We start from the raw sequence: 288,358 nt of genomic DNA, 5'->3' as shown, positions 1-288,358 counted from the left end.
CTGAAGTTGATGTAAGACTTTCATTTCTTTCTAATAGGCTTTGGACCAGGCCACATCCACAAAACTTGCTTAGAAGCACTGTTTCAAACAAGGTGCAAGGAGGCATGGGGCAGATTTTGGTCTTGTCTGGTCCTGTCTCGGGGAATCATGAATGATGTTTGTGTCTAAGACCAAACATATAGGAGACAGCAACCACAAGACAGCGCACTATGGAAGTGAGCTAAACCCAGACGAGGCACAGGGTAAAACCCGGAGCCCACAAGGACAGGGATGCCTTTTTCTCCTCTCTGTTCTGCTACTCTGGGCATGCTCCAGCATCAGGAGCAATGCAAACAGACATAGGAGCCTGTCCAAACTGTATCATGGTCCCTAACCTCTCTAGCATCATTTGCTGGAAGACACAACATCCTCAAGGTCTATGCAAGAGCTAGGCAGAGAAATCTCAGAAAAGGACCTGCTGGCTCACTGCAGTCCCTGCTGCTGGCATCTCATATCCAACTCAGTATCTCCCCACACTTCCTCTACTTTATTTCTTGTCACTTCAGGATTCATTCTATAAATGGCCCCAAAATTTAAACTGACATAATATTTGAGAATATAGTTAACAAAAGGGTTGTAGATTGCTGAATCCAGTTGTTTTTAAGAATCACAGAGCTGTGGAGTCCTGAACTTCCTTAAATTTTGCCACTGACTTGTTGTAAAGTGTGACTAGGCCTTTACCCTCCCCATGGCTCTATTTTTCCAACAAAAATAGACACATTATTACTGAGCATAATGGGAAATTTTCAAGATGTCTCGCATGTTGTTTCAAGTATGCAAAGCTCTACTCACAAACCCTAGGTTTCATTCTTTTGACCTAGATCTGGACTGGGATTCTGAAGTCCTGGGATATGTTCATCTCTGGAGTTCTGCTTTGGCCAGGACCAAAGCTCAGGACACAGAATTAAAGTTCTGGGTTGTTGGCATCCTGCAAGGGTACACAGAAAAACATGAACAGAAACTCAGAAGGGGGAAGGTGACAACAATATTTTACCCCATCTGCATTTCCCGCAACTGACATTAAAATATGCAGTGATGTATTCTTTACGAGTAGACACATAATCATTTTGGGGTCTGATGTTCCTCCCACTGAAATACAAGAGAGAAATTATATATCATACACAGTGAAGATTTTGACATTTGATTCCTCCCACATATTTGAACGGGAGGAAGGCATTAAATGCCAAAACCAAAAATGAGCATGCAGGACCTATCCTTCAAAACTGTAATTCATTCCAAGGCACAGCTCTCACTTTACTCTCACACTGACCTGCATCCCACACAATACAAACCCAGCGGTTGTTTTTCAATTAACAAGGCAATTTTTGCTATTTCTAATGGAGCATAGAAGAGTTATGTTCTAGCTTATCTTCTACAAGTGTATGTAGGTTAAAAAGAGAAATCCACTGTTTCAATTTCCTTCCAATGCTAATAATTTGTTGAACTTTTTTTATAAGTAGAATTTCTCTTTTCAGTTTCCTCTAACAGACAAACTAAAATCATGTAGATGTGCAGATTGAGAAGACCATTACATAGGAGCAACTATTAACATGGGCCTCTACCTTATCTCCAAATGCATGGGCACAAAATTGTGCATATGAGAGATTGTATATAATTTATGCCGTGTCTGTACTATGTAGGTAGAAACGTTCTTGTTTGCACTTTATAAATTCCCATTGCCACCCTTTAAAACATGCAGCTTTCTTCACTGCAGTGCATTCTCAGAGTTCACGCTGTCTACTGCACGCATGCAGTTTAGCATTAGCTTATATGAGCATTACCTTCATCACCAAAATAGACTGATTTTTGGCTAACATCTCAATTTGAAACTGCACTGATCAGTTTTAAGACATTATTTTTGATTTTTAGGGAGAAAAGGTCACAAAGCATATCAGTAGGCTCCATGCCAAAATTTCATCTTCTCCTTCTTTCAGTCTGTTGGTGCAGAAGCCTGTCATTATCTGCTGTGATCTGCAGCTACTAAATGCTGCTGTGACATAAAGATCCCATGGATCAGGTCCCAAGGTTTCTCAGCATCATAAGATTAGGGTCTTCCCATCTTAAGCTAAAAACTGCCATGGGCCTTTTGCCATATACAGAAAAGTGAAAAGTGAAACAAAAATAATGCACCGACAATATGCTTCCATAATGAACTTGTGTGTGTGCTGAGACTGGCAAAAGCACCCTGGAGAGTAAGGACATGAACAGGAGCAAGGAACTGATGACTTTGTCAAGTTCAATTCCTGTGTCTTGCGTGATATTTCCATTTTCTCCTCCAGGTTTGAAAGCATGTAGTGAAGGTAGAAAAAAATATACATGCCAGATACCCCTTCCATTTTACTTTCATTGCATCAGCTCTCAAAAGCTACTCAAACCTGGCATGTCAAGATTTAATCAAGAGATCCCCAGGACCTGCAGAAAGTGACAATAACCATGTAGCAGAGGACACCTATTGACAGAGCTGGGTCAGCTCTGAGCTGACACACATGTTCATATGTAACTGCTGTGACACTGCTGGAGTTTAACACTGTCTTGCCAAACAAACCTAAGTCCATATTATCTCCAGAAAAACTCTCAAAACACACCATTATTGCAAATTTTGGTTTACCAATTAAGCATAACTGAATGCACTTGTTCCAGCAGTAGTACCTTTTGTCACTGAAAGAATCTTATGAAAGAAACAGTTTTGGTGCACCATTGACACCCACTGTCCTTGCTGAAACGTGAGCAGAATCTGACTGAAAAGCCCACTGACCGGCACAGTGTAATGTCATCATTTGATTTAATATAGGGGAATGAAGGAGTTTTGAGTCCCACTGACCTGCAGAGGAACTATTCAGTACTTCAAAAAAACACTTCAGACTGACACTGACCTAACTATCAATTAAGATGATAAACCTAAGGTAACTGAATTTTAATATATAGCTAAAATTTCTAAAAATAGCCTGTGGTAGCTCAACTGAAATATATATTCCTGTCCAGTAGAATTTTTATTGGGATGACGTATTGTTGAATTCCTTGTCTCACCTAAAATGCTGGGTTATGGCAAAAAGTGCAATTTCCCGAAAAGTACCAAAAAATGTTTTTGCTTGGACTGTTTGTCTTGAAAGTTAGAGTACTGTAAAAGATCCTTCCCCATGTTCCCCAAGGAGCTTTCAAAATCCAACAAGGTTCTCAAGTACAGATGTTTACGAAGGGATCACCACACCAGCATATGTATTTATACAAGCACATTTTGGCATTTGGCTCTCTCTGCCTGTTCCACATCAGAAGTTGGTGAATTTCTCCACCACAGGGATAGAACATCTCTCATGAGTAAACTGAACCTCACTGAAGTGGTTTGGGACAGAAGAAATTAAATGAGCAAGCACTGCGCCAAACATGTTCTTTTAGGCCAGATCATACCCATTTCTGGAGCTCCACTCTCTGAGAAGAGAAAGATGTGGATTTGGACCATTGCAAAATTTGGAAGAATCTCTCAGAACATGAGTTGAGTTCTGTCACCACAACCAACATCCTTTAAGCTTGTTTTTGGGAGCAACTGTTGTTGCAAAACCAAAGTGTCCCACTAAGAGAAAATGTGTTCTCATTTGAATTCAGCATTAGATTTCCAGCACATGCAACATGCATGGACGTGCAACAATAAGATGCAGCTATAGAAAGTCATGCCTATCAATTATTGTAAGAGTAACCATTCTGAACACGCACATATATAGACCAATTCTCAGAGGAGATGAAGTTTGTCATTATTAACTTTGTCCTTTCTCTTTCAACTGTCTGGATATAAGAAAAGCTCAAACAATAGCTAATCTGACCAGATGTATGCACACTAAATCACAAATTAATTTTTCAATTTCAAGCTCCCCTCTTCTCTTGCCAGACCTACACACAGAACAAAACTTTATAAGCTGATTCAGAGCAAACAGGTGTAGCTGGAGAAACAAACAGGGAAAGATTAAATAATAATTTTTTTTTAAAAATTAAAAGGATTGTAAAGCTGTCCAGGCAGCAAAAAGTAAAGACATGCAGCAAATCTGTGACATTGCTGGAAATGTACACAGGCTAAAGGGCTGCAAGCCAGAAACAGACTGAAACATGACACAGTGCTAACATCCAATTGCACTTGTATGGTGCTGGTAATGAAAGCACAAAGCACTCAGGGTATTCCAATTTTTCCTCTTTCTTGATGAAAGCTGATATAGGCAGTCTGTCTTCCACCAGGAGATACTTGTCATGGAGACATGAAGGCTTCTTTTTCAAGAGCATCCTTGGTTTCCCCCTTCCTCAATCACTTTCCCATATCTCAGGTAAATAACTGCTGCTAGCAGAAGTAAAACATTCAATACACGGACGTGTTAAAATAAAATTCTTCTATAAACTGTATTCTATAAATGCACAAGAGTATTCTTTATCAGATTGAAACTATCCTTCTGGCCACCAAAAGACACACAAATTCAAAGAATAAATTAAAATTTCCACTGATATTAATCACGTATACAAGACATGAGAGAAGATGTGCTCAAGAGATGCTTCAAGCCCACAACTGAGGCACCTCAGATACCCTGTGAGGGGAACACATACAGTTCTGTCAGGCACTGAGTCCCTAACGAGCAGCAGCATTTCAAGAATAAATTTTATTGTGTTTGCTCTGTAAGATATTTAGGTCACTCTATAAAGTTAAATAGCAATAATGAGTACTGATTATTTTTACCAGCTGACCTAATCTAGGCATGTATTTGTGTTTTGCTGCATAAATAACTTGTGTTTACAATTCTCATCTATGTTTACAATGCTTATAACCTCTTCTCAAGAGGTAGAAATAAAATATTAACCAAGTAAATCTCTGTTCTGTTAGGAAGAAATCAGCAGTACTCTACCTACTTTTTAATCATGAGTTACAAAGTTAGATCACAGGCTAAAATGCAAGTTACTATGAAGCTTGTTGCACTTTAATTACTTCCGTAGGGATTTCTCTGGCATGAGGAAGTCCCCAAGTGGAATGGGGCTGATCTTCTGCTATTACTGCGATGGACACACTAATGGCATGAGCAGGGTCAGCAAGCTGAGACATTTGGCCAAATCCCAGCTGCTGTGTCTCCTGCCCTGGATCAAGAACCTAGCTGTTCCAAATAATGGGTGACTGGAAGGTCACTTACAGCCAGCCTTGTGAGATCCCATCCATTTCACAGAGTTGCCCTGTAGTGAGTCCAAAGGGCTTATTACCTTTACAACCCTTTTGCTCTTAGCTGTTATCCTCTCTGGGAGGAGAGAGGGGATGGGGGAAAACATTGGTCAACACTGTTGGTCAACATTGGTCAGCCATCCCTGCAGTAAGGGTCATCTTACTTAGGTGAAACACGTGGTTGATTCTGGAGCAAAATCTCCACACTATTACAAGTGCTAATAGATTAAACCCCATCACTCCAAACAGTTGCTTCGAGGTTGCCATAATTTTCAGCTCAGCTCAACACCTGCCATGAAGCGGTTATCCACTTACCACAGTGGAGCATTACAACCTTGTAATTTATTTTGATAGGGAGCAAATGACAAGCTAAAACAGATTTTATCAAATTAATGAAATTACAATGTGTAATAATAGCATTTATCCTGCTGTTAGTGATTACAAGCACATTTGGTAACTATGCACTAGAAGACCTCTCAGTGGGACGCTGACAACACTGAAAGAAAAACTGTTGTCCTTGCAAATGCAAACATAGGCATATGCACTACAAGAACCAGTAAAAATGTCACACCCAGATACAGATCATGAAGTTGTCAAACTCTTCTGCATTGCCAAGCTAGGGCAGGTGATAAATCCTTCAGATCCAGTCTCTCTCTTAAACTACTCATTGGAAGCAGTTCAGAAAAGAAAAAGTTGCAAGCTCTCACTGGGAAAAAAACCCCATGGATTTATATGCTTCTGTTCCCCCTTTACTCTTCCAATCTCTTCTTCTACAGCCTGTACACTGTCCATCTCCTAGAAATGCGAAATATACGACAGAGGGCCCACCTATTCTTTCCTTGGCATCTCACCATTGCTCAGATGCCTTCTTGGTAAGATCTAAAGGGATCTAAAGATCCCTTCTTCAGAATGGATTTTATATAAGATGTCAGAGAGGAAAGTGACCTCTGATTTACACACCTATCAGCCTAGTGCTGGTGAGGCAACTGAGGTTAAATCAGGTTTTGTAGCATTTAATTCTCAAGAACCTCTTTGATCTGGTATTACAAATCTATCTAAATATTTTTATTTTCCAACCTAAAACATGTCTCTGTCTGCAGTAAATAGAGGAACACACTTACTCAGAAGACACTGTGATGGAGAAACAGTACAAAGCACTTGGTATCTATGGATATAATATTGAATGGTTTCCATTTTACAGATGGAAACATATCTGGCCCAGCTGAGACATAGGCATTCAGAGTTTCTAAGAGCAGAACCACAGATAAATTCTCTTCTCTTACTCCCATACTAGTGTCCCATCCACTAAACTGTACTACTCATTCTCAATTTGTGCTGAAAATACTACCAATATTTTTTGTTTCAGTCTCTAGCTGACCTATCTCAGTGACACTTCAGCCTGGAACACTATCTCTGGGCCTCACAATTGTTGTTAATGGATTCCACTTTGTGTCTGCCACGTACGGGTTCAAACCTGCTGAAATAGGTTAAGAAGGACCTCAGTCCTCGCAAGCACAATCTGTAAGTCATGCATCATTCGCCACAGCATAACCCAAGGGACACTTCCATACCAAAGATGATTCACTTATATGGAATTCCACCCTTCGAATGTCTCACATGCACAACCATGAGCCATAAGAAAGAACTAGGGTTTCTAAAATGGGTCAGAAGGTTTTTTTTATTTACGAGTTTAAATTCTTGTCTTCACAATTTATGCTGCAACAAGAACGGAAGGACTGCCAGTAAGAATTTGTAAAAATAAATAAACCTAAACAAAAACACATGATGGCCTACAAGCAACAATGATTTTTGAGGGGTTTTTTTCCAAAAATAAACATGAAGTGTATCTCATACTACTTTAAAAAAATCTTAAAATTTCAGTTGTACAAACATAATTTCAATTAAACCTTAAATGGTTTTAATCCTCAACTAGAGCACTCAGAAGCTGTTATTGGCAATATTTGTGGGCCAATTCCTCTCAGCAAGTCACGGCCTCTGAGAGATGTACTGAGTTTACATCTACTGTTGACTTGGAAAGGTAGGGAGAGGTGGCCCTTGCCTGCTTTTCTTTCTTCTTTATACAGGGCCAAAAGTCACTTGACAATGCAGACTGGAAGAGTACTGTTTCCAGTTTATGTGATCTACCAGAGGTGAGGATTAGACTATACTCCCTAGATTTTCTTTCTCCAAAAATGTTCTCAGATACTTTTCTATGACGGCAGTGTTTCCACTTTTTGCTGACCCAAAAGTGATTTTTAAAAAGCAAATTAAATATATTGGTATCAATAAACTGGTTCTAAAGTAGTACCCAAGCATTATTAAAATGTCCAGTGGTTTTAAGACAACCTAGACTGGAAATTGAGAGAAGAACAGCAAAAATGTGCAGAAATTTGAAAGATGCAAATTAATAGTCTTTTTGAGACTATTTTTAACATCAAATTAACATTACCTTTTCTTTTTTTGTTTTAATTTTGTAGTCATCTGAGATCCATCTAGCCAATACCAAAATTTTCAGCATGCAACCAAAAAGATTGTGAAGCTGAAATGGAAACTGCTTCTGCTCCTAAGACAGCTACTTCAAAGAGACTGATATTAGAAAGAATGACTCTAGAGCACCTAATGTCCTAGCTCTTAGTGCTCAACATGAATTCTACTTACCTCTTAACTGCAGTGTGCCTGGTGACTGAACAGTTTTCCCAGTGATCAGTCAGCCAAAGCATTAAACCGTCGTAAGCAATATGGCCATAATCAGTCCCTGTTTCAGTGTTTTTTTCTGATGTCAGAATAATTTAGATGTCCGGATATCTGAAGCAGCTGTGCCAATGAATACATGAGCAGAGAAAATCACAGCTGCTTTGCAATTCAGGAACACTGTTCTGGGTTTTCTTAAACATCTGGTAAATCAGATGTTCCTTTAAGGCCAGGAGTGATAGGTACCAATAAACTTTTATCTTGCCTTTATGCTGGAGGAGATAAGCTTCACGCAGGTTCTGAGAGCCCAGTGCTGTCCCTAATCAAGCCTCACTGCATGAAAGATGCCTACTTCTATGTCAAGGAAACACTTGCCAACAATATTACTGCTCATTTAAAGACTGTGCTGTATTAGTGTAATTATTTCAGTGTAGATGGCTTTTACCTTAAAAGGTATCTCACTAAAATTTTTAACATGAATCCAGGTGCATTGGTAAGCTTATTCCATCAACAACAGTACTAACTGCAGTGATTTTAGTGATAAAAACACATTACTACCATTAAAACTGCACTTGTACCAAGGTGGGAAGGACCACTTTAGATGAGCAAATCAGAGCAGGACAGTTAGAGAATTTTAATGACAGAAAGCCCCCCTGGGTTTACTAATGATCCCTTCCCGCATGGTCCTGTCCCAAAATCACTGGCCCGTTTGACCAGGGATTAATGCCCTCTCTTCATTGATCACCTTGCAAAGTAACCATCTCCATTGACGTCAGTGGGAAATATTACCAGCTCTAGAAGAAAGTTTCTTATTAATTCACAAAGGTTTGGGGTCAGGCTGCCACATCATCCTTTCAACCAGGCTAAAGGAGTCTCAGGTGAGGAAGTCTCATTGCGAAGAGCTGTCTCTATACCATTAGGGCCAACTGGAAGAAAAATACAGTATGTTCTAAAAATGTACATGATAAACACAGCATAAAACCAATGAAAAAGTAATATTAAACAAATAAGATGTAATAACTGATGTAAATGAAGCCTGAGACTTTCTATGTAATGACAGGAAGCTCCAAATAAAGGGTGCTGGGTTCATGCCCTTCTAAATCATTACAGTTTCCACAGAAAATATCAGCCTCCTTGAGGTTCTTAGGTTAGGGAGATTTATAGTGATAACAATAGCAGTAGTTTATTTGAGACAGTTAATCAAAATTCTAGCACTTATAAGCCCTCTGTGAACACTATAGATTTAAGAAGTTGAACACTAAATATTCAAAAGTAAGCTTGCAATCTACACAAGTACAGTAAATTTCAGTTATGTGTTTCATTATACTGGTGCCTTATTGCTTTTAAGGGGTTTACAACTTGGCTGTAATTATCCACGGTGGGGTAAAATTTGGCATAAAGAGAACTCTTTTCCATTTCTTTTTCCAAAGAAAGTTACTTGCTCTCTGCTGGTACTGCATTCCTTGCACATGCAACACTCAGCAAGAGTTTTTGGGTGTGCAAACAAAGTAGGTTAAGTCTCTGATTTTGTGGCTTTTAAAAATATGTTTTGCATACACCCAAACCATATTGTCCCTTTATTCACTCATCTTCCATTAATTTAGCCTTCAATTTTTTTTCATGGACATGGCAAAAATACATGTAATTTGTTTATGAACCAAGTGAAATTATATATATAATTACATCAACCATGAAGGCCTTATTTTCACCAGAAAAGTCAAATTTCCAGTAGGACAGCAGGAAAACGTGGTGATGGCATTAAAATCCACCAGTGAAAAAATGTCATCACTTCTGCTTCCCCACACTGTGCCAAAGACTTCTTGTGTGTCCCCCTGAGAAAGACGTACCTCAGCACTTCAACAGCAAAATGGAGCAACAGTAGTTTCCCACCTCAGGATCACTCTGAAAATTCACGGCTAAGCTCTTTGACAGTTTGCCAAAATCCCCAAATAAGGAAATAAATACAGTTATGCTCAGGTTCTACACTCATAACACCTTTGAGTCAAGAGAGATGCCAGCTTCAGATGTTCTCATCCTTGTTCTCAGTAGCTCATTCCAGCACTGTAGTTTGCAGCACAGATCCAATGGTCTGTGATGCGTCCTTACAAGCCAAATTGCTGAACTGATATCATCAGAATATGGCTCCCCATTCCTTGGGCTTTTTTTTTCCAGGAAAAGTACATACTAAGTCTGCCATGTCCACAGGTGCACCCAACCTGGACAGCAAGGAGAGAAAAAGCCCTGCAGGCAGCCTGTTGAAGGAGACAGTTGAATCCTGAGTAAGGGGGCTACAGTTCACCAAAATTGCCTATTTTGCCATGGTATGGTGAAAGTGAAAACCCAACACAAGCTGTTAAGAAAGCACTCTGCAGTCACTGGGTAGTAAACATTGAATAAATTCCCTCAAAGACAGAAAGGCATTAAAAAAAAAAAAAAGTGGTGGTGGTGGTGTACTTATATAAACAAATAAAGGCAAACTCTGGTGGGATTTCAATGCTTAGAGTTTTGGGGGAAGGCTCTTTTCCTGGATATAATGCAAAGGAATGATTATAACTTCTAGGCTTGCACATGTGTTCGACATGTTTGGAGATATAAGCTCCAAATCTCCAAGGTAAGATGGCATCTTTGTCTGGACAAGGAGTAGAAAAGAAATGCAAACACTGGTGTTCAGACACCATTTAGAAGACAGAGGAGAAGTAACTTTCAACATTGGACTCTAGGTAATTCTATGCTGTAACAAGTTTCCTGATCTCTCTCTTGCTCCATCTATTCAGTTGTGCCTTGAGTTTTGCCTTATGTGCTGAGGAATATAACCTATGTCTGTAGACATCTACTGTATCCTGAATACAAAAAGCATAAGAAGTCTGATTCCTTTTTCTGATTTAGAATTTGAATTCTCCAGATTTGGGTATTTTCAATATGAATCAGAATATTGTAGCACGGGTTTCTGTATTTAAAGTTGTCAGATACTTTACAGAGATACGTCACTTTAAAGTTGCATTAATTTCTTACAATCCAACAACTTGCAGCTATAATTGTTACCTTTGTAACAGACTCCAATCAAATCAGGGTAAGTGGCAACTCCAGAAAAAAGGTAATTTGACTAAACTTCCCTGTCTAGGTTGAGTCCAGGCTCACCAGGTCTCTGAAGTAGGAAAGCATAAACGGAATGAAACCCTAGGGGGTTAAAATACAAAACAAAAACTCTTTAGGATTTTGTTCCTTTATGCTCCACAGTGTTTAACCCCAGAGAACCAATAAATGCAGATGGAGCACAAAAAATATGAACTCACCTTAATGTTGCATTTTTTTATAACTTCCACTAATCCAAACGTTTGCTTCACAAGTCATGTGTAAGAAAGTTTGCATGGTTTATATTCCCAGGATCCCATTATAGTAAAGCTCAAAAACAGTTCACTGAAGTATTAGTAAAACTGAAAGGTAAAAAAATCCACATTCTCAGCTGATAATAAATCATTTCATGTCAAGCAAAAAAAAATTCTGACCTCTGCTTTCCAGCATTACTCATTAAAACAAGAACTACAGAAATAAATATGGTAAATAGAGTATTAATAGAAATATAAATTTTTTCTATCTAAACGCAGATGGCATGATGAAGCTAGCACATCAGATTACTGAGTCTACCTCTGTACAGGAGAAAACTTCTGCATTGGACCCTTATTACACATTGCTCTCCCTACCTTTCCCTTTCAATAGAATTTTGTAACCTAAGCCAGCTTAATTGTCAAGGAGATTTATTTGGTGTATGCTTCTTTTGTATAATTATTTAGTTATTACTCCTATAATGCATAGCATTATCTGTAATAAGGCTGCACTACTGTGGTGAACCTCCAAAGTAGCTTACTTTTCTTCTTATAACCCCCCACTCAACCTAACTCCCTTGTGAGATCTGAAATGAATATTATTCCTTCTACAGACAAAAATTTAGAAAAAAAGAACTCCAACATTTCATAGAGAATTAGTAAGACAGCAAGAAGATGAACTCATGTTGTAAAACCCAAACAGTACCTCAGTAACATGAACAATACAACATATTTCAATCTTCTGAGAATGTGTTTGCTCAAGACGCAAGGTTGAAGTTGCAGTGGAGGAGATAAAGACAAAACAAACCAACCAAATAAATTTTTAAAAAAATTTCTCTTTTGGTCTCCTTTTTAGGCAAGTGTTAACAAACAGAACCACAAACAACTCTTTCAAAGCCCCTTTGTAAGAACTGAACCTGCTGGAACACAGCACATATTCAAGTACTTTGCTTTGACTTGTTCCTACTGCATGAACAGAAAGAGAAAATAATGAAAGCTTCTACGTGGCATTTGCATTTTGGCATGTAGGAATTCTCCTAAAATAAAAATCCACACAGACATCTAGAGATGGATTATGCCAACAAAACAGCACAAGTGAATGAGAGATCCTCTTATTACAATCACGCTCATGTTTTCAATAATTTAGTTTTCAACTTTCTTGATCCTTTTCATGCAATCTTCTCTCTTTTATTTTCACTATTAGATTCCCATATGGCACAGAATCTGATTTTGTAGGCTAAAAAGGTAGAATGAAACCTTTAGGTTTTCAACAAACACCAGTGAGAAAAAGAATGAGACAGCTACTCCTATTAATGGCACAAATACCATTTTAGTAAGTAAGGTTAAGCTTTTAGGTCAAGATTAAAATTGCTTTTCTATTAGATTTTATTATTAACTTCATATTATTGACTTCAGTAGGTCTAAACCTACATGTAGTAATAACAATAGATACCTGTGACTGCAAGATCAAGTTTATGGTAATCAAGAGTTTGTAGAAAACTGAAAAACTAACACAGACAAAGGTACAGTGTGATTGTAAGGAAATCAGTGGTGACTTCATCACAATTCCATGGATAGAAACTGTGTTTTGGAACACAAAGTTTTGATTCTTATGTCACACCCCATGCTTCCACAGAACAAAAAGTTCTCAATAAATCCATAAACTGGCATGTTTCATGGCCTGGAGCTTCCATGGTTCTCAAGAACCTTGTTCCCATTGAAAAAGTCTAAGTATCCTTAAAAATATGTACTGCAAATTTAAGTAACTTGCATTGGTAATCAAAAAGATCTTTAAAGCCCACTTCTTACAAACCCAGATCCAGTTTAACTCCCCCATTCAACTATGGAAGCTAAATCCTTAGTAGTGACTTACAAAATTACCACCCCACACAAAAAGAAATGCAAAACAAAACAAAACTTTACCAAGCTTGTATTGTGGCAGTAAGGATATTTACACATGGAAGCAACACAAATATATAAGCATTTGCAAAATCTTGGGCAATATTATCCTTAGACCTGGCTTTTATTTGCAAATTAAATACGCAATTTAAAACCTAGCAGTGACTAAATACAGAGGTGATGACATTAAAAATCCACTCAGTGAGACTTCCTTCATATAACATAACAAAACACTTCTTTTCAAATCTAATTTTCGGTAATCTGAAAACTAATTTTTAGTGCTGTTGTGTTGTAATTCAATATAGTTTGCAGAGGTCAAATATGCATCCACAGCAATAGGGTAGCATCTCCAAAATGCAATAGCTCCATATAACCAAACCGTTATATGTGTCCAAGAAGAAGAATCCATTCGCTTTTACCCTTCCTCCTCTGTTGCACTGAGGAACAAGAGCCTAAATTTCTTCTCTTCAAGAGAGCAGTAGCTATGAAACTATTAGCCCCCTAAAGGACTGGCTCACATAAAACCACACTGAATTTCTTCCACAGCAGCTGTTCCTACATCTTGATACAGTGAGAGATTGCTCAGAAAGAGATACCACATCTAGGTGGAAACATTAACATTAAAAAGTTATATGAGCAGATGGGGACTAAGACTGGCTCTAACACACTAACACCTGCACTATGCACCATGTTACGACGTCCATAAAAAGCTGGATATATCACAACAAATAGGAAAAGGCACAAGGGCAAGCAACACAGCATTTGACCCTTTCTAGTGTCACTGGAAGTAATGGTGAGCACATTTGTAAAAAACAATTTGTCTAAACTAGGCAAGCTGAATAGATTCAGGTGAGTTTAGGCATTGGCCATAATTAAATAAAATCACCTCCCTACCACTTAACTTTGAATGAAAGGCACAGCATGAAGATTTCCAGCCAGAGATCATCTGAATAGGCTTTACACCTTCAGGTTATTTGTTTTAAGTTTATGGACAGTCCTTTAGGCAAGGAAAGGGTCTTCCTAAACACAATACCATGAGGAGACCACAGTGGTTCCTCTCTGAAATGACAAGCTCTAAGCTGGAGAGTCACAGCAAAAAAAAAAAAAAAAAAAGTAAAAGGAAAATGAACGTTCATTTTAAAGGGGTAATAGACATCTCTACCACGAGGCCCTCGCAGAGGGAAGAGTAAAACGAGACCAGGCTGTCACTCCTTCCGTAATTGCAAAGGTGTTGCCTAAAAGGGGAGAAAACTTCCATTGGCAACTTCCTCTGAAACACTCCAAGAAAGCAGCACACAAACGCTCGTACTCCCCTTGCGTATAATTCATCTGATAATGTCTAAAATTTATTAACAGCAACTTTAAACACCGCTGAAGAGAAACGGCTTTTCTAAACGAGGGTCAAAGACAAACGCTTTGGAAACACAACAAGGCACAACCGCGGGGACATAGGGGAAAGAGCAGGGAGAAGAAACGGAGTAACAAGTGTGGGGCCGGGTTTGCTTCGCCTGCAAGTGTTTCCCAAGGGCATCGTGGCCGGCGGGCCGGGCCGCGGCGGGGGGAGCCGCGGGCGCGGGGAGCCGCAGCGCTCCCGGAGGGGAGAAGCGCTCGGGCCGCGGCCGGGAGAACGGGGCCGGACCGCCGCGGGCGGCCCGCGGGAGCCCCGGAAGGAGCGGCGGGCTTCGCTCCCGGCCGCCTCGGGCTCGCACCGGGCTGCTCCCGTCGGGATCGGCCTGGCCGGGCCTCGGCCACTTCCCTCGGGGTGCAAGATCCGCCATCGCTGCCCGGCCTGCGGCGAGCGGAGCCCGCCTGCCAGCGCTGCCCTCCGCCGCTTTCACACTGTGTGATACCGCACCGCTGAACAAGGACCTGCGCTGGCCAGGCCGGCCCTGCTCCCCGGCGAGATGGGCACCATCGCTCCCCGCTCCCGTCTCCCCCCTGTCCCTCTCCCCGCGGCGCAGGGTGAACAAACACGCCGCCGTCTACCTGTGCAACACCTCCGCAACACACTTTATTTACACGGAATCAGCTCGGGGCATTGCACACTATATACAGATATTTTCCCCCTCCAACAAGGCAGATCTTGTGCAAGATTAGTAGCATCCTCTGGAGCGCATCCGACAGTCCACGGGAAATGTCCCCCCCACTTAAAAGTATCAGCTGTCAGAGTCCAAGTCACTTTTCCCGTCCTCTTGTCTCTTCTCCGGTGACGTTTTAGACGCTTTATTCCACTTTTGTGCGTTTTCTGATTCCTCCGAAGACGATCGCTTTTGCCTCCTCCACTTCGCCCGGCGGTTTTTGAACCAAACCTGTTACGTTAAGAAATTAAATTATCAGTGGAAAAAAAAATAAAAATAGAACTATGCAAACCCTCAGTGTGACCTCAGCCCTGCAGGAGCTCTGCCGAGGCCGGTGTGCGGAAGCCGCGCTGGGACGGAGGGAGGCAGGCGGAGGAAGCAGCCGCTCGGGTGGGACCGGCCGGGCGCCTTCAGGAGGCACAGCCGCCTCACGACAGTCGCTCACAGCCCTGTGACAGGCTCGGCCGGCTGCCCCAAGGAAGGACACTTGGAAATATTAAAAAACTTTCCCTCTGCCCGCGCAAAGCGGTCGCTCTCCCTTCGCTGGCCGAGCCGCACAGCGATACATCCGGTTCGAGCGCGTTTGAGTGCGAGTGGGAGAGGGTTGAAGAAGGAAAAAGAAAACAAAGTACCTCCACTTTTTCCTCTCTTAAGTGCACCCTTCTGGCCAGCTGTTCTCTGGTGCCCACGTCTGGGTATTTCGTTTCCTGGAAGAGGTTTTCCAGCGCTTCAAGCTGCTCGTCAGTGAAGATAGTCCGGTGCCGTCTTTTTCGCCTGCAGTGCAGCTGGTTCAGTAACTGCAGCTCCGTCCGGGACAAAGTGCCCACGTTCATGTAGGGCAACATCTGATGGGGAACAGGGGACATCAGGACTGACCCAGTGCCCTCGTAACCTACGGACAGACAGACGAGTCGACGACAGGCTTTGCATGAGATCGCTGCTTCCCCCCCACTCCCGTCCCTTCCCGTCCCGTCCCGTTCCGTCCCGTCCCGAAAAAGCCCCCTCCCGCCGCCCACCCGCGCTCCTGCGGGCCGCCAGATGCCCGCCACCCCCTCCGGCCCCGCGACTGCGGGAACAAAGGGAGCCCGTCCGCCCCGTCCCACGCGGGGCCGCCTTACCTGCGGGGGGGACGCAGGAGCACTGCTGGGCGCCCAGGGGCGGCACGGCCCCGCAGCACGAAGGGCCCACGGGGGACGCCGGCACATGCAGCTGCCCGTAGTAGTAGTTGTTGTAGCCGAGCCGAGATCCAGTGACGGCCGGCGGCAGCGCGGAGGCGGGAGCCACCGCCCGGGAGTAAAATCCGCCGTAGTCAGAGGCGCTGCCGTAGAGCGAGTCCCCGTGGAGGCTGGGGAAGACGACGGGCGCGGCGCTCGGGGGCAGCAGCACCGAGTCCTTGCAGCGAGGTCTGGCCGCCAGGATATTGTCGATGCTGAACATGCTCACAGGCATGCCCCAAACCGTGCGGGGCAGGGCGGCGGGGACCGGCCGGGGGAGGGAGGGAGGAGGGCGGGAGGGAGGGTAGGTGGTGGCTGGGGAGGGGGGGGAGAGGCTGGAAGGACACGAAATCGAAACTTTTCGGATAAATTTTAAAAAGGGATCGGAGCAAAAAGAACAGAGCCTTTTCCGAGGGCAGCTTGCGGGCAGAGTGTGCGTGTGTGCCTGTGCGCGCTTGTGTGCGTGTGCGCAGGATCCACCCCTGGAACTTTCCCCCCTCAACACTCGCCTGTTTACTGATCTCAACCCAGAGGGCTGCTCGGAGTATAATCCATCTGAACCTCTTCCCTTTTTTATACCCAGGCGACGTCATCCTGGATTTAGTTCCTGGTAATATGCAGATGACAAACAAAACCAGATTTGATTTTTTTTTTTCTCCCCTTTTTTTGGTGGGGAAGAAGTGGGGGTTACACAAAGGAGTGAAAGCAGCCTGAGTCTGTGTATTGAGAATTAATGAAATTAACGTAATCCTTTCCATTAGTAGGCTTTTTAGAAAGGCCCCAGATTTAGGCTTGATCTCTGCTGCACCGGCTAATTGCCCAGGTTAATCTTATTAATGCCATTGTGTAGAAGTGGTTAGCAGCTCCTAGTCTTGTCTATTATGCGCCTGCTTTGGTCGTGTTAGTTCACATTAGTGGGTGCGATTTCCTCTGTCTAAAGCTCAGATTCATTATTTATGCTTCGAACTGGTTAAGAAGTACTTTTTTAAAAAAATAAACTGCCACATAACCATGCAACGCCCCCCCACTCCGAGTGTTTCTGTAGCAGGATTTGTATCTTGCGTCCCCGTCTCGGAGGACTGAAAGGGCATCGAGGAGTACCCGTTTCTCGGACTTAAGGTTTATGCAGTGAAGCAACAACTTCTTCACTGAGTAACTGAACTATTTTTTTTTTTTAATTTTCCTAGGTCACCTGGCGGAACAAGGACGCGTAAATATTGTAAACTTCTCTCTCTCTCTCCCCCCCCCCCCCCTTTTTTTTTTTAAACAGATTCAGACAGGTATCACTTTTTGTTTTAAAACAAGCCATGAGATGCAAATGTTAAAGACCAGTGCCGTCTCAAATCCCCGGGTGTGGTAGGTATTCCGATTTGCTTCTGATCTATCTTGGTGCTTATTTCTTTTCTTTTTAATCTTTAATTATCTACCTTAGAAAACAAAGTTCATAAAGTTGCAACGATACAGAGAACTTTGTATTTTGCATGTTCCGTGAATTTTTAAATGGAGACATTTTAAATCCCTAAAACTCTTCCTATTAAGAGGTTTGGCTCTCCTGGTAGCTGGCTCTTGTGATTTGCAGAATACTTCGTCTGTCACGACTGTCCCTGGGAATCCACAGGAGGTGAACTGAATAAGATTAGACTATTTACCCCATCAACTCTCCATCAAACAAGGTAGGAAATTGTACGCATGAAATGAAAACAAGCCATTAGAGTCCGTTTACGAGGAACACATTATTTTTCCTCACCAAAGAATATCCTCGTTAGCGCTTACTCGCACTTTATCCTTCCTTTCCTCGATATTCCAGGATTTAAAGCCACACCTGAGAATGATCTGAAACCTATTTCTAGCGAAAGACCCGTATAAACGTTAAAGAAAAAGAATGCCAAAACTAAATTCTTGCTTTGTTGATACATCGCAATGTGAATAATTACCAGCATCAGTTTTTACTTCAATTTGTCTGTGTATCAATTTCTTTACGCCCTTGGCATTTAGACCTGAACTTCGTGCAAGTTTTTCAAATTTAATGAAAAGTGAAACTATTTGACAGAGGGTTCGGCGGTTTTTTGTTAGATTTGTGAAAATTTTTTCTGTTGATGTTTTTAGAGTTTTCTTTAATTTTTGTTTGTTTGTTTGTGGGTGGGCTTGGAGAGGGAGTTTGGGTTTGTTGGGGTTTTTTGGTCAGTAATTCCCTGAGCGCAGCCGGTCACGCTGCATGCAGAGCAGCGCCAGCTTAATGCCGCCATCGGGATGCTCGTTCACGTCCTCAGCGGCTCTGCAGCAATGCGCAGCAGCATCCCTCCGGTGGCCTGTGCACCCGGAGGGGAGCGGGGCTCCGGGCGAGCCGGGCTCGGGGTCCCCGGCAGAGCCAGGCCTGAGCTGAGGCCGGTAGCGGAGGCACGGCCCGCTCCGGCTCCGGCCCGGAGCGGAACATCCCGCGGGTGCCCTGGGGGCCCGGGCGCGGCGGCGAGGGACGGGCGCTGCCCAGCGGCGGGAGAAGGGCGGCGGGGACAGCGCTCAGCCCCGGGACTGCCGCCCCTCGGGGAACAAACCGGGTGACCCCCGCGGGGGCTCGCAGGTGGGGGCACCCTCCGTGGAGACACCCTCGCCGGGGCGACTTCTCGGGTGTTTAGCATCACTCGCGTCAGAGCTTCATCTCCGCGCCTGTCCGGCTTCTCCCAGGTGAAAGCAGCGCCGCGGGACGCGAGGGGGGCACCGGAGGAGCCGCGGCGCTGGCGGAGCACACACACACAGCTCGGGCTGTGAGGGCTCGGCTTCCCAAAGAGTTTTTTGCTCCCCTGACGGATGATCCACCACGCTGCAAAGCTTACCTTTATTCCTAATTTAGAAATGATATTTTCCAAATAACTTGTCCCCCCAGTGGGGAAGGTTTCTTTTATTTTGTTTTGTTTTAATCTGAGTCGCCTTGCCGTGAAACTCCCGATTTTGATACCCGCTTCGCAAAACCCTCTCTCGGAGTTTCTCATTTCCCAAGCGCTCTTCGCTAACCTGGCAAACGGAAAATTGTGTTAAACAAACAATCAGTTGTCACATAATGTTGGGGTGAAATTGTAATAACAAATGAAACACAAGCAAATTGTGCTGCATAGTGTTGCTAAGCAATTGTTTGTTACGGGAGGGTGGTCACAGCATGGGTTGAAAGAGGGATCTAAAGAGAAGCATAGCACTGGGCAGAGCAAGCTGTTAGGTATGAAATACAGTAAACACGGCGCTGATTTTCAATATTATTACCCAAACACGATTTCATACAAAGCAATCACCGTACACAAGTCTATGAAAATGCGCTTGTTGAGAAATCGAAATTTTTTTATTTTAATACATTAAGGAATAATTCCGGGGATGCAAAACGCACCCACCGCCTTCCCGGTGGAATCTTTGACGGGCCTGGCGGCGGGAGAGGCACCGGGACGGCCGGCCGGGAGGGGCCCGGGGTACCGCACCCCAGCCCGCCCGCCTGGCCGGGGCTTGCCTCGGGCCCAGGTCCCGGCTGCGGCTCCCGCCCCACGCGAGGAATAACGAGGGGGTGAACCAGGGGTTTGGGGGATGACCGGCGGCGAAACCCGCACGGAAACGGCGCTTCGCGGCACATCTCTCGCTTATAAATGCCATCACCCTGCAGCGTTCCCCACGTTTGTTTCAAATTGATTGCATCATTGCTTCACCAGGAAAAAAAGTATAAAAGTCATACAATGCGAAATTACGGTAATTTGTTCCCAGAATAAACTTATCTTGAACTGATTAGGAGAGTCAGTCATTTGAAAATGAGGCAGAAACGCGATTGGGGTTTTTTTTCCGAAAGCTTCCCTCTAACAATATCAGCTTCTAAAGTTTTCATTCATATAAACTTTATTAATGAAGATCTTTTATTTAAATGTCAAGGGGATTTGAAATTTAGAGTAAATTATGAAGCATGCATGTCTTGCCAAGTCATGGGTCAAATGCATTTGTGAAAAACTGCTAAAAGAGCATATGGTTTTGAATTTTTCTACAATGACTAGTGTTTAAATAAATTGCTTGTACTGCTTAACTTCATGTATAATTTTGACAGAAATTGGCCTATAGCCTTTTGATATGTAAACATTTCAGGCTTTTATGCGGTATAAAAAGACACTTGCTTTTTGGGATCAGCTAAAGCAGTCACCCTGTAATTCAGAAAACTGGCACCTAACGTTACATTCTTGCTGCATTTCAACTTTCAAGTGGCAGCATAAGGGGGGAAAAGAGAAGGGACATTTCAAAAGTAATTGGAATTAAAAACTGTGAATGAGGTGAGAATGTGCCACTCACTGTCTGATTGAAATGGATAAACCTTAGCACTAAAGAGAATTCTCTGTCTTGTTTTCTAAAAAACAACAGAGGAATCAGTGAAAACAGGCTTCAACGTAGCACAGACCTGACTCGCATGTCAAATTAATGCCTTAAAACAAAGTCTGTCTAAAGTACAAATAGGTGTGATGAAGAAAATCCAGATATCCCTTCTGAATTCTGTCAGCTGTTTCTCTTCTACTGACTATCTTGGGCTGTAAAAATTGAAACAGACTTTTATACATGGAATATTGCATACAATGTATATAAATACACCACAACCCTTTGAAATGCCCCTTAGCTATCTTCATGTTCACTTGCATTTCACCAGTTCTTAAGTCTTTTGCAGTTTTTGCTCCAGTAAACATTCAATTGACTTCAATTAGTGTTTTGTTTTGGTGGTGTGTTTTGGTTTTTTGTTCAGGGTTTTTTTGGGGTGTGCGTGTGTGGGTTTGTGTGGTTTGGGTTGTTTTTGGGTTTTTTTTTCTTGTGAAGAGGAGACTAGAATGTGCTAAGGGCTTCAGGATACAGTCCATAAAAGTAGTGGAGTCACTCAGTTTTAAGTCTCCTTAAACTAAAATGATTTTGTACATGTATAAATCCACCAAGCTACTGAATAAATTCATTTATTACTAATATATTTGTCTCACATAAATAAACCTCCTAATGTTGATTAGATGGATAAGCCTAGCACAGTGCTAGACAGAACAGGACCTGGATAGTTGCCTGGTGCCAGACAGCTCAATATGTTTATTTCCTGTGTGCTTTAGCAGGGACTAAGCTAAAGTTGGAAAAAGGTTTAAATGAACTATATAATTTCAATCTGTTACTGTAGTAACATTTGTATTTATTGTATATGTCAGTTAGTCATACACAGAGTTCTCAAGATACACTACCCCTTTTGTTAATGGTCAGGGGTGATTTTTTTCAGAATTGTAACGAGTCAACATAGACAAATTCTGCTATAGACAATTCAAATTCTATAGCAATTTAAAAGCTGGTATGGATTCAGTTTGATGTGATATAATCTAGTGAAGAAAGCAGAATCTCTCATATGTTTCCATTAATTTGAACAAAGGAATTGAGATTATTTTGCAGGTTTCATACATATTCCAATGAACAGCATGGTTGGCAAATAAGGACATATAACATTAATGACTCAGCAAGAAAAAGACTTTTCCTCTTAACAGAAGTATTTGCATCTAAAGTGAGCAGATTGTTGCAAAGAAGAATCTTTTAAAATAGTGCATCTTTACAAGGGGACAGCGGGGTCAAACACTTTGGGTCCTTGGCTGCAATTGCAGGAGTCAACAGAAGAATGCCCTGCTACTTGAAAGTTTTGTTTTCCATCAAAAGCAGTTTGAGTGCAGTACTTTCTTCAAAGATACTGTGATCAAACCAATTTAAGCTCAGAAAAGTGGGATGATCTGGACTTCTACATTAAGAAAAATTTCATTCCAAGGGACGTGCTAGAGAGACTGACATAGCAGGTCTGTTGCACACACATGGCTGACCCAGGTTTTAAAAGTGGTTCTCAATCACAGTACGGCCAACAGCCAAAATTTCTCCCGGAAACTGAACATACTGTAGCAGTGTGCTTACCAGCTTCAAGATGGCTTCACTCTAACCTATTAGTAGTTTAATTTTCTCTGTAAGGATGAGATCATCCTAATTCCTCATGTTATATGTACAGTCACACATAATGGTAGATAGGGAGATAGGTGTGTGTATCTGTTCCCTACAAACAGTGTGCATAAGATGCGCTCATTATGTTATTAGGTCACTTTCTATGCCAGGGTTTGTACTAATAGAAGTAGAGCAATTAAAATAAACAAACAAACAAACAAGCAAAGCCAGAGGACCATTTTCCTGATTGACAAACGTAAACCAAACTAAGACTTCTGTTGTTGATTTGCCTTTTTCCAATAACCGAGCTAAGTTTCTGGATTGTCATGTAGCACACTGGATTTTAAACCATGAGAGATCCTGAGCACACACAGCTACAAATCAACAGAAATTGTGTGTGGTCAGCACTTATTCCACCCAAGTATTATTACATTGGCTAAAGATCTTCTTTGTAGTATAAACTGTACATACTTAGTGCCACCAGAACCTCTCCTCTCTCTGAAAAGGCCCTGGAGGTTACACCCAAAGTAGCTCTTTATTTGTAATGCAAAGAACCTCAAAAGTCTTTGCAAGGGAGTTAGAGCAACAAAGTCAGCTTTAAAAATAAATAAGTCAACTGTACAAAAGACAGCTACTGCATTGTTTTCTGTACTGTGCACACGATGTATATTCAGACTTCCATGGTTTTCTATGAGCTTTAGAGTTTGTGAAAATGACTAGTCTAATTTAACAGTGTTTACCATGGTGGAACTAGAACTGGAGCCCAATCCCACACCTACGGAAGTCTGCTTGGTACTTGCCAGTGATTTTGAATCAGAAGTGAAACAGAGAGTATCTTCCAGCTAAAAGTCACATTATCATTTCCAAACACTGTATAACTGAAACCTAGTAGACTTTTTTTTAGTGAAGTGTGCCAAATACATATCATGAATATGTATCATTTGCATTTTTTATAAATCCAGGAAATAATAATAAAAATGAAGGTCCAAAGTAAAAAAAAAGAAAATAAACTTATAGTGGAGAAATCTATAGTGGAGGGTAACAGATTTGAAGTAGGCAAGGCAAATATGCCAGAAGGAATTACAGAATTACTATCTTGGTTAGAAGCTGTTTTGATCATAGCATTGAATTCAATATCACTACGATCTGTTTCAGTGACCAGTGCTTACATTAGACAGGAGAACAAGATCATCAAGTGAAGTAACTGAAGTGGAAGAATTACTATATTTACCTACTAATGCTCTCAACTTTAATCTATGTCTCTACCACACTGTCAGTCAACCATGTCCCCATTTGTGTTCTAATTTAGGCAAAATAGCCTATTTCCAGCAAAGGTAATTTGCCAAATTGAACACAGGACTCAAACCACTAGATGACAGAACTAAAAAGTTGTATTTATATGATTTTTTAATGTTTGGATTTTGTTTCTTTTTAGTATTTCTAAAAACATTTTAATTTACAATATTGATATACCTAAGTGTTTTGATACATTTCTGAAAGCCACCAGAAAATGTTAAATTTAATTATGATTAACTTGAAGTCTAGATTAATTTATGGTTATTCCCTTCCTAACTAACCATCTATTTCCAAACTAACCAGAACTAGATTTTTGAAGTCCTGTCACATATGTTCACCTCTAGTTGAAAATTTGCAGCATGTACCTTTTATACCTTGAATCTCATCTAATGAGAGAAGGAATTTTTTATAATTTGGGATTATATAATGTTTTGGAGCAACAAGTATGTCTTCTGCTCCTATGAATCAGGAATATTATGCCAGTATTTATCCATTTGCAGCTGTCTCCAGACACTTTGCCTTTTGATTTCTATTTTCTTTCTAATTCTATGCACTGCTTTCATACAGCCCAGTCTCCAAACTTTTGTTTTTAAAGGGAACTCTATTCTTTTAAGAAAATGTAAATTCAGAGGTTTTTTGATGGATTTGTTCCAAAGTTTTAGTAAGATATGCAAGATCACAGTCTGGGCCTGATGCCTGTTTCGAGAGGTCAGTGTTGTGAAGTTAGATAAAATTCTGGACTGGGAACTGAGCAGAGAACATGATACAGCAGCCAAAAGTCAGGGATATTTCCTTTTTCAGAAGTTTTATCAATGACATCCTCTTTATTTATGTGCTGATGTGGCATTACATGCTTTTGGGAGTGAGGATGAATCCTTACGTGACTTTTGCCATTGGTAAAGATTCTCAGGGAGAGGGAATAATGGCTCTTTCCCCATCCTGCCTCTTGTAGTGGATATATCAACATATATTAGCAACTGATTTGAGGATTAAATATGCTCAAAACTTTGGATGGATGGATGGATGGATGGATGGATGGATGGATGGATGGATGGACGGATGGATATCTGCATTTCTTGTGCCAATTCTTCACTGTGGTTTAGCCTCAGGGTAGTAAGCATGCATTTGCTACAACGTTGAAAAATCCAGTGGTCATAAGATATTTCAGGAAAGATCTAACCAAGGAAGTCAGTGCATAAAGAATGTGAATTTAGAGAGTGCTCTGATATACTCTGAATTTTCACATGGAAAAGGTTTTTTACTGAGGGTATTTTGTGCCTTTCAGCCATCTCATCATATGTACTGTGAGCATCTGCACAGCTTGAAGAAGGCAGTGAGTTGCAGATCTTTTCCCTACCTTTCTGCATGCTCCTAGAGAGACACCATAGTTCACAGAGCAGGCTTACTTTAAAGTAAGCTGTGGGCTTTTACCACTTCATGTTCAGAAGTGACCTAAAAAAAAAGAAAGGCATCCCACTTAAGAGCAAAAGTCTTACTGAGACTCCAGATGTTCTCAGAACCCCAAATTTTAGCCCAATAACAGCTCTCACAATAACTGTCTGTACAAAAGTTTTTCTTTCCAAACCTTTGAATTTCATGTTGGTTACGGAATTTGCTGTTTTGAACAGGGCATGAAAATGGATTTGAAACAGCAGTTAGTGACAGCAACATCTACCCATTTTCATCACTAATTTGGTGCTCTATCTGAAGGGTTATCTACTTGAGTATCTTTAAATATTGCAAAACCCATGATAGGTGTCGTGTGATGTTCCAGTGTATATTCATTTTGTAACATACATAAGATAGAACTTTTAAAAGTTTGGGGTAAATTTCAGAACCTTAGTAACCCAACCAATTTTCCAATAGACAGACATATTCTCAGTCTGCCCAAAGCAGGTAGTGCACTGTTTTAGTTTCCTTTGATTGAAAAATATTTTCTTTAAAAAGACATCTTAAGGCGTCAGTCACCAGATGACTAATGCTTTAGTCTAGCTATTAGAGTTTAAATCCCACTAATTTTAGGTTTTCCTAACCTCAGCCTGCCCTATTGCAGCAAAAGGAGACTGGCCCATGTTGAAACATTAGCAGGATCCAGGGAAACCAGAGAATAACTTTAAATATTTTGTACAAATATTCCCTAGTCTATACTCTGGCCCAAACAACTGGATTCTTAATTCTAAAATGATTTAAACATGAACATCAAGTTCTGGAAAGAGCTATGTTGAAAGAAATCTGACTTTCTTGTGCACAGAATGCCTTGACTTCAGAACTGGCTGTGGTTAACAAAAGCATTAACTTGACATGACATTTGCTTGCTCTGTCCTCAAAGAGGGAGTGATACACAAACAGCCTTCAGACTGTGTCTTAAATTTTCTGGACTGTATTCCACACTTGGTTGTGTTACATGTTGCGAAGTCACAAACAAGGCTCAAGGAGGAAACTTGAAACATTCACTCTTAAGCAATCCAGGACTTAGACTACACACAGCAAGTCCACCAACACGCTTACTCTGAAATCACTGAACTGGTGCTGTTTCTCCATTAAAATCCAGAAGAGAAAATCCAGCAATTGCAAAAGTAACACCTTAAATGCTGAAACTGCATTTGAATTTTCTGTCAGCTTACTGCAGGTAGAGTAATTCTGTGCTGAGAGTGACTGCAATCGTATAGATAGTGTTCATAAAGACAAAGAACCGTGCAACATAAAGTTGAATAATTTTTTTATTTTCTTTCTTGTGGATTGCTCAAGTCCCATTGACCTCTCCAGCCTATACAACTTCCCTCCCACCCTCCCACTGCTCTGTTAGTCCGCCTGCTGTCTATCTGTCACTTGAAACTGTGGGCTGATTTCAAACACCCTCAAGCCTGACTGGTAAAACACATGCTTTTCTCTGATGTGTAATTCACAATATTCATTTAGAGGGATTTAAATGGAGCCTTGCTCTTACAGATTGAAGGAAAGTAAAAGTGCAGTAAGAGTCTATTGTTTTGGCACTCAGCTGCATGTTGCAGAATGTTGCATAGTGATGCATTGATAAGATAAAATATATGCTACCAGAAACAAGTAAGAGGTTTTTCTATTAAAATCACTCATTGCTCTGTGGCACTGTATAAACAGGGCAGAGTAAGGCACAGTAGAAGGTGTTCAGGAAAGGAAAACACATTTAACATTCATGCCAGCCTACACAGGATTTTAATACATAAACACATACAAATATATATAGAGATCACAACATTTCAGGCAAGAAGCAAGTGTCAATGCATTCGAATTCCTAACACTAATAGTCCACTCTAACAGCAACCACCACAGATTCCCTTGGATATGTCTGACTTTGTGTAGTCGTGCTGTGCTAATAATGCACAAAAATTCAGAACGCCGACTGCAGAAACTTGCAGATGCAGGCAGTAACCCTCAAGGGCTACAGTGAGCAACGTGACTTCAGATACGATCACTTCTATAGCACTGGTCTATAAAATCTGTGGTTTTTGCAAGATCAAAATGTGATTTGGTGTTCCCAGAGGCAAGTGAGAATGTTTGTGCCACTGACTAGCAAAGGTGATAGCTGAGTTGTCCTCCTTCACCTCTCTTGTCACTTTGTTTTCTACGACTGCTCTGAAGCAGGGTAGGTGATCCCTGAGTGACAGGGAAGCTGCAGCAGCTCAAGCCCCTAAACAAGCTACACAGGCAACAAACTGACAGAGAGAATTTCAGCAAATCTACATTACCCTTGGTTTTAGCAGGAGTTGGATTAGGTTTTAATTCAGATTACATTGCAAATACCTTCCTGTGGGATGACTGGCTAATTGCAAGTCTGGATGAAAACCACAGGACCTCGAGGGTAATTAAAACTCTCAAGAAAGCAGTACTTACGCTTAGAGAAATTACCTTGTTGTTGACACTGGGTGTAAACCACAGGTCTTCCTATTCCTCCTTCAACAGGACATTAAAATTGGTTGGCAAACATGAAAGGAGCTGAACACTTTAATACCATTACAGAAAGCTCTGCTAGACATCCCGCTGTTCAGGGTCCAAAGTGTCACTTTTGTTACTGAATTCTTGTTCTGTACTGACCTTTTAGACCACAGCTACAGTTGTGGTGGTACAACACGTTCTCCAGTAATTTGTTCTACCCCAAGCAAGTTGTAGATTATCAATATAATGTTAGCGTGATTTAATTTTAAATACTATTTTGAGATAGCCTTTGCACTAGCCAAGCACTATGAACCACTGACTGCTGGTTTAACTATGTTGATTTTAGCTGAATTCAACTGAATTAAGAAAGATTCAAAACAAATTCAAACCAGCCCCTCCAGAACTGAGAGAAATAATACTGGACCCGTACAAGGTTTTGTTTCAGTTCAATTAATCTAGCATAGAAAACAACCCTAAAAATAATTCAGTTGTCAAGCAGATTGGGAAAAAGTATTTTTTATACATTTTAGAGAAAAGCTTTTGGGGCTTACTCTCTGCCAGTGTATCAGTGGATTATTTCTAAATGCTGAAAGTATTTAGAGCTACCTTTTATGAGAAGTGGGCCAAAATTGAAAGAACAGATTTGAACTCTTGAATTTGCGGATTGGAATGTAATTCTCACACCTATTTATCCAGCCTTGCCAGACTTATTACCAGTACTTGAGCCCTAGGAGTGAACCTACTTTTACAGCTTTGTTTCCTGATCCGATGCAAAATTGCAATCCATGTATTTTACGGTTTGGGAATAGGCAGAGCCAAAACCTTGTAGAGCACCATTCCACTCAAGACCAAGTATTCTCATCAAGATCACCTAATATCCCAGGTCTTCTATTTGGAACTCTACGTTTTTGAAGATGCTTGTGGGATTTTACCATGCTGCAAGTGAAGCACAGCTTAACACAGAGCCAACACCAGAATCTTCAAACTCTGTCTCTGTCTGTTCCTCCCAGTAGCTGCAACTAGTCTGGAAAACCAGTTGATCTAGTGCCAATTGCTCAGGCAAACAAGCGGTGTTAGCAGTATTTGATTTCTGAGCTTTTTTTTTACTTTTTTAAGCAAGTTATTCATCCCACACACTTTCTAGACGTTAATTTTTAAGCCACCTTTTTTTTTTTTTAAATTCCAAACTATATACACGGACACAAAAGTAATCCTTACACTCTTAAAAACATGGAAATTACAGCATGTAGGACTTTAAACTGCTTGAGAGACATTTGGGAAAAGAGAATACACATTCACTATGGATAAAAGCGAGTTGCTAACCAATACAAACATATGTAACCTAATCTATCCACAGCAGTACCCTACTGAACACTTTTGCCTCCTATTATACAATTCTGCCACAGCAATAAAATCAACTGTCTGCAACAGTTTTAGTTCGTTGTATGGTTAATACCAATAATGTACTCAAAATTGATGTTTAACAGGGTGAACTGATTTGTTAGAGTGTTAACAGCCACAGACTTTAACTAATAAACAGATCATTAACTGCTGGTAATAAACAACTTGCTAGGATCATTTATTATTTAAGAACATACTTTGTCTTAAGAAAAGATGGCCCACTTAAATCTATCTATGACACCTTTCTGGCTGCCATTCAAAGTGGGAGGCACAGATGAAGCCACAGAGAAACTATGCCACACACACTAGATCAAAATTCTTGAAAAAATACTGGTTTTCCTGAGAAAGTACTCACAAGAAATACATTAACTGCTTACACTGTTCAATAATATAGTCAGCATTTTTACCAAGCTCTTGTTTTTAATACTGTCTCTAATTGTAATGCAAGGAATCTAATTTCTAGTTCTGATAAAAACTGTAACATCTTCAACCTTCTTTTACCAGATGGGATGCCACTGCAGCAAGCATTTCCTTCTGGAAGTAGCTCTGAATGGGAGATACTATTTAGGTATATAAAGAGTTTTCATAATGGAAGAGGAAAGAAGTTAAAGGGAAAGGCCATGTAAACTTTGTTACATGAGAGGAAGGAAAAAAGGTAGCTTGAAATCACTCATTCTCAGGAAACCTTTTAAAAAGCTGAAAAGTTGTAAATACATTGCTTAATTACTCTAGATGATGACTGGAGATTTGGAAGGAACAAAAGAAATGCCCTGTCTCCCCATGGTTTCTAAGCCATTCCGTGTGTAATAAAACAAAGTCACACAATAAGATAGACTTCACATATTGGAGTGTCCTAATTTTGTCAATATTTGAAGTTCAACAGTGTGGTACCACTGTAGTTTCCTTTTGGTTCTCACTTCTGAAAGAGGTGATGCGGCACAATGCCAATCTGATTGAAAAGCAGAGACACCTTCTAAGACTATTAGAATAAATTTAAGTTACCAAAGCAGCCAGATGAAGATTTCTTAACCTCCTCCCTGCATTATTTCAATAACCTTATTAGTCAAGCCCGTAAAAATACAACCACATATTCTGAAAAAGAGTGAGAGATAAGAGGAGCTCAATGACAGTTTGTTGATACCCAGATTTTAGATTCAGAATCACAAAATATTGATTTGTTTTCTAGTATCTCCTTAGAGCCACCAACATAAATTATGAGGTTATTTTTTCTAGGCACTGTGTAAATAAACTGCACAAACACCCCAAAGAAGCTACAGGCTGAATGCAAATGCAGTCTCAAGACTGAGTGTCAGCCTTTAACAAGCCTGCTGAAATGTACATATAACACTTTAATTACAGAGAGTTGAAGGATGACTTCTTTACGCCAGATCCTTACAAGTGAAGAAATGTCATTTAAAGAAAATTTTTCATTACATTTTTTTTACATCCCTGTGCAAGCTCAGGAGAAGGCATTTTTAATATCATCGTTAAAATAATTCTGACCTTAAACAAATATAAATTGGCTATTGCTTGCAGTAAGAAAAAAACCCTGTATTTGCATGCTGGTTGGAAAAATGCTTCTATTTAATTGTTTGTGGAAGAAGCAATTTATTTATAGACATACTGTGCAGGAGGAAATTTGGCTCTCCTACCATATAATAAGATGCATGGCTCTCTGCCAGGATGCTGGCTATCCCTGGACATTTGGTGTTCCATATACCAAGAATGTGGAATTGCACTGCCTGTAAACAGAGAAGGCTTGTTTTCCAAGGACACTGTAAGACATGATTTTTCTTGAATGACAAAGTGAAAAATTAATGCAACAATTATGAATTTGCAAGAGCAGAAACTTTCTTTTTTGTATTTATCACCAGTTGCATTAGTCAGCTAATGAGTAGCTAAAACATATTACTTGTTACTTTTCCTTATCCCGTTTAGGGAAGATGCCGAAAAAACCTCTGGTTTTATGGGTTTTGAATATAATTCTTCTAAATCAGGGTATTACACAAATATTTCCACACAGCAGGATGACTCATAAATAAGTAAGGCAAGACTGGGATTTACTAATCTGTCAGTGACAGTATATCCAATTAATTCCTCTGTTTATTTAGGTAGGAGTTTTTTGCACTTTATTATCTTCAGTCTGTTTGACCACAGGGGAGAGAAGGCCTTGGAGGGGGAGTGGAAATAGATTTTTGAAAGGGAGCCATAATTAGCTCAATTCTTGGATTGAGCTCAGGAATGTTGTTACTGCTAAATAGCTCCTTAAATAGAGTATTTATAAACTACAGGCAAAGCTGTAATATTAGAAGAGAAGAAAACCCCAAATCAAATACATTTAGATGGCACAAGCCCTAGGTTAATGCCCTGGCATGATGACATAATCCAGCTCAAGGGGCGGGGAGTGAAGAAACATTTTACTGATGGCAAATCAGTGCATTGCACACAGCCCTGTCGGAGCCCATGGAGGGGATCTGGAAACCTTAGAGGTTGGATCCGCCCTGAAGGTCCCTTAAACAGCACCTGGCTCTCATGGAGGGGCCACACAGGTCCTTCCCAACGACCCATGTGCACACCCAGATGGAATCTGCTCTGCCCTGCAGCCGCAGCAATACTGAGTTTTCACTTGCCCACCTCTTACCCTCCCTCCTGCCCTCCCCAGCAGCCACCCCATACACAGCTTTCCCACGAGGGATTTCTACCCAAATGGGTGGAAACGAGAAGCATTTGCCCAGGAGTGGCCAGGCTACTTTCTGCCTCATTTTGCAGTCCTCTGGTGTCAGGCAATGGGGCAGAGATCTACCTCAGGGTATCTTCTAGCTACCCTATCTGAGAATAAAAATATATTTAATGTCACGCCCACACAGCCATGCCCTATAATGCCCTGGACCCAGCCCCATTTACTCAAAACAGACTTATTTTTTTTTATCACACACAGACTACGTGGTCCAAACCAACTCCCCTGGAAGACATTTGGACTTCAAAAGGGACAAATTCAGGACCAAGCAAAATAAATCATTAAGCTATGATGCAGAGGATTTGTGCCAGGCCTCCACATAAGACTAAGTTTAATCATTGCAGATCAGGGTATTTGGGGACAACATCTATTTTGTAACTTCATTTAAAAAAAGTCAAATAAGTGAGACATGGTTTGTCCAAAATTTCAGATTATTTTCCACATTTAAGAATTTTTCATAGAAGACCTTTGCTTGCAATGTAATATCCCTATGAAGCTTGTTAAATGCTTTTCCAAGGCTATATGATATTTATTAAAAATTTATAACATTGTCTCCTGGACACAAGGAGAAAAGAAATAATCTCTTTTTCAGATTAAGTACTTGAAAGCTTGCAATAGTGGAAAATAAGTCTTACAAATTCTCTCTCAATTTCCATTTAATATATCCTGTTCCAAACACAGAGACAGTTGTCTCCAAAAGGTGCTGAAGTGCAATTATAAATTGCAGTAATACTGTTTCCTTGACAAATCCATTTCAAATACAATAAAAAACTTAATGGGATTAACTGCTTGGAAATTTAGTTGAGAAGTTTAGCTTAACGGAGTAAAACCCAGTGTGTTAATATATTAAAAGTGCAAAACAAAGTAAGGGGAAATGGAAAACAGAGAAATAGATAAGCAGTAGACATAGAGACAAAATCAAAAGAGCAGAGAAATAGAGAATCAATGTTTGCACCTGGATGCAAGTCGCTGTGTAAGGCTTTGATCCCAAAGCGTGCAAGCCATGCTCTACACAGAGCCTGCAGGCAGGACTTCAAAGGGACCCTGTGGTGCTGGAGCCCCTGCGCCCCCACAAGGGAGAGCCGGGACAGCCTGAGACTCTGTGGTTGAATCCCAGCATGGGAAAGAGCTTCCTCCTGGTCACACAAAACAGATAATCTTAAAAGCTTTTGTCTGTCATTGCTGCAGGAGTTGGTCTGACCAGCACAAACAGGACTCTGGTGGCAGCCTGATACAGCGTGCTTCTTCACTGGCACCAGCAGCCAGTGCTGCTGGGACCCCCATCACGCCTTTCAACACCTTTAGAAGAGGGAGTGGGGACACAGAAATGCAAAATACATTTTCTGAAATATAGATACATATATATATATAAATATAGGTGCATTTATGTATAGGATCACAGAATATTCTGAGTTGGAAGGGACCAACAAGGATCAAAGTCCAACTCCCAGCACAGCACCATCCCCAAAAGTCACACCATGTGCCCAAGAGCATTGTCCAAAAGCTTCATGAACTCTGTCAGGCTGGTGCTGTGACCACTGTCCTGGGGAGCCTGTTCCAGGCCCCAACCACTCCCACTCTTTGGGTGTGTATATAAGTGTGTGTATGTGTGTGTGCATATCCATGTGTGTATTTATGTGTATGCCTATGAATTTTTGTGTATGTGTGTATATAAAGATATCCATATGAGAAAGATTTCTCCTACAATTTTTCCTTTGACCATTTTATTTAAGATGCAAAACTCAAGGGAGAAGGAGGAAGAGGGGTCATGGGAATCAAAAGTCAGCTTCCTAATTGATGGTTGTGAAACCTGATGAGTAAAATGAACATGGCATTTCTGACTTCCTCTGAGGAGCTACTGTAATAAATACAGTAGGTAGACTTTTGTGTGTGCCAGAGAAAATGATCAAAACCCTGTAGATCCAGCTCTGCTTGGTTTGGCATTGCCTATACTACATTTCTAATTTTAAAAACAAGCTGTATTTATACTGGTAGAAAAAAGGAGTAGAAAAGAAGAAATACATTTTGTTTGAAGCCAATTCCACTCAGATATTTGAATTTCTCTATTTCTAGCAAGAAATTATTCTTAAGCCTTTTTAAAAAATTATTATTGTTATTCCAGTTCATCCCCTTCACTTGCTTAGTTCTTCAAACAAATCAAAAAAATTAGAACTGCATGACTGGAATTCACCACATAGTTGTAAAAACTTTATCTGATATAGATACATGAGTATAAATAGAATGTGGCAGGATCATGAGCTGAATTAAATATTGATTGGTATAATATAAACATGCACAGATGAATAAATGGTGAAATAACACACTGTAGTAATTTATTACTTTTTCAATCAAAAGTTATTTCCAAACTGTTTTTGTGTTAGAAGACAAACACATTCCTGTATGTTTATCATTAGGAAGCGTGTTCTTTTTTGTGCTTCTTGCTGGTTGTTGTTCTTACTGGATGACAAACCACCCTGGGTACATGGTGTTGGTTTTATTCTCTTATTGGAGAACAGAAAACAAGTCCTGCAGGAACCAATAATAAGAGATTTAACTTTTTTTTTGTAAATCCTTTTATTACCACAAATGATTATGATCACTTTTTACTGCACAGGATTTAAAACATTTCAAAGCATCCTTCAAGTAAATCTATTATATCCATCACCTCTCCCCACCTATTCCTTAGTCATTCCTATGTCCTCTGTGCACCCAGAAAAAATGAAAATATTTCCCTATCACGGTGCATGACTTACGAATTTTTCTATTTTAAAAAATAAGAAACTGCAAGCATAGATTAGGTACCAGTTATCAAAATTAATTTATGCAAAATTCTGCTAGTATTTCTATATGTTGTACTGTTAGATGTAGAAAAATACCAGGGCATAAATCTATATTGACCATTCAAATACCCTGTTCCCCTCTGTTTTTGTAGACATTTCTACCTGTGAAGTCAGTAGCATATAACTTAAATCTGGAGCAGCAAACATAAAGATCTAAAAATTTGTGTTTTGTAGTTATAGTTATAACTGTGCACATGTGTATATACATACACATAACTATTGAATACATTTAAATTAAATTAAAATTTTTTAATCCATAAACATTATAGGAGGTCTGCTGTCAGCCTCAAAACTCAGAAGTTCTTGGTCAGAACCAAAGACATTTAAGTTCACCTTAAAAACGGAATTTGAAAGTATTTGGCCTTTACCTTTGCTTTAAGTGTTTAGGGCTCAGACTTGCAAAATTTTCTCTGCAACTACAAGATCTACAGGCATTGCTTTTCAATGAAAGCTAAGAATCACAGGTAATGAGATGTCTCCGAGAGTTGGAGCTTCATGGAAACACACCAAACATCATGAGACTTGTAATAAAATGATGAATGTTGGAAGCACTGCTGTAGTGTTGCTTTCAGAATACGATTCTTATAAAACACAAAATAGTTCATGCTAAACCCATGTTTTCATATTAATACCTCTACATTTGGTACTTACACTGGCAGGCTGAGAGTTATATGCCTGGTTTTTTCATATCACAGTAATTTACATAACCATGACAGCAAACTTCAGTTGCTACAAACTAGTATAAATCAAAGATTGAGGAAGGGAAGTGGACTATTTCTCTGAAATATGATTCTTGTTCCTTCTTACTATGGCTTCAATCTGAATTTTCATCCTGAGATCTTACCTTACATGACCCTTCTATGGGAAGCACAGTATTTCTTCTAAAAGGAGAAAAGTGCTTTGTGGGTGGCAATATTTTCCCAGAAAGGGAAAAAGTTGCAAGCATCAAGCCAGGAAAGTGAAGGAAAAGACATCACACATTTGGAGCTCTACAGGCAATAAATTTATTGTCAGTAGCCAGGTTCAAATAGCCTCATCTAGGGAGAAATTCCCAACAGAACCACAGCATGGATGAGAAAATAATTTCGGTCACTTGTGTTCTGACATTTTTATGAATTTAATTTAAGGTGACAAGACGAGACCTAGTAAAAATGGCTGAATGCCTACCAAAGGGAAAAAACAAATAACCTAAAAGAAAATGAAACACTTTTTTTCAGAAGGAAGTCTTTCATGGCTGTTGGTGTGTTTCTATGTTCCAAGCTAAAAGTATTCATACCAACATTTCAGTAGTGGGACAGTTAAGAAAAAACAGTCACAGAAACATTTCTAATAATCTGATCTGAATTACTTTTTGATTAAGGGCAACATTGAAGTCTAAAATGAAAGCTGAACAAGGTAACTCAGGCTCTCAGTTTGATAAATTTCTTTTGTGATTTTGGGCAAGTCAAGTGATTTAGTATTTACCACATTTTTAAGCCCAAATTTGCAAAGAGAGATAACATACTTCTGCATAGAGAAGAAATCTGATGCATTCAGAAGGGCATCCAGCCTTCTTTATTAGAACTGCCTTTGTGTTCTTAAAGGGAGCTGTACTTTGAAAAATTTTCTTTCCCTGTCCTTCCTTTTTCTCCCCTCTCCCATTGATACATATTTAATGGGATTTTGCAGGAAGGAAAAGATCCTAAGTGGTGTATTTGCGATAAGGGTCACTCTTTGGGCGAGGAATGATAACCACATACTGGGCTGTGTTAGGGAGTGCTGTGTGCAACTCAATGGGTGCAATTATTCTTCTCCCTTAGGCACAGGTGTGATCAAACAGAGGGTGCTGTGTCCAGTTTGATACCCCTCAGAATGAGAAGGAATTGGAACTAGTCCAATGCAAGATTATTAGGGAGATGAAGCACATGATGTACAAGGAGAGGTTAAAGAAATGGATTTCTTTAACCTGGAGAAAAGAAGGCTTATAGGAAATCTAATTGTTTTCTTATCTTCATAGTGGTAAAGGAGATGGAGACAGACCCTTCTCTGAGGTGCACAGAAAAGCCCAAAAGACAAAAAAGAAGTGCAACAAGAGAAAATTCAGTTAGATACAAGAAAAAAATTCATCACGAAACTGTTGCCCAGAGATTGAGGCATCTGCATACATGGAGAACTTGATAAAAACCTGATCAACAAGATTAGTCCTGCTTTGAGTGGGGATTTACATCAGATGTGATTATGATTAAAAAAATATGCTTTTCATCCTCAAGACAGATGTTTGTTGTTCGTGGAAGGTTTTGTTTTTAATTCTGTACCATTAGAACAAATTAATTTCCACACTTTTTTCTCCTTTGGAAGCATCATGATGGTATTTGCCTTAAGTGTACTACTGAATTTATTGTGCTACCTTCACTGCAGTCCAGGGTGTGGTTAAGGTTTCTACAGATATACATAAGCAATCTTTAAAATCCTGTGCTCAAGATCTACTAGCAGATCTGTTCCATCAACACAGAACTACTAACCTTATTCTTCAAATATTTGGTGTCATTCATGATGCTAGGTTTGCAAATGGATTGTTTTGCATGTTACCAAGACTGTGCATACTATCTAGGATATCTGGTTTGTAATCACACCTTTGACTGACAGGTGTTAACAAAAACTACCTTCAATAAAGATCTCCTATGAAGAGTGCCTAGAAAATGGGGTTCTGTCTTTAGTGCAGAATTGTTCCTTAGGTACCAGGAACAAATAGATAAGTGGCCTTGTTATAATGCACTGGCAGTGCTGCATCTTTGTGTGGAGTCTTTAGTTTTACTTGCTAATTCCAGTGGCAACCCATGTTGGGTACATATTCAACAGTTGCCATCATGACACTCTGCTGTTCTGCCTTCTCTAAGGTACCAAAATATATCAGAGATATCTTCTCAGGAGCCTTGGAAAGCTGTGAGGGAAGGCTCAATATCCACTGAGCAAAAAAGGATCTGACATTCCCCAAGTTCTTGACATGGCCTGCAGGAATAATGTCCTTAAAAAATTGAGAAAAATTAACAAAGAAAAATAAATGAAAGCACCTGAAGAACTTATGATGCACTCACTAAGAAGCAGAGATTATTTCAGGAACATGGTGGGGATTGGTCTGGACTGCCCATCCTAGGAAATTGGTATTTTTATTGCTGAAGTTAAGTACAGCCTCTAGATATGCCAGCCCTTTCGTTTCCACTGGATGGAGCACTGGATTTGCATCTTGACCACTTCAGTGAGTGAGGTCTGAGGTGCTTTTTAGGTCCTAGGTAAGCAATCAAACGCATCACTTTTGTAGTAGGACATTGACCTGTGTCTTCTGCTCCATCTGCTTTCTGCTCCACCTGCTTCTTCTACATCCAAACAGAGGCCAACGCTGCTCCCAGTGCAGCACAGTGATTATCAGATGATCTGTAACTCCCCATCTGGAACCAGAGGTCTTGTCATGCAGCAAACACCCGTGGTGTGCTGGTGGGTCAGTCACCCACAGACCTGAATTCTTTGCTGTTTGTAACTGCACAGAGGATTCCTCTGTACTGATTTAGTCTGTGCAAGGAGCCATTAGAAATATCGAGCCATGACAGAGATGGGTCCAAAACTGTCTAACAAACCAACTGAAATTATCTGGTGGACAGGAACTATTGGCTTCATGAGAAGCTGTTAAAGCCCCATGTGAGCAGATGCTGGATCTAGGAGGAAAATCTGGTTCTGGGGAAGACCACAGATTGGCTACCATCATCTCACATCAATCTTATCAAAAGTGACTGTGAATTCTTGATTCAGTTGGGGCCAATTTTAGGGCAAGGACTTGAACTCTGGTTAGGGCACCAAGTTTCTGACAGTTGTAGACAAAACCTGAGTTACTGTTGATCAGACTGGATTTTCTCTTTTTTTTCTGACTAGCTGTCCAGAATTTTCTGAGTGAATGAATAGCCAGCCATTTTCTCAAGTGAATAAGTCAAAGCAGATTCTAAGATGCTCCACTTTAGAAATTACTATGATCACTGGATATAAAAAACTCTTTTCTTGGTAAATAGTGGCTTTTCTTAGAGGCATAATTCTGAGTATCATTTTACTCTTGGTGATGATTAAATTTTCAGATTTCGACACCTTAACAATTGACCTTGATCAAGGTTCTGAATTGCCCATCATATGAAAAGAGCTTTAGACACCAAGCAATTATTTAGTGATAGCCATCAGGATAAATATTCACTGAAAAGAAAAATAGAATGAGTGCACATCTCAAATAGCAAGTGCAAAAAATATAATCAAAGTCAAAACTTAATTTGCATGTGTCCACAACTCTGCACTATAACTTTTTCCTCCACAATTTCCATGTATTGGAACATAGCAAAGGTAAAATTTAAGACTTCAAAATAAAATTACATCTTTTCAATAGCTATCATGAAAAGATGAGGAGCTGAAATCTAATGTCAAATCAAATTAAAGAGTATTACAGTGCAAATTCCATTTTCATTTTGCACATTTTAATACCTTGACTATTTACAAGCTAAAGAGACAACACTCCACTTAGATACAGCTACTTCTGAAATCTAAGAAAAAGCACAATGGACTTGCTTCTTTTCACAAGCAGCTATGGCATATTCAGCTAGAGCCAGGAGACCTGTTACATTTGTTACATCGGAAGAAAGCCGATTACAGATTCTGTGTCGCTTTCTTTGTTAAAGAAAGGTTTATGAGGTCTCAAACAGAAACTCTTCAAGGTGAAACAAAAACTCTGAAACCACTTAGAAAGAATTCATGAAAAGAAAACTCCTGCCAATATGTCAAAGAGGCTTTTACATATTCAGCATAACAGCAGGAAAAGAAGCAAATATCACTCATTTGATGCTATAGAACATCACAATATGTCTCTATAGATCAGTAGAAAGTATCCCCCTCTTTCAAGCAACAGTATATGGAATTAGCAATATACTTTCATATTTAAATACGAGAATGGCTTTTCTCATAATGTTGTTTGCATTTCAGGTGAGAACCGCTACACCTTTGTTTATCTGTTTCACTGTGCAGGAAGTTTAATGAGTCTGGTGCCATACCTGAATTGTCATTTGCAAAGTGAGAAACTCAGCAGTATGTAACAAAACATCCATACTTTTTGTGGCAGTGAGGAAAATCTCAAGTGTGTGTCTCAAGTATTTGATGCAGTGACACATGAGAATAGATAGAGCTTAAAGAGGGATAAACTCCTTGTGTCAGTGAGTTGCTGCCTGCACCCGCTGACCTAACAGGCAGAGTAACATCATGAAGTGAGGAGTTGAGCCACAGGGTCAACCAGCACGGATGAATTAATGTGCATTGTGGTTAGGGGACACTGGATTCCTTTAGTCCTGCTGCATCTGCAAGAGACCACAGAGCAAAAACAAGCAAGTCTCACTTCCTCTGCAGTAGAAGAAAAGACCAATCATTTTTATGCAGTGGGGTTCTCTGTACTGACATAGCACACAGCACATAGCTCCGCTTTAAGTCCAATCTTGCAAGTCAGAAAAGTGAAAAACATGACAACATGTACATCCATACTCATCAACATTCATGTCCATAGATACTGAGATTTATGTACTTGTTGAAGGCTTCTGAAGACTCAGAGTAGGGCTCTGGGTGAACATGGGGCATAGGACTCCTGGGCTCCAAAAGCACCCACTGCTGAGCTCCCTGCAGTGCTGAGGACAGCTCTCCCTACCTATCCTAGAGAGACGATAACAAACATTTTATCAGGGCCTGTAGGGATTGGACAAGGGGTAATGGTTTTAGACTCAAAGACAGTGATTTAGATTAGATGTAAGGAAGAAATTTTTTACAGTAGGAGTGATGAAACACTGGAACAAGTTGCCCAGAAAGGTGACTTTTGCAACAAGGCATTTCACTTATCAGTACCAAGCAAGGAATAAAGCTTTAGCAAAGTTTATCTGCAGGACCATGTACAGCCACACAACACACAAACTAATATTTATGCTTTCCATATGTTAAACTTTATCATCCGTGTATATCTATACTCACTTTTCCCTACTGATTCATTGTACTAGTAGGCTTAATCCACTTAATCTCTGTCTCTCAGTGTCTGGGACTATAAAATAGGATAATGAGGGAAGGACGACATATTACCTACTGCATGGTTTGTAAGACTTATGGACAATTCCTGAAAGTGGGAATTTTTCTGCAGAAAAAAATGGCAGGATCTGCTTATGATGTTTAGCTGGATCCACCACTATGCTAGCAATGAGCTCAGTTAAACCCTGTAAAGTTGCACCATTACAGGAAACATTCAAGTTCAAGAGTTTGTCCTTCTAAACTGATTTGTAGGAGTTTGTTTTTGTTCATTTTCACCAGTCACAAGAATTGTTTCTAAACATTAAAAAGTGTATAAACTAACTTTTAATTTAAAACACTCCTGCAGAAAAAGTGCACAAGGAAAATAGGTATTCCATGCACAATAGTGACACAGTGACTTACAATGAGTAATTAATGAGAACACCTGGAGTATCTTTCAGAGCTAAACTGGAAACAAAATACTGGAGATTAGGTTTTCAAGCTACTGGTGGTCCCAACTAATCTCTTTCAGGTGTAAACCACAGTGTACGTGGAAAGCAAATTCTGACTCATTCCTGCGAGACAGGAGGTCTTCGGGCTAATAATTGCAGTATGTAGTTTCCATAAAATTTACGAGGTTGGCTTTAAATTTTAGTAGTGGCAGGCCTGCAATAAATGCCAATGAGGTCCATCAAAATGAGTATTTGTGTGTGTCCTCATAAAAATAGATCAACCTTTTTAACAGACTCCATGCAGAGGAATTTGTATAATTACAACACATATCTACAGCTTTAGAGTCCTTTCCACACCAAAACCAACATGCTAAGTCATAAATGCAGAGGAAAAATAAACACAGGAACATAATAAAAGAGATTTGGTTGGGTTAAGTCGCTCTGTCTCGGCTGCCATGTTGTAGCTAACAGAATTTCCACTAGGGGTGGGCAAAGGGATTATTTTCCCTGTTTGTCAGCTCTCCCCTCACCTTTGCCTCTTGCACTCTTGGGGATGGCAAGCAAGTCTGTTCACATAAAGGAAAGGAAAGGGACAATCAAAAGGGAGGAAGGGTCCCACCACACATACATACATTAATTTCCAGCCCATGCATTAACTCTTATCATGCTGGTCTTGATGGAAATGCTCAACAAGGAATGAGAGATGCCAGGCAGCCCAGAGGAAAAGACAAATTAAGTTTACATCTTGTGCATTGTGTCTATAACTTGCCAGTTCCATGGTCACAGCTGAATTGTCAACTCCAACTAATAAAATACAGTTTATATCTGAGATTCCCCACCATGCCAAGTTTCCACACAGTTCAGCTGAAGTGAAAAGGCGGTTATGATTCACTGATTCTCTCCCCAGCCCAGCCACAGCTCTCATCCTCAGGAATTATCCACCAGCAGGGAAGAACTGGAGTGTTATGTGTCACACAGAGTCCTCATCCAAGACTACCTCTGCTGCCAGGGACAAGACCCACAAAGCATGGAAGCAGGGGTGTCTGGAGGGATGAGGGGCAGAAGCCAGGGAAAATGCTACTTGGAAGCCAGTATGCATTTTAGGATAGTGCTCTTCCTAATAAGAGTGGGGACAGAGTTTTATGAGTGTTCATATACCTAAAAGCACATATGGGCATTTAGTGAGATTTCCAAAAATTCCTATGACTTTTATAGGAGTTAGGAGATGTTAAAACTCAAGAGGCACCTCTCTACACCTTTAATTTTCAAGTATTTTTAAAGAGTCTGGTCTAAAAATCAGCCAGTGTTTTCCAAACTGGCCTTGGTTTTGAGCAATTTCCATTGGCATAGCATTGCATTGTTTTAAATGGACTTAATGGATTCCACTTTTGTGTAACAGCCAGAAAACAGAGACTAAGTGTGGGACTTGGTCTGATTTATTTTAGGCATCTGAAAATGAAGGGTGAGAGTCTGAATTAGTTGCTGATCTACCTATTGAGAGAGCAGACACACTGGAAAGGGGTGAGTCTACCCCTGGAGGTGCCTGTCTCTCTCCCTTGACCACAGAGGGAGCACAGGCAACAAGCTCAGTTTAGACATCTAATTTGTAACAGCTGAAGCCAGATGAGATGAATTCCTCCCCCTCCTCCTCCTCCTTCTCCTCCTCCTCCTCCTCCTTCTCCTCCTCCTCCTCCTCCTTCAGTGACTTAGCCAAAGGCACACAGAAAACAATGGGAGAGAAAAACACTGAATTCAGCCTCCCAAACCTCTAGACAGGGTTTAATCACTGAACTGAGCTTCCCTCTTGAGAGGAGGTATTGGAGACTCTTGCCAAAACAAATCCAATTGGTACAGGATGGAAAGCAGTGGAAGTTGTGCTGACTAATAAGTACAGAGTTGGGAGCTGGAGGGAACAAAAGGGTGATACCCAAGCTTAAAGGCTTTCCCCATAAATTAACCAGTTCACAAGAACTGTGGCACCACAGACATGCAGAGGCTGCAGCCACCCAGGGAAGCACAGAGGAGCAGGACTGCCTGGGCATGGGTCCTGACAATACGAATCCAAAAGCAAAGCTAGTTCAGACAACCAGATGTGCTAGTTTTCTCATGACATATCTATCTCACTACCCTGATCAAGGTCAAAAAACACACATCTTTCCCTTAAAAATATTACTGTTAATAATAAGGAAGATTAACTGGCAATACTTCAAAATCCTAGTGAAAGCTGAAGATAGTCTGAAGTTTTGCAGCACAGCACAATGCTAACTCACAGTGAGGCATATGAAGTAATAGCTCTTATAAAGCAGTGTAGACAAAGAGTATTTCTGTTAAAGCTTTCTGTTTCATTTGAAGTTTTCACCTTTTTTCATTTTTTATTTCGTCTTTTATTTTCTACTCATTCTGATGAGGAAACTGTTCTCCCACTAATGAACTCTGAACCATATGACAAAAAGGGTTTTAAATAAACTTAAGAGGAGATGTTCTTTCTTTAAATATTTCTTACACTGCCTTCCAGTTTTTAAATAATAAAAAATAACCAATAGCACAACTTGTCATTATAAAACCAGATGATTCAAAAAGTAATTGCTTCAAAAGTTATAGTAGAAAGATGTTAACTATTTCTAGGGGCTATGAAAGGCAAGGGAAGACTTTCAAAGGGTCTCCTAATCATGCACTGTTTCTTACTGTCCTTGTGCCATAGATCTTGTCATAACACTCCCCAGGCTCCTCCTCCCTCATGCCTTTTAAATGACATTTGAGAATATAAAGCAGTTAAGCATCTACAATAGATACAAACTTTTGCCTTAATGATGAAGTCACTGGGAAAGTCCTAGTTGGTGTCAGTCAGGCCAGGCCTTTCCTCCAACCATGGCTTGTGAGATCCCAGGCAGAGCACAGGCACAGATGGGCTGCAGACATGTCCTTCAGGACTGGGGGGTCTGGCAGCAGCTAGATGACTTTGCCAATAAATTTATTATGGTCTTCTGAACACTCATTATGGTCACACTGAGATATCAGAGGCTCAGTGTGATGTGCAATTACTCTTATTCCAATCAGAAAGCCAGCAACCAGCAATTTAATGTTATTTGTGTTTCAGTTTCCCTTGTGACTCTATGTGGCTTTGATGTTCTGAAGGCTGTTGGTCAGAGCAGTACCCACTCAATGCCCCTTCAAGGTGCAACTGCAAACCCCTGTCTCCAGTCCAGCCTTCAAACAGCTGGAAAATTTACTCATCTTTTAACTTTCTGGAGGGCAGTTTGCTACACAAAAGCTTCAGCAGAGTTTGTGCTAGCTGTTGTCAACACATACAAATGGGCAGCATTCCAGAGGGTTTATGAAAAATTAGACAAAGAGCTGTCAAGTAGACAAAATAACATTTCACTTTTGGACCCAAATGGCTAAACAAATGCTCTGGTCCTGTGGGTTTTTCCATAAGAAGGAGCTGGCAGCTGTCAGGTGTCTCCTTGACCGACCTGAGGAACCTGTAAAGCACCATGCTTTGAGAGACCAGCAGTGCAGGAGCCAGCTCTCAGACTGTTGCCCAGTTAGCACTTTGCTGAAAACCTTGTCCATTTTCTCAACTTCTCACAGACCTGACCCTGACGCTTGTATTGGCTGACAAAGTTCTGAGTATTTTTCCTCTTTTCCTAGGTTATTTTCCCTGCTTCTCCTTCCCAGACACCCAGCCAGCTGTCAGCAGCACCCTAGGCCAGCCCCAAGTGTTGTTTCAGCAACATTTGTCTGCATTTGTTTCTGAGAAGTCCTTAACTTAGACCTCCGTGGCAGTAGTGTTTGAAGCAAAGCTCATCACAGAACTGGATTTTAGCCCCAATGTCTGTCACCAGCAAGACAGTGCCCCGGTGCCTTTAACCTAAACAAACTGGATGGTATGGGAGGGTGAATTCTCACCTATTTCACCCCCTTGTTAACCTACCTTTTCATAATTAGTAACAGAAGTAACTCTGGGGCAATGGGGCATATCCTAAGTGTGTGTAAAGAATTAAGCTCTTTCAATTGCTATATATCCAGAATAAATTTGGCCTAATTAAATAATAGTGTTGTAACTTTCACTTCTCTGCACCAATCTACCCAGTTGTGAGCTGCAGTGATTGCTGTACATGAAAAACCATCACTCTTCAGTACCATTGCACCTTTGAGGTAAGTGAGATTTTCTTTCCAGCATATTCTGGAGCTTACTGGTACCTCAATAAAACAGCACTCTATGTCTCCAGATCCTAAATTTCTTTTTTTTATTTTATGTACTCATACAAGTAACTAAATCTTAATCTGAATTTTTATTTAAACACTGTGTGTTTTTCAGGAGATTTGAAAGCTTTTGGAAGATGCCTGATGATAAGCCTGACAAGAGCCAGCATGTTGTGTCTATAGAGCATGGCAGAGAGTTCAAGTGCTTCAGGACCAGGAAAAACCTTGGTGAGAAGGAGACAAATGCCGATACTCCAGCAGTGGGTTTCCCCCTAGAGCTGCCAATTCCTATGGTCCTTTTCAGTCACACAGGCTTTGCACCTGAAATGGTGTAATGGGAGAAGGAGGAGGAGAGGAGACCTGGTGTCATGTCTAACACGTTGTACACACAAAGCCATCAGCAAAATCACGGGCTGGGCTGCATTTTAGCAAGGAAGCTAAGGATGAAAGGCTTTCTGTTCCCATTGGAAACCCTCAGAGCCATCCATTCACCCTATCATATGTTCACTATCAGAAACTGCTCTTCAAAGCTGAACAAAAACTACTGTGCTGCATATAATTGACAAAGTTAATTGTATGCAGCATATTTCCTCTACCATAAATATTCCCAAACACCATTTGTTTCTGGATTTTACTGTTCTCTTCACTAAAGAACAGCTACATTATTGTTTCATCTGTAGCCCAACTGTTTTCTTTACATTTTTACCACTAAATTGAATCTACTGCCAGTAATCTAATTTACATTTAAAATGCACAATATGCCAACACGACCAGACTTCAGTAAAATTTTTACTAAAACTCATAAATGCCTTGATTCTGGTGTTTATAGAAATTTTAGACTGTTCGTTCCCTGAATGTTATGTGGCTAGTATCCTGAAATCATTCCCATATGAAATAAGAAACATTCTTAGATTCATGCTGTGTCAGGAAATACAAAATACAATGTCACTAGCCATTGCTCTCAAAATCAAAGATTTGTCATCTCCCAGCAAAGTGATTTGGATGGTGTGTCCAGCCTGCACTAGCGTGGGATATTAGCTCCACTCACCTGCTTGTGTTATTGATACAGCACATCTTGTTCCCTGCATTTCAGATTACAAATATTTCTTACCATCTTTGCTTCATTTATTTTTTCTTCCTGTGCACACAATTGCTTGGTTTCAAAATATTGCAGAATTCTTCAGGTGTCTTATGAGAGCTCTCCATCATCACTGAATCTGCCCAGAGGCATCTTTGCTGAGTACCTACCTGACAGCTCCGGGAAGGTCATTTCCTAAAGGTTTAGATTACATTTCTCAGCTGGATACTGATTGTCAAATTTGTAATTTTAGCAAAACAAAAATTATCAGAGGTTCAGGTAAAATTGGAACAAGGTTTCAGGGTGGTCTTCCTTTTTCTGTTTGTTTGGGGTTTTTTTGGTTTGAGGTTTTTTAATGTGAAAATGGATTATGTAGTAGACACAGCTCATTTTTGTACTTTCTAAACATTTTGACTTCTTAATTTAAAACAATATTTTCAGGGATATTAGGCTAAAGTTAGAGTTTTTAAAAGAAAAAATTGAAAGCAAAGAATACATTTGCTACCTATTAAAACTCCTTTTTTTCTTGCTTTGAAATAAAAGTGGTGGGATGTGTGCAGGCAGGCACATGTTTGTACACAGGGAATTAGAAAGGGTTGAGTTCTTTGAGTCAAACCCTCATTACAGCCCCAAGCCTGTATGAGTCCAAGAAGCATTTGGACAATGCTTTCGGGCACATGGTGTGACCCTTGACTCCTGGCCCCTGTGCAGGGCCAGGAGCTGGACTCGATGATCTTGATGGGTCCTTTCCAACTCAAAAAATTCTATGATTCTATGATTTTCTTTTTTTGTTTTGTTTTAATATTTAACTTCAGCAATCAAGCCAGTTATAAAGTACTTCTAAAATTCTACACATAGCACTTATTTATATCCTTCAGCTAATATTTGATTGTCCAAATCCATTCTTGTTTGACTGCCTATGCTTATCAGAAATGTCACAAGCTACAGCAGTATGAGGATCAGTGGCCACATCTTCAGCACCATCATAGTTTCAGTTGGTGTCCATAAGCTGTTCTACAGAGTGGATACTCTGATACAAAGACATTTATTATTTAAACTTATTTATCATAGAATCATAGAAGCAGGGACCATAAAGATCACCTACTTCCAGCCCCTCTACCACAGGCAGGGATACCTTTGTTTAGATCAGGTTGCTTGGGGTCCCATCCAGCCTGGCCTTGAACACTTCTGGGAATGGGACATCCACAACTTTTCTGGATAACATCTTGCACTGCCTTACTACCCTCACAGTAAAAAATTTCTTGCTAATATCTAATCTAAAACTCTCATCTTTTAGTTCAAAACCATTCTCCCTTGTCCTATAACTGTCTGCCTATATAAAAAGTCCTCCTTTTTTATAAGCCCCCTTTGAGTACTTGTCTCATTTTGCAGTTGAGGCCAAATACGGATTCTTGCATCCTTACTAGTGGTTGAGAGAGCACACTGGGCCATATTTTACTTTACATCTCATTTTGAAAACTCAAGATTTATATGCTGTTATTCCCCTGTGGAAGGGGAAAGGATAATCTAGAGTTTGTTTGATTCAGAGTGGCAAAAAGCTGAAGAGATGTAAACTAAGGCACTATCTGTGCTTAGATGGTGGGATTATGATTGCTTTAGGTAGAAGACAAGGTTGCAGTGGTTTCTTTCAAGGATGAATCAGACTCCTCTGGGTATGTTTGCTGTCTCACCTCTAAATGCATATAATCAGCTTGCAGAAAACCTATCTGTACATTACATTGCTTAGAAATATTGATTCAATTTTGTTTGTGCTGTTGTATACTGGAGCTGAGCATTGAATTCCAATTCTGCACTTGGATGCATGCACTTAAAAGGCTCACCTTGGTTCTGAATAGAGAAAAAAGTGAGGACAACTAGTTTTATGCACAACACACCATTGCTCAAGCTGTATTCTTCTCTCAGGAAATTTTAATAGGATTTTTGTGTACAATAGGATTGTTGTACTCCAGGGTGCAACTATTTATGTAAATATAATCATGCTATTTATGTAAGAAATTCAAAAGTTTACAGTAAGAATCAAGAACAATTTCATCCTGAAGGAGTAATCATTTAATTGAGAATGCAGAGTTAAGGTTTAATGTTTTCTCTTTTCCTTTTCCAAGTGGTTTTTGCTAGCATTCTTACTACACTCAGAGTTTCATAAAGTAAATATACATTGTAGCCAAGCCAAAACTGCTGTGCCAACAGAAAGCAATACCCCACACCTGCTGAAAAAATCTCCCTTCTCAGTGCCTTATTTTTGCAAAAGCCCTTGCTGGGATATGGAAGCCCTTGATTGTCCTGCCTGATGAGCAAGCACCACAGCCGTTCTGAAAACTGAAGCACTCTGCACACTGCTGGGTAAGCAACACCAGACACTTAAATTCATGTTTGGAGCTACCCAGAAGATGGTAGTTTGAGGTTTTTGGACAATTTGTAAAATTTTAAATTAAAATTTCAAGTGTATGCTCTTATCCATCTAGTCTATGCAACAACATGGTAAACCTGATCCGTGTTTACCCTGAACCACAGTATGCAGATGACACAAAGCATGGGGTCCATTTGCTCAAAACTCTTCCCTTGTCCATTCGCTCAAAACTCTTCCCTTGTCCATTCATGTCCTGGGGACCAAGCTGCCCTGCTGTGGTCTATGTTCCCTCTGCAGGGATGTCAACTGTGGTGTCACTGTATCTTAAAATGGTACCTTGAACAGAGGATTGACAGTGGGACACAGCTGGCTGTGAAATGGAGACCTTCTAGTGCTTGGGGAGAACAGCAAGGCAAAAAAGCCTTGAGGGTGTTAAACTGAAAATAAAAAGTTCCTTCCTTTCTAACCATCTGCAGACTTCGGTCTTCATATGAGTTTTCCAAACAAGGCACTCAGGAAATGTTACATTAAAAGTTTTAGGAAGAAATGTGATAACCCCACCAAGGGACAGAGCCAGACAATTCTTAGAAACAGAGAATTAAATTTAGAGCAGGAGTCTATGGATGTCCAGTTAGTAAAGGGTTGCTGAAAGGAAATTGAGTGGTTGTAAGAACTTAATGCATTTAATAGAAATGCATTAATAGAGAAAAACTCTTCTTGGAGGATCTAGACTCCCACTTCAGCACGAAGACTGATAGTAAACCAACTGCTGAAGATGACTCCAGCTGTAATAAACTATTGGTTGAAGGACAGCATGTGAGAGAAAGGTACAATAAGATTGGTTTGGAACTTTTTGCACAGACTGTGAACTCTAGCTGAAAAATTACCTAAAAAAAGCTGGAGCAATAGTCTAAATTTCTGGGTAAATTTAGCTAAATGACAGGTTTTAGTACAGTCAGCCTGAAAAGTCAGACATCCGAACTCAAAGTGCATAGGTCTAGTTTGTGAGCCTGGGAAACGGTAACTCTGGAGGGATTTGGGGTTCTTTGTGGATATTCAGACAAACATCATCTCCACCACTGACTCTAAAGGGCAAGTCCTCCTCTGGAATGGGTAGTGGTGAGACAACTGAATGAGAGGTTGTAACATCCTACTCCTGGGCACCCAGACAGCTTAAAGTTGTCCAAGCTACTTCTGTCAAGTACCCATACAGGCCACACACATACGATGACAGGCTTTGTCAGTTTTGGAGAGGAAACAGTACAAGATGAGTCCTAACATTTAAATCTCAAAATGAGACCCATTCACCTTGTGAGGGGATGCAAACTCTGCAGGGAAAACGGATACGGGAATGTCACCATTTTGTGGGAGGCCTTCTAACACTGGAAACAGAAAACCAAGATTAGAAGGTTGGGTTTGGATTTTTTCCTAAAATATATGCTGTAGCTCAACTAGCATTGTTACTGGTCTTGGAACGGCAGTCAAGCAGTCACAGTGCATTATCACAGCGGTCTCCTCTGGCGATGGAAATCTCTGAAGACAAGAAAAACACAGACAACGTGCCAGAGGCTTATTTTGTTAAAAACCCAACAATTTCAATACACACTTCCCGTAATTAATTTGACTTCTTGCATAGTACACCTCCTTGTCCTGTCAGCCTACCCTAGGGCCAGGGGCAGAGGCAGTGCATACCCGGCATCCCATTCCAGTCCAGCACACCTTCCCATCTTGATAGAAGGGCTTCCAGTATCAAAGCCTCAGACTGGGGCCATTTAATTGAGCCAATGGTTTTATATTATTGTGAATTCTTTGACTGTTGTTTAACATGCAGACTGAAAAATTCACCATGAGAGTCAGAACAAGATTCAGATTTATTGTCTGTGAACTGAAAGCCCATATCCTAAGGAAGTAGAGAAGTCTTTCCAGGTTGTTGGTGTTAATGAGCCTGACACACAACTAAGCACTACTGGCTCTATCCAGCAGAGGGAAGCAGCAAAAAGAGAGCTATATTGGTTGGTTTATCATTTTAACAATCACATAATAGAATCACTAGTTCCTGCCTAAAGAAATATATTCATAAAAGGCAGCTACAGCTGAGGTCCCACCAGGCAGATTTGTTCATTTTTATCCAGTGACTAAGATCATGTAAAAGTGGGACATTTCATTAGACAGAGATGTTTCCTCTGAACCTGTTGAACACTTTAATATAACCTCAAATCACTGCAAAGAACAAATAATCCCTGCAGATGATACGAAACCTACACTTTTTACCTGCCCCTGTAAAATTGAATGAAAAAGTAACAGCACCACTATTGTGATTCAAACATAATTGAGTGTGCCAACTAATAATCTTTAATATCCACTGCTGACAGGATGGAATTAACTGCATTTTTCCCTGTCCAACTTTCATTTTTTTCCTTGTGGTGTAAGCCAGTATCTAATCCCATCCTTATATCATTTTGGCTATATTAACTCAATTGAGGAGAAAGTACTTAGCCTAAAGCACGCTAGGGTGAGACCTTGAAATAACAATGTTTACACAAGCTAAAGATGTCTTTTGTTGAAGCACTCCACTGATGCTTGCCAACAAAAGCTTTTCATGCGCGAAAGAGTCAATGCTGAATTATAGTTAAGCCATGTAATAATTATCCTCATTAGATGTAACCAGAGCATGGATAGGATGAATTCAGTTATAAACTCTGCTAATACTCAGGAAGCATATTCTATATGTAATTTAATAATCTTGGAAATAAATACACAAGTCTTTCTGTCTTTTAGCACAAGATCTATTTAAAGCAGAAAGGCAGTTCACAGTGAGAAGACCAATTTTTTCATTATTTGTTTATAACTTAATCTGGGTGAAGCTTTTGAATATGCTATTTAGGTGAGTGTAACAAGGCTTCCTGAGAGCCAGAGAGCTGGAACATGCTGGCCACCACACCTTGGGTGTATCATCCTGGTGGGGAGATGGGCATGGGTGGGAACTTCTATCCTGAGCAGGGAGTGCAGATCTGGGTTGGCATTGTTTCTGTCTTCTCCTGAAGCTGGTGGGAGGAGAGATTAATCCCCATGGAAAGATGCCGTGGGTGCACTGCAGTGTCATCTTTTCTGTTCCTGGCTCATAATTCCCTGTTCTTCTTGACTTACCTCTGGCAATTTTTGGAGATCCTTTGACTGCTTTTAACAGGTGGTTTTAGCACAAGTTTGTAACATTCAGGTTCTGGTTAGAGCCTGCCAGACTGCTTCTCAAGCAATTTCTGCCCATGCTCTTGGCAGCACAGGGGTAAGGGACTACTCCTCCCATCCCAGTCCCAGACCAGTTGCTCTCCCTTGCTTCCTCCACCCAGTTCTACCATTCACTGTCTGCATGTTTTTCAATTGACACTGTAGGCAGGTGACCTTAAAAACTTCATCTCGAAACTTATATTGAGGGAAGAAGATGGTGGAGAACATTTTATTTATCTGTTTTACAGCATCTCATCTCAACGAGGTGAGCAGAAACAGACAGGACAGAGGGATGGTGATTCCCTGGCCTGGTATTGCTTTCAGCACCCTCCTACTGGCAAGCAAGGCAACTGTGGGCATCTTATTGTGCTATTTACCATGTGAAATCCCCCTGACCCTGTTGTGGGAAGCATGGCTACTCTTTTCCCTGGGATTTTCCTCCCCCAGGACAGGAAGCCTGGCTTGGCTGCCTGAACAGAGCATCAAACCCCGGGGCAGGTTGAAGTCCCAGAATCAATTGGGGCTCTGATTGTCCCTGAACAGATCTCTTGCAATGTCTGTGACTTTGCTGTTTCTTCTATTACAGGGGATAATATTACTTCCCTATCACTGAATTAACCAGCTGTGTCTGAAAGCATGAAAACATCACGTTTTCCTCTTCGACATTTAAACCTGATGCTGTTCTGTGAACAAAACTATTCAGAAAATTAGCTTTTGGAGATTGAGAGACTTTGAGAGACAAGAGGCTCCTTTGGTGCTGCTTTGATCAGTCCTCACAAGACCCCAGCAGACCAAGGAGAAAGAGCAGCAAATTATATCAGCTCTTATCCATACCTTGTCTTATTTGTTCCAGCCCTGCAAGTGGTGAACACAGCAACAGGCGTGTCAGTGAGAGGTCCATGGCAAAGAACACTGGGTGGTGAGACTATATGTACACAAATATTTCTAAATAAGGGGGCCAAATGAAGGCAGCAGCCATGCACCATGTCACTAGGAGCTGCAGCATTCATCTCATGGATGGCACAGTCCGTGGGTGAAAACCTGTTGTTTTTTATGTCAGCCTCCCCCATTTGAGGCAGTGGCAAAAATCCATAATTACAAAGAGAGAAAATTCTGTGCCTTTCTAGTGATGCAATGCTGATGCAACTATCAAAGCTGGGTACAGTATACTGATGTGGTAATAATGCAACTCTAAGCCTACCAAGGTAAGGGAGGGCAGACAGGATGTGAAAAAAATTTGATTAATGCATTTATTTTTCCAAAGATTATTTACTTACTTTTGGCAAATTGCAGAGTTATTCAAAGAAGACTGATTTTTCAACTACTGACATGCCTCACAGTGATAGAGTAATCAGCATTTCTCAGAATATTATGAAAAAGGCCTATGGTCCATGGAAAAGTCGTATTCAAAACAACTGGTGTAAGAATGTGCTTGTGTAGTCTGAACATTTTTAAGCAATGAGGCCAGAACACTAAATTAAATATCCCATATTTTAAATTTTCATTGCAAAATATTTTGTAGTTACATTCAAAGTTATCAAATTTGAGGAATGATATAAATAAGATCTAACCTCCATGCAATTAAATTAAACTGCTGCCAACGTTATTATTGGCAGTAAAATTGCTTTGATTGCTATCAGCTATAATCAAATATAGGAAAAGCTTGGAATGCTGATATGTTCCACAGTAGTATGCTCTGAAGCAGTCATTAAAAAAGAAAGCTCTGACACAACATATCTCTCTAAAATTATGCTCCACAGTAGCAGATATACAGCATAATGAATTATTGGGTTGTTGCAGCCTGTGTGCTTAAGCTCAAGTTATTATTTTATCTCCATTTGAGTTTTTGAACAGTTTAATGTTGTAAGTAAGCAGCAGTTCAATATACTGAATTATTCACCAGCCTGTGGAGTGCAGATTCCTAACACAGCAGTTCTGGAGAAATCTCTCTCAGCTCTAGCCAGGACATGCAAGCCAAAACAGAGAGGGCAGCTCTCCAGCACCCAGATCATCCTGGTCCATCCAAGCCCTGCCCAAGGACAGAGTGAATCTCTGCTCACAGCCTGTGGTTGGGTTAATTCTTTCTATTAGGAGCCACTCCAATGCAGCAGCAATGAAAGGCAGAGCAGAGCAGAGAAGAGCAGAGCAGAGCAAACTGCACAGCTTGAAGGGGAGACTCGGTGTGTGAAGGGACCCCTGGGGTCACTTCTCAGTCACCATGTAGTCAGGCTTCAGGCAAAAACTGCACACAGACCTTGGGCTAAGCCTGAGGTTTGTTCCTTTTGTGGCTTTCATAGAAACCGAGAGAACATGGGCTGAGACCATAAACACAGCTGGATACCAAGGGCTGTTCCTTCTCTGGCAGGAGCACTGCAGCATAGTCTTCCCCTAGCCCCAGGACATCCGCCTCCCCTCCTCGCAGGGACACTTCCCCCCAGGATCTCAAAGGCAGAGAGCAAGGGCCAGGACACGCTGAGTGAGGGCAGCAGCCGCTGGGGATGTTCAAGCTCATTCCACACTCACCCTACAAGGGAAATCACAGGACTGGGTCACTTCCCAGCTCTGCAAAGCCACACTACTGGAGCAACAGGGGAGAAAAAAAAATGTCTTCATGAAACAAATCCTACAGGATTTCCTCACAATAATCCTCTACCCAGAGTGAGGTACCTGCATTGCTTTAGTGACCTGCTGTTTTGAGGAGTGTAACTGCTGGAAGAACAGAAGGGCAGACTTATTCAGTTATTTCCCCCATATATTCTGGAAAAACAGAGGGTTGCCTTCAGATACCATGTCTCAGAAGTGGAAGCTAAAATTTTCTCCAAGGTTCATGCTTTGTTGTTGAATTTCAGAAAGAAGCAGAATTAACTGCTTCTTGCACTCGGACTACACTACAGACAGCTTTTTGCCCCTGAGAATCTTATTGTGAAACCATTGCAGGGGCAGCAGGGATTTTCAGAGGGATTGCATGAGACAGCGCCTCTAGATGCCTTGGAAAATCTCAGTCTAAACACAAATGGCAATCAACTAATTTGATGGGTAAAAAAGCTGTCCTTTACGAGATATACCTGTGCCAATTGTACTCTATAATCTCACCTCCAGAGGTAAAATAACTTTCCTCCCCCAGACTATACTCAATGTATGCCATAAAAATTTCATCAGACAGTGGAAGATTCAGTGTACTATAAGAAAACATGTATGTCAGAGGGAGCCAAATATTCTGTCAGTCCCAGAACAATTCTACACTAGTTTTTAGAAATAGAACTAGAATAAGGAAGGGCAGATATTTTTAATAGTTATTGCTTTTTTATTGAGGGTAATCAAGAATGTTGAAAGAACAAGTGCTATTTTAGATAAGCATTGAAGGAAGTGATAGATACAATGTTACTTCTAAATTAATTTTATCAGTTGACCCTCTTCTTCAAAATTATAAAAGGTCGAAATATGAAGTTGTGTTTTGTGGATGCAACAGGTCTTGGACACAAGGTACAGCGGGAGCATCTGACCCTCCTTGCCAGCGCTGGTCCGGGAGGGGCCAGCTCCCTGCAGCCTGGGCATCCTGGCAGCTCAGCTGGGAGGTGGCTCCAGAGGGGGAGTTGAACAAGCTGCAGCCAGACACAACCTTCTGCCCCTACTTACCCCAGCTGGACCCAGCTGATCATCTCACAGCACCCAAGCAGCCAGTGCTGCTGCTTTAAAGAATGGGCAGAAATGGGGAAGTGGTGAATGGCAGCATGTTCTTTGCACTACTTCATGTTAAAATATTTTCTTTACATTTTGAAAAGGCAGCTTATACCTGATCTCATCACATGAAGGACAAAATATGCCACTTTCAGTTATGTCACTGCATGCTATGTAGGAAAGCACAGACTTTAACAGAGCCACAGCCAAGCATTGAGTGCATCTGCATTCTTTGTCTGCAGCCCAGGCTTTTCCTGCCTCACAGTGACAGGATCAGGGAAGAATTTTCTGTGACTAATTAGGTTTTAACTTGCCAGAGAGAACATGGACATTGGCAGTCTATTGTATAATAGTGAAGCAAAGTTTGAACTAGATTGAACTTAATTTCCTTTTCACTGAAAGGAAAGAAAGATTAATGAAATATCCCCAAATCCATCCTGTTAGCTTTTATTAAATCAGCAAATGAAATTTAACCTCCAATTCTGTTATAAAATCTTTTCCTGTAGATTAAGTTTCTGCAAACATAAATGAAATAGACATACTCTCCCCTGCAACATTTTAGATATGAAAATTGCATTACTTCAATCAACATCAGTTACTTTAAGCAAATGTCATATTAAGAAACAATTATTTTTTGTGTTTCTTTTCACAATGTTACCTAGATTTTATGAAATGCCAGAACTTTGCTAGATATTCCACTTGCTGATATTCCAACATGTCCTTGTTCTTTCAGCCAATAGAACAGAGTTAACTCTTCAGGAATAGAGAGCTTTCTTTTATTGATGTTATACTTTTCTTCTGAGGGACTCTAAGTCAGGTTCCTCTCCCACCTTTTCTACTGCTTCTGGGCTCTAGTTATTGCATTAACACCCTGCCTTTACCACTCTTCTGCTAAACATCTCATTGAAGTTGGCAGAGTGACATCAGGAAAACCCAGCATCCTTCGCCTCAGCAGACGGGGACAGGCACTCAGGTGTTCTTTATGGAGAGTCAGCCAAGAGTGGTCCCTAAACTTGCTTCCAGTCATACTCTCGAAGGACCAGAGAAGGTGACATCTACCTGAAGCATCCATAACTGCATGGCAATGTCTATGCCTTCGAAGGTATTTACCTGCAAATGTTAAAACAAATGGGTTGGGAAGCAGGGCTCTGCTATTTCTCACTGGTAAAACAGAGCCGTAAAAATGAGTGCAATGAGCACATGCTGCATGGGGACTGCCTCTGTCCTGCTGCCTGCACACCAGGCCCTTGGGTTGCTGAGGGTCTAACTAGAGGCTCTGAGGGCTCTGGTGTGCTGCCGCAAAGGGCAGAGCCATGCAGAACCTCACCTCTGAAAATGGGTTCCTGTGCTCCCCCCAGGTGAGTGTTCCCACCATGCTGAACAGGCCCTGCCAACTCCAAGCCTTTGGAAAGCACAGGGCTCTGCAGGGGGAGAAGTGTCACTGCCATAGAAGCTAAAACATTAACACTGTTTACGTCAAACTGCCAGTGCTTGGTACTGCACAAGACAATATGAAACTGTATAAAATATTTGCAATGATTGCCAAAAGCAGACGCTGCCAATACTCCAGAGCACATCCTCTGGAACTGATTACTTCTAATCCTTTAGAAAATGTATAAATAAAATGATGCCAAGACTGATGGACAAGCCAGGGCACCTACTCATGTTTCTAATATACTCCTTTCCCTCCACCCCCTTCCCTTCTGTGTACAAAATGCTCTCCTTTTTAGTAACTTAAGTTGACAATCATCAAAAGAAATCAAACTGTATATAAACGAACATTCTGAAGCATGTCACAGTACGTCAGAAACTATAGAAATCTACTAGAACTCTGCACAACAAGTATTTAAATCTTTTAGTAATGCTTTAGTAGAATGATTATTTAACTTACTAGCAAGAATGCATTTAGCAGGAACACCAGAGGCGTTTACCCTTAGTATTAGCTGCTCAATCACATAGCCTAATCCCAGAGGCCTAATCTGCGTGTTAGTGGGAACACAGCAATTATCTACATTCATTAGAAATTAGAAAGGGGGAAGGTGGAGAGAAAACCTCAATGGGTGGATAATTAGTTTCACATACTCTCATTGTTTGCATGAGGCCAAATCCATATTGCCATTGAAGTCAAAGGAGCTTTTACTAGCCCATGCTGCCTTTTCTTGCCGTCCAGACCACCAGCTATGATCATCAGAACTGCTTGTCTTAGCCAAGGAGACACAAGCTTGTTCTAGCCTTAAATATATTGGAAGGGTCTTTCTTTCTCATAAGTGTCTAGTAAGCTAGAGTAAGTGGATTTCAATAGCCTGCTTGCTGGTAACTGCAGCTGGTGCCTGCTTTGGGTTCTTAATTTTGTGCTAAACACAATACTGCTTTAGAACAGATGGATTTAGCAAAGTTTGCTAAGATACTAAATAAGAGTAGGGCGTTCCTAAAGCAGCTGGACACAAATTGGGTAAACATATAATGGAAGACCAGTTCTTTCGCTCTCCATTCCCTAATAAAGATGTAATGATTTATCATATAGCTGGAGAACTGACATTCCTCTCAATAGAAAGGTAGTGTTACGCCTCACTATGAGTCATTTATGGCTAATCCCAGGCAGGGGGAGAGAACAGGCTACTCTTGCAGCCTGATTTCTGCAAGCTCGGTATAATTACAGCTGTCCTCAAGCTGAAGAATTCAGACATATTTCATGTCTCCAAAGTTTTACTGTAGCTCTTTGTAGCAGCAGATCTGTGTTCGTTTTCAGTCAGTGTAGCAATAAGATGTTCTGTGGTATTCTGTACTACCCTTATAATCCTCTTTTACTAATGACAGAAACTGGTGAAACCCATTTTACTAAGGGTCTTTGGACTTTTCCAGTCACTCCAAGTGACCAGGAAACTGTGCAAGCTGCATCTACAAATACCTATTCTAAGCTCAGGTCAGAGATTGCTATTTAGAGATGTTCTGTCTTCATTAATTCACCATAGATATAAATCTTAGGTGATTTCTAGCATGAAAAACATGGCAAATGCTTGCAATTTTCTTTGCTTTGGGAACACACATTGAAATAAGTCTTACTTGCAGGTGAACTGGCAAAGTCTATATATAAGCAGCAAGAAATGCATGAATCCGGCTTAAGCACAACTGCTCCTGGGTCTGAGGTGTAAAATGGGGGTTTCTCCTCATGAGATTCACTTTCTCTGCTCAGTGTTCTTTGAAGGCCTCTACTACACAAGGCAAAGAAGTGCTGTGATGAGAGGAGGTTAGGACCAAGCAGGGTGTGATGGATCTAAACAAAGCTATGTTCAAGGAAGTGTTAAATGCTGTCTGCATTTCTGTGACTGCAGAAATGGAAGTGTCTGCAGAGACCTGGAAGTGTCTCTGAAGTCATTAAGTGACTTTTGAGGAAAGGACTCCAGCTTCTCAATCCATCCACAAATGGACTCTCAGTTTTGGCAAAGAGTAGTTACTTCAATTTTCCTATAAGAGAAAGTGGGGAGAGATGGAGGAAACAAAAGGTTGCAGTATGTTGCCATGCTGCGTAGAGGCTGAAGGATCACTTCCCTGGGTACTGCAACGTCCAGCATGGCCCTCTGCTGTGTGATACCTTGGTAGACATCTCATCTCCAAGTGTTTAGCAGTGAAAAAATGTAAAATAGGAAGAACCAGAAGAAATTCTAACCTTGAGTTCATTTTCAGAAGATCAGGGAGATTTTTTAAAAATGCATGTAAGATCACAAGATAATTTGGTTTGGAAGAGGCCTCAGGAAGCCATCTAATCCAGCCTCCTAGTAACTTCCCATGACACATCCCTACTACACAGACATGTGTATCCCCTTCTACAGAGAGAAACTCCTTGTAATAGGGAAACAAATAGTTAAAAGTGTAACATTACCCAAGAATTACCTTTCCCTGGAATGATGCTTCTACAATTAAAACAGGCAGTAAAAAGCCATTCTGTGAGGACAAGGAGGTGCAAAAGTGTCAAAGTCAAGGATTGAAACACAAATTTATTGGGGTGAATGGTTTGTCACAGAGTAATTAATATATGAAGAAAAATCTGACCGATATAATTTTGGAAAATCTTTTCTAGGAAGCTACTGGAAACAGAGCCACCAAGTAGGAAGACTAACTCCTTCCAAGGAGCTCAAAAGCAGATACCATTTGCGCGGCAGAAAACAGAAATTGAATATGCTTCCTGGCAAAAATGTGAAGAGCTCAGTGAGAGCTCCTTTCCAAACTGTGTTGTTCTTCCTCGCTTTCTGGGTGGTGGTGGTTCTGCTTTCTCATGTATCAACTCAGCCTCAGACAGAAACTCATTATTATGTAAAATACAACATGCAAACTCAGAATCTAAAACCCTATAATCTTAAAATCCAGCATATGGAAAATGTAAATGGGCGGTGTGGTGTGAGAAGCTGTTTTCATCTACTTCTGCCAGCAGTTGATGCCCAGAAGAAAAAAAAGAAAGCTTTGTTTATGTGCCATCCTTACACCAAAACAATTTCCAAAGAGCCATCATGTGTCCCAAGTCAGGCCACTCTTTGTTTTATTCAGCAACCTTTCAAAGCACAACTTCACCAGTGTGAGGAAATAAATTTAAAGAATTCTATTGAAATAGTTTTGTCCTTTCTATGGACATGGATACAAACCCACAGGCACCCATCTTGTAGCTACTGCCAGCTTGTAACTACAGCTTATTCATTATGTGAGATGGGAGTGAAGTCAGGGTGAATCCTGGTTGCTTCTCCTGATGGTGTCTCATCCTTAGGCGAAGACAACAGGGGAGGGGATGACAACAATTTCCCAAAACCACAAATCTGAGCAGGGCATGGGGGTCACCACTGAAAGAGCTTTGGAAACAGCTAAATGATGGCCAGGGAGAGGTTCTGGGAGAAGTGCAGGTGGTCCTGCTGCATGGGACCCTGGGCCACGGGGCACAGAAAGACAGCAGCGTGTCGTGGGATCTAGAGGAACCTGTGTGGCCAGGGACTGGCAGCTCAGTCAGAGGAGGGGATTTTGCAGGACAGCTAGAGTGAAGAACTTGGTCAAGATAGCAAAGGCTCTCAGAGACACCTCTCTTTATGAGGAACCTATATCCCTGCTACAGAAATCTGCCTTAAACAGTAACATTATGAGACTGCTATTGTTTTGAGAGGCTTTAAAATGCAGCTGCTCAACATATCTAAACAAATTCTGTTGCAAGCATGCAAAGTAATATACTTCAGACAATATACTCCCACAGAGAGCCTGGGCTCTAGCAGTAAAGACGCTGATGCAAGAACAAGTTAAAAGTATTCATAAAATAACAAATGTAGGAGCCTCCAGACTTACACGGTTACAAGACACACAGCTTTAAAGGACACAGACCAAGATTAGAGGTATCATTGCTATAGCTATGACAACATTTGATAATCAATCTCGTTTAGTGTTTAAAGATCTCTCATAGGTTTTTAATTAAACTTTGGAGGATCCAAATTATAAGTTTTGCTGTTGCACAGTATATGTTTACCATGAGATTAATTCTGGTTGATTGATGTGCATGCACTCAAGCCAGTTCAGAATATGCTGATAGAAGGCATGCAAAGTCTGCTTGTACTGCAGCATACCTCAGCCACAATTAGCTGTCATGAATTTCTTTTCATAGAAGGACTACCTATTTTAATTATCTTTATAGTACCAGGTGGACTGGTTTAGCAATTATTACATTTCATTCAAACCTTTGTCCATATTTAGATTTTTAACAAATTTCAAAATTAGCCTAAGAAAATGAGACTTGTGCAGTCATATTGTTTCTGTGTTTGTGTCTGTTTGCATGTCCCTTAGCACTTGACAGAGGTTAGACGTCTCTAAAACACTACTTTTCTGTGTTTTATGCAAACAGGCAACCTGGAGAACACAAACTCTAGTATTTTCCTCACTGCAAGAAAAGTTGCCTTATTAGACACCAGAAAATCTACATATGAAAGATAATATAAACATCCTCAGTCGCAAGAAATATTTCATAGGAACTTAGGGTATTTCAGGCTGGTAGTGTCCCCAGAAAGAGTCTTCTATGATACCCTGGGGAAAGTCATGAAGACAGAACACATTGCTCAGGGTTTGGCCCAGACATGTCTGGAGAACCACTGAGAATGAAGCCTGCACAGACCCTCCAAGCAACCTGTTCCACCACTTATAGTCCCCACAGGGAGAAAAGCTTCCCTGTACCCAGTCTGAACCCCTCTGGTTTCAATGTACACTGTCATCTCTTGTCCTCCCACCCTGCGGTGCTGAGCACAGCCTGGCTTCATCTTCTCCATGACCTCTCTGTAGGTACCAGGGGTTGCTGTGTGGTCTGCCTGAAGTTGTCTTCTGGCTGAACAAGCCCTGGTCCCACAGCCTCTCTCGAGTGGGTCTGTGCCCAGCTCACTGCCCACCATCCCTACAGGATCTTTCCTACAGAGCAGCTCAGCCAGGCAGTGCCAGCCCGGGTCGCTGCCAGGGGTCTGCCTTCCCAGGGCAGCGCCTTGTCTTTGCCCTCGACTGAAATGCCAGGAATCTTATGAAATACAAGCTGCTGGCCACCCTGCTGCTGGTGTCAGAGCCTGGCCATGTGGGATAGTCCAGCTGTGCTATGCTGCAGCTGGAGTCTGGTGACTTCCCAGCACACCAAGACCAATACAGAACATCTGCTCCCAGACAGAATGTTAACTAGGCTGGCTCTCATCTCTGCGGTCAGAGCCACAGCATGGGACAATTTTAATGTCTACTTACTTTAAACATATTTTGAAGGCAAAATTTTGCCCTCACCACTTGGCAGAGGATAGGAAATGGACTGACACAGGCTCATCTCTTGCCAGCCTGCCTTTGCAGGACAGGACACACACTAAGATGCATTTCACCATGAGCAGCACGCATTGCCCTGATATGCAGGCCAAGAGAGGAAAGAATCAGGTTCCAGATTCAGAGTAAACCAAAGGAAATTGTACTCTGTGAACATGCAGGTAAGTAAGTGCAAAAAGTTAACCCAAGTTCAGGCAGCAAGCGGATAAAAGAGAAAAAACATTCAGAGAGACCATAAGAGAAAATTTCTGTCCCACAAAATCCCTGAGCCGAATATCACGGGTAGATGAGATTGTATTCTGTGAAATATTTTTGCCTTGTTTGTGTTCAGGTTCTCCTTCCTAGACATCTGTGGTTGGCTGCTGCACAGATGGGATACCAAACAGAATAGGTACCTGTGACTAGCCTGACACAGTGTGATTGTGCCTAAATTGAACCAACACACAGGATTCACACAGACGGGGTGCCTGAATTGTCCCTACCAGTGAAGAGCCCTTTCATGTCCACCCATGCCATCCACTTTCTCTCCATCTCCCAGCAAAGGTGATTGTGAAGACAGCCTCCCAGACCTGGTTCCATGATCATACAACACAGGACAAGATCACACCCCTATCCAGTAACTGGGCTTAAAGCTTCATTCCCATTTAGGCAGTATTCCAGGCAGTAAAGATCACAGAAACTGCACAGTTTCAAATGGGACCAGAAGCCTGGCTGTTCAGTGGGCTAGTTCTCACTCTATCAATGCTTTTTTTAAATATATGTAGCAATGACTTGCTGAAAAACTAGACTATTTGACATTGTTTTGAAGTTCAGGCTGTCTTCAAGGCCCTTACCTTCAATTCACGTGTTGCAAGCCTTTTGAGTCTGGTATTAATAATAAATATTATTCCATGCATCCTTATGTTTTGCTTAATTTAATTACAGAAAATGTAATAGCCTTATGAAAATAATATATGAGTTTTCAAACCTAATTAACATGATACAAGTGCACAGGTCACTAAAACAGTTGTTTTATCTGGAAGTCTTCCATGCAAACAGATAAAAACAAAACTATATTTAATTCAGCAACTTCACTGTAAATTTAAATCAAAGATGACTACTTCTTGCCTAGGGGTGCAGCCTTCCTGGTAATAAATGCCTTCCTCTTGTCATTATTTTAGAAAAAGAGAAAGAGATATGAGAACCCTATCACAGAGTTTAAAGTATGTCCAAGTCAGCCATGACCAAGGCTTAACTGTTAGACCAGCCCTCTATCACCAAGGAGAAAATCAACCCAGATGTATCATATTATTTTATTAGTCAAACAGCAAATTTTACGTTTAAGGTAAACCCACTCATTTCTGCCCCTCCTCCACCTTGGTATACCTTCTATACCACCCCTCAACACGCCAGTCTAATCGCGCAATTGACTCTGGTCTATAATTTAAGTTAGCAAGAGCTGTACATCAAATGAGAAAAAAATAACCCTAAGATTTTACTCTCATTTTACATTTTCTTGAATATTCTTAGAGTTGTGCCCTGAAGAAAAAAACAAAGCAAGTTTGATAATGGCAGCAGAGTCATTTGTAATTCAGGACTAGAGACCTGCATTCAACAAGTGGTTTACTGCTCCCAGTCAAAGAGAGTTGATTCCCTCATTTCTTGGAAAAGGGAAAAAAAATTACTCTGGTATCCAGGATGTCACATACCTGCCTACCCACAGGCATTTGTCTGTCCATCAGCCAAGGAGAAACAACTGCCCACTGGCAAATAGACAGTGCAGTTTGACAGACATCAAGGCTGATTCATCCAAGGGCTAAAGCAGGCAAATATTTTGTCTGTGGCAGTTGAAGAAGCTCCCGCCTGCTGCAGGCTTGCACAGTGCTCTGGCTCCTGCACAGCTAAGGAGTCCACATCTGAATGCATGGCCATGCTGCCCATCATGTCCTGGGAGGACTGAGTTGGACAGCCCTCAGCCTCAGAGGGGATTCTCTTGGATTTTCCAAGTGCCGTGTCAGAACAGAGGGGCAAGAACAAGGTTGGAGGAGAAACTGTGCAAAACAAACACCTGAAGACTTGTGTTCCCCTGGTGCAGTTTGGCAACTCAACTAGATGAGCTCAGAAAGCCAGCCTAGCTGCTTGGGTGCCTTGAGACTTGAAGAAACCTTCATTTTAACCACAGCTTTCAGGGAACCAAAGCTACCCAATAAGCCCAGATGCACACTGATGAAGGCTAAGGTGAGTTTTTAGCACCTGGAAAAGACAAATCCACTTGGGGTAAACAAATCAGCTGTACCTTCACTGATGGGTACCTCCAGTTGGCAGCAGAGGTGAGGGCATGGCAGGCAATGGCTACTTTCAGTCAAAACCAGACCTGGAGCAGTAGGAGCCAGGCTTTCCAAAATGATTCAGTGGGTGCGAAACCTGCCCATGAAGCAGACTACCTGTGCTGGGGCCACTTTACTTGGCACCACCCACAGCTCCCTGCTCCCCAAAATATTCCCTTCATATGGCAAATATTTCTTCAACAGAGCTGTAAGTGATGTGAACGTGCAACTCCACCCACTTCTCTAGGAGCTCCAGAAGACGTCAAGACGTCAGAAGGGTATGTGAAGATGTAAAAATCCACATATGTCTGTATTCTCCATATCTCCATAACCCTCATATTCCAGTAACCTTCTCTGTGCAGCAGTCCTTTAGCAGATTTTTAGAAAGAGCCAACATCACAATGCAAAGGCTGTATCCTTAAACCACCACATGTTTATTTAAAGAGGGGTTCAAAATTTAATGCTATTTTTCTGCTTTGTTCAAACTCTTAAAACATTGAAACGTGCTACCCATTAAAGTCATTACCTCTGAAATCCTCTCATAAAACCCCCCTGTTTATTTCTATACCTCAATGTCAGGACCTTCATTACTTTTAAAATTCTGTGAAACATCTACACCTAATTCATAATTAAATGACCTTTTCACAAGACTCCATAACAGCACAAGAGCAGGTTTTGGATGAGTACAGAATTGTACAGTCAAACCAAGCACTTTGGGTTTCCCCAAAGAAAGGCTGGTCATGTGGCCAGCAGCTGTGACAGAGCAGGATCTCTATATAATGTGAAATGTAGTAATAATTACCTTTTCCTGTGCTCCCCCAAAAAATAACAAATAAATTATAACTTAGAAGAAAAAGAAAGTTAGTGTTTCTTCGCAAAGATTAAAAAAACAGTGAAGGTTCAGGATAAAGAAAAAAAGTTGAAGAATGAAAGAAAAAATACTTCAAATAGAAAAAAAAAAAAGCTTTTGTACAGTTGTACTTCCCCAGATGCACAGAGCAGCATGCAGTTTAGAATTACTAGGAACAATTAAAATGAAACAATAACAAATGCACAGACCAAAGGCGAGGCAATCCCCCTTTCTCCCCTCTTCACACTCTCTCAGCCTGCAGCCAATCCAAAGACCACGAAGAGGCTTGTGCCCTGCAGGCAGGTAAAGTTATGAAACATGGGAGAGAAAGCCACCCCAGGTTCACACCAAAATACATCTCAGTGCAGGTTTCCCAAAACAAGCACAGCAGGGATTTTGTGGTCAGCATCAACACTGCTAAAAATAGATATTTCTTCCATTTGTCCTCCCAAGGTGCACCCCTCTTGAGTCTAGAGAAAAACCAGCAACCCATCACACACAGGAGAAAGGGGTAGAAAAGGTTTGGACTGATTGAATAATTAGAAGCAATAAGGAATAGTTATCAACACCAGGAGACTCCTCTGGAACAAAGAAAGAAAGATGTGACAAGAGCTACCATCTGGAAGAGGAGACAGAACGAGTGATGACAGGACCTAAAATGGTTTGCAGTTGCTTCTGGGCTGCTGCAGCTACTCTTTGCTATATTTAAAGAGCCAATGGCCAGAGCAGCCTTTTGGGAAAATATTCCTCTTGCCAAGGTGCTCCTGTGCTAGAGGATGTCACTGTTCATCAAGGGAAGGAGGCCTTGGGAATCCATTTCAAGCTAAAGGGCTGCTGCTATGGAATAATATATCCAGTGATGAACCCCAGCAGATTTATCTTGTCAGTTTCTTTTTCTCTAAGCAACACAGTCTGAAGAAACAGCTCCTAAATTTTGGGTGCAGAGAGCTAGAGAGATTATACTGTCATACATCACCAGTGTCACTTTCCCACCCCTGTCCTGTGCCAATCCCGAGGGGTTTGTAACCTTCATTCAGCACCTTTCTGTGGTACTCTCTGGCAAGACCTTGATTCCTACTGAGAGCCCCAGAGCCACATGGCAGCTCCGGAAGCACACAGCTTTTAGCTCTGGGGTCCCTAAATCAGTTCCCACTGTGGTCTCTAGGGCAGGTGCTATCACATGGACACAGAACAGGACTTCACAACCTTGCCTGGGGGAATTTGCTCCTTTATCAGGACAAAATCCCTGATCCAGGACAAATCATATGTGAGATGAAAGCATGTGTTCCTCTGCCTATGGCACATCCTCATTTCTAGTGGGCGTGTGTGAGACTGAAATATGAACACAAGAGGGTCACAGCTTTTCTTCTCTTGTACCACTTCAGTTAGAATATGTCCCAAGGCAGCTTGGTTTCGGCAGTTTCCTCTTCACTCATTTTTCTGGTATTTCTATTTCTTTTCCTAATCAAAATATCCGAGGCTGGAACAGCAGGAAGGAGTTAGAACTGTGGCAGTTTCGTATCTCAACTAGTGGTGAGGAAGCAAAGCGTACGGTGAATGCTGTTTGCTATAATCCACGCCTGCCCAACACCCACAAAAGTTCAAGGATTCAGGCTGTGACCTGTTCTGCTTAGATTTTAAGCTGGGGTGGCATGGTGAAGCAGCATGAAGGGCTTGAATTTGACAGCAAAGAAACTTCAGGAGCATTATGAAGGTTGTGCTCAAGATGGCAGAAACCTCAATCTTTTGGCCCTCTTCCCAAGAGGAACTGGCTAAATTAAGGCCCCTTTCAGTTGTGGATATAACCCTAAACCAAAACCACAGGGATCTGATTCAAAATCTGCCTGCCTGAAATTGAGGCAGCTGGAATTCAAAGCTGGAATTCAAAGACTTTCAAAAGGAAGGTTCGGGCTTGCAAAGGAAAACCTAAATTTGTCAAACCCAAACAAACACACCTCAGCAGTGAGCTCTGGGCCCATCCTCTGCCTTTCGAGGCCTCGCATTCCTCATGTCCCTCTGAAAACACAAAGCAGTCCTGTTATCCAAGTGCTTGCTAGCATGGAGACTAGACAGGATGGAAAGAATTGATTGTGGGCGTCATTCTGCTTTCCAGAGACCAGCACTGCTCAGGTGGCAGTGGCAGGTGGAGGATGCACTGCAGAGCAGCAGTGATGCCCCTCAGTTTGCTCAGGCACTGGCAGTGAGCATCCTCTGCTCAGAGCGCTTCATGGGGCGCTCAGCTGCTGAACTTCTCCCTGAAGCCCACAGGTTGTAGCATAGACAAGAAATATTCTCGCTCTCCTGAACTCTATAAATTAACAGTGAGTTTGACCTGGATTTCTCAGTCTTGTTCATCAGGCATAGCTGGACTGAAGAGAAGTGAAACAAAACAAAACAAAACAAACCAAACCATGCTGCAGCTTTGTTAAAAATGTACTTTGGAAGCAGTTTAGGAAAGGGCATGTGGCTGCCCTTACAGCCCCCTAGGGATGCTGTGCTTGTGGGAAGTGCAGCGATGCTGAATGAAGTCTGCATAGCTCTAAATCTGCTGCAAACACCCTGCTGGGTCACAGCCAGGTGAGAACAAGGGCTGAGGTATAGAGTTTGAGGCCACATCTTTATAGCCTTGCTGGAGGGCATGGAGTTCTCCTTTTTACATCTCAAACTGATGGCCCTGACATCAAACACACTGCACCCTTCTTTTTCTTAAACGAAACTACTTGCACTCCAGAAGGCTGAAAATGTATATCTCAGTTGTGAGTCTGCATTTTGCCCTGTGGGGACCATTACTAAGTGCAGTTACGGATGGACCTGCCCCAAACCTGCTGTGTGGATTTCAAACACACCCCAGACTCTCTTTTCAGAGCTGCAGATGCAAGCAGGGTGAGAATATGGGTTCAGCCTCTATTTCAACTTGGACTCATTCCCCACATTTCCACTTGGATCTATTTCTAATTTTAACTACATCCATTATAACATTTAGAGTTTGCTTGCAGTTTTTTTAAATAGTAGGGCTCTCAGCTCCACAGACAGCCTCTGACAAGTTTGAGTTAATGTGAAAGCACACCAAGGTATTTATGTCTCTGCAGACAAGGGTGAAAAGGCCAAATGCAGCTGCTGAAACTCTCACCCGATGTGAGGGGAGTGACGTTTCAGTGACAAAGTGACTTTAACACAGGGCTTGCAGTCCAACAGCCTGTTGCAATTCTCTTTAGCCTGTCATTCTGCCAAAGTTTGATCGCAGAATAGCGCCCAGGCCAGCAGCAGCTCCTTAAGGGAACCACAAAATCTGAGTGACTAACATGCAGCATCATTAAACAAACAAGTAGAAGGGAACATCCTTTCTGGGGATGGTATTATGATAGTTCTCCCTACCCAAACCCTCTAGGGCTGCAAGACCGCACCTATGATTGTCTGACTATAAAGCCTGTATCTTGCACTCAGTCTAATTAGAAATCTGAAGCAAAAATTACTTAAAATATTTTCTTCTTTTAATGCAGATATGTGCACTGAACACATTCAACATGAACAGGAAACTACAAAGAACTTTATATCCTTCATATTGTTGTGTGCAAAGAGCTACAGAGACTTTGCTAGGACACCTCCCAGCAATTTATAAAATGAACTAAAATATTTGTAAAAAGAAACCCCAGTCCTGAATAAGAAATATGATCCATTACTATACAGTTCAGTAAATACAATATATATATACAGTAAATATATAGTGAATTTACTGATGTACTGTCCAACAACCACTCAATATGGTCTGATTGATCACCTAAATTTTCTCACAAGTCTTATCATCCAAGACTATGTCTTTAGGGCAGGGGCCTCTTTGCTCTGAATTTTTTCAGCACCTTGTAGTTCCTGTTCACTCTTAAGCACTGCAGTATAGTTATAGCACAATATTGAACTACAATATTGTTATTGAGTAATATAAACACAGATACTTACCTAGTTTGAAAAACATGCATTAGCACCATCTGGCCTGAAAAACTGTGACTCTACTACAACTAAAATACATTAATTTGCCCACCTGTAAAAGCACTGATGCAAGAAAATTCTGAAACTGTCTTCAGTTTCCTTTAGTACAACACTGACCTCTCCCTTCCGCCACTGACTTCAAGTTCTCAGGCCCAAAACTTACATGCTTTGTCCTCTTTAGTTCCTGGAGCTTCAGCTGTCACACAGAGAATAAGTATTGTGTCAGGAAACAAGTTGTCTTGCCCAGTTTATAATATTCTAGACAAACTGAGAAATGTCCTGGACTGAGGTCCTGAGCACTTCCACACTTGGGAAATGCAGTCTTGTGTCTTTAGATGTGATTTCTTGGCAGCAGGTGGTACCTATATATACTTCCATATATACAGACTGTGTGCTACTTCCTTTAAAGGTAAAGGCTACAGCATTTTTTTCTAGGTGGCCTGACACCTCTGCTTGTGTGTGACACATACTACACACTCACCTCAGCCTAAGTCAGCAGGCATTAGCTGTCATGCAGACTAACCTGTAGGTCATCTAGAACCTACAATTCTTGGTCAAAAAAGAGGTATATATAAAATTCTTTTAAGGAAATATTAGCAATACAATCAGCAGCTTTAATGGGATCTTCAACTCTGTCACACCTATTGAGGAATGAGTCATAAATGTCACTTTTCCTTGTTTTGCTAGAGGACATTATGAGGCCATGGGAAGTGATCCAGGGCTTTGCTGCATGAAGCAGTGGATTTAATCATATTTCAGTTAAAAGTTTTAGTCTAAATATAGGGTGTGAGAAGTGTTGAGAATTTATAGTGGTCCAGAAGTTTTGCTGATGGTGATCCAGAAGTTTTGGAAAGAATTTGGGCTAAAGTCCACCTCATGTAAAGAGCAACCATACCTAAGGTCGAGCTGTAGCCTCTGCAGGGACTGGAGCCGCCTTGTGCCCAACACCACAGAGCTGGGTGCAGGCAGCTTCTGCAGTCTAAATGATCAGGAATAGCAGGAAGTCGAGCCACGTGAGTGCGTTCAACACTAAATCTGTACATCAGAAATTACCATGTGGTCAACAGGACCATGACATGGTATCCCTTCATTCATCTGTGGAATGTATGTGTGCATCTAAGACAGGAGTTTCCAAGCCATTCCAAGAGGCTTGACATGCACTGAAGCTTTGTGGTTTTTTCTGTTCCAGAGAAGAGAATGGCTTGGGTACAAAAATCTTGTTCCAAGGCTAAGATAAAAGCACCTCTTTTAAAGGGAGTTTCATCTTGAAGATCCTGAAACAAAGGGATTATGCCATTCCTGAAGAGGGATTAGAGAGCTTTATCATCACTCATTGCATCTGCACCTACTGCTGAAACAGGAGGCTGGAGGAGATTAGAAACCAACTAAATGTGAATTAAAATTAGCATTATAAAAAGTTCCCAATCTGATTCTGGGAGTTAGGCTGTGATCTTATTTACATGGTTTTTAATAAGGATAAGCTCCAGAGGCTGCCTAGAGGATAATAATGTTACAGGATTTAAACTGCTGTAATTGGGACCCAAATCAGAATTACTGAAATTACTCCAGTTTCATACCAGAGAAACTAAGAAAATAATCCAGGCCTTCCTATCCCAACCTCCCAGGGGGACAAGAGTGTAATGCTGAACCTAAGAAATACACTGTATTAATAATCCAGGAGGTGGTCAAGTAACTACACTTACACCTTTGTTTCTTAATGTATCACTTCTATTCTCACAACCAGTTTGTATTCTGACCCTTTCTGTCTCTGAAATTATAGACAAAAACAAACACTTTTTAAAGCAACAGAAATATGCTCTCTAAAAAGCTGGACAAATTGTAATTCCTTAACCTGTTGCTCTGGGAAACATTTTTGCTGCAGTGTCAAAATAGTTAAACACATATCAGTTCCAAGTAACTTCACCTGTACTGTCAGCTTTCCCTGTTGGACACGTGAAGTCTTGGGGTACACATGAGCAGTTGTGGAACTAGAGTACAATGACAAAACCTGGCCTAAAGAAAGGAAACATTTTTGGACTGAAATTCAGTGTGTTGATTAAGGTCTGCTAGAGGCAGGAATGATCAGCCCATGAAGGATTTACTTTTGGAAGACAGTGAAAGGAAGGCATTGGCACAGGGTCAACACAGCATTGTGGCACTGCTACACATCAGCAGGTACCCACTGCTGATGCATACGTGGTTTGCTTGGCCTCAGGGGCTTTCGAGGCTGATGTGGATGGATGTTGTGTGTAGGCAGGTAGGTGGTGAAGGGAGATGCCAAATCTGGGCTGTGGGATGCAGAGCCACAGAGCTTCCCCACTGCTCTGCCTGGTCAGAACTCTCTGGACAACTCATCTGCTGCAGAGCTTCCCCTCAGAAGGTGAATTATTACGAATCATGGAAAGGTTTCCTAATAAAGGAAAGGAAATAAATCCATCAACCTCTATTCTGTCTGGTTCAGCAGAGTCTCATGGCACTTGTTAAAGTTTGTGGCTGGAATGGGACTGTAGGTAGGTTTTGATTTAATCTTGGCTCTGCTGAAGTAGATGGCAAAAAACTCACTGAACTTGAGGAGGGGAAAGATTAATACATTAAACCTTGTCCCTTAGTGGTTTTGCTTTGCAGAAGACAAAGTATCAGCACTTGCCTGGCTCACAGGCGAGCAAACTCTTGCTGACTGGAGTTCATTTTCTAGAGTAGGTGGAAGGACTGCTGCTCTGCCATGCGCCTCCTAGCTCCTCCTTAAAATCTGCCCTGAGCTCACTCCACTGTGCCCAGCTTTTGAAGGCCATAGTGCAGATAGTGAAAAAGAAATAATTCACACTGGTCCTAACTTCCCATTAGAGCAGTTTTCCCCCTCTGTATCCCTGTGAAGGCAGCCTGGTCTAGTAGGTGATTCAAAGCTCCTGTATTGGTAAAACTGACCTTTGCAGCCTCCCTTGCCTTGTCCCCATTTTACAGGGCAAGCAGCAGAAGAGGTTCATACTTTTTCCAGTCATGCTGTTCATCTGCAATGGGGGAGAAGCCAGCACTGTCTGCTCACCATTTTGTGCTCTATGACCTCAGATACCAAGTCACTCAATTGCTCTTTTCATCAACCTGAGACTCCTTTTCAATGAATATTAGAAATACCTGCTAGACAAGCTGTTTTGTTAGCAGGTCATGGAATTTTGTAATATTCCATACATCAGTTGGCAACTTTAACCCAAGGATTTTCAGACTTTGGCATCACAAGCACTAACTTATTTTTTCAGACTTTCGTTCATGATATTTGGAAAAGCCTTTTAATAAGACTTGCCTTGAATGTATTGTCTTAATTCTCTATTTGGGTACAGTCCCAGAGGATAGTATTTTCCAGTGCCTACCAAAGCATACAGAAGGGGCCAAAATGACTTTTAATTCAATAAGCTCAAAAAACCATGTATAGATTCTACTGAAGAGCAAAATTCCATTGTACTCAGAAAAAGAAATATTTTTTTCAATATTAAAAAGTCCTGGGTTGATCAAATTGTTGCATATTTCTTTCTGGGTAAGTGGTAGTGAGTAGAGATCTCTGACAGTTCTATATTAAATGCAGGTGGCTCTGTGAATGCTATTCCTGTCTGATACACTACATTAACCATAACCTGCAATTTCTTTCAAAAGAACTGGAATTAATTAAATTGTTTAATAAAACCTTACTTACCTGGATAAACTCATTTCTAGTTTGCATTTAGGTTCCTCTAATGTATCTTACTAGATCAGTATTTGTAACATAAAAAGATAGAATTGTTTACTTAGAAAACCAAACATCAAGTGTAATCCTGATAATTGTCCAAGATTTTCCTTTTCAAGATGGTATTTTCTTTTATACTTTTTCTTGCTATATTCTGAATTACTAAATTAATTTAACATGAATTGAAAACTTCATTCCTGTTTCACAGCTAAATTCAAGGCTCAAACACAAATCCTTCTGTCTAATTTGCAGTTCAATGTACCTCCATTGAGTCTGCCTATAAACATGGATTTGGGCATTAAAGACATCAAGAGGTTTGGGGATGGACATACCTGGATGTGACTTTTTTTTCTTGTTGCTGTTGTTCAGTTTAAAGCAAACACACAGAGCAGAAAATAAAATGCATCATCACAGATCTACACCTTAACAGGACCATCTCTTATTGAAAGCAAGGTTTTTAACACAGAAGCAATGCAAAGCAGCTATATTATATCAGGAGTGCAAACCAAAAATATTATTTCACTTGGTGCATGTTGAATACAATAAAGTTTAAAATTTTGCTGTTCTAAAATTTATTTTAAATTCCAGAAGAAAGTACGCCTGGGAGAAGATAACAGCTTTATTTTGTTTTCATGGTTAAAGCAAGCCATAAAATTCTTTGTAGCTGAGCATGGTTGAGCCAAAAAACGCAGCCCCATGATTCCAAGTGCAGCATCATTTATATCCATAAGCAGATTAAATTTTAAAAGTTCTCTCAATACCACTGACCAGAGGAACAATGTCATTGTTAGAAAACACACGCACTGGTTACCTTATAATCAAATTTTCACTGCCCTTTCTGACAGGTTTTTAAGTTACTTAAGGGATCTATTTATATGTGGAAGCATCAACATCATGCAGTAAATCCAACCACAACTCAGTCACATATTTTATTAAGTTTAAGTTCAGTGAAAGTGCAGAGTAAACTAGGGCCCTATGTCTCTCAGTTACATCTGATTTGCGGTTGCTATAAAAAGGCCCACATGCCGCTCTTTCAGATGTGTTTTGGATTGAAAATAGGATTAATGTGCTAAAGTGTGATTAGAATGGTTAAACACGATTAATTGGAACAGACTTGTATTGCCAAGGGAGCTCCGCTGTTACTGGCCAGCCTCCAGTTTACCAAGTGAACAAAGCGGGCCAACTGTCCAAGTTTTTCCATGTCTTTGCTTATGTGCCTTTTCCTTTGCATTTTCTCATAGCCAGCTTGTCTCAGAGCAGATTAAATACAGCTGAGAATGTTGGTCTAGGTCTGCAGCGAGGATCCTCAGGGAATAAGCAGGAACCTCAGGCCCAGACTTGGCTTCTCCAGCGCTGGTTGAAAACTGCCATGCACCTAGGGCAAGGGTCCAGGTGGATCGACTAGGGAGTGGGAGTAATTTGGGGTTTTTAAAATGATCTATTAAACCCCTGAACTTTAATCAAGCTGCTACCATACTGACAGCTGTGATTTACTCACACATGGCTGAGAAGGGTAAAAGGGGCAAGGACTGCAGAGCTCAGGCACTTGTCCCCAGCTTGAGAGCCCATGCGTGGGCCACACGTGCATGTCCCCCCCCTCAAATTAGCACAACGGTGTGCTTTTATCATGGGCAAATTCATATGTATCTGTGCCATAGAAAATCTATTTCATTTTTTTAGTAGATACTTGGCTGGACATCCAGAAAATGCTACCCCTCTCCACTAACTGCCCTTCCCTCCCCCCCACCTTTTCCAAGCACAGATTAAGGATTTAAAGCTTAGGTAATCAAAGCTTTAAACTGATCCTGCCTGGAGAAGTCAGAATGGTTTAGTATATTGTTCTAAAAACAGAAATACCTCAGTGGTTTATTGCATGAAGATATTAAACTTTGCACAAATTAAACTCAGGAGTGCAGACATTTTGAGCTAAATTCCTGGCTATAAGCAACTAAAACCTTCATAGCAATTAAAACCATGTTTGATATTTTTTTTAATAACTCCAGGCACAATTCAAGTCACAATGGGATTGCCTTTCTCAATAATGAAATCATTGTACAGATTGTGGAGTAATGGCATTCTATCTGGGAATGGGCTTGGAAAACACACATGCATACAAGATCTCCAAGACAGCATGCACGTATGTACACAACTGTCTTTCAATATTTAGTATCCTTCTTTAAAAACTGTCTAACCACTAGGGACAGAAGGGTAACCATATATTTATCTTCTGGGATTTGAGATCCTGAAGCAATTATTAGAGAAAAAAATTGGAAAGATAAATTCAGGGATATTTCTTGCTGCACTCTAGTTCATTTACGTGACTGTACATAAATTTCCATCTCTCTGAACAATGCAAACAGAGAGGCAAACAGCATGTGCTATCTTTGCTCATAATTTACAAACTTGCCTTGGAGTCAGTTCAGTGTCACTTCCCCCTAAGGGGCTCAACAACAACCTCTTCCCTTGCTTCCTTCTGGCTTTCCCTTCTCTGCCTTCCATCCTCTCATTCTCTCTGCCTCATACACAGCTTCCCAAAACCAGGCATATAGCTCCTGTGCTTGTGGTCATCTCCACAAAGCCAGCTCAGTTTCTTATCTAGATTTAACTACTAAGTCCATTGCATTAGGTAGATGATACTGCTTCAGGTGCAGAATGGATGTCCTTCCATTTTTTATTTGAAAGCGTTGTAGCACACAAAATCATAGATTAGTTTGTGTTAGAAGGCACCTTAAAGATCATGCCATGGGATCTTTCACTAGACCTTGTTTCTCAAAGCCCCATCCAGCCTGACCTTGAGCACTGCCAGGAATGGGGCAACTTCTCTGGCCAGCCTCTTGCAGTGCCTCACCACCCACATAGTGAGGAATTTCTTCCTAATATCTAATCTGAACCGACCTTATTTCAAGGTACATCATAGTATGCCAGGAAAAAAAAAGGGAGACTATTGACAAGCTTCTTCACAAGCTTTCTATCTTTCCTTCAGGTAAACACAGCAACTTCCTTTAGTGCTGTGCAGTACATGCTGGTGGCAGCAAATCCCTTGCAGAGATCTGATTTTGAGCTGCTGCCACATGTAAATTGGAGTCCTAAGGTTTTCTTCTATAGTTAGATGACCAGCACCTTTAAAAATTAACTGCAGCTGCAGAAGAGTTAATTACCGTTAACAACAGCAATTGCAGATGTCTGACACATTATAAGCTCTGTAGTTATCCTATAGGTGGTCCTGCTAACCAGCTATCTCAGTGCTTGCAATGACTGACCCATCCCCATAAAGATACTCACAGGGTTTTCTTTTGTTAATGCTGGGGAGCTATTAAAGCCTTCTTGGCAAGCTTGGATTATGCCTTTCACTGACCATAGTTCAAAGTGTGCCTCTGCAGCTTGTCAAGCCTGCTACACACTGACAGGTACCCTCCCAGCTGCCTTCCCTCTTTGAACACCTGTCTGGTTAAACTTGTGAGCCCCAAACCTTGAGCACAGAGCTGAGCATTCACCAGGAGAAAAACATATCCAGTGGCGAAGGCAAATCCACCCCATCGAAAATACTGGTTGAAAGTAAGCTTCCAAAGCCCTGTGCTTGGACAGTCCTTTGGAGTAGTCTAGTTTGTCACTGAAGCAATAAAGTCATCATCCAGGTGCTTTGAAAACCTCTCATAAGGACTTGCTTCAATCAAAACACACTCAGTTCACAATGCTGCTTTCTTCTGTGGTTGCAGAGGCTGTTTCTCCCTCCAGTACACGGATGTGGATGAGATGTGGTTCAACAAGAATAGGGGCAGCCTGTGGTTCACAAGTTCTGCCAGTTCAAGTGGTGGCAAATAAAAGTTTCTGCTCCATACCTGACCAAGCTATCTACCCAACTTATGGTAACCATAAGAAATGGGAACATCAAGCAACTTTCCTGTTCAGAAGCCTTCAATGTTCACAGCCTAGTATACCAGCAAAAATATCAACATCTACTTCAGTTTATATTACTGGGCTAGTCTGGGAACTGTCTCAAAACTCCTATCAGATGTAGCTGTTCTGGCTGATGAAGGCACCATTCAGCTGACTTCCTCAGTCACCACAGCCTGACCTGGCAGTGCTTGTGAGCACCAGGAGGGCGTTTTGTTTTTTAAGACTTCCCTGGAAGGGAAGACTCAGCATAGCTGGTGTTACACAGAGAACCCTTGGTGATCTGTTATACAGCTGTGTGGATGCCCCATCTTGGTTAAGAGCAAATATTTCAATAACATCTCTGTAGCGGGTTGAGTTCGAAACCGGGCAGAAACACCAATTAAATGTAGTGGTTTTGATTCAAAATATCCATTATTTACTTATTTTTCTTCTGTGAGATAAGAATTAGGAGAAAAGCAAAGCAGGCACAAACCTTAAACAGTTGCAGTACAATGAAAGAGCTTTATTACTAACAGAATTAAAAGTAAAGAGAAAACAACGAAACAAAATTAAAGTAAATTCCCCCCCCCCCCCCCCCCCTTTCCAGCACTTCTCTCCTTTTATCCAGCTCACACAAGGGATAACAGAACATGGGATGTTAGTCAGTGTTGCAGTTCTTGAAAAGTCTTTCTCTTATGCTTAAGGAAGAAAAGGTTTTCCTTCAGTTGCACGTGGTTCCCAAACTGCCACCAACAGCACACCCGCCCGGAAACAAACAGTCTGCTGTGTGTAGAACATCTCTCCCATGAAGAATTTCACAGTTCTTTCATACTACAAAACATGGGCCATCACATGGGGTTATTCATCTTTTTAAGGATAAGTTCTTTTGGCCTGCACACAAAGGCTTTTCTTCGCCACAAGTCTCTAACAGCCTCTTACTACTTCTATATAGCCTGGCATAGGCATTCTTCACAATCTTCACAGGCACACGAGGATACTCCATCCCCCCATGTTCTTTCATTGGATTAAAGAGACAAACAGTTTGTGGTATTACGGTTTCTTACCACGGCATGCAAGAAGGTTTCTTTTAAGCTGCGCGCCAGAATCGCGGCACCGCCCTCTTCTCTCCTGTCGCCATTTCCAGCTCCGTCCCACGTGACTCACTTCTCTTTCTCTCTGACTCTGAAACCGCCATGTTGAAGGGTGTTCTTGTTCGGGCTTTACGGTGGGGAAAGCCTCGCTCCCTCTGTGCTGCTGGCTGCACGGTGTCCTCTTCAGTTCAGCATGAAGTGTGCTGGCTGCAGACAGGAGGCTCTGCCGGCTCCCGCTGGCTCCGCCGGCTCCGCATGGAGAAGAGAGGGACCCGCCGGTCCCAGGGAGCCGCGCCGGATGGGTTTAACTGTGGCAGTCCATGGCTGGTTTGAGCTGCCTGCGGCTCTGGGACAGTCCCCCCCAGTGATCCAGGGTCCGTGCCGTGGTGCTGAGAAAGGGGGAAAAGGGGCAGTGGCCCCGGCCCGGCCCAGCGGGGCCGGGAGGCTCGGAGCCCCCCCCACCTTCCAGCAGGCGAGCTCCGACCAAAAAGGGGAAGTCCCGCCTTTCTGTGCGGTTTAAATATGTAAATTGTGAGAAGCGTAATTGGTCTTAAAGACTGTCCATCAACTCAGGGTCAACCCAACACATTCCACCCCTCGCTTCTTAAAATTTACATATCCAAAAGTTACTTAAAATAGCAAAACCAGAGCTAAAAGAAAACAAATTCCATAAACCTCCACCCCTAGAATTTTTACCACTACTACAAAGCAAATTTCTTCTATTATTCTACTTAATGTTATAACTTTCTACTTGCTCTGCTTATTATTTTCTCCTAATTAATCTTCATCTCACAGCGCTCATTAATTGCCCGCATTCTCCACCATTGATGTAGCGGGTTGAGTTCGAAACCGGGCAGAAACACCAATTAAATGTAGTGGTTTTGATTCAAAATATCCATTATTTACTTATTTTTCTTCTGTGAGATAAGAATTAGGAGAAAAGCAAAGCAGGCACAAACCTTAAACAGTTGCAGTACAATGAAAGAGCTTTATTACTAACAGAATTAAAAGTAAAGAGAAAACAACGAAACAAAATTAAAGTAAATTCCCCCCCCCCCCCCCCCCCTTTCCAGCACTTCTCTCCTTTTATCCAGCTCACACAAGGGATAACAGAACATGGGATGTTAGTCAGTGTTGCAGTTCTTGAAAAGTCTTTCTCTTATGCTTAAGGAAGAAAAGGTTTTCCTTCAGTTGCACGTGGTTCCCAAACTGCCACCAACAGCACACCCGCCCGGAAACAAACAGTCTGCTGTGTGTAGAACATCTCTCCCATGAAGAATTTCACAGTTCTTTCATACTACAAAACATGGGCCATCACATGGGGTTATTCATCTTTTTAAGGATAAGTTCTTTTGGCCTGCACACAAAGGCTTTTCTTCGCCACAAGTCTCTAACAGCCTCTTACTACTTCTATATAGCCTGGCATAGGCATTCTTCACAATCTTCACAGGCACACGAGGATACTCCATCCCCCCATGTTCTTTCATTGGATTAAAGAGACAAACAGTTTGTGGTATTACGGTTTCTTACCACGGCATGCAAGAAGGTTTCTTTTAAGCTGCGCGCCAGAATCGCGGCACCGCCCTCTTCTCTCCTGTCGCCATTTCCAGCTCCGTCCCACGTGACTCACTTCTCTTTCTCTCTGACTCTGAAACCGCCATGTTGAAGGGTGTTCTTGTTCGGGCTTTACGGTGGGGAAAGCCTCGCTCCCTCTGTGCTGCTGGCTGCACGGTGTCCTCTTCAGTTCAGCATGAAGTGTGCTGGCTGCAGACAGGAGGCTCTGCCGGCTCCCGCTGGCTCCGCCGGCTCCGCATGGAGAAGAGAGGGACCCGCCGGTCCCAGGGAGCCGCGCCGGATGGGTTTAACTGTGGCAGTCCATGGCTGGTTTGAGCTGCCTGCGGCTCTGGGACAGTCCCCCCCAGTGATCCAGGGTCCGTGCCGTGGTGCTGAGAAAGGGGGAAAAGGGGCAGTGGCCCCGGCCCGGCCCAGCGGGGCCGGGAGGCTCGGAGCCCCCCCCACCTTCCAGCAGGCGAGCTCCGACCAAAAAGGGGAAGTCCCGCCTTTCTGTGCGGTTTAAATATGTAAATTGTGAGAAGCGTAATTGGTCTTAAAGACTGTCCATCAACTCAGGGTCAACCCAACACAATCTCCCAGACAGCTATTGTATTTTCAACTCATCAGAAGACAAAATGAAAGGTCAGTGTTTATATCTTTGGTGTGGTACAAACTGGAAACACTCATTATATTTCAAACTACTGTGGCACCAAGCTAAAAAAAGTTTTAGGAAGAGAACTTCCACTGTCAGATGGGTCTTATAGTTCCTCACCACAGAATGTTGGATGTTGCAAAGTCATCAGATCACAACAGTACCTGTACCATGTCCTATCTTTAACACCAGCTAGTTACATTTTTCATAACCAAACATGTTGCAAAGTCCCTTTTAAATTGAAACCAGATTTTTTAATTCCTTGTGTAGTACACTAAGAAAGCACAAGGTACAACCTGCCCTCTGCACCACCACCGTGTATTGGAAGCTGCCAGTGCTGAGAAGAAGAAAGCTGCAGCTATGGGTCCCGGGGTGCCCAGTGTAAGCCATGCAACCAGCCACATATTCTGTGCCTTAATTATGCATCTGGAGATCTTGCCTTAGGGGAGGTTTCCATTTTTGCTTTTTTGTCAGATCTGATCGGTGTTTAGTGCATGTGCAGACACACACGACACCACTTCCAGATTTGTGTAGAACACAACCGTAACTCTCTGAGAGAAGGTTGTTCATTTGTGTACTTAGGGGTGCTGTAAGCCTTGCTTTAGTTGCCCAACCTCAGCGCGAGGGAACTAATCTATCATCTCCTCACCAAACGTGAGACACGGCAGCGGAGATCCTGAAGCTGGACTGTGAGTGTTCCTACAAGAGACATAGAGCAGTGACACGTCAATGGTGGGGATGGAGGTACAGGAATGTAGGTGGAAGCAGAATTGGGACCCAGGCTATTTATAGCACTGAGTTAAGGTGATTCAGAAGTTACAGCCTGAGTAGGACACCTGGGTCTTTGCATGGCCATTGATTTTTTTGTGACTTATGGAAGTCACTTAGCTTCCCTTAGCTGTACATCCATAAAGCTGGGGTTACCAGCATGACCTTGCGCAGCACAGTGACAATAATTGCACAGAAGACATAAAAGAATGATGGTAGCAGCTATTGTGCAAGTAGAATGGATATATCACATTTATTTTCCTTCTAACACTTCCCAAAATAATACATTGACATTCATAATTCACTTTTCTGAGCTTTTCTCTTGCACAATGTGTAACATTATAAAATCTTTATAGGCTGAGTACCATTACACGCATATTTACAGACAGTGAGAGAAAGAGAGTTGGAACAAAATCATCAAGGACTGGATGGAATAAGGAACTGAGTGCTCCAACCCTCTTAACTTTTTCAAGGAAAGCAAAAGCACTGATCACAATGAAGCCTGTGAGTCCTTCTTTTGATTTCAATAACATGCTTAAGTCTTTTGTCAGAAGGGGGCCAAGACCCCTCAGCACCTAGCAGGGCTCTGCAGTCCCTGTGTTGCCTGAAGTCATGCAGTGAAGCAGTGGGAATATTGTGGGAATATCTTCTCTGGCTTCCTGAACAGGACAACTGAGAAATTACAGCTAAGAATGAGAGTCTGTCCCGGGTTTTACACAAAGCTCTGTGCACTCCAGAGAAGAATTTGGAGAGCTTAGTTACTGCTGGCTAAATACATATTCAGAGCAAAATTCTTTTCTGCATGCACCTGGTTTGCATGAATTCCAGGCTTGTGCATGCAAGGGAGGCGTGTGCACAACTGAAAAGAGAAGCCAGAATAAAAATGACCCCTAATTTCATATGACTCAGCAGGGGGGAAAAGAGCAACTCTGCACACACAGGTGTATATGACCTTCTTTAGATCCAAGATCTGGTATAGGACACTGAGGTCTGAATATGGTCTCTCTGGTTAACTGGAGAGAGACCTTTCAACTTGAGAATGATCCTTGTCCCTTTCAGCAACACAGAAGGAATATTGCCCATTCTGTCTGTTAAAACAGAGGGAGGAAAATAATCAGTCACCAATTCTTTGATTTTTTTTGTGTTGTCCTGCTAAATCCTCCCACTTTTGGCTAAACCATACCCTTTTGGGAAGCAGAGGACTATCATGACGCATATGGAAAACATGCAGAGCTGGAGAGCAGCATTTGGAGACGAGGAGAGCTGACCCCGGGACCAGCAGCCCTCAAAGCCGCTGACAGCCCCACTCAGGCATCCTCTCCTCCAGGGCTCCACAGAGCAGAATCAAGTCCTTGAACAGGGGCTGAATGTGACATGCAGGCATTCAGCAGCTTTTCATACATCTTTATCTCTTCTGTTGTAGATTCAGTGCACTACACAGATTTATGGGAATTCTTTCCATGTTCACAACTTATAAGTATTAATAACCCGTCCAAGTTGGAAAATAATACACCATTCCTAACTCTATTAACTACAGAAAATCTGGCTTCAGTTAAAATAAGATCCCCTTTAGCAATGCCCAATATCCAATAAATATTATATATAAAAAAAGCCAGGCCGCATCTTATCTGACGTACGGTAACAGTAATGTTTTTGCCTGAGGCACTGCAAACTCCAGGCTTAAGAAGTCAAAATGACAGGGTGCAGATGATCGCTTGAAAGTTACAAGTTTTAACTTAAATAGTTAGCTTTAAGTCTTTTTTTATCTAATAATGATTATAGACAGGCAAATTCAGCAGGCTCACAAATCTACAAAGAGATATTAAAGTTGTAGATAATATTCAAAAACTGTTTTCTTAATAATTGTGTTTCTGTCACTGACCTGAAAGGAAAAACGGCATTAACATTTCTGCCACTGCTATATAAAAGTGGCTCGGAGTTTTCCAAACAAGTGGTTTCATCCAGTTATCAATTGTTTTAAAACTACTTGTCTTCAAATTTAAGACTAAATCCTTTGGTCCTTACTCTGGCAAAACTCCTGTTACTGTTAGTGAAGGTCTTTCATTCAATTAAGACTTCTAATTTCAGGTTAAGATCTTCTGAGAGACTTAAATGACAGATTTACATGTTTTCAGCAGATATTTGGTACTTGAATACCTAGGTCTGTGCCTTACTGGTACATAAAAAGTACATTAGTGTGTTACAGTATCTCAGGATCTTTTGGGATTAAATATGCCAAGAGATATCCTCAGAGTTACTCAGTGAGTCCTTAAATTGGAAATGCTTCAGACCAGCATAGCCTAACTAGAGTTATAACTGCACCACTTTCACCCTGCTTTAAACTAGCAGAAGTGACTTGCAGCATACCCTGCCTTAGCAGGGGTCGCTTGCAAAGTCAGCTGCCAAACCTGTCCTATTGAAGGCTGTTGGAGAATGCAAATTACCCCAATTATTTACTGAGAGCAGCCCGTCTCTGGCCTCAGAAGTTCAATCAACCTGATAGACAGTTAATTAAAAGTTAAAATCAACTATTGTCTCAGGTACTCCTCAGATGCCCTTCACCAAGTCCTGTGACTCTGTTACCACATTTTAGCCTTTTCTCTTCCCCTATGCTCAGGGAACCCACAATGCCAGCCCTGAAGACAGTGCTGGGGGAATGTCCTGTCCAGGAGCTGTGTCACAGACCAGTTACAGAATCCATCAGTAGCTACGATTACTATTTGCTCCATTTCTGACATCCTCAAGAATTCACAGTATTCGTTCATTCATTCATTTTCCCACTTTCTTGTTTTACTTTGTGTATTAGTCTATAGGCCAGATGCCATTTTAAAGAGTTAGGACCAAAATGACACAAAATTTGTTTTTATTTGAGAGTGTGGATGAAACTTTTTAAAAAAGGAAGTAAGCTAGTGATGCTATTCACAGCAGCTCATGGACCCTTCTGCACCTATGGATTTTAAACTCAGAACATTAATTTGATTACACTTTTGTTAATCACATTGCAGCACTGGCTGGCTCACTATTGCTTATTTTAAGGAGATTTTTTCTGATCAGAGAAAGTCAGAAAACGATCTATTCAGCAAACTTTTTATTTATTGTCTTTGTCTGAGGCAGCAGTCTAGCAAGGTTAGAATGACTGAAAATTAAAGTCAATGAAGAAACTGAAAGGTTTCACATGCATACCAGAAAGGAAACTCATTTTCAGAATGAGATCTGGACAGTTATCTCACTCTGAACATGACTTCGTTAATTTGGCAGCTTCCAGCCTTCAGCAGACTTTGAACTCTTTGGTGGATCAGTGGCCTAAACTTTGACTTTCTTCTCTGTGTAAGAGTGAGGGGGAACCCTCAATAATTTTGCAGGATTTTGCAAGAAACTGTCTAGTCACTCATTCATCAGACTTACAAAGAGACTAAAACTGTTGTTGTTTTTATCCAGTTAAGGTCTGTTCTCTGCCTAGTTTGTTTCTGATTCTTTTTCTCTTTGGGTTTTGTGGGTTTTTTTGTCTTTTTTGCTGTGAGTTGAGTGAGGAATTGCTCAGGATCTCCGTGAACTCCGAGAATGGCACTTTTACTCCAGAGACACACTCTTGCCAGATTTCACTGCAGCTGAAATCCCCAGGGCCAACACTTTTAGTTGAATGATGTCCATTTGAAGCATCATTCCTGTCCCTGGCTTTAAAAGTGACAGATATGCTCTGGTTACAGCAGGGACGTGGGCCTCCACAGTTACTGCACACATTGTTCCCCCAGTGATGCTGGGCTTTTCTGCTGGTCCAAAGCTTTCAGACTTAACGAGAAGCAAGTGTGGGACACCCTGGCACAGCTTCAGACACACCTCACTTTTCCCATATAAAATCTGGCAAAGAGAAAAGCCTCGTGATGCTATCTTTCCACGCTTACACCACATAAGCAGCAGCTTAGAAAAACTGGCATTTTTCCATATGACAAATGGCAGCTTTCCAGAAAATACCCTAAAATTCTGGTTGGTATTTCCTCTCACAGGCATGCCAGTTGGGAAAAAAAGGAAAGCCTCTTGTAGCTTTTGTGTGATGTTATGGCAGTGGGATACCACTGTCCCTCCTGTGCACCCCAGAGCCAGCTCTACTATACCACATTGGTCACTCACACCTCTGCAGGTTTCCATGGCATTGTGGATAGAGGTCCTTACACCACCAGCCACTAAGGGCCATCATTTTAACCAAGGGAGCAGGAGATTTGAGGGGAAGATGCTTCCACTGTAAACTGGATGTTCAAGAGTGTCTTGGGAAAGGGCCTGACATCAAATTACAGGCAGGCCCAGGGCAAGGGGGAGTTGAACACAGCCTGTTTTCCTCTGGAAGAGTTTGAGGACAGAAACAAAGGACTAAATGGGAGTCTGTCAGGGTGGAGAAAGCTCTTATTTTTATTTCCCATTATAGCTTTCAGCTGAGAAAGAGGTTTGGCCAAACTCATTACTTTCTGAGCAGCAGCAGTCATAGTTAGGAAAAAAATACTGTGAAAACTGCAAAAATTGAAAAATATATTCTTTCATAATAAAGTCTGAACTAAGGACTTGCTTGGGTCTCAATAAAATTGACAGAAATTTGTAATAGACATGAAAAACAGTAAGAATGGGAGTTTGCTTTGATCAAGAAATCTTCTGACATTTGTATTTCTAAGTTACCCTAGACAGTTACAGCAGGTTTTGAAAGCCATTAAAGAAAGGCTCCTTTCACAAAAAGGGTTTGGATTGACATTTCATTCAAATAGCTTCCTTTCTCAACCAAATGAAATTTTAAAGAGTGCCTTTAATTATGACAGTTAGTGTTGTTATGGAGGCTGGATGTGTTTCATGTTAAAAATTGCAGGAAAGTATTTTATAGGTTTCAGTTTGGACTCCGTGAGTGTATCTGCAGAGTATCTTAAAAGTAGGTCAGAGCTGGCTAAGCCCAGTGACTGCCTGGAGCTAAGGCTGATGTGGGCCTGGTAGCAAAGGGATATCCTGACACAACCTGTGCCTCAAGCTCCATGCTTGGCTCAGTGATATCCCACCTCTGGCCCCAGGCTGACCACAAAGCCCAGGGCCCTTTCTGCAAGGGCTCAAACAGCACCTGCTCCCAGAAATATCCATTTTGTAGACAACGTGAGTCAAAGATGACTACCTTCATCCTTGTCCAGTCCTGGTTTTCCCTTGGGAAGGAAAGCAGTAGCTTTCACATCAATTTTGGGACTCAGACTAATAGTGTCTAACCCACATACTAGCTTCATTGAAGTGAACTGAAATTATTCACTTGTGCAGAGATTAAATCTCTTGAGAAGCTGTAGAAAAAACAGTCATGCTCTTAATAAATACTAGCAACATCCAGATGCCTTAAGCACAGCCATTTTTAGTAATTAATTCACTATAGATGTAGCTAGCTGATTTAAAGAGTCTGATTTATTCTGATTAAAGCATTTACTTCTATGTCAGCAGAAGGAAAATTTACTGCCTCAGGAAAACATAAATGTCAAATGTGTGCTTGAATATACAGAGTACCGTAGATAGAAAGAAGACGATGTTTTCACAGGTCATGTGCTTAAAGGTCAGTAGGGTTAAAGAGTACTTTTTTTGTTGTTTTAAAGCTGCCATACATGAAGAAGGAGCTGTGCAGCTGAAGGGAAAATGGCAAGATGGAATGTGCTCTAATGTCCATGGGAAGAGCACCAGGCACTCAAAAGGAGTACATGCATACAAACAATAGCTGAATTTGCCCCAAGACCCATAAAGAAGACTTCTGTATATTGTTCTGGCGCCAGAACTACTACTTTCCTGTTCTGATGCACATTGGCAGTTTTACTTTTTTAGACATCAGTAACCAAGGGTACTCTTCTATTCACAGGCTTTCAATGTCTAATGTTATTATACTTGTGTGAAAAATTGCTACGTCCAAACCAATTCTTACCAAGGGAGAATTCCAGTCTCCAGAAGACTAAGCCAGGAATATTTCACCTGCACAAATGCAGTGGGGACATTGGAGAGAAAATATTGAAATAAATTGAAACCAACCTCTTACAGCCAGAAATTCGTGTTGGAACTAAGGGAGCGGTACTGGTGCCTAGCTGTAAGCACTGAATATCACCTGGGACCACTGAGGGTGCCTAGGACATTAGCATAAGACCAGCAGCAATGACAGAGGACTCCTGCAAGAGACCCCTGCCCTCATGGAGTGGTATCTGGAAGCCACCTATATTTAGGGACCTGAATGTCTCCCTACATAATTCTAAGAACAGGCATTTTCAAAGCAGAAATTAATACAGAGCCTATGAAATTCAGGCAGCTATAGACAGAAACACAAATGGGACAAGGACTTCCTGGATTTTGTGTGTTCTGGAGACCAGATTTCGTGTTCCCACCTCAAGTGCTGGCAGGGACTGAAATCCTGCTCTGAATATTCTCTGTAACTTCAGGTCTTATCCTGAAACAGTCTGGGCTGCTGCTGCTGGCTGTGATCCGTTTTGAGGCTGCTCACCCAGCACCTCACAAGAGGTGCTGCAGGATGAGGCCATTAGCCTGTATTTACATTGCCTGGTAATGCCATCAAACTTTCTACTTCTGGTCATTAGCAATCCATCCCTCCTGCCTCTCCTCTCCCTGAGGAAGTGCTCAGAGAACCTGTCTCAAGGATTTCTGTTTTTTCATTATTGTTGTCGTCTCCCCAGTTTATCTTTCTCTTTCATTAAACAACAAACCACAGATACAGTTTCAACCTAACAGCCTGCTTGCAAGAAACTAACCATCCAGGAGCAGGAGCGCATCCTTCCCACGTTCCTCAAAAATGCACTTAACGTGATTCATTGCTTTATTCTTTGCTTGAAGCATGTTTCACTTACATTAATAATATTTTACCTTTCACTTATAAATTCAAACACGAAAGTGGTGCCATTCTCCAAATGATCATATACATAAAATATTACTAGCCTATCACTTTCCAAAGGTCAAATTCTCTTTTTTCCCTTAATTAGGATTCAAGATTTCCAACAATAAGCTGTTGCAGCAGAAGTATAGCTCTTTTATGCTTACTAATTCGCATCTCTGCTTTCTCACTTTGCAAGAGGAAAAAGGAAATGGTTTTAAGTGGGATAAGTACACTTTTTTCTAAACAAAATGAGAAGAGGAAGTTCCAAATATGGAGGAAACAAGCAATTGGTGATCTGATTCAATAAGAATTTACACACAGAGTCCTTAGTTTTTGAAAAGTTTATCAAGTCAGTCCTTCACACTGAAGTGGTACAACCTCTGATGGGCTGTGTCTCATGTGCTTGAAAATGCAAGTTGGAGTTCCTTATTAATAAAGTTCCAGTCATGAAATGGATCTTCTCACACCTAAAATGGCAATATCAATGTCTTAAGTCATTTTTTCATGTTCTTGCAGGAGCAGACTTCATTTTGAGTCTGATTAAAATAAAGGGTAATATTTCATTATGAAACAATACCCTAATTTTTTAGGTAATACCTGAAAGGAAGTAAGTTTTGTATAAAGTGAAAAAGGTGTGTTAAATCAACCAACCTGAGAGTGCAAAGATAAACATAGTGAGCAGTGTGATTTCCTGTAACATGATTTTGCTACATCTAAATATAAAAATCTCACGTAATAGGAACCGTGTCGTTTGTGTCCCACAAGAACCTTCCCAAGGGGCCAGAGAGAAAGTTTATAAATGTGTTCTTGCAAAAAAATGTCTGTTTAAAAAAAATAAAATTCAATAATGGGGAAAAGAACAAGCAGTACCCACACAACGGGTATACCCACACCATTAAGAAATTTTATTGATGAAATTCCTTTTTTTCTGATTTCATGGGTATATATGTCTCTGGAATTTCCTTTAACCTGGCTGTGCTACAAGTAAAGGGAGCTTTTTGGCTTTGGTTATATGCCTGGACTTCAGGATCTGGGCTGATGCCTGCCCTCTGTTGGAAATCATCTGTGTGTCCATGAGCAGATGAGTCCACTCCTCCCAGTCATTTGTCATTTGCAGGATCCAAGCAGGATACTTGGATTTTCCTGCTACAGCTCCTGGTGTAACACCACTGCCACATCTGAGGAAAAAGTGTCTATAAAATGGGACTTGGACCTTGTCAGCAGTTCAAAGCACAGTAGCCCTTCAGGTTCCAACCTTGCAGATGCTGGTACCCTCAGAAAGCAAAGTTCTTGCTGATGAGGGGGTGGGTGCAGTTTCCCAACACAGATGCCAGCGCTTTGCTTGGGAGTTGCTGAGGGCCTTGTCATGGTGCAGGAGCCTTCCCTGGCATTCCAGCTCCCCGCTGGCACTTCCAGCCCCAGATTTTGAGGTTTCCAGTCCCACTGAAGAGATGACTCAGCTGCCTGTAAAGCTGTACCAAAACCACGTCATTTTAGAGCCCAATGTAAACCAGCCCTGTCTTCAATTTACCTTCATATGCCAGCCAAAAATGGTGCCAATTCTGATGCAAGTCAGAGTTCTGAGTCACTGCCTCATTAATTTCTAGATACAGGTTTTAGGTGCTTTAAAATTTTCCTCAAAATCCAATTCCGCCAGATTCCCAGTCACTTTAACATGTCTTCTTTGAAGTCCTTCCAGTTTTCCTAGATATTTTTGGTAATAGGGTGCCCAGCACTGAATGTAATTTTGCTTCCCTATATATTTTCTAAATCCTAGCTCTTAAAGCATTAGGGGTTTATGCGTGTGTGTATAGTCTATTATGTATTACAGTGTATCATATAATATATAATGTGAAGACTTTGCCTTCATATCAGTGATACCAATTTTATTGGGAGAGAAATATTAGCAGGATTTGATTTTGAGTCACCAGCTGTTTTTTCTTTAAGGTTATTTCTTTTTTATTGGTGTCCCAGTGAATGACTAAAATGTAAACTAAGTTAAGACTTAACACCAGGAGGATTCATATAAGCATAAAATTATATTGGCCCAAATTTTTCTGAACTCGCTCCAGAATGCTTTGAGTTCACTGGACAGATTTCAGGTTGCCATCACAAAAGTGCCAAACCAGACTGAAAATTCTCAGATATCAAAGCTGCCAGTGCCATTTCTCCAATCAAGAGAAATGCCAAGCTTGGACAGAGGATGAACAACAGCAATGGTCACGGTACAACCTCCATTTTCAAATCTGAGCAAACCTTTACTCCAGGTCAGTGATATTAATAATGGACTTTCTACTGATTTCAGTGGGAATTAGCCCTTTTGTAGACATACAGGAAGTGTTTATCTCAGCAGATATCTCCTTAACTGTGATAGCTAACATGCATTGACTCAGCAGATGTGAGTGGCTCTGTAACAAAGCTGTGCCAACATGCATAATGTAGGTGGTGGAAAGTCTTAAGAAGAGCTATTTCAGAGAGTTAAAGAAATACAGAAAAGTTTTACATGAGGTATGACCCTCAACTTCAATTCTGAATACCACAGACTCCTGGATGATACTGGGCAACCTGCTTAGTCTGTCCCTGGATTCTCCATCCAAATGGAAGTCTTCCTCACATTTTCCTAAGAGGAGAGCCATAGGACCCAGCCTTTTCTCACTGTGACTTTCTTGATTGATGTAAAAACAGAAATTGATTTCAGTGTCTTTGTTTCTGGAATAGCTTGTCAGCATTTTTTTTTCTTTTTTGGACACAAAACTTTCCAGGAAGTGGACTGCTTTTTTACCAAGTGAGATGACAGCAAATCCCTCTTGCTTATAGCTCACTTCCAGCTGGAAGGAAGGGGAGCCACAACTCCTAAGGTGAGAAAAAGTGAGGAGAAAATGGCAGTGAAAGCATTTTTGGTGTGGAAAAGTGGCTGGAACGGAGACACCGCCTGTGAGTTCCATTCACAGACAGAACAGCCCTCATGTCCTCACACTCAAGTGAGCATGCTGCTGGTAGCCTGGGGCTGGTATCAGCTGTGCTTTGGGTGTACCATGCAGTGAACAGTGAATTGAAACCATTCACCACTGCACGGATCTGTAGAAGTTTTCCTGTGCTGCCCGACACACCCAAAATAAGAATAGGTTGCTATAAACTTGTTATATGAACCTGGAAAAGGGCTTAACAAACTTGACAATGTGTTTTAAGATAGTAGTATTTCATTTTCCAATTAGCTGAAAAACAATTCTTTTCTGTCCCACACCTTGTGAAATAGCCTACCTTAAAGGCCAATGCTAATTTTGCACTGGTGCAAATAACAGCCGGGAGTAATTAAAAAAAAAAAAAAAAAAAAATCACTCTGTACCAGGCTGAAAACAGATAAAACTCCATCCTTCCATTAAACAGGCATGACTATTAGAGTGGATTCAAATAACTTCCCCAGCCCAATAAAGTGCTGCATGGAACAAGTACTGTTGTTTAGGCTGAAAGTCTGTCTCTACTGGAGATAACAGATCGTGCTGATAACATCCAGGAGATAAACTGGTGCTGAGTTAGCTATGTTTTTTGAATGCAGAATTTGAAGGATTTAAGCAACTACATCTTAAAAAATCCCACTTTCCTTTGTATGCTACACAGTTACATACTATTGCAACCCACTCTGAAACTATTAAGCCAAAGGCAAGAAATAGGAAAACACGAGGACTCTTGAATAGTGAGAATTTGCACAGGGAATCAAAGAGGTTTCAAGTTCACTTAGTGCAGATGTTTCTGTAATTGAGACACACTAGAAAAATGCATTAATGCACAAATCAGTCTTGCCTACAGTTATCTGAACCATAAAAAAAAGTCCATAGTCAGGATATAATTCCCTATTAAATCCTATAGGATACTTTAAAAAAATAACATAGGTTCTTTTTTTCCTATTAAACTCTTCAGGACTTTTTCAGTAGGGGAGTCCACAGGGAGCACAAACAAACCTAAAAATCTGTTGACCAATTCACCCCATAACCCCTTTTCATACACTTGCCCATAGATACTAAGGACCTGAATTTTAATGAGGCCAGCTAAGTGCAGCTGGTGACCTGAAAGATTTATTACTCCCATTTAAACCAGTAAGACTTCCTTTGGAACTGGCTCAAGCTCCCTTTACTGTATGTGCTCAGCCATCCATCCAACCCAAGCACAGACTCACGCATGCAAAGGCAGGAACTTGCACCTACACTTTCGCTCATGATGCAAAACACGCAACCTCACAGGTGGAGGAAGAACATGGAGTCTCACAGGCTTTTGACTTCTTAAAACTGTAATGCTTGAAGCATTCAAAGGAAAGAAAATGTCTAGGACAGCTCCAAGGCAACCTGAAAAGAATATTTTTTTCTGATCTTTCTAAGCATGACATAATTGTCTACTTTTAGCGTCCAACACATATAAACAGAGCTGGCCTGTTCTCCTCAGCAATAAACTGTAGCTCCCTATCCAAAATCGACAGGGACCATCTGCACCCTGCTGTACCATCCTTCAGGAAAGTTGCCTTTGATGGAAGTCTAAGCTCCCAGGAGTGACTCCTACCTGCAGGTTGCACATCTGTTTGCTCCTCGAGAACCCCTCGGGCACACAGCCTCCTGCTGTTATGCTAAATTTTAACAGGGATCTCCCAACCTCAAATCCAGAGGTCAATTAAGATTGTCAGGTGCTGGTTTCCAAACATACCTGTTTGCCCTGCAATGCTCCTCTAAAAAAACAGCAAACACTACCTTTTTTTTTTTCTTTCCATCCAGACTTGCCTTGATTGCCCTGATGGACTAAAATAATGATACAAACAAGAAGGAAACTGTGTATCTCTTTATCTCAGCCCAGCAGGACGCAGATGGATAAGTATGAATAACAAATTACTTTGCAGTGGATTCCGCTAATCAGCCTCAGGGCTGGGCTGGTTTAGCGTGAAACAATTCTTAGCCTTTTATGACAGTGCTGGTTCAGGCGTTGGGCGGAGGACCCTACCCCCTAATTAAGAACCTGAAACGAATTGAAAACAGCTGTGAATAATTAGACAATTTAAGTGCTGTTAAGAAGGAATAATTTTTGTAGCCATCGTAATAAATCTTATGCTGTCCGAACCCATAGGTTTTACTTGAACTTTTTTCTGCTGGTGGGTTAGTGCATTACTCATAAAAGAAACAGTATCCCTTTTGTTTTGATTGGGCCTGCTTAATAACAAAAGAGCATATCACTATAAGTGGAAGTGTGATGACAAAGAGAATAGCCTTTACTTTCCTTAATTTTCAATCGTTGTGGTTCAGATCCTATGTCAGATTCCTGGCATATGAGTTTGGTGAAAAAAAAAAGAATTCTTGATTTGCACTGTAAATAATACCTGAACCCAAGCTACTTAACATTTTTTAGATTTCTCTGGAAAAATACATGTCAGGAAAATACTTAAAAATTCAGCAACCGGCCTACTGGCTTTATATAGCAGATAAGTTCTTGAAGTATTAACTAAGACCTAGGGAAATCTATTTTTCTCTGAAATTTTCCAACTTTTTTTTTTAATCTCCTGACTTGTCTGGAATTCGGTTAAAGTGTTTCACAGTAAGTAATTTACAGATGGGGAGCTTTCACCAGGCACTGCCAAACTGTTCAGGGCCTGATTCAGCAACACATAACTGGCTTTATTATATAATAGTTCTGTGAACACCTAAATTTATATTTAATATTATGTTGTGTATAGCTTTCCTGAAGGCAACGTATCTACTCACTCACTTAATGGTAAGGCCATTCATAAGTCTGTGGGATCCATCCTTTGCTTGAATAATGGCATTGCTTGTAAACAGGATATGGACAGAACTTGATTATTTAGAAGCATGCTTTGGCTTTATTGCTATCTTAGAATAGCATACATTCCTCTGTCATTTTGATGGACTTACATCACATAATTCCAATCTGGACACAGGTTCTGAACACCCAGTTTTCTAAGGTGCTGTTTTGTTTTCCTTACGTTTCCAGAGAAAAGAAAACAGAGCTCACTGTGCCAGCCATATGTTCACAGTATTGCAAACCAGCCAGCAGAAATGATGCTGTGAGGAAATACCTGATGCAAAATACTTGGTTCTGCACTCTGATGGCCTAGATTTAAGTACAAAGAAAGGAAAAAAAGCATTGTGCAAAGCCTCAGAAAATGAACCTTATGAAGGTGGTGGGAGTGAGGGTTGAGATCTATCTTCTTCCTAGCTCATAAGGTGGTTGGCAGCGCAACCCTTGCTGCACACCTTCCTGCATTAGGTCCTTGGACACCTCTCGCTGTTCTGCATCTGCCTGCACATGAGATCTGTGGCAGTGGCTCCTGTATTTGAAGCTCTCCTCATCCTTTACACTATTTTGCCAAGGCCCTGGGGGGCATTTCCTCAACTCTGAATTACCCTTTTAATGGTTTATGCCCAAAGCAGTATGACTTCATCAGGATGCTGTTATGGGATGACTCCTTACCAAGATTTCCATGACCCTATTTCTGTTCTTACATTGGCATTTGGATATTCTGCATATGGAAACAGTGGCCCCGCTGGGTATGAGGAGCTGAGATTTAAATTTCGGATGTTGTATCACCTGACTACATGTAAGAATTATGAATCTGCTTTGTACTAAAATGCATTTCTGGAAGTTGTTTTGAAAAATCCAGGATGCCACAAAAGCAGGGCAACTGTGCTGAACCAGGGCAAATATTTCCATCACTGAAGGTACTTACAATATTCAAATTCCTTTAGGAAAAAAAGAGAAATAATGATTTATGTCCTAAAGATACTTTAGAAATAGTAGCACTATAAATATACTATTCCTAATTTTCCACCCTTCACTTTTCATTCATCTACTTGCAAGCGCATGTATGAATTTCATTTTTCAAGAACGAAGACCGAATGTCTTCCCCAGAAAAGAGATGCAGTGCTGACGAGGAGGGAATTAATAGATTGCCTCTGCATCCAGTGGGAGCAGAGGAAATATCAGCAGAGACATACCTATCTATTCATAGGTGCTTCTCCTCTTTCCTCCCTGACTGCTGCTCTCTTTGGAGAACTAGTGACTAATGAAGATCCCCAGAGGTTTCCTAATTTTGGCCTAGGGTGCAGCAGGAGTTCACAGTGGCCAAAAGAACAATTTGATGTTTCAACAATACAACCTTTGGCAACACTGAGTTCAAGAAGCATTTGAACAATGCCCTCAGGCTCATGGTGGGACTCTTGGGGAGTCCTGTGCAGGGCCAGGGGTCGGACTTGATGATCCTGATGTGTCCTCTCCAAGTCGGCATATTCTATGATTCTATGATAATCAGTTTAGGCAGGAGTCATCAGTCACAGCCATGCTTGGGGCTTGCTGTTAACCCCATGGAGGACTTCTGGATGGGTCAGTGCAAGTCTTTGGGGGAGAACAGTCACATATACAGGGAAGCAGATGCAAATTAAAACCAGCTCCTTTGGTTCCTGTTGGCCTTGATGGAGTCGCAGTAGGGAAGGAGCGGTTTTGGTCGCCAAAGGAAACTCGTGTGTGTCTCCCAGCAGCAGCACCTCCGTCCCTCAGCTTCTCGTTCCATAAAATGGGGCCAATAGCTCCTTACCCTGTACATGGCTGCAAGGCTTAATCGGCTGAGGTTTATAAGGTGCTTTAGGAGCCTTGACTGCAAGTTGCTGCAGACTTGCTAACTACATTATTTCAAAATAAAATAAACACATTTTATACAATCAAAAGGAAAAAGGAAAAAAATTCACCACTCTTTTCTCCCCTCCAAGTCAGCTTCTCAGAACTCCTTCGGCACAAGTTACACTGCACTCCTCGCTCAAGGTTTCACAAATAGACATAGCTGGTTGGCCAAGAGATTTTTTTTACCCTGGTGTTTATAATTCCAATTGGTGTAAAATTTCCTGATGGTTAACACATCCCGTTACAGACACTTTTGAATGAATGACTCATTCCCAAATAATTGACTAGCTTTGTAATTTGGGAAGTAAAAATCACATTTATGAGTCCCTGGGGGGAAGGCCTATAATGTTGTGCATAAAAAGTAGATAAATCATAAAACCTGATTTTTTTTTCATTTGTAAAAGCTTCCATTAGCCTTTGTGTGCACATTAAAGCATTGCCCTCTAAATGTGTGCAGCTGCTTTAAATCACTGGTGCACTTTAAAATCAAGTCTTTTTATATTGTGATGTTAAAATTACATGTTGGTTACTGTAATTCTGTCTTGTTTTTTGTGGGACATCCTTGGATCAGATCTGCTTCTGGGAAAACCTCTCCCTTTGCACTAAGTTTTCTAATCCCTGTAAGCAGAAGCCTAAGCATTTTGCTGCCAGTGGAAAAGTTGTTTATCAGGTAAACAAGGGAGACAAACTGAAAGGACCAGCCACTGCCAGTGCAAATAGGGCCCCATCCTCACTTAGCAGATGCATGAATTTTAGACTAAGGTTTCAAATAAATGTGCAGTGTGATTCTAATGGGATTTGACAAGGGTATTTGATGGCTGCAAGGCAAATCTATTATTATCTACAGAATATCTAGTTACAAATGTAACCCCCCAAAGGTGGTACTGAGACTACGTGATATTTAAACTCCTGAATGAAATGGCCATGCCACTTGTCTTGCCTTTGCAGTCTAAAAGTCCCATAGTCCTTTATGCTAGCAAGGCCTTTTCCCACATTTTCAGAGTACTGTAAATTAGTTTAGTATGCTTGAAAGAACCTGTAATTGTAACTGCTCTTGTTGACACATCAGCTTGATGCCACACAGAGCATGACTGGGACCATATCCTTTGGTTTTGCAGCTACAGTGCATTTCAAGTACTTGACAGGTCCAGCGCTAAGATGTTCTGAATTAGATTTGAATTACAACCGCTAAATGCCCTTGTCAAAGCTTGTTATGCCTGAAACTAGCCATATACATTTAACTGACTATTCCTATGGAAGATATACTGCTTAAACAAAGACATACTCCAAAGTTTCATACAGAATTGTCAAAATATAATTGAGTTAAAAAAACAACTAAAGCATAAGAAGAGCAATCTTTACTGCCTTCTCCCCCCACCCCCCCCTTTTCCTTCTTTGAAATAAATCCAAAGGACAATTTAGTGGAATCGCAGTACAAAATAAAAAGAATATATGCAGTTCCCGTGGAGACATTGAAATTTATACAAACAGCAGATTCATCCATACATTGATCCTCGTGTCAGGAAAGGCCATAACAGAACTTTAGGATCTCACCCTGTGAAAAACATTTCACATCACGTTGCTGGCATCAGAGAGCATCTGGTGCTTCAGGAAGAAAATTAACTAAAGCTAGCACATCGATGAGAATCAGGATCAAGCCTTGAATTCTAGAGGACTCCAAATTCATGCTTCTTCAAATAAGGGAAGCACACATATAGACATGTGTGGAAGCACACAATGCCCATATGCAGTATGAAATGCACGTATGCAGTGTTTATACAATTTAATAGAAACATAATAGAAACTTGTTTCTAACTTGCAGATGCATTCATGATCACATACTGGTTGTACGAGGCCATAATCATACCTTCTTAGGCTAGGAAATAGCAACCAAGGAGCACAAAGCTGATTTTGACAGTTTGAAACTCAGTCTGTGCAATGGAGATGTCAGTAGCTCTCAGGGCCTGCATTGTGCTGCTGCTTGTTAACCCCTGGGCTGCTGACACCAGCTGTGTGACTGCTGGAGTGGTCTGCTTAGGCTGACCTGGCTGGAAAAAAAGAGTGCTGGTTGTAAGCACCGCAGTGGGCAAAGGAGATGGTCTAAACCTTAAGGCTGAGAGAAAAGAGTGAGGACCTATTGCATCTGTCGAAGACAAGACCACCGCAGGCCTGCTTGTGCATGTGAGTTAACATCATCAGCTTCTCTTCCAAATTCTCCTGCATGAAAGAAACAAAATATCTTGGGAGAATATCTGTTGCTTCATCACAGATTTCCTGATTGAATTTGAAAGTCGCATAATTCTGGAAGTTTTCTAGACTGGAGGGCAGGTCTCCACTATGATGTGCTCCCAGGTTTGCATTTGCTGACCTGGCTGCAGACACAGCCCGTAGTGCCCTCACTTATAGCTTCTCCCTTTCTTCAATGGGGTCTGTGAGCACAGAACATTTCAGACGGGGTTTGCTGGCATTCTGCAGTAGGGAGCCAGCACATGGCAGAGGCATATGTTCTGAAAGACCCTATGCTGGTCCAGCCACAGTAGATGTAGATGTAGACTCAGCATCAGTTCTTTGTTTCCAAAATAAGGATAAAGGTTCTTCCTCTGTGTGCCTTGGCCTGTAGATTGTAGCTTCTCTGGGAAAGAGACTCTCCATCCCTGGGAAGTGCAGGAAGCATCCAGCACAACGGCGTGCCATTTCACCCGGGGCCTCTAGAAGGTACTGTAAGACAAACAGAGAATAATCCTGCTTTACAACGGATAAGGGCTAGACAAAGACCAGGGCACTGCTGCAGGGCCGTGTTCCCATCTCTGGTGGAGCCGTGGTGCAAACAGATTGGGAACACACAACCAAGATTTCTCCCATCTGAAGCTGCCCTAGGCATTACCTCAAAAGTTGAATTCTCCAGCAGCATCAACTACAAAAAGATTTCTAACCCCATTCCAAGAGCAAAATGTGGCTTGAACTGGTCAAAACCTGCTGACAGCCTTAAGCAGCATGAGAAACCTGTTTCATGATGGCAGTTGGTTATTTTAAAACTGAGCTGAAAGATTAATGGTGAGATTTTCAAAAAATGTAGGCTCTCAATGACAGGAACTGACAATTTGCTCATGCAATTTCCCATCGCTGTGTGTGCAGCAGGGAGAAACGGGTGGGCAAAATGACACATGGCCGTTCTGTGCCTATGCTTTTTCTGGAAACCCTAGCCCTGAAAAGGCAATAAGCAAAGCTTTTACATGAGAGGCAGAAGGACTTAAGCTGAGAGATACATTGATATTCTTTGTTAATTTTTTTATTCAATTAAAAGGCACATGCTGATTATTTTTAGCAGTGTCCCCCTGATACAATTCAGATGTAAATCACATTTCTGTAGTCAGCTGCTGCTGTTTAAGCAGAAATATTTTGACACTATAATTACAGGGTTAAAACTATGCTTTACATTAGTGTATAAAACACTCATTAAATTAAAATTCTTCCATGAAATCATGAAAATAAACAGTCTGTCTGAACTAGCATCAACAAATTCACAGGATGCTTCTGCGTTTTCTCAGGGCTGGCCTTCAAGTGACTGTGTTACAAGGCCCTTATTTAACCATGAAGTGTTAAAGGTTCACATTCTTTTGAAGGTCCCATTCTGCTTATTTTTAAAATTATTGCTTTAATTGTTTTTACAACTTGTAAGATTTTAAAGCTATTAAGCCTCAAAGTTGTGGGAAAAATTAGAATGGTGATTATTATAACTTGCATAAGTCTGTGAGATGACTGTGGCACTGCATTTTTTTTCAAGGTGGATTAAATAAAAGGTGTCCGTGGCACCATATGTGACATGTCACATTGGTCTATTATGGCTGAGAAGCAGGATACACAATGTATACACAGCACCTTGGGGGATGGAAAAGAAACCAAAAACTCGGGGTGGTAATGTGTTAGGGGATCCTTCTTGTCCTCTCCTTTGTTCCCCACCATCTCCTTGCCTTTCATTTCCCTCCAGTCCATCACGAAGCTGATAGTCCTGCAGACAGCAGGTTCTACTGTCCGTGCCTTGAAGCAGGCAGAAGTTTCTGGCAGGAGATATCAGAACAAGAGCATCCCAGTGAGGTCCATCCACAATGCAGGAGTGGGAGCGAGGGAAAGAGTGCCTTAGCCCTGCCCTACTAACACAGGAATTCATTTATTAGGTCTGTTTCCACTTGCTTTGCTCCCCAAGGATAAGAAGTCACAAAGAGAGGTCGCTGACCATGGGAAGAGGCAGTGTCCCCTGGCCTGATGGTCTTACTAGAGGGACCCACTGATGGGCAATTGCATCAGTCCAGGCTCCTCCACCACCCACCGTGGGCAAAGCTTCCTGGGTGGGACCACGGTCAAGACCCCTGAGCCTCACAGGCATTCCCCAAGAATGTTGGAAAATCTGCATATGTTGGCACACTAATCCCTATAAGCCCTGACTGGGTTTTGTTTGTTTCCTCTTCATCTGTACAGTATCACTGGTCTTTACAGTGCACCGAGCAAGCTGTGTCTGTGCTGGGTTTGGGAGTGAATGGCACGGGATCGTCAGGATGCAGATGATGTAATCACAGTGGTCTGAAACATTTTTGCTACATCCATATTCCACTGAAATCCACAATTATGGTTGACTTTTCTTTGATTGAAGATATTCCAGAAAGATGGACTGCAATGGTAATTGCACGATTTTATCTTAAGATACGAATCTGAGACTGATCCCTCTGGTCTTACGAAATTACAGTCAACATGTTATTTTCTCCATTTGTGCATGAAACGTATATGCAACAGTGGCTGCTGCAATGTATATTTAGCCTTAACTTGTCAGAGCCATCAGTTAGAAAATATTCAAACCCTTCAACCATTTTATTAATCGGGATTATGCACAAGAAAGTCTGTTTCAGAGTGTAAGTTTTAGTACACACTGTAATTCAATAGTAAAGATTTTTTTTTTTTAATGCTACAGTTGTTTTCTTTCAGCAGCCACATAGATGGTTGTTTTTTCTGTCCAGTATTACTAGCATTATGGTTAGCCTTTCTCTACCACAGGATGACATTTTCCATGCCAGATAGGAATAACCGTCTTTTCTGAGCCTAGATACTATAGCCCAGTGAATTAAATTAAAGAAAGTAAAACATTTTATCACTGGAAAACATTAATATTTTATTCTGACTCCACATTATCATGATACCTGTGGAGTATCTTCAGTAGGATTTTGAGAAATCCTACTAATAACAGTTGAAGTTACCCTTTCATTTTTGTTCCAGATCATTCCACAAAATACATTGTTCTTAAGTTAGATAACTAACAAATGTAATTTTTTTACTTAATATGTTTATTCAGATGAATTATTGTAACTGTTGGTCACTGAATTTTCAGGTTCTAAACAGAATCTCATGAGGATTCCTTCAGATTTTTAAACTTTATGCAGTTTAGTTGTTGAATAAGGAAAGAAAGCCCAGAATGAAAGCCCAAAGAACTATTTCTTGGTTAGTACAGGCTTCTTCAAAGGAGAAAAAATTTTTAAAAATCTAAATTTTTTCTCAAAAAACCAAAAAACAGGTCAAAAAGTATTTCTAGTAAGCTATTAAAAATATCCAACATTAAATTTCTTGAACACATTATTTTTACTGCCTCTGTTTGGATTACCACAGGATAGGTGTTAATGAACTCTTCTACACAGTTATAGCTTGCTTTCTGTTGATATTTTCTAGGGTCTGCTCACCCTTCTTTTTTCCTAAAAACATCACTGTTAGCAAAGATCCTCTCTACAATAGTCACAGAAGACAAACACAGCTGAACTCAGAACTTGTTTTAAGAAAAATATTTTTCTAGAAATTCTTTGCTGGGGCTATCTTATTAAAGACATTACACACATAAAATTTAGTGAGAAGGAAACGATGACACACTGGTGTAAGGGTGAGTGTAAACTCTGAGGGCAGAGTGACTTAAAACAGTACCAAGTGATGGCAGCATAAAACAGACATTAGTAAACACTTGCCATGACCAATGCCCAAATAAATCAGATTACTCTGCAGTATAGATGTTTATAGAAATAGCCATTTTGGTGAATTTAAGGCACTTCAGATATTAACCTTACGTTTCGGAGCTGTGTGACTGCCCACTGATGTCAGAGAACTTAAGTGCCTGGTCCTACCTCTTCTGGCACAACTTTTGGAATATTTTTGAGTAACTCCACGAACACAACTCCATAGTCTTCATTTTCCAACAGCTATTTTACCTTCCCATTTCCCACCTGTGACTGGAGCAGCTCTAGGGATACTCAGGAAACACAGAGCTACTTGTGGTTGAAGAAGACCTGTCACTGACCACCAGAACTAAATAAATACATAACTAAAAAAATATCCAGCCCTACATGTTTCAAGAAAGGCAGTTTGACACCATTTTGCATTTGGTTTCATCTACTTCTTGTAGCTTCCTCTCCCTCAGGAACAGCTCCACTTCTCCTACACTATGGTAGGGTAGTCCATTTGTGGCCCCTTACTTAACTGGTGATGATGGAGACATCTGAATTCCTCTGTGTCCAAGATAACAGCTGACACAAACATCACTACAGACATAATCTTCTTGCCCATACCTACCCCACCTATGGAAGTTCAGGAGCTTGTGGCTTCCTCGGCTTTCCCATGGCCAGAAAACAGCAATATAATCCAAACCACTGGGAAATATTATCTCTTCCCCTACCTTCTACACACCCGTCCACATTTTCTTACATTCTCCAGGAAGAAGTTGTCTCTCCTCTACCTTCTCACATGCAAGAGTTGAAAGAGTAAAGTAGGGACTAGATCCCTGTCTTTCTTAACTTCCCAAATGATGACCCCTGCGCTAGGGTGGCTAGACAGTCACTCCTGGGCATGAAGGATAAAACCTCCTGGGCAGCACCCACTAAAGGGCATCTGACTGCCATTCTGCCAGCAGGCTGTTGGCAACTGGGTGTTAATGGCCATCGTCACCTCAGCTGACTGTCCAATGATGGGGTTAGGGCATTAACACTGACACAGAAAAAATCAGATGGAAACATTACTTGGCCTTGCAGGCAGCTACAACTCCACCACTTCCACCTCCCTCACCCTCTCACTCACATCCCCAGGCACACTTGCAGCCTCTGATTGCTTTATTGGTTCCAGGGGAAGAACATTGCTTGTTCTTTGCACAGATCTCTCTTCCTTCCCCTACCTCTCTCTTTCTTCCCATCCCCAGTTCCCAAATACGTTACTGGTGCTAAATAAGCAGCACATCAAATGGTTTTGAAGCTTCCTCTGGCAAAACCATAAAATCTGCACTGGTAAATACATATATATTTCTGCCTCAGATTCCCAATCTGTTTCCTTTAAATCCAATAAAATTTATATCATAGGGCTTAAGGGCAGAGAGCTTCATACAATTGAAACTGATTCAGTAAATGCAAAACATAAAAACAAAGTATTGGTGTTCGGTATTCCTATGTTTCAATATTGCTTTGATATTTCACTATGAAACTTAAACTGGGTTGGGGTTTTATGCATTCTTTTTCCCCCTCTTTTGTTCCCCCACTTTTTGCTTTGAATTTCATCTCTTTAATCACTGGACCATGGACCAGAAATTCTTGCAACTTGTTTGTGGATGGGCAGAGACTAAAGCAACAGCTTGTTTAGGAGTTGTTTCACCATCTGTTCTTGCTTTTTCCATTAGATGGCTGGTTTTACACAGAGATTCATTTTATCGTTCTCTCTGTAGTGCATCATCTTGTTTCATTCACATACTCACACAATTGCTCACTTATCTTCCTGTTTGTTCACAGTACCTATTTGTACAGGGAGTGCACATTCCTCAACAGGCAATATCCTCCACTGACTTCCACCAGGACCACATGTAACTCCTGGAGCCAGGGCTGGGATTTCCTTAAATTGTATAATAGATCCAAAGTTCTGGTGGCTGAAAGGGGCTGTTATGATTATCTAGTCTGACTTTCAATATAACAAAGGCCGTAAAACAACAAAGACCAAGAAGCAATTCCTGAACTGAACAAAAACCCTTTGGCTGAGCTGGAAAATGTTAACAGAGACCTCCAGTTTGGGTAATCCCCTACAGCTTTGGAGAAGTTGTTCCAGCAGTCAGAGGTAGCTGGCCTCTTTTTGTGAAGAAAACGTGGCTGCCTTCTAAAGTTTCCCTTTGCAGACACTGATTTGTATTCCCTTTGCACTGAAAAAATCAAGACCTATCTGATAGCCAAAATCTTCTCCCCCTAATGGATTCTGAGTATGCAGCTGGCCCCCAGAGGAGAGGGCAGGCACCCAGGCTATCCTTCTGAGCAGCAGTGAGCTGTTGTTCCTCTTTCATCTGCAACCATGCCCGGTTTCTGTCTGACAAAATAAATAGGTTACACTGCTTTCCATTTTTGCTATAAAGCAGGTTTTGAAGACCTTATCAGCTCATACAATTTTGAATATTTCTCAGTCATAGTCCAGTAAAAGACCTGCAAGAAATGGTGTTGCAAAGTACTCTCAGTGCTGGGCTGAGGAAGCTTTTTCAGCATCAAGGTGAATCACTTGATTCCTGCCTGTATCACAGCAACACGTGAGATCTGCTGTCTGAAAGCGAGGACAGATGACCACGTGCATAGGTCACACACTTCTGATCACTTCAAACCCTTCACCTAGATAGGAAGATGCAGATTAGACTCCACACAGCACAAGAAGTTGCTCCCACCTCAGCAGAAAAAGTTGGAATAACTAACTTTTTGAATTTGTTCCCAGCCCTGTTTCCCATGAGTCTAAAATACATTAATTCACAAGGCTGTGTAATTAATGTTTATTTTCCTGCCATCACCTGCGTTCAGTGAGTTAAACATCTCCCTATGGCTTCCCCAGGCAATTTCAAATGGCCATTTTAATTACATATATAAATATACTAGAAAAATCTTTTCTTTCCTCCAAAACCTGGGATTCTATACCAAAATGATAATTTCTTGATGTCTTCTCCTTTCAACATTTAATGAGATATAGTGACACCATTTCCATAAGTAAAACTACCATAAGCTGAGGGGCTGACAGCTCACAGCCTGAAAAGTGAGATATTGGAACCTTGCACTGCTGGGAGGGTGAATGGAGCTGGAGCATGGTAGGGTCAGCCAATACTTGCCCCAGTCCTGGACTAACCAAGGGATTAGACATAGAAATCTGAATGGTTTTAGCTTTAGAAAAACTATTTTTTATACCACTGTTTATTTATTACTTAGGAAAATTTTCCACCCAAAAAGCGGTATTTATCAGTGAGCTTTTTTCAGAGCTTTTTTTCTCTAGCTTCTCAAGAAGGTCTTTGTAAGGGGAAGATTTGTGCTGTTCAGTGAGGAAAGAGAAAAAAATCAGGAAACTTTATAATTTCTTTTTCTTTATAATCCCTTTACATTCCTGGCTTATTTAATCTTATGAACTATTCTTGAAGTTACCAAGAACAGCACCTGGACTATGATTTCCTCTCCTGTGAAGGTGAATGGATGTGTGTCACCTTTCTTGTCATTCTTGGTGGCTGATGGAATTTTTCAGGGTTTTTTCTAATGTACAGTTAATCTCAGAAATTCATTTTTTCATTTATATGCAGTCATTTTGCAATGGGGGCCTGAATTCAACTGTATCCCAAATTCTGAAGCATCCTTTTAATGGCCAAATAGCTGACATCTGATTATTGGGAAGGAACCCTGGATAATTCAGCCTGTTCTGTAGGGTGACTGCCATTTTAAGTTACACCATGTCTGTTTGCTAGTGAAAATTGCTTAACACATCCAGCTTATTTAAGACAGCAAGAAATCAGTTTGACAAGCACTCATTATTCTGAAATCACATATTAAAGAGAGTAACATTTGCAAAGTACCACAGCTATCCAGGGAGAAGAACTTATGTGAGGTATAACCTGATTGTGCAGCGGGTAACAGAAGCATTAATACGAAAAACCTAAGTGGAAACACTTGACAAAATAAATTAAAGCACAGCTCTCCCCTGAAAAGTGACTAAAAATGGCATCCTAGGGTCCCATGTTTATTATGTGTTACCAAGTCCAGATCAGATTTGCTCAGTGTACAAATAAGGGGTGAAATTCTATCTGGGTTGAATTCAACTAGAGCTTTGCAGATTACTTCAATGAGGCCAGGATTTCATTTTAGGAAACTTTTTTTTCCTTTTTGAGCAGTCTGTGGAGACTTGACTTGGAAGATCACAAGACTGGTTGAAATGTGAAACAGAAAAATCCTAAAAAATTTCAAAATTGTTTCCATTTAGTAGGGCTGAAAACAGGCCAGTATTTCGCTTCTGTGTTTTATAGCTGAAGATTTTGCATATGGGGTTTTTAATCAATCTTCTTATCAAGGATATCACTGACATGTTTATTAGCATTCTTTTCTTCCAGAAACACATAATTTGGAAAAATGAAAAATCTAAATGATCATGCTGGCATTGATCTTGATACGCTTGTCAGTAAAAATGTCAAGAAAAAAAAGAAGCCAAATCATGATGTGAAAAAGTCCACTTTTCTCCAATGATCTTTGTCTTGAAAAAAAGTCAGCTTTTGAAAGAGAGGAGGAGAGAATTACTTTCCCAAAACACAGACTCGCTGTCCCCGGTGGTTTGTGTATGTGGACTGGTTTTATGGGTGCCTTGGGTGATTTCTCAACCTGCAGCCCATGAAGGCAGATGGCTGCTTGCCCTGAGTGCTTTAAGACATTGGAGAAGCCTATGGAGAAGGACAGCCCACTGTGCTTCCCTCCTCTTTGGCACTGATGGGATGTGGATCGCGCTGGGGAAGGAAGTTTGTTTTGCCATTTCCCGTGCTGTACTCCTGTGGTTAAAAAGAGGCTCCAGACTCCGGAGCTGTCAATCTGGCACTTTTCACTAGCACTTAAAAACAATTTCAAAATTGACTAGAAAAATGAGATCCCAAACCCAACAGCAAGAGCCATATCAAGGGCTTTGCTTGCAGGCGAGGCTGGCTGGAAAGAGGCAGTGCTGTGCGGATATTGCATTTTATTCTTGATAGCACAGGACCTTGCCGTGCTTCTGTCATGTTTAAGCTGTCTGTTTCCATCAGGGAAAGGTCTTAGAAGCACAAAACACATGGGCAGCCTTTCAGCCCTGTTTCAAATTTCTGCAACACAATAAATCCGTTTGTTTTTATTTCTTCTTTCTGTAAACATTTCTCCATCTAACATAGTAACTGCTGTTTATACAGTGCAGTAAAAGCACAGGTCAGAGCACAATAAGATTATAGTCTTACTTCAATATGTCCAATCCACAATAAAATAAAACCTTACAAAATATCCAGAGGAACAGTTTGGGGTTCTCTTCATATTAATGTGTGTCGTATGGGAGGGTTGTATTGGGGCATAATATTTTCCACAGCTGTCAGGACTTATTTAAAAGGCAATATCCTTTTTCTGGGATTTTATTTAGGTTCTGTTTATACCATATGTAGGATTGTTAATCTCATGATGTATGACTCAGTGGTGTATGATTACTTGAAGGTAATATGTACAAAATGAGCTAAATATTTTGGGATACATCCTTGGGATTAAACATACTGGGCTCACAACAGAGGGGTGGTATGGTAAGGAGGGGACAGAAAAGGTAACTGCAATCTGCTTTTGTGTCAAGTGCTTGGCCCAAAGGCAGACGATATCACTCTATAATATAAGTTGTCGTCAGTCCTGCTCCAGTGCATTCCCCATTCTCTGTGGCCCCTGTGCTCCCTTCCACAGGGAGGCACGGGGTGGAGGCTCAGATGCTTTGAAGGTTTTGAATCCTTTTCCACAAAGGATTCAATTCCTTCCCCTCTGGGAAGGAAGGTGCATTTATTCCCCTGCCCTGGCTCTGTTCCTTTCACTGGGACATGCCTGAAGAGGCAGAAATCCTAAAAGGCCAGCTACCTCGACTTTCATGGGTGAGTTAACCATGAGGGTTGATAGAGCATTCTGGGGGCTCTTTGACAAGAAATACAAAACATGTCTTCAGGTTTAAACAACATGAAACATGGGTTCATGGATGGTGTGAATGTATTGAGACGTGTTTTCTATCAGCTTTGACATGGAAAACAGAGGCATACCTAAATCCACTGAGCTAAACTTGTCCCGAGTGTAACTTCATTGGCCTTACATCAGGAATGTGTTTGGCCCAGTGACTCCACAGGTACTTATTTTTGCCATTTAGTCAGGTTCTTTCCAAATGAATGGAAATGAAAGAACACATTAAAAGGCCATAAAGGAGCTGTACTGTTAGATTGCTAATTTTCTCGTAGTTATTCAGTGTATTTGGTAACCAGCCTGTTTGGTTAGAGAATTTGCAGAGACACCAACTTCAGTTCTCCCAAACTCTGTGTGCCCCTGGAAAGAGATGAAATATGAAGAGATACACCTTGTTAAGGTGCCAACAGGCCAGAGTCTCATAAGTGTTCAAGCGCCTGAAAAAGCAGACAGACTCCCAGGGGAATTGTTTTATAGTGCCCATATGCCTGACTCCTCCAGGTCATGCAAGGGTGGTTGAGAAGGGAAGGAAGAGTTCAAACATCTGAGTAAGATGCCAGGCCAAGAAGATTTAGCAGCTGAGATCCAGGTAAGTGTTTTTTCCATTTTAATGCAAAATGTAGTCAGCTTTTGAAGGGTATAAAGCAGTACGAGTCTCTTAAAGGACAGTCCCTGAAAAGGACAACTTAGTTGCTGGGTGCATCACCAGGAAGTATCAATGAAATCTCTGAGACCTTGGCTCATCCCAGCCCTGCAGTTACCTCAAATGATGTTTTTGAGCTCTGGGCACTCCTCTAGCCTTACACAGCTCATAGCTGCATGAAACTACCAGGAACACCATGCACTGCTGTACATGGTCTCCCACCATAAACACACCAAGAGAGGTGCCCCACCAATGCAAGGCTGCTCAGGAGGCTGGCAGGAGGCTCCAGCCCCAGCCATGGGCAGACAAGAGACAAAGAGGCAACAGGAAAGTAGGAGGAGAGAAGATGACCCCCATCGCAGAATGGTCCTGCTTTACTTGAGATTTAGGCGACCACCTGGAGAGATGCTGTGTGTGGGGCTGGAGGGTTCAGTCCCCTGCACTGCTGCTTGTCCTCACTGCTGAGTGATGCACGGAGCAACACAGAGGCAGAGGGAGAGAGTGCAGCTGGCAAGGGCTCATGAAATACTGGAAGAGCGCCTTCATGGGACAGCATGGGAGCTTCAGCATGAGGGAGTTGGGAAGAATATAGCCTGTTTCAGAGAAAATACATGGGTTTGAGGCACTTTCATCACTTAAAGCCAGAATCAGAAGTATTTACTTATCCCTAGGTAGAGATCTGAAACCTGATTAGAGGGAAAGGCTGCAAGGCATTCAGTGCAGCACAGCTGTGCTAGGCTGTATTTGTACACTCCCCAGGTGGAAACTCGTGTTCAAACTTTGCTCTTATCATGGAGTCATGTATTAGTTTGGGTTGGAAGGGACCTTTGAGATCATCTAGTTCCAACCTCCCTGTCATGGGCAGGGACAGTTTCCACTATCCCAGGTTGCTCCAAGCCCTGTACAACCTGGCCTTGAACACTTCCAGGGATGGGGCATCCATAGCTTCTCTGGGTGACCTGTGCCAGTGTCTCACCACTCTCACAGTGAAGAATTTCTTCCTAATATCTGATTTAAGTCTACTCTCTTCCAGTTTTCTGCAACAATTAACTCTGTTCAAGATCAAAGTAGACATACAGGCAGCCTTGGCACCACAGTTGAGGGCAGGAACTGAGAGAAAATTGGGGAGAAGTGGGGAGATGCCTAGGACAGCAGGAAGGGTGGTGAAAGTACTCCCCAGGCTGAACTAGGTGATCCAGTCAGTCATTTCACTGCCACCCCACTGCATACACTTACAGGCAGCATTCCACCAGCAGTGCAAACAGCAGCCTTGGTTACAGCTGAGCAATGACTGCTGTGATGGAAAACAGCTCTTAATGGGATGAATTGGGTAACTACAATTTTCCTCCAAACTGTCAGTACGAGACTTACTCGGCAGGGAAATGGCTCTTAAGGAGAGTGGCAGAGCTTTTCTCACACAGGGTGTTGAACACAGCAAGATGCTACATGGGATGCTACTGAGGCATCTGTAGGTGAGATTCCAACCAGTATACACTGTGCTGGCCACTGGCAAACCGGGGGGCATCTGCTGGCTCCTGACACAACCCCTTCTCCCCTCTTATTCCCAGAAGCTAAACTGCATTAAAAAAAAAAAAAAAAAAGATGAAGTGAAATGGGGAGCAAAATTACTTCCCTCATGTCACAGTGTTTGCTGGAAAATTACAGGGAAACAATGTGATTCCAGAGAGAGGGGAATAGGCAGGGGGATGCATCCTTCCTGTGCAGGAACAGCAATGAATCCTCACAAAATTGGGACAGTGACTTAAAAATAATCCATGCGTTTGATTTGCTTAAAAATGCAAGGCAAATGCTGCCTGCTCTCCTGCTCTTCAACCCTGAATAATGAGCTTGCTTCCAGTTCTAAAGTTTTCTGTGTCGCCATGACATCTAAAAATTTACATTTCTTCATTCAGAGGTTAAGGAATATTGATTGTTTAGGCTTTCTTTTTTTTTTGCCTACCAACAAAGTGGGGCATTATGCAATATACTGGATATCACGATATGGGGTAGTTTCTGACATGGTGTCTCCATTAACGTACAGCCGCAGTTAGAAAAAAAATGTGAAATCTTATGTATACTTCATAATCTGACAGACCTATCCTATTTATCATTTCTATGGCCAAATCCTGAAGATATTTATTAGCTATGGGTAAGATTCTTGTTTATTTTTCAGTGTAGATAAAAGACCTTGTCTCAGAGCAGTACCTTCTGCTGGATGCTGGACAAGCCTTCCTTTTAGTTTAGGGAAAAGAACATTTACACAGCTTTTTCCAGGCAAACATTGCCTTGCTTTGGTCATGCTCAGAGCAGGCTAAAAGCAATGGGGTTGTGTTAGCACAGTGTGGTATCTGTACTAATCTACATTTCAAATAATTAATAGAGCTGCACTAACCATAGCTTCTGGTCAAGACAGGTCATAGCAGAGAAAGATTGTGTTTGTTCAGAGAGAGGTTAAACCACTTCAGGAAATGGACAGAGCAGGCTCAGATATAGACAAGCTCTACAGGTGGCTTGTAGAAGCTGTTAGTTTAAGTTGGTGAAAGATGCAGGATTTTGTGCTGCAATTTAATATTTTTTACACATAAAAGAGGATGGAGACCTTCTGAAGCCATAAATGTGTCTGGTGAGAACCTTGGAAATCAATGGAAGTTTTGTCTAACCTTCCCGTAAGCATTATTTGGTGATGAAGGCAAGGCTGGAGCAGTACCTGGTGTTGCTAACTCTTGTAGTCAGCTCTTTGGAGTTCTCTCACCTCCCAAAACACATGGCTTCTACAAAAAAACCCAACACTTCCTCATGCTCCATATTGCCCTTCCCATTTTACTCTGGAGCTGACTGACCTCTGAAGAGGAACTTGCCTGGAGAGCTGATATTTGGAAGCTGACACTGTGATCATGTTTTAGGCCCAGTCAGAAGATGCAGTTTCCAGTTTTCTGTGTTGTGTAGCACAGAAAGAAAATTAAGCTTCTATGTTGGCATTCTTGAGGCAAAGAGGTTCCATGGCATGCATGGCATCCAAGAGCAGGGACTTTCTTCCAATTCTCATTACTTGTGACAAGCTCTGGTTGCATGTAAATAACTCCTGCACACAATAATGCTATTATCCACTAGTGTCTTTTTCTTGCCTTTCAATATCATTGTAAAGTTTATTTACATGGCCCCTTGCTCTTCAGTTAACACCCTTCCAGATGTACAATTTTCTTGCTCTATAATTATCTAGCCATTGTAAAGCTGAATTGGCAGACACTATATTGTAATTCTGGCACTTTTAGCCTAATTGGGGATAACCACATCAAGAGAAGATGGTCACTGACAAATGAGCACTTTTTTCCCCTGAAAAATAATAGTTAGCTGCTGCTTCAATCACTTTTTTTGACAGCTCAACATTTTTATATTTTTTGAATACACATTTTTACAAGGAGAAAGCTATTACCAATGCACCATACAAGCATGTCCTGTCCATAAATTTTTTATTATGGTAGAGCTTCACAGCTCAAAACAGTGTGGTTGACTTTCTGCATTAATGTCAGTAGGCATGTCCAGCAAGACCTACAGCCTCTCCACGCGGTGAAGCAGGACCAAGAACTGCTAGACAGGTTGTGGGCCACTAAAGGGGTCATGGAACGGCTTAATGGATAAACCAGAGAAATCATAGACTTTTTTGGGCTCAAGAGAAACATATGATAGCAGCAATGTGAAAATCCAGGGCTGCTGTCCCTGGGATTAAAGGGGTTTTTTAAAACTTTGAAAAGTATTTCATCTCACTCATGACATATGGGCCTTGGAAGTCATACAAGTCTTGTGAGATATTAAATATGCGATGCTTTGCAGTGACAAATGTACACTGCTGAACAGAGGGTAACAGGGGCCATGTCCCCTGCCAGATCTCTCCAGGCACACGTGCGGCACCCCAGGGGTGAGCTGTCACCATGCAGCCTGCCCACACCACACTGGACATTCGGCCTTCCTTCTCTGTGTCTTTCTTATTAATTCCCTTAGCCAAAGAGCAAAGCTTTGGTGAGAAGCAGCTTGTTTTGTCATCTCTTTGTGGGGGTTGATGTGAACACAGAGCTCAGTGCTGGGACATACCAATGCAAACATTCTCCATGACCTATCCAGCATCCCAGCCAACACAGATCCCCACGGGTTGTCAGAAGAGACTGCAGATCCTCCAGAAACTTCTCATGACACCACAAGGCTCACGGGGATGCGAGGGACCTCCTGCCCCTCCAAAGTCTCCCTTCTCACCTCAGGTCAGCTTCAAAATCCCTTTGGTCTCTGGGAAACCAAAGTGCTCTCAATGAAACACTCTTTCATTTCACTCTTGTGTTGATATCGAGGACAGGACAGAAATAAAATCACTCAAATCTTTCATAGGCCTTTAATCTAAGTGTTTCAGCCTACACATTTGTACCTCTCTTAAATACATTGTTTATTCCACCTCCAAATTTCTGCACAATCCATCCATCCAAATACGCCCTATACCAAATATTTTGCCTTGTCATCTCCTTGTAAATAGAGGGTGTCAAATACATGGCCAGCTCACTGGACACAGCTAGGGAAATAGTTTAGTCTTCCCAGTGGAGTAATTAAAGAAATCATCCCAACTAGCTGGTCGGCTCTAGCCACACACCTAATCAGCCAGGCTGCAAGCAGGAGACTTGTGATACACATGCACTGGGAGGGGAAGGACATGCAGCACATGCAGTCATACATGGAGAATTCATGTTTCTGATGCCTGTGTTCCCAAGGATCCAAGAGTGGGACTCAGTCTGAGAAAAGTGGCTCTAAACACTGGAGAGCTGTTAAAAGGCCTGTGATGGACTCTCCTGGTAACTCCTCCAGGGAAGGCAAATCTGTGAGCTCAGCTGTGATTGAGTACATTGTGTCCCCAGTTGATAAAATTGCTATCATACTTTGGGCAGTAACACTCCAGCTGGAGTCACAAACAAGGAGTCTTGCCCACCCAAACAAGAAGAAAGTTATCCACAAAACTTCTTTTGGGCCAATATTTGTATTGCATTGTTCAAAAATGTACTGCACTGCATTGTATCCCACCACATGCCTGCTACAAACTCTGAGCAAAAAGGATCTGATAACCCAAAGACTGAAGATTCCTCCTTTTCTCATTTTCCTGACGTTTCTTTTTGCCCTACTTAGATTTGTGCTGGATGTTAAAAAACCCAAATTCTCCAAAACAAAATAGTTTGTTGTGACAATACTCTAACTCAATAACAAGTCTGGAATTTAATTAAAATCTCTTATTTCAGTCCTTCTATGTACAAGCTACTAATCCTTGAAAATTTGTGAATTAAAAGTCTTTTTCAAAGAGCCAAGCTGTTTGGCAGAGAAAAGAATGGAGATGAGTAAACTTGAGAAGTAAATTGGCATCGTGGTTCTTGCTGTGTCTTCAGTTCCTGAAGGGGAGACAAGAAAAGGAACTTGACCAGCATTGGCTGACAACACTCATTTTTGCTGTGTCCCATGGTGGCAGTGCAGGGATTGTTTCTTGTCTTTTTTATTTAGTACTAGGATTCTAATGGGCTTATTTTTCTTCTTCATCTCCACAGGGAAGAATATTTCTTTTCCTTTCCATTTTATTTCCATTTGCCTCACCAAAGGAACTCTTCATAGAAAAAAGTGGAAACTACAACAGAACTGTTCATCTTAATGTGTTTCTAGCATGGTTCCACGTTTACAGATGAGACTTAGCTGTGCTTCTGTTATGTGCTTTAATTAAGTCAAAGTGCAAAATCCCACCATGCCCAATAGAAACCTTTGGCTTGGAAGTGTGACTGGAGCCATCGAGGGAAACAAGGAATTCAGTGGAACAAGGTAGTCAGTGCACTAATTAGTGTCCAACATCTGCATCAGAAGTCTGAAAAATGTGATTTTGAGCCTGCATCTGAAAGGGCGTGAACTGTTCTTTCCTTTGTGCTCAGCCACATGTACCTGTCTGTCTCTGTGTTCACAGCAGGACTCAAGGGGGTGAGGCCATTGGATGAGGGAACTGATCTGACTAACCTAAGGAAACCCTAAGGAAAAGGACAGGAAAATCCAATACAACCAGTATGTCTCTAGGATGATGAGGAGGTGACAGCTGGCTGTAACACTACACCCAGGTATATGGAAAATAACATTTAAAACATATGATCTATGATTTTTTAATTCTGTGCATCAGCAGAATATCTTGTTAGCATAGAATAAATTCACTCCAGAGTTCCCCTGCCTCAGCTCACCAGAATTTTTGTATGTTTAAGTTCTCAAACTGAAACACAAACATGTTTCTTTGAAGAGTGAAGTCTGCTTGGAATTCATAAAAAAAAGTTCTTGTATTATGGGTTTTAATATTTTTTTGAACTTTCTGAAGAATCAGAAGAAAAGGTTCATTTTTCAAATGATTTCGTGCATTTCAGCAGGAGAAAGCTGCTTCTGTAGGGGTGTCTGTCTGCTGCTGTTAGTAGGAGAAAGGCAGCAGGTTTCCAAAACTTTGCCTCTGTACCAGAGGTCTCAATCATGTCAGTGTACCTTTTTTGCCAAAACAGGCTGCAGTGAGATTTCCTGGCTGACATTACTAAAATGCTGTAACAGAAAGAGAAACTATCTGACTTGTGAACTGAAACGAGGCTTTTGATAACTGCAGAACTAAAATACATCCTATTCATCAGTGATGTTCAGATGGGTCACAGTGTAAAATACATTTCAGCATCACTGATTAGACACCTGCCAGAGAAAGGCAAGCAAACCTCATAGGAGAAGACATTTTTCAATCAGTAGGGCTCGTAACACTTGCCATGGAAGCTGTTCCATTACAAACAGCTCTGTTTCCTCTGCTGAAGGTGTAGTGGAAACATCTCATTTTTATTTAGCTGATCAGACAACCATTTCTTTGCAAAGTGGAGTGTGGCATAAAACATGCAAAATGAGGTCTTTAAGAAGTTATACATTTTCTTGGGTAGTTTTTAATTTTAGATCTCTGAGTCTTATTACTGTCCAGTCAGAGCTTGCTAGCACTTCGGGAGTGCCAGCTTCCTCAGTGTTTGAAGTGACAACTACATGAGCTGTGACATTTTAAAAGCATGATGTCTGCTAGGCATGTCTCAAAAGTTGTATGTGTTTGTTAAGTCCATAAATCTTCAAGCCCACTTGTCGCATTAGAGTTTTAAATTCAAATTTCAACTTTTGCTTCTTTTTGCCAAAAAAAATGTATATGCCAGTGTTTAATATTTCACTGCAAATTTATTAAAACTGGAAGAACTCATGTAGTGTAACACTCCCAGACAGAGGGGGTGTCTATACTGCAGCCTAGAGGTGTGACTGCGATTTGAGCAGACAGCAGAAGTAGCTTTTGTCTGGCTTGCTGGGTACTGATAACAGTCCAGCCATGGCAGCAGAAGGCTGAGTAACCCAGGGAGATCTGTGCACCTTCCCATCATTTCCAAGTGCTCTGAGGCTGCTAGTTTCAGGCTGGGTTGGAGAGTTTTCATGAGCTGCAATCCCCTTTGGGTTTCTACACATGGACAGACAAAAGGAAAAGGAGACTATATTAGAAAAAGATATGTTTCAAAGTACATGAAAAGATAATTTTTATAATAGCCAATGGCTATTATGGCTATCAGATGAACAAGTTTGGAGTTAGGAAAAAAGGTCAAAACCCAAGAATTCTTACCTGCTTTTCCTTACACCAAGGGTATTCGAGGATATGGATGAGTTCCTCTTGCAGATTAAAAAATGGCTGGAATAAAAGGTAAAACATCCATGTGCATGTGAACAAAGGAAAGGTGTCCTAAGGGCTGTGAGAACAAAAACAAATGCAACCTCCTGGCCAAGAAGTTCCCCAGCCACAGACATGGAAAATATGTACAGAAAATATCACAGTATAACACCTGGTTCTCTCCCTAAGCCCCCGCAAGCCACTATCAGAGAGACAGGGCTGTGGCCAAGATGCATTTCTGGTCTGACTCAAAATGGCCATAGTTTCATTCTTATGAAAAATTTAGAATAACTGCTTTTCCTTTGTGCAGTGGAGAGAAAATACCCACAAGGAGTTGTCTCAAGGAGTTGTTCCTGGAGTTGTGCTCCTTAAGCAGGCTCAAAAACTGCTTAGGAAATAGAACTGGGACTCATTGTGGTTTGTCCTCTGAAAGTATCAGCTCTGGGTTTCACAGTGGTCTAAAGAGCAAACGTGAACTTGGGGTCATGAGAACACAACCACAGTGCTCACTGTCCCACTGTGCAAATGCACAGTGTCCCTATTCACAGTGTTGTGAATCCCTGATGCTGTTTTGGCTACCCAGTCTCTAGGAGGATGCATCAGAATTCAAAAGGGAGAGGCAAAAAAATATTGGAGAAAAGTGCATGGAGGGCAGGGAAAGACAAGGAAATTTGGAACTTTCATACATGGAAGCAGTCAGCGGAAATGGGACTTTGAAAAGAAATTACTTAAGTTTATTGGGGTGGCAAAGATGAGCAGATACAATAGAAGTGTGTAAAGTCACAAATGCTACAGAGAAAGTAGATAGCAAAACCTCAGATTTCTTGCAAAGTCAAGGAGAAAAGGAAGTCAAACCTATTGCCTATTTGCAGGATGCAAAACAACAATTTGCAAGCTTTCCACCTTTACTCAGCCCTGGTGAGGTGCATCTGGAGTGCTGCGTCCAATTCTGGGCTCCTCAGTACAAGAGGGACATGGAGCTCCTGGAACAGGTCCAGCAGAGACCACAAAGATGATGAAGGGACAGGAGCATCTCTCAGAGGAAAGGCTGAGAGACTTGGGCCTGCTCAGCCTTGAGACAGCTGAGAGAGGACCTTATCAGTGTATGTAAATATCTGAAGGGACCCTGTTGAGAGGATGGATCCAGGCTCTGCTCAGTGGTGCTGAGAAATGGGACAAGGGGCAATGGGCAGAAACTGATGCACACGAAAGCTGCAAGGGCAGGAAGAAGAAGGTACAAGAGATGGTAACTTGTGGGAATGACTGCTCCCTCTTGCCCATCCTATGGGACTGGGCCAAGCAAGCTCAGAACAACCAAGAGGAGGCACCTTCTCACCCAGAAGGTGAGACAACATGGGATGATACTGCCTACAGCATGTAGTGAAGGCCAAAATATTAAAAAGATTCAAGAAGCAATAAAAATTTAAGTGTCTATTAAGCCCTGTGGTGAAGCTCCACAGGGAATCCACAAGTGAAGCTCCACAAGGAATCCACAAGATATGAAGTGGCACAATTAAGTGGTTTACCATGAAGGATGATTCTTCACTTTCTCCATTGATTACATTCTTTCTTCAGACACCTGCAGACCACTGCAAAGGTCCATCCTGGGCAGGTCAGCCTTCCAGTCTGATCTGTTCTGACAGTTCTGTGTAGTTCACAGTAAACAGACTGTCCTCCTCCATATATATGTTTTCATTTTTAATGAACAACTTTCCAGTGAGATGAAGTGACAATGAACCAGTCAAATAATGGCAGTCTACAAGAGTGACAGGTCTGGGATACAATAAGATATGGTTTTTCACATTGTTTGAACAAGCAGTTATTTTCCAGAGCACAATAAGAACCAGGGTGAGTGCTGCTCTAGTAGCTCTAGAGTACATCTGCAACACTGTATTTTAATAGGAAAGGTGCTTGACAGAGTGGATCAGACCAGTGTTCTACTGTCTTCATCATTAGTTATTCCCAGAGGGTTCACAGGAATGTGAGAGACATCCCACAATAGACCACTAGAAAATAATTTATTCATAAGAAAACCATCTCCTTAACTCACTTTGGTTATTGATGTCCGCCCTACTTTGAAGGCTGAAACCTTTTCCACTTTGGACCTCTTATTATTCATATAAATTCCTAACCCTGCAGAGCGGTTGGCCTCAGTAATACTTCCTGGCAGAAAGTTCCACAGGTTAATTATGTGTTAGTTATTTCCCATGTTCCCTTTAAAATACCTGCATCCAAGTCAAAGAAAATGCTCACCTCCCTTTGGTTTCAGTAGACTCAGGGGCTCTCAGGCCTTGGCAGTTGGGGGTGGCACTGACAAGGTGGTAAGGAATCCAGCTATACGTGCAGTTTACATTAAATGGAGCGTACGCCAGCCGCCCTCATTTTTGATAGAGATCTGAGCGCTGCAGAGATTTAAGCTTCCCCACAGTGATCCATCACGGCTCTAGACGCAAACAGAGCTGCATTCTGGGGTGTGCAGCTCCCCGTGGAGCATTTTTCCAGACCAACAAAGAAGTCATTGTGCGTGTGTGTTTGTGTGCGCGTGTGTGCGTAGCGGATGGGGAGCAGGGAGCCAGCCACAGCACACAGATTGATACCTGCAGAAGTATTAAGTAAATTGTTTCTGTCCCATCCTCAAGCTAAATCATTAAATGCTTGCTTGTGTCTGACATGAGGACCCTGAGCTGGTACGTTGATTCATACCTTCGTGCAGGTCCAGTTTCACACCACACCTGTTGTGACCCACTGTCAACCTGAGAGAAATGGCCCAGCTCTCCCTCGCCTGTCCACTGTCAATCATTTCCAATGAGTTCCTTGTGCTGGACCACAGGGCTCTGTACCGACACATCAGCTCAGCTGAGTAACCTGAGCACCAGGTCAGCAGCTGGTCCTGGTGACACTACCATGGCTGGTGTGATGGGAGACACAGGCTGGGAGCACATGGACAGAGGTCTCACAGAAGCCCACAACCAAGGACAGGGGAGATTGGTGTCGGCTCATGCTTCCCTTGCCTCCAGCAGCCCTGCCTTCTCCCTCTTGTTGATACTGGTGCTTCTGAAACTATGCAGTAGGTCAGATGAGGAACCTGATCCAGCTTAAAGCTAACATGACCTTAAAACAGAAAAATACCTAAAGACAGGCCATGATGAGAATTGTTCCCTTGCCCAGTGTGCAGGCTGCAAACACTGCTGCTGGGGCAGCAGGGACATGAACACAGTGCTGGGAGGGCATGGAAGTAAGGTTGGATGTCAATCTACACAGTGATTAAATTACAGGGATTGAAAAATGATAATGTTTTTCCCCTTTTAGTCCTTACATTTGGGAAACTCTAAACATGCTACCAACACAGCCAGCAGCCTTGGGTTCGCACAGCATGCTGTGCACAGATGCTGGCCCGTCAGTGAGGCTGAGTGCTCCCAGCACAGACTGCTCTGATCCCATGTGCCCTCCTCAGCACAGGGGCAGGATGTGAGCGGGAACATGAGATCCAGCAGGAGTCCAGATAAGGGCAGCCTTGCAAAGAAAATGAAAACAAGCAGCACAAGAGAGTCCAGGGACATGAAATCAGAAGAGAATGAGGCGAGTGAGAAGCATATTTGCTTTCCAGGGTACTCAAGCTTTATCACAAGAGCTCTGAAACATCATACGTTCACTTGTTCTCTCCCTCTGGGGACAGTAGCTGCTCGGACATGGTGGGAGGTGACATCTGATAGACTGGAACCTCTTACCCAGGTCTGAGAGACCATACCAACACAATGGCCCTGCTAGACAGGATAGGCATTTTTTTGCAGACCAGAACACCAAAGCTGTTATAGCTGTGCTTAATGTCACCAGAGTTTCAGTCTTATCTTAATGGATAGGAAGGCCCTATTTTTACAATCAGTCAAGAGTCTAAGATCAGCTCAAATAACATTTTCCTCCAGCACCCAGGTTACATTGCTCTGACTCTGAGGAAAGGGAATAAACACGGAGACCAAAATTTCAAAATAGAAACACATGAACAGGGATATTGTAGGATATAATTTTCACAGGTCATAGAGTGCTGGATGGATGCGCCTGAATGTGCGCTAGCATCAGAACTGCTGGCTCCTGATCCAGTAGCCATTTCCTTCCGTATTTCCAGATGCAGAATATTTTTTTCCATAGTCTTAATGATCCATTAACAATGGCAGCAAAGGGACAAGGACCGTTGGCTCTGCACCTACTGGAGCTTTCCTAGGGAAAGACACAATGACACATTTACGCATTCCAGCCTTAAAGACAAAATCTGAAAACCTGGCCTTCCTTCCTTTCCTCTGTAAATGTTGGGCTTTCCCAGCAAGTCAAAAATTACGGCATCTAAATACTTGGGAGAGAACAGTCATCAAAAACAATATAAGCACTTCTGCTACACCTTGGCATTAGCAGTGACTGCAGTTTTCTTTAGAAGCTTCTGAGTGACGGGAAAGTGGATATAAAAAAGAAGAAATAGTTAGAAATTGTACAATATTCAAGCAGACTGTAATAATGTTAAATACCATTTTAAAGCCCCTAAACTACTTTAAAAACAACAAAAAAGGGACTGATTTACAACCTGCTTCACAGCTGAAGGGTGGAGTCCAGTAGGAATATTTGCCTTTGGATATGCTAGTAAAATAACAAACCTATATTAATCCAGTCTTGAACATAACTGCCAACATTTTGAGTGTATCCATCTGTTAACAGTATAGCAAAACAGTCAAAACAGACTTTATTTTAAAAAGGAATAAAAAGATGAAGGCACCGCTAAGACAGAAGTCAGTTATTCATTATAATACTTTTTGCAGCAGCGCTTCACTTCAGAAGCTGGAGAGCTAGTGGTTTTCTTTGCTTTGTCATGAGATGTTTGACATGCAGGTCACAGATGAATAAGTCACGTACACACCCACTTACGGTGTGTATGTATATGTATGTGTATATACATATACATATATATGTACTCAAGGTTGAATTAGTAAACTTTTTTACTTGGGAAAGAAGTATGAGGTATAGACACAAGTTCCAATGCACAGAAAAAAATCATATTTTGATTGTGGTTCATGGGCACCCTGGTAGAATAAGGTCACTAATCATGTACCCTCTTGTTGACCAGCTTATCCCAATATCAACAGCTAATGGGCATGAAGCAAGCGAGCAATTACCTTTGAAGCCATTGAACTGGAGTGTTAGAATTGAAATATTACATGGCGGGGCACAGTCATGACTGGCAAGCAAAAGGGGGAAGAGTTACCTAATACCAGCAGCTCCCCCATTACACTGCCCTGGAGGAAGAGGTGAACTGCCAGAGGAAGGTGACTGTGAGAGACAGAACAGCTCAGTGATGTCTCTGCAAAGCTCAGCTGATCAGCTCTTGGTGCTAACAGGCTTGCTCATAATTGCTAACAGATTGATGATTACTCACACCACACAGACTATTACAGGGAATGAGCTGAGATGTCTCTTATGGAAACCATTACAGAGAAAACCATTGGGCCCTATCTTCTCTGCATAAATGAACAGAGCTTGACTGAGTCAGCAGAGGTTCCCCTTTTAACATGAACAAAGAATGTGGCCCCCCTGCTTCAAGCCCTCAAACCATGCCAAAACTGTCACCTTTAAGGTCTGAGTGATCAAGGTTTGCTCTTTGTCTCCCAAACAATTCTTTGACCAAGTCCCTCAACATAGGTAAAGCAAAGTAAATTGAAATATTCCAACCCATACTTGAACAGAAATTAAATAACAAAAAAGACAAACTTACAGCACGAGAACAGGTTGTGCTTGACTCTTGGTACCAAACTCTTTCTCAGTGAGAAGTTTGACTTTTGTATATTTGGCAGGTAGTTGCAGACAACATGGTGGAGACACAGGCCTGCCCCAGCACCAGTACCTGGCAGGTGACACAAGACACGTGACAGGAGGAAAACACCTTTCTGTGGGATCTTGAAGAACCACACTGCTTATTGCCCTCACCATTGCCAGTAGTTTGTGACTAAATAATAGCACCCAAAGATGTCAATAATAGCTTTTCACTGTGGAGGTTACTCCAAACATGAGTGAAGAAACCCTGCCTTCACCACGTAACTTCAAACATAAAAAGCAGAAGTCTAAGAGCAAAAGCACAGGCAGCTCTAAAATAAAACAATTGTTTATAACAAACAGCTGACCTACACACCTGTCCCAAAAAGTACTTGTTGGGCATCCCTCACTGTCCATGGCAGAATAGGACCATTTCAGGTTGAAGACAAGTGCTACCACCATGGTTTTTTTTTGCTTCACTGTTCAGAAAAGCAGACCTCCACCTCAGCACCATTCTCCAGCTAGTTTTCTTCTGGTAGGTACACGTTAAATTCAGGATGACGCTGACACCCCAGCCATCTTGGTCAGTCAGCTCCAAAATGACAGCTCTCATTTTAATGACGAAAGTTTATAATTATGTGATAATTAACTGTGCCTTGGGCTTCTGGGTACTATCCTCATGGAAAGCAAAAGAAAATGCTGGTGAGCTCCTGAGTACACTGAAGCCAATGGGTCTGATGGATCAGTGGACTGAAGCTAACAGTATGAAGTTCAAGGCCAATTGCTGCATTTGGTCACAACAACCCCAAATAACACTACAGGCTGGGGGCAGAGTGGCTGGAAAGGTGCCCAGCGAAAAGGACCTGGGGCTGCTGGCCAAAAGTGGTTGAACATGAGCCAGTGTGTGCCCAGGTGGCCAGAAAGGCCAAGGGCATCCTGGCCTGGATCAGGAATAGTGTGGCCAGCAGGACCAGGGCAGGGATTGTACTCCTGTACTCAGCACTGGTGAGGCCACACCTTGAGCTCTGTGTTCAGTTCTGGGGCTGATGCCTGAAGAGGCCACCTAAAAACAGAGACTAGACAGGAGTAAGGGAATAAGGTAGGTATTTGTTTGAAGGGCCTTCAAAGGTACCCCCTGGGAAGCCAGAGGCTACTGCCAAGATAGACCCCAAGGTGGACGACAGGTCACGAGTTCTTCACACTTTTATAGGTTTGATTCGTTTGCATATCAGAGTTAATTCTCCAATTAAAGCTTCAGTTTAATGATGTAATTCCCCTCAGCTTGCCCCCCTCTCAAAGGCTTTTGGTTTATACTTTTTGGGCCTAGGATGGTCTGGATGTCCTTGAAGAGCAGGCCCGGAGAGACTTTGTTATGTCTACCTAGTGCGAGAGAGCAGAAATTAACAGGCTACAAGAAGCTTCAGAGTTACACACTAGGCAGTACAGAATTTAAAAAAATATAGAAGTTAAAACCTAAGGCATCAGGGCCTTCATGACAAGAAAGACATTGAGGGGCTGGAGGGTGTCCAGAGAAGGGCAATGGAGCTGGGGAAGGCTCTGGAGCACAAGTCCTGTGAGGAGCAGCTGAGGGAGCTGGGGGTGTTTAGTCTGAAGAAAAGGAGGCTCAGGAAGGACCTTATCACTTCCTACTACATGAAAAGAGCTTCTCGCCAGGTGGGGATTGGTGTCTTCTCCCAGGCAATAAGTGATAGGACAAGAGTACATGGTCTCAAGCTGTGCCATGGGAGGTTTAGATATCAGGAAGAACTTGTTCTCTGAAGGAGTTGTTTATTAGGCTGCCCAGGGAAGTGGTGGAATCACCATCCCCGGAGGTGTTCAAGAAATGACTGGACATGGCACTTAGTGCTGTGGTCTAGTTGACAAGGAAGTGATCAGTCCAAGATTGAACTTGATGATCTTGGAGGTCTTTTCCAACCTAAATCATTTTGAGATTCTGCGATTCTGCGACTTTCACCACCAGTATCAAAGGATGAGGATATCAACCCATACTCTATATCAGTCTATAAACTGAGTTTGAGTCTTGGCTGGGCAAATTACTTAACAAACCATTTAACAACTTATTGCTTTTGGGAGACTTGCTTATTTTCCTATGCCTTTGTTTTCTCCTCTGACAGAACATTAAGAGCTTTATAAACCATAATTAGCAGATTTGGAAAGCACTTAGAGGTCTTGAGATAACAGCATGCTACAGGTGCACAGTGTATTTATTCTTAAATAAGGACACTTCAGGCCAGTGGTCCTCAACCTAGAAGCTGCAAAGCCATAACTTACAGAGTTGGGTTGCAAGTTCATTGGAAGTAAAACCAGCTCACAAGTAGAAACTGTGACATGAACCTAGAAGTGGTACTGGGAGTGAGGTCACGAACCTGGTGGTGAAACCAGAAGAAATGTCTGTCAGTTTTGCTAGCTCCAGAAGAGCTTAAAATAGCAGGCTTTGTGCTGATAAATATGTTTCCACTCAAGGCTACAATGCAAAGTCCCACAGACGTGCTTTTCTGTTGAGCTCTCCCTCAAGAACAACAACAGAAAGTTCTGCCTATGCCAGTGATCTACTCAATTAGATTTTACTTCAATACGTGTTAAGAGATTGGAACAAGATTTTAAACAAACTTTTACCCCCAAAAAGAGCCTTAACAGACTCAAACCTATATTTCCCATGTGTATACATCATCTGAATAATAATAATAAAAAGTCTCTGGGACATACTGTGAATATCAGTTTGGCTACCAGCTTTACTGCATGGAAAACTTCCCAGCAGGTGGTTGTAATCCTTCTAGAAAGGAACAGGGCTGGATCAGCAGCGCCTTGGGGTGTTAGGTGCCCGTCTCTTATTGGATTTACACTGTGATAATCTAAGCACAAACCATTGCTTCTTGGGTTACTTCATTAAAAAGCTGACATTTTGGTTCATGAAGCCATGTCTAATCTAAGCACTTGGCTTGCATTTGGTTTATCAAAGGTAAACAACTGTTGTCTTCAGCTTTTACAAAGCTTACTGGTTTTTCCTGGGCATTGGACTCTCTCTTTGTCCTAAAAGTATATTTCATTTCTCAGGAACATTATGTCCTGGAAAACATTTTTCATACAGAAATAATAAATAAATAAAGAAATCCCCCTCCAACAGGTTTTCATTTGTCACATATAATTTATGCCCATGTAAGATTCATTCCTTAAAATAAATACTGAAACCTCAGAGAAAGCCCTTGTTCAGGTCTGCAAGGAGAAAAAGTGCCGTGTAAATGGGAGTGGTGGTTCAGCGCAGCCTGAGCCCCACTGGTACCCTCAGAGAGCAGAGCAGCAGACCGGAGTTTTTACTGGCCTCTGTTGTGTCTGTTGAACTGTTGCTCCGTCTTTAGTGAAATCTCAAGCAACAGAAATCCTCTATTAAAACCACCTGCACAGCTTTGTCAGCCGAGCTCCGTGCTGTCAAATGGCTTAGCTTCTTAAGCCAATACAAGTCATTAAGAAGAAGGTGAATTAGAGATTTAGACGTTGCCGATAGTAACTATCTCTGATCAATTGATATCTTCCTCTGATAAAGCGGCGCTCCCCGGCCGACCCCCTTCTCTGCCTCATCTGTGCAGACCCCGACCACTGGATCTAATTATGGGTGAGGAACACCAGGCCCTCGTCAGCGCTGAAAGGCCATCAGTAGGCCTATCCATTAATAACTCTCCTGTGCGCTGTACATTGTAATTGTCAGACTGCAATTTACAGTAATCCTCCAATGCAAAAACTTAAATAGCTGCAGCTGATTTGAAATTCATACAACCAGTTGAAAGAGAGAAAAACAAGATGCACGGGTTAAAAGGCCAAATTGTGCAAGTGTGTGCGCTGAGTGACAGACATTTTAGTACTAGCCTGGGACCATATTTTAAAAGGTCACTGAAAACTTTTGGCTTGGGCCCTCTGACAAACAATGAACTTTCCATATATTTATTTGCCATCTCTTTGTTTTTACAGCAAGCAGAATAAATGAGTTAAATGACGTTGTGTGGGTCTGCACATTGTCAGCACAGGTTATAAGTCATTATTAAACTCCATCAAATCAGACCAAACCTGGTCTAGGCAATGAGACTAAAAGTTATTTGCATTCCTTCTGTCATAAAAAATCATATCCCCTTACCCAAGACTTTCGTTTCTTTATTAAATGCAGCCACAAGAGTATTTCAGGTCTGGCAATGTGAGCTCAGGAAAACCTATTCTGTATAACTCAGTGTAACAGCTTAGAACCGATTCCACTAAAATGTCCCAGTTGAGTGTATCTGGGCACTCAATCAAGACACACATATTACTTTTAAATAAGATTAGCCTTTATATTTTGCTGCTTAAGTTAAAACTTTTCATGTCATTCTCTCATTTTATGTAAACTCCAACATAATTCTGTTTTAGAGAATACTTCAAACAAATTAAAATCCTCAACTTGAATGTGTCTAGCAAAACTCGCCTAATGGCATAGCAAGCTGTTTGGTGACACTAAAACACTTTTAATAAGATGAATTTTCCCTGCGTTGCCCTGGCTTTGTAATTACTGCTGCTGAACAGCAGACGCCTTTGGTTACAATGGCAAAAGCAGCGGCTTGTGCTCTGAAACTTATTTGACAAATAACTTACAAGTGACCTGCAACATCTGTTTAAAAAATCGTCCTTTCGTATCTGCCTCAAGTCGAGTTCAGCATCAATTTTGAAATGCAAACATATCATCTGGGGCCAAGGGCAGCTCTTACACATACACAAGGCATGGTGCAGGGAGGGGGCGGGCTGCAGGCGCCTTCCTTATGCCAGTCAAGGGGAAAGAAAATGTTTAAGTAAGCCTCCATCCGAGCTACCAGCTTGTAGTGTCACAGTAGTGAGATCCAGTGACACTCAGCGATGGGCCTGATACCAGTGGTGCTCAGATCCTGGGTACTCAGGAAGGCATGAGCCATGGTGGGATGGGACTTGGAGAGGTGGAGAGAGATGACCAGGGCTTTCAACCACCCTGGACATCAGCTGGAGCAGTGGGACCACAGAACCTCCGAAACCCAGCCATGAGCTTCGCTCATCTGGGAGGTGCCAGCAATGCCTATGGAGAGGTGTGTAAGTCACGCCAACCCCTCTGGAGCTGAAAACACCTACTTAGCAAGTAAAGGACTCCATACTCCAAAGAAAACCAGAAAAAGGATTTCATAAAACTAATGACAGCCTAGTTTACACTCACAGAATCCTATAGTGATGGACATGATGCTCTTCAGCCTCTAAACCTCTCCTCAACCCTACCTCTCAATAGTTTACTACCATGCTGCTTGGCGTAACATTGGCTCAGGCTGAGATGGTACAAAAGCAGATGGAAGAGTGAAATAGAGCACTTCTCTCTTCTTCAGAGATGGGAAAAATTTTTTCAAGGTCTTATAAGTCTTTTTATGTGGAAGTCGGTAAAAAATAAAAATAAGAAATTCTGACTGTATGTAATCCTGAATTACATTATTTTGGATCTGATTCAAAAGTAATACAACAAGGTTTGATTCAAATAACATGTGCAGTACAGATACCCCTTCACATCAATAAATATAAATAGTTTAACTATTGAATATAAACTTTTAGAGAACTATTTCTTTATTGCAATCAAAATAGTCTGCTTCTAACTTATGTGGAAGCTCATGTAAAATACAGGTTGAACAATACTGAAAATATTGATTTTTGTAGCTTTAAAAGATATTTGCTTGTAAGAGATCAAAGGCAGATCTAAAAGTTTACTTGTGCAGGTCTCTTTTTCTCTCTGCTGCTTTTTTCATTTACTTTCTTATACATGAATTTAATCAGCAACCAAGCTCAACCATAAAGTGATAACATTTCTGCAGCTAATTGCAGCATATTGGAATCTAGTAAGGAATATTATTAAACTGTCCTATAATTCACGTTTTGTGTGAAAAACTGGGACTTGAAAAACACCTGCCCAAACAATTCATAAACACACAGCACAGCAAATACCTATGGTAATTCACTGGATTTACAACCGTCATATTATATTAAACATACAGTATCAAAATTTATCACCTATTACACAGATTCCTGTTTTAATAATATCTTGTTCTTGTACAATTGCACCTTCTTTCCCAAAGGGTCCCAAAGCACTTTAAAATCATACATACAGGAATTGCTTCATTCACTGTGGAAATACAGCTGCCTCTGGGGTGGGGTGGGGTTCGGGGAGCAGAGGAATTGTGCACAGCCCTTATAAACACTGACACTCGAGAGGGATGTCTGGGGACGGGGAGCAGAGAAAATTATACCCAAGCCTCGGGAGCATTGTATAAAAAGCATAATCACAGTTGCAGGTGAGGGAGGTGCACAGGCAGCTGTGGCAGAACTTAGCACAATTCGGGGCATTCTTGCCCTAACCATCACTGGTAAGCAGTCCTACCACCACCGTAGGGCCAGCCTGCAGCCTTCAGCTCCAACCCTCCGGCAGTGGGTCATGCAAAGGGATGAGCCTCCCCGTGGTGCAGCTCTGGCTGGTGAGAGAGTTTAGCTGAAGGCTCTTCGCACTGCCCGGATTCCCCAGAGATAACCCCAGTTGTGTTTCCAGGAAACCACAGGAAAATGGGAGCCCACTGATGGATATCTCTATGGTGGGCAACTGGGTGAAATTGGACAAAAAGAATGCAATATTAGAACAGATCAGGAAATGCATGGATTTTTGCTAGGCCGTTGACCTAGTTAGAACTTGGCTGTTGAAGACTGCTGTTACCTACACCAGTGAAAAATGTTTGTGCTCCTTAGCTGGCTCCAACTGCAGCTTCATCTCCTTCATACTTGCCATAATTGCCAAAGCAGTCTCCTTTGCCTTCATGTCAGCCCCAAATCTCTTCAGCCTGGTCTCGTTCAGGACTTTCTCTGACCCTCTTTGATCAAGGCAAGGAATCAACTTCCGAATTATTAGATTTTGCTTTACAAGGAAATCAAATGAGAAGCTTAAAACTGGCTCCTGAAAATCACTACCAATGGATTTACTCCTGCCTACCAGACTACTCTGGTTCTGCCTGTTTCCACCACTGCCCAGCTCTTCCCCACAACGCTCACCCCTTTCTGGGGGTGTTATTTATGTGCTGGGTTGCCCGGGTCTGTTTCCTTTCCTCTGTATATTTGAAGTGTCTCTGAATCTTGGCATTTCTTCCAACATATTTTCAGTCTACGGCTTTCTCTATTTGTTGATATGCTTCAGGTAGTTTATGCAGGTCCCCCATCACTCCTTGCCTCAGTCACTGTAGTTTCTGGGATTTCCTGACACACATCAGCACACCATATCCTATCGAAAAAGCAGCTGCTATATATCTACCATAGACTACATACTCTCGTCTAGTTTAGTTCCTACAGCCTATGTGCCATAAGGCTCTGCTGCGATTTATTTAGCTGCTGCATTAAGTAACCCTTCACATTAGCTAATCTGCCAATAAACCACCATCACTTTACAAGAAACCTTCCACAGAGGTTGCTGTATGGTTGTTTTACACCATAATAAATGGTGTAAACAATAATTTAAATTCAACGGCTTGCAATTAAATGTTAAGTAAAATAAGGATTTCCCTCTCAACGTGCATGCACAAGGATGTGTGTTTGATTCAGCCCTGCAAAGTGGATGGGGAAAGTCTCACTTGCCTTGCTCTGCCTTGCTGTACCTGCTGAGAAGAGTGGCATTCTTTGGGAATTCAGCTCTCCGTGGCAGGCAGTACTCAGTTCTCCATGAAGGAACCCTTCTAGCTGACAGATTCCACAGAAAGAGCAACTTTTTTAAAGCCAAACAAAGGCATTTGGTCCAACAAAAAATGGTTAGTAAATCTTTCATAGATCCCTTCCCATCTCCACCACCAGCAATTTCAACACCGTTGTTGAGGCAGAGTCGCAGGAACTTTTGCCCTTGTTCTATGTGAGGCTTTTGCTGGCACAGCCCTGCACAGCAGCCAGTTGGCCAGACAGGGAGTACAGCTGCCTATGCCATGCTTGTTTGTATAATGAGATCTCTTTTGCCTAGAGCACATGTACTATGTAAAGCTGGGAAAAAGGTGATGAGTGTTGCTGGCAGGAATATAATGCCCTGCTATTCCAGCTAGAATCACCCTGAAAGCAATATTTTCTTAACTTGAAATTGGTGCTGCAAAATAGCATTAATTTCTATAGTTGTGTGAGAATAGGGCAGATCTTGTAATAGGCAGAGAAGTTGTGGATGTCCAGTCCCTGGAAATGCTGAAGGCCAGCCTGGATGGGGCTTTGAGCAGTCTGGTCTAGTGGAGGTGCCCCTGACCATCGTGGGGCAGGATGAAACTACACTTTAAGATCCCTTTCATTCCAAACCATTCTATGACTCTCTCATCTTAACTATCAAGCTCCTGAGGCTCTGCTGAATTCAGGGAGGGTTTCATTCAGACACCTGGGTCTTGTCTAAAGTCAGGCAGTGACTGGAGAATGAATACAGGAAAGTAAAAACAACTGATTTAAGTGGCTGTAATATAAGAACATGGAAGCAGATGTCTGTGCTTAACGAGATGTGTTTTCTGCTTTTTTACTAATGATAGTGAGACAGGCAACACTTACAAACATAGTGCTGTTCTTCTCTCTGTGTTGCTGTACAGATGAGAAACTAAGTAAAGTTAAAAGCCTTACTCTAAAAGTAATGTGAAAGTGCCACTCAAGTACTTCTGTGACAACTGCTTTTCCAAAGGAATATATAGTTGAGGACTGGACGGGTATACTGCCGTCTCTCATGGAACTCAGTGCTTCAGTTACATAAGTGATGTTTGCAGCTTAGCACCAGTTTATTACAAATGCTGGAACAGCTGCAGCAATTCATCTTCCCCGCTTCAGGCCAAGTGGCAGTAAAGAAGAGAGGATCATCCTCACCCTGGCAAGAGATGAGAGTGACCCTGGAATAACGAGTGATTCCCAGGCCACGCTGCAGTCTGATGAAATCTTCTTTTCCCCTTGTTCCATCACTTTCCCTGGAAGAACATTTCCAGCTTCAGGCTACTGTGTGAGACCCATGTCATCAGCTCAGTGCCATCCCAAGGTTAGGGAGGAAGGGGCCTCTTTCTCATTCAACTCACCTCATTTTCAAAGGGTGATCTCAGGGCAGGACAACCAAATGGTGGCCTGCAGCTCCGCTGACAGCAGAGAAATGGGTGGGAGTTAGCCCCAATGCATTCTGCAGAGGGCACCTGTCTGCCTGAAGCAGAATCGTCATAGAATCATTGAGTTGTTTAGGGTAGAAAAGATCTCTAAGATCTCAAAGATCATCGAGTCCAACCATTAACCCAGCAACACTGTGTTCATCACAAAACCATGTCCCCAAGTGCTACATCCACATGCCTTTTGAACACTTCCAGGGATGGTAATTCTACCACTTCCCTGAGCAGCCTGTTCCAGTGCCTGACCACTCTTTCAGTAAAGAAATTTTTCCTAATATCCAACAATTTACCCAACTCAAGGCCATATCCTCTAGTCCTGTCACATGTTACTTGGGAGAAGGTTATCTCAGAAATCGGCAGCTAGTGAACGTGCTACATTTTATTAAAAAGCCTGAAAAAATAGAAGCAGAACCGCAGAGGCTGCCTCTGCACATCACTGTGTTTCTCACCTTCTGCTTGACATCTGGAATTCACACTTCTCATATCTGAAGAACTTGAGCTCAAATGCACCCAAGTTACAGAGCCCAAGTCAATGTCTTCCCAGTGACTTCAGTGAGAGCCAGACAGGAACTCAGAACTACATGAAATTTTCAAGCTAACAGAAGAAAATTAGTTCAATTTAAAAGCTAGCATGAGACTTCGAATAAAATGCACATAAAAGGTAACGTTAAAAATATAGTATAAGCCAGGTAAGTGGAGATGGTTAAGCAGCAAAGTACATGATACCGTTTCCATAAAACTGGGAAGATTCTTGGTTGTTGTGCTCACCAAAATGAAATTATTGTTCACATTCTACAATAAGGAAAGACCTAATCACAGCTATGAGGAAAATAAAACCTGCTTACATGTCAGTACTTACACAGTACACAGTGCCGGTGTCCACTGACATGGAGATTTCCTCCTGCACCTGGACTCTAGAAGCAGCGTTAAGGGAAGCCCATACGAGCACCAAACCTTCTCCTCTGTGTTTCTGGATTTGAAGTTATGATTAGCTTTTTTACTACTTCTTTTCAGAACAAGCATTACCCAAAACTTATTCCCCTCAGTTTTCCAACTCCTTTTATTGTATGATTTTACTTGAGAGTAATAACAGCTAAGCACATACACCTTAGTTCAACTGATGCAATTATGAAACACATTTTTTCTTGTAATAAGGAAATAAGAAACCAGTACCTGTACAGTCTTCCTCAGATGTACTCTCTCTTCAATTCCTTTAGGGTGAGCACTGAGGATTGTCAGAAGGACAAACAGCAGAGCTTTAAACTAGCATCTAAGGGGGGAAGGGGCAAAACCAGGCTCACTAGTGATGAGTAATGGGATGGTGTGCCAGAACTTGACAAAATGTGCACTGATGGGATCCCTCAATCTGCTTCACCAGGCATTGGCTAAAATGTACCACACCTGAAATGTTTCTACACTAATGCACACATCAGGAGGAGCAAATAAGAGGAGCCCCAGGCTTTGGCCCAGTCCCAGAGATCCGACATCACTGACATAAGTGAAAACTGGTGCAACAAGTCCTGTGACTGGAGTGCCCTGTTGGAGGGTTCCGGGCTCTTCAGGAGGGACACGCAGGTCAGAAGAGGCAGGGGGTGGCACTGTAGGTAATAGAAGGGGTAGAATGTATGGAGATCACACTTGGCAACGGCACAGTTGAGAGCCTCTGGGTAAGAATCAAGAAGCAAACAAATAATGTGGATGTCATTGTGCAAGTCTGCTATGGACCTCCCAGCCAGGACGATGGCAATGACTAATTATTCTTTGAGGAATGAAGGATCACTTCCATGTTAATTGCCCTTGTCCTTATGGGGCCTCAACTTGTCAGAAATCAATTGGGAGCATCACACAGCTGGTACAACCCAGGCCAGAAGATTCCTAAAAAGCCTGGATGACAACTTTATGAAACAATTCCTAAGGGAGCTGACTCAGAAAGACGCCCTCCTTGATTTGCTCCTTGTCAGCAGAGTGGATCCCATAAGCCAAGTGCAGATTGGCAACCACAAAGTGATCAAGTTTAAAATCTCTGGTGACAGGAGGAAAAGTGCCAGCAAAATCTCAGCTATGGACACAAGGAGAGCAGACTTCAGGATGCTCATGGAATTAGTAAGTAAAGTCCCCTGAGCTGGCAGACCATGACTGTGAGAATGATCAAACCCCAGTCAACCCTGAACTTGTGTGGGATCTGCTGCTCCAGCTGTCTCCCTATAAATCTATGGGGCCTGATGAGACTCACCTAAGAGTCCTCAAAGAGCTGGCTGATGTCATCACAAAACCTCTCTTTGATAATTTTTGAGCAGTCTTGGAAATCTGGAGAACTCCCAGCTGACTGAAAGCTGGTAAACCTTGTCCTGATTTTCAAGAGGGGCAAAGAGGACCCTGGAAACTACAGGCCTGTCAGTCTCACTTCAGTGCCTGGTAAAGTTACGGAGATACTCAGGGAGGTACTGAAAAACACCTGAAAGACAATGCAGTCATTGGTCACGGCTTCATGAGAGGAAAGTTCTGCTTATCAAACCTGACCTCCTCTTATGGCAAGGTAACTCATCTAGCTGATACAGGAAACGCAGTAGATGTAATTGTTTTGGATTTCATAAAGCTTTCAATACCGTCTCTCACAGCATCCTCCTTGACAAAATGTCCAGCCCCCACCTGGATAAACACATCATGGGATGGGTGAACAACTGGCTCATGGGTCAGGCACAAAGGGTTACAGTGAATGGGGTGACATCAGACTGAGGACCTGTCACTAGCGGGGTTCCACAGGGCTCCATCATCAGCTCTCTGCTCTTCAACGTCTTCATTAATGACTTGGATGCAGGACTGGAACGGATACAAAGCGAGTTCACAGACAAAATACGTGGCCACCTGCCTTTGAAGCAGAACCTCTACTGATTTTATACCTTGACTTTCTGGAGAACTGAGTTTGTTTCACAGTGCTACCCAGCAAGGGATGGACTACTTTTTAATCAAGCTGAGGCAGCCATACCTCACCTCATTTTGCCACAATTAACAGGATATAATGGCATCTTCAACTAATTTTTATTACTATTATTTTCAGACCAATTTTCCTGTAGAAAATTTGGGGAAAGAAAGCTTTCTTATTTGACTCCCTTGCTAGAACTGGGGAGGTGGGGGCTGTGTTACCCTTATTAGCCTACACACTGGAGCTTAAAGGGCCTTACCCTTAAAGGCCACTCCTCCAAATCCCAGAAAAAGCTATCACTGTGCCTAACAGCAGCCCAGCAGGCTTTTCTCTATAACTTAAGGCAAAACGTGTAGTAAAAGTTGCCCACTGCAGATGCCAAACAAGCGACTGCTGCATTGTGAAGTCTTCAGAAAGGAATACTCCTGATCTTTGTCTGACAGGTCTGACTTGTCTCCATGAAAAATACATGACACTACTGTGCCAGTCAGAACTGTACAAGCACACTTTCAATATTCAGGATATGCAAAATACTAACAGAAAACAAAGAGAAAAATAATGAAATTCCTGTTATTAATGCCGAGACTATTAGCTTATATTAACATATTATTCTTAAAACATCTGCCAGTCATACAAACTTGTGTTACAGAACCCTTGTGCTCTGGGGCCTCCCACACCAACAGACATTTTGCAGGTATAATGGTCAACACAGAGATCAAATTGTACCACATACACCATCATTTTTAACTGAGTGTCCCTTAAGAGTCTTCACATAGCTATGAAGACAGTTCATTCATCAGAGGAAGGAGACAAGCAGACTTATCTTTAAACAAGGTCAAGAAATATTGTTTTCACAAATGTTTTCACAATTTTTTTAAAATTTAGACTGAACAGCAACTTTCTGGTAAACTCTAGAAGATTTATGGAGAGATAAACAGGAATTTTAAAAATATCAAAACAACAATACAAGGTGAACAGACCATAACTTTATTGGAGATATACTCAGCTACAATTATTACAAAAAACTATTAAAGGTAATTGTGATCCATAAGGTGCAGATTGCAAACTTCTGCAGCATGATTACAGTATGAATGAATTACATTTTATGTCCCTTAAAGACAGCTGCAGCATGTGATGGTAAATATTTTATTGTCCATCAAATTATATTTGTTATTCTTTCTACTTGATTTTAACCATCTTTTCAGTCACACTATTTACAATAAAAAAGCCTGCAATTTCCAATTATTGTTCACAAACATTTTTCTCCCTAACTTGCTGCTGCAGTAAATTCTGAGTGCATCTACAAAGCAATTAAAGTAGTCTGTGGTTGCCATTCAAATAAAAGAGGGAAAACCCCAAGGACTTTATTGGATGAAATTTATTTTTAAGTAATGTAGTTAGCTTTGATAGAAGTTAATTTTAACTGCTAGTGGAGTATACTACAATGACCTCTAGATATTTGCTAACATAATTCATATTGAGTTACAGCTGATATTTAGATTACGTTTGATGGTCATGAACTGTAGTGTTGAAAGTTTAAAATCTAATATGAAAGTAAAGAAATTGACTTCTTGAATATTAGAGCAACTGAAAAAGGATCAATGTCAGTAATTACGTACCAAAAATCAAAACGCTTCTTGCTTCACTCATGTAAAAAATACAGATTTCCATAAGAATGTGTTCACGGGGAACCCCATCCAAAACAAACTCAGAATACTGTCAGAGTCAAGTGCAGTATCACAGCAGACCACGATGCTATTTGTCATTTTCGGATTGCATATGCTACTGTGACTGAGATACTAAGAATTCATTTTCTGTACAGATAAATGCATAGAATATGTAGCATATGTTATGTCATATGCAGTAACATAAACCTCCTGCATTTTCCAGTTGATGGTTCTGTATTTGCTCACAAGGAGGAAAAACAAAACTCTGCAACATACATGCAAGCACAAGATCTTCAGGTATGTAAATGAATGCAGTTCCATTACTAAAATGATACTACATCAATTTGCACTAGCTGAGGATCCAGCACCTCATCCCTGGGCCACCACTGTATTCCTCCCCAGCACCGAAACTGGTTCTTGTTCAAGGTCAGTACTTGGCAGTTGCAACATAACTACTGTGTAATGAGACTTAAAAATAGTAGGCTTTTTTTTGTATGGACTTTAGCAGCATCAAGCTGAACAAACACTTCAGAAGTCACTACTGGGCACTCAATATTCAGACTGAACAGAGATTTAGTTAAGGTTGACAAATTACTAGGGGCTGTCTTCTCCCAAAAACTACATTATATGTGTTAAATGTTGGTTTGTTCAGAGATAATTACTGGAGTGTCAGTCAGAGGTCATTCTAATGTTAATTACTTCACATAACAGTAAAATGATGTAGTAGAAAAATAATAGCTTTAAAATACAATCAAGAGGTGTTACACATCTTTGTTGTATTTTTCCACATACAGTAAAAATGCCACAGACGTTACAAATGACCTATTTAAGTTGTGCAAGTAAATGACACATTGCAGGCATTAAAAACTATCTTTTTCAAAGTCATTAAATCAGAACAGCAGCAAGGCCAAACCACATTTTTCCTCTCTGTTAAGCATTTTTTCCTTGAAATGAGGTAAAGCATGGTACCAAGTGCAATGCTTATTTGTGCTACATGAACAGAACAGCGCAAAAAAAAAAGCCATAAAAATTAAAACACAGCATAGTTAGGAGGACTGTTTAAAAGTACAGTATAACAGGACTTAGATAAAAAACCCCAAGGTTCATGCCAATTAACCCCCACACTATTTATGATGAGCCTGTGTGGCTGCTTTTGAAGATGGGCTGCAACAGTCCACTTACACTTGTGCTTACAGCATGTCAAGTGATTTCTATCCCAACCCTCAAATGATCAGATTTAGGTCTTTAATAGCATACACTGTCCAGTATCAAAATCATATCAACTGTAGGGTAAAACACACAGATGTATAACATGGAAACTAATAAGGATTTTCTGTCTCAAAGGATAAAAAGTATTTCAATGAGGTCACACTGGAAAAAATTGTGGCATTTAAAATGCATTTAAAAACGCATCAGCAGCAGAAACTACTTTATAGTCAGCCACTACACATTTCGGATGTCCAATTCATACGCTTTATCTAGTAACAAAGCGATCATTAAACTGTTCTGAAACACAGAGTAAGTTCAGCTGATTTTCTCTGCACCCAAACACTCCATAACCACTTCACTGCTAACAATTACCTGAAGCCCCTGAGAATCTATAACCTTATAACAATCAGTAAGAATTTTAGGCATTCAAAGAATAACTGAAATTTTAGTTTTTCCTAATGCAATTAAACTACTTAAGACTTTCTAGATGATCTGATTTAATCTGCTGATTGATGTCTGGCCAGAATTGTTGCCATCAGTAATCATGCATTTTCACTAAGAAACTTCAGTCCTACCACAAAGAGCGAGCTATAGCTTAAATCAGTGACTTTTTTTTTTTAGTTTTGTAAGCAGCTAATGCAAAGCAATTTACATTTAAGAATCTGGACTGCATGTTTTTATTGTTCCGTATCACCATATCATTTACACTTGCAGTTCTTATACCTCCTTGTTATATTTTCATGACTGAAGTACCAAACAAATACTAGATTTTTTTATAAGCTAGTATTTTAATTCTTGGTCTGACTCCTATAACAAGCAGCTTTCAAATTCAAGAATGGTCCTTTTCACAGACTGAAAAGTGACTGAGATAGCAAATATATGAACTTTTGAAAACTGTATTTCAGAAAAGCTTAATATCTGTCCCTTGTCACTAAGGCATTTACTTTATTTTTTTGTTAAGAAAGCAAGAGCTGACAGTTTTTGTTTTGTTTTAGTGTGCATTTGTGAGGAAAGGAATAGGGTTTAAAAGCAGGAAATACAGTATTTGTTTGTAATTTAATTCATAAGACACAGCATCAAGTTCAAACTATTGTGCTGGAAAACATTAAAACACCTTGCTCTGCTTTCTCAAACTTCAAGCATAATTAACAGGGCAAAATTGCAGCAAACCTCTACTGATACTGGTGGGAATACAAGACCCACAGCTTTTTTTAAAAGGTAAATTAAGAGGTATTATAGTTACAGTGCAAAAAATTAAAATTTCAAGCATAATACATAAACATAGCACCAAAACAGAAAAAAACCCAATGCATGCAAAAATAAAAAAGGAAAAGAAGAGAAAAAAAGAACTGAGGTATTTAAGTGAAGAGTGCCTACAAAAATCTAATTAAAGAAGTATAGGCAAAGCCTAAAAAATAAAAGTATGATTTCCCCCCACGCTCCCAGTAGACCAATGAGCTAGTTTCTCTAAATTAAGGACCTAAATCACAGATGTATCAAAAGTACGGCAGCTATATCTCAAACATCAACTTTCATGTTATTTAATAGCACAGCTTTGGTAGATGAAATATGCATGCAACTCTGAAAAACAGTAAGAAATTTACGTGGAAATATCTCTAAGTGTAAAGGTGCTTTGTTTGTTAAATACGTAACCAATTGACTATAAAATCTGCAGCATATCTTAGGTGTGATATGTCTAAGGTTATTTTGTTAGTGACAGTTTGCACTGTGCAATTATTTGTTGCTGTTTCCAGTATTGGAACTATCTAGCTTGCAGGTTTGTGTAAAATTGGAATTTTAGCCAAAGACCATATTTCGTTTATGGTATAAAAAAAACTGTAGACCAACCACCTCCTCAGAATTGTTAAAAATAACCTAATTACATATATATGAATATAATTTCTATTATAATCCTGTAATAAGTCACAGCTATAGTAATGAGTTGTACTGTAAATATAGAGCTGTATCATTGTAAAATGCATAACAAAATGAAGGGAATGTAAAACAGTTTGTTCCAAAAAAGATCAGAAATTAAAGATTATTAATGAGGGTTTGTTTATTTTTAAGGCAAGAACCTTTTTTTATGCAAGACTGTGTGGCAAAAGGAAACCGAAGTTTCACTCTACCAGTATGCCAGCCATTTCAATTAATATCTGTCCCTAACAAATAAGTGCAATAATGATTGGGAATGCCATCTTAATGTAAGAAGATGACATGGAGAGAAAAAAAAGGAAAATAAAAAGGAGAATACTGGCACACTTAATCTTTCTTATACCCAATCATCCAGTACAGTTTATCAACTGCTTTATGACTGGCACTAGTGCACAGATTGAAGAATTTCAAGATTACTATATATAAATCTAGCAACTGCATTAGGCATAAGCTCCCTGGCCTTCTAATACTAAGCAAAGCTGTACTGACAAGAAAAGTAAACCAAAAAGACCTGACAACAATTATTCTGAACACTTGCTAAATGTCATCATTAAAGCACTCTCGTGATTAAACAAAGCAGAAGTGAGGAAAGAAGACAAGATTGTGTTTGCGCAAAAAACTATAACTACAATTAGTTCCAAAATTTTATACATGTTAAATGTTTTGTTACCTATTCCGTTATCAAACAAACTTTAAATTCTGTCTTCCAATTTGTTCCTCTCAACATCAACTTTTTTTTTTTTTAATTTGCTTTATTTGTATGTTTTTTTTTTTTTTTCCCCATTTCATTTATTTTTAAGAGGAGTCTCAGCTGTTTGGGACCTGAGGTTGATTTGCTTTGAGGCTTCGTAGTGCTCTTCTTGCAGCTGCAGATTTGGCAATCCTGTAGCTTCTGCCAACACCTTTAAACTTTCCCTTTCCTACAACTTCCACTGTAACTCTGACCTTTCCATCGTAAGTTCTTTCTGCAGGACTGCAAAAATATACACAAGAATTACTTACTGCCTAGGCAAGTTAATATGAAATAAGAGACCTACATTCTTTTTTCTACAGAAGTTAAAGCAGTAACATTAAACAGAAATCATTACATTTCTCAGGAAGCTGTGCAAGCAAAAATAATAAAGAACAGTGGATGATGTTAGCTGCTTAGTGCAAAAGAAATTACAAGTACTTTGTGACATTTAAAAATTCTCAGTAGTTCATGAAGCACAGCTTAGAAACATTTTCTGTCAGTGTGTATGGAAGAAAGCACATCCTTACCTAAATTTGGCTGTCTCTGGCTCCATCTCCAGCAGCTCTCGCACTGGGGAACGGGGCACATTAGCAGAAAATTTTTCTATTTGGAAAAAAAAGTGAAAAACAAAAATTAGCTTTGTTCTTTTTATAGCAGATGGCACTTAATTATTAATAATTTTCTGAAAGCTGGCAATACCTATTAGTGGCCTCATCATTGGATAGTACACTTGCCAAACCATTTCCAAAGACATTCCACTATCCATATAAATGGCACCAGCAAGGGACTCAAATATATCCCCCATGGCCTTTGGTACTTCAATGTCTTCCTCTTTTTCTTCATCTTCTTCAGATCTTCTGAGCTGTTTGCAATTAAAAAAAAAAGAAGAAGGGTGGGAGGGAGAGACAAGGGGATGGGGAAAGAGAGAAACGATTGCTTCACTTACAGTAAAACAAAGATCTTCAGAAATGTAAGCTCTTTTATATCCTATATCCTGTGCTGCTTCCTCTAAGTTTTTAATTGACAGCTTTCCACAGCAAAATTGTTGTTTTATTCCCCAGTGAAACCAAGCTGCTGGTTACATCATTTTTCAAATATGGAAAAAAAATTCCAAACACCACTGTGTACAAGGAACTTTTATGCTTTGTGAATTCTTTCTGTGATAATTCTGTAGGATTTCACCGTGGATCTGTTTTTTCCAATCAGAACCAGGCTTCTATCAGTTAATACTAGAAAGCTACCCATAACAAAGGAAGAGTTCACACATGATGTATCTCCCAAAAAGAGACACCTAAAATCTTTAAGTCCAGTCTCTGGATGAAAGTTGCATGTACCTCTCCTTACCTTATTTACCCCTGAAGACAAGCACAAAACAAGCACTAGTAACATAAGACATTAATAACTGAAAAACGATACCACCAGACTGAGCTAACGGGCACATTTAGGTATTTAGGTGCAGCAGGCAGTGTTTTCTTCTATGCTACCAATTTAAGACAATAGCCTATTTTCATTATCATAAATGAACTTTCAGTGTATGTCTTAAAGGTCTTGAGCTAATCTAATCCTTTTACTAAAATACTTTAAACACATGCAATATACATTGCCCTAACTACAAACAAAGTAACTTGGAAACAAAGTTTTTGACCCTTATGCTACTCTGCCTAAAGAGAAATAAGTTTCTGTCAGTCTTCTCCCCCAGCAGCTACTCTCTCACTCCATTTGGGGTTTAAAATCCAATTCAGTCCTCTTAAGAGTGACCATAATACTTCATAAACGTGTTCCACCCAATATTTCTACCTGAAATAAATCAAACAAGTAGTCAGACCTGATGTATACAGCAATCCAAATGGGAATTTTGACGTTAAAAACCAAGTTCAACTGTTTTGAATAGTGTACTTCATACCAAGTGTAAACTGAAGCACTTTTGCATTATACTGAAATAACAGAAGAGGAGAGAAACTACGAGCTATAAGGTAAGGGACAGATGTTTCATGAGTGAGATTTGAAAAAACAGAAGAGCAGATGACGTGGAGACACACATGGAAACCAGTCCAGCTGGCATGAACTGCAGAAACAAAGACTCTCACATTAAGTGATGAAATAAGAGTTTCAGTAATTCAGTGCCAGACCAAGATAGGGAGCAGGCGTAGGGAGAGTGAAACAAGGATTTTATTTGAAACAGCTATCACACAATTTGGTTTCAACTTTGGTAAAAGTTTCTTTTTGCATACTAGGAAAAACTGAACAAAGTAAAAAATACCACTAAAAGCTCTTAAAGTAAGTTCCTAGTCTTTTCACTCATATTGTAGAGAAAACAAGAGAGATAAGAGCTTGATCCTCTAATGTAAAGTAATTTATATTATCTCAATTTCAGTGACAAATTTCTTTTTCAATCTTTACGGAATTTTTCCCATAAAATATGGTTTTCACTCTGCAACAGAGTGCAAGGGCTGTAAGCACATATATATGACTGAAGTATTTTGATTCCTAAAGTTTTAAATTGTCTACTGGAAAGAAAAATTACTAAATACAAAAATAACATGCTTATTTAGTGCTGCCATATTGTCAGACAGAATATTTTTTAAGAGACTGGTCAGTTTTTCAGAAGACAAATTATTACGGACATCTGTTGGGTAACACTTTTAAAGAAGGAAAATGAGAAGTCTATCTCTTCCAGATCCTGACTAGAATTTTACTCACAAGGCCCTTGGTCCCAGAGATGTCCTAACCAGCTTATGTAAATGAATTACTTTTACCACATTCTCCAGAAAATAGAGGTTCATTATCATCAGCTTTCCTGCACAGCACAAGAAATGACCTGTGTTTGCAGGTCTTCAGTGAAACTATTTTTCAAGTGGCTTACTTGAAAGATGCATACAATGTTTCCGTGGCTAGCAGACATAAAGCCTTTAGGAGAATGTCAGACATACTTGATTAAAGAGCAGTAACATCTCCTCCAGTAAAAATTGTAATAAAGAAAGCAGAAATCTCTTGTCAGTGTACTACATTTAATCGTCCCAGCATTGTGCCAAGGTAGCTTTGTTCACGGTGTTGTATGGATACCTTACCCTGAGTCAGCACTATGTGATTTGGCAACTTTTCATCACAATTTTATGTTGCAATAGTGCTTCCTATCAGCTGGTGAAAGCAGCAAGCTAAATGTGTATGTCTGTGTCCCACATTGTTCTAACATCACAAGAGCAAGACAACTACTAAAATCAAGGGCCACAGAGAAAGCTAGAGGCAAATTGCTTTCAAATTAATTAATTTCTGTAAGTTCTAATTGATTTTATACTTCCTGAAGGCTGTATTTTACTTTGCATATTGCATCCTTCATTACTGGGAGCCTGCTTCTTTGGCTGCTGTGTGCATAAAACATTACAAAAATGCTAAGAAATCCAGTGACATGCTTCAAATCATATACTGAACACATTTCTTCTACTTCCACTAACCTCAGAATCCATTCCTTGCATTTCATTCTTTTCCATTTGAAACTGCACAAAGTCATCAATAACATGAAACAGTTCAGGAGAGACAGCTTTGAAGTACTTGTGGTAGTCATACTTTACAGCTAATGATGCAAAAATGGTATTATTGACTAGAGCAGATCGTAGGTCAGTAAGAACTCCTGGAGAGTGTTGCCGTGGGTCTTCATAAAGGTGCTTGGTTATGAGGTAGTCCAAAATTGCATCTCCCAGGAATTCTAAGCGCTGGTAACAATCTTAAAGCATTGGAAATAAAAGAATGTACAACAACACAATTAAGTTTAACACACACATTCTTTCCAGGCTTTCTGGATAAGAAGTTTGGTACACTGCCATGTAAATTCCACAAACTAACCAATGCTCAGGGAAGACAATCTGTTTTTTAAAAGAAGTATCCTTGTGTTTAAAGAAACTGCTGATGAATTACTAAAAAAAAAAGAAATCAAGAAAAACAAGACCTGTATCTAGTAATAAAGCCAATATTGAACAAAATGTTAATTTGCCAGGCTAGAAAAACAGCTGTGTTTATAATCAATTAATACTTTTACTCAAGATCTTCACGTGCTGAGAAACATCAAAAGTAAAATTAAGAGATTCTGCCAGCAGGCTGATCTGAAAACTGTAACAATTAAAACTAAAAAAAAAAAAAAAAAAAAAAAAGAAAAAGAAAAAAAGTAAAAACAATACAAAAATCAATGTATTAAGATCAGGGGAACACAAAATCTGAGTTTTTTGTCTGATTTGCCACATGTTAAGACACCTTTAACAAAGATCCCTATTTAGAATATGTCTTTTAAACTGGAAACTAAAATTGTCAAGCCTTTGCTTTTTTTGACAATTGACAGGGGCCACAGGAAGAGAGAGCTAAGAACATCTATTTTTAGAATACAAACAAAAGCAAAAACTCTCCTGAATGCAAATAGGGGTAGGTAGGTTGAGAAGGAAGAAGACAAATTACTACAGAAGTTACCATGAGAGTGAAATGACTAGCACTAAGTTGCTTTTATAGCAGCCGAACCTAAGACGCTGCCAGATCTCAACTGCTAGCTACTCCTTAAAAAGTTACAGGTAACAGCTGTTCACAGTTGTCTCACTTGGTATAAAAAAAATGAAATCAAAAGTTTTCCTACAGTTTCAACAATGTAATTTCAACCAGACACTATGCCTCAAGGTTTCTGGTAGTGTATACAGATATTTATGTATGTATAAAAATGAAGGAATCATCTACCTTCAATACATTTTGTGAAATATTTGTAAAAAGTAAATACACATGTGGGTAATATCACCTACAATGAAAAACCAAAGGAGTGCTTCTGTGTTTTGTCAGAACTGTTTCCCAATGTAGCAGCATTTCAGAATTACTTATTTCTTTAATGAAAGCAGAGCTTTCTCACTCCTTGGAATAAGGGACCAATTCACTATGGGGAAAAATTCAGACTGCTGACTGCAAAGAAATTTGCCAATCACTACAAATAGGGTTGGAATTTTACCATGGCTTGCTTCTGATTGCATATTATTGTAGGAAAATATGCAAAGTTTTAGAATGAACAAATATTACATTAATTAGTATAAGCAAGAGCAATTTAAAGATCACAGAAACACAAATGTCTACTGCCGTAAAATCTTTTATGAGATCATGTACAGAAACATTAAACGTTAATCTGAAACTAATATTTAGTCTGATTTAGTCAATTACTTCAAACTCTGACTTCAAATATTTACTCAATAAAATGCCTAGACTTAAATTAAGACTTTGAATTCACAGCTTCAAAGGGAAGTCTCCCCATTCTGCAATCCTATAGATTATTCAACTAATAAAAGCTGTAGTCTACAGTTCATCCTGAGAAGTACAAAGTGTAACATTCTTGGGATTCAATTACAGAACAAATTTGCTAAATATATTTGCAAAATACGACTGCTATTTCCTGAAGTATATGGCAATTTTCCAAAGTTCTACAAGAACTCATTTCCATTAAATGAGGCTCCAATGTCAGTCATATACAGCTGGTGATAGGACATTTATCATAGATGCTGTTTCTTGAAACTTGGTGAGGCCTCAGTAAATATATTCGATCTGCATGAAGTCAAAATATGAATAACCACCGAGATACAAATTGAGCAAGTATCCCCCTCTAAATAGCAAGCAAAATACTGTTTTTTAAGATATTGTATGCCAAGACTATTCTAACATGCAATGTCTAAAAAAAGTCTATATATATATGGGAACACAAGATACTACTTCTCTTGCTTTTGCAATATGGGGAAAAAACTATAGAGCCTTTTGAAAACAACTTACCAGTAATGGTATTATAATGGTAAGAGGCATGAGTAAATGCCTGAAGAAGATAAGCCTTGTTCTTAAAACTGTAATTTATTTTCTTCTCAAAGTTTTCAAAACCAGAAATAAGGTGATTTAGGGTTTTTTCAGCATCTGGGTGATCAAACATACACCTTGGTGGAATCTTCAAACAGCCATACTCCAGGTCTTTACACAGAGAAGGCTCTGAATTAGCTACAGAAGCAGAAACAGAATTTGGTGAAAGGTTTTTCTGCTCACTGTTAGAGTTCTCTCCGGTAGCACACGAAGTGCCTTCCCAGTCAGTCTTTTTAATTACAGGGAGCACCTTCAGCCCCAATGAACACAGGAAAAGCTGAGCAGCTCTTTCACCACAGCTGGTCAGATAGCAGCCCAACAGGGCTTCCACACAGTCTGCAATGCTCTTGTCAGCAATACACTGCTCCGTATGCAAGTCATAGGAGATTGACTGTTTTCCTGCATCAACACCACAGTTTTCTTCTGATGGATTCCAGAAGCCCACTACAAAATCATCTTCTTCAACAGCCTTGCTAGGATCCAGATAGCACATAGCATCCCAAGAGCTATAGTCAAAATCATCAAAATCTGATGAACACTGAACATTACCCATGGATGACTTTTTGGGTGCTTTCCATTCATAGTTTGAATCAGTGGTTGAAAAGTGTGAGAGTGAAATTTTCTTCACAAAAGCCCCTGATCCCATTAACATATTATCAATGAATTTGATATGCTCCTGATCATACTCCAGAAAATCATCTTCAAAGTCTGTTTCTTCCTTGGGCAACCTCCACATTAGGTCTTCATTCTCTTCATCATCATTATAATCATCAAGCTTACCATTAGCCAACATGTTTTCCTTTGTCTATGAAAGAACACAAAAAAATGGTGCTGAAGAGGGAAATGAGACACTTTTACTTCAGAAAGATTAGAAAAGCAGGATTTGAGAAGTGTCTGCTAATAATAAGACTGATTTTTTTATGTTCCTAAATAATTACATTGTCCGATCACATGCACAGTACAACCTCAACTTACACTAGCGTTCCAAGACTAGAATAATTGTCCTGGAATACAAACTCTCTGTTACTAACCTACAATAGCATGTGTTCTACACATAACACATGCTGCATTTCATAGGAACCTGTGCTTGTGCTTGAATGTGATGCACACACAATGAACTTTATATCCACTGAACATTATATACTTGCACAGCGAAGTAAACAATAGAAAATTCTAAATTAACAAATTTTAGAGAAGTACAAGAAAGTTCCGGGTCCATCCTTCTCTCTAGCTGCTAAATAAGACTATTACAAATGTTGAATAACTGCAATTTTGAAGATTCTTTCTACACCTTTCTACATGGAAAACTCATTAGGTGGGGGTTTTTTTCAGTCTTTTTTTTTTTTTTTTTAACAGGCTATGCCTCTAGCCCTAACTAATAAAAGGCAAAATTGTCACCAATTTTCTAATACTTACATACACATCCACAACAGCAAAATTAACGATGTCTCATGTCTTTTCCCTGCTCATATTGAACAAATTGGTACGGACTGACATAAATTACAAAGTGAACACAAATATTCCCAAATTATATAATGCTTTACAATTTGCCATGGCTCCTATCCAGGAAAGCACTTAAACATATTAGCTAAATGCACTAGTAGTCTTCCTAACATCAAAAGGACTATTAACAGGCTCAACACAGCAACACTGATGTCAGCGGGAATTCTGCCACTGAATTTGATAGGAGCAAGATCAGATTCAAAGCACTTTCCTGGACTGGGTCCTGAAAGCCAACAACATTTTGAATCAAGTGAAATAGCCTTTATCTGCCCTGAACCTATGTATGTCATATTGTAGGGCTCAGTCACTAAATCTTGCAAATCTGTGAACCAGATGCTACCATGGGGGACTCTTCCCTTTGGGCAAAATGCACACCCATCCAGAGGTGTGGATGGGGGGCAGCCATAAGGGGCTCTAGGCAGCACTTAAAAACTCTCTAAGGATCAAACAGATCTCAGTGTTCCTCATCAGGATGGACCAGGCTTAGTCAAGTTTAGTAACGAGAGGAGAGGAAAAAAAAGTGGCTATGGAAGTTCTTAGTTTAGACAATCTGCTGAAAGAATTTCTACTGCTGTAATTACCCATCTCACTCACACACAGAAGGGACTTCTGTAACTTAAATTAATCAGAAAGAGATATCAAAACTGGATTTAAGGCAGTTATTTTGTATACCTGTAGTAATATAATACTTAAGATTAATTTAATCAGTCCCAACAAAGGCAAGTACTGCTTTTTTTCTTGATACATACCACCTGTCACATTTACAACTGAAAAAAACTGTCTGAATGAGGCATGTCTATATGAATGCTCCAAAACAGATTTTGGCATCTGTTTTTACAAAGATGTAACAAAATATAAATTTTTACTGTAATTTCATTCACAAGTTTCTTAAAAAAAATTTTAAGTAGCAGGACAGCTACATGAACTCTTCTAATATTGTCTGTACATTACTTCTTGTACACTAGAAAAAAACCTCTAAGGGATACGGATGAGCAGTGGCTAAAGAAGACAGCCATTCTGACAACTGATTTTTTTGTCATTAGAATTTAAAAAATTAATCAACGATGAACCCCAGAAGAAAGAATTTTTCTTAAATAATACCCGACTAATTTTCAGGAAGTTATTGCAAAGAAATAATAAAAGGCGAAGAAAAATACACGTTAAGTGCTTTTTTTCATGCTTTCTTGAAGATTAGCCATTTGATAAAATGAACGAAGAAAGATTCTTCCCTTAACAAAGCTTAATAAATAATAACATTTGACTACAATCTTTTAGCAATTATTTGTCATAATGAGATTTCTATTTTCAGTTATAGACCAGCAGCCCATGGATGGAGAATGAAATTTACATCCAAGGAAACAAAATATCTACTTGGCATAACCTCCCCCCCCCTACTATTTAGTTGCATTACTCTCAGCATTTTGGTCTGAAACTGTGTGTTTTATTTACAAATAAACAGTGACTATCAAAGAGGAAGAGGCCACTGAAAAGTTGTGGAAAACTGAAACATCTTAAAAACCAACAATTAGCTCCAGTCCCAAACATACTATCTCATTTGCCAGAAAGGTATAGCAGGAGTCTTTTTTAAATGAAATCTTGGCACAATACAGAACCACAATAATCAGGTTGTTTTATTCTGCAATAAACATTTACTTGCACAGTACATCCACCTAAGAGTCCTCTCATGTGCCCTCTGGTGGTTCTACAGTCTGAGTGTGGTCTCCAGAACGGAAAAAAGAAAGATGTCCCTCCACCTCCTTCCCCTGAACTCCAAACCAGTCTGAAACACTTCAAGGTCATGTTACTGACTACTGTGATCGCTGGTATTTCTGAACATGCCCTTCTACTCCCAGCATGTCAGGAAATAGTGTGAACCTTTCCTCACTAAGATATGTCATTGTGAAGCATTTGGTGGTAAGACTGAGGGTGTCAGACAGCGAGAGTGCCTAAGCCAGCACTGTATTTTACATGAGGAGCAGCTCTCAGTCATACCCATGGTGTAGCTACCAGCCATCAATATCAAACATTTTCTCAAGCCAGTTCTACTCTTCAATCTGCCTCAGCACTATGAAAAACATAAACTCTTTTTCATATATTCCATAAAGGCGAACTCGTTCTTTATTACAAAGCAGAGAGTGTTCTGCCTGAACATATTACACCTAAAGCAGTGATGATAATACCATTTAAAACTTCCAACAGAAACTTCTGAAAAACTCCTGGGAGCAGGCTAACTGTCAGCAGAAAAGCTTTTCTTCTCTGCTTCTCCATTAATATCTACACTCATTACTGGATGATATGCAAAAAATTTCCTTACTTCAGGTTCTGGTTAGAATCAGTCTTCTTCTCATTTTCTTACAGAGAAGTTTTAGAAAGAAAAAAAATATACAGATTTACCTTTTTTTTTTCCCTGAAAACAGCAAAATAACTGGGGTAGTGGGATGAGGTAGGGGTGAAAGAATACAGACACACAAGTAACTACTTGTCAACACAGTTAAATGAATTCATACCATTTCATCTTTCTCCCACTTGTCAGTGTTGCTCTTGTCCTGATTTACTATGTAACCAGGAGGAAGCCAATTGACTGGGGGATCAAAAATCGACACCACCATGCGACTCGGCAGTCCTTTCTTTTTTCCAAGGCGATACAAGTTACAGTTGCTGACCTTGAAGAAGAATATTCTGATAAACCTCTGGACATACATTTACACAAATAGGCTAAAATGCAAAAGGAGCAAAAAATGTTATGTGTCAAGCTGGATCTTGTTCTATTATGCATTTTCTCCAGTTCTCAAAAGGGAGTTCAGCTTTTGTAATACAGTAGAACCAACTCAAAGCAAGATACCCATCTTCCCTTTTTTTATTTTGAGGCCAAGCATATTAGGTGTGACTGTTTCAGTTAAAGAAATCTAATACATTACATTCTCCTCGCAAAACAAACGGATTGCTACTCTTAAAATTACTGTTGTAAATAGAACCTGTACAAGTGTCATTTATTACCAGTATAAATAATCATCATTCAGACTACATTTGGAATGAAAAGTTCTTATTTATAGGTAGACTGACCTAAACCTCGGCAGTAGACAGTGTTAAAACAGTTCCGTATAACACCTACTAAGTCATAATCCAGATGTTATTTTGATAGCCTCTAAAATCACTTTAAGTATTTTAAAGGGAAGGGAAAAAAGCATTCTCAGATACAAATGTATTTCCTTTTCAACTATCAACTACTGATCTTTTTTTCTCCTTTTAAACGCATTTCACGTTTTAAAGTCTTGAAATTTGAACTTGAATATTCAATCACTTCTTTTATTTGAACAGTGCAACTTATTTAGCCCTCCTTGTTTTCCAAGATTAAACTATACAATCATTTCATTTTCAGAGTGATGCATTTTATTAGAGGTAGACAATGAATGCCTTGGCACTTAATTGAAGTTATCACATCATGTGGAAGAAAAAAACAAAACAAACAAAAGTTTTCACATGACTGATTATTCTAGCAGCAGCAGAACTGAAGACTCTGCTCCCTACTGTTAACATTTACTGTAAAATACTTTCACAAGTTTTGTTGCAACAGTTCTGTAAGATTTTTTTGTTGTTTCATTTTTAAGTAAGATGCTAAAAATTGCAAGGGAAGTATCTTCTTGAGGAAACAAAGGAAAGATCAAGTAAAGGTGCAACCTAAAGCTCTGTGCTGAGAACTCAATCTGTCCTTCATTCAAGCATTCCCGTTAAAGAGCTTCTACTCAATACAGCTCTAGAGTTCAGTGCACCAAATGTTCTCACCAGCCCAGAACTTTTAGTTCTATTCCATCTCATCTTTTCTTAGGTTCGTAATCAGCTGGTTTAGATGTCAAATTGAACTGCAGAAAACAGTTTTAATCAATCACAGTTATGGCAACATTAAGCCCACAGTCCCGTATTTTTATTACTAATATGCATGATACTCAATGTATAATGAACAAAGCTGTGGAATTAAATCAACCTGTTTCCATTCAACCTTCCAGCAAAAAATTCATATATATGGCTTGTTACAGCATGCTTTTTACACAGTATGACTAGATTGTTAGTACTCACTTTTTTGCTTCTCATGTATGATAGGCGTCCCTCGTGAGCATCAGGGTAAGTGCAAAACAAGTATGTAGTGATGGCATGCTTTAAAAATGAATCGCCAAGCATTTCTAGCCGCTCCAGGTTAAACCCATCACTAGCATTTGAAAGAGTCAAAGCTTGAAGAATGAGACCAGGATTAGGACCGAGAGTTTTTGAGGAGTACCCACTGCAAGGGCTCTTTTCAGAATCTGCTCTGTCTTTTGAAAGATTAATAGCTTTTGAAGTACTGGTGGTCACTGCCATCTTGGGGCATCCATCTGAGGTAGATCTGTTAGCATTTCCATCAAGGTATTTATTACTCGGTAGAGTACATTCATTGCTGGGCTTGGGCTGGTTCTCACTGTTGTATAAATTCTGAATGGGATATGAGGTAGTTGGTTGTACATGTATTTCCTGCCTGCAGTAATTCAGCTGATTTCCTTGGCAAAAGTCTCTGTTAACTAAATCACAATTGCCATTGGCAAGATTTTTATTATAGGAAACACCATTAATTGCTGCAAGTTCTACCGAGACATCAATTTGGAGTTTACTGGGTGACTCATTGAGCAATGTTCTGTAACTCACAGACATTTGGTCATGGTTTTCTGCAGAAGAGGTTCTATTAGCACCTTGATGTGCAGCATTTTCAGGGACTACAATTGTGCTGTGCTTACAGTAATTTTCATTCTCTACTACAGAGGAGTTAGGAAGAGAGATGAAGGACTTGCTGTCAATAGACTTCTTCCATCCAAAGTCCAAGTTAGGATATCTGTCGAGATACACATGAGGTTTGTTACCAAAAAATATTAGCACAGAACGAGAAGACTCTACGTGCACATACACGTTTTAAGAGCCACAGCTTTCTGAAAAGTACAGTGACTGCAACATGTAAGTTCACCACTCACAATCAAGTATTTTTAAACTGTGTTTCCCTGAGAAGTGACATGAGTTAAACAAGAGTTACCAGTTTTGTAATTCATGCAGTAATAGTTAAGTTTCCACCTTTTAAGTCAGATATCATATTGAAAAATACCTATTAAAAAAAATACATGCCTGAAATCTGCAGGAAGTGATTTAACCCCTACACCAGCATCAGTGGCTGTTTGAGCTCTTAGTTCCTCTGCTGTCAAAAGGCAGTGCAGGCGGTAAAGTATGCTGGGAAGGCAAACTGCTTTTCTCCACAATGATGCTGGAATAGGATGTATAGCACAGAGCTCAGGAACCAGTATCTGGGAGAGGAGGGGGAAAGAAAAGAATTTTCCTTGTAAAGGTAGCCACCAAATCACTATTAACAGAGTCCACTTGAACTAGATGCTTCTGTTTTACCTGTTTATTCTGCAAACTTTCCCATTTTGCTTTCCTCTTCTCAGCACTGCTTAGTGGAAGTGCTTTTCCCTTCTGATTCAAATGGCGAGGAGTCAAAAGATTAAGTCTAAAAACCATGTGAAAATACTGTGATGTAAGTACATAATTAATGAATAGAACTTGCTACCCTCAGCTTTCTACAGTTTCTTAGTATTCAATGCACTGTGAAGTGGCAGCACCATTACCTCTAGGAAAAAATGGACACAATTTATAGTTCTTGTTACACAAGCACCTCTCTAGAAAAAAACCAGTAATTATTTTTGGAAGATACAAGCCCTCAGCTTTACCCCATATTTTAAAGAAAAAAAAGGCACTTTAATGTCAAACTACAAACATCAGACACAACTATGACTGTTGTTACCTTGAAGATGTGTGGTCCACATCCAGCAGTGGCTGGTTAAGATTGGTAAGGTCAAGATTGTACTTTGTTTTATAATATTCTGCAAAAGTTTCATATTCAGGGGAAGGGAATTTACTGAGTGGAGTAAGATCAGTGTATACATCAGCTACGTAGAATCGATGAGGCTGATCAAAATTTCGATATCTAAAAAAAAAATAATATTTTGGCATTACAGTAAAGCTTTTGTTAAGTTCTTCATGTTCTAACATGGTCAGGAGATAAACAGTTAAATAGTGCACTTGAGATTTTTGGTTTATGAGGGTTTTTTTTGTTGTAGAAATCATTTATCTAGCTAACTCAAATGCTGAATGAGAAATGTGCTTTAAGACAAAGATGAATAAAGTCAATCTACAATCTGTGAAATTCCCTCTACAAGATAAACATTTAAATTAAATGGAGGACTTAGGGTCTTCCGTATGTAATAGAAAATAAAGCTCTGTACAACAGTAGTGCTACAAATGACAATTTCTTAATTCAAAACACCTAACAATTAAGTTTGATAATTTGGCTTTTTAGCATCCAGTCTCCTACGTGGTATTCTACATCAGTAGAAACTGAGTTCCTCTGTATACAAAGATTGTACTACCTCATGTCTAGACTGGCATTTTAACCAAGTCATCCTCCAGATCAAGTTAAAATACAAAACCTCAAATATACAGCAAGATGAATTCACAAGCCTTTCAAGGACAGTGACATTCTTGTATTACAGGCAGAATATTAAATTTGAAACTAGACTGCTACAACATCTTTATTGTGGCTACCGAGGCTCATTGGAAACTATGGTGATAAACATGCCCAGAAGATAATAATAATGATAAAAAAAATCATGAAATCAATATTCAACAATTAGATTTGCATATTATTTCATATTTGGATATGCTGCATCATTTTAGTTTCTACTGAAATATCTAAATAGAAACTCTAAACAAGTAGTATCTCTAAACAAAATTTAAACATAATTAATGAGACTTTTCAGCTTCTTTAAAAAAAAAATAAAGTCTGAGGCCAAAAAACAAAGTTTAAACCTACACTTATCTCACTATATATTCAGCAAGTACCATTGTTTACAATATACTAGGTATAACACAAGCCAGTTAATCCATAGGGAATAATTAAGCCTCCACAAAGCCCAACAGTTCTGGAGAACTTTTGCATATCCAGTACCTAAAATGCATACCACTCAATATAAAGATTCTATTAAATGGTCTTTATCACTTGTAATTTTCCCATCTACCAACATGATACCTTCCTTTAGAGGCCCTTGGTGTGTATAAGCAGTAACCAGAGAACAGGACTCCCGTGCAATCTTCCAAACTAAAACTGGTTTTAGTAGGCCACTTCTTGATGAAGTTGCAGCGTTTAATCAGAATACTACGTAAGTTTTCTGGTGAGCTCTACTATTCCCTATAAAAAGGTAATGAATCTTGGGATACCTAAATACTTAAATCCTATTAATATAAGATTACCTATTGATTAAAAAAAATCCTTGAATTATTTGAAACACAACCAGATACCTTTCAGACTAACAGCATACAGTTCTTAAAAAGCAATTCTGCTGCAGATACTAACATGCCCTTATTCAAGTTTGTATAAATACAATAGGTACATACCTAAACTATGTAGAGTACTCACCGTGGAATGATAACTGCATCCTGGTAATCTTCTAACTTGAAAATAAAAGGCATTTCTTTTGTATACTGTGTACTGGGAATGCCTGTACGTGCCTCAGATTTCTCAATGTCTTCCATAAACTTAAAGTCAATGTCCAAAGTGCTGGAGTCATCAACTTAAAAAGGAAAATGCATAACTCAGTTTTCTAGGCTGAACTTTTCTGAGAAGTTGTAAATTACAAAAGTTTTGTTCTTACCAACATTAAGAGGTAGAACACAATAGGCTGAATCAGCTTCTGTAGGCTTGAACTCTAGTGCAGGTTTCTCAAGACGAAGAATATGTGAAAAAATGTACTGGTGGAGTCGTGTTATCAGCTCAAGCATTTGCAGAGACAGAGTAAAACCAGATTTCTTAAGCTCAATAGATATTGTAACCTCTCCCGAGCGAGTATACACAGGAAAGTGAGGAATCTAAGCAAGAACAAAACCAAAAGAAATCACAAAAGAAAATCCAAAGTGGGATTCCTCTACAGAGTACTGTCTGTTTAGTTCAGATATTGAGGTAATGCTTGCCTAGCCCTACAGCAAACTGGATCAAATAGGACCAGAATTTTGAACTGTGATGGCATTCAATTACAAATGAGACTCTGAAAGTTAAAGAATGACTGATCTGGCTTTTTTAATAGTTCTCCTTGTGTTTTACAGCTCTTGTCTTTATAAAAACTAAGTAGAAAATGAAGTGTTTTCTCTTATGAAGGAAGAAATGTGAAAACCAGCAATATTCCTGAAATGTTTTCTTATGTGGACAACAGAAAATACAATTTGAAAAAAATCTTCCTCAGCTGAGTCTCACCAACAGAAAATGCCTATTAAAAATTTTCCGAGGCAAGAGGTGCCAATTTCAATTAACATGGCCTACTTTTCCTGCTGCTGCTGCTGCAGACTAGGAATGCTGAGAGGACTTGTTACCCTAGCTTTTGTATAGATAAGGTAGTGCAGTGCAGGCCACCTCTGTAGCTGGTATGTCTACTCCTATCATACCTCATACAAGGAGGAGGGACATCTTGAATTTGCCAGCGCAAAATACTAAATTTCTAACCCAAAAGTTTGGCAAAAATAGAATAGATTGTCCCATCCCTGAAGACAGAAAATGAAATGGTGACTTGACTGGATGGATAGTGTTGCTTATTTTCTGGAGGTTACTTGATATAAGTATCATTTATAGTCACTTCCAACTGTTCAGTCTGGGGGTGGGGAGTAAGTGGATAACAGGTTGTAAGGCATGCAGAATAAGGAAAGGAAATAGATTCCTTACTTGAGGTATAGGTTTGGCTGTCAATATGCCAAAACATCTTGTTGTATCCTCAGGAGGATATAGCTTTCGTCTTCTGAAGTTGAGCTCGTCAGGTAGAGGAGTCGTTAATACCATTCCTATTACATACAAGTAACAGGGCTGATCAGGTTTGGGATAACTATCCCTCAAACACTCTGGAATCTGAAAAAAATCAAAAAAAGAAAAAACATTTACATGATAAACATCAGCAAAATTCACCTAATTATTATTCTTTGAACAAGTCCTCTTACGTTTATTTGGAAACACATTGCTAAAAACAAGGAACAAAAAAAAATTAATTCAGGCTCAAGTAGTGTTTTCTTTTTCAAGCAAAAATATTTGACCAGTAGCCTGGCATGAGATTTCCTTCATCTTCAGTAGGTGAGCTGGGGGACGGAGGGTGGCTTTTCATAAGAAGATTTACCAAAATTCTAAAGTAGACTTACTAATAACCTGTCCTATGGGTCCACATAAAGTTCCTGTAACTTTTCCAGTACATTCTGGAGCTCAAATGTCTGCCCTCAAAGTTGAAGATGCCTCTTCACGCAGAATCATTCCCTCAAATAAAGGTGTATTTGTGGTTGGTGCTTTTGGATATGCCCAGCCTCAAAAGATTGCTAAGGTAAGGTGCTGGTTGCTGGGGAAGGAGAAAGCAATTGGAACTCTAATAGTTTTGGGACACTTCCCTACAAATCTATTAGGACTGGACCTCCCAAAGGGAAAGGTGTGGACTGATGAAGAAGGTAAAATACGAACTTTTGGGAAAGAAACTCACCATCTATGCCTACTAGGTGCTGCCTCAAATCTTCCTCCCTCCCCTCCCTTCTAACCAATATCAAGCCTTATCCCTTACCCTTGGGAGCAAGTACAGATCACCCCAGTTACTGACTACTTGAAGAAAAGGGTAGTGATTCCAGCACATTCTCCCTATAACACTCCAGGCATGGCCAGTTCACCAAACAAATGGCAATTGGAGACTGACTGTGGACTACTGAGGCCTTAATGCAAACATAGGAGCCCCGAGTGTCACAGTCCTAAACACAGCTGAACTGACAGCCATCATAAAAGAACATGCACACAAAATTGTGGCTACCACTGGTATCAAAGACGTGATTTTCATGGTTCCCCTACAGGAATCAGACTAGGAACGTTTTGTATTTACATGGGAAGGCCAGCAGTATACTTGTACCTGCCTCCCACAAGGACTCAAAACACCCACCCACAATGGCACACCATGCTTTGGCACAAGAATGGTCACTTATTCCTCCCACAGCAGGGGTATATAAATAGTATATAAATATATAGTATATAGAAGTATACAAACACATTGACAATATACTGGTGGCAAGAGATGAAACTGAACCAGTTCAAATGACACAAAAGGGCATTACTGAACACCTAAAATCTCAATAATTGCAAGACCTCAGTACACTTTTCTATGGAAAAGAGTGAAATGAAATTTGACCTCCTTTCACAATGAGGCCTTACAATTCTTAATTTTTGAAGCCAACACCCATCAGTCACTAGGCCTTCTAAATCCTACTGATCCCCTACAGACTAGGGACTTGCCATTCCAGGACTGTCCATACATTAATGGCAGCAAGGGCCAGATGATCGTCCCTGGCCCATTGGATTTTACTCCCAAAGCTTTAAGGGACTCGTGTATTTGTTGGGGACATCCCTCCATAAGACTGGAAAAATCAAGACGAGCACTGTAATACTACCAGATCATGCCTTGCTAGCTGATGTGGGATCCTCATTTCCATTTCCCAGTTCAAGGTATCCCATTAGATACTAAGCCAAAAATCCCTGTTCTGATTTTAGAGAGAAAACCAATTGTAAAAACACCAAGTATTTAGCTCCCTGAGGAATGGCCTGGGGCTGATCCAACGGGAAATTTTATTCACACTTGTCACTGCAACAGCATGCTGGACTAAGGTATGGAGTCAGAATCCCTTCCCTTTGCCCCAAGCGTATCTTCAGTCTTACTAAAATGTCCAAAACGCACCAATACCGTAGCATCCCCATCTCCGAAGCAACACAAAGACCGGAATGGCAAATTAGTGGGATTAAAGTTCCAAATTATTATACCACCAGACACACAGTATCACTGACGCTCAAAAACGTCTTCACCCTTTATGTTACTTTAAAAAGGCATCAGTTTGTACTTGAAAATATCACTTGGCAATTGAATTTATTGAGTAATTGGACACAACATGCATTTGGAGAACTTAACACACAAGTCCAGTAGGCTTGCAAAATGACTACAAAACAGATCAGCCCTAGACATGCTATTGTTGAAATAAAAAGGAGTATGCAGAACGTTGAATTTATCTGAAACTCAGTGTTGCATCACAATCTGTGATGCCTCATTCTCCATTGAGGAGGCATGAGCCAAGATGAAAGAAATAAGTGATCAAGCTGGAGAACTATTTCAATCTATGCAAACATGAAACTGGTTTGATGGATCAGAATCCAGGTCATGGGTTACTACCCTCCTGAAACCTTTAGAGCTTACAGGATGGGGAAAATAGCACAAATTAAGAGCTGCAATTGTGTCACTGGATTTGTATTTTTAATTGCTGGCATTAGCCTGGTTAAGTGCATGACAACACACTTACGCATCTCGCGTTCCCCTTCTGTTCACTATACTTCTATCAGCACCATGAGAGAAGAACACTACGTCCACGTTCCTCAAGGCAATCTAGAACCATGGGGTGGAATGTTGTGAACGAGTAAAAACTAAGGAATGTTTTTCCACTGCCTCTTCGAAGATCAAGGTTTGAAAATTCAAGTTTTAAATTGCTCCTAACAAAAGCTTTAGAAACTGCTTTGTTTTAGAAAATGAGGCACCCTCTTTGAAAATTATTAAAATAGCTTGTAGTTGATACATCTAGCGAGCAAGCAGCAGACTTTTGATACATCATGAGAGCCAGCCAATGAACTTTATGAGGTGGACGTGTTGTTGCCACTCTCAAAACCCTCTATAAGCAAGTGCCCAACCTGCCACAGGTGCAGCCAAATCTACATAGTGCTACAATCTTTGCTGTCTGTGCTGTCCTACACTGTCCTGTGAGGCTGCTCGTGCCCCCCATTACCCCCTGCTGCCATGGCTCTTCTCCCTCACTGGCAAGTTTGACTGTTCTGGGAGGGACTTCACCAGACAAAGACACATCTCATCCGATGCAGATCTCCCCCAGCGCAGCGCTGGACCTGTGGTCGTGGTAGCCTCTTTTCTGTGCTTCCCATAATTATTATGGGCAGTTGCCTACTTTCCAATTTTCTCTTTCCTTCCTCTTTTATAAAATACAAAGTTGTATTATCGCTTTGGATCACACCATTTAACCTCATTTGTGTTTTAATCTTGCTTTTGGGTATGCTTAGAACCTTCCTTTCCGCAGTAGTGGATGGAGGCAAAACATGCCTCTCCTCACTTCAAGCAGATCGAAACTAGCTTTGATGCAAATTTCTGCATTTATCCAGTAAGTCTGGAGCACGTGTTATGTCCAACCTCTTTGGAACTTAACAGCAGAACAGGGAAAAAAAAATAGGTAAAAAGGAAAATGTGCGTACTCAGAAAAAAAAGCTCGACTGAACTTACGGCTTCATTAACACAGATTCTTTTTCCAGCAGAATTGTTTAAAAGTATCAAAAATGTTTTTATACACTTGGGACAAACACATAAACAATATTCAGTACACTGCCCCTTTGCCCAGGCACTACACTATATGAGTTTCCTCATTACAATTCTAGCTCGTAGATGTGAATACTCACAACAGCCACAGGCACTTTTAATTCTGATGCTCATATTTGTCACAGACGTTAAGAAACCATGCTTTATGTTTGGTAGAAGTTCATTACTTTGCAGGTCTCAAAAATAATCCTCCTGTTTATCTAAAACTAAATGGCAATACATGTAGTCCTGGATTTTAAAGTTACACTGTAGTAAAACTATGGCCCTGGCTTAATGGAAAATTACTCATAAATTTAATAACTACATTAAACCCAAGAGGATCTTGCAGACCTTAAACATTTGCCAAAGCTTATTTTCCAGATGTGAAAAGTTGGGACAAAGGCAAGGGAAAGTATACTTAGATTCCCTATTAAGAAAAAAAATAACTGAGAAAGAATGATGCATCACTTGACAAATCAACTCCTCTGAATGAGATACCATAATCTTGCATTTTATGAATCACCCCTTTCCAACAACCGTTAGTGAGGTAAGAGGACAGAGAAAAGCACTTGCAGCAAGAAACACTGTGCAAAGATGCAAACTGTGCATCTTTGTGAAATGCAAAGATTATCAGATTCTGAATGAGTTCCCTGTCCCAAAGGCCCTTAGACAGAACCTGTAACAACTGCAGAGGAAAAAGGAAGGTTCCAGAGTAGTTGCAAAATACTCCACAAAGCCTAAGCCTCTTTGCTCCATTTGCTCTTAAAGCATTTGCAATTCCCCCAAAAATACCATTCAAGAAGTCCAATTTTACAAGCTGGTGCAGTTGAAACCTGTTGTAGCAGACTGTGAATACATTGCTTAACACAGAGCTATAGCTTCTTGTGTGATCCTTTTAATAGATCAAATATAATATTAAGTATAATATTTAGAACAACTTTAAAAGTAAAAAAAAACATAGAAGTACACTTATTTGATATTGGAAGATTTAAACCAGGAATTATGAAATTCTGTATTCAATCAGTAAACTAAACCAAGCATCCAAAAAAAACTCCCAAACATATTTCTGTGTTTAGCCTGGGGTACATCCTTCAGTGTTCAATTATTTATCAAGAAAGTCAATTGGGTAAAGATTTTACAGATTATTAATGCAGGACTATTTTCCTCAGTTATCTTCATACCAGGCAAATACAGCCAACAAGCCCTACAGAAAGAGTATGCTCTCTGAGCTTACAGGCATGCTTCCGAAGCATGTGGTACCATAAACTCAGGTAGCACTGCAGGCTTCCACAGAATTAGAACAGCAAAGTATTTCCACTGTAAATACAAGACTTCTAAAAAATTCTTAGCTGCTAATATTAAGAGTTGGCAATTCTGTCTTATCAGGACATAAAGCATTAGATAGAGATCTAGACAGCAGTAAGTGATACTAACAGCTTTAGGATAGCACTGTCTTCGTTTTGTAGAGCCTGGCCTTCCTGGAACACTGGTTTCTTCTTCATCGTGTAAATCAAGTTCCTCCTCATATTTAACCGTTTCTTTACCAACTGGCATCAAATGATCATCCAGTTCACCTGAATGAAAAAGTACAAAGAAATAGCATTACGAACAATCAAATCTTGGTTCCTTCATATCCTACACAGTAGAGGAGATTCCTTGTGAAAACACCTCACATGTAAGGTTTTAAAATACATGGACTACTGCAAGGCTCCAAAAGTGCAACTTTGGGGAATGAGTGATAAAGACTGAATTTTGGGCAAAAATGCTAACTTCTAGTAAAAAATCTCTTAAATTTAATTTAAAAATTCAGTTCTATAATGAAAATATCCAAGACTTCTTTTTGCCCATAAAAAACAATCTTTGACTGAAACACTTATTTTAAAATCACTCACATGGAGTTATACCAAGGAAGAAGGAACATTTATATTTCTCTATCATTCTAAAAAAGCAAATTACTGCTGTTGAATGTGCACTTTCAACACTGACTTGAGCCACCATCAGGGTGCCATTCTTGGATACATTTGTTGATATGAATTCAGTGTTCAAAAGGTTTAACTCAAAAAAAAAATACAAACCCCAGACCTACAATTTTTTTTTGCTTAAAAAATACATAAATACTCCTGTACTTCATCAAAAAACCTGTAACACGGAATTATCTTTAAAATGTTCCTCAGTGAAGAACATGCTCCATTATACTTACTACAAACAAGAGCTGAAGTAGTCTTGCAATATCCTATTTTTGGAACATGACTTATGATACAGTACAGAAAGGAATAAATTTAGGGTTGCTTATTTTATATTTTGTCACAATTCACTTTAAAAACCATGTTCTTTTGGCTGTAGGATGTAGTCCCTGACCTATAATCACTTCTAGAGAACAAGACTCTTTTCCTCTATTAAGTATATTCAATGCCAAAATCTTTGTCTCTTGTACTAATGTTGCTTTTGCTGTTTAATACAAAGTATGTTAAATAACAAGATTTCCCTGTAAAATTTAACTTCAGCTTACAAGGTGTAAGCTAAATTATTAAGTCCATGACCACATCACAAAACAAGGCAAGCGAAAGAAAGCTGCAATAGATGGCTACAACAGAAGGGCATGTACATCCCTACCATATGCAATTTCTCAACTATAAAATATACTTTAACAAAGAGGTTGTTTTTCCAGTTCTTACCAATTTTGTGCAGTTTTTCACAGCAAATAAGAGCTACAACTCTCTCAGCCAGTCTTGCACAACTCATTGGAGGGCCCTATAAACATTTAAATACCTCGTAAAAACTTTGGGTGATTAGCAAGTTACTTACTATATATGTTTAATTCAACACAACAAAGAATTTGAAGCTAGGAAAATTTTTGTAAAAAACACACTGATGACAGTTTTGTGAAGATATTCAGGCTTGCTTTTCTATGAAAACCAAAATTACAAGAACTCAACTATACTATTAATCAAAACCAATAAAGGACAAGTGCATGAAACAACATACAGGGAAGAATATCTAAATATTTTTGCCTTTGGCATAAACAGTAACTGATGGAAAATGGATTATAACAAAATCAGACAGTAATCTAAAAACAGAGTACAAAAAAACCCTCTGATTTTCATTAACAACAATGAAACTAATTCTAAAAATGGCACAGACCAATTCTTAGCTCAACGTACTAAGGTATTTCCATGCTTTTCCTTCCCCAAATACCTACAACAATTGAAGCTCGAAGAGGTGAGTTGATTGGCAGGTAGAGAGTAGAGTAAAATGTATGGTCAGGCAGTTCCCGGGTTTTACACTTGGGAGCCAGGTGTGTAAATGGATCACTTGGTAATCTAGCGCAGTACCTAAGTTGACAAAACATTTTATACATCATCAAAACCTGCAAATTGAAACCTAAACACTTTCCAGTGCAACCTTGCCCTACTGGTATGACTGCTACAGAAGATGATTTCAGGCATACTGAGCACTGTAAAGGTATACTGCTGACTCATATTCAACTAACTTCTGAGCAGAAGACCTCCAAGTCCTTTCTTTATTATAAACCTGGTCTCCAGCAAGGTCACTCCAGCTTGTAATGATGCGTAAGACTATTTCCTGCCAGGTCCCAGGGTTCACATTTTATCTCCTGAGCTTACTGCTCTCTTATTCCTCCTGTTTATCATTCCCCCTCCTGCCTTTCCTCCCTTGTACTGACCTTCCTCTCTCCCAACTTAGTATTAAATGCAAACATGCTGATGTTAAACCGTGCTGGACCTCCTAACAGTCCAGAAGTAATGCTACATATAACCAGTTGCCAAATAGCCATTTACCGCCTGTCATTCATCCTTCAGATCTGACTGCTTTGAGAGGCTTTATTTACCACTCCATCAAAATGCTCTGCATCTCAAGAATTTAGCTATTAAAGTAGTACTTTGGCAATTGCATCTAAATCTTTTCCTAAGTAAATGACATTCACTGCTTTTCATAGTCAACCACTTCATGGTACTGGAGATAAACAGCCCTCAGTAAAACCTGGTTGGTTTCTGCCAACCCCCTTTTCTTTATGGGCCTAAAACCTGCTGCCATGAGGACTTGGTCCATAGGATTCCATATGACTATAGTTAAATTGACTGGTCCACAGCTCCCTGGCTCCTCTTCCTTGTCTTTTTTGTCCTCCTATCTCAGAGAACCTCCTCTAACTGCCATTGCTTCACAGAGCTGATATTTGACTAGTTCCCTTGGAAGCATACCATCCCGTCTTGTGGACTTTTATTACTGTGGTTTTGTTTTTAAAGATGACAACAGATTGCTATTACAAACATGAATACTAGAATTGGAAGATTTAACTACAGTTTTAACAGTTCTTTATTTATTTTTAAAACTAGATTGACAAGAGCAAAAATGCAAACCTACTACATATTTTGAAGCTGAACGTTTTCAGGGAAGCTTTTAATTGAACAGGAATCAACATTACTACAGTTATTACCAGAGCTAGAACCTCTGATAGGATAAATATGAAGAAAACAAATAATCCCTTCAAACCTTTGTGACCACTTTCTTTAGGAGAGAAAATTCTGTCACAATGCCTAAGAGGAAATGTGTAAAATGCCCCAGCCCATGCTTCCATGTTGTGAGACTGACTAAGAAACATTTTATTCAATTACAGGAAATAAGAAGTGAATATGCCTCCTACCTGTTTATGTGCCCAATAGCAGTGTTAATAGTAACCCTTGGACTGTTCTCATCTGGCCTCAATACATAGGGTGGAAAGACATCGTCATCATCAACAATGGGTTCAGTTTCAGTTTCATTGGCATCAACAGACTTTGAGCATTTGTTTCGGAGGATCTTAACATTTCAAGAACAGAACATGATGAGAGATTTTTCCCTTAAAACATACTACGATACACTTAAAAAAACCAGGCCCATTCCTTTGACCTCATACCTTCTCAATTGCTTTGTATGTCTTAAGATCTTCTTCAAAACTTTTGATTTTGTCTGTATCTGCTAACATAATGTAGTTGGAAATTGGTGCTCTAGCTCTTCCTTTTGACTGCACATAGGAACGGTACTCTGTGGGCAAATCAAAACGCACCACCAAGTTGCATTTTGGTATGTCAACACCCTCTTCTACAATACTAGTAGCAATAAGTAGGTTGGTCTCATGTGCTCGAAATTTTCTAAGAACCTGCAAAAGTAATGAAGACAAATTTGACATATTAGTCCAAGATCTGTTACCATCATGAGATTCAACAAAAGGCAGTAAAAACCAAGATGACTGGCTCAGACGCCCCCAAAGCATGTCCAGACATGAAAATACAAAACTATTACAAAGAATCTTTTCAGAAACATAACAAGACTATTTATCAGAACCAGCAGATTTCTAGGAATAACATCTGATATATGGAACCACATGTGTCTAAGAAGCTACTATAACCCCTAGAAATGGAGAGGATCCCCCCTATCTACTTACAAGTTTTCAGTTGTGGTATTAAAGAAAAAAAAAAATGCTGCTTTCAGGACACCATCTTTTCCCAAACATTTCTGAGGCTGAAGCATCCTCAGGGTAGAGCACATTCTAGAGCTGGCACTTCTGGTATTTATACTATATAAGAAACAATACTAAGGAAAGGTGTGGTGTCAGGACCACAACCCAGACAGGATGAACTTTAAACGATGTAAAATCAGGTGGGTTTTTTTAATATTTATAACATTTAATGATTAACCAAACTCACATTTAGAAAAGATAAATATTAAAATCAGCTTAACTACTGAAAATGTCAGTAAGCCTGACATTCTTTACAGTAGTATTATATTACCACTAACACAATGCAGAAAAATTAGATAATGATCTGACTAAATATAAACATGATTTTACATGAAGTTTTAATTTCTATTTGTGTAATGTAACATAGCAGTATCTCCAAACGTACTTTTATTGTTTTACAAACAACATCTGAATCTCCAATAAGTAGGCGTATTTGTTAAAACAAAGCTGTTCCCTGGACTTCTAATGACTGTGCCCCAGACTCTGCCTGTTGGTTTGTTTTGTTTTCAAAGACACACACACACAAAAGGTTCTGAAGGTACCACCAGTTTGAATTTTTTTTTCTTGAAGTTACCTCTTCCTGTTTTCTAAATTCTACTTCCATCTGCTTGTTACGAGGCTGGTTCTTGCCAATGCCATGTCCAGTTATAAAATTGCTACTGATATAAGCCAGTTCTGGATCTTGCTTGCCAGCTTCTTTTATCAACCTAAAAATATTACACGTGTTTTAGAAGTTACACAACCCACAAAATGGAAGAAAATCTTTTGTTTGTAAGACCTATATTAAAAGGAAAAGTGGAAGCATGACAATTAAGTCATGCTAACATATAAATTGACTGCAGTCTTCTCGAAAACCTCTGTAAGGTTACCACAAGACAGACTGCATACAGAAACACAAGGAGTGCTCATGCATCAGACACATTTCAGACCTATCATGGTAAAACTAGGTATTCTGAAACCAATCTATTACTCTAAGGCTCTCTGTTGTTAAAGCACCCTACTCAAAATTACTTTGTTAATCTCTTTTTCTGTAAGCTATAGCTGATCTTAGAAGAAAGACCTGTAACTGCTTCCTCAACAAAAGTATATTTCCTCAGTATAAAATGTTAACTTTTAGGTTAAAATTTAAGATTGTAATTCTACTTAATATTAGAACATACATTCTGTTCAAGTACACTGGTGACAAAATATTGACCTGTTCTCAAGAGTCATGCTCAGCCTACCCAATGAGATGTTCACTACTTGTGAAATTAACCCAAGTAGAGGACAAAATACAATTCTTTAAAAGGAATACTCAACAGAGATGTGAGGAGCATTCATGCTCTCACTTCATTTCCACTCAGTTTATTCTTTATGTTACAGAAGCAGAAAACGCTGGCTTCTGCAGTGTTCTGATTTCACAGATAAGGTAGAAGATTGCTCACCTATATAATGCCCTAAATCTAAGAATGAGGCATGTGTGGATTTAAAACCACAATTACAGTGCACAATCAAAGGAAGTATCAGTTTCCAGGATGAACAGAATTTGGAACTTCTCAGCTGTAACAGGCTAATTTTAAGCAGCAGAGCCAATAAAAACCAAGGGATTATATACAACAAATAATCCCTTGCATTTGTCACTACAGCCATCCCAGCACTACTCTGCTCAAAGCATATCCATCCTGTCCATTGCCAGGTGCTCCTCACAGCCAAAGAACAGCCTACCTCTCTACACCTCCAGCAGCAACTCCAACCTTTCCCAAAAAGACCTCTAGCATTTCTGCCTCTCATATAAGTAGATGGGTGTGGTGCCAGTCCCTGGCTACAAGCCTACCATCTGCCCAGCAAGCTGCTGCCAAACCAGATGGAAAATGACAAAGTTCTCCCTGCTCCTTCTAACCTCAGAAAACTACTGAAGTCTTGCCCCCTTTCCTAGTCCCTGTTTTAAACAAAATTTATGGGAACATAAAACACCTTGAAGGCTTTCCTCCTTATAGATCTGTTAAAACTGGAATGAACAGGGAGATAGGCAAGAGGACAGAAGAGGCATACAACTTGCCACCCTTAGGGGAATAGACTAGAAGGATCCTCCTGTGCCAAAATGCAAATGTGGTTTGTTAGTTCAAGGCCAAATGGAGTTACGTTTCTGTATGCAGTCTAGGCTCTCAAGACAGACACTCTAAGAAAGCATGAGTTAATAACTGGACAGAAATATTTTTTTAATATTTCTTTTTCAACATGGCATTTCTGTGAGGTCATACAGATTGAGTACCTACTAAATATCTTAAACACTCTTACTTTAGTTCACTTGTATAGAAACGGACAATTAAAAGCATCTGAATAAATACTTCATTGCAAATCTTCAGCAAGTTCCTGAGAAATATTCACTACTTCAACCTTGTGACTAAAAAAAAGTATTTGTGGTAGGTAACAGGTGGTGTTTTTCAAACAGATACAGGAACTTCTGCTTTCAAACCCTTCTCTTAAGAGGGCTGAGAGGGACTGCAACACAAATGGAAGGAAACTGGGCTTCGGAAAATCTCTTCTGTTCTGAAAAAGAGCTTATAGGCACCAGAACTCAACTGTATACACCAAATTAAACAGTGCGCGAGCCTCTCCATCGACTGAGTGTAATAATAACTAAAGACCCAGAAAGTACAACTCATGCCATGAATTTTGCCCTTCTTCCGTCATACTGGATTTCATAAAATGGTATTCCAAATACTACCGTAATAAATATATTTTAAGAAAAATTATACTTCTGTTTTAACTCAGTTCCTTTTAATGATCCATACTGGATTACTGGAAGCTCAAGTAGCTGTGATATACTAATTCAATCACTCATGACTCTCCCATTCAGGAGAAAGTCTTCCCCCTATATATAGCCTAATTATAGCTATCATCAGGAGAGGCCCTTGAACTAAATCCACTCTGCTGAAGAGGGCCTACAATGAGCTTCTCCACTAAAGGCTTCCGGTCTTAATTCCAACAGCTCAAGTCTGATGGTCAATACAACATCGGGTATTCTGAAATCAGGTGCTACATGAGGTGAAGGAGCATTTTGAGAATCTGGCAGCTAGCTTTCCGAAGGGGATAAAAAGTTACATTCAGTTTTATATTTTGCCACCAATAACCTCTGCTCAAGATGCCTAAAGCTCAAAGATGGCAGAATTTGATCACCTATTTCATCTAGAGACCATATTCTGTCAGGTTCAACAGCAGATAGGACATTGTATAGTGCATAAATCACAGAATACAAGAATGCACAGTGGAAAACCAGTATTATTTAAATCACATTCATAATGGAACAGAGAAGAAAAAAGTTTTCAGAATTCTGTGCATTCCCTGCCGGGTAATGAAATACTCATTTCAGCTCAGCAAAAGACTGTTAATGTTATTTCTTCAGGACTTACTAACAGAATACGTTCATTTTGCTGAACAGCTTGGTTTGCCTCATACTGCAGATTTATGTAAACATATTTAAAATGCAAAAAAGAAAAGAGAAAAGACAAAAGTTGACAAAAAACACATAGGCAAGTCTGCAGATCAAAGGATATGTTATGCACTTATTGACTCAAGCAAAAATGTACCAACAGAGGGGTCAGATTTAGAGGTATCCAGGATGCAATGAACACCTTGCATAGGACGTTTGCTACACTATCAGAGAAACCTATCAAAAAACCAAAACCAGGATAGGTGAATCAATCATGTCATTCACAGTTTGTGGAAAACAGCTTTTAACAATTAAGTGTTATACATAACTAACATGTATCACATTCGAGAATACAAACTGACAAGGAACTACAATATTGCAAGCTGGCAAACACTCCCAGGGTTCATATTTTTCTTGGTGGAGACTTCAAGAAAGCACTTAGTGTTTGACTAAATAGGTGCTTTATAAACATCAACTGTGAAAGTAGTACTGGTAAATATTGAGAGATATTTGTGCAAGAGTAAGTTTGATTTTCTCTAGACTTGGATCATATAATACTGTCATTTAGTAGGGTAATGGTGAGATTTCCAGAAGTCTTGCACTCAGTAGGCTAGAGAAGTTTCCAACATCCATTGCAAATATAAATTTAAAGACTGATTAAAATAAATCAGTATATGCTTATTTTATAGGTTTAGTACAGTATTTCACATTTTGCCTTCTAAAGGAATCAAATTAAAAAACTCAGGACCGAAACAAGTCCTCCAGTACAACTTTCAAAGATATATGCTCTTCCCTATGCTTTAGAATATTCCATATCATCTCCTACACCAACTTTATAAATAGACTTCTGAAAATACATGGCAATCCCCTATATATTCATGATATTAACATCCTGGCAGCTGAGTCTGCCTTTTTTCTTCAGAATATTTATTTTAAATAAAATGCTTTACCTATTTAGAACAACTGCTGTGTATCTTCTTTCCACAAAAATAATTCCACATAAAATATTAGTAAAGGGAGATGGGAAATTAGTCTCTGGCTTCTCTTTCTCCTCAATTTCTTCATCCTCATCATCATCTTCAGAATCACTCCAAGATACGTAATTATCCTGATTCCTATTGTTATACCATTCAACACTTTCAAACTGCTGCCGTTCATATGGTTTGTATTTGCGCAAGATTTCAAGCAGCTTTATTACTTTTGGGGTCACAAATTTCAGGTCAAGTGAGGCAGGCGAGAAGTGCTCTTCACAGAGTGCATGTATTTTCCTTAGGAAAGTGTCTGTAAACAATAAAAATTTCCTGTGCAGCTCCTCTTGTTCATGTTTGATATACTTCTGCAGCTCTCTCACCATCATCCCAGCTACCTTATCTGCACACCACGGTCCCAGAACAACCAACACAGCTCGACAGTCCGACAATATCTACAACAAATGAATTCAAGTATCAGTTCAAAGAGTACATTCATGAACTATTCATTTAAGACTAGGGGCTTTTTTCTCTTACAGCACAGTCTATGTAAGGATTATGACAATTTTTCTATTAAAAAAAAATGCAGAAGTCTGTTTTTCTTATTTAGATGACCTTGGGAAATTTGGTGTTTCTAATGGACCAAGTTCCCCCCTCCCCCTTAAATTACTACCAATCAACTTCAAACTGTACATTTGTAAATCTCCAAAATACCCCAAGCTTAATCAAAATTTTGCTATTTTGTAGAACTGTAATTTGAAAATTATACTACAAAGAAGAGTATTTTTTGAAGCAGCTAGATAAACAAAGCAAAAATTCTTATCTTTATTATATAACATAGAACTAATAGAATAAACACTTTACTGGGCATTTTTACTTTATTTACTACTGACAGCTGGCAGGGTTTCAAAAGCATATAACCAGAAAGTTGCACAGTGGCCTTAGGGTAGCCTTAGGAAGTCTATCCTTTCAAAGGAAAAACAGAACACAGTGCTTTGTATGTGTGGGTGGAATACTAAAACAAGAGAACTATATCCTATTCAGAGAAAACAGAATAGGCATTAGAGTACCATCATAATCTTATCTGATGAGAAGTTGTTCCCTCCTGAAGAGTGAAGTTGTCAGGCAATAAACTAGCAATTCAGAAATGGGGTACACTGGTAAAAGGACTTATCATTTGGATGCCCTTTATTGCACCAGAAGAACTACAACTGAACTGTAACAGTCAGGATGCTGGTTTTCAGCTGCTACTTTAATTTCTCTTCCTTCTTCCCTTCTGTGAGGAAATAAAGAACAGGCTATCATCCTCTTGATGCTATCCTCTGAGAAGTTTATTAGCTCTAACACTTAAGGGCAAAATTATCTAGAGTAATTGTAACTTCATACAGAGGCTTGATACTCCTACATTGCCAAGACATAAAACACCTCAGTCTGAAACTCATTTACTTTCTTAATTTGGGTGCCTCCATCTTCTCTGAGATGCTTTAGATGTATAGCAGTTAATCCACTCTTCTGGACTCTGCAAGTCATGAAGATTGCCTCCAACCAGCATTCCTTATGTATTTTAGCCTATTACTGTTTAAGTTTAGCACAAAAGTAACCAGGACTTCCAATTCCCATGCACTATGATAGGCTGCCTTATGTACCATCTTTCCCTCTGGCACAAACAGTATTTTATGGACAGAGTCAGAGTCCTCAGTTTCTAAGAATGCTAAAGGAAACCAAAATATTTTGGGCTGAAGAAAGAAATACAGTCTATGAGAAATTTGGAGAATATGACAGGAATAGTCACAGTAGTGACTCACTACTGACTTCTTGTTCAAAGACTTACATCTATGTAAGTTCAAAGACTTACAACTACATTAGGAGGTAATTCCAAACCGGGAAGCCCAAGCAGGGTTAAAAAAGGCGTCTGGACCCTCTGTGTGAGAGGTCCCTGCTAAACACTCCACACCTTCTGGGCCAAAAGTCAGGACTACACAGGGGCAAACACAGAGAAAGTCAGGGGCAAGCTTGAGATTCAAATTCCATTCCAGCAAGGTGTGTCACTAGTCCAATACTGTTCTAAGATAAACTGCAGACACCATACATCTCTGGCTGGAATTTTTCCCTAAATTCTTCCTTTATCAACTTTTAATGCAACTGGGTACAGTCCAAATTCTTCCTGAAGCATTATTTCCTCTTCTGTACTGAATTTATTCAAAGGTCATAGGAGATTGTGAAAATGTAGTATTCTTGACTTCAGAGATAAGGACCAACTACATCAGGGTGCAGAACTGTTTTAGTGTTTTAAGCAAGTCTGAATCTCAAACTAAATGAAATTCTAATCAATGCCTGCCATTGAAGCCCCACTCATTTACGAACACAACTGCATGTTAATGAACACAAAAATCAGAAGTCTTTTTGCTTCAGATAATCAAGGATGGCTAGCTTAGGAAGTTTCAGTTATGTAACATATGTGGCAAAGAAAAACAGTAACAAGATTTCTGCTCCCCAGGTTTCTCACATTTCTTGATATTCTTACCTGCTTAGAAATTAAGGTAGAATCTCTTTCTTTTGAATGCACAGATATGTTGCAGTCATTTAGAAAAGCCAGTGCTTCATCCAATTCCTTTAATAATCTTCCATACAGCCCACTTTTGTCAGTATATGGTCCACAGTCTACAACAATCTCACATGGCTGAGAAGTATATCTTAATGAGGGCAAAGATCAAATTAAACACAGTTCTGAAAGCCAGGGCTATTTCAGCTCTAAATGTTATACAGCAAACACAACAGCAACATGATGTGTATTCAAGAACATTTCTTTCCCCACCATGAATTAAGAATTATTAAAAGTTATACAGTTAAACACTTTAGAAAAACCTCCACCACCCCAAATACTGAACTACTTAATTCTAGATACTGTTCTAATACACTTCTAAAAAGGAGGTTAATATATTGCTATCTTCACTTTAAATATTGGAAAATTTAAGGAAATTCAATTTACTTCATCAACATCTTCACTCATTTTTCCATAGTGCACTCTCTTGATATACAAAAGAAAACCAATCCACATAATGTAAATTTATGTCTATATATCCATTTACACAAGTAAAATAATTACTATTCTTGAATGGCAGTAAGAAATTCTTAAAAGCAAATTGTTCAGATGAGTTCAAAAAAATGCATTTAAAACATTTACACACAGACGAAACACCTGCTCCATAACATGAAAAAAACCCACTTTTAACTTTGTCTGAAACACAACAGTACAGTAGAGGTGGAAGAAGAAAACATTCTACGTGGCAATCATTTCACCTTAATTATTCCCTACACCAAGTCATCGCATTATCACCACCTTTAGTTTAACAACATTAATAGGATTCTAGATTCTGTAACTCACTTGCCCTGCTATTTAAATATTTACTACCTCCTCTCATCTCCCTCTATCTTTCATCAGCCTTTAAGACCCAGGCTATGCATTTGGGGGAAAAAAAAAAAAGGCAACTTCTCTGGCATTAAGAACACATTGTACTGTGGACATTGCAACACATTCCTAAATAGTGACATTATGGCATCCACTGGACATGAGATAGTTACACTTCAAACAAAAGAGTTCATTTTAAAAGTTCAGGAATATTTTGTGAAATGTCAATTTTTTAGCTTGGTGGTGCGTTGAGGGTTTTTTGGTTGTTTTGGGTTGGGTTTGTTTGTTTGAGGATCTTTTGTTGTGTCTTTGCTGTTTTATTTTTTAACTACAGAAAATCTCTCCATACCAAGGCCAATCAGCCTTTGTATTCATAAGCCATTTAACATTCCATCTCTGCCCTAACGGAATAGCAGCATCATATACACACAATTCTAAAATTTAGAAGATGAAATATTGCTACTGATTTATTCCTCTATCCAAAAAGGAAATGCAGGCATCAATTTACCAACAATCATTATAAAACACACCTGTCTAAGACCACCAAATCAGTTGCAGTTTCAGCATTGCTCTTTAAAATTTTCTCCAGTTTCTGGATCTTCTCCTCTAACTCAGCAGGATCACATTTCCCATTTAAAATGGAAGCTGTTAATCCCAAAATTCGAGGACATGATGGATAATCCTCACAGATCTGTGAAATCAAATCAAATTAAATTATTTGCAAAAGGTATCCTGTTAATCTACCTGCAAACTTACGATGCTTAGGCTGGAAACTTTTATTTCAATATCAGGTGTTGCAAAAGGAACCAAACACTGAATTAATATTTTCTGTTCTACTGACAGGAAGCTAAACAGCCATCATATTTAAAGGTAAATACTTACAACATGGAAAAATAGAAACAGTTAGCATTAAACAGAATATCCTTGTCACACTTACAATACATGTCATAATACTTCCACACCATATAAAAAGGCACATGCACTTGAGAAGAGATTTGGAAAGAGATTTATTATGCAGGTATCTCTCACTTATAAGCCAAATACGACATGGAGCCAATAATATTCTGGAAAGAGCCCTAAACACACCTTTAGAAATCAGCATTTTTAAAAATAACAAAATTCCCCTAATGCAATAAATTTAGCTTCTCTGTTAATGACAGATTTTTCTTTAATCCCCACTACAAAATACAGTAAATACATTATTCTTCTACCTCATAGTACCACTGAAGTCTTAACTCAATCCAGTAATTTCACAGTCCCAGGAACATGCTAACATTGGTTCCACTAATATTTTTTTCTTGGTAGTAAAAGTTGCCTGAAATGGTTCCCAATTCTCCAGCCCTCCCACTGAATTCTTCTCCTCAGCCAAGCATATTAAACATTCATGCAATAAATGCACCTTCATAATTTCACGGTATGGATGATCCTGGATGGCGAGATGGCACTCATCAAACACCAGAAGATTAATATCTGACAGGGATAAATACTCATGTCTCAAAACAGTCAAAGCAACATGACATGTCATAACCAGAACCTAGGTTGAAAGGAAAGAAACAAATGTCAGTACAAGGGAAGTACAAGCTGTCTGAGGTCAAGGTGAAGGAGGAAAAGCCTTCAGCACATCTTGTGAGACAGCATTAACAAATATCAACCCCTATTCATCTACCTACACCAGGTAAGGACGAAAGAGAATCAAACACTCTCTACTGGAGAAAGTTATCTATCTGAAGGGGGGTGTTCATATATACATGCATACGAATTTGTGTGCGTTTGTATATCTCCAGTCACATGCCTAGTTAAAAAATGAATACAACAATCTCAACACCAATCAGACTACACAGAACAAGCATCATTAAATCCTAATAAGTTAAGTTAGTGTCCTTATGTGTCCCAGCATCATGTCTCTGGCAAGAAGGATAGTTTTTTCATAAGCTCTTAACTATTTGCAGCTATAACATAAGCAAGATGTTATCAGAATTCTTTTTAAAGAAAAACTTATTTCTTGTACACATAAAAATGGAGCTCTTTAATAAAATTATGTACTATTTTTACACTCACTTTGAACTTCACTAAGTATAGTAACACTTTCTGTTATCGGAGTTCCTCAGATGTGCTCCACAGACCATTACTAATCACTAGAAAGAAAACCCCAAAACCCTAACATTTAATAGGATTTTAATAGCATTTAAAGTATAGTATGCACACTCAAAATTTCTTCTGCAATCAACATCATGAACAAGTCAGGGAGATTTAAAACAAAGGACTTAGAGGATGGCTTTTTAAAAACAACCTGACAATGCCTATATATATTTGCCTCAAAATTAACATATAAATATTACCAATATGCTGGATTTCTTTTTTAAAAAGACTGAATGTATATTCGGAAGAAACCACTTCTGATCCAACCTCTCTGTCTGTATGCTTTGCTTATAGTTTTTACTTAATACATTACCTGATGCTTGGAGAATTCCTGACTCCACTTCTCTTTTGTCCATGATTCAGTTATCTCTAAACTTGAATATTCTCCCACTTTAAGGTCTGAATGTGTCCTGACAGCTGACACTTGTTGAGCAACTTGATTTGCTTAAGAAAAAAAAAACCTCATTACATAAAGGTCTTCTCATACTTTAATTTGTGTGTCATATGACCTAGCACCATATTTTATAACATGATCTTTAGTGTAGGCTAACGTTAAACCATGGGTACCTGGCAACTGTCTTTACGCAAAACCACATCAAGGAAACAGATCGGTAACTAAATTGCACTTCACATTCAATGTCTTAACTTCAAACTAGAAAACAGAACATGTTATATATATAAACAGGTTACGTTAAACGCATGATGAAACAACAGATGAAAGGCACTGCACCCTTGCTGTTGAAGACTTTATGCAAAAGTTTCTCCCAGCTTTACTTTCAGAGAACTACTGCTACAGAATATTCCATGGAAATATTAGCAGTGTGTTTGGGAACATTTCCTCTTACCCGAGTTGACCAAGAACACAGTTCTTTTTCCGTTTTTGTTGAAATCTCCCCTGATCTGATAGGACAGCTCTTTAGTGAGTAGTACTGCAATAAAAGTCTTCCCTGAGCCAGTGTTTAAGCAGACTATTGTATTATGATCCAAAGCTGCTTCAAGCAGTTCAACCTAGGTTTAAAAAATAATAATGCCCTTACTTGCAGCAATGCATGAAAAAGCTGACAAAAAAATAACAAAAGTGATAAACTATAGACAAGTCAGTAGTATCGCCTGAGATCTTTCCAGTGCCATATAATTAACAGATCTTTTTCATAACAATGTATTCTCACAATCTCTCAAAAACATTAACACACTATGTATAGTCCAGCTTTAAAATCCTTCAGTACCACAGTTTGCTCTCAGGTAGCTTTCTAAATATATCTTTTTAATAGATCATTCTGTTGCTAGATACATTGTGAAAAAAAAGAAGCTACAGCTTTTACATCTAACTGCACACATCAATTCAACCAAACAAGCAAGAAGGCTAGCTCAAGGTGATCCAAGTTTCTCAGTAATACTAACAAAACACTTCTGGGCACCTCTGTAGTGCAAAGAGAACTGATATTCTAGAACTCAGAAACAGTTTTCCATAACAAAGTGAAAATCAGAGTACCCTGATTGGGTTTCTGACTTTAGAGGGCTGCTTCGACCAGTGTGTGAACCAAAAATCAGAACTAGTATACAATGTGGAAGACAAAGTGAGAGGTGGAAGGAGACATGATGTCTGCATACAATTGAGAGGCACAGTTTATTTGTCCCTTGCAGCATTCTGCAGAGAGTGGCAGGAGAAACACCCAGCTTAAAAGCTGTTCTGACTGTTAGAGCAAACTGAGAAGAGGGAATGGGGATATAACAAACGTAAAAAACCAGCCAAACTACAGAATTAGCTCCCAACAGGTGGTGCTGAGAGAGACATGTCTTGACAGTGTGCATCACTGCATGTTCTCCACCTGCTCTTGTTCTTTTTCCATTAATTAATGGATTTAATTTTACTTTTTTTGATGTTACTGTATTAGTACTATCACTAGTACCTGATATTTTCTTGGCGTGTAAATGTTATCATGAATTGCTTCTTGTTGCCATGGTAGTCCAAAAAATGGACCCATTGGGGAGGAAGCAGGGGTCATGAGCTGCAGTCCCGCCATGCTGAGGGATTGCAAAGCAGGGCTTTTCATTCATTCATCCAGTGTTTCTTTCATTGCATTTTTGTTCCAGCACAGCCTACTATGAGAAGAAAATGAACAGTATTAGATATAGTTGCAATCTCAAGCAAGAAGAGAAAATTTATATTAAGAAAAGGACATTACTTCATTTTACTTACAGAAGTGTTCTTCTTACACTATTTTCAGCAGAAATTGTTAATTTTAAATTTACAGGCGCTTCTCCACTTGAAGATATGTGCTAATCAAAGTACCCCCGAAATTCAAAAGGAGCTGTACTTTACAGGACAATGCTCATTCTATGCAATTGGATTTACACACATACATTTTAATATGAAGTTCCATTTATGGTCTGACAGAATCTCATTTTATATCTTTACAACAAACTTTAAAAAGTAAAGCTGTTTAACCTTTACTGCAGGAAAGAAAAACACTGATTTTCTACAGCATAGGCAAAGTATCATTTTCCATTTTTCCTTCCAACCAAAAAGGCCTTTGACCAGTTAAAGCTCTAAATACATGCAAACAGGAATTCTATTCTAATAGCTAGGAGAAGAACAGGAACTACCCAAGAACTTCAGTATTTTCAAATCATCAGATTCTGATAAGATTATCTTTTTAAGAACTGTTAGAAGCATTATAAATAATTGCTGATGACTCTGGTAAGGACTAATACAGAATGGGACCCTTATCAGGTTAACCACCAATTTCCATAAAGACACTATAATTCATAAACAAACAAGGCATTCAGAACTTCATGACAATTATGCACTGGAGAATACTTTCCCACTGAGGCTATGAAGTTCTCATCACAGGGTGGGGAGAGGGTCCTGTGCGTGTCTGAGTGAGTTAAAAACATTTGCTATTTGTCAGGAATGATCAAAATGAAAACAAACAAAAACTAAACAAAAAAACTTACCAACTAGAAAAAACAAACAAACCCCACAACAAAAAACCTTTAGCCTGGGAAAGTGATCATGGCCTGATGACATAGAAGAATATTGCTGACATATACAGGAACATGCTACATGAAATCTAAGGAATTTTGAATACTCCCCTCTTTAAACTGGATACATACCCTATCCAAAACCCAGTATTTTCAAAAGTTAGTTTTCCTCAAAATTCCTACAAGCTCTATATTAATTTTAGCATCAATATGGGTTGAGAAATGCGTAAAATTGACGATGCATTCATATTTAATCATTCTTTAAAAAGACATGAGGAAAAGCTAATTAACATTTTATTGCACTGAAATGTTCCTGCTTTTCTACACAACAGGAAAGCAACAAAACTTGCTTAAGTTTTGCAAATGTGCAGTAAGGAATAAAAAAAAAAAAAAAAAGAGAAAAGTATAATATGCTAAGAGAAAACCAGTAATGGTTATCAGAAATAACTGAAGAGAGATACTAAAAATAAAGCAGTACAAATAAATCACCAAAAATGGGGCATCAACTAGATTTCCAGAGGTCCCTTCCAACCCTAGTAATTATGTGATTCTGTAATTAAATAAAAATATTAATTTAGATTTGTTCCATAGTCTCCAACTAATAACACTGTTGCTCTCTGTTATATATTACTATTTTTTAATTAAATATTATAATCTGGACCACGTCTAGACACTGATATTGAACTAGTATTAAATAATTATAGGAAGCTGTGAAAAAAGAGATGAAACCAATTATCTCACTTTCCATCTCAGGCATATATTGTAAAATAAAGGGAAGGCAATATATTGAAGTACGTGATCACCCCTCTTACAAAGTCAGAAGTAATTTCACTTTACAGTAAGTGGTCAGATAAAGCTTTGTCTCAATTCATTTCAAAGTGGCAGGGGAAGCCCTGAAGGACAGGGTGGTTAAGCTGAAGTAGCATTACACATGCAGTTCCTTTGTAAAGAATTATTTATCTTTTGTAGACAAACGTTCAGTAGTAAATGCTACTTAGTGAACAAGGCCAAATGTAACGTCTTGGGTTTAGGCTCAGCAATAAACGTACTTCCCCCTCCATCAAAAAAGTTCCTCTTTAATGTAAGTGTTGATACCGCTGGAATACTGTCTGATATTTTCATTTGAGCATCACAAAAACTGTCATAGTGAGAAGATTCCAAAAAGAAAAGATGTATTAAAATCTTAAAAAAACTCAAAAGGAACGGATGTGCATTTTCACAGGACATAGTAAAGAATATGTTTGACATTTTATGTTTTTTCAGTTGCTTTAGGACAATCTCCAAACTCATGCAAACCTTCTCATTTATTTTTCACTCCTCTAATGTAAGCTAGTATTTGAGCCCAAGTATTTCAGATTAACTGAATAGATAAAATGGATCAATATTGCTTTATTTAGCTGTAAATAAAGAACAACACAGTCTACACAAATCAAAAAATCATGCTATGTTATTATTCGTTTCAGTAGTAATACAAAAAAAGACTCCTGTAGACTCTTAAATTGTTTCTATACATTTCAAAGAATGCATACAAGCAAATGCAGGTTCTAACAATGCACCTATAGTAATTTTATAGTGTGTTCTAATCTGGCACAACCAAAGATGTTTTGGTTCATTTCCTCCTCAGAACTAGTGGTTTCATGGCTGTTCCTCCACTGGCAGTCCAGAGCTTTGGGTCATAGGAGACAGCTGGCAGGAAAGATACAGTCACCATAGAATGGTTTAGGTGTTACACAGCTGCATGTAGCAATCTGATCATTCTTGACATTCTAAACTACTGAGCATTCGCACATCAGATGTACTTGATGTTTATCAGTATGTGACTGATAGATTAAATCAGTCTCGTGGCAAGGACAGTAGCATGACACACAATCCCCAGCCACCAGCAGAAAGCATCAGGAAACTTAGGGCACTACTAACCTTAGTGAAGCTTTTCTGACAGCTTCTAACTGACAGCTTAGGTGCAGGAGAACAAGGAAGAAGGGAGAAAAAGTAGGGAAAAGTGTCATCCCCAACACCTCCTTCTCCAAACTTATAGATGAAGCTCTCCTTTAATATATCTAGCTTCTCTTTTTGTATTCCAGTGAGGGGAAACACTAGTTGGTAACACATACAAAAAATCCTTAGAATCATAAAATGGTTTGGGCTGGAATGGACCTTAAAGATTGTATAGTTCAAACCCCCAGTAGTGTCTGAAGAACACAAAGGTCTTTTGCCTGATTACAGTATTTCATTGAAATGGTTTCAATCATGCTTCTCTACTGACATAGAGCAACTGGTGAAATAACAACTAATGTTTGCTTTGTTTAAAATGAGACTTCACTGTCATAATAGAAAAACCCCAAATATTTTCCATAGTAAAAGTTGAAGCTGATTCCTCAATCATTCTTGTACATAAGCCCAGACACTTCAGTTTTATAAATCACTTTAGATGAGCAGCGCCTCCTCTTTGTTTACTATTCCATCTGTGTTGTGTTTCTTTTTCAAATGATAAATACAACTTTGGGAACATATATAAAATAGCTATATTGCATCACCAGGAGGGAATTAAGGAGAGAAAACCAACCTTATTTTAAAAGGCTGCTAATAAAAAACAAGTACAGGATCAAATATTACAAGTAATTAATCTCTTCTGCTACGCACCTAATAACAGTGATACCAGTTTAGTTACCCTGCTGTTAAGAAGCAAGAGGATTTATGCTTATGTATGGCTCCAGGCTGTGAAACAACATATACTCTAAACTACAGCTTTGGTTTCTGTGTACCTTCATGAAAGACCTGCTCTTAAGTACAATCATGTCACTGAGATCAAAAAGCATTCTCAAAAAAATCCCTTTGAAGTGCAAAGGAAGAAATATATGCACATTTGTAACTTGAAAAGCACACACAACCAAAACAGCATTGTGTGCCACTACAATCATACCTGGGTTGAGCTGGCATGGGACATAACACATTTGAAAGAACATACAGGGGGAGGGAATTTAAGCTAAGTCAGTAAAAAGAAAAAGTTATCCTCCCAAATCAATGTTACTTTCTGCTATACTAAGGTTTCGTAGTACTGGTCTTCATTTCTATGATTTGTATTGGAAGTATGTAAGATCTGACAAGATCAATGTCAACATTATTACGGGAGTAAGCCAGATAATGCAGTAATTGTATCATTCTAGAGTCTCTATTTCAATAGCAAGGAAAAATATCAAGTTCTTCAATAAAAGAAAAGCAGTACAGGATCATCTAGGAATAAAAAGGGAAAGAACACATCTACTTGAAGAACAGACTTTAAATTGAAAACATTTGAGATGTAAGCACATATGTTCAGAATCTGTGGACAGAAAACTGAACATGAGCTAACTGAAACTAGCTAACAGTAAAGCAAAAAAAAAAAAGCCAAACTAGTCCTGCTCAGCCAGTGTTGAGTAATAAAGATACTTGCTAAGATGTTCCATCTTTGTCCACTACATTATTTTGAAAACTGATAGAAAAGAAACTGTAAGAACTTGATGAAGCTGAATTTGGAGCAAGAAACACCTGAAACAAATCCTGCCTCCTGTGACTTTAGACTAGTTTTGGAAGCTGGATAAGGCAGCACAGTGCTCAAGCTTATTTGTTCTACTAAAATAATAGTGAAAGTTCCAGTTTCATGGCCATCAATCTTGAGAGTTTTAAGAGAAGAATTTACAACCTAGTGTCCTTATTTCACATTTATGTGAACAGATAGTGAACTGCAGAGCCAAAACTAACCCCTTATTCCATCATTTAAAGAACTGTTTTTCACAAGAACATACAATGTTGGAAATGAAGTCAACAACATGCAATAGCAATTTTTTCTAGTCTGCAATAATTCTGGAACTGTGGTGTAGGTTTTTCAGTCACATGACTATATCCAGTTTGAAGCCATCCCTTGGCGTACAAAAAATTCAATGTTTACTGCACTAAAGAATACAAGCCAAACTGACCAGAGCATTCACCTGGAATGAGACATCCTGGATCTAGTCCTGCTTGGAGGACAGTTTAAAACATTTATGGACTGGCACTGAGGTACATGGAGAAGAGACTTGCACGCTGGGGATGCAACTTTCAAGTTCTTACCACCATTTGTGAGCACAGTTTATGTTATATTCACAAGTTTATGAAAACTATAACCATCTCCCATTAACAACAAAAATTTCTTACTGCCATTTGCAATGCATTTAATTTGCTTTCTGGACTGATTTTTAAAATTGTACTTAATATAATCCTTGTGATACAAACATTATTTCTAATGCTTTAGGATTTCATCTTTGTCCAGGAATGTGAATAGATAGTGTTCTAATTTATCCTCTAAAAACACTCTCAGCACCAGCCAAAACAAGTTAGCCTCAAGAGGTAAAAATAATCCACTTACTCTAAAGGAAATAAACCACAGTCTATAAAAAAACATTAATAGAACCTTGCTGCTTGAATATTCTCTTACGTGAACACTTCAAGAGTCTGAATGCAGTTTCTTTACAGCAATTTCTATGTTCAATTGCTATATGAAACATTAACTTGCTGAGTGGTCTAACACAGAAAATTCTTACTTGGGTAAAGGAGGTCCAAATAAAAAGAAAAAATGTAAAATATTACAAATATGAAATACAGAGTAGAAAATGAATGTAAATGTTAATATACAAAATGTAAAATGTCACTGAGAATGTTCCATACCAACTTACACTGTATGCATTCAGTGGCAAGAATTGGTTTTGCCTCAGTGAAGGGGAATTTGCAAGAATTCTACTTTGTCTGGTTTCTAAACCTCCTTTTAGAAGAAGTGTACTTTTTAAAAGGATTTTACTTTTTCTGTGATAGTCCAAAAGAATATACTACTTCTTCCAGAAAAAGAAGCATATTTTGTTAATATTACTCCTGCAACTTCAGTTCTCTTAAAAGAACTTAAAAATCCCAAATCAAAACCCCCCAGTTTAATCTGGAAAAAGAAAAGCCCAAAATTTAACCATCAAACAACTGTCAAACAGTATTATTGAGCAAGATGAATCAGAAATCTCTTTTATATTGTGCTCTCTTTAACACAGAACAAAGCTTATGAGACATTCTTTCTCTCCCATCTTTCAAAGATCTTTATCACATGCATTGCCTAACAGCAATTTTTACATTTGGTCTTAAAATGTTCTCAAATATAAGCATTTCTATAAAGACCACATTCCCTGGTTTCCCTAGCACAATCATCAGTATTGATTGTGAATGTCATTTTAAACAACAAGAATTTTATTAGTTCTATTTTTCTGATACACAATCAGTGTAACAGCACAAGCAGAACACTGGTCTTTAATAGCCTACTAAGGCATACCAGAACAACAAAGGCTGCTTTCTGTTGTTCAGGAAAAGTTTCATTAAAGTGCTTATCAAATCAAAGTTAAATTGATGCTCTATATTTGGATGAGCTGATTTTGAAACACTTCTACAAGCAGTACAACAGTTAACAGCTGAAATTCCTGGCAGATTCCTTCTAAATGTCTGTTTGTAGGAGAGAAACGGAATACAACATGACACTTAGCAGACTCAGAAAAACCCTGAAGTCCTTCATGTAGTGTTCAGTATGACCAAACCTGGACATGGGGCAAAAGCCTAATAAACACTTCATGTTGCAATCAGTCCAGCTTGACCAACAGAGCCAGCAAGACACTGCTCCCACAGGAGTTGTGCGGCTGCACACTGCAACAGTCGAATGCAAAAGGATTATACCACTATTTATCAGTGTAACACACACAGGCTGTAGGGCATTTACAAGTAAAGTAATACAACGTGAAAACAAAAATCAGTTTTGTAGCACATCTCTAGTGATACCACTGCATGAGGCATTCAGAATAAACGTGCAGAAAGGGGCTGTTTCACCTTTAAGGAATACAGACAAGCAGCCAGATTCTGAAACAAACATTCATTTTTTTCAAATGATGTGTATAAGGCCTGTGGAACAACCCTAACTATGTAGTTGCTTAATCAGCAGTGTAGAACTGGTGCTATGCAGACTCCTTTTACCTTCTAAACACAAAGGACAAAAGACAAAGCATGAAGTATATGGATCTAAGATGCAAGGCAAGGTGATCAACAGCGGAACTAAACACATTTCTCTCTTCCCTACGTTATCAACTCACATTTTTCTACTACATAGTTTTAATCAGATAGCCTCTTTCCCTATTTTTGCAGAACTCGTATTTCAAACTGAAGCATAGTCTTGAAACTAAGACCTTAATTTACCTGTCATTTCTTTTCCTTACCATTTATTTTGTATCTCCTATATGGAACAACATATGAATTCAATTCTAATTCTAACCCCTTGTGTCAACTCTTTTTTTTTTTTTTTTTAACTGATTGTATTTCACCAACACAACTACATTTGAATATAAAATCCACAAGAAAAATACACACATTCTTTTAAAAAACTGAATAGATTTCTAATCATATTCAGCTTCATAAGAAATAGCAGGGCATGTGTTTCATGATAAACATTTAAACTTCTATGAATAAAATGAAGTAGCTACCTTCATTTTTCTATCCAAAGAAATTCACAGTCAATTTCTATAAATTCACATGTGGAAGTTACTTTACTCTATAGTTCTGAAGCAGCTTTAAATATAAAATAGAAGAACACAGTGCAGTGATACATCAAAACCTGTTTCTCCCATACTACAAAGCACAGTCTTACCGTTTTAATTTCCACAATCTCTGTGTTTATGCTTCCCAAACTGCATTTTGACATCATGATATCAGCTTGTAGATTAATCACATAATTTGCAAGCCTTGGCTCTTAAAAAAAACAAGAACAAAAACCTATGAACTACAATAGCAAGATAAATTGTGGTAATTCAGTTGCTTATAAACACTTATATGTGTTGAGCCTACACCACAACTTGCTGACAGAAATGAACTACCTAAGTTCACTCTGAACACAAATTATTTTAATTTACTATTAGAAACTAAAATTTAAAAGAGTTATTTAAAAGATAATTTAGTTTAAATGTGCACATACTTCCCTAGTCCTATTTCCAGGTTATTATCATTAATTACTGGTTCACGTGAGAAATACAGGAGTAGAGTGTTTGATATAATTTTACTATGGTTCGTATAATTGTATTGCTTTTTCCATGCACATATATTTTCAATTTGAGTTCGACATTAAAAAAAAATCAGAATTCAAACTTCCGTATACTGTTTCAATTTGAAACTGCAAATAATAGTCAACTCATGAAAAAGCAACAACCATTTCTCTCAAAGTACACATCAGTCTTTTTAGTAAAAGAGAAAATCCTGTGCATTTAAGATGGTAATTCAACCACAAAAGTAAAATTTGGAAAAATAATAATTCATGACAGTGAATTTCTAGATATATTAGCCAAATATATGTATTATATATGTATAAAAAACTACAACTCAAAGCAAAAATACCGTATTTAAGCAGATCTAGTGCTCTTAAAGCTATAAAATAAAATATTTGCACAATATATACACCTAAAAGTGTGAGGTTTTCCAGACCTAAAAAGACAGATAGTGAAGTCCAATTTTTTAAAATCAATACTGAAAACTTAAACACAAAATGAATCTTGATGAAAATTTCTCCTCCAATCAATTCCATAAAGTTAACAAAGAGGACACCCCCAAGATTAGTTCAGTATGTTCATTTTTACCTCAAATGGTGATGCTGAGCTTTTCCAGAGTCTCCAAGCCTGTAATTTTGTTTCACCCTAGGTAACCTAAAAGGCAACATAAAGAGAGAGCATTTTAACATGAACTGCCATTAAAATCAACTGTGCCATGTGGTAGTCTGCTTTCTTGCATTTTAATATTTAGCTCTGTAGCAAGAGCACATGGTCTTTCAAAATCTAATTATCATATGCCCCTTTTTGGCTAGGGATACAGAGAGTCAGTGTCTGGAAGATCAGCCTTAAGTGCTCAGGAGATATTTGCATATTTTGTTTTATCTGCTAAAGTAATTGCTAGCTGAGGCCAATTAGATTTACAGCTTTTCTCCCCTGTGCTCCCTCCACGTATGTTTCACCTAACACAGTAAGGAAATCTGGAAGAAAATTATTATTCAACACATTTAAGAGAGATCTGAAAGAATGTATGTTTTCCAGAAAACAAAGTAAACAGTTACCGTTCAATTTCACAAGAATACAAAAGGAATGCAGCACAGAAAATCTAATGAATACTGCATTCATGTACAAAATAGACCCACAAAACATTTACTCCCTAGGCTACATTTTAAATTTGTGTTTGCAGCATACATAAATACATCTTTTATTTTCAGCACAAAATACAGCAAATTGCTTCTAAGATGTAGTAAGTAGGACTTAGATTTATTACAGCATGTTCCTACTATGTCTAGGTTATTCATTTATTCACTGCCTCTAAACATGAACCAGAATATATATTCCATTGAACCAGAAAATAACCTACCCACAGAAAACTGCCGCATCCACGGCAAAAATATAGAAATATACTCCACTCTATACATTTACAAGAAAAGTTGAAGAGAACAACGCAGCATTTGGATACCCTGGCATAAAGCAAGCATGAACAGAAAGAAACGTTCAACCCTTGTCAATAAAGCTAATGCCATGTGCGGCTGAACAGAGCAAATTTACTTTACTGCCTAATCGCAGATGGCAAACACAAAGCACAGAGACCAGTAGGTAAGAACCAAAAAAGTATGTAATTCTAATTCTCCACCAGCACAACCGCTTCCTTTGGCACATCGAAGTCAGAAGACCGAGGCTTTAATCAATCGATTGGAAGGCAGGAATTACAGTAGGCCCTTTGAATGCCAACCTAAAACCAGACAGGCCACATTCCGGAGATGCAGTCAAGGTCTAGTACAAAACAGCAGCGTATAACACATTAGCATCTAAATGGTGCTGGTGCACCCACTCAGACAAAGCCGGGTTCGATCCTTCTGCGGCGGCCACGGGCACCTGCTGCTGGCGACGGCCCTCGGGACAGCGGCACCGCCCGGGCAGCCCAGCACCGAACATCCCCCATGCTGCAGTCGCAGCCGGCAAAATATTTTCTACCACACCAAAAATAAAGAAAATATATATATGTTTAATTTCGCTCTATAGTGTCAGAGGACCTCGTAAACAAGCAAAAGAAACAAAGAGGAAAAATTATTGACATTTTAGAAACCTAATTTTTAGGAAAGCCAATGTCTTCTATCAAACAGCAAGGTTTCCCCTTTTCTTAAATGTCACCTTTTCTTTTAAGAGCTCAACATTCACATATTTTATCAACAGATAGAAGGCAAGAGTTCTAAGATAATCAATCACTTAAAACGTATAACTCCAAAACATACCACAAACACAATAAATACTCAAAGCACTAACATGAAAAAATCCCCAGTTCCTATAAAGACATCAAGAGAAGTATCCAAGAAGTGTCACAGCAGGCACTTCTGCAAATCTCCAGCACTCTAGAAATCTGCAAGCAACCACAAGTTACTTCTGCAAATCTCAGCCAAGATCTTGAAGTATCTTGGCTATTTGCTACTGAAACACTACTAATGCAAAACCCAAGTATCCAAATATATCAGAGAATACAGACTATATAAACAGGTTTTATTTTTATTTCATGGGTTTATAATTCAGTCCTTGAAAATAATCACATTCATACGATACCTAACCTGCTATTAAAAAAGGATGGTCAGAAAAATGGTAACTGAAATTTACAGTAAAAGACCTGCTGTCACACTATAAACAGGCTGAATCTGAAAGGCTATCAACGTTCTTGCTCTTCAGCATCTTCAATTTGAAATTATACAACTATTCCTTCCAGCAGTTAAACCATTACTCAAATTGTTAACAACATGAAAATGAAGTTATCTTGCAGTAAGTTCTATGCAACTGAACTCTTAAACTCACATGAAAGCTGTGATGAAGTGAATTATCTTTATGCAAATACAACGGGATTCCAGCATGAACAAAAGTCCTGCATGATCTTTAGGGGAAAAGGTAAAAACTGCCATTATGATTGGGAAGAAAAAGTACACCTGGGCTGGCATCCTGTCTCTATAATTACAGCTGGCCACGTATGCTGAGGGCTGGGGGGAAGGGGTGACTATAAAACAGGATTTATCCTTTTCTTCCATTTGTTATTCCAGGAACTTCATATTTCAACTATTTTTCTTCGGTTTATTACAGTACAAACAATAAAATTATGTCAGAAACCATAGTACAAACTCCCTACCACCTCAGATTAATTTGAAAGCAATATACTCTTTGACACCCAAGGACCTAAGCCTTCTTCAGGGAAGTCAGGAAAGAATTACACTCAGGACACACACCTCTCTAAATATACAAACACTCTGAAACACATTTATTAGTTTTAACAGCAATTAGAATTAAATTATGCCACTTATTTGAGAGGTTTTTTTGCTGCATAGAAAAACTGTAGCTCAATGTGTAGATTCTAATTTATGGGTAACTATACTATCATATCAGTATCGTAAGTAGGGATAACTGACCATATCTGTGAATTTATTTATCATTTGGTTGTTTACTTGGGTACCAAATTATTTACTTGTGATGATTTAGTTAATTTAAAGGTTATGTTCAAGCTTTTCAGGTACTTATGTCTTTCCACAGGAAAGCAATTAAGCAGACATTAGAGCAGGGATTTCTCTCTTCCTCAATTTGGGGGCAAGCTGTGAGGCAAGTACAGTTCCAAAGGATTAATTATTCTTGCTTTGGATAAGTAAAAGCAGCAGCTGCCCCCTGAATATAACCCCATGTGGAGACTTCAATCCCATTATTTGCATAAACATAAACCCTTTCTCTGCATGTGGCTAGAAGTCAAGCTCCTCAAAACATGGGCACTCAACAGTTCACTGTTAACACTGTGCCGCAACATCCAAAATTACTAAGTGCCCCACACTACAAAAGACTTTCTCTGAAGTCAATAATTGTATGATGCAAGGCCAGCAGACATTTGGAGTGTAAATCAAGCTCTAAAACTTCTACCAATTCTAAAATGAGAGTTCAAATCTACTGCAGTTGGCCATATCAATTTATGTACCACTCAAGAACCACTGTTCAAATTCTAGCCTTAGATCCAAAAAACCCCCAACAAAACAAAACAAAAAAAACCAAATCAACCAAACAAAAAGTATTCATCATTAACGGTGCATCAAACTAACTTTTCCTAGTGCAACCTTAAAATGCATAAGTATTACATGGTGGTTAGCATATTATTTAGTCCACATTTACGCTTTGTTGTTTTAAATGTCATCCCAAAAAAGAAAGACTTATCACCAGTTACACTACTTGTCTTCACATGGCCTTTCCCTGCAACGAACTTGTGGGCACACTACTGGAATTTTCTTTTATGTGAAACTGGGATGAAGTCAGTATTAAATTCATAAAAATAAGTAGTACAAAGAAACTTATTTCTCCCAAATTCTGAGGACATTCAAAGCTCCTCAGCTGACATAGAATTCAATCTCCAGAGAAAGAACACCAGAGAGGAGAAAAAAAAAACCCGCAACAAACAAAAACCATACTTGATTATTTTATTTTATTGAAGGAAAATATGTGAATAACTTCCAAGACATTTCCATAGGTCCACACGGTTGTGATTTTTTGGTTTGGTTTTTTGCTTGCTTGTTGCTGGGTTTGTCTTTGTTTTTCTTTTGGAACATGTAAGAATATCTAAAGGTGAAGATGTTGCTCAGGTTGAGTCAACACCCCTGAAGGTATTTAACAAAATGTGTAGACATGGCACTTAGGGACATGGTTTTGTTTGGGCTGGGCAGTCTTACATTGATAGTTGGATTTTAGGCATCTTTTCCCTAAATCATATGGAATTCTGCAATTCTATGAAAATGCTGTGGCAAACCAACAGTGTTGCAAGGGCTCTCACACAAGATGAGGAGCAGAATAAATGTGCATGATTGTAAAATGATCTGAATTAATTCCGAAGTGGAAAAGATGTAATTATTTCCCTCTATGTAAATAGATGCACTTAGACTAGAACATCAGCATTCCTTTACATTCTTTACAGTTAAACTAATAATAAGACTTCAGCAGCTCATCTCAATTAGCTTCTATTTTTTTTAATGCATCGATCTTTATTTTCAATATTGTCCAAAAAAAGCAAATATTTGCATGGTGTCTGGGGTTCAAAAGTGGTGAGAAGCCATAAATATTACATTTCACCAGTATAATGCTTCAAGCCTCATGTAGCATTTCCGTATCACAGGTTATCTGTACCACTGTTGACCTTCCAGAACAACTGACATAATACCGAAACTGAATCGAAAATATTCAACAATTTACTTGGCAAAAATGATCAACCATGAAAGCTGGAACAGGGGCAAACATAAACCACCTCCTATGTTAGCAGTGAGGTAAGTGGCTCATAAAGGTCCTTTAGCTCCAATACTGTTGCAAGTTAGCACCACTAAACCTTGCAGTGCAGAGATCCAAACCAGAAAACAGACCCATTCCTGATTCATCCATCAATCTTCCCACAGTAGCAGAACAAATGCAAGATGAAAAAGAATAAATTGAGATAAAATACATATCCTTGAGAGAGTTCCTCTGCATGTATATAATAGGTATCTTTCCCTAATGCCAAGTGTAGATTGCAGTTAAGAATCCTTTCAGTCCAGTGCAGCATTAGTCCAATTTTCCACATTAGATCTGCTCATAATATATACAGTGATAGATACTCTTAACCATGTGGGTGAAAAAAAGTATCCAAGTTGTTACTCCTCCTTGAATGACAGCAGAAGCTTCAAAAACTGAAACAAGCTGTTTTGCTAAAACCATCATTAAAAAATAGGGGGCGAGGCTTGAATGGGGAGAACTTTTTACCCTTCATTTTTCACAATGGAGTGAGAGCTATTCCTGCATATATGCAAAAGCATTCCCAGATATGCAAATGGCAGGATTGCTCCAGACATTAAAGCAGTTGTGGTTTACTGGATACAGCATTCACTGAATACTCATTTAATTATTAAAGAGGCAAGTTAGAAGAGAAATGAAATTATTGTTAAACAATTCCACTGTTTTATGTTATTATCTAAAACTACTCAGGCCTGAGAAATAATGTTTTAAAGGAGTTAAATCCCTGTAAATGGTGCAACTGAGGGTTTCTGACACTACGTTGGGTTCTGCAAGCAATATAGCTAAGTTAATATAGTACTAAACGTGTCAATTAACTCTTCTGCTAAGCACAACTCAGAATTAATATATTCCTATATTTGTTTCAATTCCAGACCCTGTTTGCATTATGGACATAATACTGCATTAAAAATGACACATATATGTACACAACCCTAGTCTACAGCCATCAGTTGAAAAGAGTTCCTTTCTTCTGTAACATTAAAATAGATAGTCCTGTAATTCAGTCAGTTGTGAACTGCATTTTCAGAGCAGAACACACACATACAAGTTTGAGTAGAGACTCTTGTCTAAAAACAACACAGCAGATTTTGCTTTATCAGAGATTACCAGCTCCACTAATCTTGGTTATTAAAAGATAAAAAATACAAAGCAAAAGAAAGAATTGTCATGTTCTTACCACGTTAGTTGTAGTTTGCATCAACATTGCCAAACCACCAATTATTATGCCTGTTATCATCTAATTACAAAAAGTATAGTAGCTTGATTGCAGCAACATTAAGTAGCCAACATCAAGCAACTATGAGCAAAAACTCTGAGGTGTTTTCTTAATTCAATAGTTCTCAATTTTCAGAAAAAAAAATGCAGCCAAATTCTGTGAGGCTGACTGGCAGCTGCATTGGCAGAGTCTGGACTACCTCCCCTTTCTGCTGTGCTCAGCTTCCACCTTGGATACATTAAGACTTACCAAAAGAAAACAGTAACAGCCTGGCAGGTACATTCCTGGTGACTGACAAGGGACGACTTGGCAGTAACAGGAGAATGAGATAAGCAGCAGAACACACCTCCACCATTCTGAATGTGGGAAACAAAACTCGAACTCACATACAATCTCTCGCAGTTATTACTGTATCATTCCTCCAGAGTCTGGGCAGCTCTACACACACTTCAATTCTTTCACTTAATGATGAGCACTGGATTTAGAGTACTTTCTTACCCTCATTTATTCTCACAGTACCGTGCAGATGACCAATGCCAGTAGGTCAGACTATGTTTCTCCAGAGGTCAATCAAACCCAAACTCTCTGAAGACATCCATGAAGCAGCACAGAAGTGAAGGGCAGCTGTAATGAACACCCAGTCAGACAGGCTGGATCAGAAGAGACACTGGGAGCATCACTGGGAACTCAATCTAGTTATGAGACAATTAAAGGGAAGAAGCAAGTTTCTAGCAGCAAACCAGAAAAGACATGAATGCAATCAAAGATTTGGAAAAGCAGAGATATTTCAGATTAAAAAAAAAAAAATACAAAAATACAAAAAAAACCCCCAAACCTTACTAAAAGTCTTTAGATACCAAATAATTTTGTTTATGAACAGGGTAATAATCAAGCATTTTAAAGTAAATTATTCCACCATTAACATGCCAATACAGCAAGTCAAATTAAACCAGAGGCATTAACATCCCTAATTTTGATTTCTACCGGTAAACATCCCAGATTTATACTGGGAAGGCTTACATCTAAGGTTCCTACGTAACTACCCTATTAGTTAGGAAGTTACATTGTTTTTATAGTTTTCCTTAGAAACTAGTGCATCCACATCGATATCATTTAGGTTGATTCACAACCTAGGCATCTGACTAATTAGGAGAATAGCATCGCAGCCATTAACATTCAAGTAATCACACTATTTACCTTATTAATTATTGTACTGAATTATGTAGAACAACTTTCCCCCTGCATACTATGGTGTATTTGAAAAGAATGCATAACTCAATTAATGCAAACATATATTACATTTATAGTAATAAATAAAACTTTGAATTACTCAGAATAAATATTTAAATACAACTGACTTTGAATTTCACTGACTAATCATTTGCTTTCATCAGCTAATGAGCAGCTTATTTGAGTAGGCATACACAGATGCATTAAGATGCCTAAAGAGGCAGATAATTGATGACTTCCAGAATGATTTAAGCAGATTAGATGCCTAACTTTCAATGGAGATTTCCCTCTTCTTCCTCAGCACTGCTTTCTCAACCCTGAACAGAAAATCTCTTACTTCTCTTCAGCTAATGATTTTAAGAAAATTACCATTTTCATAATTTCTTAATTTGCAATTCAAGCTACTTCAAATACATACTAAAACCGGTAAAAAAACCCCAAAGCACTAAACAACAAAAAAAAACCCTCTAGGTCTCTAACACTTGTAATAGAAAAGTAGTTTTGAAATGAAATTTTAAAGGTATATAATTTTTAAGTTAATAAGTTTGACCTTGTTGCACAGACAAGACGTTAGAGAAACTGAGACTAATCAACTAAAGCAATGAAGTACATTGAAAAGGAAAAGTGCGTTAAACCCTTGTGAGCAAGCTGTCACTGAGAAGAGTGACCTTATTACTCCTCTTTTAGTAGGATTAAGCACATGGCATATGCAGAGGTTTTACATCCCATCATTTTACCAGATCAGTATTTCACTTCAGCTTTCTAAAACATGTTTATAAAAATCTGTAGCTGGTTGTACAGTCAAATTTTTCTAAAACAATCAGAGAAGAAATACATTTCTGATGTAAACAAAGCACAGGAGAAATTTTTTTCATTTTATCACTTTTCTTTCATTTTCACTCAGCAGCAAGACAAAACACTGTATAATAAAGGCTTCCTGATCACAGCTTACCACGCATTTAATATGGCACAGCTGTATACACAAGAATTAATGGTTATATTGTCCTGAACTATTTTTCTCCCAGAGTCAGACAAGTGTCAAAGCTGTTAGAGAACAGAAGGAGCAGTGACAGTGGGGTTGCTTCACTGAACACTAGGTTGTCATCAGATTGGATCTATAGTCTCATGAAAACTAATCCCAAAACACTACTTCTCACCTGTTAATTGAAATAACTGTATCATGTTTTTCTCGATTTTGTACTTGCTTGCTTTTTGTTAATAGCTGCTGTTATAAACAGGTGTGTTGTGACAGTAGTTTTGTGGGTTTGTGTACAAAAATCATCTGTGGTAAACCCAGGATAGGAACCAAAGTCAGGGGAACATCATGCTACAAAAATTAAATTAAAAAACAGTTGGATTTACCAACACTTCTTCAGTAAGTATTTCTGAGATGTGAGCAACTTTTTAATAAAAGTAACTGCAGTCAGTGCAGTAATCACGATGGAACACTTAGACTAGCTATTAGCTTGGAAAACTCAGATCTGAAGTTACGCCTAGTTTAAAACCTCTCATTTTTACCCAGTGGTAATTTGTAGTTGTGACTCCATAATTAGGAATCTGTAAAAGAAACTGCTTAAAATTCTGGGACTTATTTTCCATTTTGCCTCAAATGTAGTGATTATATGTTCCAAGACACTAATACAATTAGATACAAATCAATGACTTAATAACTTTAAGCTATTAAATTTTATTAAAAGAGTGTTTTCCTCTATCCAGCTTTCCATTCTTATGAAAATGGTGGGATAAGGTTTTTTTGTAATGATATGTTCAAGTTCTTGAGTATAATTTGATTAGCTTTAAAAGCTCTTCAAAGCTCAGTGTTTCCATTTTAGTGAAGGAAGGGGGGGAATCATTGTCCTGATTTAAAAAACCAAACAAAACCCCTAAAACCAACCACCATTGCCCCCAAACAAAACTAAACAACTCGCTAGTTTGTTTACCATGAACCTGGTAGAGATTTGTAATCACTCATTTGAAATCACGGCTTCAGGACTCCACACTATCCAGAGCAGAATTTGCCATATAATTATGTGGGAAGTTCAAAAGTAACAAGCTGGAGTAGTTGACAAAGGTAGGTTACTTTTGCAGATCAGGAGAACTTTCTTGTTTGGTTTTTTCCCCCCCCAACTTGAGTAAGAAGTTTCTCTCCACCCCAAAAATTGCCTTGAGAGTAGAACTAGGGGTAGGCTTAGGCTATACAAGTTTTCCAACTTGGTTGGTTTTGTTTTTTGTTTTTTTTTTTCATAGACTAAACTCAATTTTATGGTTAAAATTGACTGCGGTTTTTGTAAAAATATGTAATTGAATGGTGATTCCATGCAACTACGGTACATGTATCATACATGCATATATTGGATTTTTAAGCAAAAATATCCAAAACTTAAACAATGTTCTTTTCAATGTTACGAGTTGAGCAGTTCCCAGTGTGAGCTAAACTGTTGTATCCTGTTGGACTTAAAGGGTAAACAGTGTTTACAAATTTCAGTTTACAGGCATACTTTAGGAATATTGTGTAATATTGAGGGTATGTGTAATTTTCATATGAAGTAGTAGCCAATACTTAAGGCCAGGAATATTTTTAATTAACATTATGATACTGTCAAAAGAGTTAATTAAAAAGACAAAAATCAGAAAACTTTAGATTATTTAAAATTTTGCATTCTAATTAGGGGGCACATGATCATAGAGGTGCTCTCGAAACAGTAAAACTTTTTTCCTGTTTGGCAGCTGAGGAGCTTAGGCTGTATCTTGGGCTCTAGTTTGACAGGCATTTTAGATGGCATTCAAGTGGCTGTCAAAGTGGAGGACAACCATCTCCTCATGGCAGCTCTAATACTCCCCTGAGCCATATGAACTACTTTGCTGAACCAATAGAAAACTTGCCTAGGTCAAGGAAATTGGATTCAACAGGTTTTTGACTGTGACATTTAAAATCAGACACCAGCTTCTCTTCTCTATTGCCAACTGTTGCTGAACTGTGTTACACTAAGAACAATAAATCTAAAAATTCCAAACCCAAAACTTCTTGCTGTGTAGCACAAACCTATTTGAAAGGTGCCAGAGGAAACACCTAGAGGTACCAGACAGCAGTAACCGGATGAACCGATACAAGGTTTTAACAACTCTTAATAGCTGACAATGTATACATTAGTAGCATTACTGGCATACTACTCACAATGCCTGCCAGAAATCAGCACCTGCTTCATCATTATGCAAGTCACTACATGCCCTAAAATCATCCAATAATTCCTTGCAGACCCTCATCAGCTGCAACTATAACTGGTCAGTAGAGAGTTTTAACAAATCATGAATTTTATCACTAAAAACTCATCCTGTGTTCAGTTTAGGCAACACATAGTCTTTAGAAGACCATTTTCCAGACAATTTACTATTAATCAAGGCAGGTTTAACTTCTCGACTTCAACACAGCAAAGCACTAACTATGCAAGGATTACAATAGGGAAAATTGCTCATCTCCTGGAAGTTGATCATGTCTTTCAAAAACCCAGGGAGCTCATAGATGTTTTTGGCATTCTTCCAATCCTTTTTTCAATTAAATACTTGAAGATAAAAATGCATTACCTTCCTAAAACCTACACACTTCCTCCTCCAGAGCTTCATCACCCATCATGCCTCAAACTCATTGCTCTCAAATCACTCAGTAGGTGGTATAGCCACACTTCTGTAGTTGAAGATTTCATTAACTCATAGCCCTTGTGATTACACAGTAAACAAATCAACTGATCTATTCAGCATATAAACCTATGGACATACTGGGTATACATTTCCAGAAATACTTGGATATATGTTTCTTTATTTTTTGATTTATAATCTCTGAAAGTATATAGACAGCTTCTTGTTTCCGTATCATTTACAGCTTGCTATCTTTCTTTAGCATCAGTGAACTCTCGAGGCCAATGCTGATAGAGTTCAATATTCTTTAGAAATAACAAAGAAAGGAGAAACTTTCCCCACACACTTTTTTTACAAGTTGTAAAAAATTGTAAGGCAGTTCATGAGACCTTGCTGACAGTAACTGTAAAAATAATGAAAAAGATACAAGGATAATCCCATGGCTCTCAATAACGTGCTTCTGTCACTTCCCCTTACAGTCTCTGCCATTCATGCTGACTCTGTTCATTACACCGGTAGAAAATATTAATATTCCAATTTTCCTCTTATTTTGTCTCACAGAAACAGGAAAGCATAAGTAGCAAGAAGAATAAATGACAAAAACACACACATCTTCCTGGGGACTCAAAGAACATGCAGCAGAGGTATAAATGTGTGTTTGTTTGCTTTTTTTGTTTGTTTTAAGAAGGAGTGTACTTTTTATGCTCATTATCCATCTCCAACAGTAATTTGGTTTCTGCAGTCTTGGAGGTCATTGAGATAGGACTATGTTAGACAGCAAAAACCATGAAAAATTATCTTCAGTAGCTGGGGGAGAAGGGAGGAGCATTGATTATTTTTTCCCCCCCAAAAAATTTTAACAGAGCTCATATCCCTTCTTAACAACTTTACATAGCAAGCTGACAATATAGGCATTTAACTTAAGTTGAAAGATGGCCAAAGGTTGCAGGTCACTAAAAAAAACTGACTGACCAGAGCTTTTGCTTGTATTGTAAGCACTCTCATTTTATGTCTTCTTCCAAAAACAAAAAGCCTAGTAGCCATTGATCATGAAGGTACAGCAAAGCACAGGTTTGCCTGCTCAGAAATACACAGCTTCAGTGAGGAATTAAAAGCCTTGCTTGAGATTGATCCCAGACACTAATATCCTGAATAAAGAAGAAATACTATCAATTAATATTATGAATTCATAAAATCCCAGTTAATAAGTCAGATTAAATACATTTAAATGTTTTAAGGTATGCAGAATACAAACATCAAAAAAATTTCTTTTATTTATGCACTTGACAGTTAAACTCAAAAGAGGGGTGAAAACGAAAATACCTAAATTAACTCGCCAAAACTCAGTGGGAGAAGTTAGGTCTTCTATGGTTTGAATGTTGTCTACAATTCAGATCACCACTAGAAGTTTTTACTACGAACTACAAGGCAACTTCACCTTTAGATAGCTAAGCCTTTTTCATTTCTGCTTGAACAAAAATTATAGAGCAAAAACATCGAAAAAGGCCAGTAACAGTTCAAGGAAAGCTGTAAGAAACTTGATCTAGATCAGAAACAAAGCAGACTTCACAAACAAAAGAGAAACATGAATTGCAAAGATAGCCAGCCCAGACATGCTTGCATAGCCAAATCACCTCAATGGAGTCAAACAAATTAACTTTAAAAAGCAAAATGTATTTACCTCACTTCCTAAGGAAAGGAGATTTATGCAATCAGTAGGCAGGTCTAAAACTCCAATTCAGTTTTCAAAAATAAAAGATTAAAAAAATAATTCCTAAATTCCTATTTTCAAGACCAATTTCTTCACTACTACCCAGCTACTTATTAACATCTCAGCTGAGGAAAAGGCTGCTACACGGCTTGACAAATTATCAAGAATCAGAGTCCAAAAGAGGAGACACACACTGGAAACCAGATTTTAATAACTAGCAATAAGGGTCTGGTTCAAACATGGGTTTGGGGCCAGGGGTTTTTTTTGTGCGTATGTATATTTGCACAAATGAAAAAAACACAAGGATATTGATATTTAAAACAAACAAAAAAATGCCAAGGCCAGATAAAACAGTCTGAAACTGACCACCTCTGTTTCCAGGTCAACCTGTCCTTCAAGTCAGTAGCTACCCTGCTGCTTCTCAGATCTCTCATGCTCATTCAATGAACCCAAAGGAATTGATCCTTTATGAAGAATAACAGACTATTTAAAACATGGGCGGAAACTGATCATGCCAGCTTACATCACAGAAGTACTGAGCCACTGAGTGACATAAAGAGAAGAAAGCACAGTAAACCAAGGTTTTCTACTATCATTAGTAAAGATCAAGAGAGAATACTTTTGATTTTTTTGCCTTGGTAAGAAGAGCCACACTAGTAACAGCTGTGCCAACCACAACACAGATCTCAGACTGGCAAGTGTACTGCACTTAAAGGAAGGGCCACAACAAGCAGTACTGAAGTCTCCTGGATCTAGGTGTATTTATGACAGAAGGTGGACAATATTGCTCTTTCTTCTCTTTCCCACCAGAGAAGGACCTTTCAACACCTGCAGCTATGCAACCCTGCAAGTAAATTCCTTGACATAAGTTTCAGTTCTCCGCTTCTTGACTGTATGATTTTGAAGGCGACAAATATAATGGAAAACTGATTTAACTAATGTAGTCCACAAACAGAGCAGAAATAACAAGGGAATTCCAGATATATTGCTCAGCACGCAAACTTGTAAAATTATGATGTCACTAAATAAGGCATGCAAGAACTATCAAAACCAAGAGTTGACCTAATATAATATCATGGCGCACACTAAAGTGGGCTCTGCTTTGTTCTCTAGATTAAGTCTTCTATAATGTTTATTTTAGTAACAGTCTGAAAGCCACCATACCCCAATTAACACAGTTTGAACACCAAAACTTGAAATGCCAACGAAGACTAACTTCAGCTAAAAAATTAACTTTTAGTTTTTACTATATATCAGGTTTCTTCTCTTCTGGTTTATCACAATACATATGGTAGTCACAAAAGGCTAAAGGATGAAAAAAAGATGTCTGGAAAGTGTAAAGCAAAATCATGCTTTCTGATCTACTCCAGCTATTCTTAGCCTTCAGGATATAGCATTCTAAAAGCACATTGCACACATTTTATAGAAGCTCCTGTTATACACAACACTATAATTATGCTTTTACTTTCTTTAAAAGTAGCACTTCCTAAAAAAATATATAAATGAAATCAAAATTCTGCTATCAGTCTGAAGAAATTACTTGAACACATGAAGGTGATGGGATAGAGATAGCCAGTGGTTACACAGTCAGGCATTAGGACTGTTCCCTCAATGATCTATCAGGCTCAGTATACTCCCTAGTTTGTATTACCTACATGAGAGGGGAAAAAAGGTCAGAGAGAATTATGGAACAACAGAACAACCCATCTCAGAATGTTCTGAAGTTCTACCTGCTGCCTGATAGTGATGCCATTTTACTGGCCCTAAAATCACGAGCCAGACACAGTAAGTTGATAAAAAGGGGTTACCTTTACTAGGATCCTTATGGCGCACAACATGCTGAAAAGACATGAAGATGCACATGTAACATAAAGCAGATACAATTTTTATATATTTAGCAAATTAGCATAACTGACAAGAATCCCCAATTAGATACATAGGGGATAAGGTAATTCCCCCCAGAACTACCCTTTTCTGGAAACCCTCCCTTAGACAGGAACTAAACTTTGTCTATGAAAATGTGTCTCACGAAGTCATTTTAACCTCAGTTCCTGGAGAACCTAACCTTGGAGCCCAAGACCTTAGAGCTGCTGGAGAATTTATTTTGTCTTTCTGTCTAATAGAGTAGGTAAAATGCTAGCTACAAATACAGTAATAGGCTACAGTGCTACAAATATAGATGTAAAGAATATAGAGAATATATAAAAGCAAAAAGGCAAAAACCAATTCAGTATCAACAGACTAATCTACACCCCAAAATAAAAATCCTGTCTGTAGTCTTAGCACTTACTGTAACGCTCATCATCCCTAAAGCCCTAGAATCCTTTTCAAAATCTTCCTGAACTCTTGCTCTCACTTACATTCTCGAGCTTATCTAAAGAGAAATCAGACTATTTCAGCTCCTTTATCCATTTTAATAAGTAACTCCTTGCTCTTTTAAGAATGTATGTGTTTTCGTTTAGTTTTGCCAGTAGTTTGCATTCAGTACAGATCAATGCACATTTAGTCAGTTCGTACTGAAAGCCAACATGGGTCAAGCAGTGATACTCAGACTCTGAGCACCTGTGCTGAAGCAATTCCATACACTTTGCTGAAAAAGTGGCAAAGTACTTAACACATTTTTGAGGTGGGAAAGGAGAAACATCTGTGGACTACATAAAAAGCCCCATGAAAATACACTATTTTTTTGAACTGCAGGTTTTGCTTTTTTCTTCTTGTATGCTACAGATGATCAAGGTATTTCTAAAGAAAAAGGAAAAAAAAGTGTATCTTCTAGAAAAACATTAGTGTAATATAACAGACAAAATAGCTTGGTTGGCTTCCCCCTACCAGCAACCAGTGGAGAACATGTATGGAGCTGTAAAATTGCAGGGCAGGCAGGAGCACCTTCCACAGACCAGCCACCTTGATGTTTGCCAAGACTGAAAAGACACTCTTGTTTTTATAGCCTCGGATGATTTTCACTACAAATTAATTGTTTCAACCTTCCTGCAAACTTCTGGCATTGCCAATAGGCTGGTACACCATGTCTTCGAGTTACACACAGTGTAAAGGGGTACCGCATTTGTTTTCAGTCTGTAAGATACAGAAATCTTTCAAAAACAGGAGAACCAAGCAAACAATCAACACTTCCCTCTTCTACTTTCTTCATGACTCTCTTTGTGATGTTTGTTATCCCTTCACTGGCATGTCCTTCCTCATGTGAAAAGCCCCAGCCAGTTTTCAATCTACATCTCCCTTAGCCTAATACAACCTTTCAAAAGTAGAAGAGAGATAAAGGGAAAATACCCAAACTGCATTTAGTATCAAACATATAGACTGAGAACGGATTTATACAATGACACATTGATGCCATTTCCTTCTCAAGTAATTATTAATTCTTGTATTAATAATTTTGTGTCTGCCAAGTACTGACCTGCCACTTTCACAGAACTGTATCATCAGGATGCTTTGAAGAACAGCAGTAGCTAATTCAGGGTCAGCATTTCTGATAACTATTTTTTAATCCTATCAATTAAGAAAGTAACAATCCAATTATTAAACACATAAAAAAAGCACTTCCAGCTGAAAACTTCTAGTAGCATCTTCAAAGCTCGCAGACCACAATGTGGAGATAGACAATAGGAAAAACTCTCTTAACAGAGGCACTTAGGAGAATAACTATCAAATTAATTTCAGTTAGTGTCTGTATGAACTTGCTAGAACAAGCACACCCCACCTACGGAAACATATATGTGCAGTCAGCATTTCAACAGAGCACCCAGAGTGCTTATTTAAAGAAAACACATAAAACACAGTAAAACAGGCCAAACTAAGTGTCTACAAAGTTAACTGCAGATTACCACGTTCACGGAAGAAAATGAAAAACAATCTTCTAGCCTACACTTTCACCACCTGAGCCCACCACATAACCTGAAGACCCAAAATCTTAACATCAAAAATACTCAAAGCTGATCTGAAGTGCCAAACATCCTCCGGACTGTTAGCAGCTAACTGAGATTCACAACTCACTTTTGAGAGTCACTTTTTTTAAAACACTAAATTTCTGATAAGCAGAATACACCCAAAAAACCCACCCATTTTTTTGGTCAGATGTCAGTATCATTCCCCATTTTCTACTCATGCGGGCTTTTTCTATATTACCTAACACAGCAACAAAATCCTGTGCAAAAACATATGTCTTTTTCGTTTTTCAACGCACATTCACACACCACAAGGTCTGCCTTAATCACACTGCCTTCATTTACCCTGGGAAAGGATGGAAAGGAAGCAAAGAGGAGAGCCAACACATTCTTATATCGCCCTTAACATCCAGCACTGCTGTGTATAAACTCCTTTACTACCCGCCACCTGCTTTTTCCCGGGCCCCTGAGGACACAGCGGGAGGGCCCAGAGCTCCCGGGAGGCTCCGGCGCGGCTGCCCGGGGGGCGCCGCTCACAGACAAAGCCGAGCGGGCCCGCAGCGCGGCCCAGCCGTGCGGGCCCCGCCGGCGCCGGGAGAGCTGCTCAGGCCGATCCCAGGGCCCGGGCGTCGGTGCTGGGAGCCGCTGGGGTGGAGGCGGGGCAGCGCTGCCCGGGCCCCGAGAGGGAGGAACGGACCGCCGCCATCCCATCCCGCTGGCGGCGGCGCCGGGGCCGCGGGAGCTGCGGCCGGCGGGCGCGACACACCCGCGCTCGGCCGCTATGCAGCTCCCGGGGCGCCATCTCCTACCTGCTCGGACCGGACCCAGCCCGGCGCTTCCCCCCACTACAGGCCGCGTCTCATTGTGCTCCCGCCGCCGCCATTTCCCCGCCGCCGCCGCCTCAGTCCCCGCAGCTGTCAGGACCCTCCATTCACCTGGGCCCGGGACTGCCTCCCCCTCCCTCCCTTGCCCCTGCGCTACGGCCGGCGCTACGCAAACAGAGCGCCGCCCCCGCCCCTCCCGCCCGTACCAACGGGGGCCGCCCAGCGCCCACGGCGCAACCCGGCTCCGAGAATTCCGCCCTGCGCAGTCCGCACGCTTCGCATCCCCCACGCTATGAGAGAAGCAGGCCGATTGGCGGCCGGAGCCGGGTAAAAGGTGAAAGGTCGCGAGGCAGCCAATGGGACGGCGGGATACAGCGACTGCCGGCGAGCCGCCGGGCGCTCCGGGCGCTCACGTGCGTGCGCGCTCCCCTCCCCCCGCCAGAGCGCTGCTGAGCGCTCGGCCGTGGCCCCGCGGGCGGGGTCTCCGCGCGCTGAGGCGGGGGGCGCGCGGCGGCGCTGAGGCGGGGGCGGCGGCCGCCATCTTGGGACGGGGGCCGAGGCCCGGGCGTTCGCTTCTTGTGCCACTGAGGCAGGGCTGGTCGTGAAGAGACGGATCTGAGGGAATGCGGTTATTCTATCGCACGGCATGCCCTCGGGGAAAAAGGTGATCCCTTTTGGCCATGTCTGGATAGAGCAGCAGTGAGCTGTCTCATGACTGTGTAACAAAATCTCACCTTTTCACACACACAGGTAGCCATTTCCATCAGAAGTCACCTTCCTGACACAGGCAAAGTGGTCCTTTTCCACCGGGGAGCCTCCAGCCCTTACTGCTGCAGGGCCCAGAAAGTGGAAGAAGAAAAGAGAGCTGCAGGTGCTTGGGTTATGTAGGCTCCCAAAGCAGCATCTCTTTCTGTCATTGCATGAGGCAGATTGTTGACTGGTTGGACCACTGGTCTCACTCCAGTATCTTGGCAACACTCCATTGATTGAGTAGATGTTACTAGTTGAGGGTTTTTTAGCAGCTGAGAGAAAGCTGAAGGGGGTTTACCCCTCACGTGCCGACAAAAGGAAGCCTGGAGGTCACAGTTACAATGCCTCCAGAAGGCGGCAATCCCCACCGCAACACACAAAACGAAGGGGTAGAGCTCCTCACCCAAAGGAGCTTTCCTCTTGTTGCTGGAATGAAGGCACAAAAGCAAGGATGAAAGGAGACTCTCCATCTGTGTTCCACACAAGAACATCCCAAAGAAAGAGAAGGACAAAGAGCCAAATATGTAAGAGGGTCCAGGGGTTTTATACTGGGTACGGAATAGGCGGGGAAAGGGATCTCAGCCAATGGGATAGGGACAAGCAGGTGGGGTTGACAGGAAGGGAACCAATGGGAACAACACATAGGAGTGACTTAAGGAAGGATCCAATGGGGCGTCAAGGAACAAAGAACTTTCTAGAAACTGATACATATTAAACAAGGAATATGAATATACATAACTTCATACATAAACAGGGTGGGGAAACATTAACCAATCAGGGGAAAACATGCAAACATCAGAACAAAGGACTCATGGGTTCTCACCGTGACTGAAGTTATGTACTAAACTTGGGTTGCTGACCACCACAGCTGGCTGTTTGAGTTTTCCTCACGAGACGGAGTGGCTGGAACCACCTGCAGCACCAGAACTAAGAAGTACCAAGTCTTTTCAAAAGTGCTTTGAAATGTCTGGGATTAAGCAGTGGGTATAGCGTAAGGTTTTGCCACCGCCAAAACTCTTAAACCAGAGGTGAACAATGAGTTACGTTTGTGTTAAGTCAGGGGACCCAGTGAGAGTCTCCTATGAGCGCATGTGGTTGCAACAAGGACTGGATGGTGATTGGCCTTGTTGCCTAATAAAGATGACCATGAATGCAATGTCACTTCTGGCCACCCACTGCCATTGCAAGTTGTGCTGAAGGCAGTGTGTTTTCAATGGAAGATCTGTCACTGGAGGTGCAACCTCCCTCATTCCATCTGCTCTCTACCAGGGACTTACCATGGTAACACAACTGTGCCTACAAAACCAGTATGAAAAGATAAAGCTCACTGGAGCACTCCTAAGGTTCATTTAAAACAACCTGAGTAAAATTACTTCAGATTCAAACTGATACAGAGGCCTGGGGTATTACCAAATTAAGTATTTTCTTGGCACAAACCACTGTTCCTGTTTAGAGCACATCTTCTGTAATGACTGCCATTATGCTGTTAAATGTTACAGTACTAGGTATTTTTATAGGATTGAAAGGGCATCCTTCTGGTTTGTTTTTTTTTTTTTTTTTATGGATAGAAGAATAATTATATCCCATGACAAAAGCTGAGGAAGAGGAGCAGCTGTTCAGTCTTATCCAGTGGGAACTGTCAGAGCATATGGATCTATTTTTCCAATTTTAGCTGAAGTACTGAAGGAAGTTGGCATTCTTGATTCCTTCTAACATAAAATAGAGCAGAAAGAAACCCTCCCTAATGCAGGCCATGATTAAATAATGAATTTTATTCATTTCAAGTAGGTTCAAAGAGAAAGCAACCAGAATACTTAGAAAACAAAACAGACAAATGCCAGGAGAATTCTGGAAGTTATTTTCTTGTATAAACGGGTGTCTTTCTCCACAGCTACTTCCTCCTTGAGCCTGCCTGCTGACAGGAGTTTTTGATATAAAAGTACAGGATAAAATCTGTGCTGTTCCTTACAATCTTATTCCCTAGTACCTCTCTCCATTCTAAGAAACAGGTATTTGATGTCATATATTTGTGTAATCAGACCTAACCTTCACAGTTTAAGCCCAAATTAAAAATTTACTTTTAGGTTGATTTCACAAATTCCTTACAAAGATTTTTAAAGTAAAATGAACTCATCAATGCGAGATGCAACTCTGAAAAATTCCACGTATTTCAAACTGGTTGGCATTCAGAATTTGGTAAAAAAACATGCAACCAACCGTAAAAGCAAAACAAACAGGCTGTGGGATGAAGAGGATACACTGCCCAACTATTAAAATCTGGAAAAGAGTAAGTAACAATGTACCAAGTAACAGCCTTCCCCATATCTTTAGTAGTAGAAATACTGATATTTGCTCTATGGGGTAACTTGTTAGACAACAAGAAAATAGAGGCATTTATCTCCCTTTAAAAAAATCAGTAATGGATGGGAGGCTTTTCTGGTTTTTTCTGTTGACTATGATTAAAAAAAGATTCTGTTTGGGTCAGAAAAGAGGAAAACTGACATTAAAAATCACTTTGTCACAATGAATTGTCTTTGTTCATGCTACAGAACGCTGTAATCACACCAGTGGAAACCAGGCTCCATCAGGTTCTAAAATGGACTCTGAAGAGATTCCTTCCTGCAAGACAATGGTGACCTCTGTTGTTCCCTGCTGTTGGTACCAGCCGTGATGTCTTCTGGTCTTGTGTCACCCACTGGTTCAGTAAGGCACTTTGAAACAAGCTGGCAGTTACTGAGGAAATACATGCCCAAGTGTTGCATTCTAGTTTCTGGCCAGGAAAAGATGTGTCTATTCTGTACTCCACTTGGGAAATTTTTCCTTGAGGCTTTCCTCTCAAGAAGCCCCTAGTCTGGCTACCAGGTTTTCCAGCTCATAGCTGGGAATCACTGCAGGAAAGAACAGTTGCAAACATTTTAGACCAGAGTGCTAATAATAACACCTGCAATGTGTTATGAGAAAAAGCTGCAGGTATGATTATAGAGAAGGAAGTTGGAAGAAAGAAAGAACCTATTTTGAACAGATTCCATTCTAAAACTGAAGCTTAGATTTTAACAAGGTGTTGGGTTGCATGAATCTTTGTCTCACCCTAAAATGCATTTAAAAAAAAAAATTTGGCATGCTTTCCCACTTTAGTGACCCAGACTTCGTAATTCCAAGGGTATTTTCCCTAGTGCAAGAGAAACTTCAGTATTTTTTTTTTTTTTTAAACCTCTTTAAATTGCTGACATGAGGATATGAGCTGACATAGTTTGGAAACTGACTCCTTTCTCTCTTGGCAACATTTCCCAGGCAAAGTTCCCTGCTTTTTCCTTGGGTTTCTCCAGACTGATGATCTCCTCCATCATCTACTTACAGTCTCTAGAATGTCTCTATCATAGGTAGACACATCACTAAAGAAAGCACACAAATTCAAATCACTGGTAAGGAAGAAGGATGGAATAAAATAAATGTTCTGTTAGGAAATAAATCCCTTTTTGACCTACTATAGCTACCAGTGGATGAAAAAAAATGGGGAACAAAATTCAGCTCAGCCACAAGATTTGTATTCAGCTCTGAGCTTGTTAATTGTATTGGCTGTTCTGGAATGTCTCACAGAGAGAGAATATTTTGAAACCAAAATTGGCTTCCAACTCTTCTAGAAATAATTTTTGGCTTATTTTGATGCCATCAAACCTACAATGGTTTTGGATGCCGTGGTTACTTTTCCTATAAATTTAGAAATACATCAGAAGTAGAAAAAGGAGAGCATCACAAAAGCCTTCGGTGTGACTAAAAACATCTCCTGAATATGGGCGGCAAGAAGGAAGAATTTTGCCCAGGTTTACTGGTGATGTCAGCCCTTGAAGAACTGAGACTGCACTGTTTCCTTTCAGGTTTGTGCCAGTAGGGAACCAGGGAAAGGCTCTTCCTTTCTATCCTTTTCTAAAAATGGGTGCAAGGTTTCCCTTTTTCCAGTCACCTTGGACTTCACCGGATGGGGTTTTTTTACTGAAAGATGGGAGCAATTTCACAAGCAGCTGCAATGGCACAGTGAAAAAGATCTGTCATACAACAGTTAACAGAAGTTCATAATATCCTTGAATATACCCTTTTTAATGCTCATTTTTTGCCTGAGAACCAAGAAATACCACTTGACAATGTATAAATCTATATTTATGTCAATTCTTGATAACAAGCAGAAAATACATATCAGCAGAGTGATAAATCAGTTCCCCAGGGTACAGAGCAGCCATAAAAAAGAAATGTAAAAATAATCAATTCAAAGTATTTACAGCAGATGGAGCTATACATTTTGCTTTGATCATATGCTATAGGATATTCCAAGATAAAGTCTAGTTTGGCAAGGACTGTGGTAAGCCAGTGGTACTGTCTCACCAAGGAATGGATTTAGTCACAGAAAGCATCTCATAAATTGCTGCAATTAGCTCTCCTGGAAATCATCCTTGTAACATCAGTAGAAATAGCAACTCAAGAAAAAATTACTGCTGTATATTGGTGTCTTAATAAAGATCACAGCTCAAGTCTGAGGCTTTGCTATATCCACTCACCAGTTTGAAGGTTCTCCTGCCCCAGCTGGCTTTTGTTTACCAACCAGGTAAAATGAGCACTGAGGAGAGGATGAAGGTTTCAGTTTACACTACCAACAAGAATATGTGTGATAGCCACAGGTTATCCTTAGGAGGTCCGGGCTCCTGCACAACCAAAGTGCATACTCAGTGTGTATACTTGTGTAGGGCTCCTTGTTTGAAATGAACCCTGTGCTTGTCTTTGCTGCTGCCAAGATCCAGATGGATCCAGCATCTTTCCTATGCTACATGTGCATCATCTTCAAGCTAAGAAATTGTGATTACACAGCAAGGATAAGGGAGATTACTTTTGAGTTTCTATCAGAATTACTTTTGTCCTAGAGTAGTTAAAAGAAAACCAACAGTTCCTGTCTTACTATGTTTGAATTTGAACTAAAGTTTAGATCTCATACTATTGTAAAAGTTTACTCTGCTTCCACACACTGAGATGACCTATCTTGCCTGTTTGAACTTTACACCTCCCCAGTGCACTTGCAAATTCCTAACCATAGTGTCAGTAGTCAAAAAAAAAAAAAAAGAACCCAATTTAAAAAAAAAAATCACCAAAGTGTATTTAGAGATTTTAAAGTTTTGGTAAGGAAAAGTGCTAGATGCCCTATCCTTGTAAACATTTGGTCAGACTGGACAGGGCTCCGAGCAATCTGATTTTGGTGGAGGTGCCCATTGCAGAGGAGTTAGACTGGATGACATTTAAAAGACTCTTCCAGCCCAAACCATTCTATGATTCTGGAAATTGCTTTGTTAACAGGACTGGACCCAAATATCCCGAATTCTCAACAGCACCATGAGTATTCTCTTGCTATGTATGCTTAGGTGTGGGGGAGGATGGTCCAATAGGCAGGTACAGCTACTCCAGGACTGGCTAGAAACACTATGAAAGCATGTGAGATAATTTGATTTTGTAGAAGGATTAGAGGAATATTTACAAGTCCTAAAGCGTGATACCCATGAAGCTTTTAGAGAAGAAGCATTCCTATGCCTTTCACATATGCCATTTTCTTTCTCTGTGTTTATCCAATTTAGATATATTTTTCAGGAGACTCCATCATAGGGCTGATTCTGAACCGTATTGCAACTCTATTGTACTTTATTTTCTTTTTCTCATATACTGCAAACGGAATTAAGGTGTAGGGAGAAGTACATAGTAAATATGAAATGGTACTGCAACTAGTAATTTGCTAATCCACAAGTCTAAACATGTACAGAGAAACAGCCCAGATAAACTAATTGTAAGAATAGTAAATAATTAAGCACAACTGTTTTTGTAAGCTTTCCCATGGCTTGCCTTTATAATGCCAATTTCTATGTGTTAATAAATTAGTAATTCTTCATCTTTATAAAAATTAAAAATCAGTTTGTTTATTGACCGGAAAAAAAGTTTAGATTCTTCCTCCAAAATGAAAAGTCACTTTCTGGGTAAGTGGGAAACTATGCACTTTATGAATTTGCAGTCTTTACTAAGGTCTTCTCTCCTAAAAAGTGCATTTAGTTTCTGGGCACGAAAATGTGTAAATAGAAAAAAATAATACATATATATATATAATAGATAAAATATATACTAATAACAATTAAATTAAACAAAGAATCCACAAGGACGAACCCACAGGTAACAGATTAGATACAGGAAGCCTGTCCATTTATTTCAAAATTGGAGATTCTGTAAAATAAATTGGAGCTATTCACTAGTAAATACTACTCTTCTTACAGCATAACAGTTTCTAAAAACATTTTCTTCTGGTGTACCAGCTATACAGAAGAATGTAGTTTTTTCTCACAAAAATTAGCTATGAGCAACTAGTGCAAACATCCAATACAAGCCCCTCACTGAAAGTGTTCAGAAGAAATGTATTTAAAAGTACACGAAAATGCATTTCCTTCAGTTTATCTGGACACCACTCAAATCCTCCCAGCATTTGTTCTCATTTTAAAAAGTCATCATTCCTCACCACTTGCCAAAGAGAAACATGTATTTTAAATATTACATTCCTTACTTACAATGATTTATTTACGATGAAGTCCCTCATTAACTCTTTAGCCATCTAGTACTTTACATTTTAAACTAGAGAATTTTAACAAGAAAGGTAAAACAGTTTATTCAGCTTTTTACACAGCGGTATACAATAGCGCAAAGTGGTATGCCTACTAAAATGTTTTGTTCAAGACAAAAGTACAAGTTGAATTTTTTATTACAGTAAAAATACTTATTTGACTTGTGTAACGTATTTGGCATTAAAATGTGACTGCATTGTTTCTCTCAAGAACTGAGCAGCATATATGTTGAAATTTACTTGATTCACAGTAATTTTGAAATAAACGAGAGTGATTTTCTGTTACAGTCTTAATAATGGCCATGGACCAGGGACATCCCTGTACAAACTGGTCCTTGGACACAGCAAATCTGTTCTGTGAATCAAAGAGATTCCAGGAAGGCCCAGTGAAAATCATGAAAATAAATTACTTACTTGGGGAATAAGATATTACCTGGCCTGAAAATAGCAGTGATGGCCAGGAACTAGCCTTTCTTGGAATGGTAGGTTTCAGTATTTCTCACTAAGGTAAAATAATTTTTATTGGTCCTTCTAACATTTTCATGAAGAAAAAAATATATTAATCACTCAGGGGCCAATTTTATGTTCCAGATACATAAACTTAGACATTTCCCCCACTATGGGGAGAAAGTAAGATGGTTCTCATTTTCCAGTATCAGCAGTAGCAGCTGCTTGGAATGGAATTGTCAAAAGTGCCACTGATGTGGAAGGAGGTTTTCCATGTCTTACATTTAGTGGAGGAAAGAAATCCTTTGATGCTCCACAATTTCAGTTAAGATAACCCTGCAATGACTATGGCACTTGAAAAAATAAGGGTTAATTTTTCACCCTTTGTGAGCTTGAGTTGTGTGAAGCAATGGACAGAGTAAGTGAGCTACTCCGCAGAGAACATGACTTTTCTGGATCATTAAATGTGTGTGTATCCCATCCTCCTGCATGAATGGCTTCACGATCTTGGGCTGGTATGGGTGAGGACAAGCCATACTGTGTATCCTGTTTATATACAAACCTGGAAAGTGAACAATCCTAAATTGGGCAGCTGTAAATTAGTGTTATCAGTGGTGTGCCAGGGGACGTTATTTACCGGACAAAAACCTGCACAATGCAGAAATACAAAGGATTTAGTGGTTTTTACCTCCATTCAGATCTGTTGCCTATTAGCTCAAAGGAAACAGCAGGCAACCTATTGTCAGGGTATGAGCTTTCAGCTGTGGCAGTTTGGGAACTTCCACGGCCATATTCCAGCCTGGAACCTCACCCTTGTTTTCCAGTTATTTGTTCCCTACTGCTGTTCTCTTAATTCAAGATGGAAGTAGATGTTAACTTCCTCTCTTTGGAGGGTTGATTCTGCAGCATTTAGGCAAACAAATGCTCTGTGTAAAATGGAGGTAACTGAAGTGAGTGGTGTATGGTTGGTGTACATTGGATTTGCATGGGCATTGCATAGGCTTCAGTGACTTCCTGGCCTATGTGGTTGATGTTGATTTAAGTGCTCTCAGGGCCAGATCTGGTAGTGTGTGCTTAGCACACAGATGTGTTGCACCGACTTCCACAGAAGTAGAGGAACTGAACACATCACTGGATGCATTCATGTTTGTGCTTGGCAAGAAGGGACTCCCAAGTATTTAAAGCTAGCATAAGTGATAAAGCACTATTACAGTTATTATCATGTTAGATGGCTGAATGTGATACCACATACAGTGGCCAAATTAATCTCCTAAAGCTCAGGTTCTGTGAGGGTTAGTGTAGAGACCCCTAAAAACCCCCATTGGATATGGCATGGTACCCCTGTAAACTCAATGGAGCACTACTTGAATAAAGAAGTTACAGTCATACTGAGCAGGAGTAAACTGAGAGTGTCCAGAAAACGTAGGGGATTTAAGTGTGTTTAGACGCCAAATATCAACATGTAGAAATTTCAGCCTCAGGAAGTTTTAATGGAAGAAAGTAGCTCACTCACTCAGTATATTTTGCAACTTTAGCTGAAAGTTTAACATCACAAAATGACATATTGCTATGCAGCTTTAAGAATCACACAAATGTATTCAATCATTTCCCCCACTTTTCAAATCTCCTGCTCATTAAAAGCTCTTCTCCTGTTTGCAGTTTCCAGTTTTCAAACGGATGACACAACCGATGCATAGCTTAATGTTCATTCTCATGAGTCATAATTAATAAATAATTGTATCACATACATAGAATTTTACAGGTACTCTTAAAATGGTTTTACAGTTCTATTAAATATATAGATAAAATAATCACTGCTATATAAAAAAAAATCATTTTAAAACAGCTGAACTCTCAAGCTTTGCATAAAATTCTGTAGACACATTCATTACAATCTAGAAACTCAATAAAAATACGTTTTAGAGCTCAATCTCTCAAAAATATTCATGGCATTGAAAATTGATTGTCATTTTTTACTGTAGTCTGTGCTTGCCCTGCCTTTGCACTGATAATTTCCTACAGTTTGGCAAAAGCTATATTCCGGTCAGTTTGTAGATTATGTGACTGTTTAACTCATTTCCTCAACTCTAAGTCATCTGCCCCATAAATGTTTAGCGGGGTTCTGTCTTTAATAGTGTATCTTTCCTTGCACTTTCTATAAAATCACAATGAAACACTTTGCAGTTAAGTTACATGACTACGATGACATTGAACCATCCTATTACAGTTGCCACTCAGTCTTTAATGCTGCTTCTGTGAACACCAAGCATCCTTTATCCAGTGATCCTCAAGGCACTTCCTGATGCTTACACTTCACAATGCTCTGCTACCCACGTTTGCTCAAAACCGGTAGGTTTTAGAAAGAGTCTTAACAGATCAGTACCCCTGTGTATCTGAATTCAGCCACTAAATCAATATACCAAATGTGGTCAGTTCAAGCTTAGCATTTTTCAAAAACCCAGGCAAAAAATCAGGAAAAATTTCCTGTATTCAGACAGTGCACAGATCTGTTGGAAAATGGGTAGACAATAGATTGCCCACCAGCCTTTAAACCCTCCACTACCGCCAGCCAGTCCCCTGGGCAGCAAATTAAAACAGGCTTTGCCATAGTGAGTATTTCAGAATCAGGCTTTTAGGCAGTAGCTCAGAGTAGGCCACAAACCCCAAAACGAAGCAGTGTTTTGAGAACAGGGCACTTGCATTAAGGGATTGGATCTTGCACTGTGGAAGAAGAGATGCAGACTCACGACTCAGTTTAACTGAGGGAAGCTGCTGCTTATGCAGATGTCACTCTTTACTGTTCCAGGTAAAGGCAAAACTCTGAAAGTTCAGTCTTTTTTTTAAGCAAAGTTGACAACATCAGTATTATCACTTTTAGTGCTTCACCCTGGATCTTCTCACCCATGGAATGGCTGGGTAAGGTACACTGCTTCTGTTACAGCACACCCACAATAAAACAAACCCAAAAAATTGAAAGCAATGTAATACCCACTATCATGGAATGACTTAGTATTTTTTTTATTTCATCTATTTTGGATGGAAGAAGCAATCTCTCAATGGGATAGGCTGGAAAGTGTACATCAACTGAAACACTGGTTGAGATGACCACTACAATTGCTGGATGCTGTCTGACATTTAAACTGCTCATTTCAATGTTTCAGTTACTGTTCATCAGTGGGAGGTAACAAAGAAAACCTTGGGTTTTCTCCTTCTTGGACAAAAATAACAGTGTAATGACATTTCTGGCATCAGTGCATTCCTGTTCACCTTTCCATTCTTCATGGATGTCAGTTGTTTAGATAAGACATCCAAAGAGCTCCTCATCCTGATTAATTTTCTTAGGAGGAAGGAAAGAAGACAGAAGGGAGCATATTTTACTTGATTGAACTTTGATAGCTGTAAAGCCCTATAAAGAAACTGTAATCCAACTCCAAATAGCCTCTGCTGAAGATTAATAAACATGGAAGAACCAGAGTAAAGATACAAAGGGTCAGAAAAAGTTATAAACCAAAGAAGCCTATGAAGAGTGGAACATAATGAAAAGCTGTCAACAGTTTTGCTCCAAACTAGTGTAGTACACTGCTGCTTGCTGCTATTAGATAGATGCTGTACCCCAGCCTGGTATTCCCTGGTTTTCAGGATAAGCATAAAATGTTTCTTGTACTAAGTTTTATTCTTTCAGAGGAAAAAGCATTAACCCTTCAGCTTTCTATTTTAGCCTACTTCCAGAAAGCACCTTCAAAAATTCTAATATAGGTTTTCTTTTGGAAGAAAGTATCACTGTCTTCCACAACTAGCACAAAAAGGTTCATGAATCACAAAATCAGATGACTCAAAATGTTGATTGCTTTCATGAACAAGATGAAAGAAATGTCTTTTTTTTTACTTACACTGATTTAAACCAAATTAAGTTGGGACATTTGGATCTCTTCCTCCCAAGAACAATGGATCTTATTTCTAGGTTCATGGGGTGAATCCAGCTCTAGTCAACAGTGACAGGACAGAATAGGAAAGATTTCAGCTTTGTTGAAAGGTGTTCATAATTTTATCTTCAATGTTTAAGATCTCCTGACATTCCTTATTTCTATTGAATTCTAACTGCAGCTCAGGAGAAAAATCCCAAGGGAACAAAAAGCTTATGAAGAAGAATGAAGTGTGGTGGATGGTTACGATTACCCCAGCAGATAACATAACTACAGACAGGTTTCTAATACCTGCAAATAAATTGCTATATATTCTGATGTATCTTGATCCCAGGTACTATAAGTTCATCTGAAAACTTAGCCAGGGTAGGGATACATCTTATGCTACATAAAATATATAAAACTTATAGCCACGTGATTTAATTTTCACTCAGTGTAAAATTATGAAACCCTTCATTTAAGGAAGTACATTGCAGTCAACCTTCCAAATTTTCAGGTGGAAGCAGCAATGTGATGTAGTCTCATAAAGCATACTGTGAAACTAAAAATGTGCCAATGAGAAGTAGTGACTTCACTAAAAGTCGCATGGAGAAGTTACTGCTATTGAATTGAAGACTTCTCTTTTGTCCTACAAAGCATGGATTACACCTTCTCTGGCAAAAATCCTCTACCAAATATCCTAAAGTGATCATTGATGTGGACAAAAATTACAAGAGGGAGAAGTAGCTCAGCTGTGCCCATGGACAAGCCACAGGAGTCTCTTCAGTTGTGCTAGGATGTCAATACTGGTTGTCAGCATTTCTCTGTATTTAGTTTTACATCTGTCATTTCTTTCTCAATTGATTTAGACACTTAAAAGATATTTCTAATTCTTTTACCATGCCCTGGTGCCTTAAGAGTAGCCTCAGCAAAGAAGGCACCTATTATTTTTTGTATCTGCAAAAGAGAGAAATCGTTATGCAATCTGTAAGTAAAAGCAGCAGAGAAACTAAAGCAGAAGCAGACTCAGAAGCACTGAGGTACCTTTAAAAAACTTTAGTTCCTGGCCTGAGATTTCCCATATAAACTCTCCTAAGAAGCAGCTAGCATGTATGTTCTTCGCATTTCTCCATACCCAATTTACTCCTGCAAATCAAACATACCAAAAGGTGCAGGAGAAAAACGACTTTAAATCCTAAAAAAATCAAACTTCCCTACCACAAAACCCTCAACCTGATCTTGTTGTCCACTGGATTTGCTACTGGAACTGTAATCAAGTCTTGATGTGTGTTAGCTACCTGTAGCTCTGCTCTGCCTCCAACTCTTTCAAATAATTCCATGGAAAATGTGAAGAAGCATTTCTAGCCTTGCCCTTGCAGGTGGTCAGATCCAGAGGTAACTCAACACCATCCCTCTTCCGCAGCTGTCAGGCCCTACATAAGAAAATTAAGCCAGAAGAATAATTTTTGAAGACTAGAGCTCTGAATTGTTCATACTTCTACTGATAATTATCTGGTTTTATTTAGCATCTTATAAAGCAAGGCACAAATGTACAAAATTGCATCTACTAAATCGGATAATTTTTATATATATTTACACAATTACCATAATATAAAACGTGCTTTGACACTGTCATAGCACAACAGTAGTGGAATTGAGGACAACCTGATAACAAATACAAATACCAGGTCCTGGATTTCTGTTTGTGCTTCACCTGAAGGAACATATTCATATGCAGGTACACAAAGCAATCCAGCCACCATCTTTTATTTTCCACACCTCACACAGATCAAACTTTGTTGCTAAGAAGCTGTGGAAGGAGTAAAAGGCAGTAGACCAGCACCCAGAAGAAAATGACGAAGTAGAATAGCTCTGGCTGCTCAAAAATAGTAATCTCATGAGTTGGTGCTGGAGTCTCGCTTGCTTCCAAGTCCTTTTTCTTCCTGAAAATGGGAGAATTCAGTAAGAGGCAAGGAAAAGAAGAAAAAGCCTTCAGTGTTAATAATTACTGTGAAGATCACAGGGTGGACTAAAAGACAACAGTTTAATGAACCTTTTCAGTCTAGTCAGGTGGAGGGCCCCAGCTGGACTAGGAGGGGCATACTGGGTGTTAGCAGTGTGTTCCTTCCAGAGTCAACGTATGTAGGAATCCATCTTCTGAAAACTCCAGACAAATTCTCAGATAGTTTAAGTACATGCCATTATATCACAGTCGTCTGATTTAAGATTTCCACCAGTCAAAAAGATACCCTTTTATTTTCAGAACAGTAAACAGAGTGCTGGGCAACATGTCACACTTCCACAATTTCGTTTATACACTGGATCTGAGTTGATATATTTTCCCCAAATCATCTACTTTCAGAGCTCCTCATGCTAGGCACTAGAATATTAAACAGAAAAAGCCCAAGACTTCCAACCAAGAAACCAGCTAGTAGTTGGGGGTTTGCAGGACAGCTCCAAAATTTCAACTTCCCAAATTTCCAGCTGCGGTTCATAAGAGCAAAGCCCAATGGATTCTGCCAGCACCACTGAGCTCTCACCATGACAAGGAAAGGTCTTATTTGAAAAGGCACAAGATGATACAATCATTTTATAATTTTATATTACTGTAAGAAAAACACTCTGGTAAACTGTTTTTAATCTACTTTTGGAGAAAATTTGTGTTTTTCTGGCTTGGGGCATCCGACTGGATATATACCTGAGTATTACACAAAATTAGCTTAATATCAGCAAATTGTACAACTGATACAACTGTAGCAGCTATTTGTGTGGGGTTTTTTTAACAGAAGCATAAGTGAGACCAGGCCAGTGGATCCTGATAATATTTTGTATGTTTTCTGCATCTAAATATAGCAACCATTTTACCTAGAAGTTCTGAGAGGTACTATTCATACCATGTATACTATTAGTATCAGCTAAGAGGCAAAACCTAAAGCGATCCTTGTTTCTTATAGATATTTAGACCCTAATACCAAAGGGATGCACACTCTGTGTTCATGACGTGTCACCCTAAGTCTAAACTAAACACACATAAAAATTATCAAAACTCATAGATGCTCCAGCAGAGGCCAGACCTTCACTGAAGTAATTGACTTTCCCTGGCACTGATCTCACTAAACATTGTTTTGACAGTCTTCCAAACCTGGAAGGAGTCATCGCTGCCAGAGGGCCTAACATTTGAAGTTCGCCCACTCTTTTCTCAGCCTGAGATAACCACCACGTGGGGAAAACGCTCAGAATCTTGCTTAGACAGCTGAATCTTTCAGGTCAAGAAAAAGCAGTTTAGTCAAGGGACAGATTGAGCGATAGCGAAATTTTGTATCTTACACCTATGGGAAATGTGGACTCTGAGCCATCACAGAAGACAGTTGCTACCATTATAATTAATTTCCAGCTCCTTTTGTATCACTGCTAGTAGTACCTAGGAGTTATGGATTCCTTGAAAAAGTCTGTCTGAATAAGAACCACTCACCCAATGATTAATGGATTTTCACCCATATCTGTCATCTTCTGCTCGTTTACACCATAGGTTTCCTTAAACAGACCAGGAATAGATTAGATAACAAAAATAAAATTCAGCATCTCACAAAGGTGGTAACTGTGTATTTTATGCAAATTTTATCTAATGTTTGCTCAAATAAAATGAAAGTGTGCTTATAAACATATTCCCCGTCAGAACATCCAGTACTGCAGTCTGGTGCACACACAGAAAAGGAAAAAAGTTGTGAAATAAGATTTTTTTGCTTTCAACTGCTTTCATCAGTTGAATAAAGCTCCCCTCATTCATATGTATTTCTACTAGCTCTGACAGCAGTGCAAAACTAAAGCATCTGTGTGAAACCTCCCTTTCATTGAACACTGGTGGCAGCATTTTTTTTTAAAACTCCTATATGGTCAGAATTTTATTTTTGTGTTGAAAAAAAGCCATATTCCTACCCTTGCTCAGCATGACCAGATTGCTGATGCTGTCCCTTCCTTCTGACTTTAAAAATAAAAATCCAGACCTCAGCTGTATAGAGTGCTCTCAAGAAACCAGTATGAATCGCATCTGTCGTTAGGGGCGCAGTTGCATGTTACAACTAAAATTCTTTTAGGGTTAGCCGCTGATAATGTAATATACACTGCTACTGTGAGGAAAAGGGACGGAGCCCAATTTTTCAAAAACAGTGCTCTTCAGGAGACACCCAGCATTTTTGCAGGGCTGAGACCAGGGCACCAACATCATACAAAGAATTGAAGACTAAAAGAAACTGGGGCAGCAAACAAAGGCAGCTTCAAACAAGCAAAATGTTGCAGCTATACAGTTATGATGAAGTAAGATTTAAAGTTACAATAGATTTAACTGTAGTATTAGGTACTTCTTTGTGAATTTGTTCAACGTTCAGTTTAGTATGTATTTAGGAGAGTTCAGTAAAACTTTGCAACTATGCCTGGTTTTAGCACTAAAATTATTAGAAGTCACAAGACTTTCATACTGTCACAGGCCTTTTTACAGTGTGTGAACTTCTGGAGTTTAAGAGAACCAGAGAAACAGCAATATATCCACACTCACCTCCTCAGAAGCATTATGAGAAAACCTTTTTCGGAGATGAATGTTGGCATCACTGTCACTGCTTCTGAAATGTATGTAAAAGCAAAGTTTTTAAATTCATAAAGCTAAGTTAAAAAGAGACACTGCAAATGGACATGACAGGTTTAAGCTACACAAAACCACAAATATGCATTGTTGTATGTGTTAGAATATGGACTGGAATTTATCAGTAACATGATAAAAATGTCTTTGGGAAAATCCAACCCACAATAAAAAATTCATATGCTCAAAAAGAAATCTTTTCTGAAAAATTGTATCTGAGAGCATTTTTGCACCTTTGACATCATTAAGTGAGAGTATACCCAAGTTTTACAGCCATTGATATAAAAAAAATTTGGACTGACAGGGAACAGAAAGCTTGAAGGGGAGAATAAGTTTTTCTAAGCAAACTCTCAAATTCATTAGAGTGCTCCAGTGCTAAGCATCAACAAATTATGGTTCATGTCCCACTCAAATAGATTACCTAAGAATAAATTAGAACATAAGAAAAAACAGAAGTGAATGGTCCAAAATTAGCTGAGTGTCTCTGTACTGGGCCTGGCTGGGCTGCAGTTAAATTTTCCTAGAGCAGCCCCTCTAGTGCTGTGCTTTGTACTTGAACCTAGAACAGTGCCAGTCCCACCCCAGTGCGCCGGGGCTGGGCAAGAGGCTGGGAGGGGACACCACCAGGAGAGCTGACCCAAAGTGACCAAAGGGCAGTGACACACACACACGTTCTTATATCTGTCTTCTGAAGCAACCACTACACCCTGCTTCCCAGAAAGTGGCTGGACATTGCCCTGCTGATGAGAAGCAGAGAACAAATAAATTTTTTTTGGTCTTCTTCTAATTAGCTTCCTTTTGCTTTGCCTTTTCATTGAAATGCCTTTACCTCAACCCATGAGTTCCTCGTCTTATTTTCTCTCTAACACCTCATTTACTTGTTCATAACCAGAAAAAACATCCAAAAAGTATCTACTGGAATCAATCAGTGTCATGCTTCCACATAGTGTCACAATGCACATAGACTGTTTCATCTCCATTACAAAATAATCTCTCTGTTGGAAAAGCAGTTATAACACTTCCATGCTTAAAATGCACTGGGCTTCCACTTGGGTTTTGTGTGGCAAAGTTTGTAGCACAGTCAAATCAAGTCCCACTGACTCACTCAACATGTTTAAGAGAAACACAGAAAGAAGCCAATGAATCCCAATACTTCTTCCTAAAACAAGACTACAAGACTACAAGAAACATCCAATGGACAGGGCACATTTCAAAAGACCTGTCAGGTGTATTTAAGACAAAATTAATGTAAAACACCTGGTAAAGTCCTGGAATTCAGCGTTTTGTTCCAGGTTATCTTGTGATAGAGTAGTAGTGGCAACTTCTGAGATCTGCAAATCTTCTTCAATCATATTTTTCCCTTCCTCCTCCTTATTACTATTTTCTTCTGGTGTCTTTATGGCTATTGGTAAATCCTCTAGATGTTCTTCTATGGCCTGTTGAAATTAAGAAATGTTTTGCGTTAGACAACAAGACTGATTCCCCACCCTTCCAAATATCTTAGTGGTGCAGCCTACTCAGATGTTCAACTGCAGGTAGTATGAGACTGAAAGTCTCACTGAAGAGAATAAAAAAGCAATGCATTTCTTCAAAATCTTTTGGAATACACTGAGCTATAAAGTATCATCAGTCTGACATACATACATACATACATACAGTTGGAAAGTCAGATCTTTCTATTAAAAAGTCATGACATGACATGGCTCTTTGAGGCAATTCACGACTTTTTTAAATCTACCCCCAAACAGTCTTTCAAGTTAACAGCAAACTGACTTCATTACTGTAGTTAGTGTCAGGACCAAAACATGTTCAAGCAACGTGTCTAAGCAACATGTAGAGCAGCACTAAATGGACACTCATTACTGAAAAACACTGTCAAAAATTACTGCACTGGAAAACATGTAAGGCACTTCAAAGCTGGTGTCTGCAAGAGGACATGCAGGAGCAAACTGCCTAAACCAAATACCCTCAAAGTGCCCACTTCTTTCTCCTCCTCTAGTGCAGACAAGCCTTCATTTTACTGACGTAACATAGGCTACTCCAATTGGTTTTTCAAGTTTTTGTAGGCAAACTTACTTGGATTGAGACAAAAATTATCATTGCCTGTATCCTTTCTTTAGAAACCATACTAATTTCTGTTCATCTCATTATGGATTATTAAACATACCCTCTCTGGTAATCTTTTATGCCTAGGGATTATACAGTAACCTCAAACTATTTCAAAACATAATAAAAATTCACACTTTTGCCATACTATTAGCTCATCTTTTATGCTTAGGGATTACAGAAGCCTCAAATTATTTTAAAACATAATATAAATTCACTTTTTTGCAGTGCCATTAGTACTAGGGTTTATTTTCTCTTTTAATGTCAGATCTTCTCAGGGATCTGCAATTCCATTCATACCAGTAGGGGGCTGTGGCAAACAGTGTAATGGAATGGGAAACCAAGTACATTTTAAACATTTCTTCCAAACACTGCAAAATGAAAGCAAATGAAAACCACTGGGATCTGATGCTAAGCCCACATATGTACACCAAGAAATGCTGGTAATAAAATAAAATAAAATAAAATAAAATACCTCAGGATCTTGTGGAGTAGTGGAATCTTGATGGTTGGTGGCCTTATTACCATCTTCTTCTATTTCTGACTCTTCTACTAGTAATGGCACTTCTTTTTCATCAGAAAAATTCACGTGACTGCTTGTTTTTGTAGTTTCCTCCTCGCTGTTCTCAGTATCTGTTTCTGATGGAGGGGTACCCAGCTTATTCTCCAAGTCTGGCTCTGGAGCGTCTTCCTTGTAGTCCTGTTCTGGTAAGTTCTCGTCATGTAAAACATCTGTTACGGCTTCAGAAGCAGCTTTTTCATTTCCTGTATCATAACCTTCGATACAAGGCTCGAGGTAAGCATTCAGAACTGCTGATATGGGAACATTATAATGTGGATAATAAAACAGATCATGGGGGATCACGGATACTTTTGAAGAACTGGGTAGCGCTTTAGCTGCAGACTCAACTTCATCACAGCTGTCCAGGTCCTCTGGAGTTTTAGGTACATCTGAGAGAGAGTCATCAGATGTTTCATGCTGTGCAGATAGTTCTTGGCTTTCGAGATTAGAACCATTCAGTGAACAAGGGTTCATTTCTATTGTCTCAAGGACAGGTGATTCCTTTATATGTTCATCTTGTGGAAGTGTCTGTATTTCCTCATCTAGAAGATGGAGAACATACTTCTGCGTATCTTCTTGTTTTGAGGTATCTTCTGGTAAAAGAATTGAAGACTGGGGTTTGCTCTCTTCTACTTTATTAATAGAATCATCTGTAAGTATACCTGAAGTCCAGGATAATGGACTCAAAGAAGAAGTATTGGCTGAAAGGCTCTTGGTTTCATTGTCATATTCAGTAGGGGTTTCCTTAGTTAATTCTTCAGAGTATTCTTCAAAAGAGTCAATGGAATTTTTCTGATCTGTCAGAACAGCTCGAGAAAGGTCATTGTTCTCTTTCAGTGGATCATCAGAGATGCTCCCTTCACCTGGCATGAATTTATCGTTTGGAACCTCCCAAGAGGAATTGGATTCAAAACTGACAGATCCTGTAATTTTCAGTGAGGTAGGCCTTTGAGGCTCCTCTTCAGACATTCCCTGTAAATCACCAAACACTTGACTTGGTTTCCCATTACAATTTTCAGAAACGGTTTCTGATGGGCTTCTCTCAGGGATATCAGGAATATGGACCTTTGGCGGAGCTGGATGACTCCTTTCATGATTAACAGTATACATATTTTCTTCGCTTTCGCTTAAAATCAAGATTTTGCCTTCCTTTTCTGATGGTGTGTCTTTGATGTGGACATACGTGGACTCAATTGGAAGCTCCTTGTCAGGATCTGTAAAGTCTTCCTGTAAGTGATGATATACCATTAGAAGACAAATCCTAACTCAGGTACCATTTTACATTTCCCAAACACTATGGAAAGAATAAATACCTAGTCTTTCACTCCATTACCGTGTGAGTGGCCAATTAATAACTCACTTATTTTGAAAGTAGGATTTTTTTTTTTTTTTGGCAAGTCAAGTGCTTTGAACAAAGCTCAACGTCAACAACACACTTGAATAGGAAGATCAAAATGCAGACAAGCCTACTCTTCAGTTGTTAATGTATTCATCTCTCCCTGCTGCACCTGTGAAGACAACTGACTTGGTTTTTTGACATCCCAAACCCTGGGAATAACATAAATCTAACAACTCCAATAAATCCATTGTGAAATATATTGATATACCAGCTTATTTCCTTCCAACACTCTATTAAAAGAAAGTCAGTTTTTTACTTTGTCCATTAAAATGCCAACAAGTCCTAAAGTCAACCAATCTTATTGCTCATCTAATCTAATAATAATTAGATTATTAAAATAATTTTAATTCCAATTACTTTAGTAATGCCTACCAATTTTATCAGCTACAAAATATATCCCAACTGTAACTTTCAGTCAAGAAATGAGAGAAAATGCCTGATTCTCCAAAAGGCCTTTGCCAATTCTTGACACTGTCAGTCCTTGCTTAATCCTCAATTCTTTATTTTTGCATCAAAGTACTGGTCATTTCAGGTGCAGTTTATTTCATGCTTATAATGAGTGCTTTTTACTGTTGTATTGACAAGGTTCAGATTTTGGTATCTTGTGTCTCATACCTGCTAAATTCAGACTGATCATGGCCCTCAAACTTGAGAAGATAAAAGTAAAAATTGAATTTGAAGTCCAATGGATCACTATAGACAAAGGAATAAATTTCAGCCTTATTTAAAACCAATATAGCGAAGCAGTAGAGTCCTATGAAACCAGTTCTAACCTCTGAAAGTTATAATTGGATGTAAATGTATAAAAGCCCTGTTCTACCTAAAGCATTTTAGCAATCACCAATGAAAGCCCACTCCACTGGATTTAACAAAAACATGAAAAATTAAATCCAGGTTTGTTATTTTAGATAGCTTAGAAAGAAACCTAGAAAATAAATCTGACTTTATTACGTATACCAAAGCAAATTAAAGAAATGACAGGAGATAGGAGTAAACACATACCCCTTCCAGCTCTGGGAAGTGCTCCAGAAATTGTGCCACATATGTCACAATTGACTGTTCATCGGGTGACTCCACCATGATATCTGTGGAGACAGACGCAAGGGGCTTGAGCACACACAGCTTTGGAACGCTCTTGCAGAGGAACAGATTGTCAGACATTTATCCTGCCGCTATGGTCACAGAAATAACTTTTTTTCTGACAGATAAGAGAGATGCTCTTCACTGCTGATGGCACTTGACAGAGTTCTCAACATCCTATTCACATTCATTTTTTCCTATTTCCAAACACATACTGAACCCTGATCAGGGTTCCTTCTCATCCACTTTTATACTGCCATTTATGCTGTTGTCACTAGACAGTTGAGTGGTTTTGAGCAATAACACAGAGCTTTATTTTTATCAGGATGTTCCAGTCTTCTAATAGGTGATGAAAGTGCAACTGTGCTTTCAATCATGCCATCAAGGCCTAACACTGGTCTAGTAGAGTTCAGTAAAAAGAACTACAAGAAGTCCATTTATACATACTTTATATACACATACACACTTAGGTTTACATGTATAAATATGTGTGTGTATATATATGCACTGTAAAGGGAAAACTGGGAGATGCAAATGCATTTGAATGGGTATCTCTCCATTTGCCTGGTATGGCAGCCTCACACACTTCATCATGGAGTGACATTTAGTCTCTGCAGATTAGGTGCTACAGAACAGTGCTAATGCACTGAGACACCCCTCAGCACAACAATTAATGTCCTCTAGGAATGCAGATGTCAAAAAGCATCTAAGCATGAACCAGGACCAGTGTACATAGCTAAAAACATGGTAAGATCTCTGTCCCCAAAGAACTTACAAATATGACTGGAAGCATACAACGGCAAGCCACTGACCATTTTTATTTTTCTTATCAACAAGCTCAATACACTAATCACATCAGCAGCCTAATCACTGGGAGGTTTTTGGTAGGTATCACAATGCAATATTAATAAATTCATTATAGTCTGAGTGTTACCCAACAAAGCTGATATAAGCGTTTTACCTTCTGGTTCGAGGAGCCGAGGAACACCCAGTTTATTCTGTGCTATGCTGAAAGCATCCTCCAGGTTTTCTCGTGCTGATTTCTCTAGTGCATGTTTCATGTCTACCAAAGTACAATCTATGGCTTTTATGACGGCTAAGAAAGCAAGGCCACTCCTCCAACTACTTGTAAAGTCCTGGACTGCAACGCCATACCTAAATAGAAATACATACATTTTACATGGGTGGTTTGCTAGAAAATCCAAAGTAAAGGCATCATCATTTTCAGACTCCTGAAAGTTAAAACGTAAGGTTGCTGAGTAGCACCTGTCACATCTGAGATATTTTTGGATTTCAAAATCTAGAAATACATTCAGAAAACACATGGCTTCACAAACTGATGTGGCTAACAGCTGACATCAACCTGCTTGTAGGAAGTAGTTAGTGAAAACAAAGCCCTCAAGAATTCAGCAACCACATTTAACATTCACAAAACCAAATGTCTCTGTGATTCCTGTTTCTGTTGCTCTCCAGCATTTTAATGCCATAGCTTGGGAAAACTTCCAAGATTTAAACATTTAAACACACAAGCATATATTATTCACATTCCTGTGTACTTGGCCTTCTATAGCAGAAAATCTGCCAAATGAAAATGGTGTCAGCATATGCATAAACCACAAGAGTTTTAGATGCCCAAAGTTTTGGAGGAAAAAACAGCCATCAAACTTGCAATGGAATACAGCCCCAGAAGAGAAAATTCTGCACAGATCGTGGGGTAACAGGATTACAGTGATGCTATTATGTTTTTAATACTGCAGTTGCAACAACAATTTTCTCTTATTAGATCTTTTCAATTTGCACTCTTTGACTGGGCTGAAAAGTCTTCGGCCTTTACTTCTCAGGTCCTCACTTTTGTTGTACCACCTGTTAATGATGACTTCAGCCTTATTTTGGACTAAAATTGTGCTTCCTCTATGGTCTGTCCTGGCAGCAGTGAACTACAGATCTCAATGGAAGAAGTTTATCTGCTCAACAAGCACCCTTAGTTTCACTGGAGATAACCAAAGGATGATGTGGTCCACAGGACCAAGTATTTAAGATGTAAATTTTTGTCTTCAACACTAGACACAGAAAATTTGTGTTCAAAGGCAGATTTGGACATATAAATCAACAGACAAAAAAGCCAAATATTCAGCTAACCAACCTGTACAAGTAACTTTAACACATGCCCTCTTTAAAACTCTCTGCCAGCCACTACTTCAAATAACAATATATGTAAAATACACTCGAAGCATTTGCATGTGCATGAGACATCTTACACTGCAGTTTTTTAACCTGACAGTAATTCTGCCAGGATAAAGCATTACTACACAAAATGCTTTGGTGAAAGAACCACTTTTTTATTAAAGAGGAGAGAGATGTGTTGTGCAATGGAAATGCACTCATATGTTACAAGTTCAAGAGAAGTGACTTAAGTTTCACCCCCTTCCCCTCTTTAATTCTGAGGAAAGAGGAACTCTAGTAGGGGTTCTGTCCTTCAAGGCACTTTGCAGTACACAGAGAAGCTTCCTCAGGGCTGCTGCTTAATTTAAAAGGCTGCTGATAAAGTCTTTCAGTACATCTGTTTTTTTGGTTCATCCCTTGGTTATACCTAACCTTTAATTAGCAAAAGATGTCAAATAGACTGCATGAAAGCTGGGGTCTGGGGAGTAGAGAATGATCCTGTTTTAAACAGCACCAAGCAGGTTAGTGCAAGTTAACATTTAACACTCAAACCATGGAGCCAGCAGCGGCCTTCAAGGTCAGATGGCTGCTGTAAACACATGGCCATAGTGAAACACCCCCCTGCAGAGACCCTGTGCTCCCAAACTTCAAAAGCAGAAGAAGCCACAGCACATGGTAACATACCCATGGGGCAGGACAGAGAAAAGAGACTCAGCTTCAAAAGGGCAGGTGGCAAGACTCTTTTGTTCAAGGGTTTGTTAGCTTACTTTCTGGTTTTCCTCTGAACCCAGATTAGAAGGGCCCTGATGGCTTTCCGCTGATCCTTCACTGTAATGGACATGTTTCTCTCCACGCTGGGAGTGCTGGGGGATGTGTCTGATTCTGGACCACTGGGCCCAGAGGACAGGCTGGAGGAGGAGGAGTTCCTGTTGAGGTTGCCTGTCAGCTCCTTAATCTGTAATAAAAGATGAAATACACAGTGTTCTGCTTTATCACTGGCTGCATCGTGTCCTTGTTTTCATGCAAACTTTAGAGATCAGTGCCATAACTGAATTTTAAGTGATAATTATAAACCTGTTCATTTTAACTCTCAACTTGTATTTTTCAAGCATGGCAGCCAGCAGCAGCCCAGGCAACAGAAAGGGCAAGCAACCAGTTTGGGCTGAACTACGCAAATTAAACAAAAAGCAAAGAAACATGTCCTTGAAAGAAAAATTAGTTTAACTGAAATCGTTCTCTTCACAGGAGTTGCTTGAGTGAAATGTTTTTAGCAAAGAAATGGTGACCTGCAGCCACACTCCTGTCCTTGATCAGTGCTGACATTTGAGACTCTGCTGCTTTTTGGGCCCCCTGTGCCCTCTGCTGCCAGGGTGACAGGTCCTGGTCACACCATCTTTGCCGGTGAGTCTGCCTGGCCAAACTGGTTCTGTGCAGCACTGTTCAGCCTGAGGAGCTCAGCCAGGGAAAAAAGCCCCAGTGCAACTTTGAGATCTTTTTTTTAACCTTATAGCCATTTTTTAAATCAGACCAAGAGAATGAAAGGGCCTCACAGTCTTACAAGAGTTGCAGAACCCTCCCTCCATCTCTCTCTGTCCATTAGAATTTGGATTGTCTAGAAGGTAATTTTCAAACTATGTGTAGGTTAGGGAGCAGTTTTAATCTAAGCCTGGGGATAAATAAACTTTCAGGCTCAAATACGTTTTATCAGTTCCAAGTCCTTTGAGATCTTTCATATGACCATGTACATCAGTTGCAAATTTTTGCCATGTTGAGTAAGTCTCCAGAGAACAGTGATTCTAAATGGAATTTCCCACCACACTGGACCAAATCCAGAAAAGGTAATTGAAAATAAACTGTGACCTGGAACCAAACCCAGGACATTGGTTCAGATCCAGGGAATCTGGAACAGAACCCTGAGAAGGCACAGGAAAGAAGGGAAAGTAGTAATCTGAAGCTCTAATTCAGGTCCAAGTTAAATGAGGGCTTAAATTGTCTCCAATTTACATCAAAATAGGTCCAATGAAGTAAAATGAAAGCAGCTGCAAGTATAAAATTAGTGTATATTAGGAGGGAAAAGCTCAGGTTTAGCATGATTAATTATGTTCTTTAGGATTAAAAATCAATTTAAAAATCACTATTCAGCTGGAATAGATGGATACCATGAAGACCGATTACTTATGGTTAAAGTGTTCAAATTTTATTACCTGAAAAAACAAGATTATATTCCATATTAGTCCAAGTACCAGAGAGGAATTTCCATCTGCTATTTCTGCTGCATCAATGCTAACAAGCTTTACCTGTAGAAGAGATCATAAATTCAGAGCCAAATTCAAAGCAGCAAGCTATATGCAAAAAATGCACTGAGACTGCTGGATATGTCCATACCACTTCTGGCACTGACAGGCCAGCAAAAAAGCAATACTGAAATCTTGTACCAATGAAAATTTGCCCTGATCACAATCACCCTTCTCCTGGAACTCCTATCTGAAACCCCCAGCATAGTCTGCAGAACAGAAGTGGACTCAGCTCTGCATTTTTGGGACTACAAATGCATTTTCTCCATACAAAAATGGAAGAAGATGGGGCCTCCTCCAGTGGACCCCACTCATAAAAAGGAGAGTCATTTCTCATACAAAAATCTAAAATCCTAGTAAGTTCTGCTTACTTCTTTTCTCCTATGCATCTCCTTTCTCCTTCCTTATCCCACCTTACACAGCTTGTCACAGAGTTCTAATTAAATCAGTTAGCAATGGATAGGGTTGCCTAATCCAAGCAAACTCTAGGCTTTCCCACACTGAGGTTCTTTCCAGCTGATAACACCAGGATGTTATTCTCTTAGACAACACGGACTTGGTTTTGGCAAAGGTCACAGAGGAGGGAGGAAACAAGGAAGCTGTCAGTACTGCACATGGCACCCAGACCGAGTTAAAGCCCAGCAGCCCATTTATCACTGAGAAGTCCCAGACACGGTGAATCATTCAGCAGGGCTCTACCCTGCTGGCCCAGTTCCACAGGAACGGACACTGTCGGGTTCCACCCACTGTGGTTTAATATCTAACCCTGAAGCTCTTGGCAGCCAAGGCATTTTGCCAACACTTCCATCACCACCCTTCACTAACCGGTTTGGTTAAGCTGAAAAAAGGAAAGCAAAATAACTTTTTATCTAGTGGTTTGCACAACATTTTCAGTCTTAGCAAGAAGACACCTCTAGTTGTCATATTTCAAGGATCAGATTTCTTGCTAGCTCCAAGGTATTTGGCATGGGAAAACCTTTGAGACTTAGTACATTTGAATAGCAGTTTCTCCAAAATGGGGAGCAAGTCACATTTATCATTACACTGCTCAGTGTGAGCTCTGTCCTCTTACTGCTGCTTATGTTTGTCACCCAGCCTAGCAGAGATAGTCAGCTAGAAGATACTGGCTGCTTACTCTTGAGGTAACAGGAAATCCATAGGAAAGTACTTTTTAGCACCACTGATTTAAAAAGCCACTGGCATTCAAGGTTCCTCCTGCCTGGCCTTGCTGATTGAGGACCTAGTAAGATCCTGGCAACCAGATATGCTTCAGCTGCAGCTCTGCCAAGTGCTGGTACCAACAGAGAGAAATAATCTCATCTGCAAGTGGGCCTTAGCTGGATTTGGGTAAAAAGCATCAACTGGGAAACTGTTAAGAAATATATGAATATGTAAAATATTTCTTAGCAGTTCTACAGCAGGACGTGTAGACGTACACATTTAGGGCTAGATCAGCCCCTACTGATGGAGTTTCCATAGGGAGGCTGGAACTCCTGGAAGTTACTGGACAACTTCTTGACCTTTCACATCCTCTCCTGGGGAAAAAGGCAAAGGATGTTAAACCTCCCGCATCTACAAAGTCATAAGAGATGTGCTAAGACCTCACATCATGCTCATTTCTGCACTGGGGTTTGCAACAACTCTCCTGCATGACAACCACTGCTGCTGGAGCAGGAGCTAAGCTCAGTGCAGGGAAGCAGCAAAGTGACATCAGTTGCTGTTGCAGCATCCCATACAAGGCAGGGTTTTGCACACACTGATCCCTCCTCACCCATAAAGTTTAACCTTACTGAAGTCCTTTAGAAGAAATAGCCCAATACTTGTTTTTCTGGAAGTTCTAGGTATACCATGTATATGAGTTGTTACATGGCTGGGGCTTCTCTTGACCCCATTACTCTCAACATTTTTTAAAATCAGGGAGTTTTCAACACACAGGCCACTTCTACAGGGCTTTGGAATAAACCCATCACAGGAGAGACAAAAAAAAGAATGAACCATTTCCAGCTACAGGGTCTGATCACACTTGGTCACTTACAACTGTAGGCAGTGATGCTGTGGTAGTACAACACTGGCTATGAGGGAAGTTATATCCATGTAAGGCTTTGATTCCTGGAATTATGCATTTATATCATGTTCCTGGATTTCACTTTCTCTTACCTTTGACTCATGATCAGCTGCTGCAGCAATCAGTTTACCAGATAAATACATGATTTCTAATAGTGAAAGTATTTCTGAGAAAAGAAAGTCATCTACCATCAGTGTAACTGAAGTAATGCCACTAAGACCCAGATCATAAAAATTACTTGCATTTCTTTTTATTTTCTTTTAATATTGGGTTCCTGATCCTTTAATCCTATTGAACTTTAACATATAAAATGATCAAATAATCCTTGCTTTAGACTCCGTAGGTGTTCTTGCTGTGCATTTTTATGTGGCTTTTCAGCCTTGCTGCTAAGTCACAGCCTCTTTAAGCAGTACACTCCTCTTACATACATGCAGCACATCAGATTAGCAACAACTACAACTTGCAGCATACATCAAGAGAAAATATTAAGACCAGTCTTTGAAAATACTCACATTACTGTCCTCCAAGAACTTAAGTGCTTTGGCTATGTTGTTCAAACGAAAAATGCGATGGGTCGAAGATTTGTATTCGTGCATCTAGATAAAAGAAGTGCCACACTGTTTTTAAAACAGAAATCACTCACCACATTATACAAAGCTTAAAACACTACAAGCACTGAGGCAAAATAAAGCTAAGGAAATCTATCTATGAAAAATTATTGCCATCTTTTGTGAGCAGTAAAATGCTTCAACTACACGATAGTAGCAAACCGGGTTAGCACGCAGTTTTACTGCTCTCCAGATGTTACCACTCTCTTGGACCTGCCACATTGATTATTTATGTAATCACTCCCCAAGCATGTTCGGTCACAGGATCAGATTTGCCTGAAAATTCATAGTAATAGATTTTCTTTTGTCTTGAATTAAATGAAATTATCTTAATTAGGAAGCATGAGCAATTTTAATAGCAGGCACAGGCAGGTGGGAGGCAAAAACCTTCCCTTTGGCAGAAATGAAAGATTTTGCATGCCTGTCTCCCTGCAATTCTACTTCAGCACACTGTTTTTATCCCATGTGTGCAGAAACAGCTAACAAGAAATTCAGCCAGCTGACCTTACCCCCTTCTCTGACCTCCTCCCTGACCTCCCAGAGCATAGCCTAGGGTTTACCATGATGTATCTTCCCCTTCAATTCCTTCCAAGCCTGGCCCTCAATGCAATCTGTGCGAATGCACATAGAGACACTGCTGCTTCTGCTGCAGCTCTGCCAGACTTTAAGAGTATTAAAAAATACTCTTGACTCTGAATGTGTGAGCACACATTCAGGGGCCATTCCTGCTGCAGGGGTATGCAGGTGGTCAGCCACTACAGAGCATCATCACCAGGTGCATCTGCAGTGGTGAGACAGCTGCTTCTCTTACCCAAGTGTGATAGCCACACACGGGAGAGTTCTTGATGACAAGATTGATGGAGAAAGAAAACATTAAAGTCAACTGTAACTGGGCATTTATATTTGCACTGGGTGTTCCATTTCTGGTACGTGGAACTTTACAGAGCTCTTACAAAGAAAGGAGGAGAGAAGTTTCTGATTAGTAAAGCTTTGCCCTGCTGATTTAGACCACCATATTCGTAAGACTAATGAAACCTGAGCCAGGATACCAGAATTAAACTCAGACCTACAGCAGGCATCAGAAGACCTATTGAGTGTCATAATGATCTTAGACAAAATAGAAACAGACCTTACGGATTAAAAAAATGATACAGCAAATATGTGTTTTCTTGGTAATGTGACTTGGGTAATCTCCAGATGGAATGTGTGAGCATTAAAGTATTAAAGCCTTAAAAACCCTGAGGGGTAGGAACATTAACACTGATCACACACCATTTACACCTCATTGTTATATATTTCCTTGAAATCTACATTACAGCTCAGGACACCTGCCTGTAAGGAAATGACAACAAAGTTGCTGGAATTCTTACTACTTTATGCAAGGCATGGGCCCAAATTCACCCTTATTCCTTGGATGACCGGGCACTGTTGCTTGTAAGATACTGAGCTCCTATGTGTGGAGGTTTCTCCCTGTCTGTACATACCAACTTTTGTCCTGAAAGGACTTCCAGGAGTGCCATCAGGATTTTGCCATCTTGTATATCAATAAACAAGTCTTTCACTTTCAAAGGGGGCTTGCACTGTGAAGAAAAGAAATCAGGTCATTTTTAAAGCAGTACTGTTTGATAAATCACCATGATTTCAGAGAGATGCAAGGAGAATTTTACAAGACAGAGATACAAGAAGTAAATCATAGCCTGCAGGGAGAAAGAGCTGACTGTTCTTCACATCTGTGGCAATTCTGTCCTATGAATGTTGGAGCTAAAACTGAAATTATTCAAGGACTAATTCCAGATTTCCCATAACAGAACCTAACCCTAAATACTCTGCCTAAGAAATAATCACCCAAGAGTTGGGTGCTGATCCCTCAGACTAAGACATGTCCAGCAGAAGCAAATACCACTTTATGCCCGTGATCCAGCCAGCCACAATGTCCTTCTCATGTGAAAGGCTTCTGGTGGTTTCATTCTGTCTCCCAGCATTTTTTAAGTACTTTAAAAAGCAACTTCTTATATTGTGTCTCTCTTTTCTCAGCAAACTCCTCCAAAAGGAACCATCTCCTCCCTTCACCACGGTGTTGGTCGATGTGTGCACTTCAAGGCACACAGCCAAGTCAGCTCAGCCCTTAGGGGTATTCCCAACTGCAGCAATTACACTCTGCTCAGGTGTCACTCACTCAGGTATCCCTAAAGAGCCCAATCTTTTCATCTTTGGTTGGGAAACGCACTTCTGTTCGATTAAGCACTGCTCCTGGCAAATGGGGCCACACATTTTTATTACTGGTCTTCAATCTAGCCAAGAGTACTAAACAATGCTCCATGAAAGAAAGCAAAGTATCTTTCATTTCAAAATTAAATAACTTCTCTGAAAGACTAAAACACAAACACTTTCTATTCTTTCAGTACTTAAAGCAAGAACAAACAGAACTCAGAAATTCAGACTACTCCCAATTATCCCATGACCAGCAGAGCCAGAGCTTCTCAAAAGATGACCCAAGTGGGATCACACCAAAAGTTTCTTGAAGAAGTACAAGAAGACTTCATTGCTGCCTTTAAAAAAAACAAGCCACTCTGCAAGAAGTGCTTCTTTGAGGATAAAGGCAGAAGCCACCTTTCTCAGTGCGTGTCCTCAGGGAATCACCCATAATTAGAGACAGCTTTGGTGAAGCTCTCATTGTTTACATGGTTATGTTTATTATGCCACTTCCAGGAAAAACATTAATATAGCAGAAGGCTTTTGGTCATTCTCCAGAAAAGCATTTTTATTTGTTGAATCAGAGAGGAAAAAAATTTGTATGCACCCCAGAGAAAGCTGACCTGCCCACAAAGGTTCTAAGACTTCATATGCCTGGCACAGCAGAATTAACAGCACCCTACAGCCTTTTTCATGATATAATTCCTTCTGTAAATCAAAGACTTTCTTTACAGTCACATATTTGACAGCCCTTTCTGACAAGTTCCAAAACTGCAGTTAGTTCAAAGCCCTAGAGCCTGATTCATGCAGGCATCATGTAACACTGTCTTCATTCTGAGAGGCCTTTGGGAGCAATTGCTAGTCAAAACGTTTCCAACTAGCCTTATTCTGATTTTCCAGTGAGATTTAAGAGGATCCCTTTATGCCTTCAAAAACACTCACTGCAGAGTAGTGGACTTAAGCAACGATAGATGTGATGCCTTTCTTCTAAAACCCCTTTACTTTACTGTGTCTGAAATGCAATCACTTCTCAAGAACTACAGGAGCTAAACTGAGAGTGAGCCCAAACCTAGTCCCAATCTGTACTTTTTGAAATTTAGCCACACATACTAAGGCATTGTGAAGATTAAGCACCAGTCCAAGTTAGGGCTTCATCTGGATCAGGAAGCTGGTCTCATTCCTTGATCCTGCACTAAGCATTGCTGCTGTCTCAGTAATATTAGGATTTTTTTTTTGCTCTTTTCAACCTCAACAGCAAGAAAAATGTTCTCTGCCTGACACACTACTCAGGAGAGGTAGTCCTTATCTACTATCGATAAGAACAGTAAATTAGGTTTAAAAGCTATATTATGGTGTCATTAAGAAACAATTGCAACTTAAAGATATGATGTCCAAACATTAGTTCTCTGATGTAAGTGTATATGTGAAGATCCCATCATATTGCCCCCCATAACATGTCTGACAAGAAATTACTGTCTTCCATCTTCAAATCTGGGATGAAGACAAGTTCTGAAGAACACCTGTCTTTGGCCTTGATTCCTCAGATGCTCAAACTTCCAGTCCAGGGAAGAACACAGACATCGTCACCTCAGAACCTCAACCTATTTGATTTTATGTGGGTGCATTCTGTGGAAATATTCTACCCTTATGGTAACAGTCAGTAGCATTAAAGATTTAAATGGACCTGAGATGATAAATGCTGGTCAAGCATTCATTGTGCCCGAAAACAAATTTTAATTAATCCAGAAACAGGCTTTGAGCTTCCCCTCATTCTCCTCCAAATGTCCCTATGCACAGAAGTCAACTTTGTTTCCAAATTTTAACTGCTTGAAAGGGAGTTAACTGCAATCTGTCTATGGCTATGTCCTTGTATCCCAATATCAAGATTGTTTGTCAGTCTTACCTTTCCCAAATGCAGGTTTATCCATCTGGTAAAGGTCCTCTTCTGTACATTTTCGCGTTCGACTACAAATATCAAAAACAAAAAACAGCATTTAAGCTTCCAGAAGAGGGAGAGCTGGTAGGAAATTTCAGAAACTGTTGCACGAAATAGTTAGAATTCATGAGAACTCTGTGAATAAGACAAATACATTCTAAATCAGGAGATACAAGGTTGAATTTCAATGTTTTATTCAGTTTCTTTGCCCAGACATGAGCTATATATTTGTAGATGCATTTTAAAGGCAGGAGGAAGGAATTTCTCTTAGTTTTGAAGTCTTCAGTGTTCAGCTTCTGAGAGGTGAGCATTTATGTGCTGTGCACAGCTCTCCACTGTTGTCACCCTCTGAGCAGGCAGCTTGACCCTTTTATGTCAATTTAGAGGATTGTTGCTCTGACACCCTCTTGCAAATTGGGCTGGTGTGGATTCCAGTCTACTTACTTGCATGCACAAGGAAACAGGACCAACACAACAATTTTGTCTTCATATTTATAAATGAATGGAAAAGCTTCATGAAATCCCATCTTCCCAGTCTCCTAACTAGTGCATTTAAAATCAGAATTCCAAGTCCCTAGACTGAAGAATCATTTTATTTATATTGCAATAAGTCTAGGAGTGCTTGTTCTTTGCCAGAAGTGCTGTGCATTAGGTGCTGTACAAACAGCTCGTGGGCCAGCTGAAGAGTTTTTAATCACATCTGCCATTTCCTGAATCCATTTCCATAGTCAACTACGGCAAGAGTGTAAGGGGAATCATATTACTGACCAGCTTTCATTTACCTTCTAATATAAAAAAGTAAACCATATATTTAATATAAACGAAGTAGACTGTCAAAGTAATATTTCACTTTAAAGACAATTATTCTCAAGTGGTTCTCAAGTTTCACTTGAATTAAGGAAATCTGGCAATTTATGAACAGAACCCATTAAAACTAGTTATATGCTGTATTTCAATTTACTCATAGAGCGTATCAAATATATTTTAAAACCATTTTGTTTCTTCAGCCCTACAAAAACAGCTAACCTATCTACTGGGAAATCACATTCTGTAAAAGTCTGGGTTGTTTTCATTGGTCAGACTGATTATAGGCCAAGCAGTAGCTTCCGTAAATCAAATTTTAATATTGTTCTTTTTGATCATTTTAACCAAAGGGTCAGCAGCCTCCAATTATATGTATAATTGTTTTCCTTATTTTGATGCATTGGAATAGAGCTTTTCAGCATGAAGTACATCTGTCACTGATGGCCATTCAGGCCTTTTAAGTCGTCTTACTCCATAAAACCTGATTTTCTCCAAGATTGGTTAAAAAAAGTCATTACCCTTTAAGTGCTTTAGAAAACATAGAAAATGCCAAACTAATTATTGCTGTTGGCTTTTCTTTTAAAATGTCTTAGAAGAATGTGCAAAGATTTGAAACAGCTCTCTACAAATGAAACTGTAAATTATATTAGGATTCCAGAGTATCTGTAAAACACCCACAGCATTTACCACCTACAAATCCCAAAGTACAATAAACTGAGAGATGTGTCACATATTTCTTGGGCTTTGCTTCCTTCAGCACCTCAGCCCAGAACTGGCTTTCCATGCGCTCACTCCCACAGCCACGGCTGAGCAGCACAAGTGCTGTGTGTCACCCAGGGTGTAACTTCCACAATCGAGCTGTTAAAATTAACCTTTGACAGTGGGTGGAGGTTAAGCCAGAATCATTCCCAGATATACTTCTTTCTGTTCAAATACAGGTGCTGGTGCAAAGGGGAAGGCAGAACAGGCACAGGAGCTAGCAGCAGGTAACAGGGCCACCTATTAAACTTGTCTGAAATGCTCAGGAATGCTTCAGTGGGCACCAGTGCCAGGCTTCAGAAAAGAAAAAGGAGACCTTATCCAATGGGCTGGATATACAGACTTGCAATGTCAACTAAAATCAAAAAGGAAACACAGAAAGTTCACAGAAGCAAATTTAATGTTTTCTGGTATCATCAGAGGCTTGGTTTCTTGTCATATTTTTCACTAGTCACTCTGGCAACCTTCACTTTCAGTGTAAATAAGGATGCAAAAGAGAGCTGTGTTTACTTACAGATCATCCATAAAACTGAGCACATGCTGGCTCCTAATTTTGCTGCAGAAATTCTGCCATGATGCAAATTAGGAGCTGCACATATGCCTCAAAGGATGGGTGAGCCGGCATTACTGCTTCGGGAAGCTCACACACCAAACATAAAAAAAGGCGCATTCAGGAAAGCACTTGCATACATAGACAGTTTTCTGAGATGAATCTGTCTCTATGGCAAACAGCTTCTTTCCAGGAAGAGTGATGACCCCAGAATAGGCACTATTTGATTCTATAAAATTCTAAAGCAACAGTAACTGGAAGGGGAAGAGGAAAGGAGAGGAAATGTGTTTATAAAATCCCTAAGGCAGACAAACCTCTAATGCAGTCCATATGCTCGATGGCAGAGTTAACGTGAAAAGTTCAGCACAGGTATTTACTGATGTGTGCCTTTAACTGCTGTTCTGCTCCGACCTTGTGGACCTCCCAGTTTCAGTACAGCCCCTCTTCTCCACAATCTTTTCATTTAAGACGATTGTAGAGACTCTATAAACTTTATGCAGTTTCTATAAATTAAATCAAATCTTTTTTTCTCCTTCACACCTACTATTATATAAAAGTGAAGAAAATCATTCAAGTCCAAAGTTCCTATGCTTACGTATATAGTTTACTAAAACTGCACTGTGTTTACTGGGCAGCTAGAGAGCAATAACACTATTATAAAATAATAATTACACCCACCATATGGCTGGCCTGCACACAAATCCTACAGTGGAAAAGAAGGATGCCTGCTGTGAGGGTTGAATTGAAAGATGTAATACTGGAAGGTAGTAAAAAGTCAGGAATTGCCTTTTTGATTCAGCTCAGCTCAGACCTTGACATAAGAGAAAAATTATAGAGACAAATTCTGACCACACACAGAAGCTGGGTCTTCTGCACTCTTCCAGTAAGTCCACCTACAACATGCTTTCACAGGAGGGTATAAGAGGCACAGCATTTTTATCAAAGTGCATGGGTATCAAAGTGCATGGGCTCTGACAGGCATCAACTGCAATAGTTTAGAGGGAAAGAAGGCACTGGAGAAGGAGAATGTGTACTGTTAGGATGAGGAGCCTATTGTATAACCCACACAGTTCTCTGCCCCACAACTGTGTCCTAGAGGACAGCAGAATTTGTCAGAATTGGGCTCAGCCCCAGTAACTGCACCCTAGTCAGTATTCAATATTCACAAAAATATACTGCTTTGTAAAATCTTATGGCAAAGGCAACTAATTCCTTAAAGAGTAAAATTAAGATAGTTCAAAAACCACTTAGGCAAAATTCAAGGTTAAACTGCTAATGCACAGGGGAGCTCAGCTGCTTTCCTGTGTGGCACTATTTCCTTCCCCACCAGTCTAGAAACTCCTCCGGCATTTACTAATGCCATTCCTCCCCCTCTCAAATCTCCTCAAAGGTCACCACTGTTTGTATCACTTGCAGGAAGCTGATCCCTAAGAGCCTCTACATTCAACAGCAAATTTGAGACAGCAAATATTGATTTGCTTTTAAATACTATTTATTCTGTTGTTGTAGAACCAGTTATGAATAATCCTCTGAGGCACACCACCATGGGGCTGGGCACTTCAAGGAACTATGAAATATGGAAGCTGATTTGAGTAGAACACTTGTCAGTGTGTAATTACATAGCTTGAGGAAACTGCTTGATTTGCATGTATGGATATTACTCCCAAAACAAAGCAGAAGGTGACTTAAACTTGCTTCCAAACCTATTAGCATTTCATCTAGGATACATCATCAAGTGATGTTAAAACCTTCACAACAGGCCAAGCTGGCCTGTAGATCCACTTACAACTTACCTTCTGGACATCTTGCCAAGTTCCAGTTTTGTAATAAGCACAAAATCCAGCTTCCTTGTTTCTACCACAAGCTCAGCCTCTCTATAGATATGCTTGCTATTAACTAGAAGCAAGTCTTCAAGATGGAAAGCTGGTGTTGGCCACCTAACTGTGATAGAGGGTGCTTTAACCACCCTTGGCTTCAGAGGCAATAAGTTGCCAGGATAATCGCCCCATATTCACTTCGTAAGTACCCAGTGACCACCACAGAACCAGTTCATAATGTGCACAGCTCTGGATGTATCCCAACATTTACCAAAGTCTTTGATCTGGAGAAAATGACACTTCTTATTACACAACAAAAACATATGGGAAAATGTATGGTAATTAAATACTACAGCCTAACTCTAAAGTGCAACATGATTCAGACAACCAAGGTCTTGGGAAATGCAAACTCCTTTCCTTCTGCCTTCCTCACCCCCAAGCCCCCATTCACAGAGCTAAGCAATCAATCGGTCTCTAATGAACACATATTGAACAATCCACTTTTGAACTCCAGGGCACTAAACAAAATGAGAACTGGAATTTTAAACTGGGCTTCCTGGTGTTCCTGCACTGTGGCGCAGCCTAGGTATTTCTGATTACCAGGCATCATACTAACAAATCTGAATACTCCTTTCTCTGCAAACAGTGTTCACAAAGGAAGCCTGACTGACATCTTAAAACTTGGATTTTACCTAAAATTGCTCATTTGAGATGATGATAGATGCAAGCAGTTGCCTACAGGCAAATAAAGACCATTAGTTACAGTACATGGTCAGGCACATACAGGATGTTGATGACAGATACCGGATACTGACAACCCTAAGGAAGCTTGGATCCTTGTCTGGGAGACCTTCTACTGTTCAAACACGATAGGTGGGACAAAGTTCAGGTGCACAGCCCAAGGACAGAGCACATGCAAGCAACATGTCTGACATGGGAAGGATGATTAAAGGTGTACTGTAACAGAAGTAAAAAAGGAGTGAGCAAGGGAGACTGGGTGCAGGGTGCAACTGACAGCAAAAGAACTGGAGAGTTTAAGATAAAATGTGTAAAGTAGGGCAGGGGAAAGTGCAATTAAATTTTGTACTTTTGTCTCATCTCAACACAGAGTTACATTAAACACATTGAACTATGAATGCTCAGAGACATAATCTCTATTATATATTTTCACAAGAGAAAGAAAAAATAGTTCACAACATTCCTCTCATGTATATGGTGCAGTCCAGCAACACTGCTCTGTGAGCACTCAGTACTTGCACATAAAAATCTCCATATTTGTAGGAGTGTGAATTTTAAAGGCTTAATCAAAATATAAGGAATAATTTTAGCCAAATTGCCCACAAAATTAATTTTATAAGCTTATGAATTCCTCCAAATTCTCTATTTTGCTTATGCTTAAGAAGCCCCCAAACAGCTTAGAAGATTAATATAAATTTTCTGTTTGATCTATACAGGGGTTGAAGGCTTTGTTGTGTACCATATGCCAATTTGATGTAATCTGGAGCACATGAAATATTAAATCTTAAAAACTCTGGTTTTCTAAAGGAAACATTAACTACACTATATAACATGAGTATGCTCTCAAGTTACCTCTTATAAACAGGGCCTCTAAGCCCTCCAGATGAAGTTGTTAACTTAATTGTTTGTTGAAACTGACCCATTTATTAGGGTCCTTATTAAATTTCTATGGCAGGTGTTGAAAGCTTGAGGCTTTTTCATTCCATCAAAGTTGCAGAGTCCAAGTCTTATTGGTTCAAAATTCTTTAAAACTCAGGTTGGTGCTGCAGAACACATTGTAAGATCCCAAGCGTTACGTTTTCATTAGCTGCAGCTAAACATGTTTCTTTTGGACTTCAGTGTCTGGTTATAGCAAAATATTTACTGCTGCAATTGGTATATTAAGATTACATGCACCAGACAAATATTACAGGATGAATATGAGATTTCTAAAAAACTCTTAGTTCTTCAATCCTCATAATGTCTGAGACAGATGTTTCTCTTACCAAAGAATTAGATGAATTTACTTGTAAATTCTACTGGGCTTTGGAAGAGAAATCCTACATAAAATATTACTATTAGAGCTGATCAAAATAGCTTCCAATAAGAGGGATTTATATTTTCCCTTGAAAACTAATTTAGTTGTGGCAGATGGTAAAGATTCCCCTCCATGTACCCTTCAATCACAAAGCAAACATCTTTGTTCGCACGACTCTTTATAGACATGGGAAATGTTATTGAACAGATTAACAAAATTTCTCATTTACATACCAGGAATGTTATGAAACAAAATCTGACAAGGTTAAAAAAGAGAAATACAATCCTGTTCTGAACACAGAATGAAACAGACATCACTGTTTACTGTGAACATTGCTGGACCCAAATAAAGTGTTAATTAGGTTAAATTCAATGGGTTTGAAATTGATCTAACAAGTGACTTAAGTGTTGATCCAGCAAGGGATTTTCAGGCTGTGCAGAGTACCTCTTGTGGTTTATTACACACTGTTCAAGGATCATAATATCTCCTTCTGTCTATGAAAAGAAACAGGATTTGCTGTTACCAGAAATTGCCATTAGGAGAAACGCAACAACAACCAATACTGTTGCGGTTCAAGAGCCGTTCCTCATGCAGCTCATGATGTTCCAGTCCTGTTTGCTGCACTAGTACAGGTTTCTCCAAATGGTTCACCTCCTACGACTGCTGATGTTTCCTGAAGGGACTGTGGTCCCCAGCTCTGCAGTGGGCAAAATATCCCATCCCTGTCATTGCTGGCATACTGAACTCCACTTGAAAGCACAATGCTTAACTTCAATTTCAACCTTTTGCACCTTGTCTACCTACTTGAGTATAGCCGGTCCAATTCTCTGCACTCTGCACACTCAAAAATAAAATCAGGAGCATCCTTCTGAAACTAACAAAATCATAGTTGCCACATTCAGCCAGGTTCCAGTTAGTCCTATCTTATCAGTCAGAGAAATGGCTCTTGAATCAAGTTCACATTGACATGGTTTTACTAGCACAGTTTTTTCCTCCCACATGGAGAAGAATGTCCCACAGCCATATCAGTATCTGCACTAGTATCTATGTATCACTTCTAAGTGGTTTCTGGCAAGATGTCCATTCTCATCCTGTGGCATCTAAAATGAAAAATACATCAGAAACCATCCTACATCCCGCAAATAAGGGCTAGTCACAGAGTCCAGTCCATTCCATCTCCACTTTGCATTTACCTTTACTTGTTACAGCAAACATAGAAAGCTTAAACTGTGAAGCATTCCTTATTCTTCACATTTTTTCATTTCCAGAGAGGAAAAAAACTCCTTTTGGCTGGTTAACTTTGTTGAGACATCACAATCTGAAATGCAGTGAGATATTCTGCTATACATCAGATCTGACAACAGTGCTAAAGCCTGAATAATTTGAGATGAGCAAAGAAGCCAAACAAAACCCACGTTATATGTCAGGGTTATTTCTTGACATTCAGAATCAGATGAGAACTAGCACGTGCCCAGAGTCCCACTGTTTCCTATATTTGTCAGTTAATAGGGTGGTGGTTAACTGTACTTTTATGTATTTGAAACCATTGTAATTGAATTTGCGAGTAGAATGAAGAAAATGCAGGCGCAGGGGACCAGCAACACATCCACTTTCCACAGAAGAGTCCCAGGCAGTTTCCTGGGCTTCTTTAGACAAACCAGTCTCTAACACAAAATTTGAACTTTCGCTAGTATTAACCAGGATCTTTAAACCACCACAGGATGGTACAGAAAGGCTGAGAAGACAACTGCCAGAGGCATATAATCTTCTTTGGAATTTGCCTTTACCCGTGGGAAACTTAGAAGACAGTTGTTTCATTTTCTCAAATCAGGTAAGGAAAGACAACAACAAATGTGTCACAGAACTACCTTGCAGAAGCCCTGAAATCACAAGGGTGGGGTGCTGATGGCTTCTGGATTTCTCTTTTCTGCTTCCCCCACTATCCCCAAACGCCTTGAGATTACCCAGCCAGTACATTATTCAAACCAAGGAATGCTTATGAAGCCTTCTGGACACCATAGCACTAGAAGAGGTTCAGAAGTAAAACTTAATTATATGTGTGTAGTACTGCAAGAGCAGTAATAAAAGCCAGAAAGAGTAACCCAGTTCAGGGACCACCAAAACCTACTGGTGTGCTCAGGAAATGGAGCAGCCACGGATGGGTCTCCCAGGCGAGAAATACACAGAATCCAGAGTCACACTGCCTTTTGCCTCTCTCCCACTTATTCATCCTTTTAATGTCTCTTATCAAAGCCAAGAGCACAGAAGAAATAGAGTGAGTATCATGGTAATCAGGTGAATATTAGAAACATGCAGAGACACATGCAACTCTAAGAGCAAAAGATTGAAGAGATTTACGGAGATTAATATTAACTAGAAAAAAATCCTCTGGCTTTGGAGGAATAAGCAGATGCTTTGTTCATTGTGGGCCAGACACATGATCTGAAGTAGAGGGTACAAGACTCTTTTGGAGGGACAGAGAGGAAAACAAAACCAAAAGCAACATAAGAGGCAGGAGCTACACTACACAAGGTGCTGTATTGCAGGGCAAAGCACCCACCATTCAAAAATGGATGAAGGCAGACTGTAGGCTGCCACAGTTAGATTAAAATGGATAAAAAGCTGAACCACAGTAGAAATCCTTCTTAAGATGCATTTTACAAAATGCAACAGCCTAGCAGTGATCAGTGCATGCTCCTGAGGAGTTGCCATTTGACGTAAATGACCTGTTGGGAGGTATTCCAGGAGGCTTCAAGAGAGATACTCCTTCTTTTCTATGAAAGAGTGGCTGCCACAGAAGAAATTATGGGCAGACCAAGGATGGCAAAATTCTGAGCGTTCAGTGAAGTCAATCACGCAGTCTCCCCCACAAGACCCCAAGCCTGGCCCCTCTAGCACTAACACAGGCTTTGTGGGCAGCACAGCAGAAAGCCTGGTCCCCTCTGCACCCAGGTGAACACTGCTTTAGCACAGGGAACTGTGAGCTGCAAGTCCTGGGCATTATTCTGGGTGATGCTATCCAGCTACCAAAACTGAGCAGAGAAATTATTTTTCTGAGATCAGTAGCAGTCTTTCTTTTGCTCTAGCAGGCTTTAAGACCAGGTTATAATGTATGAAGGTAGTTCAGAAATAGTATTGGCACAGCTTACCAACTAGTCAAAGCTAGAAAGTATCAGACAAAATCTTGGACTGGGTTTGGAGTAAGGCCTGCAGTAACACTCAGAATCCCAGTTTTTCCTGAGTCCCCCAGAATGCAGAAATGCAGCCCTCAAGTGACTGACTGATGCTCTTGATGGAGCTCCACATTTTTAGCTATATGCCTGAAGGCAGGTTTCAACAAATCTGCCAGGATGAAAATCCAAGGAAGAGCAATGTGTATATGAGCTCTCTTGTTCTGAGGATCCAACAGTAAAACAGTACCATTTTAGGGCATTAAACCAGTGAGCTGTAGACACTTCATGCATCTTCAACACCGACACTGACATGCCTCCTCCCTTTGTTATTAAATAGTTCACCTGTAGCTTCCAGGACAACTATCACCTCTCTATCTCGCTATTTTTTGCAACTCTTTTTCCAAATTTCAAATGAGAACATGGCAGGAACCATGAAAATTCACACTCTGTCCTTCATAGCCAACATGGAACATCCACTCAAAAGGAAAGGCAAACATAAAAGGATTTGGATTTAAGTGCCAAGCAAATATTTGTGTTGTTTATGGCCATTTCCAGAAACAAAATTTATCAGAGAGACATTCCTCATGTACAATATTACCCATAGCAAGAAAAACTTCTTTCAAGCAAAAACCTGTTACGACATAACTATACTCTGTGTTTGCACTGTACCTTCAACCTAATCAGTTCTGTCATCCTCCTTAACAGACTTTTCCATCCTTGGGGACAGGACACAGCAGTGTCTTCTGTTACAAAGAAGCAAATATGAGCAGCAAGAACTTCAGGGACCAATTACCACGCAAGCAACAAGCCCTTCCTTTAATACACTCCACAGTGCTCATATGGCATCATCACATCTTTCCAAAAGCCCAATTAAAAAAAAAAAACCAAACCAAACAAACTTATGGAAAGAACATGTATTTTGTTGCTTTGAACTGTGCCCAACATGTGTAACAGTCCCTCCTGAGATGTGTTTAAGAGATACACTTCAAAACAGGACTCAAGCCTTTTATTTGCTACACTAGCTTGTAATCAGAAGTTAATCTGATATTCCAGAGAAAGGCAGACCTTCCAATATATGTCATAGTCCCTGGCGAGAGGAATAAAGGCATTTTGGCAAGAGAGGAGGGCTAGCATAAGGGAGGGTGTCAAGCCATGTTTTGGCAGCAGAGCTGGCCCAAGAGCACTGACACATACAAACACTATCACATGAGCTCACTCTTGCTCTCCATGTTGCACTGCCTTGCATCTCTCACCCCAAGCTCTAACAACAGGATTCTGGTTAGTGCATGTTCCTCCCGGCTTTTTATCCATTTGCCGAATCAAATCAGGAATGTTGTGCAATGGGAATAATGCAGAGCAGGAGGGCTGACAGCATTCCTGCTGCTGTAGGAGTCAGAAGAGCTCTAATCAGTCAGCTTCTGTTCTGCCTCTTTTTCCTCTCTCTGACAGGCACACCTGCCAATTTCAGCCCAGAGGAATGCCAGTATGTGCTGGATATGGTTAACAGGTGATACCTCCACCTTGTTTAGGCCTCCAATTACCTTTAGAGCTGGAATGTGCGTGCTCTCCAACAGCAAAAGATCAGTACCTTAGCCTCCATTTTTCTTCATCCATAGGACATAAGATGGATGGATGAACAACGGAAGAGGACAGTGAGGATGCTGCCGCTGTCAGGACTACACACTCCAGTTCCTTATGGCAACTGAGCTGGACAATCCAGTAAAATAGGAAAAGACACCAAAAGCATAAGGAAGGCTTCACTGCACACAGACCCTGATGTCTGAACATCTTGTCACCAACACTGAGATCAGGTAAGCTAGTACAAGCACAGGCATTGCACTGCGGGTGACAGGATGACAAGATTTCCTCACTCAGGCCCTGTCTATGCTCAGGCCTAGAGACTTCAAAGCTGTTTTAGGACTGTTTGTACATGACTTGTATAAGATTCTTTTATAAGAAGCCCAGGTATCTCAAAGAGCTGTGTTAGAGCCAGGACAGAGCCATTCTGCCTTTGCATGGTGCTTTCAGCTGAGAAGCCTCTGCAGGTGGTCATGGTCCGGTGCAGCAATCAGTGCCTTGCCTTGCTCATGCCATCCAGCAACTGCTTAGTTTTGAGAGCCTGGTTTTAAGTTGAGAAGTTTAACTCTTGTGAGGAGTTGCTACTCTTTACAGCTGTATGAAATTATTTAAGGCAAACAAAACATTTCAGAAATATGAGACATGATTCATGGATTTTGAGAGACAGAGTTCACATAAATCTAGTGTGTGTCATTTTGAGATCATGGAAAGACTTATATTAAGTATTCCAAGGACTCTGGCAGGCTTGAAGTGTGTATGGCAATGAGCACCATCAAAGCACTTGCAGCACCCATAGTACAAGCCAAGTCAGACCAGAGAATTGAGTAATCATCACTAAAATATGATCATACAGTCAGTTCCCCTCAGGGTTAGAAACACAGTGGAATCTTCACAGAGAAAATAAATCAGGAATGCAACAACCTGATTGCAGCCTCTTGCATGGCAACAGGAAAACAAGAAGTCTTTAAGCAAAAGATGCTACTTTGAAACTGAGGTATCATTAAAAAAATAAAATTACTCTCAATGCAAAACAGCATTTAGACTCTGCTACAAAATCTTGCTAGGAAGGTCATGGATACCAGAGTACAACCTCTATCAAAAAATCCTATGTAAAGTACGTCAAGAAGGCTCAAAATCTTAAATGCCTGCAGGAATTCCTTTCAAACCTTGGGCAAATTTTAATGCTCTGTGCTTCTCATCTGTAACAGTGGAATCATTCACACTTTGAAGCCAACTTGAAATCGAACCCACAAACACTGACTGCAAAGTCAGGCCCTAATGTTCAGAAAATAAGGAATTCATAAGATGATTTTCATGATGCATCTATCCAACAATACCACAACTGCTGATCAATAACATCATTTGCACAGCCAACAAAGGAATGCCAACAGGACTTGACAAAACAGTGTGCCTCTCTTGTGCTAGTTTTGTTTGCATCTGGATAAAGACTGACCCCAGTGCAGTAAAGCTGTAAAGACAGAAACATGTTTTACCTACTAACCCTGGAAGTTACTGATACTGGAAGTAACAGAAGAGAAAATGTTACAACTGAACTTCATCAGCAGGTCATTCTTCCCTTGCTCACCAACATGACATTCATGAGAAAGTCACCAGAAAAGTCAGGATGGGAATTTTGTTTTAGTGTAACTTCACAGAGACTTTTCATGGTTACCCTTTAGTTTATTTTTTCCATTAGTAATTATGACTGCAATTTAGCTGTAAGAATGGCTTTGAAAATATACCTTCTCTATTTCGATTTTTTTCTACAGCTGCAGAATGACACTGTTTAACTTTTCTAAGTGGATTTCCTTTGGCTTTGGCTCCCATTTAATAAAGCGACGAGTTTGCTGAAAACAGCCTTTGCAGTTTCAGTGGATTAGTATGGTAAAGCCTAACTTGATTGAAAAATAACTTTGCTCCATGTTGCTTTACTGCCAGTCAGCTCATGCTGTTGCCTACAGCTGCGTCTGGCCGAGAGACTGGCAATTTCACTTTTTGTTTGTTTTCGAATGGTCAGCAACAGCAACACCAATAACATGCACACTCTTCATTTTCACGTTCTGTGGTGTGTGCAGAGTAGGTGGGAATCCTTGAAGTGGAGACGCATTGTCAGAAGAGAGTTTTGCTACTCTGCTGGAGATCAGCAGTTGATAAAAGCAAAGAAAGTGTGCATGGACCAAAGACAGCAATATAATTACTTACAATTCTATGCCAGATGAAACACGTGGGTGGCAATTAAGTACAAAAAGCTTGTCAGAAATCCCTAAGTACATAATTTAATCAGGATTTGATGCTATGACACCACTACATGCTGCACACCTCTTTAAGATCATGTCAGATCCTGCAGCATTCTGGGCACAGCTGTGTCTCACAGAGGCTCTTCCTTGACAGCACCCACAGATCAAGATAAGCATCAGGATTTAGCTTTCATTTGTCTGCTAAAACAAACAGATTTACTCTGTAGATCACGTCATTATAAATAAAATAATAAATAATAGTTACTTTGTTCTTTCAACACTGAAAAGGTTTAATTTTATAGCTGTTTTTTGTAGGATGGTCACATTAAACCTCACACGTGTAAGCAAACAAAGACTCTTTGACATTAACAGATGAGAAGAAAGGACCATGGGTCATTCAAATTCTCAAGACAAATCTTGTATGCCTTTCCTACCTTGGCCAGAAAATTAAAAATGGAGATAACTGTTGACTCTTACAAATGACAGTATTGGCTCATATGTCTCTGCTGGAAAAACAATAACCAATTGATTTACTTCTGTGACCACTGAACATAGGATTTCAAAACTTAATTATATAAATCCTTCCACTTATACACTTTCAGACAACTTTCTCCATTGAAAAAAAAATTTAAAAGATACCATCAGGTATAGAAGTACAATTATATAGCAAAGGACATATTTTTGTCACAGACAACATCCAGAGAAGTAAAAACTTCGAGTTTTTGAACAGATTAAAATTCACAAACTAATGACAAAAAGTACTTACACAAGTTCATAGTATTTACAACTTCAACAGAGATCTCCTTGCATAAAGAACATAAACTTTGCTCACTGCAATACAGCAGTCTTCCAGAGAACTTCCCTGGTAAGGAAGCTGCCAAGGGGTTAAGAGATGAAGTCATCCAGTTTCAGAAGGAATTACCAGTCAAAGGAAAAACTTTCTGCTGGTATAAACTGACCATTTTCCCCTGCATTTTTAGACTCTTATAAAATTGATCCATGCAATTTCAGGGCCAAACGTAAGAAATTATCACTATACTGATTTTACAAACAAGTTACATTTGATGGATTTGTCTGATGTCATACAAGAAGCCAAGTTACATCTCAGGCCTTGCTCTTTTAAATCACGCTTTGCATGGTATGCCAGGATATGCTTAGAAAGCTCTGATTTAATTTGATTTGATTTGAGTTGCTGTGCAAGAGATGGATCTTTAAAATGCAGCTTGTGTGGGCCCTTTTCTTAATGAAATCCACCGAGATACTGAACTCCACAGTTAAAATAGGTTTTACCATATAGGTTTGAAGCAAACGAATTTGGAGCAGAATGTACTTGCTATAAAAAGTAAGGGGAAAAAAAAGTCTTCAAACTTAACATTTGTCCCAAGAGTCACATAAAATTTCAAGTCTCAGGGTTGTCTTCCAGGGAAACTAATGTTTCCCTGGAAACGTGTTTCTAAATACAGCTGCTCACTCACATCTTGTATTAACAGTTTGTTCAAGTACAGAGATGGGCTAATCAATGCTGAGTTAGTATCCCTGAAACTTGCCCACTCTAGTCAAATCCTCCAATTTCTCAGGATCCACCTATTTTTAATAACATAACAACATTATGTAACAAACCTAACCTGTGGTTTAAGTTACTTCCAAAACTCAATGCATGCAAATCCTCATCTCGTATTTTTGCAGTAGCCCTAACACGTTTTTAACCTCTGGCATAAAAATAGAGATGCCCTACTGCTAATTACTCTTCAAGTCTGAGACAGCTGGTGCTCAGCCAGGTACCAGCATTCCAGGCATTCCAGGAAAGGGACTGTATCCTGACTTCATATCATGCCTGGCACACTGGAGCACCAATCACTTCTACAAGAAATATCCAGAGCTGTTCCAGCTAAGCTACGATGAATTAAACATTCTGAGGAGCTCCTGGGAACCAGTGGAGGAAATCTGTGAAGTCACCATGGAGTGTGGTTTCAGGAAGAGGAAATCTGTGAAGTCACCATGGTGTATGGTTTCCCTCCTTACTCAGGCACTAATATAAGTATTAGTCCCAGTTTCCTCATGGATAAAGCATAAATGCTGGTGAATATTTCACTTCTAGAGTGCAAGAAGAAGGAGCTGCATATTTCCAGCATTCCTTCTGGTTACCCTGCATTGAACTTCTTGCCAATATCCACCTACAACTAGGAGGCAATGCTGGTCCTGGCATGTTTCCTAACAAGATCTCCAAGTTGCAGTGGGTTTGGCAGAGTTTAATTGCTGTCTTGTGTCTCTGCCTAGGAAGAGCTGGCTCTGAAAATAAGTGGATGGGTGATACCAACCTTTGCCCTGTCATCTTTATGCTTTACCAGAACAGAGGCGCTAGAACACATCATGCTAATCTCTTGTGACTACTTACCTGGCAGATGGATATTTTTGATGACAAACAATTCTTTTATCTTTTGATGCAAGAGTGGTGGCAAGAGTAAGATTATTTGATCTGAAGAAATGAAGACTTAAGATTTGACAGAATAATTTTTTCTCTTTGTGTGAGGTGTCTCATGAGTGGCACTCAGAGACTAATTTGCTGTCTTTCCCAGCAAAAGAACTAAGGAACATCTGATGAAAACACCAGGACACAGGTTTAAAAACAAAACTAAGGGAATTGCCTCTTCACATAGTTGCACTTTCGAAGTCCTCACAGCCAGACGCTGAGGATTCAACACATTAAGTGAGAGCTTCAGGGGAGACACAGTCACAGAAGGAAAATTCTCCAACAAATTCCCTCCTGGCTCTGGAAGTCCCTGTTTTGCAAATGGTTGCAGACTAGATGAGTTAACTAGGTACCCCTTTGACAATCCTCAGAGAGAGATACTTGGCTGAGCAGACCTTTGCGTGAGTCCATGCCTCCAGCACATTCTCCTGTAAGGTACTGCAGTGGATGAGTCTCAGCTGTGGGACAGGTCAAAAGAGAACCTGGGCTGAAGGCACTCTGACATATTCTAGGCTGAAGTAAAAGACCACTTTGGATAAAAGGCCCTGGGATGTAGAGAAAGAGTGAGAAACCTTTGCATTTTCATGCTCATATAGCAATGGGAAGGCAAGAGGCTTGGGTTTGGTTTTCCTCTTCACTATTGCCTGCTCTGTCCAGTCTAGAGTAGGACTTCCACTGTTGCAGATAAGTAGATGAATGTTACCATACTTGACACCTATTTGCAGTCTTCTTTGCATGACCTTGTACGGTCCCACCCTTAGATGGACTGAAACATTGAAAAAAAAAAAATCAGGGAGAAGGAAGGACCTGGATAAAACACCCCTTTTGGCTACCTGCTCCAAGAGCCTTTCACTCACTTTTACTGATAAAATGTAACACGCCTTGCTAAAGTCAACTGCTTTAACAAATTACTTTATTAATTTAAAATGTACTAACCTACTTATAAAACAGCTGGCCTTGTTAAACCCGCTGTCTGTTAATAAAACAGCCCTGAAAAATTTCTGCAGTGTATGTCTTAGAGGGTCTGTCTAGCTATCACAGAGCCCATGGGCAGGAGAGAAGTATTGTCATCTCAAGCTGGACACACAGAAAAACCCCTACAGTAAGCATAAGAACCAAAGTAAATAAACAGATCTCCTATCACACCCTGAAGGTTGCCACCACCCAGTGCTTGCCAAGGAAAGCACATTCCAGATACAGGGCCCTTCCTGACTGCCACAATTACTCCCAGAAACAGGTCTAATGCATCAGACTCCAGATCTCTATGGGAAATCAGAAGCCAGGAATAAAGTCAGGAAAGTAACACAAAATTATTCTCAGACAGGTCACCACAGAGAATATTTTTAAACCAGAAACAGTCTGCTCAATGTGGACTAGAAGCAAAGAGCAGTTACTTTCTCTTACCCTCATAGTGAGCACTATTTCACTGATGCCAACATCCTCTGGAGATTCATTTCTCCATCTCCTTGCAGATCTGTTTATCTTAGCCTGACCCCTAATTGCTTCCTGGAGATCAGAAAATGCCACTTCTGCCTGCTTAACCTGGGGCTGTCCCTGCTTTCCCTTGGGCTGACTAGGTTGTATGAACACCCCTCTTCTTTCCCTCCCTTCATCAGGAGAGCTTTTTGTAGTGAAGTGCAGGTTTGCTGAGCATCTAGGGATATGGAAAATGCTGCTATTAAAGGTTTTCCTAACAATGTAATTGCTTGACAGACAAGGTCACTTGCTTTACACATCAAATGAGTGTTTCGAAAGAAACCTGCTGCTTGCAGGGATGTCAGCACCTACTGTCCGATGTTCTTGCCTTTGGCCTGTAAAAGCATCCTGGGTCTTTTGGAATAAGCTCTGGGCAGAGAAGTTATCAGTCAAAGACAAGAAGAAAGAATTTTAAGCAAAGAATTTGACTCATAAAGTCAGTGGGTGTGGTGATATATGAGAATGTTCTTTAAATTCAAAGCATCTCATTGCTGCCTCTGTTCTGTTCTGAGAGGGAAAAACGTGGTGTTTCTTAACTGGTATTTTTTTCAGGAATTGCACCTGGAGCAAAAGAGAATACCACAGTTATCCAAAAGGACTCTGTGTTCTTACTGAGGAAGCAGCTCAGTCCCCAAGCACTACAACTACTCATGACCTACACACAAGGTGCATATCCAAGCACTTTTCCCACAAAGCCACCTGTGCTGCACTCCCAAGGACACATTCCCTTCAGTCTGTCTGCCACCCCTTGCAGTTCCTGGGCAGGAACTTCTCATGCTGTAGTCCTTAAACCTCAAACGATCTCCACTGGTCTCGGCACACTCATCAGCAGTTTCTTATGGCTTGGAGACTTGGTATTCACTTCAGACATAGAGGTGAGAAGGTAGAATTGTTTTGCACTAAGGAATGCTGTCAGCAATCCATTTTGGAGAAGACCTTTCTTTAAAAAGTTTATAGTTTCTCAAGTTGTAACACAGATCAATGAGAAGTTGTGCCAATTATGGCACACCTGAATTTTTGCCTTCAGTTTGGAAGCACTAACTCATGCTTTACCTTTAAATGCCCTTCTGGTTCTTGCTTGAAATTGTACAAAAACGTTCCTGAAATCAAATTAGACGGTCTGCAGTTGTCTTTACTGAAGAGCTTCACAGGTGTCTAGCCAGCTCTGCACACCAGTATGCTCATTCTGGGTAAATGCTCATTCCAGTGAAACCTGCTCTGAATAGAGCTGGTGGTATTAGTAGTATCAGACATATCAGTCCTTGGAAAGGATCCATTTTGTCTTCTACACTGTTGCTTTAGAGAAAAAAGGAATCTCCTTCCTCATTATGAAGTTACAGGCCCAGTGAGGCCTAATTCAAACCCACACATCTTCTGGATGCCTGTTTGCAGATCCACGTCCTTGTGCTCCACATGGCCCCTGCCAGCGTCCCACATCACCGTCCCAGATTTGTACCCTCCTGCCAATTCTTCTCAAAACTCAGAGGTGCTCACAGGTAACCCAGTTCTGTCTAAATGATCCCCATTTGCTGAATCACCTGTGCAGCCACAGCAGCCAAGCCATGGCAGGAGGTCCCGGGGTGCAGCAGCAAAGTGGCTCCCGGAGCAGCAATGGAGAACCAGCCTGCCCCGAGCCCAGCATCCCGGAGCCTGCAGGCACCAGGGCTGTCCCACGGGACTCCTGCCAGCCTCTTCCTTCCTTCCCCTTTGCCCCAGCTTGCAAGGAGTTTGACTCGATACTTCGTGTGCCACTGTTTAACATATGCACACTGGATAAGATGCTACTTTTTCTGTCTTTTTTAATCCCTTCAAGCTCCTTTAATTGCAGCCTGGAAGCTTTTTCCAGACTAGTGGCTGGCATTATTTTATCCTTTCCCTGAAGAGTTCAGCTGCCTTTGCAATTTACAGGCACTTCTCTAGGGCTGAATCTCAATATTTCCTGGGATATGGAGTCACATGTTCCAGAGATTATCCCACCATCCATCCTCCTTCTGCTTCTTGAGTCAAGTCAGAAAAGAAAAAACAATACGCATACTTCTCTCTCCCCAAAAAGTATATTCTATCCCATTAAAAATTTATGCAGCATGTACTTCGAACAGCAGAAATAAGTCCTGCAGATTCACCAGCTTGTCATTTGCTCCCCCATTCTACCACTAGACAATAATATTAAGTGAGGTTTTCTAATTATTTTCTTTGCCATGGTCCTCTCTGCAATCAGGCTCTGTACTTTCTCCGCATGCAAGCAAGGATTATTTGCCAAGGAGCATCTTTTTCCACATAGTTTCTTCTGGATGCACAGCCCTTCTAGCTATTGTTACTTTGCTTTCCTATTCTATTCCTTACTTGTTAAATTGATTATTTGATTCTGTTACACATATCAATTACAGAATCAATTATTTGATTCTGTTACACATATCAATCTGCAGAAAAGATCAGAAAAAGCTGGTTTCAGAAACACCTCAGCTAATCCCAAGACCATCTTGTCTTGTGTCTCACTAGGTGCACACAGACTTGTGGGGCTCTCCAAATTCCTCCCCTCTGAAACCTGAGTTTCTTCCTCAAAGATGAACGCAAGCTGCTCCATGTTGCTTTTGAGGAGTTCTTGTGTTTCCTCATAAACACACTACAACTCTGTCTCTTTTCCAGGTTTGATTATTTGACATTCTGTAGGAATGTAACTTCACACCATTGTATCAAAAATTCACCTCCTTTTATTTGAAGGGCAAGGAAAAAGCGTGGGTGGAAATCACAGGCACTTTTATTTTTTTCTTCATGCGTATGAAAGGCAGATGGAACATCAAGCACAGCAGACCAATATTGTAAATAATTCAGGGACATGAAAGGTTCCTCTACAGAAGCATCATTATGTTTAAACTGCTTTCAGTTTAAATGTTTTCAACAATTAGGAAACAGCTGTGCAGGCCACTTCCTTTAAAAGCATCACCCTCATCAATAAGCACAGTATCCCTCAGCTGATTAAATGCTGTTTGTTAGGATTTCCAAGAGGACCACTGACTCCTGTTGTATAATTTTGGTATGACTCCTTAACAAGATTAATCAGCAGCTCAGAGCTTGTGGGAAGTGTGCAAGTGTGATACATCAAAAAGAACCATGCAACTGCAATGTGATAGCCACTTTCCATGCCAAAAGGATTCTGGGTGAAAGGAAGGAAGGAAAAAAGAGAAGGATTCATGTACATTATTAAGCAAATATCAGGCTGTAGATTTTATCTTTGGAGTAATGTCAGCATCTCAGATATTTTTGTAGCTCCAAAGACATAGCATCCAATTCAATTCACTGAAGCATTAAGCTTCTGTAAGTTTTGGTTAAAGTCACACTGAGCTGTCAACTGTTTTTTGAAAATGCAGAATGTACTGAGTTTTACTGAATCATAATCCATTAGATCTGTTGAATTTTTAAACTAGTTCATTCCCTCTACCTATCAGAATGAACGTTTTTATTACAAACCCCCAAATCTAATACTATTACGTGCAACTGTGACTAGGATATAAGACCTGCAGCCACATGTGCAGAGAGACACCTGAGACTCCTCTCCTGGCACAGAAACAGGAACACGATAAGGAGGTGCCACAGGGAGACTCGTGGTGTTCACAGGAAAGGACAGATATCCTGATGCACCTCTGGAGCATTATTTGAAGATTTCGGGTCACCTACATGTTAGGAGCCCAAGCAATATACCTGTTGCCTAGCAAACCATTGACATTACTCACTGGGTATTTCTTTAGTAAGCTGCCAGTGTTTTCTGGATGTGTTTGTTTAACTTTTTTAAATAGGATTACTTTGATCATCTTCTATTCCTTTGTCAGTGTAGCTTTTATGCTGCATTCTGAAACATCTGAAGTACTTGCTTAAAGCTTTCAGAAAAATGCACTCCTACTCTTTCAAAAAATGTCATTTTTAAACATTTATTGATGTTCCAAGACACATGACAAGAAATGCAGTTAGAGACACTGTGATTTTCCCCCTATGCATTCAATTTCTCTATTCCCCACCATAACTTGCGTCCCAAGTGTAGGTTATGTAATTTTCCCAGAAAATCATTCAAAAAGATACTCTTAATGCTGGGTTGAGGCTGTTTTCCCCTGCCAAGAGTTAGCCTCCTAAAACCTTTTCAAAGCAAAGTCAATTTTTAGTTCATTATCTTCAGAGATAACCATAATAACTTAGTAACATAAGCAGCAAAGAACACCAGTGTATTTCAACAGTACAGTAAATCCATCCTAAAGCTTGTTGGAACCAAATTTTTTTTAAAACCCACATCATACAAAATGCCAAACTAATACAATATTAACCTAGCAGCTTTATTATGTAAAAAAAGTTGCAAGTTAATTTCGTATCTCCAAGTTTTAGATCACATCAGTCATTGTCTGGTGTTCTGCAGCCAGCAGGTCAGTGCAGAGTTGTCAAACTCTTCACTGCACATTCTGGCAAATGCAGCAAAGTAAATGTGATCCCACACGTGATCTCGATTACTTCTGCATTGTTTTATTGCACAGTAAATTATTACAGTAAATTATTGTACAGTATTGTGTTTCCTCATAAACACATTACATCTCTGTCTCTTTTCCAGGTTTGATAATGTGACATTCAGTAGGAACGTAACTTAAGACCATTGTGTCAAAAATTCACCTCCTTTTACTTGAAGGGCAAGGAAAAAACGTGGGTGCAAATCACAAGCACTTTCATTTTTTCTTCATGCATATGAAAGACATATGACAACATATAATCAATATTAACAGCAATGGGCTAGGTAGTGTTAAAATAACTCCTGGTTTTAATGAGCTGGGACAGTAGGATACACTTCCCTCATGAGTTAGGCCGCCACCCGTCAGCCTGTGCATCACATCTGGGCACCCACCAAAAGGAGGGGAACACTTAATAACAAGTCTGCTCTTGGCTCATCATGTGTTTTAGCACAGACAGTTGCAATCCAACCCAGGAGAGCCTCAGATTTACTTTTACACACACGGAGGGGACCTGAATGCACAGCAAGAAGAGCAGATTCTGCTCGTCCCATTTTGCCCTTAATTCCTTCCCCATGAGGGTCTGTAAGCAAACTAAAGCCCTTATGCCTGTAAATGGAGTGGCTGTGGAATGCCTGGATCAGTGCTTATTTGCAAGGGAAGGGATATTCTCACAGTCTTCAAAAGCAAAAAATGTTTTGTTTGCTACTTTTAATGTGAATATCGTATTTGAATATGTTTATAACTCAATCACATAATTTATTATAGCCTATTCTTGGAAACAGAGGTTGTAACTAAAATACTCCTACTTCTTTAACTTAGAAGCATTCATGTAGATGGATTCAAATCTCCATCCTACAAAGCAATCAAAAGCAGAAATGCAGAAATGGAGAAATGCCTGCCGACAGCAGGCTTTATCAGCCGCATAACATGTATCTCATGACAGAGCTGCAAGTTTGCAACACCCCATCAGGTAGGAAAGACCCAGAATGACAATTTGCTTTCTTCTTCATCCTTTAGTGCTACATGACTAAACATGACGTGTAGTGCCATACCTATTTTTCCTTACCTTTATCATGGATTCACAGTTTACACACCCAGTGAGAGCATGCAGATAGCTCTTCTGCAAAGATTTGCTTAATGTTCTCCATCAGCTCACAGACTCAAATGGCTGGGAGTTGGGGATAGGGAAGAGCTGTCTAAATCCTTCTGTAATTCTATGGGAAACCAGATGCAGGATCTGATGCCAGCTAAAGTTAACCTGATGGACAAAAGGGTTTATTTTAACTTGGTCACTCAATCCAATTCACTGCAGAGTGACACAAACACTTGCGCCTGTATGAGCCAAGGGGGAAAAGGGTGTGTTATAGCTCTGCCTGTCTTGGCAGCAGCACTGGCTTATTTCTATTTAAACTGTATGTTAAAGTATGTCTTAAGAGCCCTTCAGCCATTTTATTTAGTCTCTTGAGTCACACATACATCACACAGATTTTTGCTGCTGTCCAGACTGGAGACACTTCATAAACAAAGCATGAGTCCTCATACAGGAGGGAAAATTATGGCATGTCTAACAAAATACTCAGTGATCCAATGGCTGCATACAATGGTTGTATTTTCAGAAATAGTTGCAGTTTGGTAGTTAAAGCAAAGGATTGCTGAGGTATGCCACCATCATGAGAGAAGCAAACAAATGAATTTGTTTTCATGTCTCAGTCTCCCTACCTTCCATAAGCACTTTGTAAGGTTTCAGGATGAGAACTAACATTTTGATTGTGCGTCTATGAAAAAAACAGCTGACAAAACCTTTCGATTCTCGAGATTTTTAAAAGCATTTTAAAATGTAACATAGGGCTGTGATAAAAAAGAGGTATGTCTGTCAAAAGGTTGACTGTCCATTCTCTCCTGTGTATTTGCAGGGCCTGCACTACAAGAAAAGTCCTTATCTTAAAGAGTTTGTTCATTTTCTCTCTCCCTACTACATACCTTTACCTATGCAGTGATAAGCCACAGAAAAAAGCACATGTACTGTTGATTTATAACATTTAAATTTTGCATTTTGTTAGCTGCTCATCCCAGTCCTACTCCCAATGATGTAAATGAATGAATTTGTTTTGCACAAGTGGCTGGAGACATAAGGATCAATAACCACCTTCCTCCTTGCCTGCTTTGCATTTATCATTTCTACCTCTCTGTTTTGCTGGTGCTGATTTCCCCATTCAGTCTTTGATCTTGGCTGTAATCTTGGCACACAGTTATTTGTTCCTCTTCCCTTCTCTGTTCATTCTTTCCATCTCACAGCTGATAAGTGGCGCAGCTCTATAGAGGTAGTTCCCTTCCTCACCAGACAACAATTTGGAAAACCAGAGCAATCACAACCCATTCCTGATGCTGCTCTGCAATAGCTGCGGTTAGGGAAGCATTACATACACCTAGTCACTCCAGCTATAACATTTCAGGCCAGCACAAGATGAACACAACACCCCTCAGGCATCTCTGCATTATGCTGCCCAAAGGCAGCAGCTGATGCACCATCTCAGGAGGCCTGATAGCAGCATTCAGTCCTCGCTCATGCATTAAATATCAGAATCACAAGGGGCTGCTACCTTTTAAATCCAGCTCACCATAAAAGGATCCTCTCTGTTGGTTATTTCATAGCTGAAGGAATGAATAATTAGAAGGCAGTAGGTATTCTTCACTAGAACTAAATCTTTAGTTAGGAGCAGAACAACATCCAGCAGATCCAGACTTTCATTTATAAGAACTTAGAGGAGTCAAAGGTCCCTTGGACATATGCAGAGCAGGCTGGCAGCAAAGGTCTGATGTGCAGAGTGCACACCAACTGACCCTGAGACACTCTGGCTCTCAGCTGGGGAATGTGTTTGTCACACAGGCATCCCTGCCTTCTGCAGGACTTGCACAACTGTCCTGTTTACACCATGCTGGTGGCAAATTACAAGCAAATGAAGATTCCCTCCTTTTCAGTTTAATTTTACAAGCTGCTCCAGGATGAAATGTGCCACATGGTTAAACAAGAGCTGGGCTCGGGGTGTGGGATTTGACTGGCATTAGCTGCAAGATGCCATACCAGTGGAAATGAAACAAACTCATCTTGTTCCAGTGACTTAATGCTGCACAAACAGAAGCTAGTTAAATATAGACCATGGCTGAAAAATCATTTTCCATAGGTGAAGCCTACTAAAATCCGTGCTCTCAGCAAAGCTGCAAAGCTTGCTGCTAGCTGATGTCCCTGGTAGCTTCTCCAAGGGACCTTGGTGCTGCCAGCTATGCTGGAGCACACTGGGATGGACTGGGCATGCATGGCATGATCCACACCTACCCAGGTAGGATGGGAGGTGCAAAAATGCTTCTCCAGTCCAGAAATCTCTGTGTTACAGTCCCACGATGGAGGCTGACTCTGCTGCCCACAGACACGTGCGAGGTCTGTAGTAGAGCTGGCAGCTGCACTTTCCTCCTTAACAGCCTAATGGCCCTGAAGTGCCAGTGGCACAGTCAGGAGTCCTCTTACCCTTATTAGTGCAGGAAAAGTACTATGGATATATCTCAGGCTAAGAGGTGGATATATCTTTTGAGGTAAGGATGTAAAAACAAGAAAAATAAGAGAATAGCTTTTGATGACAGGGTCCCTTTGAATACTCAGCTTGCTAAACAGAACTAAAACACCTGAAGGCTTGGATCATGGAAGAGTCCTGTCTGCCTCCACTTGGGAGTCCTTGCTACTGTAGGATGAAGTGTTGCAGCATCAGTCACAACCAATATTCTCCAAGGAGCAACCACATTGCAGCTGGCATTTGCAGACTGTGGAAGGGCAGCCCAAAGGGCAGTGGGCACGGGGCTCAGCTGCAGGTCTTGGGCTCTAAAAAGAAATTCCTGAACACTTGCAGTACTGTATATCTTCCAAAGAGGGCAGGAAGTTCTGTAACACTAATAATAGCATAAAAATCACTTTTATTTTCTCCTTCAGTTCTTTTTATAAGCTGGGCTATTTTAGACAGAGAAAAGCCATTGTTTTAATGATTGGTCAATACCCAGGCATTTTTCCTGCCTTAGCATATTCATCGTTTTTCAGGTCTCCAATGGAACTGCAAACAGGCACACCTCAAGTAAAACTTCAAGGTAAAAACAGACAAATGCAAGTGCTCAGAGAAATGCAAGTGTTCTGGAATGCACCATCTCTCAGGGAAGTGCCCTTCCACAGCCAGTAAACGTCAACTGCAGTATGATCGCTCTTTGGAGAAGATTGGCTGGAACTAACACTGAAACACAGAAGGCAATGACCTTCCCAATGTAACCTAGAAGAGGGCTTCACTTACTTGCAGTCAGGGTGCATTGTTGGGTTGTTTTCAACTTTCAGATCTACTGGCATCTTTTGGCATTCATGGTAACACCCACATCCATATCAGCTGGACTACAAGTCACACAGTTGCTTCCCAGCCTCTACCACTGCGAGGGGTTGGTCTGGCCAAGGTGCAGACCGTTTTGCTTCCTGAACTTCACAAGCTTTCTGTTGGCCTAGTGACCAAGTTTATCCCTGTGGATTTAGGTTCTCTCATTTGATGTTGCTACCCCTAATTTAGTGTTGTTCACACACCTGAATAAGACACATTCTGTGCTGATCAAAATGTTGAGCAACGTGGACTCCAGCAGAGTACCCTGCTCACTACTTGGTGCCAGCTGGATGTGAGCTCTTTGATCTCCTGAAGTCCAGCAGAAGGTGGTCCCAGCAGATTTCAACCCACCTAACAATCTGTTCCACCAGATTGTAACTGAAGTACCAGAAAGGCCATTTCCCACTGGCAGAATTTGGCAGCTTCGAATCTTTCCTACACTAGCAAGGATGAAAATATGCAGATGGAAAGAGAAGCCATGGTATCTCTGAATTAAATTTTTAAAGTCCATCTGAGACCTGGGATTGCAAAGGTCAGCATTGAACTGTACCACAAATTTATCAGCACAAGAACAGCCGCCTTTGTGGCGTTTAGCTTACTGAAAAAAGATGGTAATGTTCACAGATGAAACTGAGATCCAGCACAAATTCAAGTGCATGTGAGGCACAACTTGCAAGAACTGATTAATTCCCAATGTCAGTGACTGTGATTTAAGCATTCTTCCAAAACCAAAGAACATCTCTTTAGTGGGGCCTCCTTAACAGTTAACAAGATCACGCTTTCCAGAAGATCACAGAACCTGTGCGAAGAGATTTTATAGCTTTCAGTGAAGCCATTAAAAAGAAGGACTATCATGCAATCCAAAACTGAAGTAAAAAATGGAAGCAAAAACACACTGACTGACTCCAGTGAGAACTGGTTGTTCAGATGAAGAGATTACCATTTTGGTGTACATACACAAATTAGCAATTAAGGGTAATTGCTTTCAGCTGCATTTTCTGTTTAAAAAAGTATTAATAACTTGTAATTAACATTAATTTAAGGACAGATGAAAGCCCATGTTGGTGCTGAGAGTAGACACGCCTGACAGAAAACAGCTACCTCATATGCAGTGCCGGTGGTTGTCAGCTAGAATATTTCTTGTGTGTTCCCAAACCAAAATTACAACAGCTTTAATCTCTCTGTCTTCTCAGGCACTTCCTGCCCACTAATCTCTCCCTTTAACCATGGTCAGATCTTCAACAAAAGTACCACAGAGGAAGAAACTCATTGTGTGCAGGCTGCCAGGTATCAGCCAGACACTGCTCCTCGATACCCACCCAGACCTCGTGCCGTGGCACCAGACCTGCCGCGCCCGTGTGAGCTGCACCACTGAACTCCAAGGGGAGGCCTGTGAGCCACACTGCCCTGCCACATGTGCTCTTCTACCGCCACGTGAAGAGATAAACGTAGCCAAGATTTAAGACTAAAAAGAGTCTGCTGGAAGATTTCCTCATAATTTGCCCTGACAGTGTTTCCTGCCTGGAAATAAAATCTGTCCAGCCCCAGGCAGCCCTGGTTGTGTTCCTCTGCACATCACCACGGGAGGCAAGCCCATGCACAGGCAGTACGACAGGCAGGGCAGCCCCTTGGCTGGCCATCCCCAGGTGAACCTTCCCTTGTGCTTCCAGGGCAAACTAGTGAAGGGCCAAGGTGATGCTAAGGAAGAAGTTACTGGGCCATTACAGAGGTGTGGTTCTGTGGCTCCCCTGAGGTCAGTGAGGAGGTACAGGGCACAAGGCACCCTGCCTGGTCAGCACTTCAGCCAAAGGCAAGTTCATCTCATGAGTGCCCCTCCCGTAAGTTACAACTTTGAAGTTATATTTCCAAAAGTTTACCTATTTGTGCACTTCACTCTGTAAAAGTACATGCCTGTTACAGGCTTTAATGCATCAGGCTTGTAGATTTGTTCTAAAGAATTGTGCTCCCAGCACCTGGTTACCCAAGCGATAAAACCCTTTTGCAGAGTGGTTTAGTATGCACTTTTCTGGACAGAATGCTGGATCACATCTAAATCTCATCTGGGTCAAATGGAAGTGGACTTGGTCTCGTCAACCGTAGCCAATAGCACATATTTGTCAATACACAGGACAAAGGCCAACAGGGACAGTTTCTCAGCTGAGCTCCAGATTATAAAACACTAGGCAAGGAAAAAAACCTCAAACCTCAAGATAGTGCTGCACCTGTCCTATATGGCATGCCCATTTCTATCACCTATATTCCCTCCTGTTGACTACTGTTGAATTTCTTGGGGTTTTTTCCCCCACTCTAATCAGTATTTATATTCGGTCAAATGGGTAGCCTTCAGCCCACAGGAGCATTTTTCAAGTTATCCAGCCCCGCTTCCTGAGCGGAATCACAGAATATTCTGAGTTGGAAGGGACCGATGAGGATCATCGAGTCCAGCTCTTAAGTGAATGGCCTGTACAGGCATCAAAACTGTGACCAGGCCATTATTTGCACCGTGCTCCAACCAACATGGCTAATTCCAGGGTCAGGTACTGACCTTCACCACTGGGGCCGGAGCTGTGACTAGAGTTCATTGCCCCATTTCCTTCACCATTCCAGTACACCACTGGGTTCACCATACATCACCTTCAGTGGTGGAGCTGGGCAGATTGAGGTCCCTGCCATATAACTGCTTGTGTAAGCGTCATGTGACTTCTTAAAAAAAAAAAAGCCCTAAAAATAATAATTATTGTTATGAAGCCCCAGCCAGGCATCCATTCTTCCAACAGTGGAGAAGCTCAGAGATCTCATTTCATCTCAATTTCCTGCAAATCTATTTCTATAGTCTGAGGTTCAGGAACTTTTTATCAATAAAAGGCTAGTTCTTTATAGTCACTCCAAAGGGCTCAAACAGACTCAGAATAGAATTCAGTCAGTTCTATCACGAAAACTTAACAGCAAACAGGTTTCACTGTAAACAGGATTGGCAATACGCTATTTAGACATTTTTCAGCTTTTTGGAGCACAGGAACCCTCCCCACTTCTGATTGTGATTTTCAGTTTAGTTCTGGGAAAAACATTTAAACTTTCCACACTCCCTCTATTCTACTGATTGTGCAAGGAACACCCCTTACCTGTTACAGACCATTAACAAAGTGCCCTTTTTGTGCTTCCTCGCCCTCCCCCACGGCATTTGGAGAAATGCTGCAAAGCTGTGACCCTCCTCAGACTCCACTGCCTGTTGTCCAGGAGCTGGAGAAGGCAAAGAGGAAAGTGTCCTCTGAGCAGGGGTGCAGGAAAACAGGAATTTCCCTTTAGGGATTGGCTGCAGAGAATTACCTGGTTGCTTAGAAACATGAGATTAACTACAGCTCATTTTCCCCTTCCTTCACACATCCACTTAAACAGAGGCCATAAATCAGCTTGATGGGAGACTCAGGATGGCTAGTCTGTGAGGTGAGACGCAGGGTCACCACGCAGGGTCACCACACAGGGTCACCATGCAGGGTCACCGCACGGGGCAGGTGGCAGACGGGGGGGAGGGCATGTTTTCTGCTCCCCAGGCTGTGTGAGCTCCCTTTGGTTTGCAGAGAAAAGTTTCTCATTGCTGAGTTTCAGCCGCCAGCATGAGAGTTAATCATGGAGTTCCCGCAGCCACATCACCTGTGCCAGGATTTCAGCTTTAATGACAAGCAGTTGAGGGAATGCAGTCAGGGCAAAGCATCTGACAAGAAGAAGGAGATGATATTTAAAGCAAATGATATTTTAAGCATAAACAAAAGTTACGTTAATTCCTGCACCTCTTAGTAATATTTTCTATGTGAGCTGCCAACGCATCAGTGATTGGCAGCAATAAACATGCTCGCTGCCTGTTTGCATCTTTCATATCTCAAGGAATTGGACAGAGAGGGTGATTAGCAACACAGAGACCCAACTACTGCTTTGCTTACCCACCAGCACGTAACACAGAAGAAGGAAAAAACAATCTAGATAAAACAGACGTGGACTTAATCTCATACAGTTTATGGTCAAACCAGTTTAACATGAAAAAGCACCACTGCTAACACAAACATGAGAGCATAGCCCACAGTGTGTGCTCAAGAGCTTTAATGAAGTCTCTGCAAGAATACTCTTCAAGGCTGACATAACAGGTCAAAGGACAGATGAACTGGTATCTGCCTATAAAGTATTAGAATTTGGAAAAAGATACCGGCAAGTGTGCCTAATTTAGACTCTTTCACATTCATCCACATTCACAGACATCAGCTCCCAGACACAGTGTAGAAGGGATACGCTGTGCAGTACATACCCAATAACCTTGTGGACAGGAGCCAGCAGTGTGGTTATCATTATGCTGGATAGTTACTACAAGCTGAGGGTTAATTATTAGCAGAACTTAAAATCAAAGAGAGTTTGATCCAGGCTGCATAGCTACACACACACACAAAGCTTCTACCCTGAAGCACTTCCCGTCTCTTTACAGGCAAGCTCAGCATAGTTTAGACACGTCCAAGGTGGCACACCATGCCAAGGTAGCAGGGACAGGGAGACTGTAGCCAGGCAGCTCTTGAAGAGTCAGCACCTACAGGAATGGGTTTTGGGGGGCTTTTCACTGGGTGGTTTTTTTGCACTTCAATGGTTGTTTACAAACAGCATGACTAGAACAAAGTTATGTTTCGTGTATTATTTATAAGTTCTGCACACAAAAATTCTCTCCTTGACCTTGGAAATATTTTTTTTCAGGGAGAAAGGACTAGAGTTACCTTCTGCTCTGCATTTGCATCCTTAACAATGAAAAGCAATGTCCTCTGCAAGGAAAGGCTTGCAAATATCAGGACTCTGATTTTGTCAGAGGTTATTTATTGATATTTAATAGTGAATTCAAGCTGGTGGGATGGGGAAGGCCAAGGGAACAAAGCAACAATCAAAAACTGCAATCATCTGACAAGTTTCTTCGTAGATTAACAGAAACTCAGATTTGGTAGAGTTGTTTGTTCTTTTTCCACAGCAAAATGCTCTTTGGGCCTACATGAGCAATCATACCCAAGGGTTTTTTTCACTTAATTGTCCTGTTAATTCAGCATTAACCTGATGGGCTCATTTATAACAAAGAGTTTTACTTGTGCATAAGCACTTGATATTCAATCTGCATTCAGTAAGAAAACCAGGAATGTGGGTAAGCAGATCAGATTGAGTTCAGAATACGCAGTGACAGGGGGAATTGCCTCTTTCAGTCTTCACCTGGGATGGTGCAGATGTACAAGGTTTCTAAGGCAGACACAATGGAGCAAGTACCACATGCAATTAACAGATGGTACACACTCTTCTACCAACGCCACAGAAGAAAAAGGAGTTTACCCTACCAAAATGAAATAAAAATGACGAGCCAAGCTGGCTAAACAAGGCAGTGTTTGTGTAGGGTGGGGGGGGCTCAGCTGACAACACTGCTCTTTTATGTGCTCTCATACCGTGTTCGGTGCATAAGCATGGGCTGATGTGACCAAGGGCTCCCCGCGAGCGAATGAAGCAACTTTCCCCTGGCAGAGAAGGATTAGTGTTTGCTGACCCTGTCAAAAGGAAATCGGGGCGACCTCTGTCTCCCCCCTGCTAGTCCTGCCACCCCGGTAGCTGCAGGGCTTACACTGTAGTCTGCAGTGTTTACATTGCTGGCCCCAAACCTTCTCCTGTGTCTGCAGAGTTACAGCAGAGGCTGAAATTGAGCCTAATTCTCTCACAGCAAAGGAGAGTGCTTTCCCAGCCTGGCATTTAGCATTTCACATTCTCGTGTACTGCAAACAACCATCAAAACCAGGGAGAAATCACGGCTGCAGAGGAAGTCTGCATGACCAGCTGAGAAGGTCCAACTTCCAGTTGGTTAGGGTTTAAGAGAAATGCCACCCATTAAGCCAAAATTGTAAAGAGAGTCTCGGGGGTCTTATGAGACAGGGCAGCTAGGTTCAGGGATCATATCCAGCCCCTGCAAAGTGCCACAACTCAAAGTGTTTGTGTTAAGAGTCGCAGCTGTGAGAAAGGCACAGCTTTAATGAGGGCTAAGTCAACAGGAGGGACTTTCCAGGCGTGTAACACCAGCAGCTACGGTGACTGCCGATAGGAGTATGCTGTGCTGATCAAGGAAACATTTGCTGAAGTAGTTTTGAAGTGAGCAGTCCAAACAACCTCCCTACCATTTACACCAACGTCCTCCCAAACATGGGGCTTTTGTTAGTACCTCAAATCTTGCTTTAGTAAATTAAAATACATTTCCACTTTGCTCTGCTAGCCACTGCAAGAGCAGAAAAGGTGAATTAAATCCTAACACTGTTCTTGGGAATGAATGATCCTGGGACAATGTCAACAGCCTGGCAAGAGCTGAGGAAACACTCAGGCGTCTCCCAGCCTTCACTCATGCCCCCTCCCTGAAGTACTCCTCAAGGACTTTCCATGCATAAATAAGCTAAGGTAGGATGAACTTTAAATAGGCCTCACCCTACACAGTCAAATAAACTAGGGAACATGTATATCTGATTTGTAATATTTGAATTTCAAGCAGTGAAACTTCTTGTTTTGATACATTATACATGGAATTACTAGCAAGCTGCAGACTCGATAGGTATTTTATGTGTTGCTTTTTACCATGAAGCACAGATGGTTGACTTTGCTCAGGGACCGGGCATTGCTAGGAAAACTCAGGTTATGGCAGTCCAGCTAAACAGTGTTCTCCTGCTTACAGCTGTAGTTTAATTTATCCATTCACTACCTCTCAAGGCCAAATTTCACATTTTGCATCTGCAGTCAGGCTGGGCCTTGGCCATGCTGTAGTTACTTGTCATTCTCAGTCAGTCAGTGCTGTAATCTCACTTATTTGTAGTCAAGCTGTTGTTAAGTACAATGATGTACTTTCAAGAGATTACTCTGTATAAATAAAAGAACTTAATTTTTTTTTCAATGGTCACAAATTAGATAACAAAAGCAACATAAGCAAGGCAATAAATAAAATGGGTTTATACAAATTAACATTGAATTTGTTTGTTTCATAGTCTGCAGTCTGAAAACATGACCGCTTGCACTAGGCTAATGTCATTGATTTCTCTTGCTCAGATAAGCATGCCACCAAAAAAAGTCTGAGGTGAGGTGGGAGCTTTTATTAGGCCGAGAAACAGGAGCTGGAAAAACAACAAAGCAACTTATCAGCCAGCCTAAAAAAAGACATTACCTCTCCCTACAAACCTTGCCTTGCTTATATCATGGCACTAAATTCACTACCCAAATATTTCTCATTCTAACGATTAAATTTTACATTTACTAGAAGTCCAAGAGCAGCAATTGATTTTGTTAACTAAACAAGATTTTCTGTGCAGAAGGGCAAAGAAAGCATGAGAACACTGGTACTAGAAACACAGCTTGTGTAATTTAGCCAGCAGAGTCTTTGAATCTGCGAGTTCCCCCACCCCCACATGCTGCAATCCCAGCATCCATGGACAATCCCCAGCAGCAAAATGATGGGCCTTGGGACCAAATTACCTCCCAGCTGACACTGCCCAGAATTACCATCGCTAGTGTGGGTGGGTCTGTATCCCAAATAATTGATTTGAGAGATGAGCTGGCTCCCTTGCAGGCATGCAGGATTCCTTGGGGACTCCTGAGAGGAGGCAGCAGCAAGCTCCTGAAGTGGCTGAAAGTCATCTTTCATTCCACACTCACTGCCACGGCACTAAATTAGGAGAGCATTTTCTGTGAGGCTGGAGGAATAATTGAATCCCATGGATCAGCAGATGAACAGGTAATGTATAGCCATGGGTCAGTGTAGGCATTTTTCCTGGAGCATCCTCCAAGTCTAGAGAGGCCTAATAAACTGCTTACAGGAACCATTATAGGTATATAGCCATTAGGTATATAACCCTGCTTTGTCAGCTGCAGAGTAAACATACCCACACACATGTGGTCCCTTTCCAGCATCCTTGTTATTAAGAGCAGCTCAGGCATCCCCAGTGAGCTTCTTGTTGAGACAGAAAGGCAGGGAAATACTCTTGAAATTAATTCCTAGCCTATTTTTGTTTAGAGTAGCCACACAACTCCTCCTCCCTGCCTCAAGGCGATGTCAAAAGCAAAAACCAGAATTACAGACAAATGAGCCTCAGCCCCACTGCTCCAGCAGGACAGGGCTCTGCGCTCAGCCTTTCCAGCTAAACCACTCCTCTGCCTGCCCCTCCCAGCACAGCCTCCAGCACCAGCGGCTGTGAATGAGCCCAGCTCCACAGGTATTGATCCTGGTACAAGGCACATGCTTAGCTCAACTGGCTGGACTCAGGGCCCTCTCTCTGCCACTCTCACTGCTTTCTCTGCATCCACTTCTGTTGTCAGGACTTGGGTCGACTTCAAGCATGCAGTGGAAGATCTGCACTGCTAACACCTTGTCTTAGGTAAAATACGAGCAGAGGCAGGAAGTATCCTTAATTCAGTTTACATTTAACTATGAACAGCTGAGGCAGAGCCACCTTCATTCTTCAGAGGAACCACTACACCAGCATCCAGGCTGATCAGGAAAGTTAATTCTTGTTAACTTTTGAGGGTACTCATGTTGACACAGTCTATGTTATTCCTTAGCTGCACCATACCAGAGTGGCAGTGACCACGTTTATGGCTCCACAGTGCTGTAAATAAACGCTAAACCTGTGTTTTAATGGTGGCAGGCAGGCAGCAGCTGTTGCTGGTATTGCTCTCAGGACTCTCAGAAGGGAAGGCACTGAATAGCCTAAAGATATTATTGTCTGCAACGAGCATTTTCTTTCATAAACACCACCTGAAAAAAAATCAGCCAGCCAACAAACCAAAGAAGTTGTATGTTGGAAAATAGATGATGAAAAGGCTTTCCTGTGCCCCTGCTCTGGGCACCAGGCTGTCAGATTTTATGTGAGGGGAAAGTAAGATATTACATGATCTGAAAGAGCATGTTAGAGAAAGGAAAGGCAGGATACAGAATAAAATGCATAATTCATGGCTTGTGAAAGCCTTGAGGCAAGACCTTTCGGACTTGCTAATTGCTTTGCTGAGAAATAGGCCAGAAGCCATAAGAATGACTCCTACAGCCAGGCAAATGAATGCATAAAGCATTGCAACATCCACTCAGGGGCTTCCACATCACCCCTCTTGCACAGGTGTGCTACTGGCTCACCTGGAAACACGCCAGCCAAGGACAAGTGTATGGGATATCAGGCTGATCCAAAGATCTAGGTTTAATTCTGGTATGTAGTTCTGTATATTCAGGTTTTTGAATTGCAGGCAGATACATTCATATAAACTGGCTGCAGCCATACTGTAGCCCTTAGAGGACCCTCACTGTGTGCTCAGAGCCTTAGCATGCAACTCTGTGCACGTGAGACAGGCAGAGATGAGCACTTCCTCCACTGCAGTAGCCAGATTTAGCCTCACTGAGCTCAATGGCCAAAAATTCAGTGGGTGCAAGATCAGATCCCAGTTGCAGGCAAAGAAATTCATATGACAAGTAGGAAGGATGAAGGCAAGCTTAACAGCTTACAGTTACTAAGGTTTGCACAAGTGCATGGTTTGGTGGATTTAAGTCATGGACAAAGCATCAAAATCTTTTCACTTCTTATGTTATAACTACCTCCTCTTCCATGTCCCCAGCAATCAGCTTCGGATTTTCTCATCCCAGCAGGCAAAATCATAGGATTTTGTCTACCTACATGTTCAAGTCTCTCTTATTGACATTCTCTCATTTCAGAAAATGCTATTCGAGCCAATTCCCTGATAATATCCTGCTGACCACCACCAGCCACTGCTCTTCTTTGTAAAACCTCACCAGAATTTTTCCTTAAGGACCTAAGAAAGGCTTTGCTATTGCTGTTTCAAATTTGTCACCGAATTCAGTAAGAGTCATTCACTGTGTGTGAAAAAAGATGGACTTGCCCCCAAAGCATAGGGATCAGGCACCCTCCTGCTCTGCCAGCTTGTCCAGTTTCCAGCCCCTTCAGCCCCCTTCCAGCCCCAGCATCTTCTTGCTGTGCTGTTTTAACTGTCTTCCCTCACTGTGTCCTTAGAAAAGTCTAACCCCTCAGCTGATACTCTCAATCCATCAGCAAAAAAATCTCTTTTAGAGCCCTTTCCTTCCCCTTTGGTATTTTTTACTGATGTATCAAAATTACCGTAAAAACTCATTAATAAAACACAGATCTGTATCTTCCATAAAGCAGCTTATCTCCATGAGATTGCAGAAGTAAAACTACTGAAAATGCAAGAAAACAGAATCTGTGCCTTAACTGTAGTTCTCTCAGTCATACTACATCAATTAATTTACTGAAGCAGATAAAATTTTAATTTCTCATACACTTATTTTCTTACTTAAATACATTCCATCTATTTCTCAGGGTCAAGAATATGAAAAAGAAGAACTTGACAGAGATGAAGAAAAAATAAGATGATCAAAGATCCCTGGGCTTGACAGGCTTCATGGGGAAACCATCAGTACCAGCTTGTGAGTATGAATGAAGCTATCAGTTAGTATGATAGTGGTATAAAGTTTCAGAGCATATAAAACGTTTTTTTGTAGTACTTCAAATTACATAATGGTAAAAAGACAGACTGCTTTGCAATACCTTCTATATAAGAATCCTAACTATCATTCTCTAATTATAAAAGGAGTCACAATGAAGGCAGGAGAATTTAAATAGCAGTTCAAACATCAATGGTGAAGTACAGTGAAGCTGCGGATACCCAGACAGATCAGACTAAAATGCCATTGCTAGCTCTGTAGGCAAATAACATTTAAGCTACTTTATAACTGATGTGCAACATGATTCAGACCAAGCTGCAACACATTCAATGGGCAACTTTCTCCTACACCTTTTAAAATCTGCCTGTAACATTTTAACTCTTTATGTTACTGTCCCTTAGGTTTTTGATATCTACAAGGGGCATACAAGGAATTCACAGTTTCCCCAAGGCCAGAGGTTCCAGCCCAAATAAGCCAATGAATGTCAAAGCATAGAGAAGTGAAAGTGGGAACAACAAGAGAACGTCACCTAATCTTGTGAGTTTCACCTTTAATAAATGTTGGTAGCTCCCACACTGGGTGTAAGGTAAATATGCATTAGCAGTAAGTACTGTCTGGTATAGATTTGTTTTGTTCTGTGACCTATGCATTTGGTCCAAGAGAGAAGGCAGTAAAAGCAGAATGGGTCCATTGCAATCACAACACAAAGAACAGTCTTTCACCTCATGCAAAGAATACTAGCACAGATGGTGAATCCACATTTTGCAGGAAAATCCATGTGCTTCCACATTAATGAGACATGGGTTAGAAGAACACAGTATTATACACTATCGTCATTATGTCAGAAGTGATTTGTTGTCCAAGCTTAGGTATCCAGATGGTGCCAAAAATACTCCAAACTTTCTATAAGCACAAAGCTTTCACTATAATTAAAAAATGGTTTCAGAAAATATATTGATTTCTCTGAGTATTTCTAGTTCACTTTTAACTGCTGAACATGCCCTGTATTTTGCTTACAGTACTTTAACAAGGACATATATGCCCTGGAAAACCTCAAAAGGCAGAGCTGAGGAGTGATAGCACAGGAGAGGGGAGATGGGCAGAACCATCACGTTCCAAAGTGCAGAAAAGAAGCAACCAGGAAGCCAAGAGCTATGTGGTACTTCCTTGGTGGATATACTAGCAAGGTCTTCAGAAAAGTACTGGCCTCTGGTGATGCAGGATGGCACAAAAGCAGAATTACAGAACTAACTGTTCCGCATTCATACTGTTAAGATTAGCTCCTAGCCCCTTCTGATTCAGATCAGGTTTAACCCCTTCTGTCCATGATGGGTTTATCCATACTGGAGCCAAAGCAGTTGGATTTTATAACTAAGTCCCATTATTAGCACACTTTATTTTCTGATAGGAGCCTCAAAAATCTTCATAAAAGCTTGCAGTGAAATAATTGTTCTCTTTTCACTTCACTCTAGCTGACTCCCACAAGTCAGACTGTATTTTTCTCTTCAAAGTAAATTGTACAGCTTCTGTTAAAAAGCTCGCCTTTGAAAAAAAGCCTAGAAAATACCATGCTAAATTTGACAGGTTTTCCTTATGTTTCAAAGCCAGGGAAGGGTTTTTCTGGAAAAAAAATGACACCTTTTCTACTCAAGAAGACTGAAAATCTGCAGAAAAAGAATGGGTGGGGAAAAAAAGAAAGAAATAAATTGCCAGGACAGTATGTGGGTGACAGGATTCAGTCTTTAATCTGACAGGTGTATGTCAGCACTCCTTCACAAACATACCTATAGGGGATCTGATTGTTTTCCTCCTGTTATTGTACTATTTCCTAATGATACCCCCTGTTTTTTAGGTTAGCTTTCTTGCCTGATGTCCAAAATGCAAACAGGTTAACAAAATGAGAAAAGCTGACACCTTTCGTCATCAATCTATTTGCTCTTCTGAGTGTCTCAAGCAAATGCATCTTGAAATTAAAAATCATGTTGTCAACCATGCAGCAGACAATGTGGTCCAAAGACAGATTTACAGACTGGTAACTAGGTAGCAGACAGAGGAGGTGGCTGCTCAGCTGATGGATATAAATAGTAAAATCCTAGTCAACAGGATATTATTGTTCTTTGGGGCTCCCAAAGAAGCCTTAAGCAATGGATCAGCTCCTACGCACATATTGATTGCAAGCCAGTGCCTGTCTGCAGTGGGGAGAACCTGTCCAGGGAAGACATGGGGCTATTTCAGGGCTTACCAGGCCGCAGCACTTCCCATGCTCTGGTGGGAAGAAGGATTGAGAAGGTGGGGGTGAAGTGCTCAGCAAAGCACCTGTCATTTATTCATTCCTCTTAATATGAGTAACTCATCTCTAAGAATGAGGCTAAACAGCAATGCTTTCCTCTGCTCATGCAATGAAACCAAGCCTAGATGGAGATGACCAAACAAACACCAAAGAGCTTAAGAAACTGGGAATAGAGAACAAAGAAGGAAAGGAATCTTCCAGGAGCAGGTCAGAATGGCTTATTTACCAAGCTGTAACTCCACAAGACACCAGCTTCAACTGGCTTCAAACCAAGGCAGCTTACGTTCTCAGATATGCAGAGCTTCCATTATAAACCACGTTTAAAGGTTAGGCAATTAATTGCCTCATTCCTCTATGACCTTTGCAGTACAAAAACATAGAATCTGATTGATGTCCTACTTCTAATTTTGTTTTTTTTAACTCTCTGATTTCTTTCTCTTGCAGAACATATTCCTATGATCATCCAGGGCAGACACACATCCTTTGATAGGTATTTCCCCACATTCACACAAGATAAATATGCCTCATCCATGCCCTCGGCAAGCTCTCCCTTGGTCTTCCTCTCTACCCCACCGAGCTCTTTCAGACCTATGCACAAGAAAGACAGGGTTTCAGGACAATGGATATATCACTGCTCTCTGTTAAAACAACATTTGGATAATTCTGAGAACTGAACTGAAGAGCATGAATTGACAGCAAGTTCATGCTGGGATAAAATTTAATCTGATTCATTTATGCATGCAAGCAGAAAGCTTTTATTAGCATACATTTCTCAAAGAAAACAAATTATAGTTCCTGGAGATGTTCATCATTAATTACCCTCTTCCAGCATCTAGCAGGAAGTTTTCTTCCTTCCGCAGCTTCACTTTATCTTCTTTCTAGAAACACATACTCAAAACAAAATAAACAAAACTTCTGTAACAAACTCAGTGAACTGAAATCATAGTACAAAGAGCCAGAGAGAGCACAGCTATTTTGGATCTTAACTGAGGTAATTCCAAAGCACTTGAAGGAAAAAAAAGTTTCTACCTGAAGTTGATAACTACTAACTCATAAAGATGGCCAACATACAACATCAAAAAATACATCTTCACAAATGGGGAAAAGTAGAACAAAGCAGATTTATTTCATTCTACAAACATTTTGTTCTTCTTGCATTTAAAAAACCCCAAGTCAAGCCAAACTGAAATCTGATTGCAGTTAACCTTCACACCAACTGGCGTGCACTGCACACAGCACCACCAAGCACATGCAAACCCAGAGGGGAACCACCTGCCACCAAACATGAGAACACCACATGCTGGGGTGAAAGATGGGTCTGTAGCTTCATGGTAATTATCAGCTTGTAAAGGTTTACTATAGAGAAGGCAGTATATACATGTTACAGTTCACATGAATTGTTAGGGGACATTGTTAGCTTTTGTTGTAACATAATGAAGGAGACAAGAAGATGTGAAGAAAGGAATTTGGTCAGGCAGTTCCAATGGTCAACTTGAAAAGAGAATACCAAGATTCAAGGCCTGCTCCACCAAAATTTTCCATGCTCTTACATAGAAAAGCATGTCATTAGGTTGTCTGGATAACTTTGAAATAAATCCTCTGGATTTCATGTGTCTTTTATCCTCAAGCCTAACTTAAGGGTGTCATCTATAGAAATACATTAAAACCATGAGACACTTAAACACTAAAAAAAATAGAAATAAATAGATAGAATACATTAGGAACACATTTCAGTTTTAGTCAAGATAAACACAAAGCAGTAAGAAGGAAAGCCTATGGGCATCAGTGTTATCTGAGCACTGGAACTCAAGTTGAGCCTCTCTGTAAAACAAAAATTGCTAAATGCTACTTCCACATCCATAACAGCCCCTTCATTCTTCTTTAAGGGTGCTGCATGCAAGAAGACACATGTGTAGCAGGACCAGAAAGCCAAGAAGTGGGCAACCTCCGCCAATCTTGCTGTCACGTGGTTATCACATTAGCACATTACGCTGTATTTTCCATGCAGCTCCTGTGTTTAGGCTCCAAAACTGATCATTAGTATGATAAATTAAATGAGTGGAAACTTTGGCTCAAAGAGCCCAAACTGCTGCAGCTCTGAAGTCAGTCACTCTTCCTAAGCTTTGGTTCATTAGTGAAATGAGAATACAGGAGGTCAAGTGAACATTCAGTTCATAATTAAGTGCCTAAATGACAAAGCTGTTTACTGGCTGGAGTGACGCAGCACAGGGGTCTCATCAGCACTTGCTGTGGGCATCCAGACCACTTCTGCAACTGGCTTTCGTAATCAGTCTCAGCATAAAAGCAAAGGACTCGCTGTGCGTGAAAAAAACTGAGATCCTGCATGAAAAAAAATTGCTCTAGAGCCATCTGTGGGATAGGCAATGAAATAATGCTTTGACCTTTCCCAAAATTAAAGGGTGTAAAGGACTTGAAAAGTACTAAGATCCAACCAGTGGAAACAAGATCTGAATATAACTTGCCGTGTTAATTAGTTTCCAAACAGTTTTGAGACAGATGGGTATCAGCTTCCCAGACCTCCTCAGCTGCACCAGGATCTCTCAGCACCTGTGGAAGGCCCCTCTCAGCTATGCCTGGGTGTGGACAGGAAGCGTGCACCATCCTTCTCCTGCAGAAATGGGCTCCCATCACCAGGGTCAACCCATCAACCACTTCCTGACTTCAGAGGAGTCACACTGGTGCGACCTCCAAATTCTTAAATTAAAATAAACTCATGATGAGTGATACTGTCAGCTGCAGCTTAGACAAAGGATTTTACAGCATCCTTTAGCTGTGCTAGCAACCAGAATATGGTGCTTCCTTTCTTCATACACACAGTTGTTGAACGAAGATCTCCTATCTTCTTTTATCTTTCTGATAAGGATAAGGATGTTTTAAAGTTTTGAAAGGCCAACATTGAATACGTCAAAAAGACTGTCTACCTTCACAAGAAGAAATGCAGTTTAGCCAGTAAAAATTCTAACTCTGTCTTCTTTCAGCCAATGTCAATAACCAAACAACTTCTGGAAGAAGACTGAGCATATGTTCTTTTAACCAACATTAGGTCCCTTAACAACTTTTTTCTCTAAAATGGGAAGAAACAGAAAAACTCAGGCAAGAGTCTCTAAAACTTCAAATCACTCCTTGTCCTGTATCCAGAGAGATCTTAAAAAAAAAATAAACCAACAAAACCAGAACAAAAATGAGAGCAACAGGAACTAAGTGTTGTTCAGTGGCATTAATCATCAGGCCAGGAAGTCCCCTACACAGCCTGAAATCTGATAACACAGAGAGGGACCAAATGTTTCCCAGCTACTCTTAACAGTCACTTTTGGAATCAGGTTTTGTACCAGAAACAGGCCTATGGAATACCTCATCAAAAAAGGAGAGTCAATGGGAATTCTGTCTCTGAAAGATCATCTTCTCATTTGGGCAGGATTTTTATGTTTCACCAAATTTAAGTATGACATGCAAATGCTGGCCACAGTCCCTCCTGCATGATCTACGTTTCTGAGGACCACACTCTTCCCTGCAGACCTGCTTCTGTTTGCCTTGTTACTCTCCCTGGGCAAACAGCCCAGGCAGATTTATGTTTCATTCCTTGTATTTAAGAAAATAAGTCTGAAGTGGACATTTCATACTATGTTATTTATAAATGCTGTATCTTTATTAAGTTACAACTGCAGTTCATGTTTATCATGAACATCAGTAAGAGCCAGAAAACTTTAATCATGCGTCCAAATGCAGTCATATGAAGGATCAGATTTTAAGTTATCTTCATTGGCACTGCTTTCATTTGTCACAGAGCCAGGTCTCTCTTGCCCTTCCCATCTTTCACTGAGCCAAGAGAAGCATAATCAGCCCTCAGTTGTGAACTATCCTGACTGCATACACCAAACACCTATTGACATACATTAGGGGGTTCTTCGCAAAGACTGAAACGAAATGGCAAAGTACTTCTATCTGGTCATTAGTGCACAACAGAAGGACAGCCCGTGCACGTAACTGCTCCCTCTGCTTTGGCTGCAGTTCAGAGCTTCAGCTGGAGTCCTGTCAAATGGACACTTCAGGCTGTGATATGACTCTCAAAACATATGAATAACACATGGCCTCCCGATTGTCAGGGGGCTTAGTGCACTGTTATGTGTATCTCCTGAAGAAAAGTTAGGAAAAAAGGGCTGGAAGAGTAAAAACGTATCTGGGCCGTTCCATGGGTATGGGTAAAGCATCTCTGACCTTAGCAGGGCTCAAGAGGAACTCAGACATATGGAGCATCTAAACAGATGTGTTTTCTGGTAATGGACACTACATAAGAGCAGGGACTTCTTTGCTCAGCTTGGGACACCACAAAATGCACTCACATCCCCAGTCTTAATTATGATAAAATGAAGATCCAAAAGTATGCATGCATTAAATATAATGAGGACTGGAATATAAATCTTTATGTTTAAAATGAACCCTGTGACAACATATTTCATGAGCATTTATTTTGTAAACAACTGGAATTATACTACCAATTACACTACCAAAAGAGGACAAACATAATGAAGCAAATCAGCACTAGATTTGCTAGAAAGTCTAGAAAGGTCTCATTTCTGACTACTAACAGTAAAAGAGGCTAACATTCAAAGTATAAAAAACAAGGTAACTCATTCTTTACAAATATACTAGGTCTGAATTACATTGACATTAGGAGTAACTTTCAAGATATGGCATAAAATACATTTTAATTTATGTCTGAAATTAATTAGTGGAAAATTAATAGCATCCCTCAAAGTATTACATTATTATAACAAATACATCTTGAATCATGCCATCAAATTAAGTAATGGGCACAGGATTAGAGTTATCTTTTAATTGTTTTTGATAACATTTATTCAGATTCAGTGGGATTTCTGGTTTTATAATGAAATCCTCTGCTTATAGCTTACAGGTCCACAGGCATTCACTCTGCAGATATCCAGGCTGTTGCTATTAAGACCATCCCTAGAAGATGCCAATTTAAACTTTTGTTCATGGCTGTAGAGCCTCAAACTACAGCTAAAATACAGCTCAGCTCTTTGCACAGAAATATGCAGCAATTACAATGAAGTAAAATTCATCCTGCAATCCTCCACCTACAGTCCCTGCATTTAACTGGTTGGGGAGATATAAAAATAGAACAACAGGTACAGAGACATGTAGAAAAAGACAATTATTTCTTACAAGGTGCTGTGATGCCCTTCACCACCCCAGCATGGACCCATATCTCACTGCTTATCTGATAATTTCTACTCCTGAATACATTTTTGAGTTAATTTTGACTTCTACATGACAAGACAGATATTTGGCTCTTCCCCCTTAGACATGTGCCCTTAAGAATCGTTCTGAAATAACAGTAAGGTTCAACAACTTAGGACATAAACAAATAATGTTTAAATGGACACTGACAATCCAAATGCCCAAGGTTGCCTCTTCTAGTCCAACAGAAGTCTGTCTTTAAAAGTGAAAAAGGAAATCAAGTAATCTCTTTGTAATATTTTCAAAATAAATGCTACACATCCTTCAGAAGGCAAGTGACAGAACCTTGAAATTGTCCTTAGGAGAAAGAAAATTGTTTGAATTTCTGTCCAAATCAAGTGGACAAAACAAAAAACAAGCAGGAGAACTATGAAAAGTCCATTATACTTTAAAATCATCACTAGTTTTAACACAGTGTTTTGCAGACTGCCATTTTTAAACTATGACTTCAGGCATGTAATCCAGTCTGAGGTGTCACCAGCTCTCCTAATGCTGAGGCTGGTCAGAGCTTGAACAAAAGTTCACCCAGGGAAGACAGAGAAGGTGATGTTGGTAAGTCACAGCACGTCAACCCCATGCCTCGAGTCAGGTCCATGCAGTTGCCAAACACAGTCTCTCTTAAGACAAATTGTCAGTACACGAGTGAGTTCATGTGACTGTGGAGCTATTGGGCATGATTTGAATTTGGTGTCACTTCATCCATTCAATGGGACGGAGAGCCCAGACTTCGAATTTGTTAGAGAAATTAGGCACTAACCTTGTTAAAACTGCATGCTGAAACATGCAATCTGCACTTTGTCTCCCCTCTCGTTGCTCCTTTATTTCAGTGCCAGGGTTTCCTACATCTGGAGCAGGTAAGTCTTCCTTCCATTGCTGACAAATACTGTCAGGTATGAGACTGCCCTTACACACACCATCCCCACTAGGACACTTAGGTTTCCAGCATTAACTTTGGCTTCTTATACCTGGATCTGAATCTTTATTTTGGGGGTTCATATTTATAATTCTCAGGCCTATTTAACTTTACTTTTAGATAGAATAGGATCACTTTGTAGTTGTACAGCACTTCGCCTAAGGTTCTCCAGACAATTTAATCTTTCCAAAAGTCACCTGAATCTACTAAGAACTCCACTAAATGAATCTGCCTACAGGCAGAATGAAATCCTGCTGAGTATGGTGAGAAGTTATAGAAGAGTTAAAGTAATGAACAGTTACAGCACCTTACTTTTGTCAGAATGAATGGATACATTAAAAAAGGTTTCCTTCTACTCATGACATTTCCATGTATTTGAAAAGCATGCCAAACTATAGCAAACAAGTTGAATGTGGCTGTATCTCGCAATTAAAGGAAAATTATTACTCTGTGTAGTTAAGTGCAAAAGTCATAAAAAAGTATGCTTCACACATAAATTAAAAAGAAAAATATGGAGAAAAACATTTTCAAGATTGACTATAGTACCTGCCTTTGGTCATCCATCAGAGATGCTTTAGCCCCCACAAAGTAAAGATATATAGATACTCTCACTGCCAGAGTTAACTTCTGTGAGTTACGCATTTGTGTTACTTCTCAAGACAGAGGCTTCCCAATCTGTTACCTCGTAAGATGCTGAGATTCATGTTAGTGACAATTATAGTTAATACTGTCCAAAGCTTATAAAGTCTAGGTCTCAAGGATCCAAACAGGAAATAAAGCAAAATCAGAGAGTGCTGGGACTTTATGACTAAGTGATCCACCCAGAGATATAAACTATGGCAAGGATGGGGAACCGATGCAGCTGATATTGTTCAGGTTATTTCTTCTGGTCTGTCACCATTTTTTTTCTCCATTATTTCTGACAATGCTACAATACACTCCTGTGTAGCCCTCCAAATACTTCTGCAGGCCATGTACCCCTCAGCAGAGCAAGAATGAGACTCAAGAAAGTATTTAAATCCACAGAAATAAAGGAATAAACATGTACAGGTTTCTGTGAGTTCTGGATCAAAACCCTGAATGAGTAGTGAAATAACGAGCAGAGCAGGACCTTGACTCATCCTCTGATAGCAGAATGGTAGAGTTCTACCATCCCAGCCCATCTACTTTATTATAAATGTGCAAAATGAACATTCCAGCTGTAATTATTTTTAAGTTGTGGTAACAGCACTTGTTTGCCAGAGATGAGCAATACATCTGACCGCACAATTATTCATCTCTACATATTTCATTGCAGGGAATGTAAGGAAAGATATGTACTACTCAACATACATTTAGACTATTGCAAAGCACACAACCAACATATGATCTAAAAGAGGATGAGGATGTTGCCTCTTTCTAGAGAGTGCAATTCACCACACAAGGAAGTATATTTTTGATGATCCTAAATCAAGCTTCCAGTAGGGAAGATTTTAAAATATTCTCGTATTGTAACAAAATGTTCCCAATGGTGTTGTAATGAAAGAAAGAAAGAAAGAGGAAAAAGCCCATCTCCTGGCAGGAAATTAATTATTGAGCATTCCACTGCTTGACGATGCGCTCCTACATTCTGTGCGGGGTTTCCATTTTTCTCTCTCAGTATGTGGAGAAATTCACTATGGAGAATACACAAACAGAACAAAGAGCACGAGGGTATCAGTTTATTAAATGCATTTAGAAACTAAACAGAGCGGAAGAGAGGAACTTGGTTTGTGCATCACCACACCTAATGTTTATTCCCTCTTTACATTCCTCTCCCTTCCATTAGATTGTCACTTCTGCATCTGTTCTCTGAAATCACCTCTGTTGAGAATGGAAGCATTGTGCCTGCTCTTAGCATCACTTAGCTGACACAGTTTTGAAATGTCACCTCCTTCTTTTAAAAAATATAATAGAAAATCCCTTGATGGAAAGGGAAAATAGAAGCCCACCGTTATATGCCTAAATATCAAGATGTAATTCCATTTTTAAAATCATTCTTTTTTTCCACCCCCAAGTCCAGCCCATTTAGTAAATTTCACCCCTTGCTGCCTATGAAAAAGCTGAAAAAGCCACAGAGGCCATAATTTCACCCATTAGTAACATGACAGAACATATAGTTCCTGGAGCTACTTCTGCAGCCGGCACATGAACCTAAAACTTCTTCTCAATTTGGTGGGATCATACCACTGTAAAAGCATCTTCATGAGAGCAGACACTTCCCAGTAATTGGCATCTTGGATTCTTCCTGGATATGGAACAACCACACTAGAGAGGGAAGATGCAACAGACTGAAACAGCATATGCCATCTTCAAATACAATTCTATGTCAGCAATGCTCTATAGCTTAGCTAAGACATAATGAAGAACTTTTCAAGATAAATAAACAATTTTCACTTTTAAAAAATGAGGCAGAAAGGGTACGGAAAACTACTACAGCAGATGGCTGTATGATTCCTGCAGAAACATTAATACCAGCTAGGCTGCTCAGGACCCTTTCTCACAGTCATTAGCACTTGGGCTCTTCCATCAGCTGGTGCTCAGCATGGCTCGCACACAGCATGAATGTACTGCCTCTATCTGCCTTGCACACCTCATGTTTCTCTGGCTCTGTGCATCAGCCCAGAAGTCTCCACCTCTGCATGCAGACATGCCAGTGTTTGCGTGTGTTGTTCGTATCTGCAAATATTTAGCTGCTGCCTCCCATCCTCTCCTTACACCTTCTTGGGTCTATATTAATGTGATAGACTCCCCAGAGACCAGGAGGCACCTCCACATATGCAAAATGTCCCACTGACTGGGAGCATTCTGAGTAAGACAAACCATCCACTTCATATTCTAAACACAGCTGGTCTTGCAAGAGAGTGCTGCAGGAGCTGGAGATGCAGCAGTAGATGGGGACCTTCACTGCATGAGATCCTTCATGTGGCTCTGGGCAGCAGAGTCCTGCAGGGGGTCTGATGGTGCTGATGGAAACTCTGTATTGTCCTCACCTACTTTTTCATCCTAAACTCTTGACTTTCTAGCACATCAAAGCTTTTATTGATTCTGCAACTGATAGAAAATGATACTGGCGATGATTCAGATTGCATTGTTTTGAGAGGAGATATTTAATTTTGAATTATAAAGCAGAAGCAAGTTTAATTACTACATATGAGCATATGCTGCCATTTTACAAGAAACTGTTCTGAAGAGAAGCACCATGCTCTGCCACCAAGCTCCCAAGCGACAAAAATCACACTCTCATGAGTATCAGACTCGCCATCTGTAAAATGTTTTTCATCTCTAGAAGATAATGTGAGAACTATGTGTTACAAATCATACATTTTGTGACAGCTATTATCACTTGTTTTGGAGCAGCACCTTAGAACAAATGCTTTTTCTCCCCTACAAGAGCTCACATGAGGCATGAAACTTCTTAAAAACCTATTTAGTAGTGCAAGCAAGGTGATAACTAATATATGTTTCAAAATTTCTCTTGTGTAGTAAGAAGGGAACAGGAGGGTTTTTTCATGAACATAATGCCATTCAATGGAATTTGCTCTGTAAGATGACATTCTCCTACACAACTATAGGAATTTTAGATAAGGCTGTGTGCATCTGTATAAATGCATTTTAAGTTCCAGAAAGGGAAATTACCTTAAACCTTCTCTCACAAATGACTGAGTGGCAAAGCCAAAAAAATATTACTCTTTCTAAGAACAGATTACTTCTGTATTCCTTCTCAAAAAATGCCCATGAATTAAGGATTAAATTTGATTTAATTACTATAGTTTTGAGCAACAAGAGATCAGAGGCAGTCCAGCCATATTAACACAGAGAATGAAAAGAGACTCAGACAGAAGCCAGAAACCATAGAACTACAATGTAATGAGAGACTGTGAAAACCCAAGGGGAGTGCAACCTGGAATCAACAGCCCTGACTGTACTCAAAATCTGAATTTCATTCAGAGGCTAGGATGATGCAGGTCAAAATGATGTGGAGTGACCCCATCAGCAGCTAACTGCATTAATACACCAGAGCTGAAAGAATGGCTAATTTGACTCTCTTTTCTGATAAATTATACATCTTCTATAATCAATCCAAACTGAAACTAATTTCCAGCAATTGCACTGCTCTGCCAGTAGACAGTGCCTTAATATAATTATGCATAGACAGGAAGAGATAATGACCTCTGATTCAAGTCTATTATTTTTACGGGAAATGAAGATACATCGCAGTATTATGTGAGCTATTGATTAAGATCAGTATGTTACATTAAACAAGTCGTTCTCCCATAAACCACTGCTGTTTTTTCCTCTTCCATCGAATCTTGCTGTTCTTTCCAATCACGAGGAGTTACCTGGTGAGGGGCAAACATAACTTTGGAGCAACTACTACTATTACATTGATACCGACCTACATTCAGAGCCAGGTATTTGCATCCCTTCCGCCTGCACAGCCTGTGGCATAATAGGAGAGCATCTCGTAGATGTTTTATCCAAAGACTCTGTCCATGTTTATTCAACAGTAGCTTATTAGAAGATACATGAAATTGTGTTCTCTGATAGTCATCGGCTTCCCTTCAAATCGCGGTGGTCCGGACGCGGAGCCGTGCCCTGACCGCGGCCGAGTGACCCCAGATGTCCAGACGGGAGCGGCGGGCGGGCTCTACCCGCAGCTGGGGCGCCTCGGCCGGGCCCGATGGGGACCCCGCGGCGCGGCTCCCGTTACCCCACGGCAGGGTGAGCCCCGGCGCCGCCCGGCCGCCCAGATCTCCCCCGAGCCCAGACGGAGCCCGCAACCCCCGCCCCGACGGCCCTCGGGGAGGTTTGTGGGTGGCAGCACCGCCCGGGGGGACACGCCGGTGCCACCTCCGCAGCATCCCCAGTGCCGCGGAGCCCCCGCTCCCCGTCCCTGCCCCGGCGCCGCTCGCCCCAGCGCCGGGGCTCTCCGCGGCCGGACGGGCCGGCGTCGCGCTCGGGGGAAACTTTGGCCCCGCCGACCTCCTCCCCTGGCCCCGCACCCGCGCCGGCCCCGCTCCGCGGAGCTGCGGGAGCCCGCGCACGGCGGCCCGGGGGGCGAGCGGGGGAGGAAGGACCGGCGCGGGGAGCAGCAGGGGCAGGGGAGCGGGGCGGCGCGGGGGCGGAGGGAGGGCTTCTGCGGGGGTGTTGGTTTACCTGGAGGTTCTGCACTCGGATGTCGCTGATGTCCGATGAGCTCCCTCCGCTGGAAACCAGTCCCACTCCTGCCGCCATAGGGACGGGGGGCCGGGGCCAGGGGGGCGGCGGGAGCCGGCGGCACCGCCACCGCCGCCTTCACCGGCACCGACGGCGGGCGCGGAGCGCAGCGGGCGGGGGGACGGCCCCTCTCCGCGCCGGCTGCGCCCCGCCCCGCGTCCCTCCCTCCCTCCGCTCCCGCCCGCCGCCTCCCTCCCTCAGCCCGCCCGGCCGGGGGCGGCGGGCGCTGGCGCGGGGCGGGGCGGGCGGGGGTCCGGCCGTGCTCCCCGCCGCGCTCCCCGCCGCGGGTAGCGCCGGCGCCCGCCGCCCTTGCCTCCCCTCAGCGGCGGCGGCGGCCAGGCCCCGCACCGGCCCCGCGGTCTGCGGCAGGGCCCGCTCCGGCCGCCCCCTCGGGCGCAGGCGGGTCCGGCCCCGGCGCGGCGGGGACCCCGCGCCTGTCCCGCCGAAGCGGCCTCCCTGCACTCCCCATGAAAACGCGTTTATTGCCGAGGCAGGGGGGGCCGCGAACAACGCCGAGCGTGTGGTCGCTTCCTCCTGCCGTGCCTGGGGACCGGAGAAGGGTCGTCCCTAGAGTAAGTGTCATGCACCACGGCGGTAATGGAAGAACAAAAGTATGAGCAGCAGAGGTGTTTTCCTCTTGGGGATGAAATCAGTGCCACTATACATTAAAAGCACTAATAGTTGCATACTCATTTAGCTTGCTGTTGGTAGTCTGTTCAGGCTCTCAAATTCCTTTGAGTGAATTGAATGTCTTCATGTACACCGTTTTTCATCCAGCTTGGACAGTAATTGTTACCAAGGCTCTTCGGTGTCACTGAGATCTGTTCTCTACAAACCTGATGAACAGAGTGAGCACTTCATTTCCATACGAGGCGTTTCATTGCAATATACCACTATTTGTACCTTCGTGCCGGTAAACAGCAAATTTTGACATAATCCAGTCAGACCAGTATAGCATCAAGAGTTAGACTAGCAAAACACACAAGCAAGATCTACAAAGTTAAATATAAACAAACTGGGATCTAGAAATTGTGGCTCTTTCAAGTCTGAAGTGTTTATGTGATCCCAAGCAAACACTCCACACAACCAGTTGTTTCACCCAGCTCAGGAATGCAATGCTCTTCCCACAGCCTGCTCTGGTGATTTTGCTATTACGACTCAAAATCAGATGGAAATGGTAAGAAGGCAAAGTCATCCCTGAAGCATCTAATAAGGATTTGTCACCACTGTAACATGCAGCAGTCAGCTATCCCAAAATGCAATCTCCAAGAGTCTGAGGCAGTCTTCAGCTGTTTATATATCAAGACTGGAAAGTTTTGCACAGGTGTAAGGACACATGAATGCCATGACAAGGAGTTTATAAACCTGAATGTAAGGAGTAGAAAAAACAGCTTGTGGGAAAAAAAAAAAAAAAGTGTCTGAACTCAGATTTGCACAAATCACAATGCCAGGCTTTGACTTCATTTTACACTGGGAGGACCTGTTTTTTTTTCCAGGCATTATCCAAGTGGGCTGAATGCATCAGTACCACATTTAGAGGTGGAGCTGGAAACTGAGTGAGTGTGGCTGTGGGAAAAACAGGTGAATGACTTCACAGCATCAGTTGAAATACTGTCTGCCAGAAGTGGCTGGAGATCCCTAATCCATACTGCTGCTCAAAGAAGGATTATTCCCAGCCCTGGATGGGGACAGCTGAGGCTTTGTCCCATTGTGTGTGAGCATCCTCCAGAAGCTGGGGTGTCATGAGCTCTCTAAATAGCCTTTCACATTCTGTACTGGCCTGCTTGTGAGACCTCTGAGTGGCCATTTGCTATGGTCAGCACACCAGCTGGAAAAAGGGAGGTGGTATGTGATACAGGCGAATGAGAAGAAGCAAACACATCTGCAACCTTCAGCAGCAGAATCATAGACTCACAGATTTGAAATTTTTTAGGATGGAAAAGACCTTTAAGATCATCAAGCTCAGCCAACAAACGAACACTGTCAAGGCCGCCACTAAGACATGTCCCTAAGTGGCACATCTGCAAGTCTGTTAAATACCTCCAGGATGGTGATTCCACACTTCCCTGGGCAAGCCTTTTCCAATGCTTGACAACTCTTTCAGTGAAGAAATTTTTCCTAATATCCAATCTAAACCTCCCCTGGCACAACTTGGCAGTATTTCCTCTTGTCCTATCACCTGTTACTTGTGAGAAGAGAACAACCCTCACCTGGCCACAATCTCCTTTCAGGTGGTTGTAGAGAGCAATAAGGTCCTTCCTGAGCCTCCTTTTCTCTAGGCTAACCCTCCTAGCTCCCTCAGCAGCTCCTCACAAGACTTGTACTTCAGACCTGTCACTATCTTCTTTGCCCTTGTCTGGATGTGCTCCAGCTCCTCAATCACCTCAATGTCTTTCTTGCAGGGAAGGTCCCCAAACTGAGCAGGATTCAAGGTGCAGCTGCACCAGTGCCAAGTATAGCAGGATGGTCACTGCCCTGGTCCTGCTGGCCACACTCTTTCTGCTGTAGCTCCTCACTGCCAGCCCCACCTGACCTGTGATGTTACAGCTGTCATTCATTGTTCTTGCAGATTTCCCTAGAGCTAATTACTGCCTTCACCCTCCTCCTTGTCCTCATGCAAGACCTGCCCAGCTTCACTCTCATGGTGGTTTAGGGTGCAGCCCATGCCACTGATACCTCCAGGTCTGCCAGATAGCTGCACTTGACCTGCATAGTCTGGGTCTCAGAGTCAGGCTGGGTTTAAGATGTAAATGATTAACATTGTGGGAACAGGGAAGTTAAAACTTCCGCTTAGAGAGAGGAGAAGGGCATTAAACCATTCTTACCTAGGAAAACACCTGCTCTGTGCTGCCCTGTCCTC

At 40.4% G+C, this 288,358-nt stretch overlaps 3 protein-coding genes and 2 long non-coding RNA genes across 12 annotated transcripts; 2 read left to right on the top strand and 3 right to left on the bottom strand.

The window, feature by feature from the left end:
* Nucleotides 1-15,117: 15,117 nt before the first annotated feature.
* GSC (goosecoid homeobox) lies at nucleotides 15,118-16,699 on the bottom strand. Its single transcript, XM_032113260.1, has 3 exons — nucleotides 16,331-16,699; nucleotides 15,845-16,104; nucleotides 15,118-15,443 (listed from the first exon to the last, which is right to left on the bottom strand). The coding sequence occupies exons 1-3, from the start codon at nucleotides 16,659-16,661 to the stop codon at nucleotides 15,291-15,293; spliced, it is 744 nt and encodes a 247-aa protein (XP_031969151.1). The 5' UTR covers nucleotides 16,662-16,699; the 3' UTR covers nucleotides 15,118-15,290.
* Nucleotides 16,539-21,390, top strand: LOC116446052. 3 transcript variants are annotated; one of them, XR_004241017.1, is made up of 4 exons: nucleotides 16,539-16,615; nucleotides 17,697-17,782; nucleotides 18,006-18,099; nucleotides 19,109-21,390. It is a non-coding gene; the product is annotated as an uncharacterized LOC116446052 (long non-coding RNA). The 3 variants fall into 3 exon arrangements; XR_004241016.1 differs by lacking the exon at nucleotides 16,539-16,615 and adding an exon at nucleotides 16,732-17,036; XR_004241018.1 differs by lacking the exon at nucleotides 16,539-16,615 and adding an exon at nucleotides 17,062-17,578.
* Nucleotides 21,391-134,993: 113,603 nt separating this feature from the next.
* Nucleotides 134,994-203,002, bottom strand: DICER1 (dicer 1, ribonuclease III). Of its 5 annotated transcripts, none has more exons than XM_032110738.1 (29): nucleotides 202,701-202,839; nucleotides 185,487-185,552; nucleotides 184,508-184,608; nucleotides 176,754-176,946; nucleotides 175,689-175,851; nucleotides 175,157-175,287; nucleotides 174,104-174,238; nucleotides 173,235-173,395; nucleotides 171,820-171,988; nucleotides 169,278-169,750; nucleotides 165,490-165,622; nucleotides 164,313-164,555; nucleotides 164,061-164,215; nucleotides 162,600-162,732; nucleotides 162,076-162,151; nucleotides 160,835-160,974; nucleotides 155,710-155,889; nucleotides 154,652-154,865; nucleotides 154,417-154,570; nucleotides 152,746-152,928; nucleotides 152,346-152,451; nucleotides 152,073-152,248; nucleotides 151,005-151,788; nucleotides 149,438-149,593; nucleotides 145,350-146,232; nucleotides 143,021-143,289; nucleotides 140,268-140,430; nucleotides 140,096-140,171; nucleotides 134,994-139,808 (listed from the first exon to the last, which is right to left on the bottom strand). In XM_032110738.1, the coding sequence occupies exons 4-29, from the start codon at nucleotides 176,895-176,897 to the stop codon at nucleotides 139,643-139,645; spliced, it is 5,766 nt and encodes a 1,921-aa protein (XP_031966629.1). In that variant the 5' UTR covers nucleotides 176,898-176,946; nucleotides 184,508-184,608; nucleotides 185,487-185,552; nucleotides 202,701-202,839; the 3' UTR covers nucleotides 134,994-139,642. The 5 variants fall into 5 exon arrangements, with proteins under 5 accessions (XP_031966629.1, XP_031966630.1, XP_031966634.1 ...); XM_032110739.1 differs by lacking the exon at nucleotides 202,701-202,839 and adding an exon at nucleotides 202,922-203,002 and having other exon boundaries at nucleotides 139,538-139,808; XM_032110743.1 differs by lacking the exon at nucleotides 202,701-202,839 and adding an exon at nucleotides 202,922-203,002 and having other exon boundaries at nucleotides 139,538-139,808; nucleotides 176,754-176,943.
* A 1,219-nt stretch (nucleotides 203,003-204,221) lies between these two features.
* LOC116445052 lies at nucleotides 204,222-210,125 on the top strand. The gene is made up of 2 exons (XR_004240637.1): nucleotides 204,222-204,456; nucleotides 206,015-210,125. It is a non-coding gene; the product is annotated as an uncharacterized LOC116445052 (long non-coding RNA).
* Nucleotides 209,662-285,615, bottom strand: CLMN (calmin). Of its 2 annotated transcripts, none has more exons than XM_032111089.1 (13): nucleotides 285,440-285,615; nucleotides 235,458-235,521; nucleotides 232,846-232,941; nucleotides 231,266-231,349; nucleotides 228,599-228,691; nucleotides 227,162-227,349; nucleotides 225,193-225,386; nucleotides 224,154-224,236; nucleotides 221,666-222,979; nucleotides 220,342-220,520; nucleotides 219,004-219,067; nucleotides 217,924-217,985; nucleotides 209,662-216,394 (listed from the first exon to the last, which is right to left on the bottom strand). In XM_032111089.1, the coding sequence occupies exons 1-13, from the start codon at nucleotides 285,514-285,516 to the stop codon at nucleotides 216,241-216,243; spliced, it is 2,652 nt and encodes an 883-aa protein (XP_031966980.1). In that variant the 5' UTR covers nucleotides 285,517-285,615; the 3' UTR covers nucleotides 209,662-216,240. The 2 variants fall into 2 exon arrangements, with proteins under 2 accessions (XP_031966980.1, XP_031966981.1); XM_032111090.1 differs by having other exon boundaries at nucleotides 219,004-219,064.
* Between the last annotated feature and the right edge of the window lie 2,743 nt (nucleotides 285,616-288,358).

Source organism: Corvus moneduloides, chromosome 6, assembly GCF_009650955.1.
Source record: "Corvus moneduloides isolate bCorMon1 chromosome 6, bCorMon1.pri, whole genome shotgun sequence".
NCBI lineage: Eukaryota > Metazoa > Chordata > Aves > Passeriformes > Corvidae > Corvus > Corvus moneduloides.
This window is presented reverse-complemented; position numbering and strand designations above follow the sequence as displayed.

Coding starts and splice junctions, on each gene's coding strand:
- GSC (XM_032113260.1), bottom strand. CDS start 16,661: ATGCCTGTGAGCATGTTCAGCATCGACAATATCCTGGCGGCCAGACCT. Junction 16,105..16,330: donor CTCCTGCGTCCCCCCCGCAG/GTAAGGCGGCCC, acceptor GTCTGTCCGTAG/GTTACGAGGGCACTGGGTCA. Junction 15,444..15,844: donor TAAGAGAGGAAAAAGTGGAG/GTACTTTGTTTT, acceptor TTAACGTAACAG/GTTTGGTTCAAAAACCGCCG.
- DICER1 (XM_032110739.1), bottom strand. CDS start 176,897: ATGAAAAGCCCTGCTTTGCAATCCCTCAGCATGGCGGGACTGCAGCTC. Junction 154,866..155,709: donor CAGCCAAACCTATACCTCAA/GTAAGGAATCTA, acceptor GTTCTTGCTTAG/ATTCCTCACTTTCCTGTGTA. Junction 149,594..151,004: donor CATACATGAGAAGCAAAAAA/GTGAGTACTAAC, acceptor TTCTTCTTCAAG/GTCAGCAACTGTAACTTGTA.
- CLMN (XM_032111089.1), bottom strand. CDS start 285,516: ATGGCGGCAGGAGTGGGACTGGTTTCCAGCGGAGGGAGCTCATCGGAC. Junction 224,237..225,192: donor TCGGCTCCTCGAACCAGAAG/GTAAAACGCTTA, acceptor CTGTCTCCACAG/ATATCATGGTGGAGTCACCC. Junction 217,986..219,003: donor CTCATAATGCTTCTGAGGAG/GTGAGTGTGGAT, acceptor GGTCTGTTTAAG/GAAACCTATGGTGTAAACGA.